At 37.8% G+C, this 288,358-nt stretch overlaps 20 protein-coding genes and 2 long non-coding RNA genes across 29 annotated transcripts; 9 read left to right on the top strand and 13 right to left on the bottom strand.

Moving 5' to 3' along the window:
* The first annotated feature begins 28,528 nt into the window (after window positions 1–28,528).
* Window positions 28,529–89,879, top strand: raly (RALY heterogeneous nuclear ribonucleoprotein). Of its 2 annotated transcripts, XM_057339079.1 has the most exons (10): window positions 28,529–28,634; window positions 33,231–33,307; window positions 77,031–77,310; window positions 79,959–80,031; window positions 81,037–81,084; window positions 83,144–83,301; window positions 83,839–83,952; window positions 86,480–86,610; window positions 86,916–86,960; window positions 89,015–89,879. In XM_057339079.1, exons 3-9 carry the CDS (start codon window positions 77,055–77,057, stop codon window positions 86,955–86,957), a joined length of 822 nt encoding a protein of 273 aa, XP_057195062.1. In that variant the 5' UTR covers window positions 28,529–28,634; window positions 33,231–33,307; window positions 77,031–77,054; the 3' UTR covers window positions 86,958–86,960; window positions 89,015–89,879. The 2 variants fall into 2 exon arrangements, with proteins under 2 accessions (XP_057195062.1, XP_057195063.1); XM_057339080.1 differs by lacking the exon at window positions 33,231–33,307 and having other exon boundaries at window positions 28,565–28,634.
* Window positions 89,880–90,168: 289 nt separating this feature from the next.
* Window positions 90,169–92,607, bottom strand: LOC130556774 (uncharacterized). The gene is made up of 3 exons (XM_057338059.1): window positions 92,447–92,607; window positions 92,266–92,368; window positions 90,169–91,673 (listed from the first exon to the last, which is right to left on the bottom strand). Exons 1-3 carry the CDS (start codon window positions 92,605–92,607, stop codon window positions 91,146–91,148), a joined length of 792 nt encoding a protein of 263 aa, XP_057194042.1. The 3' UTR covers window positions 90,169–91,145.
* A 3,925-nt stretch (window positions 92,608–96,532) lies between these two features.
* eif2s2 (eukaryotic translation initiation factor 2, subunit 2 beta) lies at window positions 96,533–102,205 on the bottom strand. Its single transcript, XM_057338073.1, has 9 exons — window positions 102,064–102,205; window positions 100,940–101,114; window positions 99,184–99,290; window positions 98,834–98,963; window positions 98,658–98,758; window positions 98,378–98,526; window positions 98,049–98,105; window positions 97,513–97,598; window positions 96,533–97,110 (listed from the first exon to the last, which is right to left on the bottom strand). The coding sequence occupies exons 1-9, from the start codon at window positions 102,076–102,078 to the stop codon at window positions 96,935–96,937; spliced, it is 996 nt and encodes a 331-aa protein (XP_057194056.1). The 5' UTR covers window positions 102,079–102,205; the 3' UTR covers window positions 96,533–96,934.
* Window positions 102,206–107,656: 5,451 nt separating this feature from the next.
* On the top strand, window positions 107,657–111,880 carry asip1 (agouti signaling protein 1). Its single transcript, XM_057337480.1, has 4 exons — window positions 107,657–107,723; window positions 108,345–108,518; window positions 108,730–108,782; window positions 109,207–111,880. Exons 2-4 carry the CDS (start codon window positions 108,359–108,361, stop codon window positions 109,372–109,374), a joined length of 381 nt encoding a protein of 126 aa, XP_057193463.1. The 5' UTR covers window positions 107,657–107,723; window positions 108,345–108,358; the 3' UTR covers window positions 109,375–111,880.
* A 122-nt stretch (window positions 111,881–112,002) lies between these two features.
* Window positions 112,003–125,115, bottom strand: ahcy (adenosylhomocysteinase). The gene is made up of 10 exons (XM_057337483.1): window positions 124,981–125,115; window positions 122,578–122,768; window positions 121,538–121,613; window positions 119,450–119,602; window positions 116,504–116,616; window positions 116,128–116,335; window positions 115,738–115,825; window positions 114,028–114,145; window positions 112,866–113,060; window positions 112,003–112,672 (listed from the first exon to the last, which is right to left on the bottom strand). Exons 1-10 carry the CDS (start codon window positions 125,006–125,008, stop codon window positions 112,541–112,543), a joined length of 1,302 nt encoding a protein of 433 aa, XP_057193466.1. The 5' UTR covers window positions 125,009–125,115; the 3' UTR covers window positions 112,003–112,540.
* Window positions 125,116–125,605: 490 nt separating this feature from the next.
* Window positions 125,606–130,067, bottom strand: chmp4ba (charged multivesicular body protein 4Ba). Its single transcript, XM_057337479.1, has 5 exons — window positions 129,697–130,067; window positions 127,770–127,947; window positions 127,510–127,624; window positions 127,293–127,419; window positions 125,606–127,180 (listed from the first exon to the last, which is right to left on the bottom strand). Exons 1-5 carry the CDS (start codon window positions 129,878–129,880, stop codon window positions 127,116–127,118), a joined length of 669 nt encoding a protein of 222 aa, XP_057193462.1. The 5' UTR covers window positions 129,881–130,067; the 3' UTR covers window positions 125,606–127,115.
* A 533-nt stretch (window positions 130,068–130,600) lies between these two features.
* On the top strand, window positions 130,601–131,318 carry atp5f1e (ATP synthase F1 subunit epsilon). Its single transcript, XM_057337482.1, has 3 exons — window positions 130,601–130,734; window positions 130,950–131,074; window positions 131,174–131,318. The coding sequence occupies exons 1-2, from the start codon at window positions 130,703–130,705 to the stop codon at window positions 131,071–131,073; spliced, it is 156 nt and encodes a 51-aa protein (XP_057193465.1). The 5' UTR covers window positions 130,601–130,702; the 3' UTR covers window position 131,074; window positions 131,174–131,318.
* A 120-nt stretch (window positions 131,319–131,438) lies between these two features.
* On the bottom strand, window positions 131,439–135,315 carry tubb1 (tubulin, beta 1 class VI). Its single transcript, XM_057337478.1, has 4 exons — window positions 135,183–135,315; window positions 134,363–134,471; window positions 134,133–134,243; window positions 131,439–133,622 (listed from the first exon to the last, which is right to left on the bottom strand). Exons 1-4 carry the CDS (start codon window positions 135,237–135,239, stop codon window positions 132,490–132,492), a joined length of 1,410 nt encoding a protein of 469 aa, XP_057193461.1. The 5' UTR covers window positions 135,240–135,315; the 3' UTR covers window positions 131,439–132,489.
* Window positions 135,316–137,760: 2,445 nt separating this feature from the next.
* gnas (GNAS complex locus) lies at window positions 137,761–165,602 on the top strand. Of its 2 annotated transcripts, none has more exons than XM_057338244.1 (12): window positions 137,761–138,415; window positions 147,156–147,228; window positions 147,944–147,998; window positions 148,093–148,212; window positions 153,529–153,626; window positions 162,216–162,270; window positions 162,391–162,464; window positions 162,674–162,732; window positions 163,482–163,602; window positions 163,940–164,070; window positions 164,166–164,233; window positions 164,411–165,602. In XM_057338244.1, the coding sequence occupies exons 1-12, from the start codon at window positions 138,181–138,183 to the stop codon at window positions 164,555–164,557; spliced, it is 1,236 nt and encodes a 411-aa protein (XP_057194227.1). In that variant the 5' UTR covers window positions 137,761–138,180; the 3' UTR covers window positions 164,558–165,602. The 2 variants fall into 2 exon arrangements, with proteins under 2 accessions (XP_057194227.1, XP_057194228.1); XM_057338245.1 differs by lacking the exon at window positions 137,761–138,415 and adding an exon at window positions 143,767–145,133 and having other exon boundaries at window positions 164,411–165,600.
* Window positions 165,603–165,697: 95 nt separating this feature from the next.
* LOC130556245 (uncharacterized) lies at window positions 165,698–166,804 on the bottom strand. The gene is made up of 3 exons (XR_008963202.1): window positions 166,709–166,804; window positions 166,415–166,453; window positions 165,698–166,125 (listed from the first exon to the last, which is right to left on the bottom strand). It is a non-coding gene; the product is annotated as an uncharacterized LOC130556245 (long non-coding RNA).
* A 5,966-nt stretch (window positions 166,805–172,770) lies between these two features.
* Window positions 172,771–176,682, top strand: nelfcd (negative elongation factor complex member C/D). Its single transcript, XM_057338876.1, has 15 exons — window positions 172,771–172,921; window positions 173,115–173,221; window positions 173,351–173,460; window positions 173,619–173,728; window positions 173,845–173,952; window positions 174,033–174,185; window positions 174,406–174,536; window positions 174,625–174,790; window positions 174,921–175,055; window positions 175,237–175,376; window positions 175,530–175,644; window positions 175,755–175,850; window positions 176,055–176,195; window positions 176,334–176,463; window positions 176,569–176,682. Exons 1-15 carry the CDS (start codon window positions 172,865–172,867, stop codon window positions 176,601–176,603), a joined length of 1,734 nt encoding a protein of 577 aa, XP_057194859.1. The 5' UTR covers window positions 172,771–172,864; the 3' UTR covers window positions 176,604–176,682.
* Window positions 176,568–180,196, bottom strand: ctsz (cathepsin Z). The gene is made up of 6 exons (XM_057338877.1): window positions 180,036–180,196; window positions 179,091–179,254; window positions 178,273–178,452; window positions 177,944–178,094; window positions 177,701–177,866; window positions 176,568–177,615 (listed from the first exon to the last, which is right to left on the bottom strand). The coding sequence occupies exons 1-6, from the start codon at window positions 180,161–180,163 to the stop codon at window positions 177,490–177,492; spliced, it is 915 nt and encodes a 304-aa protein (XP_057194860.1). The 5' UTR covers window positions 180,164–180,196; the 3' UTR covers window positions 176,568–177,489.
* A 3,483-nt stretch (window positions 180,197–183,679) lies between these two features.
* On the bottom strand, window positions 183,680–189,711 carry npepl1 (aminopeptidase like 1). The gene is made up of 12 exons (XM_057338057.1): window positions 189,530–189,711; window positions 188,490–188,675; window positions 187,488–187,658; window positions 187,259–187,348; window positions 187,009–187,090; window positions 186,612–186,754; window positions 186,446–186,523; window positions 186,144–186,244; window positions 185,390–185,513; window positions 184,666–184,842; window positions 184,239–184,349; window positions 183,680–184,155 (listed from the first exon to the last, which is right to left on the bottom strand). Exons 1-12 carry the CDS (start codon window positions 189,677–189,679, stop codon window positions 183,991–183,993), a joined length of 1,578 nt encoding a protein of 525 aa, XP_057194040.1. The 5' UTR covers window positions 189,680–189,711; the 3' UTR covers window positions 183,680–183,990.
* Window positions 189,712–190,380: 669 nt separating this feature from the next.
* Window positions 190,381–196,912, bottom strand: stx16 (syntaxin 16). Of its 3 annotated transcripts, none has more exons than XM_057338903.1 (8): window positions 196,465–196,912; window positions 194,592–194,699; window positions 193,971–194,111; window positions 193,710–193,872; window positions 193,030–193,118; window positions 192,632–192,775; window positions 192,346–192,426; window positions 190,381–192,228 (listed from the first exon to the last, which is right to left on the bottom strand). In XM_057338903.1, the coding sequence occupies exons 1-8, from the start codon at window positions 196,594–196,596 to the stop codon at window positions 192,124–192,126; spliced, it is 963 nt and encodes a 320-aa protein (XP_057194886.1). In that variant the 5' UTR covers window positions 196,597–196,912; the 3' UTR covers window positions 190,381–192,123. The 3 variants fall into 3 exon arrangements, with proteins under 3 accessions (XP_057194886.1, XP_057194887.1, XP_057194888.1); XM_057338904.1 differs by having other exon boundaries at window positions 196,516–196,911; XM_057338905.1 differs by having other exon boundaries at window positions 195,077–196,578.
* Window positions 196,913–210,868: 13,956 nt separating this feature from the next.
* Window positions 210,869–221,329, bottom strand: LOC130557366 (uncharacterized). The gene is made up of 6 exons (XR_008963294.1): window positions 221,296–221,329; window positions 220,760–220,849; window positions 215,569–215,624; window positions 215,370–215,425; window positions 215,065–215,264; window positions 210,869–213,674 (listed from the first exon to the last, which is right to left on the bottom strand). It is a non-coding gene; the product is annotated as an uncharacterized LOC130557366 (long non-coding RNA).
* apcdd1l (adenomatosis polyposis coli down-regulated 1-like) lies at window positions 216,067–227,481 on the top strand. The gene is made up of 4 exons (XM_057339063.1): window positions 216,067–216,584; window positions 224,499–224,682; window positions 225,120–225,648; window positions 225,903–227,481. The coding sequence occupies exons 1-4, from the start codon at window positions 216,524–216,526 to the stop codon at window positions 226,668–226,670; spliced, it is 1,542 nt and encodes a 513-aa protein (XP_057195046.1). The 5' UTR covers window positions 216,067–216,523; the 3' UTR covers window positions 226,671–227,481.
* Window positions 227,482–231,211: 3,730 nt separating this feature from the next.
* Window positions 231,212–249,509, bottom strand: vapb (VAMP (vesicle-associated membrane protein)-associated protein B and C). Of its 3 annotated transcripts, none has more exons than XM_057338592.1 (6): window positions 249,243–249,509; window positions 242,373–242,525; window positions 236,824–236,927; window positions 234,439–234,519; window positions 233,974–234,153; window positions 231,212–233,592 (listed from the first exon to the last, which is right to left on the bottom strand). In XM_057338592.1, exons 1-6 carry the CDS (start codon window positions 249,298–249,300, stop codon window positions 233,434–233,436), a joined length of 735 nt encoding a protein of 244 aa, XP_057194575.1. In that variant the 5' UTR covers window positions 249,301–249,509; the 3' UTR covers window positions 231,212–233,433. The 3 variants fall into 3 exon arrangements, with proteins under 3 accessions (XP_057194575.1, XP_057194577.1, XP_057194576.1); XM_057338594.1 differs by having other exon boundaries at window positions 233,980–234,153; window positions 249,243–249,507; XM_057338593.1 differs by having other exon boundaries at window positions 231,212–233,595; window positions 233,980–234,153; window positions 249,243–249,505.
* Window positions 249,510–250,279: 770 nt separating this feature from the next.
* Window positions 250,280–261,412, bottom strand: rab22a (RAB22A, member RAS oncogene family). The gene is made up of 7 exons (XM_057337530.1): window positions 261,377–261,412; window positions 260,335–260,414; window positions 260,069–260,150; window positions 257,454–257,525; window positions 256,806–256,912; window positions 255,111–255,220; window positions 250,280–254,552 (listed from the first exon to the last, which is right to left on the bottom strand). Exons 1-7 carry the CDS (start codon window positions 261,410–261,412, stop codon window positions 254,449–254,451), a joined length of 591 nt encoding a protein of 196 aa, XP_057193513.1. The 3' UTR covers window positions 250,280–254,448.
* A 2-nt stretch (window positions 261,413–261,414) lies between these two features.
* On the top strand, window positions 261,415–273,603 carry ppp4r1l (protein phosphatase 4, regulatory subunit 1-like). The gene is given in 20 exon segments (XM_057337529.1): window positions 261,415–261,917; window positions 263,339–263,383; window positions 263,788–263,917; window positions 264,360–264,466; window positions 264,557–264,699; window positions 265,206–265,352; window positions 265,559–265,666; window positions 266,042–266,107; window positions 266,612–266,770; window positions 268,774–268,895; window positions 269,016–269,476; window positions 269,559–269,770; window positions 269,906–269,989; window positions 270,147–270,332; window positions 270,904–271,065; window positions 271,342–271,442; window positions 271,557–271,677; window positions 271,934–272,068; window positions 272,206–272,347; window positions 272,510–273,603. Coding segments are annotated over 20 exon segments (2,784 nt in total). The 5' UTR covers window positions 261,415–261,910; the 3' UTR covers window positions 272,656–273,603.
* Window positions 273,604–276,355: 2,752 nt separating this feature from the next.
* Window positions 276,356–277,989, top strand: rps26l (ribosomal protein S26, like). The gene is given in 4 exon segments (XM_057338822.1): window positions 276,356–276,433; window positions 277,217–277,394; window positions 277,569–277,699; window positions 277,895–277,989. Coding segments are annotated over 4 exon segments (348 nt in total). The 5' UTR covers window positions 276,356–276,430; the 3' UTR covers window positions 277,931–277,989.
* Window positions 277,990–279,922: 1,933 nt separating this feature from the next.
* On the top strand, window positions 279,923–282,233 carry rplp2 (ribosomal protein, large P2). The gene is made up of 5 exons (XM_057338821.1): window positions 279,923–280,054; window positions 280,892–281,015; window positions 281,403–281,451; window positions 281,555–281,653; window positions 282,103–282,233. The coding sequence occupies exons 2-5, from the start codon at window positions 280,893–280,895 to the stop codon at window positions 282,177–282,179; spliced, it is 348 nt and encodes a 115-aa protein (XP_057194804.1). The 5' UTR covers window positions 279,923–280,054; window position 280,892; the 3' UTR covers window positions 282,180–282,233.
* Window positions 282,234–284,266: 2,033 nt separating this feature from the next.
* On the bottom strand, window positions 284,267–287,647 carry LOC130556959 (uncharacterized). Of its 2 annotated transcripts, none has more exons than XM_057338321.1 (5): window positions 287,561–287,647; window positions 286,316–287,132; window positions 286,066–286,200; window positions 285,708–285,778; window positions 284,267–285,114 (listed from the first exon to the last, which is right to left on the bottom strand). In XM_057338321.1, the coding sequence occupies exons 2-5, from the start codon at window positions 287,121–287,123 to the stop codon at window positions 284,794–284,796; spliced, it is 1,335 nt and encodes a 444-aa protein (XP_057194304.1). In that variant the 5' UTR covers window positions 287,124–287,132; window positions 287,561–287,647; the 3' UTR covers window positions 284,267–284,793. The 2 variants fall into 2 exon arrangements, with proteins under 2 accessions (XP_057194304.1, XP_057194306.1); XM_057338323.1 differs by having other exon boundaries at window positions 285,708–285,775.
* Window positions 287,648–288,358: the final 711 nt, after the last annotated feature.

The raw sequence follows: 288,358 nt of genomic DNA, 5'->3' as shown, positions 1-288,358 counted from the left end.
CGTGGCTTGTTGGTTTTGACTAAATCCTTGGTGTTTCAAGTCTTACGAAACCTTTACCCTAACCCACACCCTAAAATTTTGCATCCAAGTACGTTTAATTTCTTGAAATTTCATAAATTAACATTACGTACATCATTGTAATGTCTTTAGCTGTGCAGTTGGATCGTTGAATCAGCATATACTGTTCACAGCGAGTTCGCCAGTATGAACGCACATTGCGTTCAGAACGACTCGCACACGAATGACTCATTTGAACCGATTCATTTAAACTATTGAACTTTTCAGTCACTAGCGAATATAAGAGATCCTTGAATCATTTAAAGTGAACCACAGAGAATGCAAGATGTGAATGAGCTTTGCTCATTTAGACAGACTGGTTAATTCAGTTGGCTATTGTGGGCTGAAGTAAGTTGAAATGATAAACACGCTTTATTTGATTAAAAAAACATTTCTGTTTGGTTGAATAAAAGTAATGTTTTATATAACTTAATTGTCATTTTTATCTAATTTTATTAGAACTTTTAATATGTCAAACTCAAAGTCACTTTGGTTAAGCCACTTAAAGGTACGGCAGGCCTATGTGTGTGTACAAGATCAGGATGGCACCACCTCCGCCTCATTTTGAGCCAGGAAAAACCCTGAAATATATCAAAAACTTTATTTTTGTGAGTGGATGCTCCAAAATCGCGAACAAAATTGGCTGGAACACGCCTACAAACTTTGCACGGTTCAGCCCGCTCTTCACGTTTGGTCTCTATGTACTGTAAAGCTTAGAATTTCTGCTTTCGGGTTTATCTCTCCACAACGTCATTACAGTGGTAGGCCAATAGAGAGTGTTAAAACAAAACGGTTTCTTCTTAACAACTGCCTGCTACAGCGCCTCCGGACAACTTTAAAGGCTATTTTCTCATTTTTAAAATTTTTTTGCACCCTCAGAATCCAGATTTTCAAATAATTGTATCTTGGCCAAATATGGTTCACAACAGCGGTTTTGAGTTTTAAGACTCTTTGTCATCCTCCAGACGCATTTGGTGTGACCCCCTTAGGGCCTCTACATTAACACCCTCTTCACATGTGAAGTGAGTAATAGCTCTTACTCACAAGCTGTGACTTTAGTGTGGGGTAAAGCACAGTTTACATCCCCCCATCCTTTAGCACAAGCGGTTCGACAAGTCTGATTCACAAAACAATTGCTACTGTTGGATAACATCAGTATGATGTCATACAGTATGATATTGGAATTATATCATCATGTTATTCTGTGTAGAATAGTTTCTTTCTTTCTACGCTGTTTCACTTCAGTGTGATAGGCAGGTCAGGTGTTTCTGAACACTAAATAGGCATCATTGAAGTGGTAGTGTATTCTTATTTATATAATATATCATGTAATGAGTTAGAGAAGATCAGACATTTTACCCATTAGTTTTGTCTTATTTCGAAAGATCAAGGTAAATCCACTTTTTATGGTATCATCCCATTAATATATAAAGATTTCAGTCTCTATCATTCGGGGATCATGAACTAATCTCAGAATAATGGAGGTACTGTGCTCATCGAATTATAGTCACAACCGCCTCTCCTGCGGCGTGAGACTAATATGGATCGCTTACATTTGTACTCGCCATAAATTACGATAAAGCAGAGGTTTTTTTTATTAAGAATGTGTACATCATAGTCCTGTAGCTGTTGGCTGAACGAGTAAATTGTGCTGGTTTAATAAATTGTGAAACTCCCACTACGCACATGATTAATAAGCTTATGGTAATTGGATTGCAATGTCCTCTGAGTAAAACAGATATTTTTCTTCTAATTTACAAGACAAATTACCCATCGTCAATAATATTTTGCCTAGAGAAATCTTTGATCTTGGCATTGTGTGTTTGCACTTTTAATCAAAATGCATATGCAGCATTTTTTCTTTAATGAAGTACGATTAGCATTAATTCATAAATATTCTTTCTCTTGCCGATGTTTATAGTCTAATTAGTACGTTTTGGAAATCGAAATCAAGTCCTGTGATTAATTTAAATGGATTAAGTGATGTTTGCCAGGCAAGATAGATTAACGTTTAGCCTCAAACATCAATTACACAATGAACAAACTTCAAAAATGAAAAATAACATTTTCGCTTCACAATAAGGATAGTTTGTCTTTTGCGTTTTTTTACTGAACTGTACCTGATGATAACTACTAAAGGATATGATTATTAATGTAAGAATACTGTATTTAAATGTGGCCAAGTTGTTGAGGTTAGGAGAAACAAATTATTTTTATTGTTTCTGCACTTTGAGATGAAATTTGCATGGGAATGGCTGGTCAGAGAAAACAATTTTTTTAGTATAATAATATAATATAATTTACTATTTACAATAGTAATTCTATAATTGAACTTTTTACTAAGTTTGATTTTTAATTTATAATGTTGAATAATTTTATAATTTTTATATGATTAGATTACATATGATCTAATAATATAAATTGGGGAAGATCCTGCAGAGTATTTTGAATGAGCTTTTATTTTAAGATTTTAACACCGTGTCTACATCAGACGCGACACGATACGCGATTTGTTCTAATGGGATTGTCGCATCACATCCAGTGTGGACATTTATATAATTATAATTTTAAATTATAATGTTATTTAATGTAACATTATAATGGGTTCTAATGCGTTCTATTGTCTTTTGTCGCATCGCGTTGCGCCGTGTCCGGTCTAGACACAATGTTATTTTTATCTTCATTTTAGTTACATTTTTATCAATTTTGTCATTTGTCGTTTTATTATTACTATTTTTTATGTTGCTATATAAGAATCTTTTTTTGTTTGTTTTATTTGAGTTTTTCTTTAGTATTTAAATTTTAGTGCCTTAAACTATTTCTGAGGCAGCATTTCAATTTTTTTGTTTAGTTAACATTTTTCCAATAATAAGAGGTCCGCTTTTACTTTTTTGAGCAATCAGACTTTTGATCGTTTTTACCTGGTTGACCAAAAGTAGTCGTAGGCAACTGTATATCTAGACTTGATATTCTATTTTGTTGACTTGGGCTAGCAACCACCCACAACACCCTAACAACTAAAAACCACTCCAAATGCCTTATAAAATGCATAGCAACGCCCTAGTTACCTCTGTAGCAACAGAGTGGTGAGTTTTCCATCTGATATTTTCTCGTCCCACTGTCCTAAGCAGAAAGCAGCATTAGACTGAACACACACATCTTAATGCAGACTTTGTTTACAACACACACACACCATACACGCTCGCTGGCAAGTGCTCGCATAGTATTAGAACAATACAGAAACCATCTGCAGACCAGATTTAATCTGATCCAATTAGCATACCATTTCCATTGATTAATCCACAAAAATATGGCGCATAATATAACTTTAAAATGAGCCAGTTCATGGCAAATAAAATCACAAACAGACAAACTGATGCTAAATAGCTGTCTGGGGATCATATCCCATTACATCATATCCCAAATTAGGCGAGAGGGAATCAGGTTAGGGTGGTCATTATTTGTTCTGTCAAACATTTGCTTTGCTACCTGGTGCAGATGATAAATGAAAATGTTGCTTATACCATTCTACCTCTCACAAAACTGAAACTCTCAAGCCTGCTGTGAAAAGTAAAATGCAGGGCCCTTAACCCACTGTAAAGTATCAAAGAGATATTAGTGTGTAATGAGAATTGTGTTCAGTTCAAGGACATAAAGTATCTAAAAGCACATCAATTACAGTAATTCAATGCGTTATGACCTAATATGATCATAAGATCTATGGCTACATCATAACTAAAGCTACACTCTTTGAGAAAAAGTGCTACAAAAGGTTCTTTATTGTAATGCCATTAAAGAACCATTTACTTAACAGTAATACAGTAAAGTTGTGTACAGTAATACATTTTCAGTTAGACTTTACTTCATATTCACATTGTTTTTTTTCTTCAAGAGACATGCAGTGCTTGCTTATATTTTAGTAAAGTTTAGTTTTGTTGACTGGAAGCCTAATGTTGTGCCTATGTTATATAGTACAGCTTTTGCATTGGATGTTTATAATGCCTCAAAATGATAGACAGCTCACTGTGAGGTGATTTCCATGCCTGCAGATCTCTCCAAAAAATGTACCTTGTTATACTGATGTATAGACAGTAAGAAAAGCAGGGACGTTTTGTTATTCATTTTAGCACCAGCCTCAGCATTACAGTATTTTGTAGCATTTCATTGCCCTTCATTTTCTCACCCGGTGCAACAACTAACGCTATATTTTTCTACACCATCCCTGGAGCAACCTATAGTTACTTGTCTTGCTCACGGCACAATAGCTCATGAATAGACCTTATACCACAATACCCTGGATGTGTGCTGAAACTGGTAATCATTACATAGTGTAGGATGATAGGTAATGTGTGTTTCATTTTACACTTTGTGCACGACACCCTGATTTTAAGCCATTCTTAATCCAATCTTTACTTCTGTATTCAGTCAAACACGCTGAAAAACGCAAAACACAATAACTTGTTCCCACAGACAGGCGTTCTAGAGGTGTACCAAGAGCATCTTTATGATTTAGGAACGACATACAAGAATGAAAACAGCCTTCAACCAAGGCTGATACTTAAAGCATTACACGGAAAGTATGAAAGATGTCAGAGACTTTCCATCACAACACGATTATTAGAAAGGAGACTTGTATAAACCTATTAATATTAGATATTAATATTAATACATATAGTTTTGCTATGGCGTAATATAGGAGTATGCTTATGGAGAAAAGAGTTGCAAGAAAGAACTTAACAATCAGAATGTTTCTCTATAGTGTTTTATGAATAAGATCTTTATAATGCTTTATAAGTCGCAAGGAATTTTATAATTTACTAGTATGTTAGAAGCCTACACAGCTGAAGGTTGAAATTTCCAATTCTTTATTCGCTAGGACTTCAAAAGAAGACCATTATTGGATGGCTGTGTCAACCATTTGATTTTGCTTTTTTCTTGAGCTAGTCCAACTTAAGGTAAAAGGCAAAAGAAACATTGTACTGTACCATTATCATAGTCAAATGATTTCATTTACTTAGAAAACGGTTCTTTCAAACCGAAGAGCGTAGTCCTTTACACATGAAAGCAGAAAAGAGCCATTTGGAAATTACAATGGATGTTATATTGAACGATTGCATTCAATTCAAATTTATTTCTATAGAGCTTTTCACAATCTGGCATTGTTGCAAAGCAGCTTTACAGTAAATGCATATTAATACAGACGGTAGAAATATAAAAAAGTAAAGAAATATGGAAAGAATTAAATGCATATATACTGATAAATATACAGTATACTGTTTATCAGTAAGATGTAACGGATCATAAGAGTTGTCTGTAGGTTTGTAATCAGATTGTTATATTTATAATGCTATCATATGTATCTTTTTTTCATGAGATGTACATAGACGATACTAACTGTTAAAAAACTGTGGTAATCACTTTCTAAATAGAAGGGTGACTTAGTTGATGACATCTACATCAAATTTTAACAATGGACACACCTCAGAAATGCCCGTCACATCATCTGAATTCTCATGCCTACCTCATTGGTTTATGTGAAGAATTAAAGATCAGAAACGATATACAATATAGTAGACTACACGGGGCATCAATCTAAAAATCTAATTTTTTTATTTCTGTTTAAAACCAGGTACAATAACAAGAACTATATGGCATCCACACAAATGGAAAAAAGCGAACGGCTGTCGATATTTTATTTCTCATAAAAAATATTTCTCTGAAAGTGATCTCAACAATATCTTTTCTGTTTCATTAGCAGTATATTTTGTGGTTTGGACTCCACTTTTTCGTTACATTCGTATGTTTTTCAAACTTCTATCGCCCTTGGTGTGAATGGCTCTCAAATCTGAACCTCCTGTCACAAGCCTTACCTCGCTGTTTATCCTCGGAAATTTAAAGCTACAGTATTCAATTCATCCCAATACAAAGCAATCACGTGTGAAATCTTTCTTTTCATCTGACCAGAACGCACCTCCCTATGGACACTGCCAGATGTTAACAAGTATCTTAATGTGATTACTTTAAACGCACCCAAAATCATTACAGCTGTGATTACTAAACTAATTCATGCAGATACTTAAAAGTAATCATAGGCATAAACTACAGTTTATTCTCCAGCATCTGTTGCATACATATATACAATATCAACAGGATGGAGGGTTAAACGAAACCAAATTCATTCTCTAAGAGAACTAGCTTAAAGGTGAATTGTGTCATTTTATGTGTCATTAGATTAGACTTTCCATCAGAAAGACACATTTTATGTGTCATTAGATGCACCAAATAGAAGTGCTAAAGTGATTTCTTCGACTCCCTGTCTTCCATTGGTCATACAAACAAACACGGGTCAAACAATTCTGTGGTTGGGCCGGTCAGAACAGATATAGCAATTTTTTATTTTGTGTTAGAAGAATACCATTGTGTGTTTAGTTACAGCTGCTGAATCCTTCTTCTTCTAATGAAAACATTCACGTGAACTCTTACAGCATATCACAGCATCCGCCTGTGCCGGATCCTCACCACACTTTTACCCTCCCGTGTGCTGTTTACCTGTTCTGGGGCATCAATACAGACGCACTGATATCTTCCCTGTGAGTCTTGCGGCGAGTCGGAGCAATCAGACATACACGATCACCCTTTTGAAAAATCAAAGCTGAGCCAAGTTTGATATCCAAAGGCGGGCTGTCCGGCGAGGCTATCTCTGCTCGGCTTTGATGAGCTGAAGTCTCACACTGTTACGACGGATGAATATTTATTTTCGTGACACTTTCAAAATTTGCTTCCATCCGCTTGATGTCCCAGTTTTTTCTGACATTTTGAGAGGTCTATGATAACAGATATCAGCACCTAACCACTGGGTTGGCACGGGGTAACTTCGGCCAACTCTGGGGTTGGTGGAACACATGTTGCATTAACAAAACACAATTCTGATTTTTGTGTGTATAGTTCGAAATTTCAGCTAAATGGCTCTCTGTGGAACAATGCGACAGATCATTGAGCCATGATGAAGACTTGAGTGGATAGCTTGAGGTATTTGATAAGACCTGCACAGGCTTAGCTCTGAGGGGTTTCTGAGGTGGGCTGACAGCATTGTGCGAATCCTCTGGGACTGTCTACCCCCATGATTACAGTTCGCTGCTCTCTCTCTCTCTCTCTCTCTCTCTCAGCTGTTTGACTCTTAAAATAGGCCCTCAAGGTCTGGCTGGCTGCTATTCCCAGCTGTAACTGGAGAGATTGCTAAAACCGAGTGACCACTTGCTCTTTTGTTCCTATCCTGCGGGGTGTGAGATGTGGACGATGTCCAGGGTGGAGGACTTATGGGCAAAACGCTTCTACATGTCTTAGAAACCCCTTTCGTCCTTCACCGACGTCGCATGCTTTGCACAATGTGATTTAGCCCGGTAGGACGTGTTACTGGGTCGATATCCTTTGTTGCCCCGGATCAAAACAGTCGTATGAAACAACGGTAACACCATGCTTAATATTAGATGAAAATTATCGATTGGATGGTTGATAAGAAAGTGGTTAGGCCTCCTTACCTTCAGCCCCAAGTTTAACCTTAAAACTTGAAATACGGTATGCTCCGCTTTAGCCTTTAATAGTGTTTTATTAAATTACAACCTATTTGTGAGGAAAGCGAAAATTGTATTAATACCATAAATTTTCTTTTTTTCATGTAAAGCTGCTTTGAAAAAATGCAACATTGTAAAAAAGTGCCATATTAATAAATTTGAATCTAATTGTTTAGCGATAGCATGAATTAGCTTAACGGTAAGTTTTGGATGGATGGATGGATTTAAAAACCAAACAAAGGCAAATGAGTGGGGTATATTTTATGTTATGATATTTGCGGTTTGGCAAATGACGTCTCTGTGGTTGTTGCGTGGGCAGGTGCCATTTCGCCGTTCAACTCCATGCAAGAATGCTTCTGTTAATCCCCCGCTGCCCCGGGGAGGGTACAGCTACCAGCGGGAACACACATGCACACACACACCTACAGACTCGCACCGTTTCATAGATGGTAGACTGACTAATGAAGCCGTGGAATTAATCACTGTGTAAAATGCTGGTAAGTGCATCAATTCTTCTGGACTGATAGCCCCAGCAGGGAGTCATTCATGAACCAGCGGGTGGGGCCGTGATGTCAGTGCCATCGCCGTTGTTTCGTATGACATAGGAGGAACGTTGCATCTTTATTCTCCAGAAATCTATATTCACAGCCATGAGCTCTCGATATGATTAGCTGTCATTGTATTCTGCAGGAGTGACAGGTCGGCATCTGTAAAACAGGCCCAATTGTAAAACTACAATTCAAAAGTTGCTGTAAGCAATTTTTTTTTGAATACCAAACATAAAATGTCCCTATTACCTAACAGCTCTCACTGAAATAGGTGTCTTGAGATATTACTCTCGTCTCTAGTGTAAGTGTAGCTTTTGTAAACAGGGAAAAAAACAGCAGCCCACCTGTTTTTATCAAAAATGCTCTTTGCATTGTATTCATTTTGCATGTTAAGGTTTGCTGACCTACGGTTTATGTTAGTCTGTAATGTAAATTATTGAAATGGCTAAACATACCCTAAAACATACGTATGTATCTAGTAATTTTATATATTTTGTAATGTGTATTTGCTACTGCGTTACATTAATAAGATGTACAATCAAAAAAATAGGCAGTTAAAACAAAACTATAGCTTACATTGAGAAAAACTGAGAAATTACACAGCAGCATTGTTGCAAAAAATGCTCTTTGAATGTTGCAGAAAAACACATCTCTCAAAGAAAACAAGTTCAGAGATCGGTAACATACATTGACCCGTATATAAAACCTGTCTGTCTTTCTGTTTTCCAGCAAAAGGGTTCAGGTTCCAGACAAAAACATTTCGAGAACTTCAATCAAATCTTCAAAAGGGCTTGTGTCATGCATTTTTAAATCACATTATTATTTTTCTCCACTTACCTCAGGCAAGGTTTCTTCCGCTAAAAACAGGTGTAATTAGATTCACGTGACCCTTGTCCACCCTGTCTATGACCCTCAGAATTAATGGGCTGCTTTTTCTTCTGTACTTTTATATGCAAATGTCTTCTGTTATCATTAGCTGTTGTACATGTGAAAATGTGGGCGAGAAGAGGTCATGTTTTCATGCATTCATCCATTTTACTGTATGTCAAAAATATTTGAAGACAGACAGGTAGAGTTTCTGTAGTTCTACCAGTTCAGGAAACGCACAAAAAATAAAATGTAATATCTAAAATAAATATCTATTAAATATAAATAAAATTAAATAATAAAATATAAAAACAAAAATATATAAAAATAGTAAATATAAAAAATATACAGTACATATACACATATACATATAATACATGTAAAATAAATATAAATTAAATTAAGTAAATAAATGTAACTATTTTGAAAACAATGTAGTTTGGATAAAAGAGTAGGTCAAGTGCATATACTGTATGTACTTTTTTTTTTCAAAAGAATATGTACTGTAAATTAAACCATTTATTCTCAGATTTTCAGTCTAACTTCAAACTTTTTGAGTATTGTCACAATGTCCGAGGTTGTATTTTAATATAAAGACATTCAGGTATTTTAAAGATTGAGAAAATGATTTGATTAAAAGCAAAGTTTTCCCTCAGCTATTATTTTCTGAACAGCGCTGGCGTACTTCATCTTTCATTTCGCAAACATCATTCCAAACAACTGATCATGCATGCAGCCGTTCACTGAAGTGACGAGAATTGTCAACAGCTGAATGGGCCTCGAGAATGTAAATAACATCCTGCAGCATTATAAGAAGCCATGTTTTTGATATTGAATCTTTTGTTACACAGCTACACAAAGCAATGCAGAAAATCGCAGCCTTTTATGTCACATTCTGAGAAAATATCCTTATAACAGCCGAGAACGTAGGGAACGGTTAGCTCTTGAATCTTTGCCAAACTGATACTAGAATTGTAGTGACAAATGTGCTCGGAGCTTATGGGATAGGATGCTGTTTCGCGGAGCTCTCCGTTTTCCCACTTCCTAAATTTTAATCACAAATTCAGGGGATTCGCTCGCTGTGAAGTTTCAAGTTTGGTTTCGGGCCACGTCTTTCAAATAAGGTGTCCCCGTTAGCATGCTGTTAAGCGCTGGCGTGGAAGTGTTGGAAGCTGGAAAGTAACATGAATACTGATAAAGAATAAAGACGTTGATTGATAATGAAGTACTTTGCGATGTAAATATTCACCGCTCGTGGGTCGCTTCGGATTAGTGCGCCGGTGGTTTCCACAGAACAACTTCAAGGCCATAAGGGAATTACAAAATTAAAACTTTGTGGCAATAAATATCAAATGAGCCAGTGATCTGAACTGCAAACTTCATAACTGAACTTCAATTGAATCGTATGTATGAGGGACAAATGCGACTTGATGGCATGTCGACATCAAAATTCTTTATGGATCACAAAAAACATTTCTCTGTCTTGTAGATAAACTATTCTGTAAAAAGGAAACAATGTCATAAAGTGCAATTTAAGCTTAAGTGCACTATCTGAAGTGGAGTGCTGAGTATTGCACGCCCAAATAATCATTTAGCTCCACTTTTACAGTACGCATTACGAGGGCAGTCGCAATCGAGTTACCTGCGGTTAAGTGCTTTGCTCAAGAGTGCAACAGCGATGCATTCCTGACTTGGTTCCCGCAGGGCACCAACCAACAATCGTGCGATCACCAGCCATTAGCTGCGAACATTTGCTTTAAACTAAAAATGGTGTCATGATCTACCCATCCTCATGTCACTCCAAACTCACATGACTTTTTAAAGCAGTTATTATAAAAAGGCCAGAGCATGTAGAGTAAATGGAAGAACAGACTTTTTTGTGTCGAATAAAAGATGGCTAGGGCAGTTGACAGTCAAGGGTCATTAGTCAGCGAATCCCAACCTCTTTTATTTAATTGTCAGTATTTGACTCACAATTTCTACACATTATTTTAGAACTTGGCATAACTAGTAAGATGCAGTGCCGTGCAGAGACCTTTGGAGGGGCAGGTGCTCAAGACTTACTTATAACGCATTCCGCCCATGCGCGACCGCGTTTTGTCTGGTCGCACTCACATTCCGGCCAGTCGCAAATTCCTTTCCGGGGGGGCCCTCTACGTCCGATCGTGAAAAGGGCACTTTGGGATCTAAAAGGGCACTTTGGGCAAAGGGGTAGGGGCTCTAGCACCCTTCACACACCCACAACCCCCCCCCCCCCATAACCTGCCTGGTAAGCTGTATATTCATTTGTTATAAAAATGAATCTTGTTTTAACCTAATGCATGTTTTGTATAGACTCGGATCTTAATGGTATAGTTTACCGAAAAATGTTGTCATCATTTATTCACATTTGTGTTGTTCAAAGCCTGTATGTACTCTAAAAAAATCAGTAAAAATAGGGCACAATATATTGTATTAATATGAAGGAATGTTCTGTATTCATTTTTACAGTTGTTTTACCTGTATTTTACATTTTGCACTGCAGTAAATTGCATTTTAGCATTAAAGGTGCCATGAAGTAAAACCACAATTTTAACCGGAGCTTTTGTTATATAAGAGGGAATCGTATTCACGCGAACATGTAAGTGTCAGAACTGAAAACCCCCTTGTTACTGAGATTACAACTGTTATTGACACCAGGCCCAGCGAACGCCAGGTTCTGGAATGCACCTATCCATTGATAGGTTAAACACCGCCTCCACTAGAGAATATCAACGACTACTTCTCTAGCCCCGCCCACTGGTTCGCGCATGACAATTCTGAAGTAACACAAGTTGCGCGGAACCAGATAGAGCGAGCAAGCAATAAACATGCCTTTAAAGATCGCAAAATATTGTGGAGTCAGTGCCTGATTGTGGAAGCACACAGTCGCTGCATAACCTTCCTTCGGATTCCGACATTAGTAATGTGTGGCTGAAGTTTATTTTTAAAGATGTTACAGCTCACGTGGGTAAAACATTACCGCGGATTCCTTTGTGAACCAGGCAGAGGTCGACGATGGATTTGTGGAGAGACTAAAATTAAAAAGCAGTGCTGTGCCGTCAATATTGGATACGATAGGAATGGCGCAGCAATCTTATGTGAGTACAACATTTTTGTACTATGCGTCACTATTGCTTTGTTAGAGATCGCTTGATATGTCCTGAAATACAGATGCGGGGAGGTAATTTATAAATCACAAGAGGTCTCCAAAACTGCAAATGGTGCTAATGTATAACCTAACGTTACGTCTCTAAACAAATTCACAGTAGGCTCCAACTAAGTTTACTATGCAAACTGCTATCCAATCATAGCAGTGGGCATTTACTTCCAAGTCTTCATGGCGGAACGCCTATTAAAACCGATCGTTTGTCAAGCTGGCAAACCCGGGTAGAAAATAGCCTATTACTTTTTGATTTTGATGTTTTTGAATGTAAAAACCACGCGAACATCATAAGTAGACCTCATACAACAGTATAAAACAATAAACAAGCCCAGTTCATCACACCTTTAATGGAAATGTTCATTAAAATAAAGGAAAATGTACTGGTAATTTTCTGCCAGTACTTCATCCGTTTTCACGGGATTTATTTTACAGTGTGACTCTCACCTCTGTACAACACAAAAGAAGATATTTTGAGAAATGTCTTAGTGGTTTTGTGTCCATACAATGAAAGTCAATGTGGTCCAGTGTTATTTGGTTACCAATGTTCTTCAAAATATGCAGACGTATGCAACATTCCTTTGCAGATGAAGGAAAGTAATACAGGTTTGGAATGACATGAGGGTGAGTAAATGATGACAGAATTTTCATTTTGGGTGAACTATCCCTTTAATTTAATATACATTGTGATTTGTCTATAATTTATGAATAACTTCCAATCTAACTTTTCATTTCTAGCAGATCAAAGCAGTCAGCTAGTCCTAGACTGTAGGCAATTTCAAGAACTTGGTTACATACTTATTGTGTGCACTTGTAGACTCATACACATTATTAATGATGATTAATGCATTCACACCCAGTACGTGTTGCTCCATGGCTGCACATTTAAATACAGTTCTAGATGACTGCTGTGAAGACGAACAGCTTCACTCCCTCATCCTGCCCTTCACACATCATCTTTGCCTTGCTTTTATAACGCAAGCCGTTGACACATGCTGACACGCGGTAACGCTCAAATCACACCGTGTATCACTAACATCTTCACTATTTCGCCCTCTGATCTGTTCCTGCGCCCCATGTCTATGAATAACTCCATTTCTCCTGGGACAGTAACACAATCAGCTGCTAATGCCGTTTCATTAGCTGTCCTCTCATGCGGGCGCCACCACGCACAAACACACAAACAGAGACGCTTTTCTCTGAAATTCACAAACACAGAGACACCGCATGTGGTTCTCTCGATGTGGTTTTGCGCATAGAGAGATCCAACGTCATGGAGAGATCTACTTTTTCCCCCTTTTCTAGATGATTAAGTACTATTCTATATCAAAGAAAAAGCATGAAAGGACCTTTGTGAATACTAAGAATTTATTTTTTGTCATGTTTTTCTGGTTTTCAGTCATACAAACAGGCTGGAGATAAACTGAGAGCCAGGAGAGGTTGAATAAAAAGATGCGTCGCTCTTATCAAGTATTATCAAGTATTTATTTGTCATGTGCATAGATGTCGGTGACAAGTTGAAATGCTTGTTGTAAGGTTCAGGTAATCTACAGCAAAAAGTTGTATTAAAAATTTAATTTAATTTAATTACAAAACATAAAATAATTAAATTTAATTCAGTTTAATAAAAATTCAAATAAATTTTACTAAGTAAAACAAATTTAAGGATAGCACAAAAAATGCGTATATAAAATATAAACAATAAAAACGTACAATAATAATTATTAATATTTTTTTTGTAGCAATTTTGCATGATGTTTATACATTTAAATGTAGGTATATGTGCAAGTATAGTGCAAAACTTTAGTTTTTTAAACTTTTTGGGTTAAAAATGAGTACAAATCTGTTATTGAGCAAATGCATTAAAAAAATCCTTACCTTACCTCTATTCACAATGCTAAGCTTATAATAATGATTTATAATTTGAGCAGACGGGTTGGATTATTTTAAAGTCAAAAATAGACCCAATTCACCTTACATTTATTTTCATACTAAAGCGACTTTCAAGGTTTAAGCACATATTGTGCTTAAGTTATGACAATAAGCTAGTCATGTACCCACAGAAAATGTCAAGTGCAAAGACGAGATCTTACTACAATAAGAGCTAATCACCAAGACAATTGCAATAAAGTCAGTGTAAGGTACGTTCTTAAACCAGTGCCAATAAAACCGATTGTAGTTCTATTAAGATAAAGAAGTGCTGCTTTAAGCAATTATAAATGGTTAGGCTTGGGGGTTATTTTATTATTTTCATTGACTTTTTGACAGGCCGGGGACAAAAGACCATTATGCTGCCAAGCTCGACCTATAATACAGGCTAATTATAAGTGATTAAATTGTTCTTGAACTATATTTGTCTATATGAGTCAATAGGTCAGCTGGGAACTGTTCATCATAGAACGAACGTCTTTTCAGTTATTACATTAACTGTAAGGAGAAAACCATCAGGACATCATGGAGACTTTGGGTTCGGACTGTGCATCTTTACATTGGTGAATTAAGGACAGTTCACTCAAAAATGAAATTTCTGTCTTCTCATGTTGTTCCAAATCTGTATAAATGTCTTTGTTCTGATGAGCACAAAAGAAGATATTTTGAAGAATGTAGAAAAGCAAGCAGTGAGGCACTTTTGACTACCATTGTAATTTTTCCTACTATGGTGGCCAAGAGCTGTTTGGTTACAAGCATTGTTCCAAATATCTTTCTGTGTTCAACCAAACAAAGGAGGGTGAGTAAACGTTGACAGAAATTTTATTTTTGTGTAAACTGTTTAAGGCATTGCCTCGATTCTGTTCATTTAGCAAACTTTTGTCCAAAGTGATTTACAGTGCATTCAGAGTTATCATTTTTTTGTGTGCTCCCTGAAAATCAAACCCACGACCTTGACATTGCTAGTGCCATCATTCTTTACCAGTTGCGCTATTAGAACCCAGTTACAGCCATGATGCAATGTCCTATAAAAGCCATAATAAAATCAACTGAAAGCCTTACCAGAAGGGCCAGAACTATATGTGTTACGTGGTATTAATGGGTTAGGTGACATCAGACAAAAAAGGGTTATTTCAGAGGTAGAGCAAGGTGTTACGTTTGATGAAAGGTTTAAAAGGCATTTTGCATGAAGTCTTTGCATCATGTTGCCTCACCTAGACCAATATTGTTCTCACAATCATTTAAAAGATGTGAGAGAAAAAAAGTATAAATGCCTAAATATACATTAAATGGTTATGTTGAAAGTGTAAAATGGGACCTGGTCACTTGCAGGATTTTCTAATTATCGTAACGGATTGAAAAATACAAAATATACATTTTGCTCATGCCTTTTTAGATCTTAATTTTTTTATTTTTTTTATATTACGGGAAATAGCATTTAACTATAAAACTGTGTCAACTTAATCTCATGGCAGTTTGTAACTATTTTATAAATTTCTACTAATTTCATTTACATGTTTCAGTTTGCGGTGACGGTTTAGGGGCTTCATTATTTTTTGTGATAATCGTACATTTTTGTACATGTCACATCATACACAGCAAAAATCGCCAGTGTTAAAAAAGGTCAAATTAACACTCACAGTGTTTATATAATCCACACTTTGAGAGTGTGGATTATATATACACTGTGCGTGTTAATTTGACCTTTTTTAACACTGGCGATTTTACTGTGTACAAATTCTTACGAATTTGCCACCTTGTAAAATATTTACGAATGAGATCAGGCTGTTTTTCCCGAAATGGAAGGAGCACGAGGTGATTCTTCCGCCCCTAAATAACTTGATTTACTCTCTTTCGGACATCTTTATGGATTGTGGGTGGCACTTCCTCGCTGCATGCTATAACCTCGATGTAATTGCATCCACTGCATGTCCACCAAATTCAATTACTCATCTTCACATGACCTAAAGCCGCACACAACAATAACCTTGTCAAGAGGTGGTTGTTTAAACGACTGTATATATCTCTTTAACATCCCCTTTCCCCGACGTCAGCAGTGAAATGTGGTGAGCTCAGACCGTGAGTGTGGATAGGCATTTTAACAGCACATGCGGAATTTAATGCGTGAGGCTCTGGGTGTGTGTGTGAGATTGTCATATTTGATTGATCATATTTGCGTGAAGTGTCTGCAACAAGGGTTGTTTACTTCAATTTGCAGTCTGCCACGCGCCGAACACTGGATAATTAATAAGACATCTTAACAGTCGTTGACCAGAGCAACCCGTCAGACAGGCTTCTTGATTCATTGATGATATCATCAGCATTTTCATATCATTTTTCAAAACATTATATGCTGTTACATTCGCACTCAGTATGGGTAATTACATTTCCCCTGAACCGTTGTAGACAGTATCTAGAGCAGGGGTGTCAAACTCGATTTCATCCCGGGCCACATCAGTATTACGGTTGCTCTCAAAGGGCCGGTTGTAACTGTAAGACTATATAAATGTATCTCTTTTATCACACTTCATAATTACATCTGCATTTAATTACTCCTTTTGGTAATACCTCAATTAATACCTAGTTTTGACAGTAAAAGACCAGTAAAATAAAGTGTATTCAAGTGTACAACTATTGTACAGTTTATTTAAAAAAATAAAAAACATGTTTCTGTATGAACACATAGTCGGTCTGCATAGTGTTTCTTGACAAGCTAACATTTTTAAAGGCCTTTCTGGTCAGGGCACACTTGCTCACATATCTTCAGCATACACTGCTTTAAAAATGTACCTTCTGAAAAACACTTGGTAACTCGGGCGATTTCTTCAGCCACAATAAAGCTGGTTTTCACGGCTGCATAATTTTTTGCAGAAGCATTTGTTTTTTTCAAGTCTTGTACCATTTGTTGCTTTTCTTGGTGGCTAAGGTTAGCATACGAAGTGTGCTAGTTTTCGAAGTGCAGACGTAAATTGTACTGTATTCTTTAAGCACAGCCACCCCTGTTGAAAAAAACAGTATATGCTGGGTTAGGTATGTTTTGATGCTGGTTGGACCAGCTTAAACCAGCTATGGACCAGCACATGACCAGCTAAAGATCAGCTAAACCAGCACAAACCAGCATCAAAACATACCAAACCAGCATATGCTGTTTTTTTTTAACAGGGATGGCCTCCTGGCAAAGACGACACACCGGCTTGTTTCCATTAAGCACAAACATGTATTTGCCTTCCCATCCCTCTTGAAATAGCCTCCCCTCTGCATCAATTTTTCTTTGTTTGACATGATGTAATCTAATTAATATTTATATATCATATCACTCACTTATTACAAGGCTCGTTGGAATGCTTTATTCTGATTGGCCAGTCGCGACATTTGCAGGTTCATTATTCCCAGATAACAACCTCTCAAAACTAATAACACAGGGTAACCCGGACGCAACAAATCATTTTGACAGGTTTTTTTGACAAATTAAATATAAATATGTCTTTTAATAACATATATGACATTATATTTACAAATTATTAAACCAAATTGAATGTTCGTGACATTTGAACGTCGTTTCTTACCTTAAAACCGAAAGTAAACAGCTTTTCCTGTTAGGTCTGCATTCAGTAAAAATGAGCTAATAAAATATTTCAAATTCACATTTCATGTCCAGTTTTTTTCTCATGTGGCAAGTATCCTGTGTAATAAGCGGGATAATGTACAAGCAGCCGGCTGTTATCGCGAAATAAGCCCCTCCAGTGTGAAACAAGAAACAACCTGATCGCACTGGAGGGGCTTATTTCTGCGATATATACGGACACTGCCACCTACTGGCTAGATGTCGTCATCGCGCAGGTAATAAAGTTGAGTTGCATTTTCAGGTCGTGGACATAAAATGTATAATAACAATACAATAATTTGTAAGCTCTCGAGGGCCACATAAAATGAGGGGGCGGGCCGGATTTGGCCCGCGGGCCTTGTATTTGACACATGTGATCTAGAGGATCATTCTTTTGCATCTTTCATCTTGAATAGACATTTGAATGTAGTCAAGTTTGTCGATCTGTTACGATATACATAACACACATATAATATGCATAACTATGTCTTCAGAGGTGTATAAAGACCTTACGTAATGAAGCGTTATGTTTTTATTACCTTAGAACTAGCTAATTCTATCTACACCCTATATGCATGGAATTCGTCGTGTTGTTTCTACAGTAGCGCTTAATGGATAAACTGCTCTACAGAGCGCGTTTCGTAAATGTTATTTCTTTCAGCAAAGATACTAAAACGTGACGACATCTTAGTCCTGTGTCAGACACCGTAGTTCTTTGAAAGGGAAGAAGGGAAGAGGGATGGAGTGAGCCGTTGGTTTCAATTAACAACCTCACCACTAGATGCCGCTAAATTTCATACACTGGACCTTTAAAGTAAGTTTAAAGATGGGTAAAATAAATGATAGTATATGAGATTGTTCACGCGTAAAGTGTGCAAGCAATGAAGAATATAATGTAAAGAGTGCATTCTAAAAATGCTGTTTCAAGTTTCAATTCATGGTTGGGTAAAATATTGGTTTACATCAGCCTAGAAATGTCCATATTTTACCCAACCAAATTACAGTAACAAATATTAATTTTATAGAATTTACTGTTGTATTTTACAGAATGTTCACGAATTTTGTAAAAAATGTCAAATGACCGAAATAGACTGCAACAGTACTGCACCTTTATGACACATTTTGATCTTTTTAATCTTTCTCCAAAAGGTTTTTTTTGCTGATGTCACCAGACTCTCTTGTTAAATCCACCCGATGTCTTATAAGAACAACACAAATCAAATTACACAGAAAATTGCTTGCGTAGCTGTTCACTTTCTAGGTTATCCAATTGGGATGTACACGCAAAACAAGAAGGGGACATAAAAATTAAGATTCCTGTAAGCAAGGTGCAACACAGAGAATGCTCATTGACAACAATTGATTAAAATCAGGTCGGAGCATGTACACTAAACACATATGCATGACGTCTTATAAGTCTTATACAATCTTATATAAATGCACCGTGTTGTTCGGCACGTAACTGTACATGTATACAAAATAATGATTTGTAAACATGAATGCAATGTGGTTTATAGAGACGTACACAAACTCTTGATAGCCATCTCCGTTTTGCCTGTTTCCTCGATCCACTGAAGTTGATAAGAATCTCTCCCGGTCTCTCTCTCTTTCACTGTCAACTGCAGAAATCATGCATCAAAAGGCAAATCCATCCATGGGAGCTGTGCGAAATGGCTGCGAGCGGCATGTGTAAAATATTAAGACCCCCTGACTCAATCTAATCCATATCGCCCTCCTCCTCACTTATCATTGTGTGTGAACAGCCGATAGGCCGTTCTCCGTCCTTCAGTGTACTGTGTCTCCCGCAAGACCTCACCTCAGCATGGCCACCGGTACGTTGACAGTTTACTCCACATCTCAATCATTTCTTTCATAATCTCCAGCGACTTCCTCACTTTGCTATCAGCCAAAATGCAGGTGGTCTGAAAGGTGGTGTGTCATTTTTTACGTGGTAAAATACAGATTTCCATCTCAGTTTAACATGCAGAGATGACCTAAAATAAAATTTTAAGTTTAAGAAACCATTTGGATATAGTTAATGTGAGGCTTAATTGTTATACATTTTGCATGTGTAAATGAAACTCAATGCAGTTAATATGCGAATAAAACATTACTTCACTATCGATGGCTTAGACGCAGTGTGCATTGAGACCAGGATGATAGACACCCAATCTCGTTTGCCAATAAAACCTAGCGGCCCTTTGTAGGAGGAAATGGAACATCAGGGCCGTCATTGATTCCACCCTCCAAAAACCAGCATGGATGCACATCTCCAATTAAAGAGATTTGAGAAAGAAGATGAGCTTGCAACATTTCTCCAGCGCTGCCGCTCTCCCGCACCCTCTTTTTGCCAGCTCTCTGTCTTTCTCTGAGAATAACTAAGCTGTTGCATCTGATCTCCACCTGTTCCTCCTGTGCTAACATGCTAAGCTAATCTGCTCATTACAGATGATTCAAATGTGTGTTGGCAGCACAGTAGTGGGTCAGCCGGCCTTGGCGAAGCGCGGATGGATGTTAATTAAAACGCACTTGGCGCGGCCTGCTATCTGTCTGTTCCAATACACGGCACATGTGGAGCAAGAGAAACCTGTGGTGTGTACGCCATGGTGTTTGGAGTTGTGATTAAGGACTTGGATATGGAATTCTGCTCGGCTTCCTTCCTACTGTTAAGTTCACTAAGAAGACATTTTAAAGACAACATTGTTTTGTTTAAATGCATAGAGATAAAAAAACTTTTAGAAGGTTGACGATAGTTTCAGTCAATAGGCCTGTACCATTAGGAGCATTAGGAGGTCAGGATTAAATGTCACATTGGGAAACTATACTTAATTTTCATATTATACTATATATTTTTTTATCTGTAATTCAAAGAAAATAACCAACAGGATCATTTTTCATATTTTTCAGTTTAGCAAGGGTCAACTACATCGCTGAAATGGTTAAAATGTTTCCCTGAAACAAAGTATTTTTGGGTATAATGGGCAGTGTTGGGTGTAACTAGTTACTAAGTAATTAGTTACTGTAATTTAATTACTTTCCCCTTGAAAAAGTATAGTAAGGGATTACTCTGCAATAGTGGAATTGACATCAAAATTCAAAGTCTAACTTTAAAATCCTTGCTTTAATGTATAATTCTCACATTTGTAATACTTTGGTCAGTTAATAAGAGTACTTTATGTAGTTTAATATTATTGATTTGAATGAATTAAATAAGCCCTTTCATGCCTATCCTTGAATCACTTAACTAATCAAGGTTGATGTAGGATATAGAAAGTAATTAGTAATAAGTAACTAAATACTTTTTGGAGAGAGTAATTTGTACAGTAATCTAATTACACTATTGAATATGTAATTAGTAACTAGTAATTAGTTACTTTTTCAGAGTAACTTACCCAACACTGATAATGGGTTAGGTCAAGTTGTCAAGCGTGCTTTGTGCTCATGTTGTTTTTAATTTTTTGTCTTTTTATCACTACTTAATATGTCGATAAACAGCAAGTTTCTGTTGTGACAACTTATCCCATATAGTGTAAATGCTATTATTGCTATAGGGGCATGTTGTGTTTTTTTCAGGTGACGACAGGTGGCGACTCTTTTGTATTCAAGATTTTAAGGTGAGAAATTAAAAAAAAATGCTGTGTGTCATTTAAAACTGACCATAGTTTAAGAGTAAAAAATGTGTCTCTCCAAAAATAAAATGTAAATGATTAACATTGACTCGCTCTCATGCACTGTTTGCCTTGATCCTTTCTTGTAAACAGCAGAAGGAACGGATTAACAGATTCAATATCTCTGTGAGTCAGATATGAGAAAACGGAAAATTTAATTAGCTCATCCCTTACCAAACAGATGAGTGCTATGTTTAATTCTTATTAAAACATTTCTGTCCACCAGCTGTCACTGAATTAGTCTGAAATTAAACATTGGTGGAATATCTGCGATAACAAGCCTGTTTGACACTTACGTGGCATTTGACCAAACAGCCACATCTGTAGCATACATATAAATATATTTAGACAGATAAGATAATGTGTGCTTTGTTAGTTAGACTTCTTGTATTTTAATCTCGTTTATTTCTGCTAAATAATTTGTATGTTGTTATTTGTTAAACCAAAGACATAGTAAATGAATTAAAGTAAATGAATTAAAAAGGGTCTAATGTTGCTGGAATTACAAAAGTTAGATTAGCAAATGCATGCAAAGACAGGTGTGTAAAAAATGTCAGTTATTGCACTCACTCATATAGAACAAACGCTGGCATTGTGTAGCATCTTTTATCCCCTACAATTTTGTAACAATGACACTTGTTTGTTGACAATCGAACAGCTGCAAAGCTTGCGGCATTGCCATTTTGTTTCCCTACATTTTATATTTAAAGCAACGGAACACCTTTATGGAAATCTGGGACATCATTTTGGAAAATTATCTGCACGTCTTCAAATTTCCTCCACATGATTTCGAGCGGGTCTGAATAATAGTTTAAAACCAGTGCTGATTCCAGATTTGCAGGGAACCAATTTCCACATGTGTTCTCTTTGCATTAACGACACAACTAGAGATGTGCTGGTGAAGGTCTCTCCCAAGGACAGCTGTTAGTTGAGAGTGTCCACATGAAAGGATGCTGTGATTGAAAATTGTACCTTAGATTGCAGCTGACTCTCCTAAGTGAGTGAAAGGCCCTTTATTCGCCCTGTTGTGCACGTGATTTTGGCTTGTTGTATGTGTGTGGGCTGAATTAAGAGGTCAACCTGTAACTTCTTTACCTGCCTGTCGTTTCCTGAATAATCTGATGGTGGACTGATTTTGTTTAATGCGCCATTGAGGTACAGTAAATGACCACTAAGCCTGCAGTTGTTGCATTTTAAAGGTGGAATTTAGATTCTTGCTTTCGATTTCAATTGTTTTCGTGAAAAAGTAGCTTGAAACTCATGATAAAATCGACACGGTTACATACAGTAGAGACCACATTTCAAATCTGATTACAATGCATTACATATTAAATACCAACTTTGCTCAAAGCTATGAAAATGAATGTCAGACACAAAAAGCTTTATAACGAAAGCGGCCTTGATGCACGTTGACTCTCCTCAACGTTATACGTAGAAAAACGTTTCTTTTTCACCCAGGTGTTTTGTTGACTTTTCACGACACATAGCAAATATATTATGTTTCTCATTGTTTATCATAGCACTTTTGTAAGATAGACGCAATTTTCTCACTGCACTGGCGGTCCATCTCAGCACTTACGCTTTTGTTCGGTCACCCTCATTGTTCGAGGGAAACGTTCAAAGCTTTCACTCCAATTTAAGGAACACGTGAATGGATGTATGAAAGCTAGTTGAATGGAAGTTGGTGAGCATTTAAAAGCAGTAGACATTTGCTTCATCTTAAGCGAAGCAAATGACGCTTGATTTATCGCATCAGTTTCATTTACTCCTGTTTACTTCTGACTTATGTACAGTCAAAAATAGGTGCATAGAGTGATAGACATACAAAATAAAACACAAACTAACCCATAAAGATGGGCTTCCTAATGTAATTTTGTGCATTGACAAAGAAAAAACTGCATGCTGTACAATGAGGATGATGCTCTTAATGCCAAACCTCACTTTAAAATAATCTATTTTTACTTGACCTCTTATAAAACTTTTATACTAAAGGCATGACCTATCATAGGCAGGTTTGTTCAATAATGTAAAATCATTTTAAAGTGCTCGCTGTATAGTACAGTAGAGATTGAGTTTTTCACTGTGAATCTTCAGTTGACCCTGTCCTATGGCATTTTGCGTGTAAATACAGATCATAAAAAATCGTTGTCAATTGTGCCCGATTTTCCAGCCCGTTTTCATCAATCTGCATACAAATAACACGAGTTTACGCTTTCCGATTGCGTGTAATGCATACTCTAAAGTTCAAATTTTGCATTCGTACAATCGTTCCAATTAACTTCACTGGAGAGCAGACGCGTCCAATGACGCTACGAAATTATATGTCGTGGTGTAATTTAGCCATCATGACGTGTAGAGTGTGATTGTTCTTTTAATCGGACACCGTATTTTGTGCATGTTTATTATTTCGTTCACGCAATTTAGACTGCGTTTGAGCATGTAACCCTTTTCCAATCGGAAAGCTCATGTTATTTATACATAAATCGAGGTGATCAGGTTGGATTTTCACTTTGTTATTTAATGTTTCGCCACTTGTTCTAGCGACTTCTACGTGGGCCCGAGGACGGGGAATCCTTGACATTTAAACCCATTCGCACACCGGGGCTGCGTGACTTGCAAGCGCAGTGGGAATGGCCTCCAGCTGTGAATTGGGATGAAGCTGCGGAGTTTAAGACGTTACAGTGATGTTGTAAGTAGCCGACAAATTGGCTCGACACGACCTCTTTTGAACTACAAGACCTGTCTAAGACCTATATGCTGCTCAAACTAGTGACCCCTGACCTTTCTAAATGCCAGGAAGTGCCTGCTATTAGAGAAACGATGGAGCCATTCAGAGTACAGACAGAAGGTCTTCAGCCAAGAGAAAAGAAGTCCACTGGAGTGAGTTTGACCACGTTTTGCAATGAGTAGGATCATGGAAACTTTCATGGACTTTTAAAAATGAATTTGGATTAATTAAATGGAAAGGATAGTAATTAAACAGCTAATTATGATAAACAAACATACGGTCAAATACAAAACTTTGGACAACAGGAAAAAATTTGGATGTTCAAATCAACAATAAACAAACGTTACTGCGCATCCATGCTTTTGTGGCCCCCCACTTAACTTCCGGTACACATCCACAAAGAATAGAGTCGCTGCAGATTATTTCTGATAACGGGCCAAAGAAATATCAAGTAAATTACTAGCTAGCAAGTTGAAAGTATGTTTGGCCAGTATTATTTTGGGTTAGTAGAAGAACAGTTATGGCTTAACTTAAATGCTACAAAGTCACACGACCCGTTCAACAAGTTGTTTATTTAATACACTTATACAACAAAATATTAACAAAGTAATATTAACATAAATTAAATGAAATATAAATAGTTATATTATTAGCCACTAGCCAAACCGATAAACAAACACAGACCGGAAGTTAACTTCGGGCCAGGCGCGTGCGTCCGATAAAACTATACCTATACCGTCTATACCTTTGGACCATGATCAGGTATTGAAAATATTATCTTCAGTCAAACTGAAGACACAGTAAATCATGAAAATGGGTTTGAGAATGTTAGGTACATTATACTCTAAGGTCATATCCTTCACATTGATTCTTACCACTGACCCAAGAATTATATCAATACATTATTGAGTAGCTTATTAACCTGAAGTTCATCCTCGTCAATGTTCTATAAAAAAGCATGATACAATCGCAAAATACATTTTAGACTTTCACATTGTATGTGTGGCATGTTGTTTTTAGGGTTTTAGGTCCGAAAAGGGTCATCGTTTCAGGAGGCCAATATCTCACTGTCTCTCTCTCGCTCCACATTATTGTTCCAGTGATATGGAAATGACTCAAAGTGCAAAGCATTGATGCATGGATGCAAAGCACAGATGCTGGATCGTATGTTTTGTTACTACTACTACGTATACATTAAATTGATTATTTAAATGTATTATACCATTTGGGCCATTCTTGTAAAATGGCTGTGCTCTAATTTTATTTCTTTTCTTACTGCATTTCAGACTACGTAAGAGATTGTGGGGCATGTCTGGACCTCTGGCAGTTACTCAGTAGTCTTCACCTCCATCACACTACCAGCGTTGCGTCTGACGATGTGTTAACACTCGATCTCTGGGTGTTACTAGAATTCATCTTCTGGCCATGACATTTGTGCAGTACAAGTCTAGGATTGTACTTGTTTGAAAGATTCCACTGGTGAGCATGGTCCAGTTAGGCACTGTAGGTAGATGTCAAACCTATACCATTTTTCTTTGGGAAAAATGCGTCTTTCTCCATTTGGAGGCATTTTAAAGCTGCTGTGTATTTTAACAGTATATGATTTTTTCAAGAATTATAATGTATTCATTTAAATATAATATTTTATGTCATAATTATATTTTCATCTAAGCTTTTAGTGACTGATTATTTTGGGAGGGCTCTTTAAAGCTACAGTCCTTGACTTTTGCATCTATAGCACCATTTTGGTTTCATACATAAAATTGTAGGTTATCCGACCCGAGAGCTCAATTTATTACACTAAATCATTACGCTCTAAAAAAAAAGCTGGGTTATTTTCAACACTATTTTACAAGGTGGCTGTTTCTTTTTTTAGATACATTTTTGGGATTTTTTGTCTCAGTACAGTAGGAGAGGGGACAGGAAGTGAAGTGGGAGAGAGAAGGGGTATGGGATCAGAAACCATGAGCTGGGACTCGAACTCGGGTCGCCTGAAGTAAACCCATGGCACATATGTCAAAGCACTGCCCACGATGCCATCGGCTCCAACACAAGGTGGCTATTTCAGAAGAATTTTTCCAATTTCAATCCTGCAAAATTGTACGATTATTTACAAAAAAACAAGCTTTTGCTTTCAAACCTAACCGTCCCTCTATATCCTACGAAAAACGTACAAATGAAATTATACGAATTCATATGAATTAGCCAACTTTTGCCATGCTTGTGTTGGAAAAACTGATTTTTCATATAAAAAAGATGACCCATTTCATATTGCGAACTTCCAGTAAACTTCCATCAAGGTGAAGGGGCATTCTAACACAACTTTTCAAGGTATTATAGACCTCCCGCAGTCCCCTGGTGTTGACATATTCAGTGAACTGTCCAAGGACACAGCGCAGCGGCTATTATCCCGATGAGAAAGAATTATTGAGACTCGATTCGTCAATATGCTTACACTTAATGAGGTGCTCTGTTAATTAATGGGTGCCCATCGCTGTACATAATTACCTCTGAACTGATAAGTTCAAGAAATTGACCAATTTACCAGCAGATATTTCCATAAATCCTTCAACTGGTAAAACAAAGGGGAAGTATGGCTGAGAACATGTTGACAGTCTGGTTCTCGACTTGCCCATAATATGCTGTGGAGTGAATAATACCCCCATAGTGAACAATTTATTTCCCTGCAAAAACGTCAAACAGCCTCACCCAAACACTGTATATTTATGATTCTGGCCTTCTGGCGGAGTTACAGGCTATCTCGGGCTGCCACCAGCTCAGGTTTTTGTGTTACCTAAGGCAACACTGATTTGTTGCTTTGAAATACAGCCGCAGCATCAGAATTGCCTTTGTGACTAATGACGGACTAGAAGAAAGAGCTTGCGAACGTGTTAACCAAAATTTCATGGCTCATTTTTTCCTCCAGTTTTTTTCCTGTATAAACCCTATAATGATTTCTCTCGGCTCCGTTAGAGACAACACAGAAACTTGGCTCTTTTTGATATTGTTGCGAGCTTTTCTCAGAGGAACCGCGTGGCATTTCGCTTCTGTTTTCTCATGTCGAATTTTCAATAAGCAAATCGCTGCGTGAGGAGCTCAGACAGATATCCAATCCTTTGTCTTCACCAGTCAGTTTAATAGAATCTCTTCAGGGCTTTTTTTCCACATTAACAGGATTCAACAAATCTTGAGAGCGCTATGAAGAGCGTTCCACTCTCAAGGGATGCAGAGAAGCTGTGAATTTGGATGAGTTTCAATTGGAGCAGATGTGCAGGAACTAACATGAGTTATTGATGCTTGGATTTTCTTACATGCTCACGACGTCTCTCAACTGTTTTTCCTTATTTTGGCTACTTGTAGTAACTCCTGTTTTTTTTGTCTTCAAACTTTTTGCAATTGTCTTTCTTTTTCCACCCACACCCCCTCAATCTGTCACTTATTCCTCACACCTACCACGTTATCATCGATTGTGACACATCTATATTTGTTCGCCCTGATACATTTTACATCCCCTGTGAGGAATTGAATTAAAATCAGTTTAATGTAATCGTGTAGCTCTGGGCTCAAGGCTAAGCTGTTGCTTGCACAGAAGGATGTCTCATTCAAAAAATAAACAAAAAATAAGTGTGGAATGGGTGCATAAGCCCTACGGAGACACGATAAATACCAAAGAAAAGCGTCTTTGTAATCCTTGCCCCAAGTGTTGCTGTCTGGCATTGTCTTGTACCTTAGACAGAGGCACAGACACACTAAGTGTGTGCGTCTGTTCATGTGTCTTGTTTATGTAGCAAGTCTTTTGTTATATATTTCCAAGGAACAATATTCAGTGATAGATTTGAATACAAATTACAATCACAGCAACATCTGGTGCTTCTAGAAAGATGTTTATTACATTTACTGTAAAAATGTCATACAAAATAAGAAACATTTCATCTGAATCCTTCTCAGTGGGCATGTTTTAAAAAGCTTAACTGGTCAGTTGTTTAGTAGCCTACTGTAAGCAACAGAATACACTGTATTGATTACTGTATCCTTCTGCAATGTACCCTTCCAAAAATACAAAAGTAATGCTCAATTCAATTTTCAATTCAAATGTATTTTGTAGTGCTTTTCAGGGATTTGTATTTTTGCAAAGCAGCTTTACAGAAAAATTCCAACATGACCAATTGTGTGTCACGTGCTTTTTTCAATGCAACTTAATATATTACATTAAATGCCGCGCACGAATTGCGCGCTACGTACTTTTTTTATTATTATTTTGAAAAGCCAACGACACCAAACGCTCCACTGGCCCAATGCTTCCAACAGCTATCATTCGCCTCCCCCGCGCAGGCACAATGGTTTGGTCCACACCAGTGCTGCTTTTACTGAAGCCTCTGCTTCTCCAAGTCATTGCGCTTCTGACAGCCCTCGCGTCTCCGTCACCCTCTGCCGCTGTCTTGTTACTCTTTCAACCTTTTTGCTCTCTGACATTTTCAACGGTGAGTACTTGACTATCATGTTCTCTTTTCTTCATCTTTGTCTCTTTTCCACGCCCTATTTTTTATTTGGGATGTGCTTGCGTTTTGATTTTCCTTTGAATTCAAGTGGCAGTCGTCTGAAGCCGGCTTTTACCGTTTCGGCTTCTTGGAGAGGTGGAGCGCGTAAGGTTTTGGATAACTTTGGTTAACATAAATCAACTCTTGAGTGTGCCCGTCACGTCCAGCGCTCTTCGGACAGTGGAGGCGAATCGCCTTGTACGATTTGTCCTGTGTAGGAGCAGGTGATTTTGTTTTTATTCTGACTGTTTTGTCTTTCGTTCTTTTTTGTTTATCTGGACGTTTACTGGTGGTAACCACTGAGCGAATGCATCTTTTTATATTTTCTCCATTTTGAGACGACAGTTGGCTTTTAAAGTTTATGAGCGAATGCATTTTTAATTGATCGAAATCGTGCGTTTTTGCGTGGGAACTGACGGTGCGTTTTGAAGCGCTTCTGAACGCATAGCGCAGTGCGCGTCTCCTCGCCACTCCACTGCAGACCTCTGCGAGCGTTTTAAGACGTCCGGACTATAAACAACACCCTAGGTCTGCTGTTTCAACACACTTGATCGTGTTATACTGGTGGACAGCATATGTGGGACTACTGTACAAATTCTCTGGCTTAATTTAGTTCGGTTTAGCATGTTGTGAAATTGCTACAGGATTTTCTGGCTCTGCCTCAAAACTTCGCGAGTTGCTTGTATAGATTGCAGGGCACCATATGCCATGGTGTTGGGTCTTGCATATGATGCCCAACTATAGGCTGCCAGGTGGTGGTGGGTTGTGGCACACAAGTAGTTGAAAGTAAACCAAGTAAATGTAATTACAAGATTGACAGTTTGTATCCATAGTGGATCGAGTTAACTAATGGTTAATAGTTTACATTTTATCCTTGTATTAGGGGAGACCAGGGCTTGTGAATCCGACTAGTTTATTTTTAAATTTGGTTTATTTTTTAAGTCAGCTTCTGCACAAACCTTAACGTGTTGGAGACAAAAATCAACATTTCCATTGATACTGCCCAGGAGAAAAGATACAAAACAAGTGCTATTAAAAATTTTTTTTAGGCTATTTTATCTATTTGTAAGTAATATTTGGCTCAAAACCAGATATGTGACAACTAGCCCCGGTCTCCCCATCTTCTCGCACCTGTTTATACCCTGCAACGACAGAATAGTTTGACATGAAATGGCACTAAACTGAAAAATAAAATATATGTAACTATGATGAGAAGTTGTCTGATGTTATTGGTTATTGATGGTTTATATTTGGCCTAAAAGAGCAATATTAAGGCCACAATAGCAGTCTTACACATGCTTTGTGCATTATTGTTGACCACTTCTAATAAATAACTTGGTTACTAAATAGGCACTTGATGAAGAAGATTTCCACCTTGACAATACAGTTCTACAAATAGGTCAAAGCCAAACACACAAACATCAGATGTTTCTCCTCCCTCGACCCATTTTTTTTAGATCTGACCCTCATGCTTTTATTTAGAAAGTGTCCCAGACCTCCAACTGAGTGATGTTGATTGTGCAATGTACAGTACATTATTTCTAGTGTGTCAAAATGTACTTCTGTCATTTAAGTACGAGTACTTCTGAAAGCTCTCTTGGCCTTCCACACACAGCGGAGCACATTAAACTAGACTCTCTTTTGTACAGTAATGTTTTGTATTGATATTAATGTGTTTGTTCCTTTTAAAATGTAGAGTTTGAAGGGCAATATATTGAAAGAATAACTGTTCCTATGACTGTTATTATGGCATCACAAAAACATTTTGGATTATGTAGGCCATTGATTTAATAGTCACATACTAAATGTTGTACTTTGTGCGCCTAGACTACACACTACGGTGTGTACTTGGCCATCTAAAGTTTTCATTTTAGAAGAGGAGTGTTGTCCAATCGCTAAACGTAACGTTTTAACTACTCGCAAGCATTCTGTTTTCTGTTGAAGGAAATGTTTAGCCACACCCCTTTCACTGCTTGGGAAACCAGTGACTTATTGTAAATCTATTTTTTTCCAACGTAAACTTACTACTACACTATTTATACTACAAAATGCTTTAAAATGATGCAGTGATATGTTAATTGGGACGCACCTGATTCATGGTCATTAAATTCATTAAACATAGAAGGTGTCTTGTAAAGGAACAGGGCCTATATTTTATGCAAAAATGAAAATTCTGTCATTAGTTTTTCCCCTTATGTTGTAATTCAGACCTGTGATTTTCTTCTGTAGAACACACATTTCTATACAATGGAAGAATGATTGGTTACTAAGGCGGTCAATCTCCGGTCAAGGGTCGTAAGAGTAATCCACATGACACGTGTGCTATAACCCAAACGTGATTTGTCACACTAGGTCTGATATCAGTGACAGTCACTGATTTTTCGGCATCTTGATTGAATCTGTTCTATTGTATACAGTATAGGGATCATAATCATACAGACCTCCTTACGGCCTTTTCATGGTGCTGGTATTATCATTTCTAGTCTTTCTTAGCTCCTGGGAACATTCTCTTCCATTGTATAGAAAACATTAATTTAAATTTTCTGCCCAGTGGTCTTTTGTGAAAGAAAGAACTTGACATGAGGGTGAGTAAATAGTGACTGAATTTTGATTTTTGTGTGAACTGTCCCTTTAGGGCAGTAAGTGCTTTTGTGTGGGTTTTTGCTGTTTATGTTGATCAGCCCATTAAGGCTCGGCATGTACTGCCTTTCTATGATGTTAGTTGTCTACCTCAAGGACAGCCAATTCAGTTCCTTCTGCAGTTAAATAACTGTAATTCAAATGCTGAATCTATAAAATAAATGTGTCAACTGTTAAGGTTATTAACATAACCTACACATTAAACAAAACCTTGAGTGTCTGAGATGCATCTTTATGAATTAGGGGATATAAAATACTGTAAGTGTGTATGAGAAAAATTATTTGCATTCACAATTTTTTTGCATGCATTATTCAGCTTTTATCCAAACGAGAGTACTGGGAGTAATAAACAGTAGGCATGAGCTATAATTTCGTGGAAAAGTAGGTTTAATGCATCAGCACCACAGCATGTACAGTGTTAAATATTCATCACGAAGCTTTCTCACTTTTATGCATTAACACCTTTGGAAGGATGATTGATACTAATTGATTCTGAATCTGTAAAAACGTTATATTGTTAAGGTCACATGCAACGTTGTTGTTAAGAGTCCAAGACAAGTATACCCAGATTTAGCTCTACTGATATGACATGGACATGGTAAATGGGTATCTTTAGAGTAGTGGGCAGCTTTGTCGTGAAGCGTTCAAATATTATTTGTCATTATACTTTTTCATTAAAAGCTAGGGGCAAAGCCTACTTCATCTCATGGGTATTTCTGTTAAATTATTAACTATGACTGTATTTTTCAAATAAAACGCACAATTAGTTTAGTCTAATTATGTACATCAAGGGATGGAAATCGAGATTAAATTTGCATTAAAGTTTCATGAGTACATTAGTGTCTGCGCTATTGAAGGTACCATTACTACGCTGTAGGTCGCTTTGATGTCCAATAAATTCAGTCAGCCAGTCTGAAACAAAACATGACCATGTTATTTCTAAAGCACACCAAACACCGCTTTCTGCCACACATTTTATTATCAGTTACTGTAACGAAAAGATTGAAGCATCTTTCAACCAAAGCGTTTGATGTCGTCTAACATATCTTTGTTGTGCTCAGTAAATGTTTCCGAGCATTCGTGGCGTGACTCTCGTCGCTGCCGCGTGTGCAAGATATCGAATGAACAGAATGCTCTTCAAATATCAACGACCGCTGTAACCCAAACAACTAAACCCACATTAAAGTTCCTGCAACACATTCCGAATTAAACACCAGCGCTAGTCTACTTTAGTCTACATTTGTTCAACCTTCATGCATAACGGGCTTATCTTTGTCAACATCTTTATGATTGAAATAATGGGATATCTCAAGTTACTCAAGGGTTATGCCGGCCCTGAAAGTTTCCATTAGGCGGGAGGGAGGCAGAGCGCCGTGACCTCCAAGGTCACATGAGCTTGGCGCTGCAATGAAAAATGTGTCGCCTCTTTTTCAACAGTAAATTGAGCTTCCATATTAAAGGCAAAATTGCCCGTGGGCTAATTGTAAAACACATTTCCACGATTCCTGTTGCTCAGGAGGGTTAAAGATTTGAACAAACCCCTATGAATATAAATTACACCTTAATTTATGTGGTTTGGTGAGGAGTGTGCTGAGGATTTCTCCTACAGTTTATACTTACACTGAAGGTAGTGCTCAAGACATAGAGAGCAGAATTTCTCGGAGTCTTAAGAGTGGGTTCTTTTGACTTAAACAAGTACTAGCAAAGCCCTTAGCAACTGCATGACAACACCTTAGCAACCACCCTACTATCGCTAGCATCGCGGTGGCAAGTTTTGCTCAGGCAAGAACACTTCTTATTCGCATCAAAAAGTGTTTAAAATCTAATTTTGTGTCACTATTGTACTTTGTGCTGTTAAAATCATGTTGCTGTATGTATTTGCTTTGTTTTAAACTGCAGGATCCTGTACACACCCCAGGTTACAAGCGTTGGTCCCTTGCATCCGCGTTCATCCCCTGGTCACAAAAATATCTGAGGTACGTGAAACTTTGGTTGCTAAGCAAAAGCGGGTCTCTACAAAGCTTGATCCGAGTTGAGGTGTAAACATTCCGAGTTCTTGCTGAGAAATGTCAACGGGTTCTCTGCTTTTCATTAGTTTTTCCACAGTAATCATCCTTTTGTGTGCCTCCTTTTGTGTGTTCACAGAAATTATTTTATACATTATAAATGCCATATTAATACTGTATAAAAACTGTGCGACACATTCAACGTACAGACTAACTGCCTTATACCAAACAGGTTGTTTCACAAAATAAGTCTTCGAGTTTTCAAAGAGCTTTTTGGAAATTTTTTGAGCAAAGGTGAGCAAGGGTTTTTCGCTGAGTTCTATGAAAGGACTGTAGGATTGTGGGATTGCGCTGCACTTGTGTCAGATAATGTAAAGGGAATTCATTTATTTTATTAGTTTAGTTAAACAACTGTAGACCAGTTATTATAGTTTTGTTTTCAGTTTTATTGTAGTTTTATTCATATTTTAAATTAGCTTTTATTTTTATAACTTAGTTTTTGTAATATTAATATTTTGTAATATGTTATTAGTATTTATTTTGTGTAATACTTTGTTTATTCTATTTATTTTTTATGTTCATGTTGCTAAATAAGTTGAATTTATTTTTATTTAAGTTTTAGTTTTACCTTGGTTTTTGTTGATCATTCTTTAGCTGACATATTTCAAGTTAATGCTAAGGCAACATTTTTCATTTTCATTTACAGTAGTTAAAAAAATTATAGTATTTAGGCAGATATTTTATTTCATTTAAATTAACAGAAATATTTTAATAGTAGCTTGGACCGTTTCACATTTTACACTGACACTAGCATTGTGCTGTACGCGTTATATTTTTATTTTTTGGCCTGTCACAAAATCATTAACTTAAGTTTAAATGCTATTTTAGTTTTAACTAAGAAAAAAATGTTCCCCCTGTTGTCCTCTCGCTTGTCTCAGTTTAGGAGCCACTGTCTTAGACAGTAAACAGAGAGCAAATTGAGAAGGCACCTGTTTCAGAGTGCGAACTGAGAACATTATTTGCGGAACTTCTGTTGAATGTGGGTGGACTGATTAATTTTAGATGTCTTAAGCTGAATGTGCTTGGCATATAAACCATGAATGAGTCGTAATTACAGGATGCATCACAACAAGGTCGACTCAGTTTGGCGCTTTAGACAGAAATGTGTGGAATGAGGGTCTTGATGACAATGTGTTGAGAGGCTGAATGTGCACAAAGAGAGAGAGAGCAGAAACCAGCAGTGATTTTGAGCATCGCTCTCTAATCAGTACCAGCAAAGAGAGAGCATGTAAATTATAGATACATGCCAGTAAAAATTTCATGAAAATGTTATTCATGCATTCAAATATGTCAAACATCGCCTGCCACATTGGTTGTCGAGTCACGCTTGTTAAGAGAGTGAAAAGGCTAAAGGAAACACGCGTCGCTTCACTTAAATCAAATTACAGAGAGGAATTCAGTCATATCCACGGCGCGGAGAATATAACAACTTCAACTTTTTTTACCGTATGTCAACTGCCTCGCTATGAGTGCATTTATATCTGCGCTTCAGCAAAGAAAATGTTGTATGTTTATCTCGTGCATTTTTTTTCAAGAACTTAGCTCGAAGTGAATATATCGGTATTTATTGGCCTTGGAAAGCTGCTTACATGGACAGCATGTGTATCCCCTAGTATTAAGCACAGCTTATGCAGCGGTCAATATATATAGCTAGACTAATGAATAAGATCTGATGGATGAGAATCCGGTGAGCTTGCGGCCAAATCATCAGTTTATTATATATTGATGGGTGTTTTTTTCTATCAATAATAAATGTTTTATTATTTTTTCTGCAGTATTTGCAGAAAGAAATCTTGTATGAGAAGCTGATGATGCTGGACCTCCACTGTGAGTTATGGGTTCATTTAGGCTTCCTCTCTCTCTCTCTCTCTCTCTCTCTCTCTCTCTCTCTCTCTCTCTCTCTCTCTCTCTCTCTCTTTCCACCAGCTTGAAAAAATTGAAAACACAAGCATTTCTAATGAAATATTAAACATTTTGGCACCTAACGGGAATCCGCTGCAAGTGTTAGACTTTGTAATAAGGACATCATTTTCACAAATATTTGCCCGATTCTTCCGTAATATTCAGCTCATTTCAATTCCAAATCGCTTTTCCTTTTCCTTGCACCTACTTTTGGTACAATACGGAAAATCACTGGATGACTAAAGTGTGTTCACAAAACCCCAGAGGTGTGTTTCACTAACTGTTAACCTTTAAAAATAACAGCACTCGAAGGTAAATGCGCTCTTCGTGAACACGGCACTGCTTTTCTGCTTAAAATCTCATTCCGAGAAGCTATTATCGGGCTTTTTTACAAATCAGTTTTGAGTTAATATTGAAATATTGAATCATATATGCTTTTGATTGCAGACTTGGCAAATCTGAACTCGGTCTGTGACATTTTTGTGGTATCTCTATAGTGCATGTGAGCCTTTTTTCTCTACATGAGTATACATTAGTAGAAGTTTCCATTTGTTCTGAATCTCGGTTGAGAATTTAAAGAGATCTTATACAGTATGTGATATTTTCTTATAGCAGTGGCTTATATGCCATTAAACAAACACTAAACTGCTGTGACTACCTTCTAGGTGGAACAATTCAGATGCTCTTTGTGTTTTCCTTGCTTTACATCGCTGGGTAAATGCATTAATGCCACGTTTGTGTCAGGTGCTATAGTTCATGAGTCAGTGCTTTTAGCCCCCAGGGTTGAGCTTTTGAATTAATGAAGAAGCCCACTGCTGGAACAATGTGACGTATGATAAGACTTTTGCCACTGCAAGACCCTCAATCTATTTCTGCCTCTTACCGATCCTTCATCCTTAAAATCACGAGCTGGGTTTTGGCTTTAAGACTGTAGGCTTTTTGTTCATTATCTATACGACTAATATTGCTTTTTTTATCCATTTCACTGTATGAAAAGGTTTGAAATTGTACTTTTATACACTTTATATTATGACATTTGCTGCGTTGTGTGTGTTTGTTTCATATAGGTTAAAAGGCCAGCGATGTAGGAAGGTCAAAAGATGCTTCAGTGCTGAGTCTTGATTGTCTTTTTGCTGGCACAGCCTGAGTCATATCCCATCATGCCTTGCTTCTCTTCATTGTGTCAGCTTGTCTGAACCGATTTGGCCGAGAATCGAGCATTACATGCTTTTATTGTACATCAAATAAAAGCTCGCTTCGCCGTCCTCGGTGACGAACGTGTCGGAAAGCCCAGCGTTGTCGGCCAGCTTCAGCGGGGCTCAGATGTAGACGAGCCGTACACAAGTCCTCCATTTTCTCAAATATCTGCGGCTCAGACCTAATCGGCCGTGACTGATCCCTGAATCATTTACAAGAGGAACTGTTCCGTTGCATGCGAGTCTGTTCTTTTCAACCGCTTGATTCTGTCAATAAACAGCATACGCTGATACTAACCAAACGCTTTGAGAAGCAACCAGAGCGGCTTATTTGGTCTGGTGCGGGGAAAGAGGCATTGGTCTTTAAAAGGATCCTAGTCTTTAGACACACAGATTTCTTGTTGGCTGTTCATTGGATGAGATACTAACTGCTTTCCTTCTGGATGGTTGTTGATCAAGCCTGGGTCAGTCCGGTTTACACGCCACCTTTTGAACTCTTTGCTTCATACAAATGAACATGATTTTGTTGTAGTTTATAGAAGTTCATAGGGTATATTAGACAGATTTTTGCTTTGATCCAACCCAAGAACAAAAAGTTGGATCTCTATCGCCATGTCTGTTTAAAACATAAATGTGAAGATGTATTATAATTAGAGATGCACCGATATATCGGCCAATAATCGGTATCGGTCGATAAAAGCAATTTTTAGCTATCGGATAGTTTAAAAACAGAAGATGATCGGGCCGATCAAATCAAAGTCAATGAAAGGAGAACAGGAAAATGTTAAGAAACATCACCAGTTTGATGCTCAATATTAATAGTCATTAAATTAATTAATAAAATTCAGAATTATTAATTTAATCTTCAGAATTGGTATCGGCATCGGCAGATATCACTCTGAATAATCTGTATCGGGGAGAAATTTAGTATCAGTGCACCTCTAATTATAATCATTAATCTGTATAATATAATAATTCTTTATATATAATGTAACCATATAATGTTATGTTTGTAAACATTTTTTTATATACTGTATATCAAATTTATTATAATATTAATATTATATTATTTATTATCATCATAAACGTATTATAATAATTAATATTGAATTATTCATGCGAATTCGAATAATAATGCAAATTATATATATATAGATATAGATATTTCTGAAAAAGATCTTTATCGATTTATGATGGAATACAGGTTAGGTTGAATACAGGTTATGCCAAAATTCATACAATATTATCCATTCATTTCCATTTTATGGGCGTAATGTGAGAGATTACGAGTGGATAGTGTTAAATGTATAATTGTCTGAAAAGTGGCAATCCTCAGTTTCATAAATCAGTTTTAAATTGATTTGGCAATAGCAAGTTAAATCTGTGCATTGTAACGCTTACCTCTGTTCTCAGGTGGAGTGTGTATTTGTGTAGTTCGGTGTGTAATGTGCCCTGTTATCACCGCTGGATGTATCTGATAGTAAAATTGCTTCTTAATGGGAAGATAATGTGTCAATTAATTCTCCCTTAATGGTGGTGGAAAAAGGTGAAAGGAAAAGAAGATAATTGTGTTACTTTGGGCTCTGCTCTTTTATCTTTGTCCGTGCCCGACATCAAAATCTTGCGTTTTTCGAATGCTGTTTTCCATACACAACTGCTGATTTACCTTCCACTGGGTAGATTGTTTTTACGCAGCAAAACCAGGTTTTGTAATATCGTATAAATTAATTTGTTGGTCATGATAACCTGATGGACATTTAAGTGTAATTGATTCTCTTGAGTGCGATTGGCTTTTTGACCCTTTCTTAGAAGTCTCCATGTAAGTGCTTCCCTGAATAGTGACCGTGAGATTGTCGGCCATGTAGTACAATAGCCTCCTTGACAGAAAAATATTCACTCAATCACAGAAATGTAATGGAAATTATTTAATCTATATGCATTATTCCTTTGATTTAAAAAGGGTTTTAAAATTCAATATCCGCGTACATGGTGTTACTTAAGGTGGCGCTTCAGAATCTGTCAAAGGGAATCTCATTTTAGATCTTAATATGATTATTAAAGTTAAGGCTTTTGAGTCCTTCTGAGGTTTCGAGATGTAAAGATTCGACGTTAATCAAATCTTTCAACCCTCCAAGCACGAGTTAATTACAGCCAGCAACAAATGGTCAAACCTCACCTTAAGAAATCCTTTCAACGCCTCTCACAAAAATCGGATGTATTCCTTTGATATTCAGACATGTTATTTTAATACGGTTTTGAAAGGTTGTAAGACGGCGGCTTCTGCATAAAATCATGCCGTCTCAGCGGAAGACATCCTCGCTTGTTTATGAACGTGATAAATCGGAGCGTAATCCGGCTAGCACATCTTGTACCCTACAGCATTTACACTTAGTCTCTTTTAATGAGTGTCCCTATGGCTTTTTTCTAATCCCAGTTAATCTCATTTAATGGTGTGACGTATCCAATAACCAATTCAGCCTGCAGGACCGGCTAGCCGGAGGTACCGCGTGCAGGACTGCGGAAAGCCGGAAATCTGGGCCACGTATTTCAGAGTCAAAACTTATTTTTTGCATAAAGCATTCCTTCGCATCGAGAATTCCAGCACGGAGGCAGGTGGTAGTCCGGATAAAAACGGATACGCCATTCATTGGAAGCATTAGATGTCCGCTTTAGATCTGCCTGAAAGCAGCTCAGGTTTCTCAATGCAAGTTTGTGCGTTCTTACGATGTTTAATTCTTTCCAATGAGTATTTGAGAACTTTCTAAAACTTACATTTCTAGATACCTTCTCACAGCAGTTGTCGGCGAGCTTTGAAAGCTCTGAAACGTCTGTGAATTACAGATGTTTTTGCTTTTGGCTCTGACAGGCCCGTTCAAGTGTCCCTGATGATATGTCATTGCACATTTCCCCTGTCAAGACTTTCTTCTGTTGCTCAATTAAGTCCTAAAGTCAGGATGTCAGGCGTTCTGATGTCGAACCTTTTAAGACGCTCGGAGATGACCTGTCACGTCTCCTGATAACATAATTGATAGGTGCTGATTGCGTGAAGACACTTTTGAGAAATAATGAGCAAAATTGCTCACGTCTTACTCTTTATTTAGTCTTGCTTTACACCCCATCGGTGGCTGTGATTGAGATATCGTCGTTCGAGGTCTGTACTGATTTGAGGTGATGTTTCAGATGTTGCTAATATTGGCCCAAAACTGGTCACGGTTGCTTTCGCTTTGCTAATGAAGCGAGAAGCCTTGAAGGAGCCGCATATTCATGAATGTGATAGTCATAAATTCAAATAAGACTTTATGGAAATCAACATCATCTAAATGACGGAATCAGAAAAGGAGATGCTTTCTCCTTTAAATCTCTTGCAGGGTTCCAGAAATGGTTTTACAGATTGATGACTTAAGAGAAACTTCATTTCCCATGATGCTTTGGAAATGATGTCTATGAAACTATTCAGTGCTGCTTTAAAGTTCCCTGGAGAGCTTTAGTTCTTCTTTAACAGATGGTACCTAGAAAAAGGAATGTGAGTTTTTTTCATCAGAGAACCATATAACCAACTCAACAACCATGGATGTATCTCACGAGGCCTGTCTGAACCACATTTCCAAAAATCAAATAAAAGGAAATAAGAAAATGAACTTCTTAGGACTACTGGGATTTTTTAATGACAACCCATTCATAATATTTTCTGACACTATTCTTATTGCTACTGTACACAAATGATGGGTTGTTTCATCCCGTAGTTGGATCAAATAGGGACAAACCCATCTGTTTAAATTGAATGGATAGTTTACCCCAAAATGTAAATTCCTGCATTATTTACCCACTTTCATTTCATTCCAAACCTTCATGACTTTCTTTCTTCTGCAGAACACAAAAGAAGATATTTTGAAGAATATTGGTAACCGAACAACATTGCACCCCATTGACGTCCAGTGTACAGCATGAACACAAAACCACAGAGACAGTTCACAAAATATCTTCTTTTGTCTACATTGGACTCAATCAAAGTGGGTTATAAAACAGCATTTTTGTGTAAATAGTCAAATACACATATATTTCTTTACTTTTGGCGCTTTTTCCCAGTGTTAATAAGAGACCTCTTTGCCATTACAAAGGTCCACAGGAGTTAGAAATGTCACATGCTTTGGATATTTTTGTCCAGTTGAGAGGTTGTGTGACCTTGCCAGTGAGACTGCATAAAAAACGATTTTGGGTTTTTTGCCAGCGACCTTTCAGCAAATATCCCAGTTTTCAGATCAGCTATAATATTCAACAACAGTTAGCATCAGATCAAAGGGGCAGAATGATCCAGACGAGACCCGTGGCGAGTTTCGACACCGAAATGTCACAGGCCAAGGGGCTCGCAATTGTGAAGGCTGAGGCCTTCACGCAGACGGTGATGTACTTTTAGATCGGCGTGTCGGAAGTAGCGCATTACTTCATCAAAATGTGGAAGTGCACATTCTCCAGCTGACAGGAGACTGAACTTACTGAACTCGGATTTTATGTGTTTATGGCAAATTATGTTTGATGGAAAGGCAGGTATAGAGTCCCCTCGCCATATGGTTGTCAGAAATGGAATGGAAGAAAATTACGCGTGGATGTCACATTTATGGCTATAACTGGATTTGTTCAGCTTGCACGACCCCTCCCTCCATCTCTGTCGGCCTCCTACGCATCTTAAGGAGCCAGAATTTGTGAGACTGTTTTGTTGAATGGATTTCATAGTCCAGTGCCCATGTATGTATCAACAGTTCAGCTCTCTCTCTCTCTCTCTCTCTCTCTCGCTCGCTCTCTCTCTCAACCAGCTAATGTTGCCGTTGATTGTATGATATTAATAATATGTATTTTCTTTTTCTTCGTAAATGATGGATTGTGATGTCAGTATTACCACGCTGCAAAACACGCTGCTTTTTCTTAATCCGTATTTTCAGCAACATCTCCCTGTGAATAATCGCTGAATGTTTTCTTGAAGCATTTATGTCTAGTTTTAAATTATATTTTTATGTTTGAATGACTGGATATTTATGCTAGCTTAAAGAATTCTTTGCGGGACGTTTTCGCTTATCACATGGGCTTTTTTCCTTGATTTTAAAGGATGTTTGCTCTCTTTTTGTTTAATAAAAGGTCTTGTGTTCCTTTAGCTCAATGGGTAGAGCATTGGGTAGAGTTTCTGGGTTCGATCCAGAAAACACACTTACTGATAAAAAATGTATTCTTTGAATGCACCATGTGCCAAGATGCATACATGTACATAAATGTGAAATTAAATTACTTTTATTACAAAAATGTAATTATTTATAAAATAACGTTGAAGTTTCTTCTAGTCGTCTAATTTGTCAGATATTCAGAATGCATGCCTTGAAAACATTAATCCATTAATACATTACGTAATTTCTTCTCTGTTTAAGAATATTAAGACATCTTACTGCAAAACTAGAGAAATCCTAATAGAAGTTCATTCGTCATTTTTTTCCCATACTATCAAGTAATCTATGTTCCCTTTTCTCTCTGTTGTGGGTGGCATTTCTCACCAGCAGCACATCTTAATGACAAAAAGATGACAGAAGTTTTACATGTTAATGAAAAGCAGCGTTTCTCCATGAAAAATGGCACTTCTAAGCAATCAGAAGGTTTTAGGCAAACCAATGGAAGCCTGACACTTTCTTTGCATTGAAGAATGCTGTGTTTTTTCATACAGACATGCTGAGTGTTTTCTACGGTGTTTCTTTTGACAGCACACAAAACTCAGCTTCTATTTTAACGCTTTTATGTTGTAGCTCATCCGTGTCTAGTGGTGAAGCTTAAAACATCACAATGAACTCTTTTGGCCTTGTCATGCATCTCTGATTATTACTGTATACTTTAGCTCTATTTTGCGCATGTGCATGTGCATTCAATATTTGCATTCCTAAATGTTTCTCATTGAGAATCAGAGAGAATATTTACAATAAATTTGAAACTATTTGTTGATAATGTAAGTGTTTAAGTGTCCTGCAGGTCGCATTGAGGTGCTATGTGCTTTTTGTGTGTGGGTGTGCACTTTGTGGATAGGATGTTGCTTAAGGGTTTCTAGGGTGTTGTTAGGTCTCTATGATATCCTGTACCTTTTATCCCTTCTTTAGTGCAAGTATATTGCTTTTTGGAGCTGCGCTTGGTTGTGTTTTCTACGATATTCCATTTTACATTACATTATTACGTTTCAAAGATTTCTCTGAGGTGTGATGTTCTCTCTGATAACACGATTACATCGGAACACATTGCTCATATTCGCCACGGCACTTTAATTGAACATCATTTTTTTATTTAAAGGAGACCTTGTTAGAACAATCCAAGTGTGCTTTTATCTGAAGGCCGTTGGGTGAATCTCTAGGGAAAAAATGCGGCTGGGTCACATTTCATACCATAATTAAATCAAAATCAAATTCATGTAATTTTCTTACTTTATGACCTTGATTTGAGTTTTTATGAAAATTACTGTCAATATCAAGATTTTAGTGTAATATTTATCTGAACTCATAAGAGCAATTCCACCTCAGCTTTTCTTCGGTATTATATCAGGAACTGTGAACATTTTTACAATATTATTAAACTTTTTACCTTCACTGTTGCATTTTAAAATGTTCTGCAATATGATTTTTTAAATATTCTAAGTTTAATTTTCGAACTGTAATATTTTATGTATCTATGTATTAGCATAAATTAAAAGGCAGTAAAACAATTAGTCACATGTTGGATAAGTGCTTTACAACTTGATCAGAATTTATTCCGCATTAAGGTAATGAGAACAAGATTGTTTCGCATTACAGTAATGATTATTATCAGGATGCTTAATTGTCATAAAACATTCTCCTGCAAAATTTGATTTCTTTTATTCTTTTGATTTGGCGGTGAACTATATGATCCAGACGTGTTCTTGACAGGTTTTGCCGGATGCGCTCTAAGCCCGACCAGGAGTCGACATCAGCCGCGGACAGATTGACAGAGGGAGAGCATTAGTGTGCATGTGGGTAAAAGACAGAGCCCGATTGCGTCTGAGGAGCAGGTCAGAGTCCTGTAATCACACCCCGTGTGTATTTGTGAGTCTTTGGTGAGTGTGTGTGTGCAGAACACAGTTGAAGAGGGCTTAGCAGATTGCTTGCCCATTGAGTTCTGACCTTTACTGGCAGGAGAACAGTATAAAACCGAAGGCTGTAGCCCACGGTCAGGCAGAATGCTAACTAGGCCACATCCAGCTGTGCTCTCTGTGTCTCTTTGCCCGAGGAGGGGATGAGAAACTGAAGATTTCACAGCCGTGTCAATGTAATGTGGAGATTTCGATGGACCTTTGAACCGGCCTGAAGGATAACCTCCTGGCACAATGAGATCATGTTTTCATCACAGCTGTGCAGGAGGATCATGGTGCGGAGACGGCAAGCTAGAGCGGAACGGATAGCCAAAAAGCCAGAAACAAGGAAAAATAATTGACTGGTACAGGAAAACACACAGCGTACTAGATACTTTAAAGGCGAGAGAGATTGAAGGCGGGTCGAGATGATTGACTGGTCTGGGAGTGAGTTTATTCCGAGATGCAATTCGTAACTTTTTGTTTGAAAAATAAGTAAGGTACAATCCACGGCTAGCCGTGCATTAAAGCATTTTAAAGGAGGCCTTCGCGTCGGGTTGTTGTCTCCGCAAAGTGCATTAAAATCCTTTAAAGGTGTCCTGAACTGGCCGTTTTTATTGTTTTATACTGTCGTCTGAGGTCTACTTATGACGTTCGCGTGGTTTTTACATTCGAAAACATCAAAATCAATAAGTAATAGGCTATTTTCTACCCGGTTTTGAGGCCGTCTCGTCAAACGCTGTTTTAATGGGCGTGCCGCATTGAAGACTTGGAAGTAAACGCCCACTTCTATGATTGGATAGCAGTTTGCTAGTAAACTTAGTTGGAGCCTTCTGTGAATTTGGTTAGACACATAACGTTAGTTTACACATTATCAGGACACATCAAGCGATCTCTAACAAAGCAATAGTGACGCATAGTACAAATATGTTTTACTCACATAAGATTGCTGCGCCATTCCTGTCGGATCCATTATTGACAGCACAGCACTGCTTTTTAATTTTAGTCTCTCCACAAATCTCAAATCCACGGTGAAATGACGCGAACAAATGCTCAATGTTTCACCCACGTGAGCAGGAACGTACTTAAAAATAAACTTCAACCATGCATTCCTAATATCAGAATGCGAAGCGACTGTGTTCTTCCACAAGCAGGCGCTGCACAATGTTGCATGTTTGTTGTTTGGTCGCTCTAAATAAAAATAACAGTGAAAGAAGTCCTCACTTTTGCACATTCGAAAGCCCTTGGCTAAAGTGACAGGGTTGCCAGATCTTCACAATAAGCAAATAAAGACAAGACAAAAACAAACCTTAAAAGGCAAATTGTTTATTTTATAAGACTAAAAATTCTTAAAACCTGCAACAGAACATTTATTAAGACCCTTTTTGATCTAAGACCAAACAAAAAGCATAAACGCGCTTATTAATAACAAACATGGCAACACAGCAAATCAGCGCTGTGTGATGGAGCCTTCCGAGCATAAACACAACACAGCGCATATCAGCAGTTAAGTTTAAACTGACGGACAAAACGGATCTTTAGCCGAAAAATTAGAAGCGGGTTAAAATTGAGGTCTTAATTCATCGCCCCTTTGCTAGCCGTGGATTATCCCGCTTATACCATGGTCATTTGCCAAGTTAAAGCTGTTGTTAATGTTTACAGTGCAATTTTTGATCAGACAGGTGAAAATCAAAGATTGATCAAACTGACAGGAACTACATGTACATAAACGGTTTCAAAGCAAACCTTCCAGCCAATCAGAATTGAGTATTCAAACAGACCGTATAAATTGTTATAGAGCAGGTACCTAAAAATCAGTGTTTAACTTCGTAACTATAAGCTTACATTAGGTCCATTCTACAGAATTCGTGCAAACTGCTGGCCCACATCGAAAAAACACATTTAAAAAGCATTCAAGCATTCAAATCTAAATTGTTTACCAAGATCCTTCTATTCTCTATAGAAACCCACAATAATATTTAAAATATCGGTAAGCTTAATATACATCAAATCATAATTTATTGGGTACTTTCAATTGAGAGAGGGCTGTCCCGAACCCAAACCCCTAAATTTCAACTTATGTAAATGATATTAAAATAATTTTCCATCATTGTTTTTAAAAATATAGTTTTGATGTTTTAAAAAAGTTCAAAAAATGTTTTATTATTAAACGATTAAACTGTCCCGCATTTTCATGTCACTACCGAAACAGTGTATGTTTTAGACCATTGGCTGAGACTGATTTTAGCCACACCCCTACATTTTTTATCAAGAATCATTCCTGTGTCCCTCTCTCTAATGGCTACTGTACATGGTGAGTAGATCGGTCTTATTAATTTGAAGTAAATGTGTTCAGAAGTCTAAAAATCTGTGTGTAACTTAAAGGAAAGTCACTACCAAACATCCTTTTTCTGCAATTAAGCAAACTTAACATTAAACCTTCCTAATATATAAGACCACGTACACAAAAACAACATACAACACTAGCTACTCGAAACGATGCAGAGAGTGTAAAAAAATATTGACAACAACGAAGGAAAACGTCAGTGTGCTGATGTCTTACTGTAAGTCTGAATAACAGGACATTGCATCATACTGAAGGATGTTGGGATGTTTTGTATGTTATTTTAACGTCACGTTATTTCTTCCCTACGGTAAAAGCGAGCGGTGAGGTTTGAAGCAGCTGTCTCGTGTCAGTACTGAGAGGTTCAGATTGCGACTGTCACATTGCAGGCTGTTAAAAGGCTGAATCTTGTCCCTCTCTCAGAGCGGTATGGTGTTAAAACCGTGTTTACAGCCCTGGCTCTCCTTAACTTGCCCCTACGAAGAAGCCGTGTCCGTTCAGTTTAGTTCAAGTCTACCAGCTTGTTAAAATCTGCCAGGCCGCATGCCATGTGTTTTTATGTCTTACTGCTTTAACCCAATTGTGCCAAGAAGGTATGTGTGCGCTTGTGTGTTGGGACGGCTTCCATAACAATTCCTTAAACGAATTTGCTCAGCTGGTGGTCAGTGCCAGATTGGATCTGTGCGAGTCAATGAAATCTATTTAACTTTGAGCTTAGTTGTGTGATAAGACCTTTAGAAAAGCGTTTTCAAATAGCTTCGCTTTAAGACCTTTAAAATTTTACACTGGACATCTTGTAACCCAGCATAGTGTCAAACATTTTTGAACGCTTTATTGTTCATAACAAAAATGCTTTTTTTAACCAAACATTAATATGTATGAAATATAAATAAACAAAGCAGAAAACAAGTCACGCTTTTTTGTAATCTGCAGTAGGTTGTGTATTGGTTGTATTTATGTTGCATTTGCATTGCATTCTATTTTTGCCCTTGTCTCCGTCAGAACAGACCGGCGAGCCATCAGTTAAATAAAGCAAAACTCCAAGGTCACCTCTTCCTCATTTATTTCGTTTGGTTGCATCTGACTTTAGAACTGAGAGTTGAAAAGGGTACCGTTTCCACCCGGCTCCGTCATCGATTCCCACGTGCGGCCTGCTATCTCAGCAAATTCTCTCCGGTTTGCAATGCAAATGCTGTGTGTACTTTATCTAAACCTAGCCAAAGGAACGCTAGCAAGAGCAAATAAGCGATCGTAGTGTGTACTTGCCGGTATTACAAAGTCTGTTTGTATTGTGCGTGGTATCAATGCTCCGCTGGAGACGTTGCGGGGCTTCAAAGACTTTGAAAATTAGAAATGTAAATGGAACAACACAAATGTGACGTGAAAAATCACGCACGTTTACCCCCACCGCGAGACTCCCCGTGCAGGTCGTGCTTTGAAAACCTCTTGTTTATTGAATACAAATTAGGTGTGGGAGAACCATTAGATAACTGTTATTAACACGCTGACATCACCTTGTTGTTTAGCACCAAACAAACAACAGTTTGGGACTCTTGAAATAGTTTCTGATTTGGTGGATCTCTTATTTATGTCTTTAATAATCATCTCAGCTCCACGACCATGCCGGGGTCTACAACCTTTATTGTACCCAGCGTGTAACCTTCAGGTGACATTGCACGTATACGTCATACGTGTCATACGTGTCATACGTGTTGAGCGCTAAAGTTTGATTAGCCAAAGTTTCAAGGTCTTGAGTGGGTGTGTGTGGAGAGAATCGTGAATGCTTGAACAACTCTCTTACATATACCGCAAGAGAATAGACTGTACGCTGTGGGACAATAAGAAGGCAAGGACACATATCCAAGCTCGAAAAATACATACAGCTTTTTTTAAACTTGTGTATATTTCAAGAGATGTATCTTTGAATAGACACCTTTTTTCTCTAGATGTCGATCATTTTGTCAATTTATAGGTAAGTGGGGTCCTGAAGTCAAAATGTGAATTAAGCTTTTAAATACACTAAAAGTTTTAGGAGAGGAAAAACAAAAAATACAGACAAACATGAATCATCAAGTTGCACAATGCTGTGGAGCTCAAGTGCAGTTTTTATTCATTAAAGGGGCCACATTAGTTGTTATGAATTCATTAAATTGCTTTTTTTTTAACAAAACTTGAGCATTTTTCATTGGTGGTTTCAGAATTATGGTCACCACTTTATAACCCAGAAAGTTGCATTTAATGTACACCGACAGGGTGGTCCAAAAAGAAAAATTTGGTTCTTATCTATTTACCCTCACATAGTTCAGAACCTGTATATGCTTTTGTTTTGTGCAACACAAAAGAAGATATTTTGAGAAATGTCTTAGTGCTTTTGTGTCCATACAATGAAAGTCAATGATGTCCGGTGTTGTTTGGTTACCAACGTTCTTCAAAATATCTTCTTTTGTGTCACACACGTTTGAAATGGCATGACTGTGAGTAAATAATGAAAGAATTTTCATTTTTGGCCGCACTTTCCCTTTAATAAGGAACAGAGGCGGCATAAATATATGTATGTAGGATTCACAGTTACAAGGTGCTGTAGTTAATGTTTAATGAATACATATTTAATCTACAGTATCAAATGTTCACAGCACCTTAATACTGTATATCACTTTTCCCATTGTACTGTATCTCAATAGGAATGAGATTTTCACTACATTAACATTTATGGGGAATTTTGCATAATTTAACAAACAAAACCCGAATCGGGCATGTTTATGACAGGTTTCCGCTTCTGGTTGTTCCGCCTGTCCACAGTTTTGGTCGTAGGGGATGTTGAAGTCAAACCGTGTGGCAGTTTTGCTGCATGGTAATGTCAAGTGTCAGGTAAACCTCTCTGGATGATCTCCTTTAACCTGCTGTTTCTTGTGTTTCTCGGTGGAGGTGTGCATGTAAGCATATGGTCAGCCAACACGGTCTCACGGGAATTTGTGACATTGTCACGAACTGTAATCTTTTAATTCGTGTTTACTGACACGAATTTCCACCTTTTTTCGTGTCACCCAGCACGACTTTCAATCTAATGTATTTTAATACGCGGTATCGTTCATATGTATAAATACTGTATATATCAACGCAATCTGATGGGAATTCATACCTATTTTACAAGGTAGCTCATTCGTGTGAATTCCTATTTCCTACGATCTCATTGGTATGTTTTCTAATGATTTGACTTTTCCCCTGTGACGTTAGGTTTAGGGGCGGGGTTAGGGGAGCCATTTATCATTGTTTTGCCACCTTGTGAAACTCGCATTTTTAGCAAAATTAGCCTTTGCTGCTGTGCTTTTAAGGTTTGGGGTGAAGTAAGGTGTTGGTTAGCCACATCATAAAATATGTACGACTTCTTTTGATTAGGGATGCACGATAAATTGTCTGCCATATCGGTATCGATAATAAAATTTAGCCCGATATATTATAGCCGATAAATCATAAATAACTTCCTCTGGTTAAACTTCTTCGTCTGCACGCTGCTCGCAGTTAAAATACAATATTTCACTTCATTCACTTACTGCTATTAGCAAAACATTGTTGATGTAGTATGTAGATATTTATGAATGTGTAAATTATAGGAACAAAAGCATATTGTTTGAATCAAACTGCTGTCTGAATGCTTTCTGTCTTGAGACAGACTTGTGGCTATAAAGAACATTTTTCTGGGTTGCTCTGGAAGAACATCTATATAAAAAAAATACCAGAAAAGTTTAAAGGTTAAAGAATCGTTAACTAGTGTAAAGTAAGCTTGGTACATGATTTTCAGGGGGGAAAAGATAACTAATAGTTACTTTGCTTTCTGCAGTCAATGTTTTCAAATAAAAGCAGTTGTCCACTTTTTGCCTTTTGTTTCAGTCTAAGGGAATTTTATATTAATATTTAGATATTGTATATCAGCCATTTATCGATTATCGGCTTCCAATGTTGAAGAATTGTCGGTTAATCGTTATCGGCCTAAATTTACATATCGGTGCATCCCCACTTTTGATATCAGGTTATAAATGTAAATACACACGCAGTCTGTGTATTGAAAGTCGTGCTGAATGACACGAAAAGAAAGTCGTGCTGAGTGACATTAACAAAAGGTTGTGCTCACTGACACGAAAAAATTGGGATATTCTGTCTATGCCAAGAAGTGCTGTGAGACTTGGTTGGGTCAGCAGGGGCTCTAGCTTGACCCTTTGGTTAGGAGGGGTGAACTTCTCTATGACACTTGAGGTTATGGGGGTTAGGGTGAAAACCCTGGATGAACAGAGTAAAAACAAGGTGAATCGCAAAGGTTGAGTGTCGTGGTGGTCAGAATTCTCTTCTCACGATGACATTGAAAAACGAAACGGAGATTTAAGGAAACAATGAAAGTTTTTTTATTGCTTGGATATAAAGTTTTTATTGTCTGGATACACTCTTGATACACAAGGCTGTACTTGCTAAGAACAACCGTGTGGATTTTGGTCTTGTGTATACATGCAGCTGTACAGAAATTATGTATAACTTCTTAATGTTATCTAGGCAGATACAAGATACACTTTGCTTTTTTATTTCCTTTTTGAAAGTGATCAAATTCAGGGTTGATTTTCTTTTTAATGATGTGATCTATCTATCAGTGCATGTTGTTCCAAAGAAAAAAGTCTAAATGTAAAACTGAATTTCATTTTCATGATTTTCATGAAAATGTAATAACTTGCACTGACTTTAAAACAAATTTGCTTTTCCACTGATGATCAAACCCTTCAAACCCAAGTTAAACAATGAATTAAACAAAAATCTCATTTAACTTTTTTTCTTGTTGAATATCCGGTCACCCTTTAAAATGTATCACAGTTTGGAGTGTAAAATAGGCAGCAAATGCCCATTTTTCTTGTTGACTTTAATGCCCAAGTCTGCTCACATATCCCTAAAATGTCTTACATTTGCAAATGTTGTCAAAACAATATTTTCCTCATGCATGCTTTGATGCCATTTTACCCGTTTCTCTTTTCATAGATCAGTGATGCGTTCAGATTTGTCTTTTCATCCGGGTTTGAGGGATAGCCCCAAACATCACAGCGTGTGTTTTTATACGTATTAAAGTAAATGAGTCCACTCCATATGTTTTCTTTTTATCTCGGGCACAATGCGCCGCAGTCATCCTGAGGAAAATACTGTAAATCTCGACTTGCATTAGAGCTGCCTCAGTTATGATGTTTGATTCAGATTTAAAAGAATCACAGGACTCAGATTGCATGAATACAGTTTCACAGAGTTCGGTCTAACCGAGGCACACAAACACTAATGTGAGGAGAAAACAAGCTTGAGGAATAAAGATTAATGGATGTTTAATGAACTTTTCACATTTGCAGGATTAGAAGTTCAGAATTGAAACTGCTGCTACATGTATGGAGCAAGAAAATACATGACGTTTTGATATAACTAATATACCATAATTGCAAAAAATACTGTAGTAATGATAGGATGACCTTTTTCGCTGATGCACAAGCGTGTGAGGCTGAAGAGTGGCGTTGTGGGTGTGGTTTTAATCCAGCAATTCTGATCGGTCATTTATGAGGTATCCATCAGTGAAGCGTATATATGAGGGCGATAAATCTGGGACTGGAAGGACGTGTGTGTTCTCGCCCTCCGAGTGGTTTGTATTGCCTGTCTGTCGGGTTGATGGATGGTCCTCCAGTCCTGGCGGGTTCTCCAGGTCTCACGGCAACAGCGATGTCAGCATGTAGCCGGCCAACAGCGGCACCATAAACAAATTTGATTGACAGCACAGACACGCCCTTTGTTTCGGGACCTAGATTGGGGAGGCATCTCAGGGACACAGACACTTGTTGATAAGTGCCAGTGCGGAAGAGGCCAACGGTAATGTCACAAAACAACACGGGTGTATTTAATTCAGCCTTCAACTGACTATTATTTTGGGAAAACTCAGGCTGTTGATGAGATCCTGTTTCGGAGTTTGACAGAAAACAGCAGACCCTGTCACACCAACATACACCGCAAAATCTGTGTGGTATGCATATTAATAATTCAGAATTGAGGGATGGTTCTTCCAGATATCACAAATATGCAAAAATTGCCATTACTTTGCTTAGCTTTTTTATTTTTGATGGGGGTAATTTATGTATTTAGGCTGGTGAAATGAATGGAGAAGAATTGGTGGGTGTCTGAAACACCACGAGCGATACGCTCACTGTGTTATTAGTACACATGAAACTGAGGAAGAGCAACATAATGAACTATAATTCAGAAAAGCATGCGTATTGAAATGTAAATGAAAATCAGTAAGTGCTAGCTCGCCTCCATAAGCCATGGCAGGGTTGGCACGGCACGGCACGGCACGGTTTTAGCTCAATTTAGCAGATTTACAAGTGCCATAAACTGAATGTTATTTCATGAAGCTCACCCCGCTTTCTTACACCACTGAAAAACAAATTCTGACAGTGCACAAACTTTATCGCTTCCGGTTGTATGCAGTATATCAATTTACACAGATTTCTTGTAAACTCACTGCTAGCTTACTATGGCAAACCAAAGACTGCTCTTAAATGCTTTCATTCTTAATTGCAATGATATGTAATGAACGGATTAAGGCTGTCACAAAATCAGATTTTCACTACACGTTTATGGTTGCGGAAATCATTCTCAATGACGGTATTATCGCGAAATTGAAATGTGTGTGTTTTTATAACCAAGTGATGCTTTAAAGGGACAGTTCACCCAAAAATTTACTCATTTACTCACCCTCAGATGGTTCCAAACCTGTATACATTTCTTTGTTCTGCCAAACACAAAGAAAGATATTTAGAAGAATGTCAGTAACCAAACAGATCTCATGCCCTTTTACTGCCATAGTAGGGAATATAAATACTATGGGAGTCAATGGCAGATAAGATCTGTTTGGTCACTGACATTTTTTTTCAAATATCTTCCTTTGTGTTTAGCAGAACGAAGACATTTATACAGCTTTTGAACAATCTGAGGGTGAGTTAATGATGACAGAATTTTCATTTTTGGGTGAACTGTCCCTTTAATTTGTTTTTTTTGTGTGTGTGTGTGTGTGTGTGTGTGTGTGTGTGTGTGTGTGTGTGTGTTCGTTTTCTATTTGGTCAATGAATTGCACTTGAAATATAAAAGTTTAGATGGGTTTGTGATATTGCGGCATGTGTAAAATTATCACGATATTTTGCTGCCACGGTTTGCGGTGTTGCTTTCGTGTAGAAGTATTGCCGCCGCAATTATTGACAGGATGTTGTGAAATACCTATAGGATGTATAGGACGAAACTAGGTGGTTTCTTACTGTCCCAAATCAAACCCACCCCAAGCCTCAGTGGTCCTTAGATATGCCCACCTTCAATTTTCTAATTTTTTATTTTGTAATGCAGAACAAGAAATAAATAAATGTAAATAAACTACAAAATCATATGTCTGCTTATTTATTCAAATGATTTCCCACCCAATATCATTGCTTAGTTCAACTGACAACAGCAGAGTTGTGTTTGCTCCTGTATCTTTCCACCGGTTACAACACGCTGTTGCCGTGTAATTGTTTTTGTGAACACAAGGCTTTCTGACAGCATGTTTACCGTTTAATGTTACTGAGAACTCAAACAGAGGAAACACTACTTTCTGCCCTGCTAAACATTGGATGTGGATGTTTGAGTCTTTATAAAGCGATGCATTGGTGTTACCCCTGAGAGAAGGGCAGGAGAAGAATAGCTGCTTTACAGATTGCTTTGAGGATAGATCGCCGGTTTCAAACCTGCCTCTGACAAAATCTAACCCTCTTTGCAACAGAGGCGATTTCCTGCATGCTCCTCTTTTCACATCAATCAAAATGCATAATGATGCAACACATTAATCCCTACTGAACGGCATCTGGGAACAAATGTCATATTCTTTGCATTGTAATACCAGTGACATCGTGGTCTTTTTATTGAATTGACATACAGTAAACAGCATAATAATAGGTGTTATTGTTTCAAAGTTGGTTTTGTTATATTTTTTCTTTTTTTTCCCTAGACCAATATTTTAATAGCAAATCTGTTAAGTTAATAGCTGTTAAGATACATCCAACAGATTTGCTCTATATGCCTGTCTATCACACTTTCCTATGCAGAAATCCATAGAAAACATCCTGGCAACCACCTAGCAACCACTCAGTACCATAGCAACTGCCTAGCATCACCCATGATGCTAAAAGTCAAATTTGTAGCCACTCTTAAGGCACAAGTTTAGTCAGATGCTGAATATTGGACAATATTGCGATACGTGTAGAATTTACACGGTATTGATAATCGTGTTGTTTATAGCACGGCATTGAAAATACCGGTATATTTTGACATCCCTAGATGGGATGTTGACGGTGGTTGCTAGGCTGTTCTTGGATCCCTCCTTCAATGCATGTCTATACATGTTTTCCTTTTTTTATTTTCTTACCCAAAACAAGAACGAAAGAAATGTGAATGAACATGCAATTAAGTTGAATACAATTAACTGCTTATTTAATACATTTTTTAGCAACCACACAAGAGCTACTGCCTCCACTCAGGACACCCTAGCAACCACACAGAACACTTAGCAACCATTCAGCACTGTGTCTCTGTGTGTCATTAAGTGAAGTAAGCATGAAACTAAATAAGTTTTAAAGCTAAGGTCCTTTTAAGTACAGTAAGTAACTCTTTAAAAGTGAAGCAATGCTTTAAAAACCCAAAATTGTTTTGAAAAACGTTTCTAGTTTAGTCTCTGCTTGGTTGTCCTGTAGAGAAAAGCGTTTATCTGATTGATACAGTCTCTGTTTTCTTCAACCATCCTTTGTCTTTCTCCATATACTAACCATCCACTCCTTCCTATTCTTGCCTGTTAAAAGCATCTATTGTTGTGCCTGTTAGTTTGCAATGGTAAGACGCCTCCAGCTTCTCGTGTCCGAGCTCTCCGCAGGCCTAATTAACGTATGCCAAATACAGCCGGGAATAAATGATCACAAGGCGACACCGTGTTCTCGGGTCAACACGCGTACCTCTTCTGTACTGCATTTGCATCTCGTGTCAAGGTCATTGAGGTTTTGCCAGCCTCTGTTTCCTGAGATCTGAAAAGCCGGTTTGATCTCAGCTAACAAGTAGCTAGAGACCGAAGAACCATTGATTCCCGACATGATAAATTCAGGAGGCCGGTCTTTCTCCTGACTGCTCTCTTGATTTCCCAGTTCCACCGAGGAAGCATTGACAGGTGAAATCAGACTCTTCGCTTTACATTTTTACTGGATATGTCAACACTTTGATGTTATTGTATTGCTAAAGAGTGGTGCAACTATCAGTAGATGAACAGACAGGGATGGATGGACAGACGGACGGACAGACAGCATTAGCATTGGCTTTCCCTGAGCGATGCTCTCCAGTATAGCATAGTCAGCTATCGAGTAATGAACACCACAGGGTGTTTCTCACTGCTCAGCCCCACAGCCTCATGCATCTGGTTGTTGTGTGAATAGTAAGTTGTAGTCCAGCGCTCACATGACTGCCTTACTGCAGCGCCGAGGGATATTTTTACAAAAAGATACATGACAAAAGATACATTTGAAAAGATGTTTAACATCCAGAGCTTTTCATCCTTTTGGTCAGATCCAAGACCAGTGCAGTTAGGAAAGGAAACATTTGGTACAAAGCAAGTCATAACCCAACGAGAGTCCACGCTTGTTTGTGAAGGGATGATCTGTCAGGTGTTACGTTCTGACAACCACCTACATTTTTAAAAGACCAAAAAATCCAAGCATGAAAAATATGCCTCCAACAATCCCAGATGGTGTTGTTTTGATTGTAGATTCTCTTTGGAAGTTGACTTCGGACCTGAGTGGATCACAGTTTTGTCAGGGTAAGAATTGGCATGGACAGTTGTATGTGCTTGTGGGGTCATAAAACACAACATCCATCAGTCACGTGACGGTTCTTTAAAAAAAGCAGTTTTTTAAGGATTTACTTTCCCAATGTCAGACTTTCATGCTGTTTGTTTTGTGTAGTCAGGTGGACTCCCTATTATTTTGTTAGACAAACTCTTCCACCAGCTTTCTTTATTCAGAATCGTCGCCGATATCACAGCATCTCTCTGTAGAAGATTTATCCGAGAACGTTCTGCAGGTTGTTGGTGCTTGAAATCTGTAAAGCGTGAACAGTTACCTATTGTTTCTTAACAACTCCTAACAGCAATCTGGGTCTTCGCAGAAATCCGCCTGTCAGCCTTTGGTTTGGGAAAAACTGTAGAGGCACTGCCCAGAATTCTTGGTGCATCTCAGTCGATGATTTATTCATGAACTGTTGTTTCCGTGTGCTGCTTTAAAAGAAAAAATGCTGACTGTGTGGATGGTCAATACTTCTTTATTCTGTAGGGTTGCGTATTACCAATTAGAAAAATGATTGTTTTGCTTTATATAATTAACTTGCGGTATTATACGAGCATGGTGGAAACTAGCATTTGCACTATGTAGAACACTACGGTGATGTTTCATTAAAATAATCCCCGGTTTAGCATCACACGTCTTTTATCGCCAACGCGGCCTATAGCTTGTTTGGTAACATAATACAAAGCAAGGTGCGCCTGCTTTTTTATAATTAAAATATGAATTGAGTGTGGTGACAAACTGTTCTGTGTTAATTATTAAATGCGTTTTGATTCATTTACATATACTGAGACCAAGAAGGCACTAGGGAGGATAGTGGTACACATGAAATAGTTTAACACTTCAAACAGCTCATTAAGGTTCTAGAACGAGTCACAGGCCTCCATAGATTCAGCAGGCTTGAATACGGGACGGGTGTCTCTCAAACGACCAAACATGGTGTTGGTGTTTAAACATTTTATTAAATATGAAAAACTGTTATCAATGTAAGAAGCTGGAAGTAGTGGGTGGTTTGACCAAAAGCTTGGTTTGAGTATGCTTATATTGATTTATACTGTATTACTACAGTATATCATTATACATTTAAAGAAAGAAAAAATCAATTTGAAATCATAAAAAAGTTCTAAAATAAAAAAAAACGTTTATATATATTTGGTGGGGGTTACATACCCCTGCTGAAAACAACAATAGGACCCTGCCCAAAACACAGTAGAAAATGCAATGGATTTAATTACAATGGGATTTGAATGGAAACTATAATGGTGTCTTCTGGTATGTGGTGGATTCTATTGGTGGAACAGATTAATCCTATTCCAATACACAATACAACACACTACAAAAGGGAATTTTGTAATGGTTTTAAAGAAAAAGGCTAATGGTGCATGATGGTATTTTAATGGAAACTATTGGAATTTCTATGATGGTTTTTTCTGTAATGTCTCACAGAATCTTGTTTACAGTTTATAATCCACAACTAACAATAACAACAACAACTCTATTTATAAAAATCACAGAGGTTAAAAGTTTACATATGTTTGGTTTGTAATACTGTGTGATGTTACTTGGAATACTCAACAACTGTTTTTATATTTTCTGATCATTTACATGAGTCCAAGGTTTCTGTTCAGCAAACATTTGATTTGAAAGCCTCTTCCGCCTTTTTCTCGTCACAACCCCGCCACACATTTGCATAATCCAAACGCTGGTTCCACTTCACAAGATGAACCTAACTGATTTGTTTTGTCACCGTTGCCTGTCCGTGCATAATTATCCGAATGTCTCAGACGCCGTTGCCCTTTCAATGTCATCACACATCGATTCACATTCCAGGGCTGCGAGTTCATCCGAGTCTGATATGCTGTGATTAAGATAATTAATCTGAAATAAAGACCTTCATCTGGATTTGGCGAGAAGTAATTATAACAGTGATTCGCCAGCTATCTGAATGACCGCGGCGCTACGGCCGTATGGCACCGCGACCAAATCAACGCAATGTTGCAATCAGACACGCTTCACTTGAACCATTTCTGTCTCTCTCCCTCTCCAAACAACCGTCGTAGCTCTTTCCTTGTGCATTACGAACACCCTGTTATTTCATTTCGCGGGTGGATCAGAGTTTGACGGAGTTCAAACAGAGAAGGAGATAATTGAGTGGATAATCGTTCAGATGGTTGGCACTGAAAATTTAGCCACGCATAAGGATTTCGATACCGCGAGGATGCCCGCTTTGACATTTGTTGTGGACGAGAATGAGATGCTCGTTTCAAATCATGGCTAAACAATATAGATTTCCTTTAAAGATAAACCAAGGCCATCATATTGACATAGAGGTCATTTTATAGTTCACTGAGCTCATATTGACTATAATTTATTCCTGCTCATGGCATATGCGTCTATATGACCTCACATGTTGAGGCTTGGGGGTTGGTTTAATTATTTTCATGTCCTGTTTATTATACATCAGTGTCTGTATTCAACACCTAATATCCTTGTTTCCTCCATTCTGATGGTTCGTGAGGTAAAACGGGTTCTTTAAATTAGTGTTGAATTAATAGACTCTGTATCTAAAGTACCACGGTTTTTTACGGCCAAATAATGCACTGTGTTTATCAAAACCATGCGCAAGATTGAAGGATATTAGAAATCCACAATGCATGTCTTTATAGTGACATCCAAATGAGACAAAACAGGCAAATTAACATACATATAAAGCTAAATATTAGAATATACTATATTAAACATATAGTATATTCTAATATTCCAATTTTAGATGTACTAAAATGCCAAATTTAGGAGTAAAGCAGAGAATGAATTCTTAAACAGAAGTGTAACTGTGGAAAAGACAAAAGAGAGTACAAGAAAAGTTTTGATTGAACATCTGAGACTAAACCAAGAATCATTAAAACCTGGAAAGGTTAAAAAATGAAAAGAAAGTTATGGGACAGATATTTGAGATTCTGCACTTTTTCGTATATAATGAAAACAAATGTGTGACATTGGCTATGTTGTCTGGAACATTCTGAGATCTTGCTGGGAAAACATCATCAGGAACTCCAGCAAATGAAAGCAAAACACCAAATCCTGTAGGAATCTAAAACTTTAAATTAAACTTTGTGCCCAGTTTTTAATTCTTATACTGTTGTATAATTTGTGATTTATAAAATATTAACATTCATTCATATCATATTAAAAAAATATCAAATTTACAAAATTTGCTAGTGGCCCCACTGTATGATGTGCTAAACACAATATACAGTATTTATATACCAAATTAAATTTGACGTCTCTTCCTACAAGCTGTATTTGTACAAACGCACAATAATGTCTCTGTCTAATCTTCTCACTTCTGCATTAACAAAACTAAATCATAAAGAAATGATTTATATACTTATATAAAATACAACACTTATATAAAAAATTCTCCTGTACCTCTAAATGCAATTTTGCAATAAAAATGCGATAAAAGGTATCTTTTCCATGTTAATCAGAGGTTTTGTCCTAACCAGCTGCGACAGCGCTGTGCGACGAGCAACGGCCATTGCTATTTTAGAAACGGTTTCTATTTATGCGACGTCGCGGCTCACAGCTCTGCCCAAACAACGATCTCATTCGATGTAAGTTCTGCACCTCATGAATATTAATCGCCAAACATGGATGAGGACAGGCTACATATGTTTGATTACATAAATTTAGATTCTGAAATTATGTGAAGTCACAAGAACAGGATGCATCTCTCTTCTGTGGGAGGGCTGTGTTTTGTGATTGATTGTCACATCCCGCCCCTTTTTCGTGTTCGGTATAGACAGTCAAATTGCTTATAGCAGGAATCTCATCGCATCGCGTTTGTTTTGGTAAAGGTCCAGTGTATGAAATTTAGCAGCATCTAGTGGTGAGGTTGCGAATTGCAACCAACGGCTCACTCCAGCCCTCACCTGTCCCTTTCACAGCACTACGATGGCGGACACAGGACTAAGATGTCGTCACGTTTTCGCTTCTTTGCCAAAGGAGATAACGTATTTACGAAACAAGCTCCATAGAGCAGTTTGTCCGTTAAGGGCTACTGTAGAAACAACATGGCCAATTCCATGTAAGGAGACCCATGTATGTAGATAGAAGTAGCTCATTCGAAGATAATAAAAACATAACGCTTCATTACAGTATATAAGGTCTTTATTCACCTCTGAAGACATGGTTATGTGTATTATATTGCATATGTCAATAGATCCTCCAAAAAATGACACACTGGACCTATAAATCCAGCTCATACGTTTGGAAGCATAGATAATGCAGGTTAAAATGTTGTCTTTCAGAGGCCTCTATTCATTCCTCTAAAGCGTAGGAGCGCAGAGACGGAAGAAACATTTCTCTGTACCTCTCCTTTTCATCTTTCCTCACACCTTCCCCATCTCGCTTCCTCTCTCTTTATTTCCCTGTCTTTCTCTCCTCTGTCTTCTCCATCTTTCTCCATCTTTCTCCCACAGCAGTGACTTTTAAGTGTCTTGCCATCTTCTCTTCTCTCCTCTCTTCGGGTCACAGACATCAAAGGGAAGTGTGCAGAATGCCTCTTTATTCTGACAACAGCCTGAGAGAGAATCTGACTGCTGGAAACCGCAGCAGTGGCTCAGGAGAGGAGAGCCGGAGATGTTTATTGTGCGCAAAAAAAACGGCATGCAGTTTAATTTAACGGTCCATTAACAATCTATTAACTTAATAAATGTTTGTTAAAAAGCGTGTGATTAAGTGAAGAGGTCATTTTGGCAAGTGAGATGGTGAAAGACTTTTCGTGTGCATGTTTCTTTTCGTAAAATGATTCGCTACGGCTGCATGTTCTCGGCAAGGTGATATAATAGGTGTCAATCAAAATGACACTTGTTGTACAACTATTTTATTCCAAGAGCTTTAGAAATAATGAGGCCGTAATGCAACAGGTTAGAACATTAAACTAGGTTACAACTGGTTTGACTCTCGCTTTGCAAGCCTTGCTAAGGAAAACCGAATGAGGAAAAAATTTATATTTGCTCAAATGTAAACAGATATGCTGTCACTCACCTCCTACTGTAGTGTAGCTTTTCCAGTAACAATCTGTTTTTTGTCAAATGAATACCAGTGTAGCATAACTAACACTACATTGCTATTTTTATCACATTGTATTGTTACAGGTGAGCGAACTAAGGTAATGATCAAACACTCTCTCTCTCTCTCTCTCTCTCTCTCTCATCATTCACTCAGCCTCATGTCATTCCAAACCTGTATGGCTTTCTTTCTTCAGCACAACACAAAATAAGATGTTTTGAAGAACGTTGATAACCAAACAACACCCCTGTTGACTTCCATTGTATGGAAACAAAACCACAGAGACATTTCTCAAAATATCTTCCTTTGTGTCCCATAAAAGAAAGAGTCATTTATAGGTTTTGAACAACATTAGGGTGAATAAATGATGACAGAATTTTTATTTTTGCATAAACTATTCCTTTCAGCCAGTCAAACTGATCAACTAAAGTAAGTTGTGTTTTGTAAGATGGGTAACCAGTTCAGCCAGAGTCATTCAGTGATTGGGTCACAATTACTGTAAGCGATTGGTATTTCCCCTTTTCACTTAACTTGATTCCTGGGAATGGGTTTGTTGTTGTGGTTCAGAGCTTCTGGATCGTTCTGCCATGACAGCGTGCAGTGCAGAAAGCTTTGCTCTGATGGATGATACACTAACCCAAGCAGAAACCTTGAGTGTCAAGCCACTAACCTTGAGACGGGAAAACACATAATGAACGTCCCCTTCAAGGAAAGAAGGAAGGAAGGAAGGATGGAAGAAGAAAGAAAGAAAGAAAGAAAGAAAGAAAGAAAGAAAGAAAGAAAGAAAGAAAGAAAGAAAGAAAGAAAGAAAGAAAGAAAGAAAGAAAGAAAGAAAGAAAGAAAGAAAGAAAGAAAGAAAGAAAGAAAGAAAGAAAGAAAGAAAGAAAGAAAAAGAAAAAAAGAAAGACATTTTAAAAATCTATTCTTTGCATTACTGTGTTGACATTTATAAATGCATTATCTTTTAATCTCATTATTTCCAATAAATACGTCATCCAAAAATCTCTTTTGTTGAATTTATGTGGAAAATCAATCGCTGCACACTAGCTTAATTGTCACATGAATTCAGCAAGTGGCATACAGTTATTGTCTTGAAAATACAGTATATCATTTTTAGTCCAAGTTTAAAACATCTTTACTGGTCAAATCAAAAAACAAAAATGAATGAAAAATATAAAAATCGCAGCTTATGACTCTTTCATCATCATTGTAGTAGTAGACAATGGACGACAAAAAAGTTGCATTATGTGATATAGTACCCGGTGCTTTATTATTATTATTATTGTTTGTTGTATACTGCACACTTTGAAAAATAGGTCTTTTGGTAAGAGGTCTTTCCGGTTTTCAGTGCATATAGAAAATTTGCATATTATAGTTCTGTATATGGTGAAATTAGTATGCTAGAGTTCTATTCAAATCGTTGCTGCCAGGCTCTAATTCTCACCTCGTATACTATATAAGACAGCTGATATACAAATTGGGATGCAACGTACGTATATAATAGAGTAAGATGTTGGGTGCTTACAAAGCATGTAGCGTTCACCAGTAGCTGCCAACTGAACGTAACGCACTGCCTGCAAAAGCAAATTAGCCTCCGGGGAGTTCTTCAACTCAAATTGAAATTGACAGCAGGTGACACTCACAAACTCATTAAAATACCTCTGGCAGAGGCCGGCCTTCTGCTGGGCCAGCGCAGGCCAGACAGTCTATCAACGGGGGGAGATGAATTTAATATTTTGTCCCAGCCAGGAACGTGGAGGAGGTTTGTTTCTGGCCTTTCAAATGATTTAACTCAGGACCCTGTCCAAAGAGTTTAAAGAATTCTGCCAGCAAAGTTCAAACGCTGTCCGTTATTTATTGGCAATAATGTTTTTACAGCTGCTTGGTCAGTGCGACTAGAGGCAACAGTAGGTGCTATAAAAGATCTTATTTAGAGAATGCTAGCCTGATACCCTTTGTAAATTTGGCCCCGTGTATCCAGTCAAGCCGCTCTTTTTATAGGCGTTTGGCTGACAGAGCTTGCTGTGTGGTCAAATTTCTGTCCTTTCATTTGAAAGCATTTGGGTCTCACCCATATGGCTAGTCCTGGTCATTAGCACCAAATTTTTATTTCTCTTTCTAGCTCTCGCTCTGGCTCTCTCTCTCATGGCTAGCAACACAGCTTGTGTTTGCCAGGCATTTAACATTTGCAATATTGACTGTTGATCTTTTCTGATTTGGTTTAGTCCTGCCATCTTACTGGAAATAATGAATCTCTCTCTCTCTCTCTCTCTCTCTCTCTCTATAGCTAAACCATTTGGTCTTTTAAGGAGTTAGGAGTTTGTTCAAACCATAAATGTCTTTAGAAAGATGTTACATTAGACCTATCCGACACATCAACGAATCTGCCATCTTAGAATGGTCAACATTTCAGTCCCTGTCGTCAATCACAGTTAAAGTAAAAATTCAAGATTCATCAACATTGTGCAGCCTCTGGTTGTAAAATCATCTTTAAATTCCAGGTGAGAATGTGTTGGTTTGTGTTTTTATTTGTGTTAATTCCATAGAACAGGTTTTTAAAATTTGGTAACTTTTTTAATGTTACAGTAGATAATACTTTCGGCTTGTTGTATTGTGTTAGCTTAAAAAACTTACAATATGTCACTCTTAAAAATGCTCGGTTATTTTCAACCCATGCGTTGGGTCAAAAAGGGACAATATATATATTTGACGCAACAATTGGTAAAAACAACCCAGCCTAGGCTAATTTACAATTCAATGGTTGGGTTTGTCCCATTTTGACCCAACGCTGGTTGTGTGTTGGGTCTACATCAAGTAACATTTAATGTTCGTGCATGCGTGTAACTACAGTTTTAGACGCATTGTCAACTTGCTCCCAAGTGTTCACGGTTTAGCTTTGACTGTTCCAATATGGCGGACCACTTACCTATAGACACCCATGGAAACAGACTCTAACGCAGCATCTATGTATATATATCTACACTCTAAAATGTTGGGTCAAAAATGGACAAACACAATCATTGGGTTATAAATTAACCTATGCTGGGTCAAATATAAACATTGCCTTGGTTAATTTAACTCAACTACTGGGTTTGTCCATTTTTTTGACCCATGGGTTGAAATAACCCAACATTTTTAGAGTGTATGGTACTAAGAACATCTCCATCCATGATCTTCGAGCAATTTTATCACCAATTGCAGTGCATTCTGGGATTGTGTTTAGGATACTCAAATCTAGGCCAAAAGAAGGTATCGTATGCACTTATCATAGCTTACAGTGCTCTCTCTCCTACATCATTAGTCCTTCCGTTCTGCATTGACCCCCATAACCCCACCCCCTCTTTTCTTATCACCGTCCTCTATTCTCCCTAAACACTGGGTCATACTCCTCTTTACTTATCTCCTCCTGGTTGTTCTCCTTTTTTTAGCCAGCCATCATTCACCTCCCCACAACACACGGTCTTAACTCTTGTAATCCCCCCGAACCCCTTTCCCCTCTCTCTGTGTGTGGGTTAGATGTGTAAGAAGGAAAGGAGGTAGGCTTGTAGAAGGAGCGGTCTAATGAAGAATGTATCGATTTCCTATAAGAAGGATTTAATCAAAGTCCCGCGACACATCCACTGGGACAGGAGCTCCGCTACAGCACCAAATTACACTTCATACACCATCTATTTTTCAGCCGCGCCGATAAATGGAGGTGCCGGGCAGATAGATGAGACTCCCTTTAGCTCGTTTATCATACCCAAACTAGGGGCGGGAAGCAAAGTGATTGAGACGGGCAGCAACAACAGCCAATGATAAATGGCCAAGGAGGCGTTAATGGGCGGGACCAGCATTCGCCGAAGGAGGAGGGAGCTTTAATAAAATTTTGAAAGGTTAAAGAATGAGTTATTCACTTTGACTGTTAATAATATATGAGCGTGTGTCAGTGAGTGCAATATTTGTTGCGTGGAACAGTTTATTAAATAATAAAATGTAAGAAGAAGAATTTGATTTGCCGAATTGCTATTACGGCTCATTGTGCACTATGGTGGAGGAAAAGTTTATGAACATAACAAATGAAGTGGATTTACAGGCAATGCTGTTTGTTAGGATTAACAGTTGGATTTTGATGTGCAAATAAACACAGCGGAATGTTATATTTGCCCATTTAATACATGGAAAATAAACATCCCCTAAACTCGGTTGTCCCTGAAAAGATGGAAATGAGGATAAACAAATACTGTTTAGTAGGGATGTAACGATTCACTCAGCTCACGATGCGATGCGAGTCACGATTCTGATCTCACGATGCTTTTTATTCACGATTTACTCACGATTTATTTTTACAAAATGAGTTGAAACAAATTAGAAATGAACAACTTCCCTTGCATTATTTCTTAAATGCTTCACGTTTCTTTGTATAATAAAATAATGTTTTATTTCAAATAACAAAACTAAACTGCAATTTTATAACAAATTAATAATAGAAAAAGTCTCTTTAATATAAACAAACTAATACTGTCTGAGCTTTTCTTGGATTTTTTTTGCATTTAAGAAATATCAGCATCCACGTTTAGATTTGCAGTGAAAATAGCGGCCCCTGCTGTTCAAATAATGTATTGCGATTCAGTTCACACCTCAACCGATTTGAATCGTCACTCATTATAACCGATTTTCAACCGGCTCACGGTGAATCGTTACATCCCTACTGTTTAGCATATCTGAATTCTGTTTTTTTGAGACAGAGAAAAGCCCACAGGAAAAAAAAATCATTCGTTTAATTTCTAAAACCTCACACAATTAAAGGGATAGATCACCCAAAAATGAAAATTCTGTCATCATTTACTCACCCTCTTTCGTGTTCTGCAAAAGAATGTTGGTAACCAGATAACGACGGTACCCATTCACTTCTGTTGTACAGATACAAAACAAATGCACGTCAATGGTACCGCTGTCGGTTACCAACATTCTTCAAAATATCTTCTTTCATGTTCTGCAAAAAAAGAAAATCATACAGGTTTGAAATGACATGAGGGTGAGTAAATGATGACAGAACATTCATTTTTTGGCGACCTATCCCTTTAACTTAAGTATAATGAAATCGAAATTGAGCTTTTTATGTTTATTTGATCAGACATTGCTCTTGAAATATTTGTGAAATTGTTTCATGTCTTTTAAGGATACATTTTTAGTCTTCCTATGAATGACTCTTTAAATTGGTGGGTTACCATGGTGACCTCAATCATGCTTTGTATATGAAACACCCCCGCTGGCAGGTACTCTGTAAATAGCTATACAATAGCTCATCTGCATAGCCTCTTCCTGATTGAAGTGCTTGCGACGGCGAGAAAACATGAGAGGAAGAAGTGAAACTAAATTGTTCTGCTTCAGAAACATCAAGGAAATCAAACCGATATTGTTGTCTGTATACAGCAAATTCTCACAAACTCAATTGTCTACTGGTTGTATATTAGAATTGGGAAAAATAAAAAATAAAATGAATGGTCATCTATTGAGAACAAGCGATTTACATTCAGAGCTGATTGCAGATAAACTTCACATCACCGTGAAACATCTACAGTCACAACAAGGCGTTTGTACTCGTACCTTCAAAGTTTTGTTTGAAGTTTTGATTGCTTTTTTAATATCATTCTCTGTTTTGTCGGAACAAATCTTTGTAGTCTCCCTCTCACATCCAGCAATATAACGAAAACGCATTTCAATTCAGCAATATTAACACATCTACAAAATAGCTCTGGAAGCAGATGGTTTCATATACAGCTCCTTCTGCATTATTGATGATATTCTAATCCAACAGAATAACCAGAAAAAAGCAACTTAAGGAGAAAAATGTGTAGACAATGTGAATCACAAAATGTGATTTTGTTATGGCTCATGTGCATTCCATTTACATATTCCCTCTGTTTCTTGCATGTCCGCACACTGGTTTGTCACATCCTGATAAATGGAGTCCAGAAGTCAACGCGTGCTATTTATAGAAATCTGCTGGGTGGTCTTGAAGGTGCTACACGTTTAGTCCTGCTGGCAGTAAAGAGAATCGCATGAGCTTTGGTGAATGTTGTTGTTGCTTGTAAGCTGGATTTGCCTTGCTGTACTCTTCTGACAGAGTTTTAATAAGTGATAGCGCTGCTGTTGTTGTGCATTCTGCTCCGCTCATTCTTTATTCTGCAACACATTATTTACTCTAAAGAGTATAAAATGTCTGTTTACATTATTACTCTAAAAATGTTTGTTCACTTAATAGTTGTACCGTTATGTTTAGACACCTTTTGGACGTGATGAGTTTGGCTTTAAAGGGACAGTTCACCCACCAATAAAAATTAATTTATTCACTCTTGTGTTGAGCAAAGACTGTATATGATATTTTGTGTCCATACAATGGAAGTCAATGGGGGCCAATGTTGTTGGTTACCAATGTTCTTCAAAATATCTTCTTCTGTGTTCTGCAGATATAAGAAAGTCGTACAGGTTTGAAATGACATGAGAGTGAATACATTTTGGGGTAAACTATCTGTCAATTGAATAAAAAAATACGAATATACGTAAAATTACATTGAAATCTCTATGTTTGGAGGTGCTTTACTATTATTTAGTGGGTGGTTGCTAAGGTATTCCTCTGCGGTTGCTATGGTGTTTTGACTATTTTTCAGTGTCTTTCCATGTGATTACCAAGGCATTGTGGGTGGCTGCTAGATGTTTGCTTATTAGCCCAAATAAAAATATCAGGCAAATAAAAATGTGCAGACTTCTGACTTTGGTTCCTTCTTCAGTATATTTTCTATATTATAACATTTTGCTAGAATTGTAATAAAAGTGATCTAGGCTAGTAACCATATGAATGTATTGTACTGTAGGTTTGAACGCAAAATAAGCAATCCTTGAGCATTGTCCTTGAAAAGGAGGCTTAACCTCAGGTTGCTCCGGGGGGAATGTCCCTGTAACTAAACATGCCAGCGTCCCATGAAAGTCACAGGAATGAAGTCCACTGACCCTGGTTGAGTGGAGATAAATAAAGATTGTGTTCTATTAGTGTCAGCCATCTAATAGTTTATCGACACCGTGTTTGCCGCTCTATTGCAATTTAGATTGCGATTTTTGTACGAGCATTATTGATACTGTTGTCAACCAGGTTCGTTTGTTTCCAACTTGTAACTCTTTTTTTTCTGTGGAACACAAAAAGACGAAAATTTGAGAAATGTCTCGGTGGTTTTTGTGTTCAGCAGCAGAAAGAAAGTCATACAGGTTTGGAATGACATGAGGGTTAGTAAATGATGACAGAATTTTCATTTTTGGGTATTCCTTTAAGTAACCTTCAGTTACTGTTTTCGTTTTCTTTATGGTAAGAAAAGTTATTGCATACAACTCCTTAACAAGCCATGTCATTCAAGGCGTCATTCATGTCTCCGTAGCACAAATATAGAAAATCACAGCCACAACATTGTTTTGTCACAAATATTCTCATCATTTCTTTTATTAAGCAAAAGACCAAAAATTATTACTACCAAAAACATTTTCACGACTTTGCCATGTAGTTTGAAAATAACAGGCATTATGATGCAAGCAAACATTATTTAATGTTGCTTAGGGCAATTTTGCTGCAGGCTGATTCATTCTGAATGCAGAATTGGTTGTATTTGTCTTATTATGTACAGAAGTATATCGCTTGTTCTGTTCTTCATAAAGCACACACGCATACAGAATGAGAGAGGGAGAGAAAAAAGAAAGTCTCTGCAACATTAAATCTGTATTAACTCGGATAAACCCAAGACCACAGGGCAAGTGGAATACAAAGTGCCAGAGGGTCCGCATCTATCCTAGTGTCTCAGTCATGGCGTGCCCTCTGGTCTAGCCGAGGTACAAAGGCCACAGAAGTGCTGCTGCTTTGTTGATTTAGCAGTGCTCATATGTGGATGGGCAAAGTCAGACATCCCAGAGGAACAGCCCGTAGGGTCGTAAAGACCAATCATTTTAAGATATATCTGGTTGAAGGAACGGCAGCAAGACTTTTATCAGCAATACCAGATGTAGCCCGGAGCCATTTAGAGCCGTCTCAAGGAAAAGGTCTCCTCTCTCTCTGGGCATACTCAGATGAGTTTATGTAAAATAGGCGTCTTTTTATTAATATTTTTGTACGCACTTTGGTTTGATACTGTATATTTTCGCAGTTAACCGGTGGGGGTCTTGCCTTGGGAAGACAGGCAGAATAAAAATAAGTCTTCACTTTTCACTTGATTTTAATGTTACTTTATTTGGGAGTTGGTTTGTTTTGACACTTCGTTTATAAAGTCGTATGGCCAACGTGAGTCTAAGTGAATCATGCAAAATCGAATGGACTTACAAAATGGGTTAACCGGTTTCTCGCATTTTTTTATATTAAGGTCTCATCAAGTTCAAATAAAGTTTGTTAAAAGTTAAATAAATTTGCCCTCAGTGGGTTTGGATCGTTGAATTCTCGAATCTCGAAAGAACTGGATGTTTTAACGAAAGCACTAATGGTCAAAAGTTTAGGATCATTTGATAAAAATGTTTCTCGTGATCTTTAATATTTTTTACTGGAATCTGAGGGTGTGTTTGAATTTGCTTTTGTAGACCAAAATGTTGTACCAACATATTATTTCTTTCATTAGAAACTTTTTGTTTTTTAGACCAAAATAATGAATAAAAAGCAGCCAATGAGAGTCCAGCATAGATAAAAAATTCCTTCAGTGCTGTCAAAAGCTTTCCACGTTGAGACCTCAAGAAGCTGGTTGATAAATTCCAGGCACAGGGTGAAGACGCTAAAATATAACACAGAGTTTATTCATTTTGAATGCGTTTAGTCACAACATAATTTACATTACAGTTGTTTAATTCCGTGGTTTTGATGGGTTTAGTATTATACTAAAATCTGAAAAAATATAATTAAAGAACGAGTCAGTGATCCTGAACTTTTGACCGGTGTTGTAAATTACAGCAGCGGAAAAAACTTCTAGGAACATTTGAAGACCATTTTTTTCTTAATTTACTACTTATGGTTATGAGTTTAGGTAAATTATCATTAGTGTTTCTATTTGCATTTAATTTAAAAAAAAATGAAACTGGAGAAACAGGTCAAAATAACAGAAAAGATGCTCTGTATTTTTTCTGACCTCAAATTCTGCAAAGAAAACAAGTTCATATTCACTTTTATGCAATGTATTTAGGAAAAGTGTAAAAAAAATGTATGTGATAACTTTTATTTTTTTCATGTTTCTTGTCATGCAGTCTTTAACATTGCTGTTGTTGGATGCCTTTGTCACTCCTGAGGTTTGATTTTGTTGAAATTCAACAGACATTGAACTGGATTGGCCACAATACATCAAGAAATGCTGATTAATTTTTTTCCACGGTAGTGTTTGTATTTTCCAAATATTTAAGGAATAATTGAAATTGGATGTCAGCAAGAGAAAAGGAAAAATGTGCAAACCTTCATATTTGTACTCTACGCCACATTTCATTGTGGTTATTGTTTAGACACATTTTTCCTTCATACCTTGCCAACACAAACAAATAAAAAACACACACACAGAGGATTTTAGTAGTTACTCTTTATCATATCTATCTTTGTTTTTGTGATTTGTATGCCGGCAGCTGACACGACCACAACCAATTGTCTGTGTACTGATAGAAAGTACACTCTTGCAGAAATGAAAAAAGACAAGCCATTTACCTCAAAGCCAAGAGTTTTAAAGACTAATCTCATTGAACTTGACATATGGGCTTCTATAGCTCAGAGGACACATAAACATACACAACCGCATATACAAAGCAATTAAAATTATATTTCCCCGCTCTGCCAAACCCTCTCTGTTAGCGTCAGCACATGCAACGTCAGCACAGATCCAATAACTCAAACGAGGAAGAAATATAATCAATATTGTTATCCCCCAACCCTTCAAATCCCTCACCATCCGGCTCACGGTGAAGTACGACACCCGGTGACCTTCATGCATCCGCGTGCAGCCCGTGTTTATTCGGCTCGGCTAATTATCGCTCGGATTCAGAGGCCAGTGGTAATAAGCAAGACATCAGAGGCTGACGGGAAATTAGAGAAGTGAGATAGAGAAAGTGAACAGGAGGGACCTCATCATTACAAGCACCCTCGTTTACTCCACGTCCCCTTTTATCTCCGGCAACACCTGCCCTCGGAGTCGCCAAGGCTTGCCGTTTTGAGATGAAGGAAAATAAGAGAATTTAGAGCAAGTGGGTGTCTGTTTTTTGGAGAAGGGAGGGTGGAGATATACATTTGAAACAACAAGAGGAGCCGCCGAGCGTGCCGCGCCGTCTGACTTCACCGCTAAATGAAACGAAATCTCTTTAGATTCTTGCTCGCTGTCACAATCGTGCATGCTGCACCCAGTACAAAGGCGCTGTTTGGAGAGCTGATTGGCTGGTGAATTGAAGCCTTCCTCAATGTTCAGGCACTCATTTAGTTGCCCGAGGCAACAGTGGAGCATACCCAAGGTGCCATTCCCAAACCAAATTTGTTGCCGTTTCATCCCAACAGAGTGCTATATCAACGACTCAGGAGATGATACCAATCTGGTTTTACGCTTGTTCTGGTAACGTCCGTGAGTGGGCCAGATGGTCTTATTTCTAACGAGCTATTAATTGACCTCAAAACGCATTTGCACGTCTAAAATACCATTACTTACACAGGGATGGTTTTGGCAGTAGTTCAAATAGAATATAAATTATTCCCAGCACCCACGTGCAGTACTCAAAAGCGTGTGTGTAAGTGGAGGCGTGAGAGAGAGAGTTCAAGCACATGACTTTTTACAATCAAGCTGAAATCAGTTTGTTGTGCATTATAACTATGGTGTTGATCATGTGAAGAGTCTGTATAATTGCTTTGTGTTTTCACTTTCATAGTCTCTCTCATGGACTTGCAAAACCATTATCTGTTGATTGTTTAAGTTGACAAATCAAACTGTTCAAAAGTGCTTTCTTACCTTGCTCTTATTTTTTTGATAATGTTTTAATAATAATTTTGTTGCTGTCCTTTCAAAACCTCGAATGCCCAAATTGACAAGCACTTTTTAATAGATATTTGTATAAATCCAGTGACAAAGTGATTTATAATAATGATTTTTGGCAATTAATAAAAATCACGAAATGGAGTTACGAGGTTTCAGAAAGACACCAGCGATTTAGATGTTGAGCTGGCGGGTAAGATTTTTCTGGGTAATGTCAGTTTGACTTAATTTGACTTCAAACACATGTAAAGATACTGTACGTAAAGTAACCTGCAGGTTTATGTTGCAAACGGAAATGGCGATAAGTTAGACAGCAAATAAATCAGGCACGTTAATAAATGGTGAAAATGGGATAAATAGATGCTAAGCAGACTAACAGGAAACCAACAGATATTTTACAAATAGATAAACAGAATAATTACTATGTTTGTTTGTTTATTGCACAGAACTGCTGAGCACCGACTATACACAATGCCTTTGGATGTCAAAGTAAAAAAAATAGCATGCTCCAAAAAACACTGTGCGTTAGGTTAATTCCACAACCCTGCAAAAATAAACCTCAGGATTCAGCAAAATAACAGTAACGTTGAAATAACACAACTGTTTGGTCCACAGTTTAAAAATGTGTGTCATCTAGTGGTGAGGTTGTGAATTGCAACCAACGGCACTCCACCCATCCCTTTCGAAGCACTACGGGGGCTGACACAGAACTAAGATGTCGTTACGTTTTTGCTTCTTTTCAGAAGGAGATCATGTATTTATGATATGAGCTCCATAGAGCAGTTTGTCCGTGCAGGGCTACTGTAGAAACAACATGGCCAATTCCATATACAGTAAGGGGACCCGCGGTGTATGTAGAAATGGCTCATTCTAAGGTTGTAAAAACATAACACTTCATTATGTATGGTCTTTATATAGTTACATGTATATTATATTGCATTTCTGTCAATAGATCCTCCAAAAATTGACACATTAGACCTTTAAATGCACCATTGCAACAAGTATTAAATTCACTAATTGTTGGATGAGTATATCATCAGGGTGTCCGCGGATCCTTAAAATGTCTTAAATTCCATAATGTCAAAATAAGGCCTTAATTAGCATTAAAATGTCTTAAATCCGCGTTTCCAAGGTCTTAGAAATGCAGTCGAACCGACACTGTAAAGAAGATTTTATTTTCGTTTTAAAATCATGTACGTCTATTTGTCACGCAGAACAAAATAGGCGGAACCAACTAACAAATAACACGTTTGCGGGGGGTTCGTCAGGTGAGTGGACTGGACATTACCACATGGAGAAAAGTTGGAGCTTTAGCCATGGGGAAGTGCAAATTTGTTGCTATGAAATTGGTCTTAAATTTCATTCTGCACGGTATTAAAAAGGTCTTAAAAAGTCTTAAATCTAACTCTCAGAAACCTGCAGATACCCTGACATTCCTAATATACCATACTGTATCTGCATGTTTTCTTGAAATGTTTTGTTTATATGGTTGTATATAGAGTTTAGGTCCTAATAATAATAATAATATTGATGAAACAGTGCCATTTTGTTAGTAGTGTTTTTATAAGTGCACGTACAAGTATACAGTATTTATGACCTATAGACAGAATCATTTGTTTTTGATGAACAGAACTCCAGCCAACACAAACAGCTAAAAAAATTACAATGTGCTCAAATTCATCATTGTTCTTTAAGAAGTATTAAAGCATACAAATAAATGAGAAAGTTTGTGTGAAAATATTATTGGTACGCTTAAAGTGCTGAGACATTCATTTAAATGCAGACCTCCAACACATTTTAACTAGACTGCTACAACAACAAAATTCTAAACAGGTCTCAGGTCAGCAGAAAAGGCCAGTTTAAGTGAACATACAGCCCCCCCTGGACATTTTAATAACCTGGAGTCAGTGACCGTTTCTGGGAAACTCGTGCGTCGGTAATGCCAAACCTCTGGAGAGTCAAACACTTGCGTGCCAGTTACATGTTTAACCCAAGTTTGTGCATCTCTATTCCTGAAGGAGCCCTCAGCTGTTTATCCCCCATCCAATTCAATCTCTGCTCTGTTCATTTCATCAATTATGATGATGGAATTATCACTGGGAATTAAATAGCCCAGCTATGTTTTGTCTCATTTTGATTAAACTCGTGCAAGAAAAAGCACTTGAATTTGTTGATTGTGTCAATGGCATAATGAGGAATAATGGGAGCACTGGAAAATCACAGCTCATTAGGTTAGCCGGAGGTAGTTTCAGCCGCATGAGCGCCTCCTGTCAGGACGCCGGCCAGGATCTCCATCTCTGATGTAGGAATTTGGTCCAATATTTTTCCCAGTCCTATCAATCATTTAATTTCGTTCCAAGATCCCTAAACCTTACAACTATTAAGTCCGACACTTCAGTCATCAACTCTTTAGAAAGACTGTTGTCACACTTAGTTCCACTGTTCGAGTTTAAACTGCAGTCAACTCGACAGCTGAGTTTAGAAAATCACTTTCACACCAAACTCATACAGAATCGCACCAAAAACCTCTTTCTTCTGCAGAACACAAAAGAAGATATTTTGAAGAATGTCGGTAACCAAACAACACTGGCTCCCATTGACTTCCATTATATGGACACAAAACCATTTCTCAAAATATCTTCGTTTGTGCTCCACAGAAGAAAGAGTCATATATACAGGTTTATAACAACACGAGGGGGTGAGCTAACCCTTTAAGTCCTATATATTTCATCATCTGTCATCATTTGTTTCTTTTTAGCCTATAAAAGGTTTTAGGAGAAATGCAGGAGGCACGGTGAAATCTCCTGAGCCATAAAACAGCAACCTCTGAGCACTAGTTTTATTATGGGAAAGCACCCTAAAGGTAAACGAATCGCAACGAATCGGATGATTATTTCAGAGAACGCTAAGTAAAAAAAAAACGGTTCAAAAACCTGCGGTGCCCAAGTCATTATAACAAGAAGAAAGACAGAGAGAACACGGTTCAAAGAATCATACAATCCCAGCAATGCTGAGTTTTACGGAAGTTCTTGTAATTAGAGGAGAAACATCTCTATCACACTAACTGACCTTATGTTCGTGTGCACGGAAGAGGTTGTGTGCTAAGCCGACACTGTCGAGAACAGCCCTCACAGTTTACTTTATTTCTGTCATACCCAGGATACAATCGATTGACCCTGACAATCTTGCTGCTGGTCTTTGCGTTCTCTTTATTTCAAATTCAGAGGAACTGGAACAGCACTAATAAGGACCAGCGGTGGCCCGTCACTGCGGCGGTGGAAAGCAGCACGCTTTTTAACCTCAGACTCTTCACATGAGCTCCACATACTTTTATCTTTACTCCTCGGGTTGTTTTCATGTCAAAGTTCAGTGTATTTGATAGGACTTTTGTAAGAAGACTTAGCTGTATTGGACGTCTTGGTTTTATTTATTTATTTGTTTCGTCTTAGGAGTTTCTCATTAAATTATAGACTACTTTGGATGACGTAATCAACGCTAGTTTAACGCAGGTCTAGAAGAACTTCCTGTTTTTAGACACAAATGTTTGAACAAAATACGACCAAGAGAATATTTAAAACTATTTTAAAATGTTAAACAAATATCTTTAAGATTTCTATATGTAAGAGTAAAAAAGAATATTAATGGATAATAAAGTCTGAAACCCTAAGTGCTTCTGGGCCAGTGTTTACATCTTGCGAAGTGGTCTATAAAAATGTGTTTCAAAAGAATTTAAATTTGAAGGAAAACAAAAATAAAATAAAATATAAAATAAAATAAAAAAGTTGACAAACAGTAAACAAAAAGTATAGCGATATAAAACGTAATACTTAAAACTTAAAATAAGTATACTTGCAGTATAAAAACTGCTACACTAGTAGTTTTCTAAAGGTATACTTAACAGTGTTCTTTAGTACACTAGAAAATGAAAACTTTTATTATACCTATAAGTATATAGTTGCAGTATGAATAAAAATTGTAGTTATAGACTAATTGTGTGCTTAAAGTTTACTACTGTTACACTTTAACTTTTACAGTATAAACTAAAAAGTGGGCCTATTTAGTATTGAACAAGTAATGTTGAAACAGTACACTTACAAGTATACTACAACCAACATTTAAAGTAGTATAGTATATGCTTGAAAACATCCTTTAACTTTATCATGAAATTAACTTGAATTATACTGTACTTATTTTATTGTCCCTGGTTAAACTCATCTGCCCCCTGGTCAATATGATGTTCTGCTCCCTAAATATGGCTGACGTGTACTGTAAAATGACTGCTGTACAGCTTTTTGAAATCTCTTCTTATTTTTCATCTCATTGCTGTCTAAGAGAAACAATTGATGTATTAAAGAGATCACGTTCGTGACTTCTCATTCCTGCGGCTATCATTAACACTTTTATCATGTGCTCATTACGGCCCTTTCTGATTTCACCGCATGGGGTTATTGTAGCCGGTCCTGCCCATGAGGATTGGACCATATCAGAAATGCTGTGCAGTTGTCACGAGAACTTTGATCACGTATTCATTCGTTTGGAAATGTTACATAGGCTAATGTTTGCTCAAAGGCAGAATAACTTTAAAGGCTCCAGCTATAGATCTGCATGCCTTACATAACCTGTGATCACATTATCCGAACTGTTCAATTTTTCATATACTTTGTGTATAATAGGGATGTGCAAACTTCCATAAGTTTCAATTTAACCAGGTTTTGCCACCTTCTTTTGTGTCCAATGATGTAAAATCAGTGTAACACACAGATTCCTGTAGTTTTTTTACTATAATTTGTCAATTGTAAGGCGTTAATCCATACATCTGAATTTGTGAGTTAATCAGAAATACTTTATATGGTTTGTTTATTTCAGAGTGTCCAAAACAGATTACATTTTTGTCTACCCTCAAGGCACCTTATTCCAATAAAGAAAAGAGAAAAGAGATATCAACAAGATGACTTTTACATTAACGGATTTTGAACTTCAGCAAAACAATGTTACCCGTATCAGCGAAACAGCATTGTTTACTCTTATAAACGGAAAACAATTGCAAAGTTTCCCAACTCTTGGTCTCTAAACTTACATTATCCTCTCTGTTTCTTCCAAAGATTGCTGTCCACATTTGATCCAAGATGTCCCTGAAAGTTCAGACGAGCAACATCACCAACAAAAACGACCCCAAATCGATCAACTCGCGCGTGTTCATCGGAAACCTGAACACAGCCGTGGTGAAAAAGAGCGACGTCGAGACCATCTTCTCCAAATACGGCCGCGTGCTCGGCTGCTCGGTTCACAAGGGTTACGCCTTCATTCAGTACGCTAATGAGAGACACGCACGCGGAGCTGTCATTGGAGAAAATGGACGCGTGCTTGCTGGACAGACCCTCGGTGAGTTGAACCGTGAATGAAGTGGTTTGTAGGATTTCATGTGCTATAATTGCTGCCAGGGGCGAGACCTAAGATATATGCAGCTGTGATTTTTACAGTAACCACAGATCCTCTGGATTGTCAATGGGAGGTCAGTGCAGGTAGGTCAACCAGCCAATGAGAGCAAGAAACCTCAATGTGAGATCAGCACCGGTCTCTGCTTCTTTGTAGGCTTTACTCTTAGTGAATTCTTCAATTGCCTAAAACAATTTTATGTGCAAAGTTGTTATTTTTTTATTATTGTTAACTTTAAACCTAACGTGCCAGAGATTTTTATTAACATGCACTCTGCCAGGTTCAGCTTGGTTTTGTTTGAAACAAATGTGATAAAAAAGGTTTTTTGCAGTGAAAAAAGGTTATTCACACTATAGATGAGATGAGAAGAAAGAAATGGGCTTTGGTAAAGCAAAATGGTTCTCCTGTGGCATTGCTGCAAAGAAACCTTTATAGAACCGTTGTTTTTAAAAGTGATGAAGCATTTTTGGTTCCCCATTGAACGTTTCAGTGAATGGCTCTTAACAGAACTATTTCTTTCTTACGTTTTATCCAGAAGCACTTTGTGTGGCACCTTAATGTAAAGTGTTACCGATCAAACAATGCTATAGAAGAACCATTAACATCTGCAGAATCTTTCTGTTGCACACAAAGTACTATAAAGTGGAAAAAGGTTCTACAGAGTATAAAAAAAGTAGGAAAGAAATGTTACATAGAAGAACCTTTGACTAAAAAGGTATTTGAAGAACCAAAAATGGTTCATCTTTGGCATCTCTGCCTTTTAGAACTTTGAATTAGTACATACTGTGTATACTGCCAACTTTATTAAATATGCAAAACAGAAACTGCTTCAAAATTCCTATGCCATGTTGTTGTCGGCCTTAACACATTGAATGTTTAATTCAGAGAGTAGCTTTCAGTTATCGCCTAGGAAATTGTCTTCGTGTTTGGCAGTCCAACCAAATGAGAGAGGAAGGTGTTGAGCAAAAAAAAAACACTGGAGATCAATAATCAATTGTTTGTGCTGTAAGGTACCTCAGGCCACATTGTAGATTCTAGGAAATTCAATCCATGCGTGCGTCTCTTAAACACTTCTGACCTTCAAAACGAATTGTCACTTTAAAACAATATGGGGTCATATTATCTCCCAGCTAATTCCGTTAAGTGTGTTAGCGTTAAATATTTTTATGCCTCATCCTACCAGCCGGTTATGGTGTGGAATCTACAAGGTGACCTCTAGACACGGATTGGTTAGACAGCTGTGCCGGTATCTGGGCAACCGAGCGCTTATGCTCCGCCCCCCTCAGATAAGTGATGAAAAGGACAGGTGCGTCCGCAGCAGGTGTTCTTGTCTTGCTGAGGTGATCGCACAGTTGTTTGTTTCCACTTTTCCACCTTTTATGTAGCTGCGTCCAAATCACACTGATATGTTGGCCTTGACCTTTGACCCTTCGTGTTCGGACAAGAACCGCAAAAGTTATTGAGGTGAACAATTTACCCATGAAACTTTCCCGGTGGCTTTAAGACAGCTGTCTCGCAGTTCTCCGCCATTTATGTGCACTTTTTTCGATTATGACCTTTTTTATTTACTCGTCTTCTTGTCAATCCAAACCTGTATGACTTTCTTCTGCGGAACACAAAAGAAGATATTTTGAAGAACGTTGGTAACCAAACAACTTTGTCCACATTTACTTACATTGCTTGAGCACAAAACCACCGAGACATTTCTCAAAATATCTTCTTTTGTGTTTAGCAGAAGGAAGACTGGTGAAGGTGAATAAATGATGACAGAATTTTTATGTTTACGTTATTATATTACATTCGGTTATATATTTGGTTTAAAATTATTTACAATGAAGCAAAGTACACATAGTGTCCCTACGCAATACTGTATCGCAATCTGCGTCTCTTTTTCAGTCTTTGTTTTATGTCTTGTCTTGTCTTCTCCCTTTTGCCCTCCAGCCTTCTCAGGCTGCTTGATGACAAAAAAAAATTTCTCGGCGGTCAGATTAGCCGCTCCCACTTGACAGCCCCAGAGACCTGTCAGTCTCGCAACACCATTCGTTCCCTACTGCCCAATCAGTGCTGTAACTCAGGGAAATCATCGCAGCTGTGACAGATCTCCCTCAAACCCTGGCGCTGTCCACCCTCTCTCAAAGTTCAGCCCGTCACCTCACCTCGCTTGAGTGTACGAAATATGAGATTTGGTGACAGTGCCATGTCTGGCCTGGCTTCACAGCTGTCTGTTATTCTCTTTCTGCTTCTCCTCCTGTCATTGCTGTTATAACCTGGATGCTAGAGGGGCTCTGGAGGCTGATGTGTGTAGATTATTCCGGGCAAGAGTGTGTGGTTGAGTGGGGGTCGAGTGCCCTCTGGTGGCTGTACTGTGATAATTACATATACAGAACGGCCTTAAGTGCACCAATAGTTTATAATTATTGTATAGCAGCAGATGTCAGGTTGAGAAGTCATGGCCATCTGTCATTATTTAATAGCGGCTGATTTAATATTACTACTCTGCTAGTTACTCAGTGCACTTTCATAATCAAGGTTTCATAAAGACTGTAAGTAAGATGGAATGAGATGTAATGCATGTTTTTCAATTACATTCACAGATATTAACATGGCAGGTGAACCCAAACCCAACAGGCCGAAGGGACTGAAGAGAACCGCAGCAACATTATACAGGTGATTGCAGAAATATCTAGATTATCACAAACTCGATTATACTTGTACTATATATAATGAAGTCACTTTAGGTTGTTCACATTTTGTTCGTTGTTAACAAAGTCGATGGAGATCTTTTACCTGCAAAAACACACTGTATATGTACTTATAGGTCAGACAATAAATAATTATGTAATTTGTATACAGTGTATTGGAATATAGCAGTCAATTTGAACACGAAAACTGTGATAAAAATCATATCACATAAAAAAAATGTTTAGAGTTTTTCCTAAATACAAATAAAAAAATACAGAGCATCTTTTCTGTTATTTTCTGCAAATAAATGTAAATAGAAACAATATTTTTATTTGAAATTTGGGAGGAATATTGTTAGTAGTTAGTAGTTAAAAGTACATTCAGAAATGCTTTTGGTCTCTTAATTTTTCCGCGGATGTATATAGATAGTTAGATTGAGAGAGAGAGAGAGAGAGAGAGAGAGAGAGAGAGAGATGTATGTATAATGATATATGATGTATTAAAAAGACCACACAAAAATGATTTGCAGTTTATCTGAATTTATTATTTATAGGTACAGTTTTAAGTAAAATGATCATTTTCACTACTGACAACATTCCTCCCAAGTTTCAAATGAATGTAGTGTATTTTATTTGCATTTATTTACAGAAAATTGAAACGGCACAAACTGGTCAAAATAACAAATGATTTATCTTATTTATATTATTTTAAATCCTGCAAAGAAAAGACGTTCATATTAAGTTTTTAAACAACAAACTAATACATACACAATACTTCTACACACACGCTCATATAATGTTTTTTATAATATATATATACTGTATATATAATACAACGTGACTTACTGACTTAAGAATTTTTCTCTACAAAAATTCAATAGGGTAGAAAAGAGTGACAACTAGCCCCCATCTCCTCTTTATGTTGAAAATGTAGTTTCCGTGACTTGTGAATCCTGTTCGAAATGATATTTTTTGTATCTGTCCCCCTCAGCGGTTACGATTTCGACTATGATTACTACCGAGAAGAATTCTACGACAGGTGAGCGCCTCATCTTGCACAAATTCAAATACGCCCCCTTAAAATGTCACTCATGAAATGTAGGTGACCTCCAGCGAACGCGACCAGACGTACAAATATAAAAATCACAGCTGGAGCGCGAGAACCCACAGCTAGCGGAAATATATCCGCTGTACACTCACCTGAACTCATAATTCAACAGTCAGGGTCTGTGGAACGCGGTTTTTAGTAAGGTAACCCAGCGGTGTCTGATAATGAAGTCAGCCACAGTCTTATTTCTACAGCGCAGCTTTCCCTGTCATAATACATTTTCTCACAACTTGGCAGATTTTTAAGGAGTGCTCGTAAAAAAAACGCTCGCTCACAGCTGCGAGCCGCTGAAAGAAAGGAGAAAAATATATGCGTGTTTCACAAGAACTCCCTCCACGATCTGTTAAGCTAACTTTGGCTGGGCGAGCTCTAACGGTGACTATGGAAACCCTGCTGCGAGACTCGGTTGGAAGCGCTTGTTCGCAGATGTAAAGGATATTTCATCCATGTGATGAGCTGACACGTTTATTGATATCTCTCTTGTGATCTTTCCTCCCTGACTTACGGCCATCTCAGGGTGCCGTTGACTCCGCTCGGTATTTTACAGCGAAGAGATCCAATAACTTCAGCAACACCTGTTTCCAAGTGATCTTAAGGTTTGGGGATCAGTCAATAAAGCCGCGTAGAGAGCAGCTCGGGAGCCAGCTGGCTGTTTTAAGGTTCCTGTATGGGCAGCAGACGGCCGCTCTTTGAAGACAAAAGTATCTTCTCTCGGTTTATTCAGGGCACACCGGCCTCTTCATCCCCTGCAGATGCTGGGAGAGCAAAGCATGAGGATTTACTCTGGTCCAAAAATGTTCGGTTTTGGCCTCATTTTGGCAAACTTGGACACGATGCAAAGACAAGTCTTCAAATTAGCTTTAGTCGAACACAACCCTGTCCTGTGTGTGCTCAAAACTGTGTGTAATGATCCACAGCAAGGGTAAAAGCTATAATAAAGGGACAGTTCACCCCCCAAAAAATATTATTTCATCATTTACCCTCATGTCATTCCAAACTTGTATGACTTATTTATTTATTTATTTTATTTGACCCCCTTTGACTTCCATTGTATGGACACAAAACAACGGAACAGAAAAAAGAGTCATATACAGGTTTTGAACGACATGAGGGTGAATAAAGAGCTGTTATTTAATATGATGCTGGTCTGAGTTACAGACGGTTTTCCAGTGCATTAGTTCTGTTAAAGGTCCAGTGTATGAAATTTTGCAGCATCTAGTGGTAAGGTTGCGAACTGCAACCAACGGCTCACTCCACCCCTCCCTTTTGAAGCACTACGGTGGCTGACACAGAACCAGAGCTGGATTGGCCATCGGGCATACCGGGCATTTTCCCGGCGGGCCGATGTACTTTTTGGGCCGAAATGGACACATTGGCCAGAGAGACGGACGGATTAGAAGCGTGAATTGGGCGTGTATGCACGGAACGCGAATGCAATTGCGAATCGGACATGTATGCAGGAAAGGCAATGACAGCAGCACAACCTACCACTCGCACAACCACCAAACCCCCAAAAATGGTGGAGGGCCGAAGCTGGTCAAAAATGCCAGTTCCAATTAAATGTCCCAGTCCAGTCCTGCACAGAACTAAGATGTCGTCACGTTTACTCTTCTTTGCCAAAGGAGATAACGTATTTACGAAACGCGTAGCGAGCAGTTTGTCCGTTTAGGGCTACTGTAGAAACAACATGGCCAATTCCATGTAAGAGGACCCGAGGTGTATGTAGATGGAAATAACTCATTCTAAGGTTGTAAAAACATAACGCTTCATTATGAAGGTCTTTGAAGACAGTTATGTACAGTGTATTACATTGCATTTCTGTCAATAGATCCTCCTAAATATCACACATTGGACCTTTAAAGTGTAAAACTGCATCAGAGCGGCCAAAAATCTGTTGTTGTCATGCATATGTTTCACTGTTTGATTGCATATTTTTAAGGCTAATTTTGTATATTCACTCATTGAAGATTTCTTTATCGTTGACAAACAGACTGTTTGAGTACCGAGGAAGAGTATCACCAGTGCCCAGGGTTGTTCCAGTGAAGCGCCCCCGTGTGGCGGTGCCAGTTGTACGCAGAGTGAAATCATTACCTGTCAAACTCCTGACCAGATCAGCCATCCTTCCCAACAGCTCCGTCAAAAACAAATGTAAGCTCATCTTTGGTTTTCTTGATGTGCATTTATTATGTCTGATGTTTTAGGATTGCTAAACCTACACCCTTTATTAGAACCAAATGGCGAAATGCCAAATAATTTAAGTCAAAGGAATTATAATGTGATATGAATGAGTGAAACAGGGTGTTTAATTAAAATGTATAATGATGTTTTGCTCATTCTGATTTCTTTTTTTATTTCTAAGATGATGACGTGGGTGGGTTCTTTCGTTCAGAATTGCAAAAAAATATTATAATTCCTTAGCAAGAAGATGTACTCCATCAGAGTCAGTACGATTTATCGACTTGTTGAACTCTTGAACGGGCATTTGGTCCATTTCACAGATTAACGTGCCATCTTTAGGATTTACAACATTCGTGATATAGCAGAAGTTGACCAGCCTTCCATCACAGCGCCATTACCGAAAACCACTGCATTACTTTCATTTGTGCTCTTAGTTTTATGACAACATAAAACTGTTGATTTATTGAACTAAAGCTTTGTGTTCTTCTGTTGACCTTGTGGAAGCAGTGAAGTCTACAGAGCTGCAAGCCATCAAATCAGAACTGACTCAGATCAAATCCAACATTGATGCACTGCTGGGGCGTCTCAACCAGATCACAGAGGACAAATATTGTGCCACAGGTGTGATGTCATGCACAAACATACACATACACACGCTTGGGGAATCTCAGAGGATTTCAATATCGTTCTTTACCATAAACATTGCCTCAAATCTTGTGTCTTGTTGTGGACCTCTGGTCGATGGTACACATTCTAAACAAGTTCATCAAAACATGGAGCACCAGCCTTTTTATGTACCGTATCCATAACCCTCCTCTGGAGAACTGTTATTTCCCTGCCTGAGAAAAGCTTTTAAAGAGCTTCTGTAATCATATGCAAGGCCCGACCTGCAGTTTGATCACAGCGGTGACCAGGCAGAAACCACTGACACACCGCTGTTGTCGTCATTCAAACCATTCACGGCTCGACACGTCCACGGCTCGCCGGCCCATCCAGATTTTCCCTCTAATTCGCATCAGCAGTCAATTTGACAAGCATTACCATGCCTCCCGTGTTTATTTGCACAGGGAAGAAGCCTTATTTTCCTTCATCTTCTGTCTGTGAATTGTTATGATGTGGCTAATGGTTTGTGGCTAATCGATGATGATGTTTCACTGCGCACAGCGGAGCACGTTTTTGTTTGTGGAGGAAGAAGTAGCCCACCGTTCCTCAACAAGCCTCAACATGATTTGAAGTATCATTCATACCATAAAAAGTAAACAAATCTCATGCTAAAGTATAATGCTTAAAGTACTAGCATTAGGTTTTAAATGCAAAAACAATTATGCATCCAATTTTTTGACCTCTAAATATGTGGAACTGCATGTACATGTACATGTGAATACATACAGTATACTTTAAAAAAAAACTAATGTGACACTTCTAGAGTATTGAAGATACATTATTGAGAATTGCAAATAAAAAAACATTCTGCCCGTTCTTTTTTTATCCCAGAACTACTTATATATAAATCTCAGTAAATAAATCATTCTGTTCAGAACATTCAGAACTCCTGTCGCATGCAATGCAGTAGCATTGATCCTTTTGTTTCGTGCCGTTTTTTATTTTGCAAGACTGATCCGAACATTCATGAGCTGGAATCCAATGATGTGGTTTCATCAGCGAATGCCAAACGAACTAAACGGAATGGTGTTTTCCATCTGTTGTGAATGACGAAGCCAAGCCACCGATTCACAAAGTGCCAAAAAACAAACATGGTGTGAGATTTAAACTTTAAGCATTAAAGCTCAAGTTATGGTCGTAGCCGTAGCCCGTGCATAACCAGACGTGCACCTCTCCAAAAATGTAACAATGCGTCAACTCAACGCTGACCCCTCCCTCAGGTCAAAAAACTCAAACGCATTTTCGAAGGAATTATCTAAGTAAATTATTTGTTCTTCTGTATTTAACATCTCAAGCTGCAACAAAAGTGACTGTTTACTTGCCGCTATTACTGCTGAAGCACCAGGTATACTTGACTTCCCGTGTCCGTCTCGCGCTTAAACGCGTCCGCGCAGTTCTTGAGCATACTCATCACGGATTAAGCGCGTTTAAGAATTTATGCTCTAACAGACCATCAGAGGGCAGCGCTGAGTCGCGTCATTCACAGACCCACTGCAAATTAATGATAGAGGAAGTCATTTGCAATTGCAAACAATCCGAGCAAATAGCATTACAATAAGAACAACAGCCAAACCGTATTGAGAAGGATATGCTTCTTAGCTTACTGTTCTTGGTTTGGCGGGTTGGTTTTGTATCGTTCTTCTTCGAAAACGGCACACTGCACACTTTCTGTCTGTGTATTGACCCCTAGTGGACTAGTGCATTTTTCTCGCGCATATGCTGTTGTACTCGTCACAGCATATCGTCACTCGTCCACGCGGTCTCAAAAAATGGGCTGCATGCAGACGGGGTGTGCGGACGACCGCGGACCCTCCTGGTGACGAAAATTACGTCCTGCGGGCGGCGCGCGGACGGACGGACCATACCTGCTCCTTAATGATTCTCAAATGAGCTGCTGCTTCTTAGGCTCTTGTCTTGGTTACACAAGCAACACGCGCTTGGACACTGACGCCTAGTGGTCATTGCCTATCGAAGTGGACAACGACGCGATGCGTTGCCTACGGCGTAGGTCCTACGCACAACCATAAATTACGCTTAAAGGTCCTGTGTGTAATTTTGTGGAGGATCTATTGACAGAACTGCAATATAATATACATAAGTATGTGTTCAGAGGTGTATATGAAGACCTTACATAACGAAGCGTTATGTTTTTATGACCTTAGAAGGAGTTATTTCTATCTACATACACCACGGGTCCCCTTATATGGAATTCGTCATGTTGTTTCTACAGTAGCCCTAAATGGACAAACTGCTCTACAGAGTGTAAATACGTTAACTAATTCTGCAAAGAAGTGAAAACATGACAACACTTACGTCCTGTGTCAGCCACCATAGTGCTTCGAAAGGGAGGGGCGAGCCGTGAGCCAAGAGGGTAGAGTGTGCCGTTGGTTGCAATTCACAACCTCGGCTAGATGCCGTTCATAAGTTAAGATTTGTACATCAGATGTATTGAAAGTTGTATTTAAATGTATGGATGTGTGTGTAGAGTTGCAGAAGACAGATGAAATGAAGAGCGAAATGTCTCAGGACGAGTCGGGCTCAGAATCAGAGGAGCTTCAACACAGTGATGGTGAAGAAGTCGAGGACCACACACTCGAGGACGACGAAGACGACATGGTGAGAATTATGGAAAGATTTTAGAGAAAAGTATATTTTTGTTAATTAATACAAAGATCACACTTTTAAGAAACTGGGACATTCTAGTTCATGTCATTGACCTTGTTGGAAATTAAAGTAGTATTTGAAGTAAAAGAAGCTAGAAACAAGGAGGGAAGAATGTGGTCTTCCGAAAACAGCAGCTGTAAATATTGAGACAAATCATTACCTGTCACACGTCATACCAAACAATGGTATGTTAAAACTAACAAATGATCTCCTAAAATGTGCTCCTAAAACTGATTTCTCATCTCTTTTCTCTTTAGGAAAACAATCACATATCTGAAATGGACTCCCTTCTTCAATAAAAGGCAAGAACTGAAAACTAGCACAATGGATGACAGTGATAATTCAAACCATGAGATGTTTACTTGTACGGCAGGATTTCATCCAAGATGAATAAAGATGTTCTTCGTGTAGAAGGCAGGTTGTAAAAACGAGGTTAGAGAGTTCAAACCACTAAATCTGGTGTCATTGAGTTCAGTTTAGTCTATTTAAACAACTATTCGGGATGACAACTGTGGCGAGTATTAGCATTTTTTATTGTTTTCCATGTTTTGCAATCAGGCCGATTTCATAAAATGTGTGCCAGGTGCATCTGTTACCCCCAGGTTACACATGCAGCTTTACATTAAAGGGATAGTTCACCCAAAATTAAAAATTCTGTCATCATTTACTCGCCCTCAAGTTGTTCCAAACCTGTGTACATTTCTTCGGTAGAGCACAAAGAAAGATATTTGGAAGAATGTTAGCAACTGACAATTTTGGGGCATCATTGACTAACATAGTAGAAAAAATGGTAGTCAAAGGTGCCTCAGAACAGTTTGCTTTCCAAAATTTCTCAAAATATGTTTTTGTGTATTCAATAGAACTAAAAAAATATACAATCATTTTTTCAACAATGTCAGTCAATGATGCCCCAGAATTGTAAGTTGCTAACATTCTTCCAAATATCTCTCGTTGTGTTCAACAGAACAAAGAAATTGATACAGGTTTGGAACAACTAGCGGGCGAGTAAATGATGACAAAATTTTCGTTTCATCTTTAATAAGCCATAACAATTTTATATTTTTACAGTATTGCAGTAACAGTTTAAATGTGACCAATTATGCTTAATTAATATTTAAGATTTTAGATCATCTCAAAATGTGCATTTTAAGCTCTACTTGTATAACACAACCACAAGCAAATGATAAAAAATGATATCTTTTAAATCGCGGCCCACAAAACTTCAGACAGTTTAAGTGTTTTCCAAGTAAGTGTCATAACATTTTCATTACGTTCGTACTTGTGTTACAATTGCCCCTGTCTCTTCTCACCCTGCACTTCCATCAGATCCATCTTTGGTGGTCTGGAACAAGTTCCACATGCTCGCTTGAATGTAGGATATCACCATCTGTGACCTATGAACATTAAGTTTATCAAAATGAAAGGAAATCACTGTGGTTTTTCTTACTCATCTGGGCTCAAGGTGTAACGACTCCCAATTCTGCCGCTCCAACATAAACATTGCCATATGTTTAACTTCACAAACACACAGGACAATGGTGGATTCTACCTGATCCGTCTGTGATGTTTGTGGAGCACCTCTCTGATTGTTTGGATAATCGGCGGGACCGCGCTCTTATTGCCACTGATAACATAGCTTCCGCCCTTCGCTTTTGGTAACACGTACAGGTCGACCACAGAGGGCTCAAGCAAAATTAACATCACACTGGGCACAAATTAGCAATTGGTCACACTTCTCTCTTTCCTTAAGAATTATTTAAGACCGTTGACCTGAGTTTTGAACCCTCTTCAGTTGAGGTTTGGCTACATTACGTGCTGTTATTGTACTGACCGCCTCATGAATTTCATGAAATTAAAATGCCATTCCACCCCGATATCAGAAGGTGTATTTGATTTTGCATAAAAATACATTTAGATTGCAAGTACGAATGTACAAATGTATGAGAATTGATACACTTGTACACATTAGCCACCTTGTGCCATTAGATTGTGTTGCATACCATAATTTTGTCAAAAAGGAAAATCCATGTGTGGACTTGACACGTAAAATTATTATTGATAAATGATGCAAAAACAAAAGGATAAAAATCATGCATTCATTTTATCCCAGAAAAAAAATGTACATTTAAAAATAATTATATGTTTTGATGTTCTTGGCTTTTTCGTCATCGAGTTGCATTAGAAAATATTTTATCCTGGCTTTTTAGCTGTAAAGGCAATTGAGAAAGACTAAAACCACATGTGAATACTGAGAAAGATCCAGCAAGCTTCGTTTCACCCCAGCAACTTCAGTCGTAGCTGTTTTCTGCACCAACACATCTTAATGTATGGCTTCCTTTTCTTATATTTATTACAGCTGGGAGTTGGAAAACACTGTCAACTGGAAACTTTTTTACCATGGACTCAGCAGGAAGACACTGAAAACAACAGGCGCCGTCAAAACTCCAGCATCGACTGTCAGTGAGACAGACAGCTAAACTAGCTGTTCAGTGGTAGAGAGGTGGGGGGGGGCGTCGTCCCCTAAACCAGGAATCCATTTCAAAAAGGCCACAGTTCCTTACCGGAACGCCACATCACACATCCTGTAAAAGGAGGATCAATTTCCCAGACATTCTGCATTCACTCTCCCAAAAAAACATTTGTTTTTGCATTTTTTTGCATATGTAAATACGCCCATCTTGTCCCCTCCTGTATGTTTGTGCTTTTCCTAAATGTTTTTCATTTTATTTATATGCCAATTGGAATCAGAACGGTTGGCTATTTTTAATTACGTGTGCATAATTCTTCTACTTGCACTTTCGAGACTGCAAGAGATAGTAACAGATGTAAATAAACTGATGACTTGTGAAACACAGTGTTGCAGAGTGATCAGTGTTCAGCGCTGGATGTCGTTGACATGTTAATACATTGTCCGCAATTTCAACTTCCTTAAAAAGTTTAGTAACTTAAACAAAATAGGTTATTGGGCAAGTGCTGTAAAATAAGGTACTATTGTGAATTGTTGTAAGGAGACAGTTTTGAACACTGATTCTTTTAAGTCTGGCTGTCTGTTCCGAATTTGTGGGAAATGCAAGTTTGACTTAAACCCACAAGAAAAAGTAAAGTATCCTGAAATTTTAGGTTTCAAACAGAGATGGCGATAGAGAGGCAAAGTTACATATTACAGCATTAAAGAGACAGTTCACCCAAAAATAAAAAATCTGTCATCATTTACACACCTGTGTGTTCTATTTGTTTGAATTTTGTATTAACTTTGTTGTTCTGATGAACACAGTCACATATTTGGAAGAATGCTTATAACCAAACAGTTCTTGGCCACCATTGACTTTCATTGTAGGAAAGCAAAGAGCTTTGGGGCATTTTTGACTACCGTTGTAATATTTCCTACTTTCTTCAAAATATCTTTTTTATGTTCATCAGAACAAAGAAATTTAATAAACCAATTTTTCCTATTATGGTAGTCAATGGTGGCCAATGTGTTTGGTTACAAGCATTCTTCCAAATATCTTTCTCTGTGTTCACCAGAACAAAGAAATTTATACAGATTTGGAACAACTTGAGGGTGAGAAAATAAGGACAGAATTTTCAGTTTAGGGTAACCCATTCCTTTAAGTTGCCAGATGTTGAGGATTTCAGTATATAACGCACTCAAAGTAAATTGATTACATTTGGCATGTGACCTCAAATCTTCCTAGTGTTCAACAAGTATACTGCATTTTTAGTTAACATTCAAGTTCACAATAAACAGTTGAATTTGACACTACGGGACACTGTTAAAAATGTACTGGGTTATTCGGCCAAACTGTAGACATGTCTATGTTCCGATATGATGGCAAATTTGTCTATTTATTGTAAGAACATTTTAGAAGGCAAAGCATATGAAAGCTATAGATTCATGTAAAACCATTTCACAAAGCACAAGAGGTTTGGTTTCATTCTGGTTCTGGAGTTACCCGCGAAGACATATTTAGCACTACTTTGGGTCTCTGCGATTTACAGTCACATAAAATTAACAAGGTGTTGCCACAAAGGTGCTAAATTTGTCCCAATGTGTCTCAAAATGTTTGCAACAGTCAAGTTTATACATAGCCATACATTTTGACATCAGCAAAAAGATTTCAGTGCATTGAATAACACTGTTTTTTTATTAAACAAGTACATTTTCTCCCATGGAGAATTGCTGTGTAACACTCTTGAGGTCAGTCAGCGAAGAAAACATGCTCATTTTTCATCTCCATATGCAGTGGAGGCTGGTGCTAAAAATATTTGGGGGGGCGCAAACAACAACTGTCAGTAATGCAGGACTATAAATAGCCATTAATCAGGTGATGTATCATTATTACAGTCAATGTTAATACATGCAAATAAATGTACTATGAATCAGTGAATTTGAATTGAATGTGGGTTTATTATCAGTGATGAAGTAATCAAGGTAATCATTCAAAAAAAAAAACACACTATAGTTACCTAATCATTGGCCATTAACACTATTTGAAAATAAATTTTGCTCTCCTTTCTTTCTGACTTGCAAATTTCTCAATGACCTTCTGGTTAAAGTCAATGATCTCAGTCACCATTCTCTTCTCCATTGACAGCATGGCCAATGCATTTAGTCTCTCCTGGGTCATGCTATTTCTCAGAAAAGTCTTAACTCTTTTCAAAGTTGAGAAACACCTCTCAGCCTCTGCTGTGGTCATGGGTGTGGTGATGAGGATCTTTAGGAGAGTGACAGTCTCTGAAAAGACTTCTTCAAGATTGTTCTCCTTAAACAGCTGCAGTAGGTCCACAGCACCACAACAGGTTCTGAACTCTTCCTTGCAGTAGATGAGACTAAGCTCTGTCTTTAGCTTACTCCCATTGAGCACTGGATAGGCCTTCAAAGTCCTACTCAGTGCATCTTCAGGAAACGCCACTGTGTACTGTTCAAACCTGTCTGCTTGCAGCAGGGTGGCACTAACGAGGTGGCTTGTGAAGCAGAACCGTTCCATGGTGTGTTGGAGTATGGTGTCACAGACCTACAGAGTGAAGGACAAAAACAAAAATGATGTAGTGATGACAAAATGTCAATTTCAACTGCAACATGATCAGTTGTAAGTCATAGAGAGACGGAGACCAGTTTCAGTGTTTGAATCCCTGATTTATCCAAACTTCATACATATGGACTAGACAAACATGCCAAGTTTCATGAACTTCTGATGCTTAGGGCGCTAATAGCATTTTTTTATTATCAGCCATTTTCATATCAATCAGATAAAAAGGGCACACCACTAGAGGAAACCTAAGAATAACAAATCTATTTAGATCACTATTTAAAGACTATGAAAATGGTTAAATAGATTGACTTGTAGTAAAATATGCATTGCAAATAAATGTAGTATAGTTTCATAAAGTTTAATAAAGCCCAATATCAAAGGATCTACTCTTTGCTACAATATTTAAGCAAAAAAATTATAAACTCAAAGACATGAGAACACATTTAGTACCCAAAGAGGGTAAATGAAACCATGCCGTTTAACTTGTTGTTAATATTTACTTTCTTTTTGATAGCTTCCTTTGATAGCTTTTCTATGAAAAACTGCAGAGTAACAAGGACTACAATAAACTTACCTCTGTTGCAATCCGTTCATGGACGTCTGGACTAAGCAACCGCCGCCTCTTTGGTTGAGAAGCTCCTTCACTGCTTTGGTTAACCAGAGAATGGAGAGAATTTCTGCAAAGGATTAAGAAAATGTATGACTAATAACAATAATAATGATAACAAATTCAAAAGAAGGAATACAGCTGCTACCTGATCTTCTGTATGTCCTGCTGGAACTGCTGGATGCTCCCCTTAATGTGGACTGAATCTATGTCCTTCTTCTGGAGTTTGGCATAGAGGATGTCCACGTGTGGCATGATGTTGTGGAAAAGTTGCAGAAAAAAATTAAAATCCTGATCCTCCAGCAGCATGGCAAAGCCTCCTGCCTCTCTGGTGGTAACAGGGTCAAAGTCACCTGAGTCTCGAATAGTTTCAAAACAGCGAATGAGGCCCTCTCTGTGCTCAAACACTGTATTGATGGCACGGCTGTGGAAGTTCCATCTAACACTGCTTGATGTTGGTAGTCTATGGGCAACTACTTTATCAAGAACATCTGTGCGCTTGGGTGATCTTGAAAAAAAGCTGGCAAATCCTCCAAGGTTAGAAAAAAAATTCTAACTTTGGGTATGTGAGAAGTGGCCTTTTGCATTATTAGATTGAGCTGATGAGCATAGCAGTGGATGTAATGGGCATTTGGGTACACATCTTGAATCTTCCTTTGAACACCTGCAGTGGCACCTCTCATCACGCTGGCTCCATCATACGCTTGGGAGATGAGTTTACTCTTCTGATCCTCTGGAAGGATGACAGTAAGATGCTCTTTTAGTGCTGTAGCGATGGAATCAGCTGTAGTTGAATGCAGATGAATAAAAGCAAAAAACCTCTCCTGTACGTTGCTTTTGCCATCAATGTAGCGCAGCACAAGCACAAGTTGGCACTGTGTGGCAATATCAGTGGTCTCGTCGGCCTGGATTGATAGAAAATCGCTGTTTTGTGCTTCTTGGATTATGTGTTCCCTCATAACAGACAACATACAGTCCAACAGCTCGTTCTGCACGGTTTTCGAAGTTCCCTTAAACACAGAGGCATTCTCGAGGTGCTCTTTCAAAACTCCATCAAGAGAAGCAACAAAGTCGACCAAGCCACGGAATATCCCGGGGTTATCTGAGCTCTCGCTCTCATTGTGGCCACGCAAAGCCAGCTCAAATGCGCCACAAAATTTTACACAGTCTATTATTCTAGACAGGATGTGTCGATTTTTTGTGACCTCTTCATTGTGCCTTCTAATGCCAATCCTGTAGCCTTCATCTAGCTGTTCAGCAATGCTAAGCTTCCCAAAAAACTGGAGCCTCATAGCGTTGTCAAGATGGCTGCGGCTACTTTCATGTCGCTTGCACTTATCAGAGAGATGTTTTAAATCGCAAACCCCTGTTGTTGTCCACAACGTTTCGGTGCCAAGACTTTGAAACAGCAAACAGGGAAAACAATAAAAGGCATGACTTACATCGCATCCAGCTAGCCAACTCCGTTTTCCATAAGAAGTGCCGGAAAAGCACCGAGTGTAAGATCGACCGCGATCACTTGACTGCTGCTGAATTTGCAAGTTGGGTCGATCTGGTCCAAGCTCCTTGATCCGTTTTTTTTCTTCATCTGAACGCCTTTGGAACGGGTATTCTTGTAAAGATAAAACCGAATTTTCTTTCATCTCGAGATAATTTCGCTTGCTTCCACGTTAATCAGTACCTGTCAGTCAAATGACAATCTGCTGAGCGGTAATGAGAGGCGTTAAGAACGGTCCAATCACATGAGGCCAAAAATATAAAAACAATATTGATTCGCTTACAACAAAAGTGGGAGGGTTTGGGGCGCAGAGTGCTGCGCCCCAAGGACGATTTGAAACAAGCCAATTAGAGCTCAGCCTCAAATCACATGCTTTTCAAAAATGTTCGTGCCTACATACACACTCGTTTGTCCGGCGCCCCGCACACGTATGAACAAAATACAATTTTGATTTTTTGATTTTTTAATAAATGATAATATGACTAACGGTGGAATAGTACGACTAAATTATTTTATTACGTTATTAATTTGCGATATATATTAAACTTATTGTTGGCATATTAAAGTAGCTTTCTTCTCTGGATAACTTTAAGGGGGCGGCTCCCCAGCGCCCCCTATTGACCGGCCGCCACTGTCCATATGTCACCTTGCGAGTGTTGTAGGACGTTAACCAGACGCTCATTGCTATATCCCGCCTTCTCGTGCAAGAGCCTGTTGCTTTTAACTACAGCCAAAGCACATCATAAATGCGGTAGAAAGAACTGTTTTTAACAAAAATGAAAATAATCAGGTACGCAGTAACACTTGCTGTTCCGTAAGCTTTAAACAGTACAAATGTCGTGTGTATTTTCTTGTTTATGAAACATATGCAGGAGATTGTAGACAAATGTAAGCTGCACAAAAGAAGTGCAACGCCTTCACACTACATATCGTGACGTAAATTGGAATCGCTTCACATTTTACACGATATCAACCACATTATTGTCAAGTAATTGATTACATCAAGTAATCCATCAACTCCAGCACCCAGTTTTTTTATTCTTTGAATTGTCACATGACAAATAACATTTTTCAAATCAACTTGATAGACGCCAATAGTCTGTGGCTACTCACTGTAAGCGAGGTTTTGATTAAAATAGATACGCGTTTTCTAAAACGGCGAATGACGGTTTCATCGGACGCACGCGCCTGGCCCGAAGTTAACTTCCGGTCTGTGTTTGGTTACAGCAATTTATTTTATATAAAATGTATTGATAATAGTTTATATGAATATTTTATATAGACCGTTTCATCGGACGCGCGCGCGCCTGTCCCCCAGTTAACTTCTGGTTTGTGTTTGGTTAGTGTCTAATAATATAACTATTTATATTTTATTTAATTAATGTTCATATTAATTTTACTGTTTAATAATTGTATTAAATAAACAATTTGTTGAATGGGTCCTGTAGTTTTGACGCATTTAAACAAACCTTATGGTTCAATGTCATCTAGCGGTTGAGCTTGGTATCGCAGTCTAAAATCAAAATATTGGATTGACAAATTTAGCCAAGTAACGGTTCTTCTCGGTTTCTTTTGATTGTTATCAGAAACTACGGGCACTCTATTGTTTGTGAATATGTACCAGAAGTTCTGTTGGGGGTCACAAAAGTGCGCGTGCGCAGTAACGTTTATGTTAAGATGAAACCGTCTATATGTTGTGTTAAATAAAATGAAAACTACTTAACATACGTCTGTTCTTTACAGCGGTCTTGGCAGAAATTAAGTTTGGGTTCGTTTATTTGTTGCTGCTGCTGAAACCGTCTATACACGTCACATCTCAATGAAACACTTGAGAAATAACGTTAGAGAGTGCAATTTCCTTATCGTAAAAGTCCAAATTCTAAATTCAATTTTCTTCTGTAATGTCTTGTGGCATATTTCTAAATAAATGTGGGTATTTAATATGGAAAATAAAAATATGTTGCATGTGACTTGAACTGAATTTAGTGACTGTAACATACCAGAAAGAAGCCAAAACTTCAACTGCTGGCTTTGAAGTAGTCTCGCATAGCCAGACCGGTCTGGAACTTATCGCCGCTATCTTTGGCCAAGACCCGCCCAAGAGGCCATATGACTGACAGGTAGAGCTACCAATCACGTTTCGTTTTGTGCCGCGTCATGTTTAGAGGCGTGGCAATGTCCCTGCAGTAATAGACCGGTCACGAACGTGTCAAAAGTTAACAGCAACAAAATGATTATAAGTTTAAGCCGTGAACCTCGCATACTTTTAAGAATTAAGCGTTTAGTCGATCGTGATGAACTCTTATAGGAACCATTGTAAACACGACAGCTTACTACTTAGATCAGACGGCTTCGTGTTGTTTCCAGGCGGACTGTTACTACACGCACATCTCCCGGAAATCCAGTGAAATTCAACCAATCAGATGACGACTTTGAACGTGCTGAAGGGTTTCCAGAAAAGTGCCTTATGCATAAAACATTTAACCAACGGTCCGTGGGCGTGACATCTGAGGCCAGCTTTTGACCAGGACATGATTGCTAAAGATCATGTCAAATCATGTCATTAAGACAATTAATCTAAATAACATTCACATTAACCAAATTGCCCACGCTCCCATTTTGGAGGCAGAACACTTTATTACTTTTATTTATTTAAAAAAAATTGTATTAACAAAAATATGCTTTTTAGAGTTAAGATGATAAATTACCAGCAGTTCCCATAATCTTTCTAAAACATACATTAGATCATGTTTAAAGTGATAAAATGCCTCTTCTCGCTCCAACCCAAACTGTCTAGAAACAATAAAGCGATACTTCATTCCAGAAACGAACACAGCACGTGTTTGCCCAGCTGGTATGCATTTTATTCGTTTGATTTTTCTGAAGACAATACAGCGTTATTCCCCAACAGTTAATTCATGAAAAGCTTCACAGCGCGGGTGCTCCACAACCAGACCAAATTTTTTTTTTTGTAAATCTGAATGGCCGAACTCTACTGTAGTCTAGAAAATGTCAGACTCCCTGATAAGCAGACAGATCCCGGTGGAACCCGCGTGCGAGTAGATTTGTGGAGTTTGACTGTGGAACGCAGGTGTTCAGACGGGCCGTGTAAGGTGGTTGAGGATGAAGGGGGAGGCCTTAGTTGGCTTTGGCACGCAGCTGCGCTCTCTTGCCCGTTACGGCCTGGAAACCGGTCTTGATGCTGGCGACCGAGCAGCGAGAATGACACGTCTCGCACTGCAGGAAGTACAGACGTGTGTCCTTCTGCAAGATGGTGTCGGGAGACCGACACGTGTGGCATGTCACGTACTCCTCTGGAATAACCAAACACAGGTCTGCGAGTTAAATTTATTATCTAAAAGAATAATATAATCAGTATTTAAAAATATTGAAAGTCAGAATGAAATGGCATCCGCAAACATTTATATTTCTCTAACGAAACAAATTTAAAGATGTAGGGTGGAGCTTGTTTTACACATCGGTATCAAATGGATTATGAAAAGTGGGTGGAGTCTGTATGATTAATAAAGTACAAGTGCTTGATGATGTCAGCAAAGTCATTTCAGAGGCGGAGCCAGTTTTTACATTTTGAAAAGTTGAGAAGACGTTTCTTCTGAGGACTAACACACACCTGTAAACCGTATGTAAAATAATTGTGAATGTGTATTTCAAGTTGACTTTCGGATAAATCCTAAATTCATAAAACAAACACTCACTTATATATCTTCGTAAGACATTTTCTATCTGTTTCTGCTGGAATCTGCCTTTGATAACGAGCTGATTATTTCCATCTATGGACCCACTGAAAATATAAACAAGGGTTATTATTACAGATCTTTAAAAGTTTCTGTAATCATTCAAATCAGTTTTGGATGAAAATGTATTGAAGTACTTTAATTTAAGGAAAGACCGCCATATTTTGCGAATGTATAAAACTGAAATATTGAACTTTTCTGAACACACGAGGCAAAATCAATATTCTCAGTTTGTATTCTGTATACAAGAATTCTTTTGGTACATAACACAAAAGCTGTCAATAAGAAAGTTTACAGTAATGTGTGTCATGTTAAACAATTCATGTGAAAACCAAAATAAACTGAACATTCTGGTGAAAGGGCTCAGTCAGAGACTCTGGACAGATAAACCAGACACTAGGATAATACTGTTTTGACAAGGTTAACAGTGATAATTTCATTAAGAAAATCCTCCAGTTCACATATTTACAAGGATTAGAAAAATAATATAAACTCACCATGTACCTAACTCAGCCAGCAAAAACGCCAAAAGATGTTTTGGCTGTCGATGCAACCTGAAAAACAAAAATTGTTGAACGTAGAAAAGAATTCGGTTTCCAAATTATTGATCGAATTTTTTGTTGGCAGCTACTGAAATTCTTAACATTGGCAAAAATGTAATAGGAGCATCTATCTTTCTTATAGTGCATTTTAAAACGCAAAGACTTTTCAGATGTTTAAAGCAAATCAACTAATGTTAACAGAAGAAAATGAAATGCTAACATGTTTATTTTTAGGCTTCTGATGTGCCATTACGACTATATGACATCTACAGTTTTTAACTTACAGTTTGCAGATGTCTGTGAAGTTGACAAAAGATGTCTTTTTTGTGCCGACTCTGACGACCTGAGGCGGCTTCATCACGAACTTCCTCTTTTCTCCAGCGACCATGTCTGGATTTTTTTCTCGCATGATGTTAAAGACTCTGTTTAGAAGCTAAGACAATAGACAAAAAGCTTCGCATTACACACACACATTAACATAAATCTACAGTTTGGACAAACAGTCACGTCACTGGTTAATCCAGATGTTGACAAATTCCAAAGTACAGTCGTTCTCGTATTTACCTCATCATATGTGTAATCTCTTTCTGATCCAGCCCAGGCAGGGCCTGTCTGTGTGCTGAATGTGATGTCATCTGTATTTTTACTGTCATCGTCTTCAACACCTTTCATATAATAAGACATTTAATTTATTGACTCAGGTCGGATTGTGGAAAAGCACTGGAAGATCAAAAACCTACCATCTTCTTTCCCTAGAATGTCTGTATCGTCCTGGAAATCTTTAACTTTTCTCGATTTTTTTTTCTTAGCTGGCAGCATCAAGTCATCGTCCTCTACTGTTTCTGACGGCTCCACTTCAATATTCAGCTCCTTTGGAAATTTGGAATTGATTTAGTTTAGTACAATGCGTAGGAATGATTGTTGGTGGGTGCGTGACTTTGTTGAACACAATAAACAAAGACCATTTTTAAAGAAAACCGATGCCACTGACGGATCACGTGTTTTCATGATCAAAACATATTTTAAAGAATTATGGCATTAAAAACAATAGACAACGCTGCTGCGGTACACATGCAAACAATCTACTGACCTTCATCCCTTCTTCAAGCTCAGCATCAAAGATCTTTTCTTTCTTGGACTTCTTTTTCTTTTTCTTCTGGTTAAGGAAGTTCAGGTCGTCCAGGTCGTCTGATGGCTCTGGACCACAAAGGTATAAGGTCAAACAAGTCAGTTCGATGAAATAATAATTAAAGAATGTGAATCATTGGCCCCAGAGAATCTTTAAACATTCTGTGACTTGGCAATATGTCAAATATTTAACAATGTAAAACATACCCACACTGAGAATATGTCAATGCGTTTTACGTGCCCATTTAAGTTTCCTAAAGGTCACAGCAGTTAGGCACACCAGAATCGCTTGTGGAAACTTTTACAAGCTTTAACATGTCCTAATAACTATTAGGGATGCAACAATACAGCTCACCCACAGTTCAATACGTGCCTCGGTTTTTTTACCCACGGTTTTCGGTTCGGTTCTGATGGTTTGGCACATTAAAGTGTATTTTCATTATTCTATGCTTATGTGACAGGAAGAGCAAAAAGTTAAGACAACAATTTTTTTATTGCAATTCTCTTTATTTTGCTTGACTTCTTTTATTCTCCTTAAGCAAAAATCAACCTGTACAAATTCGTGGTGTATTGAATAAATGTAAAGATTTACACTGGCAGCTCACAGCAGTTCTTGGTTTACTGTTCATCAACATGCCAGTAAAATAAGCTTCTTGATGAGGTTTTGCACATCAGAATATTTAAAATAACGTAATGCAAACTTGCGATTGCTGTAATGGAAGTAAACAGACAAACGTGCGGTGCGCTTTTAACACTGCAAACACTAGCGCTCAATGGGAAAGGCCAAAGATCTCTAGGTTATTGAGCATCTGCCATTACAAAAAATTGGAAGAAATGCAACGCTAAATAGCTGCCCGGAGGCGCTCTTGCTATGACGTAAATAGCTTGTCCGAAAGGCAGCCGAGTGGCACGACTTTCCAGGGTTTTTCCTGGCTCAAAATGAGGCGGGGGTGGGGCCTCGCCGTACCTACCGTACCTTTAAGTGGCTTAACCAAAGTGACTTTGACATATTAAAAGTTCATTTTGCTGTGTAGCCTATAAAAATCCAACATTTTTCATTAATTAATATTTTTAGCTAATAATATTGAATGACACTTTTTTTATGAAGTGTTTTGTAAATTCTTTCAGCAGTCAGTTATAGGCCTAATATAGGCTATTCAAGAAGGGAGAGGGCTCAATTTTTTGTTCTAATTTAGCATACTCATTTAGCTCAATTTTATTTTAGGTTATATTGTATTATACTGAAAAGCAAGACAAAATATAAAAAGCACATTTTGACCATTCAGTTTATGCAATAGTGAAAAAATTGGCTAAATAAATAGAAGAAATACGAAAAGCCATGTTCGGTGTTCGTTATTCGGCCCTATGGCCAAGCGTTTCATTTTTATTCGGCTACGTTCAATAATTTTCAATTCACTGCATCCCTAGTCTGTCTGCTCCCACTCTGTGTTTGAGCTGCCTCTGCCTGTCATGCCCGAGTTACATCGACCAATGATATCAACATTAATTCACAGAACTATATTAAAATTGCCCATTGGTTACATGAGATGTATTCCGTATTTATCGATCATGTATAACATTTAAAATTGCATTTAAAACACAAAATGAATATATAAAGTACCAGTAGTGGTAAACGTACCACAGTTCGAGAACCACTGATCTAGACAAAAGTGATCAAAAAGCAACACAGATGCAGAAAAGAACAGAGTACTGTTTACCTTTTTTCCTCCCCTCTTCCTCATCAATTTCAAACTCTTTTTCCTCTACTCCATCAGCCTCTGTCTCTTTTGTCTCCAGTTGCTGTCCATCATCTGCCTCACCACCGTCTTCATCAACCATGAAAGGCTTCTTCTTTTTCTTCTTCTTCTTGGTCATAGTTGGGTCAAAAATCATCTGGAAGAACAAATAAATAATGAAAACCCCGTCTGTCAATGGATATCAAAAGTTGAAATACCAAACACTACTAGTTTGAAAATGTGTAACAGTGTGGCTCAGGCTCAACAGATCAATAATCTGATGCAGATGAATGAACAAACAATGCAGGTTAAATGTTATAATGTTAACATTTTATATACAATAATCACATCACATAAATCTGGGATCAGATGGAGTGCCACTGGGAGCAGTTTTAGGCCCCGTCCTTTTCTCAATGTACATGCTTCCTATAAGATTTTCTAAGACACAAAAAAATTTTCCTTGGACAGATCATCTAAAAATGTACTGTAGTGGTTCCATGGTACAGTGATGGTACCAGATTGTACTTTGTACCATGGAACTTGATATAGCCTAGACGGGAATAAAATGATTTTTCTATTCATGAACCATGATATTTACACAAATCCTTTAAGTCAAATCCTTTAGAGAAGGTGCTGACTAATATAACAATAAAATGGTACAATGCCATAATAAAACACATAATAAAAAGAAATATAGTACTAGCTCACATAAAAACATTTCAGCATCATAGTTCATGTCGAAACCATGGTGTTGTACTATTGTCCAACGCCATGGTATCGCTTAAAAATCAACTATGGTAGCACCTTGGTTTTACGTTCAAAAACAATGTATTACCATCGTGCGACTACCGTTATAGCATAGCTAAAATACCACGGTAACACCATGGTTAATTTTTCTGTTAGCAAAATCACAAGACAGTAAGTGAAACACAACACGTTTACTGTTTAGTCAGCTGACAAAGAAAATAATGATGCAGAAACGATGAGAAAGTGAACATGTGTTTGCCCACAGCCTGTCCTAGTAGGCCCAACCGTCCTTCCCTTTTGACTGTCTTAATCAACTCATAATACAATAAAACATTGCAAAACAACGATTGCTCACTGACCTCGTCTTCCGACATGTTTTCGATCGGTTTTGAGAACGCTAGGTGTAAAATTAAGCCCTACAACAGATTATTTTGTACGGTACACCTTTCCTCTATACTCGTTCCTCGCGACAGGCCGGTTACAGTTCCGCACGCATGCGCAATAGACCACGCTAAGCGCAGTGCATGATAGGAGTTGTAGTTTGTGGTCGGATTGCCGTATAGATGTAACGGTTGAACGGACGACTGGAGCTCACGAACTAAATTCCTTCGTGCTGACACAAGCGTGAGAGTGTACATTTGTTTGTTGAAAGAAATACCTCTATGTTATTGAATAAATCCGTGCTCAAATTGGTTTTCAAACTCGGTTTTCCCCTCGGTGTAGATAAGGTGGCTTTGATATCTCTTCTAGATACAACAATATCAACAACAACTCTTTCTGCAGAGGTGAACCATACATGTGCCCTTTTCTGTACGTTCATAATGATTTTGCAAACGCTTTAATTCCTCTAATCTGTCTAAAATTGCAGTGGGATTTTGCAGCTCAGTCACCTTCTTTTCTGCTTTGCTGCAGTATCTGAACTCAGACATTGCGGAACATCTTATGTAATATAATAGAAGGGTCGCAGAACTATTAAGATAATAATACAAACAAATAGTTCAAAATAGTTTTATTTAATATTTTAAATGTTTTATTACAAACCCTGCATGGTTAATTTATATTTCCATTAATTTGTTAAATTCACAACTGTGTATGGTGTTAAAACAAAGATTAGACATGGTCCTGTGTACTACATTAACTGTATAAATTTATGTAATTTTAACAAACTACACTTCTTCATAAAACCACATAGGCCAGGCAAAGAATCTTTCAGGAAACTTTATTTTTAAACGTGTATTAGTGTGGGTTGTAACATTGGTTGTTTAAAATAATTGTTTTACATTCCTCAGATCATTTTAACAAAAATATAAAATACTAAGGAATAGAAATTTGAGCTTTTAAATTAGTATATGTATTAAATGTTTATTCAAATACGTATTTTTTCACATGACTACTAACACAGATTTTCAAATCTTCAAAATTTTAATTGTTTTAATGAAATGATTAATTCTTTAATAATAAGGAAAGGGCAACAGAGTATCATGTAGTCATTTTAATGTATGCATTATGTAGTAAAGAATGCAGTGCTCATGTTTGCCTTCTCCGTACTGCATTTGTTCTAAGCATCTTAAAATTATTTTCACAATGACTGAAAATAATGTATATTGATGTTGTGCAATATACGACAAGCCATGAAGTGAGCTTGAAATTCAGAATTAACAGTCACACAGAACACGACAATGACATAACATTTAACATCATCGCAAGTACAAATTGTATGATTTCGTCGTCATGGCACAGAATATATGTTAATACATCTGCAGTAAATCTGCTTCAAATAGTTAATGTTTTTTGGCAAAAATAAGAATGTACTGCAAGTAAGAAAATCCAATAGGCAGTCTTTGTCTCTCTTTATTACTTACTTTTTTAAATACTTAACTATGGTTGCTTTAAAAAGTTCACACAATGACCTTTTCAAGACGTTTTATACAGTGAAAAAATTGTAAAATGTGATTTTTAAAAACATACATACACCCATTAATAATCAAATCAATGAAGCTGTGCCAAAACTTTGTATATTTATTATAGACTCTTTACGTTTATATATCAACACTGGTAAACCTGAAAACGCTAAGGCAAATATACACTGTGTCATTGTCTTCAGAGAAGTTCGAGAAGTCTACAGAAACTTAAATCAGGTTGACAGATTGTAAGCAGCTCTGCTCTTAAGAGTCTGGGCACTTACTCGTATGACTGACAGTTTTCCACTGATCTCAGATTTATAAATTGGTCTTTCATTTTGATTTTTTGAAACAGGACAGGGTTATGGCTTTGAACCCAAATCTGAGATGTTGAAATCAAAGGTTTCTTTACTCAAACTACATAATAGCTTCAGCTATGTGCTTAAAAATGGAAACACATGTATGCTGGTTTATTTTCTGCCCGCTTTCCTTATATAGATATTTTTCTGTTTTGTGGAAAGTATATTTTCATACCCATACATACAGTTATTAGGTGGGAAAAAACTAAAGCTGATTTATTCAAAAATGTTCTCATTGCATACATTTCAGATTTCCAAGGTACAGTATGTGACATTGACAAACGAGGAAAAGTGAAGACAGTGTTTTGTTTTTCCTTTAGATGTGTACCATTGATACAACAATTGCTCATGAATTAGTATTTCAAAACTTGATGCTCTATGTGAAACACTTTAGGCTAAAACTAACATAGACATATTTAATTAATTTGACATAAAATGGCATTTCACAATCATACATGTAGGCAGGTTTTCTGAATAGTGAAATATGAATCCGTTTATTGCAAAAGACAAGCCTAATGGTTTCAAAACGGGTCACCTAAACTAACCTCCAGTCCACTGGCAAATTATAAAGAATCTAATATTGATTTGTTGTAAACCATTTAAAAGTAATTTTTCTAAAGATTTTTTACCCTTTAGTGTGAAAAGATTGAAGATGAACCGAAAAAGTTACATTACAAAAATGTTACAAAAAGTTACCAGTTACTCAATAACAAATTTAAAGTGTTACATTTTCTAGAATAGATACTTAAATAACTGTATGAAGATTATTGTCTATAAAATCTATATGTGCATAATTACCATTAACAATTGTGAAATAAACACAAGAATTTGATGTTATAAATTAATAATAATTATAGAAAAATGTATTACATTAAAAATATGCAAATGATGTGACAGCTTGTAACAATATTGAAAATAATTTCATTGAAAGATCGCTTACTTTAACCAAATGATGCCAAAATACAGTGTTTAAACAAAATGCTTGTAGAGGAACTCAATGCATGATTTAACGTTCTTGGTGAAACAATTTCTCTTTTCAGTATAGCAACTCCATCAGTCGGTTAATCACATCCCCACTGAGCATCTAAAACATGCCGTGAAGGTGCACAGAGAAGCATTCATCTAAAAAACGTTTTCATGCCCTTTAGCTGCTCCAAAATGGTGCTGTTGTTAAGAACAGGAAAGCATGTGAGGAACACATGCTTCCTTAGCTTCTCCAGGCCCTGTCAAAGCCATAACAACTCATTTAGTCCACCTCTTCATCTTTCTCGATTCAAAGGTTCCTTAAATCCCCCGAGAACAATGTTCACCACTCAACTGGTCCATTTTCTAATTTGCTGTTCCTTGGCTTTCATTTTACAACGCTTCTCGGCTCTGCCAGAGAGGAGCAAACAATGGACGTAATTACCTAATGTGCTTGCATACTTGGGTTTTGGATTTCGGAACGCAACCTTTTCACATTGTGCCTTTCAGCAACACACAACGATTTAATATACAAGACCAGTGAAGTGTCCGATGGGGCGGCTGTGATGTGCTTAACTGTGCTGGCTCAAAGAAAGAAAAACTACAGATGAGATCTCTTTAATATCTCAGTTATTTTTCCTAGACATCGATGAGATGAAACGGAGAGCAAATGAAAACTTGCTTAAGTCTCTTGTGTCTCAGATATTTCTCCTGAGAAAGAGCCAGAAATCTCACACATTAGTGTTTCAGAAGAGATCTCAACAATGTCACAAACTGAGCTCAGATTTGCAGTCTGCAATCAAACGTCAATTATCGAAGATCTCAACATGACCTCAAACATTTCTCATGAAAATGACACAAATCCAGATTATTTTACCTCGACAATATACATTAGTAGAATACTCTCCATGGATTTGAACAATTGTCACATTTGTTTTGTTGCAAAAACAACCTTTAAGCAACACATTTTTGGGGGGAAAAATTACATTCGTTTGACATCATCAAGTAAAGCCAGTGATCTCTGGGACTTTTGCATGAAATTCACACAGATGCCAGACAAGGACTTTTAACATCAGGATAAATCAACCTGCAAGGATTACATCAGTAACATCCGTTCATCCACCTTGACTTTACAGCTCAAATAACACATTTTTCCTCACAAAAGCATGATAACAAGAACAGAAGATGCGCATTTCTGCATTTATGGCCGCCAGAACACTTTCCCCATAGATTTCCATTGTAATAGAGTAACTAATGTGCTTTTGTTTAGTTTTACAAATGGAGGGACGTGTCACAATTATTGTCTTCGGTAATCGACAACATATTCATGAGAATCATGCAAAGATAGATTTTGTTAAAGATAACAAAGCAGACTAAACGACAGAGCCCCAAGACAATCATGGTGCTAGAAAAGTGAAATGGAAGTTGTCGAGAACGTTTATTTTGATTCAGTGTTCTGTGTTTAAGTTACCATGCGTCCCTCTAAATTTTGACATTAAAAGCAGCACTGAATGTGTGGGTGGGCTTGTCCACAGCCCGAGGCGAGATGAAATCAGCTAATTTCTCTGTTTATCGTACACCATCAGTTCACATTGAATCTATTTGTAACATCTGGGCCTTGTTTCCAAAAAGCATGTTATTTGTAAAATGTTCAAAAAACACAACAGAGCGTTTCTAAGATCTACAAAGGTCAGACTAAATGTTCATTTGTATTTCAGTGTTAGCTGAAACTGTAGAGTACATCTATCACAGGCTGACAAATCAACGTGTCTATTGTCCAAATTTTAATACTTGTAAAAGCAGTTTCATTCCAAAGCTGGAAAAGTGATTTTAGCGTCATCTGCTGGTAAAGATATCATGTCTGAAAAGAGAGATTTCATTATTCTTCATTGAAAATGTTATGAGACAATCATTTTGTGAACGATTTTATGAAAAGGCAACAAAACAGTTCTTTAAATATTTTACCCAACCATAGGTTGAAAACAACCAATGATTTTTAGTTTTTTTTTTGCAAATTGTTCAGTAGATCCCAAATAATTCATCTTTACATTTAGAGGATAGAATAAAGTGAACATTTCTTAACCATTGTTAGGAAAATTGTTTTAAGAATTTTATAAAACGATTAAAAAAAATGTATTTATCTTGTATGTTTTTATTATGGATGTACAAAACCGATTTCACATTCACAGGTGTCTTGGAATCAACTATGCGCCTCTAACCGAAAGTGCCAGACAGTATATTTATTACTTATTTAAAACCAACAAATGTCTTGTTTTAAAATGCTTTGTTTGAAAAGTGTGCTTGTGTTAGATTTTTACATACAAACCACATTGAATGATTTTGTTGTCATTCAAAGATTGATGTGGCTAAAGTGGCCACATCATTTTGTTTCATTGTATACTGTCAAAGGTATTTATCCTGGTATGGCATATTGTGGTTCTGGTATATGCGTTGCACACACATACATCTTACACACAACTTTTCCTATATACCCACTGGCTCTTCTCCCTATGTAGGTCCGCCCCCGCTTAATTTTAGCATTTGGCCCCTGTATGAATTTCCTGACTACAAAAGTCTGTCTGACATTTGTGTCTCAGTCTCAGCAGGGGAGCGGGAAATATCTCAAGCCACCTATACACAAAGAGAAAGCAGGGGCCCGATCCTCAGCAGGACAGGTCAGTCTGTAAAACCCCAACACTGACTCCTGAAGATTACCACGGCTAGTTTGGCTTTTGAATGCACCATGACAAAGGATTTGCAGAAAACACAAGATTGTAAGAAAACAGGTTGAAAATGGTGAGAAATTGTTTAAGTTGTGATGCAATGGCACCACAAGGATTTTTCAGAAGGCAACTGGTCTCTTCACCTGAAAGAATTGGAAGAATTTGTGATGAAAATGACAGATTTTGTTCATATACAGTATGTTTGGCTGGATTCGCTGTGGAAAGCATTTTTGATGGTTTGCTTGAATTCTCTTTTTATTTGGCTTGCTTTAAAATTGTACGCTGCTGTCCACCAGAGAAGTCGTTTTGAGCTTATAAACTAGCATTAAACTGTTAAAGTGCATTAAAGTGTACAGGCGTTTTGAGTCTTGACAAAAGTGAAACATTTTATTTACATCCCACGGGTGTCTATGACCATTGTCCGTTCAAACTCTTCATCACTTACAATGGATTATGTCCTTTACATTTTTGTTTATTGCAGCAACTTTATAAAGGCAAGTTTTGTTGTTGTTGTTATTTCCTTTTTACATTGTTTTGGGTTTAGAATCAGTTTTTGGAAGAGGTTTTTTCCCTAAAAGGATTGTTTAGAGATCCAGCTCAGACAGTTTTGCACAGGGTTGTGGCAAAATCTGTGTGTGATACATGTGCGATAAACATACATTTGTTTATGATGTTTCTGCTTTGTTTTGTGCAGGGTAAAATCATATTATGAATCCGTCATTGTTGCTGTGCTGTTTGGTGCTCTGTTTAGCCTGCTGTGTATCAGTACACACACACATGCTTATGGAGGACAAACAAAACTCCAATCAAACAACCATCAGCGAACATCTAAAAAACCAAACAGATACACCACCAGTGCTTATTGTGGGTAAGAGCTTTTATAAGTACACAAAACAATTTCTAAATATTAGAACTCAACAATCAAAACAGGTTGAGAGAGTAAGCAAATCTTGCCAAGTAACACTGCATGAGTGTAGAAATCATTTGCATGTGTGTAAATGTTTTATTTTCTATATCAAATTTAAATATTTTAAGAAAAATTATTTGTTTGTATTTTTTGTTCTTGTCTTTTTAAAAAGGGCTGTCAAAAACACCTAAGAAGAATAAGAAATCAGAAAAGAAACCAAAAAAGGTCAGTAAACAATTAAAAATATATATTCACATTCATTTGTGAGAATAAACATGTCCCACACAAATGCATTGCTTAAGGGATAAATTAACCCTGACGTTATTTCAGTGAGAGGCTTGTATTCCCTTTAGGGCTATTTGAAATATAAAAACCAATATGCATTGAACAAAATCTATCTTAAAACGAATAAACGTGATGTAAATAGAGCAAAAATGCGCAACTCATTGTGCTTCCACTCTTTCAAACTTTAGCATTTTTTTCATGTTTATCCAAAACACACTTAATCGTTTTAGGTAAATAGTAAATTCGTAAAAGTGTATCTCACCGGTAAGTCGTAAGGGGGAAAACACCACAAAAAGTTGTGCATTTTGTGGATGAATTACTGTGTACCTGTTTCAAATATTTCTTATCAATAACTGCATTTCAGAACAAATACAGCAGCCGCGTAAAGAAGCCTCCGCCCCCGCCGAACTGCGTCCCGCTGTGGGGAAGCTGCAAAGGTCCGAGCGCGGTGTGCTGCGAGCCGTGCGCCTTCTGCCACTGCCGCCTCTTCAAGACCGTCTGCTACTGCCGCATGGGATACCCCAAATGCTGAGAACTGCCCTCATGGGATAACATACGATTCCCTTCCATAACGAATAGAAAAACTGTGGATTATGACAAAGGATTAACCGCGCACTAATATAATATAATCGCTAAAGTAATTTAGCGATATATTAATCCTTCCTGAAAAAAAGCAATCAGAGAAATTCTAATGGTTTTAAAGTGTGGTGGGGTGGACCTGTCGAATGGAAACCGGTAAAACATCATTAAATCCTACTGGAATAAGGCCCCCAAACACAGTCGCTGTATAAAGGGTGCTAATGCTTCATAATGTTTTTTGTAAACCTGTAGAATATGCGGCCTATTGTTTTCTTCATCAGGGTCTGGTTTTCTTCAAATCTCGTTGCAGGATATTCTAAAGCGCTGGGAAAGATAACTTATAAAAGTGCACAAAACCAGCTTTACGATATTTTAAATGTCTTTAAAACATATCAATGACAGTTTTGTATATAATGGAAGCATTTAAGAGTGAATGTTAATGTTTGCATGAGCACTTTTCCGTGTTGTGAGCACTACATAAAGTTATGTAAACGCGCCCATTCGACCTCTGTATTTAAGCTGCTATATGAGACAAGGGCACCATGGCAACCATAGTTTGCCAATAACAGAGATGTGGTTACGAAGAATTATTACTGCAACAAAACCACGCAATATAATATAAAAACAATAAAACGTAAAAAAAATAACGTGTATGAGATGCTAAATAATTTCAACAATATTCCACTTCCGTTTCGCGCTTCATATTGTTAAGTCATAGCTGCATAAGCATGCTGATAGCTATAGTATACATTTAAATAAAAAATACACGTTTAACCTAAATATTTCCAACGGTGGAGTTATTTGCTAAAGTTAATTTCTGCATACTGTTTGTAAAAGCTACAAAACAAGCTATTGAAAAAAAAAAAGACGCACGTTAACCTTGGGGCATGTTGTCACATAGGGAGTCATTGAGAGCAGCCAGCTTTAAATGGTAACAAACAACCATGTTTGGGGTAAGAAAATTGTAATAAATAATGTAAAACATTAATAAATAATAAACTAGTTAGTTAAAATATTGTTTCCATTGAAATTGTATTTACTTGTTTACCCATAGGCTACTACAAATTTTGTTTTGATTGAATATATGAGTTTTTCTTAATTTTATCCTATAGTTTTTAAAACCAAACAAATATTTGTTTTATTGAAATCGAGTAAAAACTATACTAATAAAAATGTTACTCAATGCAAATAGTATATTGAATTTTGCAGGTTTAGATGATGGAATGGTGTTTTTACTTAAAATCTTTTACGGTTTATCAGACCAAAACAGAAATACTGAAAAATGCTGAAGCTGTGAAAACTAAAATAAACATCCCTGTCTTTTGAAAGTTTTTTTTCCACTCAAGGGTCTTTTTCACAAGAACCAGCCAATTACTGATTCCCAGCCAATAAATAAGATTATTCTAACATTATTTAGTCAACGTCTTTAGATGGTAAGAGTAAGACAAGCAAAAAGATGACCAGATGACTTACAAGAATATTTTAGATAGCAATTTTTCTGTTTTTGCACCCACACAAAAAAATAGGTGTTGTCCATTAGGCAGAATCAGCCCAGATTCTTAACACATTTTGCCTTAAAAGCAATCGATTATGCAAAGCAAGATCAAAGCATAAGGACACCAGTTCCGCACACCTCCAACAATTAAATTAAGTGACATGTAAACATGGACCAGGTCGGTCCAGCACAGGTAATAAAACACGCATTCAAAAGCACACGCAAACAGACTTCACAAGCCGCAGCTGGTTCATATTGAAGAGAAAAGGGTGGAAGCAAAAGCAAAGAGAAAACTCCAAAAGATAGACCCTTGTTATGACTCACAAGGGACACATCCAGCCATTTTAGAGGTCCAGAGCATCTAATGGTGTACAGACTAATCCTTTCCTCCATGAGCACTAACTACGCGATTTTACAGTTTCTAACTAAGGACCAAATGAGATTGGAGCCATGTGTCGGCATGGCAGCTTGAATTATTCAGTAAAATGTTATTGATCTACAAATTAAACCATTCAAAAAACAGTTCTGCTACATTAGTTGCTCAATATAGTATCGGTTTCATATCAAACACACTGACTTTACAGTTTGGGCCTGGCCGTGATGGAGCTTTTGCTATTTTTCATAGCTTCTCTCGAACACTGCGTCTTAAGAACACGTGCCAAGACATGGTTTCTCTCTGGTTAGGATTCTGTCAAGTGAATTGTTTTTATCAAGGAATCCTAGTGGAACACGAGCAGAATGGTTGTAATTATAGTTTCGTTGGCTTGCGATACCATGACTATTCATGGGAAATGTCATAAAAAGGCAAGATTCTTGAAATCGTACCATACGGTGATTTAAGCTCTGATGGAGATGTTTTCAAACAGTACATCAGAACTGGAACATGATGCTAGGATCTGAACCTTAAAAAGTAAACGCGTCTCTAAACTGACACGATCTGCATTTTCACGAAGTAAAAAACATCTTTTAATAAGTTTTAAAGCAAATTAGTTTATGGAAAATTTGAAGCATAAACTGATCAAATGACTTCCTATCAACCTCAATGAAATGCACCATAAAAAGGACCACTTAATAAATAAAGCGTGATGAAATGAAGTACCACATTTATTTCACCAGGTCTTACGTGAGGAGATGTAACAAGAATAAAGACCCAGACCCGCTCAATCACACAGCTTGCTAATAGTGAAACAACTACACTGTTTTCCATCTTTTAGCGGGTTTACAAAAGTATGCATGACCAAAAGAGCGTCTCCGTTCATAGAGTTACTGGAATCGCTTCTGAAAAAAGGACCCAGCATGTGAATTTGTTGTTCAGGGTAACAAGCTCTGCGTATAATGATGTTACTTAATGACATGCCTAGCGGCAGGATTTAGCTTTTTTATTAACCGTTTAGTAAAACAGGGAATGCAAACAACACCGTATGTTCAGGGCTGCACTTTTGATATCGCTGAGGAAAGAAATGGCGTTTGCAAACTCACAGAGGCTCACAGTGAGAGCGAGAGACACAATTAAAGCACTATTGTAGCCGCACTGGTAACTGGCACAATTGTCGTGATTTGGTACAGGAGCGATTGTGTGGTCTCTTCCCCACCCGCAGATAAAGCCGTGATTGGTCAAAGCTACTCAGTAGCGATAGTGGTCAGGTTTGAAGGGACCCTCGTGCGGCAGACCCAGGTATTTGGCTTGCTTCTCTGTGAGTTTGGTCAGCTTGACGCCGAGTTTGTCCAAGTGGGCCGCGGCGACCTGTTCGTCCAGCTACACATGAAAAGAGGGGAAGATTCAGTGGTCTGATTTAGTTGATACATGATGCTTCAATTTTACTACGTTTAACCCCATCCTCCCAAAAAAAATCTGCATAAAAACCCCAAATACTGTCTAGGCTTGGTTATAAAACCCGGACAATGATAACAGGTTGTGCTAATACTTCAGACTATGTTTGCAACTGTACCTTCTTAGGCAGGAAGTAGACACCCAGTGGGTATTTGCTGGTGTTGGTCCACAGCTCAATCTGGGCAAGGACCTGATTGGTGAACGAGTTGCTCATTACGAAGCTCGGATGGCCCATGGCACAGCCCAGGTTCACCAGACGTCCCTCAGCCAGAACAATAATGTGACGGCCGTTTTTCATACGGTAACGATCGACCTGTATGAAAGAGGGCAGAGCTCAGATCAAAGCTGATCCTCATGGGTCTACATCCCATAATTAAGGGTATTTGACTGTGCTGATTCAAACTACTAAATAACTCCATACTATGTCATTTCTGTCCTTCCAAAATCTCGGATGTGCAAATTTGCAGTTTTTCAGGAAATGGAACAACCCTGTACTTTTAACATGACTAATTTGATGTCATTTTATTAGTTAAATTAGATACTTGCAAAAACCCAGTGACAAACATAAAGGGTGACTAATAATAAATGTATTTATGGCCGGATCCAGAATTATGAGATTTCAGAAGGACAGCAGCGAAATGTAGCATTAAAGTGGTAATGAAAATGAAAATTCTGTCATCATTTATTCAACCTCTTGTCATTTCAAACCTGTAATGAAATTGGTTCTGTATTACTCAACATCAGTCAATCTTAAATTTACAATACTCAAATAAAAAAACTTGTTTAAATAATAATAAAGAGTTATTCATTTCTAATAAAGCAAAAATTTAAAATATGTATTATTTAAACATTATTTTAACGTATATAAAACACTAAGTAAACAATATATCTCAAAAATATAAATATTTTGTCAAGACATCAACATCTGGTATAGATGAAGAAATTCTTGTTGTATCATTTATTATTTATGTTTAGTTGTTATTAATGTTATTTTTATGTAAATGTTTATTTACTTATCAATTATTGTTGTTCTTAACCATTATAATCTTTTTCTAATTTATTATAATATTATTAATATTTAAATTTTTTACGCAAAATATGAAAAAAAAACCTCCAAATAACAACAAAATGATAACTGGGTATCACTTGCACATATCCTTAAATATTTGTTGTCGAGTAATTCTTACAGCGTTATGTATTGCTTAAACCAGCTAGAAAGTATTTTATACTGAACAGCCTCCTCATATTTAAACGTCAGAAAAAAAACACTGATGTTATACCTGAGCTTTAATGTTGACCTTCTCGGCTGCGTTGTCATTGAGCCATTTCACATCGATCTCGCAGTCGAAGTGTCCAATGTTGCAGACGATGGAGTCATCCTTCATTTGCTCAAAGTGTCTGTGAGGAGAAAACACCCATAAACACCTGATGCCGTCCACCCAGATTTCATTCGCTTTCATTTCCAGTTAAGGAACACAATTACCTCTTGGAACAAATGTAATTAGGCCAGTGCAAAAAAGCGTACAGGATGAAACATTTAATAAATCATTCTGGGAAAAAATCTTTTTTTGGATTGCATGTGTGCCAGAGTGACTTGCAGACTGCCTGCTTGAAACGCATCCCATCAACTGCGAAACCTTTCAGAGGAATCTAAGACACAACTCCAACATCTGTAGATAATGCCAAACATCAGTTTGTGCTCTACCGGCCCCTGTGTCATCATCCGTACCATTCATCATAGAGGCCCACACCCCCCCACAACCCAGAGCGGTTCTGATAACACGCTCACCTAGGGCTGTGCCGATAAACGATATCATATCGAATCGCGATAAAATGTATTTCAAAAACGATGATAAGCTATTGCCATTTTTACTCGATATGGATTAATCTTACAGTCTAACAGAAAGCAGAAATAAACGCAACAACGCGTCAGCGTGCAGCTTTTATCATGCGCGTCAAACTACAAAGTCCATTTCATACTGCACTTGGCAAAGAAAACTCGACATGAGGAGGAAAACATTAATGGAAGCGGAAACGAAAGTGAAACTAACCACGAGTTGTCATCACGCGGTTTATCAAGTGTCTTATTTTTTTTCGCAATCGCCGGTTAAACAAAACAAACTTGAGGCGCAATTGCAAGCGAGTTACTTCGAAACTCAAGCACAAACATTTTTATATCCATCGTTAACATATCTGCTAACAGGAGCTGGTGCTTATGAAATAAACCAGCGCCGCCCTGTACAGATTAGAGATGTAATGAAGTGAGTTTGTGTGCACATTAAAATATTGAACCTTGTATGTAAGATGCTTGCATGATTAAAGAAATGTACTACAGTTTATGTGAGATGTCTTTAAGGTTCACTGAATGAATCCCACTACTGGAGCAAGACATTATTGCAGCGTTATGTATGTGCGCAGGTGCTGAGCCAATAGCGTTCGAATGTACACAGTAACGGAGCCCTTTAATTGGTTGAATGTACTGAATGAACACTCCCTTTACTTAACGAGTCAATTGAGTCAAAATGAGACTGAATGAACTGGTACATGTTGTTTATGGCCTAATATCCTCTGTGTTGCAACAGTGCATTAATTTAATTGAATTTTAACTGGTTAAAGGTTAACTTTTGTTAATAAACTGTATTTAAAATAGATTCTTTTAATACAGTTTTTTAATTAAATATATATCGAAATAAATATCGTTATCGATCAATATAGAAAAAAACTATCGAGTTTACTTTTTTGCCATATCGCCCAGCCCTACGCTCACCTCAATATACAAAAAACACATAAGTACTTCAGTTCTTAGATTTGACCTTTTCGATATGCTATGATATAAACTCTACATTTATTCCGTATAATTGAAGCGAGTTATAACAGGTGAAAGTCAGCGTGATACAGAGAGTGTTCTGTCTCAAGCCGTGGCGTCAGGCCTAACAGCGTCGCTGCTGTCTGCCGGAAGATGTGTAACGCTTGACTAATGTTTCGCAAACCTGCCAAGGAGAATGTCCTCACAGCCAGTGGTTGTCACAAAGATGTTGCCCTCCTTGCAGGCCTCATCCATGGTGGTCACCTCATAGCCTGTGAAATGACAGCATAAGCCAATAAAAACATGAAACGGATCAACTGTTCCGAAATAAGCCTGGCACTCGCTCACAGCTGCTTTCGAGAAATGACATTTTGGAAAATACGCAAGGTCACGACAAGTAATGGAACCAGCTCTTGATTCCCAATCCCGATCTTGAATTGGGTTTATATCATCCGATGAATCATTCTGTCGCCGTCGGACACTACTGACAGACAGACAATTGGCGCTGTCGACTACGATAAAAACTTCAGCTGAAATCAGCTGTATTGGAAAGCACAAAAAGACAAAATCGTACCCTCCATGGCCGCCTGAAGAGCGTTGATGGGATCGATCTCAGTGACGATGACACGGGCGCCAAATCCCCGAAGAGCCTGAACGCACCCTTTACCGACATCGCCGTAGCCCGCGACCACCGCCACCTTCCCCGCGATCATCACATCCGTGGCTCTCTTGATGCCGTCAATCAAAGACTCGCGGCAGCCGTACAAGTTGTCAAACTTACTCTAAAAACAAAGCATTTGCAGTCAAACAAACTTTTTACAAATACTGGTTTATTTATGGTTGCCATGTGATAGAACAACGCACAAAACGCGAACACATGTGTGCGAACAAAACATCAAGTGATGGGAACATAGACAGCATGTTCTAACTGTTATGAAATATTAGGTTACCTTGGTAACAGAGTCGTTGACATTGATGGCTGGAACTTTGAGTTCTCCTTTCTTCAACATCTTGTAGAGGTTGTGAACTCCTGTCGTGGTCTCCTCAGAGACGCCCTTGATTCCTGCAAGGTCGACAGAAAGAGACGTGTTCATTATCTTCTGGAACGCGATTGGTGGACGTTACAAACAACGACGCACAGAAACAAGCTCCACGCACCTGTTTGAAAGGAATGCTAAGTCTGAATACGAGATCTCGGAGGAAACGGCAGGGTCCAAAATTAACACATGAGCTTACCGCTAACGCTAAATGCTAGAACAATCGTTTGACCCCAAATTGATGTTCTTGACATGAACGAATGAGACATTAAACTGTCGACTTAGGCAATAATCATTGACTGTCACGCATTGTCTTCTGGATAAATCACAATTTAGAAAAGGATCCTACAAGCCAAAAGCATCATGGGGCAACACATTCCTGGATTTACACCACCAGAAATAAAAATACTAAGAGACACAATGAACTGTACTTGAAAACATACAAAAGAAAAACATGAAATGCTTCCCTATTATGAACAGATTTATTTCCCGAAAGCTGATTGGTCAGAAGCAGAGGCCAAATATTGACCGTACTTCACACGTCAGGGACTAAATCTTGAGGGATAGGTGGAACCTTGTACATAGTACTGTTAAGATGTACAAATAACAGAAAAAATATGTTTCGGTTTTATTTTTTTCCATACACCAAAACAAATGTTAATAAATTCTTTCATCATTTACTAACGCTCACGTCATTCCAAACCAGTATGACTTGCTTTCTTCTGCAGAACACAAAAGAAGAAATTTTGAAGAATGTTTGTAACCAAATAACACAGACCCCCATTGACGTCCATTGTATAGACACAAAACCACTGAGACTTCTTCTGTGGAACACAGAATACAGATTTTGAATGAATTCTTTTTAGTTTTGGGTGATCTATCACTCCCCAAATGATTTAAATCCAGTCTAGTACTTTTGAGGAACAATCTTCCAGGGGTGACCTGGTTAAAATGTCTCGTTAAAAGTATCATGTTGACATGTTCATGAGCTTCTTCTTAGAATCAGAAGTCCATATGTTGAACCCCAACACAGGGCAGAGGTCAAAGTAGCCTTGTAAATCTGAAGGCCTTAAATTTTGACAACATTTATAGGAACACTCGAGTCAGCCTGACTGCAAACCTCCAGAGTAAAGGTGAGGTCACATGATGTTCATTCTCGGTCAATAAAACAGCATCTATTTTCATATTACAGAATTCATGGGAAAAGTATAATATACAGTATGCTTTTCAATTTTCCACATGGCAATAGCTCATAACAGACAGACGGCTTCTCACATCTGACAAAATAACGCTCGAGTGGCTTCTATTAGATTTGAAGAAAGAAATGGTGAAACTTTTGTTGGCCATTAGGAATGCTGAAAAAGTGTTTATCTGAGATTGAACTGATTCAATAATGAATGCTCTGTTTTTCTAGAGCCTAGATCAGGACAGCTTGGATAAGGCTGCCACCTAGTGGATGCTAAAGAACAGTACAAGTATACAGTAGTTCAAATCGGTAAATCACCAGGGGTCTCATTTATAAAAGTGTACATGCGCACACCTGTAAGCAATATTCGCTTTATAAATCATAGATAGAAGTGTGCCTAGGTGAATCAGCCTGATATCCCGCCCTGTACACGCCCATTTTTACCCATAAATAGTCAATGCAAAGAACCTCATGAATACTGATTTGTATATTAATCAGACTAATTAAATCTGACGTCACGCACCATAATGGTATACCGTTTCCGGGTCCAGATGCCATAGAAAAAGAGCAAAAAATGATGCAACACTGCCGAAAACCCCCGATCCCATCCTTTATCTCCGCATACGAAATCACAAATGGCCACACATGAGATTCACTACGATTTACAAATTAATAACTGTTATAATTATTAATAATAATTATTATTTCAAATAGCCTAGATTAAAGCCAAAGAAGGTCTCTGTAGCATTTAAATGTTTACAGCATTTAGACTGATCACCTCATTCGAATCACATCAGTAATTAGCGGTGTCCTTCACCTGAGATAAAGTTTGAAGACATAATTGTAAAAGACGAATGTTTCTTCATTCCGGTTTTGTTATGAATTTAGTTAGGACTGATAACGAGGACATAAAGAGAAACGATTGTGCGAAAGATTAATGGCTGTATTTCCAGACTTTGACATTCGATGATTATGCACAGTATTTAAGGAAAATATATTTAGTATTTATTTACACTGTGTTCTGCAGTTATCGTATTTGATGCTGTCCCTATTCAGTCGGATCATCTCCTCCTCATGCGCTCATAGTGTGATGGTGAGACATTGAATTTTTTTTCAGATTTGAGTTGGATTTTACAAGAAGGTGCATAAAACAATTATCACTCAATACAAGCCCAAATAACTCTGCAGATTTAATATTCGTGATAATGTGGATCTTTAACGGATTGAGGTCAAATTAAATGTGTGTGAGGCTTTAATACTTATAATCGTTTTTATCACACTTACTTTCTGCAATCTAAGTTCACAAACTCACCATTTGTGTCGCCCGTTGTCTCCAGAATGTGCGTACGCAATGGGTCAGAGTTTGCTTACAGGTGCGCACGCTCTCCCGTCAAGTTTGTTTTTAATAGATCACAACCTTTGAGTGGAAAGTGGCGTACGCACGTTTCCAGCCCCATTTTGTGCGTACGCAACGTTTATAAATGAGTCCCCAAGGCCAGTGAAATTATACATAATTTTACAAGCATTGTAAAACCATAAAAAAGAAATGCTTTCAAGAAGGCCATTTGACTGGTAGGCTATATTCTAATACTGAAATTTGGTTCTAATATGAAGATGAGCAGACCAAAAAAATAATGGTGAACCACTCCTTTTAAAAGCAGACAACATCCTACCTGCAAGCAGTTTGGGATATTTCTGGTGCACCAGATTGGTCAGATCACCACCATCATCGAGGATCATGTTAAGGGGCTGACCGTCTTTGAAGTAGATGGTCTGTTCAATACACCACACATATTCCTCATCAGTTTCTCCCTTCCAGGCATACACTGCAATCAAAACAAACATAATAGACATTTATGACGTTATCTCCTTCGGCAAAGAAGCAAAAATGTGACGACATCTTAGTCCTGTGTCAGTCTACCGCATGTGCTGTTAAAATGAACATCAAGTAACAATACTTTTACAGGATTCATTATTCTTAGTGCATGTTAACAAATATTAGTGCAAGTTAACGTTTACAAAATGGAACCTTTTTGTAAAGCGTTACACTATGAATGCAGTGCAACATGAACTAACAATGAGCAATATAGTTTTTCAGCTTTCATTAATTTTCGTAAATGTTAGTTAATGCCAATACACTGTGTTGAACTACAATGGTAACGGTTGCAACTTTTGATTTTAAAAACTCATTAGTAAATGCTGAAATTAACACAAACTAAGGTTAATAAGGCTGTAAAAGTGCTTTGCATTGCTAGTTCAATAGCTAATACATTAATACCACCTTATTGTAAAGTATTACCAAAAATACTAACATCAACTTAAGCTAGTTGTAACAAAGGAACCATAGACTGTAAAATCCTTCTATGGAACCTAAAATAAACTTCACACATATAAACACAATGGGCCTCATTCATGAAACATTCGTAAATTCCGAGTAATTTGCGTGTAATACCGAAAACTCTCCTCTGGATTCACAAATACTTCGTAAACGTCAGATTTGATACTAAAACGCGTGTATGTTAATGAACTCCAATCATTCGTAAATAACGTGTGCATGCACGCTCATTCATAATTAGCATGATCCCAGCCTATGAATTACAGCTACGCAAATTACGTATCTAGGAATGCTGTGGAAGCCTCTGGATTCCATTCTCAGGTTTGGCACGTTATATTGCATACAGTAAATGCATAAGAGACTAATAGGCTATATGCCTAACACTAAATTAATGAATTAACATTTGTCCACCAAAACAATTGTAGCCAAGTGTAATAATGTCTGGTGCTCTTCTGAAAACGGCCAGCCGGTGGCGCTTGAGCGCTTTGTAGGCACTGACAGTCTACGACAGTAACATGTATGGTGTATCTTATTTTGAAAAATATTCCTGAATATAAAAATGCAGTAACCAGCAATATTAACTTCTCTATTGTTGTGTATGATGGTTGGTCAATGTAGTGTTTGTCCCGCCCCTCCTCCACTGTGATTGGACGGCTGTGTAAAAAGGGACTATGACATGCTATCTGTTTTACCCAAAATTAAAGAGCAAAACACTAAAGAAAGACAGGGCAAAAGAACTTGTGAAATATCATTAAGATACATAGCGCATCAAAATACAGTGTCATCAGTTTGTCTAAAGAATACAGGATGTTTTAATATGTTATGCACCATTTACACGTTGTAGGGAGCAGGTGTAAATTTCTTTCGTACCAACTAAAATTTTGAAAATACAAACATTTTCATGAATCCGAAAATGTGCGTCAGAACGACTTTACGAACGATTTACACAAAAATTCGTTCTGCTCATGTTTCATGAATGAGGCCCAATGTGTGCCGTAAAAACAACGGTTTTAAAGCCATATTACGCAATGTCAATAACAAACGGGTCAGTTTATCTTTTGCCTCTCAGCTCTTAGTCCTTCGAAAACGGCAAGTCAAATATAAAGATTAAACCAGTTTCTGCTGATTCTATATTGCATTTAGCTTTGGAGTACATGGTGATCTTACACTAAACCTTGTTCGCTGGGTCTACCCTTATCTACAATTGATTACAAAGCCTTAGAGCAAACAGCAGGTATTACACCAGACCTGTGGTTACGGAACAAAGCGACTACCACACCAACACCTGTTACCAATAGCAGTTGCCGCTCACATTGCGCACTAGGCAAGAAGATAACACATGAGATGCTGTCTATGACCCCTTTAGGTAACGGTGTGTATGAAAGTAATAAGCAAAGAAACTGGCTATGTTGTCACTTCCTGTTACCTGGAATGCCGGCTTTCGCAATGGCAGACGCTGCGTGATCCTGGGTGGAGAATATGTTACAGCTGGACCACTGGACCTGGAGCAAAAATGGAGAGAAAGATATTATAAAAGAGACAATGGGAGGCGGTTAAAGTGAGAAATGAAGGATGATGCAACTAAAGGATGCTTATCTTTATATCCATGATATACTCAGCTCATTATTTGATATGATACACAAAACTGGGGTCACAATAACGACTGTATTAAGATATTTTAAACAAAATGTTATAAAAAATTAATTCAATGAACAGAATTATTTCTGCAACACTAACAATTTTCAGCAACGTTTGTTATTTTTCTAAAAAACTGATGACATTCACGGTTTAACTGAAGCTTTTGTATGCGAATGAATAAAAACTGAGTAGATCCGACATTTAAAAATAAAACTAAATTTCAACATCCAAATTAAAATTAAGAAAGGAGTTAAGAAATTTAAACCCTACGAGAACTCCTTAAAAGCAGCAAAAGCACAAAATTAAACATTTTATACATTGACGCAGGTCCCATGTTGGCATCTCAACCAAAAACAATCATGATATGCAAAACATTGTGAGATTATTCAAGTAGAGGTTCTAGCAGTATATCAAATAATAATAAAAAAACGTTCTGCCCTAAATTTGTCAAAGAAGTACCTCCAGATTGACGTATAAAACATACTGATACGTCCACTTAATTCAACCCACAACCAGGTGTCATGGTTGCTTGGATGAAGCAAAATGACAGAATGCTATAGAAATCACATCTCCAAAGCGAAAATAAAGGGAAAAAGGCACAAATAATGGCTAGACAAACACCTCTGTACTGCACCTTACAAAAACAGAACATGGACAGTACCATCAGATAGTAAACTGTAAAATATTAACACAGAGGTGCTTGGTATTTTCTACACTAATAAATGATTATCATAAACACAACGGTACTATCGTAATAAATAATAATAAAAAACATGTTTATGGCCTTTTATTTGCTGCTTGATTTGTGTCCAGTAGGTGTGTCCTCACCTCAGCTCCCAGGGCAATAAGGGTTTCAATGAGCACGGCGGTCTGAAGGGTCATGTGAAGGCAGCCCGCGATCCGTGCGCCTTTCAGGGGTTTGGACTGGCTGTAAAGCTCCCTCATTTTCATCAGACCGGGCATCTCATTCTCGGCTATTTCGATGGATTTGCGTCCCCATTCGGCCAAGCTGATATCAGCTGGAGAGAAAGAAAATGTCAACAAATTATGAACATGACAATTATGAAAAGAACTTGAGGATTGGACACAGAAGTAATGAATAGGGATGAGACTAATGTTTTAAAACATTCGTGTTGGGCTATCCAGAAATGGAATTCCACAGATGTCACCCAAACCCACATACCTAACATGTCATGAAACCAGGCACCCACGATCTCTTTTACACATCATGTGCACGAACACCAAACAAGACCTCTACACCAGAACACTTTACTAGTGTGCACCGATTTAACATTACATTCTATACTACTCACGTGAACTTTAATAGTTACCAATGCTGGGTAAGTTACTTCATTAAGTAATTAATTAGTAATTATATTTTTAACATTGTATTTAAATGATTACACTGTCCAAATGTATATTGACTACATAAACATTAGAAAAACAATTTTCTTTAAGTATTTGTATTTTTACATTTACTTTAAATGCAAACATGGAATAGTTTAGCCAGTTATGCATAGCTTTTATTAACACAAGAAAAATAAACAAATGATAAACTCTCTTTACAATAAGAGCGATTAAAAACAATAGCAACTCTTGACTCAATAAACAATAATAAAACTGTAGTTACAGTTTTTCAACAATTGCTTGAATTGATGTTATAATTCAACAAAAGTATGCCTCTTTAGTTAAAGGGATAGTTCATCCAAAAATGAAAATTCTGTCATTATTTATTCACCCTCTTGTCATTCCAAACATGTTTGACTTTTTTTCTTCCGCAGAACACAAAAGAAGATATTTTGAAGAAAGTCGGTAACTGAACAGCCCCGGCACCCATTCACTTCTATTGTATTGACACAAAACCAATGCAAGCGAATGGGTGCCGGCGCCGCTTAAAAACATTCTTCGTGTTTTGCGAAAGAAAGTCATACAGGTTTGAAATGACAAGAGGGTGAGTAAATGATGACAGCATTTTCATTTTTGGGTGAACTGTTACTTTAATAAAGAGGAAATATTGAACAAAATATCTAAAATAAAAGATTCACTTAAACTAAACATTGCACTTTCAATGCATATATTTTCATAGCCCTTTAATCAAAGAAAATGCATACTTTTTTAGAACTTTTTCCTAATTCAGACTTGCCTAAATTTGGCTGTTTTTTTATCTGAAATATGGGCATATACTTGGCTAATCTGAACCAACAGTTTGGGCTTGTTCCCATTTAACCCAGCATTTTTAAAAGTGTATTTTTTCAGGAGAAATTTTATTTAATTACAGTTACTTTGTATTGTAATACATTACACCCCACACTGAATGAAGAATGTTTTTCATTGATATTTCTGCAGGGCATTTTGACAGACTGAACTCTGCACTCAAGGCTTCGGAGCAAAGTCCAGCTGGATTTACTATTGAACTACTATCGCCTTATCTGCAGTGAGAACATCAGAGAGATTTAGTGAACAACAAGAGACGTTTCAAATGACTGTGTGACAGCTGCCAAGTCCTGTCACTTAAAGTATGCTGACGTGTGGCTAACAACAAATTGACGACATTAACTCTGTATTTTACAGAATCTAGCGTAATAAAGTGATATTTTACTGCATAACATTAATTCCTAGTTACCACGTGCAGATTAATGTTGCACAACGTTGCAATACTCGCCGACTGCACTGAATGAAAGTGGCGGCGCTTGCGCGCGCAAGATTATGGGTATTGTAGTTCTGTCGCGTAGAAACTTTCATGCGTAAGAGCAGCTACAACGTACACAAAAACTACAACTTCCAAACTTTCCTTCTCACGTCTTGTCGTCTTCCGAATGCAACCACGCTAGCTTGTTGGGCAGGTGTTACATATAAATGCATGCACAATACTACGGAAGTAAGCAATATAGTTGTTACAGTCGTGAAAGAAACTGGTAAACAGTGCGAACGGTGATTTTAAAGGTGCGGGTTTGCAAGAGAGCGTCTCGTGCAAGGCTGTGCTGACAATGACTGCCATGTGATTTTTTTATGTACAAGCTACTAATATTTCCTGAAACATTAATGCACATTTAAACATAAACCAAGACCTTTAATAAATAGCCAAATGATTTAGCTAGACGCAAACACGTTTTACACCTCAGTAAAGGGAAAGCGGCTAATGTTAATTAGCATTGGCGGGCAAAGTATCATTGCAGTTACACATTAAACAGCATTGATTTAAAGTAACGAATGAAATAAATTCATACTAACCAACTTTGAACGGAAGCTTCTCGGACATTTTTAATGTGCTGTCGTTGACTGGGACTGATACGGGTCTGTCAGGAGTCGGGCTGGGGACCTGGGTGCAGAAGGGAAATAACTGTAACGTGAACTTGAATATAAGTGTGTACAACCGGCGATTGTAATATTCATGAGATCGTGCTGCCTTATCGTTTCCTATTGGCCGAAATATGTCCCGCCTTGACGGGCGTGTCCAGTCTACACTACCTAAACCAATGAGGATTCCCAGTAGTTCGGGCGTCTTGTTAAAGTTTGAGAAATTTTGGATTGACGCAGAAGTACAAGTTCCAACTTGCTTTAGTTGCAGCGTTATAGTTTTACAAATATTTGACTGCATGAAGACGGATCTGTGTATGGTGGGGTATGGGACTTATCTAAAGAAGCTGCTTACTTTTCATAAATGTTGGTATTCCAATATTTTATGTCAATAAATCAGACTCTTACTAAAGACACACATCTCTGGCCTCACTAGAAATGTCATCCTTACAAATACCTTTTCAAAAACCTTAAAAACAAACGAATGCAACTTTTTAGTATCATCTGTAGATTGGTGCTTTAAATATAAAGAAATTGGTTAAATGCAAAAATCAAAAACGGGGTTGATGGCAAAATTTTAATGTAGGTGTAAGGTTGAAGGGATACATTGAAAAGGCAGAGAAGAAGAACATAGGACAGTGCCAAAAGGTGACAGCCCTTTTTACAAACAAACAATAAACAATGTAAATGAGACATTCCGATAAATAAAGAGTTACATGTTAAGAAATGATTTCCCCTCTGATTATTCAATACAACACGCTTTGATAAACAGCAGTGAGGAAATTAATAAAAACCGTTGTACCAGAACATTACAATAGTGCTCTCTGTAAAATAAAGCATGGGTAACACCTCACAATAAACATTAGTTACTGCAATAGCTAACATGAACTAACAATGAACAATATCGTTTTTACAGCACTTATTAATCTTTGTTAATACAAATACAGTTGTTCATTGTTCGCTCATGTTAACTAGTTAACTAACGTTAACAAATGAATCGTCGTAAAGTGTTACCAAAGCATGCTATACATCTCTGTGCTGCCTATTCTTTTACAAACCTGAATGCATTCACACATCACTAGCACACAAAAAATTACACACAAACATCTCAAATCTACAACCTTGTCATCATTTATCCTTTATACAACACCCATTTCAAAAACCATTTTGTTAAGAAACCTTGGATATAAACGCTTATTCCTGTAGTCACAAAATATCTCAAATACAGTACACATTTCTGGAGTGAAGGAGTGTCATAGGCATCCCATGGTTTCAGGATACTGTGTAAACCACCATGCCATTAAAGAGAGATCTCTATGTACAGTAGAAGTTGTACAGTCTCACCACTCAAACTGACATATGTTTAGGAGGTGGATTGCGATATCACAAATGATCACAACACCTTCATGCTCACCTCAGGCCCAAAACAGAGACCAAGACTTGTACTCATTTAGCTTACGTGCTGATATAGGACATCCTTTCTGGACTAAGATTATTGTACATGGGAAGTATGCTATATTCTGAAATGCTTGATATACACAGGGGTTACAAGATCAACAGAGGAGAAAGTGAAATAAGTGCACACAAACACAGGTTCCACTCTAAAACAAATGAACAAAAGCACATGTTCCAAAAACAACAAATATTGTACATCCCTTGCGTGCAAAGGGTTTCCGTGTGTATAGGTTTTCTCGGACCAAGATGCAAGCTGAGGGCTCTTTGTGATGCAAATGTAAAAAAATATATGACAACTTTCACAGGTAATGGAGGGCCGCACACAAAAACACATTACAACAAGCCGTCTTGTGGGAACAGTCCAGATGAGACCAAGAAAGAACGAGCAAAACATCAGTCTTGCTCGGAGGAGTGTGTTGACTAAGCCTGGCAGAGATGTTTTGATTTGAAGCGGTAGCATTTCTGTTTTTGTTTTCCTCTTGTGCGTTTATATATTAAGCTATTTTAGACATTAAAACGTCATACTTTAACATACTGTGGAGTCCTTCCAGGTCCTTTTGTAACAGGAATTTGAGTGTGTAGTGTGTATGGGTTTTACTAGAGCCGAACGGGCATTAATTTGCAGCCCATGCTTCCAGATCTTTCATGTCATCCTCATCCTCTTCTTCCTTCTTCTTTGCTACAATCACAAATGCATCGGAAAATCATGTTAGTGATTATTGTGGTTTAAAACCATTGTTTTGCAACGACATAACTTAAATATAGAGAAGTTGTGTGTACGTGTTTCTTACCCGGTCTGGAAGGTAAGGATGTGGATGGCACATTGGGCAATGGTACATTCTCCGTGCCTCCGATCTCCAGAAGGTTCTTGTCCAGCTCTTCCTGCTCCAGCTCCTCCAGTTCGGCCAGCAGCTCATCCTAAAATAACAATCAATCATAACACAAATAAGCACGCACACAAAACAAGATGCACACATCAATAGCTGTGCAATAGACGTTTCGTCGTACCTCATCGAATTCCTCCCCAAACTCGACAGGCTTTGAGATCGCGTCTGAAATTTCTTGAGCCAGCTCCTGCTGTTCTGTGATGTCCTGCATGAGTTCATCCACTTTGTCAATGTCCCTGAAGACACAGCAGAAAGAGACATTTTATTTGTTTCTCATGCAATGACAATCTGTGTTCTGTGTTCTTGCAAGGCAACAACTATAAATATGTGCACGAATTTGTAATGTAGGTACTACTTTAAAACATGTCACGAACTCCTTACATGTTATCGTGAGCCATCTTCATGGCCTTAGCGGCGAAGCCCATATTCTTGATGACCTCTGTATTAGTGTGAGCATTCTCTAGCGCCTCCCGCTGGAACTCAATGGTAGAAAGGGTGCCATCGATCTGAGCTAACTGCTTCTCATATCGTTTCTTACGCTTCAAGGCCTGTAAAGCAGCTGTTTCAATAAGAAAGAAAAGATAACATGTATGATTAAAAAATAAGCAAACTGTAGAAAACCCTTGCATCAAAATGTATGTGGTGTGTATAATCAAATGTGGTTTTGTAAAACATTTAGTATTTTGAATGTTGACAAAAGTTCTTCCTCAACAAAGAAAGACGTTTCAACTTAAACGCAGAAAGCCAAAAAAATAAAACAGTAGCTTTGTTTATGCAATGAATGGGAGCTAGTCTGAATAATACATCCACTTTACAATACAATAAAACCCTTAAACGTCTCTGACGTCATGTTTAAAGGGGCATTCCAAACCCATCACCTGACCCAAAGGTATTTGCACAATGAGCAGTCACGTTAAACACTTTATTCCATGAAGTCACTGGAACTTTGAACTATGACAAAACTTCAGTCCCACAATAATAATCCCACAATCTGCTTGCTCATACCAGTTGAGCTCTTTATGTGCCATGTTTAAACCCGCCTCACAGGATAATCAAATCAATTATTGAATGCCTCTATTCTGGGGACTTTAAATAGGGAGTTGTGTTACAGGTTTCACAAACTAGATGTCTTTGATGTGTCCTTTACTCTCAAATAAAAATGTATGAAGCTATTTGTGGATGTGTACTACTCAGCAACAAAGTGCTTTGGAATGAAAAAACAAACTTTTAATTTTAAGTTGTATGAACAAGTGGCATGGTTTGGGTTATAATGAAACCATAAGTTTAGTAACTTTACGTATATATCAACTTTTAGGCATGTGATGGTATTTAATTTTACATGAACACATGCTGGATATTTTATTTCTGGATATAGTATTATCACATTACAAAACATGTTGAAACATGCGTGTCCTCTTAAGTTTTGCATATCATTTTTAAAATATTATATTATATATTTAAAAAGTCATATAGATATAAATACATAAAAAATGTATAAGGTAAACAAACAGATACTAATACAAAACAACACAATCAAAGAATCATAAGATTTTTAACAAATATTTATAGTACAATGTAAAATGAATGCAAAATGTTTGACCTTTGATATATAACTTTTACCTATAAATAGTGACACACGTTCTTTTATATAATTTCTTGCCATGTTTTGCTACATGTTGTACATAGAATAATATTTAAGGTCCACTGTAACTGTAGACAACATATTAACTGTATAGTCTAGACAAGGTAGAAAGATAAGAATGCTTTTCTTTCTCTACGTTCGAAGAACAGTTGTGAAACTTAATACATTTTTATATACATCACGTCACTTAGGCAGAACATATCAACTATTTTCAAATGCAGAGAGATATCTAGAAACAAACTAAAGTTGATCAAAGATGTTGTTCACGTTTATTCTCTATGAGAAGTTTATCATCACCATGGAAACCTGTGTAGGTAAGAGGTGAACAGAAGGACAGCTCATACTCTTAACTCTGTCTGACTCAAGCATCTAGTCAAATGAAAAGCCAAACTAGTGACCTAAATGTACATAGGGAATTCCCTACACTCTTTTTGAATGACAGCTCTCAATGGCACTACAGATATGCATTAATGACTGAATGACTGATGAAAAACTTCAGATATTCCTCAAGAAATTCCCTTGATTAGTGTTTGGCAGAATAAACTAATGCAAAGCAGTGACAACCACAGTACAAACCTAACCTGAGATGACCAGCTAACAAGCAAGCAGCTAGTAACTTCCTTCTTCCTTTCAGGTAACGTTAAGCAGGACCCTACAGTCTCTCACCTCTTTTGTTCTTTGTCCCGTTTTTCTTTGCCGTCATGAGCTCTTGCTCGATCTTTTTCTCCAGAAATTCCTGTTTCTTCGTCAACATTTCCTCAGTCTCTCGGAGTCGCTGAATAGCATCTTGGGGGCTCGCAGATTTCCCCCCTTTTCCACCGCTCCCAAACAACTTCGCAAACACAGACATCTTGCCCCCCGGACGACAGCAGGGATTGATGTGGCAGGATTTTGACAACTAGTCCGTGCCGGTTTTTAATAGAAATCCGCTTTAACCTCAGCGTGGTTTCTGCCTGTCACTGACCCAGCAAGCTTGTGGATGTTTTCTCCGCTTCCTCTTTCTGGCCCAGGCCGCATGATGTCACCACGTCACAAGAACATGAGTCACGTCATGACGTTTTGAACGTTCGGGTTCTATCACATCGGTAACCTTCAAAAATAGATAGTTGATTTATTTGAAATGTACATTTTAATCAGTGGACGTTTAAATAATTAATATAATTAACTGGATTTTTGTTATTTTTGTATATTCTAATTTTACCCTTGTATTGAAATACATTTACCTTATATTACGCTAGCTCTACATCAAAATAAAAGCATTTAAGTAATTTTAGAAACATTTACGTAATTTAAACAAATATGGGTTTGTGGATTAAGTACACAATAATTAATAAAATACACAAGTAATGATATTGCATACATAATAATACTTACTGCACGTAAACTCATCATAACAGTACATATATTTTTATAAATACATTTAATACATATACATTTTTAAATTAATTAATTAAATGTTTATTTAAATAAACTACGTAGCTTTTAATTTGTAGTTTAACGTTAATTGTTGTGCAGGGATTGGTTGTATTGTGGTGATTGACGTGTGTGCCAGCCAATCACACCGCGGAATCTCTCTAAGACGCGATATCCGGTACGCACAGGCCTTGTCCTCGTCCTTGATCAACTCGCACTGTGGCAGTTTGCGAACCGTCGACTCACATTTGTGTCAAAAATGGTTGCGTACTGGAGACAAGCAGGGCTGAGGTAGCTGGATAATCATTAATGTTATATCTTACAAAGTCGTCTGTTTACCTGGCGGCGAAGTCTATGTTATGTATGAATTGGTTTGGCCTGGATCTGCACAGATACTCGCATGCGCGCTGTATAGTGACTCTTACGTATTAGTCTTATGTCTAAATTTACGCATGGATGCGAATTATTAATTTGTTTAGCGAATAATGTCTGTCTTGTCATTGTAGTTACATCAGGTACTCGGCCATCTGCGCCAGGGTCGTTCGAGCAGCTCTGAAGCCACAGTTCAAAGTGGAAGCCGTTAAAAACGCAGAAACCAACGTGAAGGTCACTAAACTGAAGATTGCGTGATGTAAGTATTCAATGCTTTTCTTATGTAGAGTAACTGCATCTTGTACTTGCTTATGTAATGGTAAAATGGACAAATTACAGACAATGCTTTTTTTTGCAGGAGATGATATTGAACCACATGACCCTCCATTCCCTAACCAACAGATTCTGTCAAATTCATCACTTGTGTCTGCAATTCTGATGACCTGATTGAATTAAAAGTTATGTTCTTTTGATAATAAATTATGAAGAGCCTCGAACTAAAACAGTCTTTTTGTTGTTTACTTGGATTTGGTGGGTGCATTACACTTAAGTTTTCTGCTTTTTTTGCTTATTGAGTTTGATCAAGATCAAGACACTTATTGTTTTGTATAATTGTAGTGTAGGTTGTGGTAAAATGCTTTTATGTTCTTAGGAAAGTGTGCCTGGTGTTCTGCATTTTGGCCAGGTCTTTGCCAATCAACACTTTCTAATAACTGTTATTTGTCATTTATATGGGAAGCATTGATTTGATGATTTTGCATTGGTTATTATCAATTGGACAACAGTCTAGTTATTGGACAACAGTCTAGTCATTCAAGTTTATTGTCTTATATACAGTGTTACACCAATATTGACATTTCAAACTGAAAATGAAAATGAAGCGCATGTATTTCATCTAGCTTGAACAATTTTAGAAAAGGCACCAATAATATTAGTATAATATAGAGCATAGAGTAGCCAACACAGTACTTTAACATTTCAATATTGCAAGACAGATGTAATTTTTCAAGTCACAGGATCCAGATTACTGTTGCCATTAATATTTCATTCAAACAAGCAAGATTTTCTCAACATAAGTACAGAGAATGGATTTAAAGGTAAAATTACATTTAAGAATCTAAGCATAATTTTTTTAATGTTTTCTGCACTATACATAAAGAACAACAGAATAATGGAAATAAGAAATATTTAGTGCTGCAATAGTATTTTCCTAGTCACATATTTAAATGGTCAAATCTAAAGTTTCACAATAATGGCATATAGGAATATCTTATAATGTAAGTTTATTAACAGGATCTGCAAAAAAACGATTAAACTGGACATTTTGACAAGTAATGGCAGTCTATAAATAGTCTTTTTAAGCCCTGTGCAAGGGAAATGTCATCCATCTTGTTTTGTATCATCACAGAACAATATAAACAGTTATAAATGAAGTATAGAATATAAATCATATGTTGTGTTAACAATGTATATATTTACTATAATAGATGAGCTGTAAGCAATTTTGAGATATATGCTAAATATGCTTTACAATATATGAAAATAAAACTTTTACAATATAATATGTTCGAATATTAAATCTCTTGCATATAATTTTTGTATATGCGAGTATAACATTTGTTCCCCTGGGAAACAACAAGTTTCAAATTTTTCCAGATGAGAAACGCCTTTGTCTCATTCCCCGACAGACGTTTCAGTAACCACCTCAGTCTTTATCTCCACTCTGGTGCTCTGCACTGCTGACGACAGGCCTTCCTCTTCTGTAACTTCATCTTCTGCTTCCCACTCCTGATCAGCCGTGGCATCCTGGTATTGCTGGTACTCTGAAACCAGATCATTCATGTTGCACTCAGCCTCTGTGAACTCCAGCTCATCCATGCCCTCTCCCGTGTACCAGTGCAGGAAGGCCTTACGTCGAAACATCAAAGTAAACTGCTCCCCTATGCGTTTAAAAATCTCCTGGATGGCAGTGTTGTTTCCTATAAAGGTAGACGCCATTTTGAGGCCACGTGGCGGAATGTTGCAAACGGCCACTTTGACGTTGTGAGGGATCCAATCTACAAAGTAGTTGCTGTTCTTCTGCTGAATGGCAAGCATCTGCTCATCAACCTCTTTGGTGGACATGAGGCCGCGGAACATGCCCGCCACGGTCAGGTATCGTCCTCGACGTGGGTCGCAGGCGGTCATCATGTTCCGGGTGTCAAACATCTGCTGGGTGAGCTCGGGCACCGTGAGGGCGCGGTACTGTTGACTACCACGTGCCGTGAGAGGCGCAAAGCCCGTCATGAAGAAATGGAGACGCGGGAAGGGCACCATGTTGACGGCCAGCTTCCGAAGGTCAGCGTTCAGTTGTCCCGGAAAGCGGAGGGAGGTGGTGACCCCGCTCATTGTTAGGGATACAAGGTGGTTGAGATCTCCATAGGTCGGTGTGGTGAGTTTGAGAGTACGGAAGCAGATGTCGTACAGCGCTTCATTATCAATGCAATACGTCTCATCTGTATTCTCAATTAGTTGGTGAATAGACAGTGTTGCGTTGTAGGGTTCCACCACTGTATCAGACACTTTTGGTGAGGGCATAATGCTAAAACTATTCATGATGCGGTCGGGATATTCTTCTCGGATCTTATTGATGATGAGGGTACCCATTCCGGAACCGGTGCCGCCGCCCAGGGAGTGCACAAACTGAAAACCCTGCATGCAGTCGCAGCTCTCGGCTTCATTGCGGACGCGATCGACAACCTGCTCCACGAGTTCCGCACCCTCCGTATAGTGCCCTTTGGCCCAGTTATTGCCAGCTCCAGAATTCCCTTTACATTAACAGAGGGGATGACAGGATGAAAAATGATCTTATGATCCGTAAGCTTCGAGCACAACATGTTCTTGGACCAACATCAACGAATATATCAAACATGTTGGTCCAGGAACCCATTCAACAGACTGCATAGATGGAAGCTTACAACCTCCGTCTTATTGTGTTAGTTAAAAAAATCATCTTTTGAGACTTCATTGCTCTAGATATATGTCTTTATGGCATATTTTATGATATCATCGCTGTCCTTCTAAAACCTTGTATGTCCAAATTCGCTATTTTTCAGGAAATGAAAAAACGCTTTTCTTTATAAATGATTGCATACGTTGTTGTCAAAGTTGACAAGCACTATTTAATACTTTTTATTGGTCATATATTTGCAAACAAACATAAAGGGTGACTAAAAAACGATGATTTAAAAAAACCACCATGGAGATACAAGGATTCAGAGGGACAACAGCGATATTGTCCACTTTCTATCCAATTTGAGTGCTTCCTATTGTCTCACCGTGTATAAAATTGTCTGGTCTGAAGAGCTGTCCTATGTGACTGCCCCTCACACTGTCCATTGTGCCTGGCTCCAGGTCCACGAGCAAAGCTCTTGGAACATATTTCCCACCTGAGAGGCAAAGAAACATCTCAGACATTGAACTACAAAAAATTTCCAAATATAAAGTCCGATAACATAGCAATATGTAAAGCTTGGATGTAATGATGTTGTAAATCACATTTGCATACCATGTGCTTCATTGAAGTAAACATTGACCCTCTCCAGCTGAAGGTCCATGTCACCTTCATATGCTCCCACTCTGTTAATGCCATGTTCATCACTGATCACCTCCCAGAACTGCAAAGACACAGAAAATTGTTTTATTTAATCAAACATAAGATTTCGAAAATAGGCATGCAACCTCTATAAAAAAAATATAGTTATTTTTCAATACACATCTGGAAACTCTACAGAGCTGACTTATCTGTTTAAGTCAGTTTAAGTGACTCGTGCTTATTCTTCCGGACGCCATTTCATTTTTACCACAATTTTATTGTATCTAGTATACAGTATACAGACTGCTGAGCTCATTTCCATGATAAAAAAGGCACACCCTGCCACCCTCGCCTGTGCCTCTTATCTTACGGTAGACCACAGTGGGGGGAACACCCCGCCCCCTATGGCCACACGTATTATAACTTCAAACTTCTATTCATTTTAAATTTTGAATACTTTAACCATGGTAAAAAAAACCTTTTATGAAAATATAAAAATGTAAGAAGAATATACAAACAATGATATTAATAATATATACTGTAGTTTAGTCATTTAGCTGAATGCTGCAAAACACAGTAAACTGTATAAATATTTAACTTAACATTACAGTAAAGAACAAAATATAACTTAACTAGAGAACTAAAACAAAGTAAATCTACAATTTAAAATCACAAATACATATCAGACTCAGTTGCCTGCCGAAAGTTGAGTTTAAGCTGGTTATCCAGCTTTTAAATAGTTAAATCAATGAATATATCTTATAAAAATAAATGTAGGATACTTATACCACACCTTTGAGCCGATCTGATTCCCACACTGGCCGATCTGCAGATGAACAATCTCACGCATGATCACAAAGGTGGCACAGAGAAAGATGGAATAACTTTGACCGTAACTCTAAAGTGCCTGCTGTGGGTGTAAAACCAGTGATGACATCATTAAGAGGGAGTTACCCTTCTGCCTCATAACTACCACTTAGTATTACATTGGATTACAGAGTTTGACATTTCAGTGTAGTGCAACTCTGTTTTGAAGTTTAGGAAAATGATCACATTTTTGATCAATCTAAATACATTTGTGCTATAGTTCATGTTTAATTCTTTAACTTTTTGCATTGCAGCATCCAAACATCGTGGGCAACAATCCTCAATGTCTCTCTGGTGGGTATGATAAGGCCCCAGTGGGCCGTATCTGTCAAACTGCAGTGACACGGTCTGTCAGAAAGACGGACCACACGTTCATTGTTTGTGTGTTTTCCCAGCATCATATCATTTAAGAGAGTTAGTTTTTTATGTTGAATTTGAAATATTTGGAATTTGGAGGTCACATATGATTCTTATGATTTCTTAAAAGCAACCTGTTTGTGTATTTCCTAAAGCTGATGCAATTCTGACTTTAGAATACAGACATACATTTTGTGTTGTATAGCCTAATTTCTTATTTCCTTATCCTTATTATTCATTATTATTATTCTTTATTTGGCTATATATTTACTTTATTAGTTTAAAATATAAGTAGATTATATTCACTTCTTTGTATACATTCTGTTAGATGCTGCATTTGTATTGTCTTCACACGCAGATATGAGCTTGTCACGAGACAATGTTGTGAAGCAGTAATTTTCCACTGTCTATGCTGGTATAATAACACCTGCTCAATGTGTTTCTAGTGAGACGAAGTCGGACAAAGTTATAGAGTGAACTCTAGACAGTATTCTAGACAGAGTTAGAATGGGCATCTGAACGCAACTATGTTTTCTCGCTACAATAAACTTTTTTCATTTTATTATAAAAAGCTGCAGGATAGTTAGATCTATCAGCTTTGGGCGTATGAACAAGATGGAACAACACTACGGTATCATTTTGGATCAATAACAAGATAGTAGAATTTATCAGATCTATCACATAAGACTCTCTCACAAGACTACAGTACCACAATAGATGCCATGTGTGATTTACACACATAAATAGGTGTGACATTAAAGCATACATTAACTCATCCATATGCAATATTCCATATTAAAGTGATTGTTAACAGTAAACCACATTAGTTAAGATTAGTAAGTGTTAAATGACCCAAATTTAGGAGACCATGTGCCACAATCTTACATAACGTAAGTGCACAAGGCATGTTATCGAACAGATTGAGAACAGAAGGCAAGCTATTGTGCGACTTATTCAACCTTCCAAGAAACAGGCGAACAGTAATATATTTAGCAAAGTGCTGGGGTGTTTGAACTATCTGTGTCAGATCTTGTAGTTACAATGAGCTCTTTGATAATTTCAGGTCATTTTATTAAGAAGAATTAAAAGGCAGAAAATGACGCAAGTGAGAAAGCAATGATAAATAAAGGGGTAGAGTGTGTTCCTTGTGTTGGAGTAACACGAAATTGTCACAATTTTTGTCAAATGAATCATGCTCATTCAACAATTTACAAAATCTGCAAATAAAGTGTTACTCTTAAAGTGATAGTTCGCCCAAATGTTTGTCATCTTGTCATTACAAACCTGTATGACTTTCTTTCTTCTGCACAACACAAAAGACGATTTTTTGAAGAAAGCCTACCAGCACCGGCACCCATTCACTTCTATTGCATGAACACAAAACCATTGCAAGCGAATGGGTGCTGGCTAACAACATTCTTCTAAATATCTTCTTTTGTGTTCTGCGGAAGAAAGAAAGTCATACAGGTTTGAAATGACAAGAGGGTGTAAATGATGCAGAATTTTCATTTTTGGGTGAACTATCACTTTAAGTTTGTATTGGAATTGCATGTTATTATACATTAACGCCACCTACAGGATATTGTTATTACAACCGTTATAGTTCTACCATGTGTTTCTCTGTAAGTCATCCATGTGACTAAAAAAAAAAATTTGTCCGATACATAGCATGTCATTCATCACAATGCATTTATTTATTTCTTTTTCCTCACTGATTCTCTATTACGATGTCACAATCGTTTATAGTACAATAAAACAAATAAATCAAAATACGTTATTGGCATGTTTTGTGTGTTTTTACTTTGTTTTATACAAAGCAAACAAACAAAACAAAACAAATAATAATAATATAATGATCATATTAATAATGCAATTAAATAAAATACAAAATAATATATGGTAATATTAAATATAATAGAATAAAATTAATACAATTTAATCATAATCTAATTTAATATAATTCAATTTAATTTAATAAAATATGGAATATAATATGAAAATTATAACAGTAAATAATATCAATAAAATAAACACAAACTTACAATAGCATCATGCGCATAAGAAGGGTGTTTAAACTGCATGAGCAGTTACGTAAACAGATGACAAAACTGTAAATTGTGATGGCAGTTTTCCACGTGACGTCACTGGATGACCTCCCCGTGTGGCTTGTGAAATTTAACGCGTTGTGTAAGAGTTAAGACAGCAAGCTGGTCTCAGACCAGCACCGAGCAGCGCCCCGGCGGACAATGAGAGACTTTCAATCGGTCCACGCACATATGAGCAGAAACAACGGAGCAAGAATAACAAACATTGGATAAAGTGCGCCGTGTGTGTCAGGTCAAAGATCACGCTCGTCCACGCGTGTCGTGCAGGGAAGATCAGAGCCTGCGGGGAAAATTCGATGAGGCAAACTGACACCTCTTGAAAGGCTGAGCGATAAGACGGTAAGAGATAGCGAGTCTTACTCCACCTGACCCGGATAGCTCATCGTTATGGAGTTGTTATCCTATGAGACTTTTCCGTTCGGATGTTAAATTACTGAAGGCTCTTATATCCCAACATCGGCCATGGGGATGTGTCACAGCTTTAGACTGAGGTTATCACAGTCTGCCATCACGTACACCGGAGGACGGACCGGTGCGAATCCCGGGATCGATCCCGAGTCGGGTCATTCGGATCGGCAGCGACGGGTGGAGGAGAGCGCGCGGATCAAAGCGGAGAAAAAGCGAAGCCGCAACATTGACGACAGCCTGAAAGCGGAGAAGAGGGAATATAAACAAACGCACAGGCTTCTCTTGTTAGGTAAGTGTCTTGTCACTGTACAGTAGTTTAGTAGAGGCAGATGCATCCCATTTGAAGTTTGTTCTGGCCAGTCCAATGCCAAGAAGTTACCATAGTAACCATAGCTTAACCGCAGGCAAAATCACACTATATCATCCATTGTTTTATATTCATCAATATGGAATCTCCTTTTAACAGTGTAAGACCTCCCACATGAAAAATGACTGTACTGTAGTATACTTGTAAGAATTAGTACACTACTTCAGTTTGAAGAACTAGTACAGTGAATACTGTAGTATACTTTAGTATTTACTAGCAAATTTAGCAACTAGTACACTTAGTTCGTGTGTACTACAGTATTGTGTTATATACTAAATTGATGAACTAGTAAATACTGTAGTACTTTACTGTGGACATTTTTCACGTTTCGGGGTTTCTCAGCAGCTGATGACGTCATAGTTGGGTAAATTTCTATAACGGGGAAGGGGAGACTACCACAAATATATTTTGTGTATTCTCATTTGCTCAAATAGCAAAAGAAAAACTCAAGGATAGTGTTTTCACTACATTCAACAAAATAAAAAATAGAGAGTCTGATGACGGCAGTCAAAAGAGAGAGTGATGTCAAATTTACCGCGACTTCCATAGACACCCTGCATTAGCGTTAACTATTTTTTTGTAATTTGATGCAAAGGTATATAATACAAAGTATAGTGTTATACGTACATACGTTTAAAAAAAGTGAAAATCTAATAAACTTTGGAGGATTTACGATGCTGATGACCTTTGAACACGTCATCAGAGGCTTGTGAAAAAGGTCCATTGAATTTAACTGCAGTATAATCAATTCTAAAATATACAGTCTTCTTCAAAAAGGGTTTTTAGGCTTTTTTCGAATAGTTTGTTTTCTTTATTTTCTCCCTCTTATTATTATTTTTGTTGTAACTTTAATTGTGGTACAATCCTACTTCATGATCTATCCTGAAGTTACAATATTAAGGTGACAGCAGGTGTCAAATGTAACTCGGTGTTATAAAAATGAACATTTCTGTAAATAAGCTTTGATGAACTTAGTTGTGTTCTCAATATGATAGCAATATCTTTGCATAAACTACAGTTATAAATGTACATTTTGTAGGGTAGATAATTACGAGTTTATCCTTTTTAAGATTGTCCATCGCTAGGAACTAAAATCAGATTAAAACCTGGTGTCCAATTGTGTGTCATGAGTAAGAATGAAAGCATCTGGTCATGATCTTATCTGTCAAGAAAACGGGCATTACTTGTTTTATGGAAAATGGAAGTGAAAAAATGTCCTGTTCATTTCTTTAGACGTCACGTCATACTATTTACGTACATATTTATAATATATAATAGCTGCCTTTATTTAGACTAAAATGTAAATTAATCAACAGTAATGTGTGCTAGAATATTCTGTGTTGCACAAAACTATGTAAATACATTCCTGAAAAGCAAAGTCATGCACAGTTTATCTCCACCTCTAATGAACAAGCTCCTAAAGATCTTCATTGCTACTTAAAAATGACAAGAAATTGTGCAACAGCAGGGTTGGAACGTACAGGAATAGTTCATCCTCATGCCATCCCAGATGTACTGTATATGGCTTCCTTTTTTCAGCTTAACAGAAACAGATAGTTTCAAAATGTCAAGCACCTTTTATAACCCACTTATGTCCATGTATAGGTCCCAACTTTCTGAAGCCTCATAAAGAATCCATCATTAAAATATATCAAAACAACTTAAAAGTTAATAAAAATCTCATGAAGAATGATATATTTTGAAAAACAATTAATATTTTGAGCTTATTTATCAGAACTGAAACTATAAACAAACCATGAGAGCAATACATTAATACATGAAGTTTAATTAACATTAAAATATGTTAATAACTAAATCACATTGGGAGATGAAATGTACTATGAAAACTAGTCCTGAGACACGCCAGAAACAATGAGATTTAAACAAACATTTTCTCGTAAACACTGATCGCTTCCCTTCAGAAGACGCAAGTGACATTAGTATATGGACATAAAGTGACAAATATTTTTATTAAAATGATGAGATTTTAACTCCCTTTAACTCTGCAGGACTGTAGCCCTCCAGGAATGCAAGCAAGTTGTTAAATGTTATAATTATTTCAAGGTAGAATGTAATCGAGGCCTTTAGATCAGAATACATACTCTCTTGTTAAAAGTGTACATTTCAAACAATTATAATGTCGAGTCTGAACTTACTGAATTCCTGGATCGCCCCTTTGGCCTTTCTGACAGTTTTGAAAGTGGTTTTACATAAGGCCTCATATGCTTCTACCTTTTTAAGAAGAGTTTCTTTTTTATAAGGGCAGCCCTTCGAAACAATTGAAGAAACTGTTTAAGCTCTGTGACCAAAATACTTCAGTCATGTGGGTGCTTAGTTCAAAAACAGATGACACACACACATGCAAAGCTGGTTATTGCAACCTTTGTAGTTTAAGAAACTTTCTCCGTCTCCGTATAGTGTCTGCGTGCAGTATAGTGTGTGTTTGTTTGAGAAAGAAGTGTGGTTATGAGTTTTATTCATAGAATATCATTTTTCTGTTTGCTTTTTGGGCATGATTATCATTTGTCAATTTAATGCAGAATCCTCCACAATGAGAATATGTGTAGCTCGGTTTGGCTCACTGTGTCTTCTTTATGTGGCCGTTAGGCTGTTTTCTTTGTTCTTTAAGCTGGATCTCATTGCTCACAGCTGCGAGCCCACAAGCGTCCCATTTTACGGATTAGTTTAAGTAATTGCATGTTGTGATTGCTCACTTAAACGCAATCACTTCCTCTCATAAGAAATAAAATATTGCATGAAATCAGATGGAGTGAGACCATAAGGAGTCTACTGTTGATCGTGCAGCTTTTTGCCTCCATCTAAATGCTCGCCATGACAAGGAATTCAACACATACCACATCCAGTTTTTAATAGATTTGCCTGTTGGCTACACAAAACTTATGACATGGACCAAAATTTGATAAAAAGGTTTCATTTGCAAACTTCTCGATGTCACATTGACTGTCACTACCGACAACAGCCTATTTGTTGGGGTGTGGCTATCTTACCATATCAGTTCATGTAGATTATATGACAATAGAGAACGCCTCTAATTTCTGGAATTCCCGTCTTATGTTATATGAGATTGCACCTTAAAAAAAACATATACCGTATATATCCAGGTTTGAAATCTTCGGTTTTGTTTCCCTCCCGTTTTGTAATTATTCACAACATGTACACAGGAAACATAAATTAAAACTAAATACTAAATTATTTATAGGCAACAGATCTTGATGATGCAAATATGACGTGAACAAAATTGCTCATGCAATAAGTACCCAAAACTACCACAAACTACCATTACTAACTACCAGCGAACACAGGAAATCCCATGAACAATAATTTCATTAACTTTTCACTGGTAATGTGACCTTTAGAATATTTCCTCGCAAACTCTCAGGACATCACAGAGTGCAAGACAGTGGTTCAAATGATCCTCATTTAAACGCGGTGGAATCCCCCTTTGTAATGTCATTGAAGGATTACAAAACCTTGCTAAATTGGCTTGTGTACAAAGTTCTGGATGCACATGGCTTAGTGTTCAAAGTTCTGGATGCACATGGTTTAGTGTTCAGTTTGGGACCAAAAATCTTATCTAATATTGTAGAATGCTGCCACCTTCTGGTAGTACATCATAGTGCAGCATACAAACCCCCAGGGCATCCCAACCTGTGATTTATGCACACTTTTCACACTTAAAGGTGACAATTTGTCACCAAAAAGATGTCAATTTTAATTGCATTCATTGTTTCAGTGTTAGACCAAATTAAAAAGTAGTGTGTTTGGGCTATCCATTAAACAAGACCAGGAAGATGATTTGTGTAGTGAACTTTGCGGTCATTTTCAGGTTTGAGCTTCTGCAATTCACTTTTAAAACAAACTGAATCGAGAACCAGACTTCACTTTAGTTCCAAATAGAACTGTTTAGTCTGTGTCCCGTAACATCAAACAAAGATTAAAGGATCGTAAAATAGACCACAGCGAGTCAAAAAATAGCTCCACGCAACATCACTTTCCATTTCGGTCACTGTCTTTCACAAGTTTATCTTTTATTTGTTGACATCACAGTAACTCGGTCCAAGTGCCATGATCTCTCATCCTAGAAGTTCTGTATTTAGATTATTTGGTTTACTCTCGGTATCATCATGTCACTATTTTAAACCTTTTGTTTAAAACTATACAAATAAATATGATTTATATTTATGATTAAAATGAACGAGTCAAAGTTAATGTTACAATATTTGTCAATTTGTGTATGTTTGGTTGTAGGATGTAATTGTAACTGAAACTAAATAATAATTATTTAGAAAAGGACAATAGAACCAATGTCAGAAATTCTTTTTAAAAAATTAACATTCGCAGAATACAAAAAATAGTATCTTAAAAGCAAACTGCCTTCATATGACTGGAAATAACAATTAGATAATCACAAAATACTTTCAATAGGACCCACTGGTTTACAAAATAGAAATTCTAAATATTGATGGAGGTTGGAAAGCTAATGTTAGGCTGCAATTATTAACAGCACTTTAAGCATTCCGCTGAACATAAGTGTGGGACTTTTTTATACTTTTAGCTGGTGAATCATCTCGATATGTTTGCTATGTTTTACCTGCGGTTGCCAAAGGGGCACATATCATTAAGGTGTCTCTCGATCGTACATACATTTTAAAGTGCTTGGACTTGTAAAATATTTATTAGGAAGAATCCAATACTACTTTGTTTTTACATTTCCACAGCAATTATTAATATTGAAATGTTCCCTTCTGCTAAATTGGCAGTTTATTTCCACAGTAATAGTGGTAGTTTTAATTAAAGCCCACTTTAGTATACTGAAATGTCTGAGGTGTTCATCCTCGGACTCAAAAGATGACCTTGCCTTCAGTATTGAACCAACTGCTGCTACAATGATACATTTGAGACGAATCCACATCAAGAACGTTTGAACGATTCCCTTGTTTCTAGCCTCTGATCGATTCAGATTAGGCTCATCGTCGTTTTACGTGTGAAACGTGTTACTTTACCCATGAAGAAGAACTAACCAGGCAAGCTTTTCTAGTACACTAGACAAAGTCTAGACTGCGTGTTGCCTACTGGTTGAAGCCCGCAGATGCGTTTAACGCGAAGTGCACAGCGATGATGCAGATAACGTTAGTCACAGATTAATCGGGTCGAATCGCGAACTTTACCGCGTATGAATCATGTCTTCAAAGAGGGCGCCTTTTCTCCGCAGAATCTCCGCTTGCTGACGTTTTCTGGCTGTCATGTGATTACTCAGGGTTCAATGAGAGCTGTTTGCCCCACCCATCTCTTCAACGCTATCTATCTCAATGTAGAATTCACAGAGAAAAGGAAATAATCTCTAAAAATACTCCCTCGAAAGGGATTCATCCACGACTATCGGGGAGGCAACGCGTTCCGTCCGTAGGGAAATCGTTGTCATCGTGGTATCGGATTTATCTCGATTTATCCCAATGCACATGTATAGCCGATCTACCACCCGAATTCAAGAAGGATACAAAGCGTAGCTTGACAGCGGACTCGGACTGCGATAGCCGGTAAAACGTCGACGGATTTTCCCGAAACGGTCGCATTTGCATCTGCGGTCGAACCGCAAGGACCTCAGCTCGCGACAACGCGAAGCCACGGATGTGAGGAGAAATTCAAATTACGGAGAAGACGGCAAAGGGCCTCTTTTGATTTGGACGAGCCGAAAAAAAAGCGACCATCAGTCACCGTAACCAGAACAGGAGGGAAAATAACGTCTGTCTTCGGGGGATTTTTCTCTTTTTGAAGCATCGGCGCTGTATTTTTCTAAGACAACGTCGTTTCATAACGGAGTTAAAAGGTTCACGTCGGCCACGGCGCAGGGCGGAATGATCCACATGCCGTCATTTTGGTGGAAATATTTATTTTTTTAATTTGCTGCCACCCTTTCTATCTCGTTCTGCCCGTCTCGAATTCGGCATCGACAAACCGAAATTAATCGCGTCTCGTGGAGCTGTTGATGATTTTAAAAGGAGCGGTGGACAGAATCGTTATTTCAGGAAAGCGACCATGGATTCGCGACGGGAAATTTGCTAAAGCGCGTTTGGATTCCTGCTTCTCGGAAAAGCCCGTAACGAAATCGTTCATGTAACGTCGAAGGCTTCGCTGGATGCACGTTCACGCGCGGATAGCGTTTGGCGAAATCTCTTTTTTTTATAGCAGCAAACGCTCGACGGGACTCGGCCGTCTGTAGGCCGGCCTAGGGTTTTCACCACCACCTCAAGCCCTCCCGTTCTAATAGCTTTCATATTTCCCATCGCTCCCACCGGCAAGAACGACCCTAACCATCTCTTAATCCAGGAGAGTGATGTGCATACGAATATAAATGTCCCGATTTTCCATCAAAGTGTTTTGATCGGAGGCCAAATCGAGGAATTTGGACAATTTATTCACACGGTATACTCACCTCCCCCCACCACCCCACCCCAAAACTTTTCTTGGGTTTTTGGGAAAATGGGTTGTTTGGGCAACAGTAAGACTGAGGACCAGAGAAATGAGGAGAAGGCCCAGAGGGAAGCAAACAAAAAGATAGAGAAACAGCTTCAGAAAGACAAACAGATCTACAGGGCGACCCATCGACTACTACTGTTAGGTAGGTTGGGCTGTAAACCGCTGCAAATACTTCCCTGCTGGACGTTGTGTTGTGATGGTGTCTAAAGCACAATTCGTAGACGATTTTGTTGCGAATGTTCTGCGATTTTACACGCACTTCATTGGGATTCATGTGCTGTGGGGTTTGACAGCAAGGGCTCAGGTTATGACCGTCTAGTTTGCATAATACTCCGCTAAAATCTCACCGTTGGTTTATGATAAACAGGTTTGGCGTTATGGAAATATTTGGGTTTACCTGATTTGATACGTCACGGCCCAACAAGTGACCACGTCCATTCATTTGAATCACGCTATCTCGCAACACTCACAATCACAAACAGTCCTACCAGACACGTTTCTTTACATAGCTTTGTGTTATTGGATTGGTCTTTGGTCTAGATTTACTTGCTAGTGTGCTCATCTTTATAGCTGCTCTTGGGAAATGTCATTCACAAGCATCTTTTAGGGAATTTTAGCATGTTTTGGCCTATATATTTTTTTAGACTTTTGCTCATAAACAGTGTGCTGTGTGTATGAGGCCACTTTTATCCAATCTTTATCTCTTTTCTACTTATTTATACATGTGCCTGTGACCTATCAGGGACTCTTTACCATAACACTTTTATTGGTTTGGCATCCCAAAAAATGGTACCATAAACTTGAATGGAACATTTCGGTTCAATCCTGAATTTCTAGTCTTTAAATTGGAAACTGATGAGAAGTTTTGTTCGTATTTTTCTTATATTTTCCACTGCCCTGAGCCCAAAAGTAGGCATTTCACAGCATGCCATGAATTTGTTTTAACTCTAGTTTGATGTCATTTAGTGTCTTAGAAACTGGTTTCACTATCTAATACAAACCAGTTCTCTCTGACAGCCTGTTTGCTTAGTATAGTTAAAAATGCGTTGCAAATCAAAGTGTTGTTTTTAAGCGTAGCGTAACGTTTGAAATCATACTCTTTGGTATTAAAGGAAGCAAATGGTACATATCTAAATGGTTCCAGAGTCATAATATATGATTTAGGCACGTGTACAAGTATAATAATTGGAGCACAAAAGTGGAATTCCTGTATGCAAACCCAATTGAATTATTACAATTGGGTTTGAAATGTCCCTTTCAATTGAAGTCAGAGGTGCATACGTTTGGTTGTATGCCCAAACAAAACTGAAATGGTTAAAAATTCTACACTATGACACAAAGAGAAATACTAAGCAGTTAATACACTGTAACACAATAAGCCTTATTTAACACAATTGAACCCTGGTAACAAAGTGTGTGTCGAGATAAAGAGGTTTTCCTCATACTTCTGGAATTGGGGTCTAAATGTGAGGTGTTTCTCAGTTTTTATGTTCCTGTAGATGGTACCTTACAGCCAGCGGGACTGAGTTAACCCTTCATATTTTTAAAACTAGGAAACTCGGATGCTAACTTTGATCATAAATTGAATCATTCAGTTTTGTGAATGTTTGGGGAATCTGGCTCTGTGAGACTTCAGATGGTGTTGTGTATGTGTACGGTGAATGAAATGATCTTGATGCTATTTTGATTTAGTTTGCAATCTCAAGTTGGTGTTTACTTATAAGTGCATTAATGGTGACATTGGAGCGTATCAACATCCGACGCATATCAGAATGAGCATGCAAAGTGTCTTTGTGAAGATCGTGTGAAAATTAAATTCATATTAAATATGGAAGCAACAGTTGCTTTTTTTATTTTGATTGTAGAATAGGATGGTTACTGTTAAATCTCAAATTGATGACAAGCTTTCCAGTTATGAGTTTTCAGGAAAATTATGGAGGTTATAGATAAAAACTTCATTTACAAGTTTTGTTTCAATGTCACCGAGCGGTCAGACCATTTTTCCTTTTATCGTGCACAGATTTCTGCTGGGGCTGCATGTTCAGTTTGCCATTTAAAAGAAATGCTACTGTGAAATCTAATTAATTATTCCTGTTGAATCAGGTGATATCCGACTCCCCCCACATCCCTTGTGATTTATATCTTTCTTCTGCTCGTCTCTCAGGGGCTGGAGAATCGGGGAAAAGCACCATCGTCAAACAGATGCGCATTTTACATGTCAATGGCTTCAATGCTGAGTAAGTATAAGTTTCGCATCTATGTGTTTTGTTAATGTTGCCAAATGCGAACCAAACTACATTTTCTTCCTTAGACATTATCTGTTAGCATAGCATACAGTAAATTATGATTTGGAGTAAAATGCTGTTTTTTTTTGCAATCATCACAACTTTTGGCGTGAACACTTTTTAGCTGAAATGTATTTTAGCCTCAAATTCTACGTTTCAGTATTTATCCCGGTCATTTTGTTGTTCTTTTTATATAGTAGTGGTACCTTTCCTACAGTTCTTTGGGCATGTTATTTATTTTACTGTTGTGATTTGTTATATGTATTTATTTAAGTAACTCAACTGAGTATTAAATAGAAATCGAGTGCTTTGTATAGCTTCCTAAAGGAAGTTCGATAATAGTGCGTAGTTTATGGTACTATTCTTTCTGTTATATATTCCTAAGTTAAATTATGTTTCAATATGTTGTATTTAGCATTTTGTAAGTGGCTTTTTTTAGAAATATTACAAAAATATTGACTAGCAGGTTTAGCTTTAGGTCACAAGGAATGCAAAGCTAACACGTTTATTTGTACGATTGCAAAACTGTTATTCATTCATGTGGACTTCTTTTCTAAAGTTAATGTGATGAATGGGTTGATGTTACTTCTAAAGTTACAACTAAATTATTACCCTCTTTATTATAAAAATGAAGTGAATGCTAAACGGTGAAGCGCTTTTTTTACAGAGAGAAAAAACAGAAAATTCAGGACATCAAGAATAATATAAAAGAAGCTATAGAGGTAAGTTTTTGTAGCAATGTAAACATCCACTATGTATATTATGAACATTTTTATTATTAATACTAACATTGTGACTGTCTTTGCTTTTCTTTAGACTATTGTGTCAGCAATGTCCGCGTTGGTACCTCCGGTTCAGTTAGCCTGTCAAGCAAATCGGTTTCGAATCGATTACATCCTCAATTTAGTCAATCAGAAGGACTTTGAGTTTACATCGGTGAGTAAAATGGTATTCAGTCACTCCATCACCCCTGTTTTTGTTTCCATTAGCGTTTCATCTACCATTTCAGTTGGACATGAATAATAAACTTACAAATAATGTTTGATAAGTGTACATACTCTTAAAAATAAATATTTAAGAGATCCCAGATGATCATTTTCTTAACCCAGCTGCTCTTACCTACACAATGAAAGTGATGGGTGACTGTGGGTGCTTCCAGTCCCCTTCGTTTTAACTGTATATAAAAGAGCATATTGGAGATTTTGCTGGTTTTGTGTTCCACAAAGGATGGGAAGAGTCATGTGTTTGGAAAGATACGAGAGTGGGTAAATGATATCAGAAATGTCATAACATACGACATACACCAGACGTTTGATCTGAAGATGCTACAGGTGTTGTGGGATTCTGAATAAATGCAAAGAATGTTCACGCGAGGCTAAACCACAAGTTTTCCCATGTGTTTGCTTTTTCTCATGTGCTTCGCGCAATTAAAATTAGCAGCTATTCTTTGCTTGGGGACAACACAGGTGAATTGAAAGTGCGCCCCACCTGAGGGAGATGTGGGTGTGCGGTTGTGTGACACTATGGTATAATGGTGTGGCATTCATTACCACTGATTACCTGTAATAACCTCTAAACTCTCCCTGAGGAGAGGCCTCACCTGAGCCACACACCTTGACACCCAGGACCTCCCTGCTCCCTCATCACCCAGACAGGTGCTCTGACCCACACCCGTGGGCCGTGGCTAAGATTTAATTACAGGTGACTTGAACCTGGTGACCCTGTGAGCTTAAAAACAGAGAAGTCGTAGTTTTTTCACGTGGAGTATTCAGTAGTGGATCGGTGGATAGATATTACTTAACAGTATTAAATCATGAATACAGTGATTTGGAATTGTTTTGTGTTTACTACAAATCTGATGAACTTGATAATTGTTTAGGAGGATTTTGTGATTTTATATATGTTTTGGACGGGTCTCAAAAAGACTGGAAGTTGGAGGGATTGGATTTGTTGTCGCCTTTACAGTGAAACATCAGAATTGAGTGGATGAGGTTTACAACAAAGAAGATACTGCCCAACCCGCTCTCGCTCCGTACGTCCCTCAGTGGCCCCAGGGCCCGATGGGAACCAGTCTAACTGGTTGATTGTGTGACTGAAAAGAGACGAGAATAAAACAGGCAAAAGTAATTATTGACATTTATAACGTAGCCATGTCACTTTAGGATATAAAGTAGCCTACTTTGTGAATGAGCCTTAGGTTTTTACAGAGTATATTATTAAACCATGTGCTGCTTGTTAGCTGTGAAGCTTGGAGGAAACTGGTGAAAGGACAGATGTCAACGAGATAAAAGAAAGTGCACACACGACAAGCCTGAGCGTTACCCTACACCTGAAACACCGCACACCAAATATTGGCAGGTTTAGTTGTTTTAAATAGCCTCATACTGTCATGGTCAAGTTATTTACAAAACACTATTGTACTCACGGTGTTTACGTCATGGTGCCAAAATACTGCTGGCACATGTTCTGTATAGTACAGTTTCAGTAGTAATGAAGCATTCCGTGAGTGTTATTTGATGTTGTGTGTAATGAAGTACAATAAAAGTTAAACGCCATTTCTACATAGAGACATGTGTTTTAATAAAGTAGAAAATCTGCGGTGAGCGTAACAAAAAAGCTTCTGCAGAAGCCACATTGTGTTTTTAACTTTCAACAAAACAACACTTCCCATAACTCTGTGTGCAGTGTTGAAATTCCTCTCAGAGCTGGTCGGTTTGGTTCTTTCATGAAGCATTTTGAAATCCCAATGAATATATAAAAAGGTGTGCAGTCACTGGCTTCTTTTTCTTGATTTTGCATGTCATTTATGACCGATTTTAAAGAGTAAATATTACAATATCCTTAAAATTACATTTCATGCCGTGTGTAATGTTGTTGTGTGTGAATGAAAGCTGTCTGCCAAGTTCTAAAGCCGAAAGTGAACGAATAACAAAGTTATTGGGAGAAAAGGAGTCAACTCTGAATCACACGAACGAGTCGTCTGTGGTTCTAATTTCAGTTCCGGGACGGATTTGGGTCACTCCATGTAAAGCCCACCTACCTTCCATTTGCACTCCATAAACCAATTTAGGACCTTAAAAATCACAAAATATTTACTCTTTAAAGTTAAAAAAGAATTTGAGATTTCAAAAAATGTAATAAATTAAGGCCAACCCTTATCTCATCTTCCTATTTGGCAAAACATGTATGAAGTCAAGCACTCCCACTTTTGTGCATATATATTTTGACAATATAATCAGTTTTTGAAACTGAATTTCGAAGTCATATTATTTTTGCTTGTATAGTGGCATATGTAAGACATCATACCACACAATAAACAGTTGATTATTACTACATAAAAACTACTTTATACATTTTTTGGATAAAATTGGCTTGTGTAGTGGTGCTTCTTTCAGATGAGCCGAGCCAGTGTGAGCACTGCCATATCCAAACACACGAACAACGATCAAGCGAGCATAAGTTCTGCTCCAACATTCTCTTACGCACCCTGTGAACCAGCCAGTTGTCCTCATGCCACCCTAACGCTACATGTTAACAGCTTTACAAGGGAAGATGCTTTTATCTGTCATATTAGCTTGTAAGTTTGTCATTCATGCTTCATTGTCTGTCGTGCAGTACATCACTTTGTTTTAACTTTATAAATGTCTACTGCTAAAGTGTAGAGCATTTATTCAGCCATGTGTTATACTTAAAGCGGAGGTAACACACACAGTTTCTGCCAATCTCATATTAATCTTGAGTACCTATAGAGTAGTATGGCATACTTCATATCTTCGAAGAGTATTTAGTTTGATCACATCAAACTAAAGAACGATTACAGCACTGCACCTCATCGTACTGGACATCACAGCAGTACGATTATTTCCGAAAACAGTCGACCTCCTGAAGGCGTGCAGTGCAATGGGCGGAACTAAAGCATGAGCACACAATACATCATCACATTATCCCAGCATAAGTGTTGATTTAAAATAAGTTTGTGTTTACATAATGCACGTACCCGCCGATTGCCAACAAAACAACATATGACTCAGTTTCACTTACCGCGTGCGGTTCATGTCCGGCATTTTTTAGCGCTGGGACTGCTTCATCTATCTGTTTCAAACGATCTGCAAATCCAGCGTTATATCCAACGTTTATATAACGTTCATCACCAAAATGCCGTGAACAAACAAACACAGCTGAACTTTCGTAACGAACGAAGCACATTGATGGCCGTGCTTTTTCTCTCGCTGGTTAACGCGTGGACATGCTTGTCCGGGAGAATTGTCCAATAAGGGACTAAGAACCCTTGTTACGAAATGGGAATTCATGTTCGGAAAAAAAATTACGAAATCTGTACGAAGTGTACCGAGCGCAGAAATACTACGTCATGGGTCCAACTCGTTTTTTGACAAGTTGACCATGTTTAGCATAAGAAGCCATCGTGTTTAACAGTGTAAAGATGTCAGAATGCATGAAATAGCTTGTTACCCCACCTTTAAGATAAAGGGACTGGTTTGCCTTTTAGGTGAAAATCTTTATTCAGACTTTTTTGTCTTTGAAGACTTGTGATTCATTTACCCACTGGAGCTCTGGAGTATTGTTGAAACAATATTTTTCGCCTGTTAGAAAATATTCAATGTATTAATATTGGTGTTTGCTCTTAAATTACTTTTCTTCTCTGTTTTGAGAAATACCATTTCAACCAAACAACCAGGGCAGCAGCCACTTTTAGAAATGGGTGATTCTGTCCCCCACACTATTTTTGACCCACCGCCTATATTTCAGCCTGTGTTCTCTGGTTTGTTACTTAGATTTGAGTTAAGTAACGTTCAGCCAATCACAAGTCGAATCATCTCTTGGGCGTGTCTGCCAAGGGCTTCAAATCTACTGATGGGAGTTGCGCTCGTGATTTCTTTCATTCACTTCTTTGCTCTTTTGGCGGTTTTGGGGTAGGCTATGCGCCCCAGAAAAAGCAGAGGATGATTACGTCCTTTTCTCAAACACACACTGTATGTTTGTGTTAAGTCACGATAACACAAATTTACACGTTATGATTTGAAGTGATGCGAACGATGCGACGTGACAAGAACGAGGCATGTGACGTGTCACATCACGCCGAGTGTGTTATATTCTCTCCTACTTGTAAGTCGCTTACTCGCTTTGGATGAAAGCGTCTGTTAAATGAGTAAATGCATAACTGATTATTGGATTCTGTTGACTTTTGTCGCGCCGCTCACGTCCAGAATGGAATTATCCTTAATTCCCACTAAAGAAAAGTTGTTTTGCGCCGAATACTCATCATGTATTATCATACTTTATCATATTTAGTACTTTAATTCATTACGTTATGTTCTTAACTTTAACCGGTCTGTAGAAAAGGCAAGCTGTCACGTCACTGACAGAGAGAGGGGAGGACAGTAACTCAACCTCTCCAGAATGTAAACAGGTGAGATTTGACTATTGACGAGGCACTGTTTTCTTAATTGTGACTACTTGCCAATGTTTAAGGAATTATTTCATTTTATGTTCAAATTGTTAAATAAAATTGGTTATATGGTAAAGGCAGTGTGTTCCAATAGTGTTTACTGGACTATTTGCCATCATGGCATTTTCGCAAAATTGCTATTAGGGTGCTCTAAAATGCCAACTGGTATTCTATATAGAATTTATTATAGGAACATGTACATTATGTGCATAATTTGTTTGGCCTTTGAGGGTCACATCACCTGACAGCTGTCCCCCCACTTAAATGGCTGCTACGCCCCTGCAAACAACACAAAGTTTGTGTTCATAATATATGTCTGTGTACTGTGCATATTCATTTTGTATTTATAAACACACACACATACATGTATACATATTTAGGAAATATTTACATGTATTTATATATATTTACCAATAATTTAAATTACATACAAATGTTTGTTAATGTTTATATTTGATATTGTTCTTAAATATTTGCATGTATGTTTGTTTTTATAAATACAAAATGAATATGCACAGTACGCAGATATATATCATGTAAACGCAAACCTTTAATCTGGATGTGATTAATCGCGATTAATTGTTTGACAGCCCAAGTTCGAATGCTAAAAATCCCTCAAATACGCAGTGATTGTTAAGATCATGATGATTATAGTTTATACAGGCTAATATGCTCTTAGATAGCATGTAAAGACATCTATACCCGGCCAAACTACAGAGGCGATTGGTTTACATTTTGATGACGAGTTAATGGTTTGCCGTCTTTTATACTTTTCTTCCCAACAGGAGTTTTATGAACACACGAAGACCCTGTGGCAGGATGATGGAGTGAGAGCTTGTTTTGAAAGATCCAATGAGTACCAGCTGATCGACTGTGCACAGTAGTGAGTATTCTGTTAAACACACACATACTGTTAACTTAAATATCTCTTTCTCAGTCATTTGTGCATGTACATTACAGTACAAAATTATAACGCAACTGTTCTTTATTAGTATGAAGTGGAAAATAATCAAATGCAGTGAAATAACACAAATGATTAGAAAAATCAAGCAAAATCAAACAGCCTAGTGACTTTCACTGTAATAGTTAATATACGCTATCTGTTCTAATGTTTCTAAAAAAATATTTATTTTTAAAACTGCAATCTGTACTTTTTGCCTCTACTGTTCGTATATCGCCATCTCTGTTTAAAACGTAAAATTTGCTTTGTGTACTTATCTTTATGTAGGTTGAAGAACAACGGACGTTTCCCGGCAGCTTAAGCGATAAAACATTAAGTGAATAATATTAACCTATTAATATTAGGGCTGTCAAACGATTAATCGTGATTAATCGCATCTAGAATAAAAGTCTGTGTTTACATAATGTATGTCTGTGTACTGTGCATATTCATTTTGTATTCATTTCGTGATTAATCGTTTGACAGCCCTAATTAATATTTAATATTATTAAAGAAATGAATAATAATTAAGGACATGGACTGTTTAAGTATTTGCCTAATAACTGATTTTAGTTTTTTACAGATAGTTTACAGATTAAGAAACTCAAACATATTTGTTTACTAAACAAATCATCAAGTACTTAAAATCGAAACCCCCCCCACAAATTTAGTGTTTAAACATTTGACTAATAGTGTACATGCACAACTTTCATGACTTCTACATACTCGTGGCTTCAAACATTGAAAACTGTTTAGATTGAACTTTATAAAAATGTTGTATCATGGTGCAATACTTGGTATTCGAAAGCGAGTCATTTTGTCCAGACTGATGATGCGTGGCAGGAAAATCGTTGGTCAGATCGGTCGTGTGCATAGACTGGGACTAAAGTTTGTCTCACTTTATAGTATGTATAGCATATATCTGTCTGATTTATACATTTGCGAGATGACAGGAAACAATGCAGGAATGTGAAAAAGAGATTGGACGGATCGATGGTTGAAAACGAAATGAAGATGACGTTTGAGGGTTAGCTTCAAATTCAAAGAGTTCCTGCATTGCGGTGTGTGTGTGCATGTTCGTACGACTGTGTCCCGTCCTCTCTTACAGCCACTGGTGGTTGTTGTGGATCAGACGCTGGGCTGAGCCGTTTCGACCGGAAGTGGCCCCCCCGCCCCTCCCCGCTGCACGCTTATGTAAACGTAGAGCAGAGAGAGAGAGAGAGGGCTATTTTTAACTTGCGCGCACGAGAATGAGACCGTTTGAGAGAGAGGGAATCCGCAAATAATGCATCTCTCCTCTGAATGGGAAAAATTAGCTTAAAGTGATAAAGGGCGGCCACTCGCAAGTGTTCAGAAGGCCACTTGCAACCTTCCGAATGCAATGAGAGACTGAGAGGAACGACAGCAAGGTTTTTAGCCTGCACACGCACGTTTAACTAGAGACGAGCGGCTGATGCTCGCTAGTACCGTTATGAGCTCATTATTCATCCTCGGTGTTTTCAAGGCTCTTCCTGTCACATGGCCAGGTGTCCATATTGAGTGTGTTTGTGTTTGCATTCATCTTTGTTTCTGAGCCGCAGCAGTTCTGTGGGCTCAATAACGTTATCATTGACGTCGGGGTGAACAAAAGCATCTACGCAAAGCGAGAAAAGAACGCTGTTTGTTTTTGTTCATCCCGTAACTTTTTCTTCTCTCCTGACCAGCTCTTCCTGTTTCTGCCCGTCGAGTAACTGCAGTGACAGAAAATGGCTGAGATGGTCGTAATGTGAAGAATGATTACATGGCTTTCAGAGGAGAACTTTTCTGTTTTTGTAAACTAAAAAGCATTGCATTTTGTGCCGTTTGTTTCATAAATCCAGTGGACAGATAAAGTGTTAAAAAAAACTACAAATGTGTGACCAGCCACGGAAAAAATAAAGAGACCATTTCAGAGGCCGTTTTTCTGATTTGTCTATTTGTAGATACGTGTTTAGGTCAAATTAACAATGTTGTTTCATTCTGTGAACTACTAACAATATTACTCCCAAATTTCAAATAAAAATACTGTTTCTATTTGCGCTTATTTGCATAAAACAAAAACAAAAACCGGAGAAACGGATAAAAAAAACAGAAAAGATGCTCTTTATTTTTTCAGACCTCAAATACTGCAACGAAGAAAGTTCATGTTTGCTTTTAAAGTCCCCGTGAACCAGAAGTTGCGATCGTCTTTACTTCCTTATTCTGACACATCTCCGAGTGAAAAGGAATTTCGAATGAGAAAATTTGTGGGTGTGGCTTGATTTTTCACTGAGTATTAATTGGATGTATAAAAACAGCGTTGCATTCTGAAATGATACTGGCAGCAGACTGACAGTTGAAGGGGAGGATTGTTTTTTTAACAGATGCTATTAAAGGGGTCATATGACATTGCTAAAATGAATATTATCGATTGTTTTAGATGTAATGCAATGTGTAAACACGATTTAAGGTTCAAAAACGCTGCATTTTCCACATACCGTGCATGTTTGTATCTCCTCTTTGCCCCGCCTCTCTGAAACGCGTGGATGTTTTACAAAGCTCATGGCTCTGAAAAGCGAGGTGTGCTATGATTGACCAGTTAACCAGTGCGTAGTGATTGGTGGAATACTGCAAGCATGTGAGGGAAATGTAACGCCTCTTACCAGATTTGGAACAGATTCCAAAGCAATTGCACTGACAGGTACGCCCACCTTACTTGCGAATACATTTGGGCGGTCTTAGTCAAGTCATACCACCAACTGACGTGGATTTGTGGGGGTGTGGTTACACGAGGCGTTTCAAACAGGTCTGGGTGAGCATTCGCTTTTAGATGGAATGCATCTTTTGTTCCGACGCTTTTGCAATTTTACGTGTCTCATACATGCATGGGCAACTTATAACACACCAAAGACGCAGAAAAACACGTGTTCGCGCCATATGACCCCTTTAATTATAAACGCTGCAATATTTCATGAAAAAATAGGTATTGTCATTTTTTATTTCACTGGGACTTACAACAGTAAAATTTGTAGCCTATTTAGGAAAAGTCAACAATTATTTTTTTATGTGATAACTTGGGATTGGTGTCTTGTCATGCTGTCTTTTTGGCATTACAACAAAATCTACTTGAGGACTTGTTGCACGATATTTTTAATATGACGCTGTTCTGGGCAATAGGTCGGTAGCAACATTCTTTGTTCAAGGAAGAAGCATTTACATTTATGCATTTAGCAGATGTCTTTATCCAAGATCGTATACCATAGTAATCAGTTGGATTTCTGTGTATCTGTGAACTAGAGAAATGCTGTGTTCCTGCTTCTTTCAGAAATGTGTCAAGAAGTTGTGCTTTTTTCAGGCAATTCTGTGTAATAAATACTACATGACAAAAATACATGCTGCGAGTTTTATCAATTTTCGAAAACCAAAGAAACATTGCGTGTGTAATGCATGTGTAAAACTGGACAATATTTTCAATAAGCTTTCCACATTTATAGAAAAATGTGTAGGTAATGCATACAATTTGGTGATATTATATAAGACATTTCTGTATTTTGGTTGACCAGAGAAATGCCTTCGTGCTTGTTCACGTTTCATCTTGCGCGTTGAGAGAAAAGAAAATTCCTAAATCGTCCGCCATGTTTCTTTCCCGAGCCTGCTCTCTCTCTCTTTCTCCCCCTCCCTGTTTTGCGAAACCAGACCTGTTTTTTCTCAATCTTTTTTTCCCTCTCTCTTTTTGACTGGCCCTTCTTTACCTCTCTCTCTCTCTCGCTCGCGCGCACACTCTTTTCTTTTTCTCTTTCTGTCTGTCTCTCCCTCTCTCTGGCCTCTCTCCAGTCACACAAGATTTGGAGCTGATAGTCTATTTATAGCGCCTGTGGTTCTGTCGCTATGACAACCGAGCTGGAGGCCAGGGCGCCAGGGAGCTATTTTTGGAGCGCCGCTGTAATGTCAGACACAGCCTTCTCTATTTTCTTTCTCTTCCACCGTTCCCTCTTTCCTTTTTTCTGCCGTTCCCTTACCGCCATTGCCAACTTGCAGAAGTGCGTGCATTCGCGCACAAGACAGAGAACATACATCAGAGGCTATCGATACAATTGTCGTTAAAGTAGCATATTTGCAGAGGTGAAAGGAGTTAGCTTTGTTTTTTACAATGCAGCAGTAAGAGAAACCTTGTTTACGAAGATTGTATGATGTTGGACGTTTGTAATTCACCGCATTCTTTTCTTTGAGATGGGAACAATAAAACTATTGCAATCGATGCAGCTATGTTTTTTCAACAATAAACTTTTGTTGTTGAACGCGACAGTGTTTCTGAAAAGACTTGCTGATAGATCCCTGTACCGTGCCACGCACACACGCCGTCCGCTTTGAGACTAAACAGTGTTTGTCGTATTGGCCGCAGAAACTGATTAATCCACACTCTTAATACTCGACTGTTAACTAGATGAGCCGTAACATTAACCAGATTAGTAAGCGATGAGGATATTATCAGCTTTACTCTGCAAATACACCATCGGCAAACGGCTCATTCTGCTATTTGTTGGCAGAGCTTTATTTTGCATGATTGCATTGCTAAAATTATGATTTATCGAAATCAATTGTTGTTTTTAGAGAAAAACAAGTTACTAAATATTTTGTTTGGTTTAATATCTATTTACTATTTTTATTAGATATTTAAAAAAAAAAACGAATTACTGTGGTCTATTATGGAAAAACAAATGTTTTTCAAGTTTTAACAGTCAGTTGTTTAGCTGCAAGGACATTACGTTTTCACTTCGACCTTTAATAGAAAAACATCGGTGATCGATAATGCGTATCTTTTTATATTTAATAATAGAGCTCAATTTAAGCTCATGTCTTCGTAAATTAAAAAAAATCTTTTTTTGTCTAAAGTGCAGACTTCTGGAAATATTTTTTGCCTTGTTCTAAATGGTGAATTTACTGTGTGCTTTCTCAGGTGGAGGAACATATTTGGTTTTTAAGAGGTCTGAATATTTCTGTGACCTTTAAAATAATCTAGCAATACATTAAATATTGTTAGTAATACAGTATGTTGGAGTGTTTGTTTGGAAACCATAGAACAGCTGTTTGGCTCGAACACACAGTCTGTGTGATAAATTCCACAGTTTTTGTTCGGCCCGAAACCCTTTTTGAAAGCGCAAGTTATTAAAATCAAACAGATATCCCCAGATCTGTCAGATCACTGTCAGTACTTTATACAATAAAAGTTTGAAACTTTTGCAGATATGCATTGACAAAAATATAGCTCTAAATAAGGATTATTATTAATAATAATTCCATTGTGTTATCAAACCAAGATCTTATACCTAAAAGTAGATTTATCTAGATATTAATATGTATTTTAATATTGTTGTTTTAGATGATCCTTAAAAGACAACCTTTACATTTTATTTGTAGGATTAATTTAGTTGTTGGGACAAGACATTTTTGAGTTAGTTATCTTTGCTTTGTGTAGATGAGTTGGCTTTTTTTGACATGTTAAAGGGAGTCAAACAGAAATGCAGTTTGGTCCAAGTCATATGATTCATGTGATGGTTTGTGTGTGTGACCAGACGTAGTGTTTAAATTTTTTTTTTCGTTTATTGAAGTTGCTGTAGTGTCTAATCACATTGAGCTGCGTGCAAAGAACAGCTCAGATGTAGCGTTGAATTAAGTCACCATGAATTTGAATGTCCTTCCTTTTTGTGCTTTTCTAATCAAAACTCCAATCCACGTTGCAGCGTTTGAAGCGTTGCTACTGTTGACAGAGGTCGACGCAACTAGAATTTCACGTTCTCGAACTTCCTGCCGTGCGGGTGTTTGAATTCTAGAATTCCACTCGAGTTGGTTTTGGATTTGCAATGCAGGCCTAAATATACCGCGTCGCAGCTATAGCCGTCTCTTCTGCTTGGCATTACGACAGCGGAGGCTATATGCGTTCTGTACCCAGAGGGGCATGCGTTGTATCATGTCTGACCAGCGGACCGGGCTATTGTTGGAATCCTTCTATTATTAGAAAGAAAGGCAATAATTGAGATATGGTGTCTGTGGTCACAACACAACTGCTGTTTGTCTGTCTATCTGTCCATCTGCATTGCTCCTTTAGTTATTTTGTCTCCAGTCTGTCTAATCCATTGTTTGCCTGCTCTTTTATTTCTCAGTTTCTGCCGCCTCTTCCATGTCATGCGCCGTAGTTCAGCACTTTCATTTGTATGGCCTGCTGTATGTGTCGCATGCACACGTTCGTGCGTGCACATACACCCACACTGGTGCAGTTTCAGGCCCATACGGCTGCGTGTGGGACCTACAGCCTTGCCGTCACATTTCAACCCTCTGTGTCACATTCCTGTCTAACTTGGAAGGGGGTGCACGGGTGCGTCTGATTCCTCTCGCTTTCTCCGATTTCAGCGCAGAAAAATGGATGGGATTCGTAGGGAATTTAACAATAATTGTTTTGATTCCAATTTCACCTAACAATTCTGGATATGTCATTTCCTTAAGGTTTTAGTTTTTTTAAAAGAAGGTGACTTTTAGTTTGTAATTAGAAATTATTTTTTAAATTTTATTAGAAAAACCTGACTCCAATCGTTGTAGTATTTGCGTAATACTACATAGTATTGTAGTATTTCAATACAGTGTTCTTTTTTGCAGACGTTTGAGTACTACGAAGTTTGTCATCAGCAGGCGGAGTCTAAGGACTTTTCTGCATTTTTTTGCGTGTTGGTTTTGAGATTAAAATGTTAGTGTTTTCAATCATGTTGAACAGAGCAAGAAATTCTGCAACCTTTTAACAGGAATAATAATAAAAGAATAAGTGATAACTCTTTAGGACTTTAAACAATTCTTAATAAAACATTTTTTGGCAGTATGTTAATAATAAAAAAAAATGTGTAAAAACTCCTGAGAAATAAACCAGTGTAATGACAATCACATGACAAAAACACATTTTTAAATCGTTTTTAGGACACATGGCTGGGTATCGTTCATTTTAAGTTGTGGCTCCATGAATAATAACTATGATTAAATTAGTCAGCAATTGAGTCATTATTTCAGCCTTATTCAAGGCAATCATTTCCTGTCGTTTTGAACAATTTTTTATAAACATCTGGCTCATGATTCAACAGTTACGCTTTGTTGTTGTGTGTAACACAAGATATTTTTTCGCAATGCCATCTTGTCCTTTAATCATTTTCAATTTACATGGTAAACAAGAAGTTTTGCCATTGACAGTCTTCTGCTACTGAATCTAGAGTGAAGAGTATTTTAGTACGATGTTCAGATTCATGGGCAGCAGAATGCAGAAGCACTGTTAATACGTTTTTTGGAGACTGTTGAGAATCGAATAAGGTTTATCTGTTCCCAACCCTACAAATTAACACGCAGAGGTTGTAAATAAAAATAATGTAAACGACATGCGCTCAAATTCCGGCGAAATCAGCTGATTTTTCTGCTCAAGCGTGTGCAAATTCCATAAAGACGTGCTTATAAGCTGCAATTTCTGCATGTGCTTTTTTCAAACGAGATGTCTGCATGGACAAGGATCCAGGAGCCGAGTTTCAGCCATCCCACCATCTTGTTCCTCCTGCGCGTTCGCGGCCGTTTCTCTGGATAGCAGCCTGACTAAGACAACAATTCTCGCCCTCCCTCCCTCTGTTTTGCCCTCTCTTTCCCTCTATGTTGCCTCTCACTAGAGCCGATCCATTGACTAGAGCAGCAGCGTCTGACTGGGCGCTCTGATCACTATGACTCAGAACCCTGCCTGCTTTGATCTCCAGCACAAACATGCGCCACCTGCTGGCTCGCTTTGCGGCTCCAGTGTCAGCTGTCTTTTTTTCTGCCATTGTAGGCTGTGCGGTGATTTAAAATGTATGTGGAAGTTACGTCGAGAGGCGTGTGAATGAAGAACTGCTGCATTGGAAATTAAACCGACACATTTGTATTGTACTATTGTTTTATATATTACAATGAAATATAATGTGTTAACACAAGTTACATGATTACTTCTGTTTACACAGGAATGTTATGATTTAGACAGTGGTACTATTTGAGTGCTGTTATATGACTATTACAAAACATACAGTGGTTATGTGTGCTGACTAATAGGAGAACGTTTCGTATGCTATAATCGTAATAAAGCATTAACCTAGCATTGTACTGGGGCTAGACCAAAATATTAGTCATTTTGTATTGCATTGTTTGTTTTTAGTCGTTATTTGTATAACAACATTCTATGACAAACTTATTTATATGTTCACTATATTCCTGTAATTTAAATATTTTACAAATGAAAAGTCCTTTTTTTAGAACTTGGTGGTAAAAGCTAAGATTATTTCTATTAACTTGCATCTGAAAAAAAAACGTACATAATTAAAGTTAAAAACAACACATTTATAAACAAATAGTTATGACTCCTTTCTGCTTAGATGAGCCATATTTAGTCACCGTAATGTCATTTAAATATCTTCCTGTGCACTGTGTATGCCACCCAAATCTATTGATTATTAATAAAATGTTTATTTCTGTATTTCCTTGTAGTTTCCTGGACAGGATTGACACTGTAAAACAGAGCGACTACACTCCTACTGATCAGGTATGTGGGTTGTAAATATGCACACACAAGAAACAAACGCGGCAATCTTCACTCCGTTCTTGTTTTTTTGTATGTGTTTAACATTTTTTAATTTTGCCGCCATTCTGTTTTCCCTTTCAGGACTTGCTCCGATGCAGAGTTTTGACTTCAGGAATCTTTGAGACAAGATTCCAAGTGGACAAAGTCAATTTTCAGTGAGTTGGCGGTCATAATATTTTCTAACAGCCTTTATGTAACTCTTTAGATTCTTGTACTAAGACAAACTATTATATACTAATAAATAAAGCTCAATTAGGATATATCATGTCTTTGGGCTTTTGAGTGATTTACATTTACATTTAGTCATTTAGCAGACGCTTTTATCCAAGTATTATCCGAGTGATGGGTTTCTGTTCTCTTGCAGTATGTTTGATGTTGGAGGACAGAGGGACGAACGCAGAAAATGGATCCAGTGTTTCAACGGTAATTGTCTTCATTAAAATGAATAAGTGGTCGTCCGATATGCAGTCCGAAGGACTGATGCTGTATCTAGAGCAGTGTTGGGTGTAACTAGTTACGAAGTAATTAGTTACTGTAATTTAATTACTTTTCCCTTGTAAAAAGTAAAGTAAGGGATTACTCTTATTTTTTCTGTAATTTAATTAGTTACTTCTGATGTAATTAAACTAAATACTTTGTGTAATATGTGTGTGTGCAGAAGAGGAATTGACATCAAAATTCAAAGTCTAACTTTAAAATCTGTGCTTTAATGTATAATTCTCACATTTGTAATTAATAATAATACTTTATGTAGTTTAATATTATTTATTTGAATGAATTAAAAGAGCCGTTTCATGTCTATCCTTGAATCACTTAACTCATCAAGGTTGATGTAGGATATAGAAAGTAATTAGTAATAAGTAACTAAATACTTTTTGAAGAGAGTAACTTGTACAGTAATCTAATTACATTATCCAATGTGTAATTAGTAACTAGTAATTAATTACTTTTTCAGAGTAACTTACCCAACACTGATCTAGAGTGTGGGGTGGCCGATTTTATCCTGATATATAATACTTGATACAATACTGATGGTAAATGACCAAGTTAAACTGAGTTTCTGAATTGAAAATATATAAGATGACATGCAGGAAAAGTAATCGTTCACAAAAAGCATTTTGATTTCATGCCAGCAAATTGCTGCCGTCAAAACTCTTTCTCTGTGGCTACAGATGTGACCGCCATCATTTTCGTGGTAGCCAGCAGCAGTTATAACATGGTGCTCAGAGAGGACAATCAGACCAACAGACTCCAGGAGGCACTAAACCTCTTTAAGAACATCTGGAATAATAGGTAACCTCATACACCCTCACACTATTTATTTACAGCTCTGTGGAAAAAGGCGCATGTGCACAGGCATATCTTTACAATGTGACATCGCCAACTACTGGCCTGGCATGCATAATGCAGCACTTTTAGCCATTTTCGTGGATCTATGTGAACAGGGATCGTTTTGACAACGTGTGTACATTAAGCTTTTCAAAAGTGCAATGATATGTAAACATACCCTTAAACTCAACTACAATGTGAGAATACCTTTGCTACACCTTTCCCTTTCGCATTTGGGTCTCAACGTTTATGTGGGCAAGCATAATTGTTTCTTTTGTTTTTGTCTTACCTTATTTTCCAGGTGGCTTCGAACCATATCTGTCATTCTGTTCCTAAACAAGCAAGACCTGCTGGCTGAGAAGGTCCTGGCGGGAAAATCAAAAATCGAGGATTACTTCCCAGAGTTCGCACGCTACACCACACCAGATGATGGTCAGTAAACGTGATTACAGAATACAGATCCGAACCGACTACCTAATAAACTGTTCTTGTGTGCTAATCCAAAATTGCACCTGTCTGTCTAACAGCAACCCCGGAGCCTGGAGAAGATCCGCGAGTTACGAGAGCAAAATATTTTATCCGAGACGAGTTCCTGGTGAGTCCGATCTTTCTGTGGTACCAAAAGCATTAAGGAAAATGCATTACGCAAGGCCCAAACCTGGCAATAACTACATAACCATATTTCCTATCAACCATGAAACTATTGTGCATTTTTACAAAATGCTTAGTGTCGCGTGAGTTTGAAGATTGATGGGGTTTTTTGTCCTTGCAGAGGATCAGTACAGCGAGTGGAGACGGTCGGCACTACTGCTACCCCCACTTCACCTGCGCCGTGGATACGGAAAACATCCGCCGAGTGTTTAACGACTGCAGAGACATCATCCAGCGCATGCACCTACGGCAGTACGAACTCTTGTGATCGCAGCAGTGACAACGGGACGCAAACTTGCCACCTGAACTTTCTTTAGGCCCCCTGCCCTACATCATGCCCCAATATCAAACCACGAACCTTCAGACTGATGAGTCCCCACCTCTTACACCACATACACACACATGCACAGTATATATATAAGTATATGTATATATACATATATATATATATATATAAATAAACACAAACACATGGCCTTTCTCCATCCTGAGTGACTGTGGGCGGGGCAAGGGCACGCACTGTGTTACTGATGAAAGCAAATGGCTGTGATATCTGGCAAAAAAAAACTTGTTAACGCAGCCAAGGACTACCGATGTTACGAATAACGAATAAAGAGAGAGTGGAAAATAAAACACGTGAGAGGGAGGGGAGGGAGAAAAGTATATAAAAAAAACTGTCCAGCACTGCTGGAACTCAACTCACACTTTAAAGGGTCTGCTCAGGACGAGTAAGCCATTTCGTACACATGCAGACACATAATGCGTCCTGCTAAACTCCTGACCCGCAATCCTATGTATGTTACACGTCGAGCTGTCTTCTTTCTGATCATATGCCTAACACACATTACTTATATTGATGCGCACGCACAAAGCATACACACACACGCTGTTATCCTCCATCGTTTTTGGTCCTGTTGAACGTTTAGTGCCTATGTGAGACTGGCGTGTCCCCCCTCTCCTATTCCAAAACCCCCAACCCACCCCCATAGGTGGACAGACACACCCTTGGAGGAGAGCAGAAGAATTTCGATGGACTGATAAAAAAAGAATGTAGAGTAAAAAAAAATCTTTTTCCACCAAAAAAACAACAACGTGAAAAGGAGGGTTTGGATGGGTTACTGCCCCGGGTTGCTTTGCGTGTGAAGCGGAGAATGACTTTGAACACAAGACCCATCACATGACTCGCTTCTCGAGATGCATCGCAGGGGATGCGAGCGCATGCAATGCTAGATTCATGCAGAACAGTGAACTAAATGCAGTGCATAAAAATCCAAACTATATATATATATATATATAGATATTTATATATATGTGTGTGTGTATAGTGTATAAATGTCTTAGTTCTGATGAACACCGAGAAAGATATTTGGAAGAATGCTTATAACCAGACATACAGTATGTTGCCCCCCATTGACTCCCATAGTAGGAAAAAATACACTGGTAGTCAAAAGTGCCCCAGAACTGTTTGCTGTCCTACATTCTTCAAAATGTCTTAAAAACAAGTAAAAATAAATTGTTCCTACTATGGGGGTCAATGGGGGGCAAGATCTGTTTGGTTATAAGCATTCTTCCAAATATCTTTCTCTGTGTTCATCAGAACAAAGAAACGTATACACATTTGGACAGAATTTGATGACAGAATTTTCATTTTTTGGGTAAAGTAGCCTATCCCTTGTATTCATTGTCATTGTAAAATACATCAAGCTAGTTTTGTTGTTCTTGTGAAGAAATACCCACTTCCATTCTTTTAATTCCTCCAACTCCTCGACCTCCATAATATGATGCATCTACTGTTGGCCATTTCTTCTTTGGCATTCCATCTTCATCATCTGACTCCTGACGATTATACATGGCAATACTTATTGTTTGACATGTTTGAATGTCTGCTGGCCAAGCTTGTTAAGAAGCCACCAGCATCAAAAGCACAGCATATTCAAGGGACTTCAACCTTTCTAAAAACACTGAGGTATTATGACACAGAGTACCATCTTCTGTGCTAGTTATAAAATAAATCACTAACATCATCTATGGTGCAGTCAACACATTAGACATTGGGATGAGGGAACCTTTACATAAAAAACTGTTTCGAAAAAATCCTCTTCTAGTGGGTGAAACTGTTACTCACCGGCTCTGGTGGTGGAGGAGGAGGAGGTTCTTTGATCACCTGCGGAAAGAAATATTTAGTCAGGCAGGCATATAGACATTGCCAAACACAAGTAATATTACATGCCATATTAAAAATCGCAAGCCACATTTCATTAAAATCTGTTCAGCTGTCCGATCACTCCACTTAAGTCTTTACCACAAATCTATAGGCCCTGGTTTATTGTCACAATACTGGAAGATCTGCGATAGGATACATTACGTTTTTTTCAGATGATAGCAGGTAATTCAAATGCTAAATGAGGCAAAGACTTACTACAGTGCAGCAAAGCGGCCAGAACCACCACATGAACAACACAGCCAACAACAGAAACAAAACCAGTAGGGTGATCAGGAGGATAGTGCCATCAAACTGAGAGAGAGAAACAGAAAAGAGAGGCAGAGATTATCAACAGAACACTGTATGTTTCGAGGTAGGACAACCTTTAAATTCAGTCCACTGACACACTAGACTGAAATCTGAAATGAATAAAATATAACTTTTTAAGATATTTGGGTCAGACTTCCATTTGTGCACCCCCAAAAATGACTTTCTTACTTAGTATGTTTGTCTTGTTTTCCAGTACAAATGTCTAAAAATTCTTGATGAACAAAATGACCTCAGAAAATAAGTCTTGTTTTAAGACAAAAAATAAGACATTTCTGCGAATATTTGCTTAGAACAAGCAAAACAATCTGCCAATGGGGTGAGAAAAATAATCTTGAATTAAGGTTTACCTTTTTCTTGGTCACTAAATTCAAGATTATTTTTCTTACCCCATTGGCAGATTTTTTTGTAAAATTCACTGAAATGTCTTATTTTTGTTCTAAAAACAAGTTTTATTTTCTTGGGTCGTTTTGCTCATCAAGAAAACGCATCTTGATTCAAGAATTTTTAGACATTTGTACTGGAAAACAAGACAAACATACTAAGTAAGAAAGTCATTTTTTGCAATGTGTTTTTTGATTATTTTGATGCCTTAGTAATTATAATGAGTGAGTGGGTGTGGCCAGACTTTTGACAGGTAGCTGATGAAGGACTTNATATATATATATATATATAAATGATATACCTGTAATAACACAAACTTTTTTCTGTTGGTTAGTTTCCCCCGTTGTGTGTTGGTGTGCACAGTTTGCAAAATATGCACCGTTTTAAACCTCCTGTTTTCCAAGACACCGTTTCCCTGTTGCTCTCTGCTCCTGTTTTCCGTGTCTGATACTTCTCTGTTTCTCTCTCGCCTCCTTCCTGCTGCAAAAATCTCGTACACTGTCACATGGGGATTTCATTAGACTGAGGGCAAGACAGTTATTACGCGAGACACGTGTGGATGTCTAACGGATGGTCTAGACGCTCTCTTCCCCCCTCCCCAACCTCTCCTGCCCTTTAGCCTGGCTTTTGATTTTTCTGCTGGATCATTATTCTTGTACAGACTGTAAAATGTATTATTTTGTACAACTTTATTGAAGAAAAAACGTAACTTGTAGAAGCTCCTTGTGCCTTGATCACGACTGTACGTGTAAAATGAGCTAAGATGTAAGTAAGATATGTTTCATTGCGCTGTTTGGCTCTGCCCTGCCTCCGTCAATTCCCTCGAACTCTGACCTCTCCCGATTGCCTGATCGCTCATCAGACTCTGGGTAGAAGTTGCCTGTTTGTGCTGATCCAGATCCAACTTCAAGAGAAAAACCGTGACACTGGTGTCGGATCAGCCACTAAGCGCAACCTTTACCGGCACTGCTCATCTGCGGAGTTTGAAGGGGGGGCTGCTGTCTGTCACGTTTTTGTTTCGTCCCCTTTCATTTTTTATTTTCAGTCATTTAACCTGCCTCTGGTTTATGTTTTAGAATACAAGGCAAAATGTCTGACGCTGTGTAGTAAACGAGAAAGCAAGAAACATTATATACAGTATATATAAATATATATTTATATGTGTAAATATATTATTTATATATATTTGTTTGCTTTTACAGGTTTTCTTTGCCTTTTGGGTCAGGAACAATTAGTCAGCATTTTTAGAGGCAGGGCCTGGGGCGTTTTTGTTGTTGTTGTTTGTTTTAGCTTTAACTCTGTCGAAGGAGAAAATAATCCAAATGCAAAAACATTGCTTGTCTCTTCGTACAAACCAAATTCCTTTGCTAAAAAGCGTGAAAAGGACGTGGAAATCTGTCAATGTATTAAGTGTACAAATTGTTTTGATAGCTGCACAGTCAGATTTGGGTTAATATCCCCCCTCCCATGGTATTCATGTTTATTTCTTTATTAAAAAAATGGAAGAAAAAAAACAAGACAAAAAAAGCTGCTCTACAAACTGACATGCTAACAAAAGAGGCCACCCATCACCGGACATTGACCAATTGTAACCCTTCTCTGTACCACGACTTCCTGTCCTGCTACCAATCACATGAAAGCAGGGGCCAGCCTTTGGTGCTTCAATGGTCCACTTTGTTACACAAACAAAGTATTTCTTTTCTTTTCATTTATTTGTCATTTTATACTTTTGTTTCCAAAACGCCATAATTTGAATCAAAAACTCTTTAACGTTTGACCAGTTTTGAACCTGTTGTGTTTCGTGCAAAATGTGGTACAGGTATATATAGAAATATAAATATGATATTTTTTTGGTTGGGGTCGTGGGATGGGGCGGGGGAGAGATGTTCAGCTATGACATTTTAGTATGTTTACTTTTCCTCTTTGTTAACTTTTTGTTTATTTTCTAGTTCAAGACTCGCTGCGGCAATAAGTGAGTGAGATTTGAGTACCAAACGCCCCTTTGCCTGATTCTGTCTCTATACGAAGTGTTTTCAGTGTATATGTTGCTTTTTTCCATGTCTCTCACACTTACTGTACATTTTGTACAAAGATTCAAATTACAGCAGTAAACGAAGAGTGTAACACTGTCTGACTGACACGCATACATGCGCACACACTCTTTTCACAAGGCGACCTCTTGTGTTTGGCCCAAATCAAACTATAAAGGAAAATGTAGTTGCTCTTATGCTGATGGTGATTCTTAAGTCTCGTACCATTTACAACATGTTTCTAAAAACAGATTAACTTTTATCCTTTGCGTAGTTTAAACAGCTTTGTACTATTTGTACTATTAATCTTAATAACTGCAGACAGAGATGTGGCTGATCATGACATAAGAACATGTTTGATGTTTGCTTACAACGTGGATGAACGCACGTGAGCCTATTTAACAACACTACACGCGTGATGCAATAAGTAATCAGTTAGCTTATACCATATTTTGCTGTTTTTAATACTTTTGAAGTAAACATTATTTTAAGCTCCAGATGCCCTTAAAAGGGTGCACTTTAAAAAGGTTTATAGCGTGCTAAAGGACAATTTTATACAGAAAATATTTTTTAAAAGGTGGCACTTGGTTTGCTATAGCCTTGTGATTCCAGAGGTCACTAATATTACTGGGATAACTTGTGTGATTCACAATGCCCATTATTAGATGATGTTTGGAAAAGACTAAGATAAAAAATATCCTTGATACAACTTGAGCAAATCACATCTATATAGTGTGAAAAGAGGGAATAATCAACAGATAGTTGTATTCTTTTTAATTAGTTTAAAAGCAATTTAGCAATAATTAGGAAATAGTTGTGTGGTGGATTGCCCTCAGCAATTATAATGAAACCAAGTCATATTTTTGTTTCACACTCTGATAAAGAGTCTTAAACATGCAACCATTTAAACCACAATATCAGGTTTACAAGTGACTAATGGTCTGTGTTATGTTCTGCTTATCTCGTGTTAAGATGCAAAATGAGTTATCTGTCATTAATACCTTAACGTTAGTTCCGCAGTGCACTGGGCAATTTGTAATTTAGTTATTTTGAAGAAATTAGTGGTCTCATTTGTGGATATATGCGACACATCACCATCACCCCAGTGATTATTCATTTTTATAATTATTATACACGTATCAACATATCGATTCATACCACCAGGGGCATCCTTTGTTTCATAATGACTTAAAATGATACATCATTTTTTTTAGATGTTCAAGGCAGATCTAACTTAAGAGACATGTTTTTACGTTACGTTAATAATTTCGCAGAAGGCGAAGGCGTTTGTTTTGAAGCGAATGCATTTTTTTCTGTGAGAAAGCTTTCGTCTGCTGTTTAACTCTCAGCCGCACGTGTAGCTGTAGCGACACCTGCTGGGCTGGATGTATCCATCAATGTACTCTCATGCAGCGCCATCTGCTGGACAAATATACATATGCTACGAGAGTGAAAAGCCTGCTGCAGACATACAGATGAAGAAACTGTTATCAACTGTTAATAACAGTCCAAATAGTAAGTATCAATATCCGTTGTTTTTATATAAATAATGTCCTAGAGAAATTGATTTTCTAATATTCGAAGTCTATATTATTCTAAATATTCCTGTAAACAGGGTTTTTCACAAAAGACAGATTTTCTATGACCCTACACTTTACTAAAATGTATTTTAAATCAAACAATGCGTTAACATTAGTTCATGCACATCGAAATGAACAATTGCGTTTGGATTAGTTTACATTAACAAAGACTAAAATGTTAAAAAGGTAGGCTATGTGCCAGTAGTCGATGAGAGGTATTTCCTAAAAGGTTGTCACACAGTTAAAAGTCATTTTATGGGTTTTGGTGCAATTTACCAATAATTGTTTCGCTGCTGTCCTTCTGAAACCTTGCATCTCCATATTTTGTGATTTTTATTTGATGGCATGAGATTTATCAATTATTAGTGCCCCTTTATGTTTGTTACTGGTTTTTGCGAATAACTAACCAAAACGAAGTATTAAAAAGTGCTTTGACACCCCAGTATTTAATCATTTTAAAATACAGTGTTTTTCCATTCCCTGACAAAACAACAATATTCAAACCTGTGCAATTGTGCTGTGCAACAGCAATAGCGTAGTTTATATGCACAATGTTTTTATGAACTAAATAGGCACCAAGTGGCGTTGTAAACTTAACACTGCTCAAAATGGCTCTTTGGAGAGTCTCTTCCACTGGGCACCAGTGCATTACTGCCTTCCTGTGACAAACAACGTGTTTTCCTCCAGGAGGCTCTTGACGGTCCAATAAAGCTGAACCTTTCTTTGCTTTTCTTATGTTTGAAAATCCATATCCTACATCACCACTGTGGACATTTTGTATTTCTACAAGGGAGATCTCTGTTGCCAGCCTAAAATAGCATCCCTTATCTACACGTTCATTTTAAGATGCTTGGAGAGATGCTTGACTTGACTTTTAAACCATGCCAGTACCATAAATAATCTGTGAAACTGATTCACGAATCATGTTAAATCTCCACACTAGATATCCTGGGCACAGTAGAACGTACCTGCGCCTCGTTTCTCATCTCCATCTCTTTCTTCTTCTTCTTCTCTCTTTTTTCTCTCTCTTCTACTTTCTCTCAGTATCTTGTCCTGTAAGGTAAGCTTTAATGGATAAAGTCTTGATGAAGTCATTTTCATCTCTGAAGAAAGGAAACAAAAGTTCAGTTCATATTTACATACAACTTTTAGCATAACCTCAAAGAAATAAAGGGCTAAATTTGAATGACCTTTGGAATAAAGTCTCTTTAATTGAATTATCTTTGGTTCTAGATGTTGTAAAAGAAATAGTTTCTATTTACATTCATATATCCTTCATATAGTGCAAGGATATAGAACTTCATTTGGATATAGAATTCAATTTCACAAAATGGCATTTGGGTTTTTATTTATTTGCATATTACATATTACAAGACTCTTGATTTTTATAAATCATTTACTTTGCCAAGTGAATTTAATTGTTTTCACAGTGACAGTTACGAACTACAGTACATGAACACCGAATATGAAATATTTCCACTGAAAATGGCGAGTTATGACAAAAATTGAGTGGTTGGGTATTACAGTCGGTCGTTTTCCACCAAAATGTATCAACAATAAATATTAAAATTTAAGATACCTCAATTTCTTCTCACCTAGCGCTCTTTCAGCGATCAAACAGATTGACGCCTCCCGCCACTGAGAACAGTAAAGCCCGCCTTCTTTCATTTGATTGGTCAGCTTGAACACTTTGACATTGACGAGCGGGAGTTCGGCCACATGAAAGAGTCTGTCACTCCATCGTGCAATAATATAGCGACATTTATATGTAAACACCTATGAAAAATGATATGTACGACTATGTCCCTAATCACAACAGATCTGTTTATTTCGGTTTACTTCCACAGTTGTGTCTATAAAGTGTCTTCATCCCAGTGTGCTGTTGACGCCAGTCCAGCAGGTGGCGCGCTATCTAATGACGTAATACATCGCACCCGACCTAATGACGTAATACACATGCGACGTAACGTCAGTTTTTTCACGTACGTATTTTGTAAACACTTGTTTGTCCGAATCAAGTAATTTCATAATACTTTCTCGCATTTCTTGCAATGGACGAAGAATATTACAGCAATTCTGCCGAATGGGATGGACACGATAGAAACATGGTAGTTTCTTAAAAACACATCACAGATAAAAATATGTTTAAATCAGGTGTTGCATAGGCTGAACATACTCTAAATTATACCTTTTTTTTAATTCAGCAACTGTTAGCTATACATAAAATGTTGCATGACTATGGAATTACCTTTTCAAAACAATACTTGTATTAGATTAATAGAATGTCTTCTGTTGCTGCAGGAGGATGGAGATGCTGAAGCTGATGAAAAAATGCAGGCGGAATGTCTACAGAAATTCTCAAGTAGAGACTATATCATGGAGCCCACCGTGTTTAACACCTTGAAAACGTTAGTATGATGTCAATTCTGACAATGTGGGTGATTTAGAAAAATGAAGACGTAATATGATTAACATGAGTGTTAAACTGTAAAGTGTCTCATCAGTGATCCCCGGTGTATTGATCTCTGTCTCAACAGATATTTCCAGGCTGGCGGTTCACCTGAGCATGTCATCCAGCTTCTGTCGGAAAACTACTCTGCTGTGGCACAGACAGTGAATCTGCTTGCAGAATGGCTCATTCAAATGGGTAAGACAAAGTATGGCAAATTTTAGGTGCTTTATTATGCATCAGTATGAAGAACAAAAAATGTTTATGATGCACAAAACTACATTTTGGAAATATATTTGCACACTTCTTAGATCACTGAATATATTTGCTAACACATACATTTGTGTCTGATGCAGGTGTGGAGCCCGCACAGGTACAGGAGCGCGTGGAGAACCATTTAAAGAGTCTGTTAATCAAACACTTTGACCCTCAGAAAGCAGATTCAATCTTCACCGTTGAAGGAGAGGTGAGTAGCAGTATTTTGATCTTCTATCACTCTAACCGCAACTAAGATTACAAAATAGTAATACATTTATCTGAAGGCAGTATAATAAACAGTGTTCAAATATGATTATCTGCTAGACACCAGCATGGCTGGAACAGATGATAGCACACACAACATGGAGAGATCTGTTCTACAAACTGGCTGAAGCACATCCAGACTGCCTGATGCTTAACTTCACAGTCAAGGTAAAGTAGCACGCTAGTTGAGGACTGAAACGGTTCACAAAACTGAAGTAACTGGCAGTACATATGTTTGTTGTATGTAGTTGATTTCAGATGCAGGATATCAAGGGGAGATCACAAGCGTGTCTACGGCCTGTCAGCAGTTGGAGGTTTTCTCCAGAGTCCTTCGTACGTCTCTCGCGACACTGCTGGATGGTGGAGAGCAGAACCTGGAGAAGAATCTGCCTGAATTTGCTGTAAGTGTCACAAATCATGATAGAATTCGGTTTTTCTTTCTTTGCTAAAACATCTGTTTTTCACTTTTGTGAAGGATGCAATGAATTTATAATTCTAGTTCTGTAGCACTAGTTGCAGGAAATAACGAAAGTCTAGATATTTCTTGATTCTGTTTGGTTCCACTAAAGTTAACAAGAAATTGCACAATTCACCTTCGAGCATTATCGTGTTTTCGAGCAGAAGATGGTGTGTCATGGTGAGCACACATACTTATTCGCCCAGGCCATGATGTCTATCCTCGCTCAGGAAGAGCATGGCGGCTCTGCCATGCGCCGCATCGGACAGGAAGTGCAGAGATTCGCCCACGAGAGGTATGGTAACAGATACAGTTATTTTGTATTTGTGTATATTGTTTGCCGTGTATAATGTAGAACCATTATTTTGCATCCCTTTGTTTAGGGGACATGATGCCAGTCAGATCACATTAGCGCTGGGCACAGCTGCCGCTTACCCACGTGCCTGCCAGGCTCTTGGTGCCATGCTGTCTAAGGGGGCACTGAACCCAGCAGATATCACAGTTTTGTTTAAGATGTTCAGTAGCATGGATCCACCCCCTGTAGAGCTGGTCAGTGCTTCAGTTTAAACTTGTTTTAACACCTCGAACCCATTTAAAGGACTAGCCCGTCCACCAGGCTATCAACTGCTTATCATACAAAGTATACAAACCCATTAAGACTTGTCTCTTCTGTTTTTAGATCAGAGTGCCTGCCTTCTTGGATTTGTTTATGCTGTCACTATTTAAACCTGGTGCTAAAATCAACCAGGACCATAAACACAAATACATCCATATTTTAGCTTATGCAGCTAGCGTTGTGGAAACATGGAAAAAGGTATGTATCAAATTGTTTTAAGGATTATATTTTTTCTGAATATTAAAGACGATAATACAGCTTTCCACTTAAAGAAGTAACCAGGTATTGTATCTCTTAAGTTGAGTGTATCGTTACAACCATAGAAATGTATGTTAACATTTAGACAGGATGAATTACATACAGCATCTCTTATTTCTAGAATAAACGTGTTAATATAAATAAGGACGAGCTGAAGTCAACCTCCAAGGCCATAGAGACGGTTCATAATCTCTGCTGCAATGAAAACAAAGGAGCTACTGAGCTAGTGGCAGAACTCAGCACATTATACCAATGTATAAGGTATGGACAAGCAATTACTGTAAAGGAAATACATGTCATATATCACCTGTCAATATATCTTTTATGTGTAATACAATTTAAACCATATTTGTTTTTGTTCATGTTTTTTTGCATTTGTGGTGCATTTGATATAGCCGTGTCTTTATTTGTCAGGTTTCCAGTTGTAGCAATGGGAGTGTTAAAGTGGGTGGACTGGACAGTGTCCGAGCCGCGGTACTTTCAGCTGCAAACGGATCACACTCCTGTACATTTAGCCCTGCTGGATGAGGTTATCATACTGTTATATTTGACTTCAAACACACAAAGACTGTCGTGAAGTTGGTTCATAGCCTCAGTATCCAAATGTCAGGAATAAACATGTCTGCTTTTGTTTCTCAGATCAGCACGTGCCACCAGCTTCTTCATCCTCAGGTGTTACAGCTGCTGATTAAACTGTTTGAGACGGAACACTCACAGCTTGATGTCATGGAACAGGTGTGTAACATCAACAATAGTCTGCAAAAATTCTTTATATGTTCATGTTATTTGGCTAGAAATAGATTTTTTTGAGAATGAAATCTCTTTACAATTCTTTGAATTAATCAAAGCTTAAAATATGAAATCACCAAATGTTGTGTTTTTTATTCCCACCCCGGTGCTCAGACTCATGGCTTGACTTATTTCTCTGTTTTGTTTTAGCTGGAGCTGAAAAAGACTTTACTGGACCGCATGGTTCACCTGCTGAGTCGCGGTTATGTTCTTCCAGTGGTCAGCTACATCCGCAAATGTCTCGAGAAACTCAACACGGATATTTCACTCATCAGATACTTTGTTACGGAGGTGAGATTCACATCTTTGACGTGCTAGTACAGTTTCTTTTTATTTGACATACAATCAATTGCTTTATTGTCTGATGCTTATTTGTTTATCTACAGTGTGAGGTTGATTCTCTAAGAGTCCATTTTTGTTTTTGGACAGGTTCTGGATGTAATCACACCTCCGTACACTTCCGACTTTGTCCAGCTGTTCTTGCCCATTCTAGAGAACGACAGCATAGCAGGAACAATCCGCACTGAGGGAGAACACGACCCTGTGGCTGAGTTTATTGGTAAGCTGTCAGCATCATTTTAGGTCTCCAGTAAAAGAAAAACTGCATGATATTTGAATTCAATGCATTATATATGGATTGTTTTTGCTTTTTTTTTTCTTGCAGCTCACTGCAAGTCCAACTTCATCATGATGAACTGAGACCGTGATCATCTGCATTGGTGGTCATTTTGAAAACTGGGATTTGCAACCAAAATGCGATTGGCCAGCAATGAGTGCTGCATATTTCTGTACATAGTTTTTGTGCTTGTTTTCAATGTTGAGCTACATGAAATTTTCTTTTTTTGTATATTGGTTTCTTTTTATTAAACATGATTGAACTAAGCCTGTAGTGTTATCATTTTAGAACCACAGAAGCTTATGATTTGCGTTTGCTTCACATGGCACAATAGTTTGAATTATGAGGTGGTCTATCATTCGTATCTTGATAGGCTATGGACTTTGAGGGCAGACGCCATATTTCTTAAGGGTGTTAAAGTAAAAATGCATATTGCTGCTGACCAAGTTACCGTTAGATAAGTGTGTAGTGGTAAACATAAACAATTAAAATGAAAAGTCCGGGCAATTAAAATGGTAATGAAATAAGTGCGAAGAGTAAACCATAAGGCTTTTATTATAAGTGTTTTAATACTAAGGCAGACTGATCTGGCTTCAGATTGGCATACATTGTGTTCTGATACCTTGGCAAACCCCAAAATCTTTATGAAAGCATCAATCCATTAAAACTTTGTTCTAGTATATAAAGGGTGGTGGGTGCATTTCCCTTTTCGTTCATTGAGTGGTGTTGACAATCATTTTAAAAAATTGGCTCCAGTCACACAAAAGAAAAATTTAAAGTATAAACCTGTGCAACATCTGATAAAATATTCTTGAGATTTCCATTAAAACCTATCAATACCCAGTGCGGCGACAGATATTAGGCAGTCTCCAATCATTCTTGCCCTTGACATGTCATTTCTGAAATATGGCAAATGTAGATTTTCATTCGAAAATTGTGTGTGCTCCATGTGGAGCTTTTCCAAGTAACCTACAGGTAGTTCTTTGGTAAGGTTGGGTCTCCATACATGCAGTCCTCTTCGACGGCGAGGTTGTACTGGCTCCCACTGCCTCCCTTGTATGCGCTGGTGACGATTCTGAGCCATCCTTTCTCTCCCTGCGCACAAAAAAAACAGAGATTGTCTTCAACGTACCAATCTGGGGATGCAGGGCAACAGCACCACTTTTTAGGTCTTGCTCACCCAGGGTTCTCCCCAAGAATTACGAACGACCCAGTACTCCACTCCATTCTCATCGACACCCCAACCTGCCACCGATATGATGTGGTTTATAGAAGGGTCTTGCACGTACTCTGAATACACACCACCAGTGTACGCATCCAGCTTGTGCGTTGCCATGATCCCACAACTGCAAAAATATAACAAAACATCTAGATTTGCACACAAATCAAATTAAATTGTGGTTGCGGGGGTAAGTGTGTATACCTGACGGGTCCTCCAGAATAGATCTCAGCCTTCATCTTATCCAGCCCACTGACTGGGCCATAGTCTCCAACTTTCCAGAGTGTGAAATTTTTCACGATATGACACACGTCAAATGTTGTGCAGGTTCCACATTGATTGAACGGGTCACAGTCTAAAGATAGAACCACAAACAAATCTCACAAACCCTTTACACACAATGCATTTTTGTGTTCCACTGCACTGCTTTTTAATTGTTTTCTTGGGTAAACATGCTTTGTGAAATTGCAGAGAGCTTTTCGTAAACGAATACAAGTTGCATTGTGCGCAGCCAAGCGCTCACGTTTGCTCACCCTGATCTTTGGCCTGATAGTTATTGCAGGTCTCATCCGGGACGCCTTTAGTGTGAGCATATTCCCACACACCGGTATGATCTCCGCCATGGCAGGAACCCGCGTCTCCGCAGTCAATGACGTTCTGGACAGAGAGATAGGCTGATGGCCACGCTGCCTTTCGCTTGATGTTAATACGATCTAAAATAAAGAAGAGAATCGAATCAAATCTACCAAAGAGATGAACATTTCAAACCCGTTTTTTCTTTTGAAGAATCAAAAAGGTAAAAACTGCAGGCTGTCAATGTGTTTTTATTCGTGTAATAACAATAACAGATGTTGATATTTGCTATTTACGAAAGAAGTATATCAAAATCATTCTTAAGTCATATGTCTTTGGGGGATTTCCATTTTTGGGGGAACTGTTTTCAGTTCAGCTAAAGTAAACACACATTTCAAACAGGCTTACAAATTAAACAGAACCTTTAGCATTTATTACCACACGAACACACTCTACTTATAGATATGTGGCTGACAATATTTAAAGTCGATTAGAAGGAAGTCTTCTGCAGAATTTTTTTTTTACGGAAACCAGTCGATCAGGAAAATACAGTCATACTGTAACGTGTGATTCAGAAAGTCACATGACAGTCAGGTGACAGACGACACAAAACCAATAAAGTGGAAAAAAATACTGTGATAGACAGAACATTGCATTTTAATGATTAAACCATCTTATGATCTCCTGCACTATCATCCCTGAAATTCTAACTTGAATGGGACTGAATTTATTACAGTTCACGACTAAAATTGTATATTTTATAAGGCCCTTTTCTCACCTGCAAGGGCACTTGTGCTACCATGTGCCCAGCAAGACCCGCAGTATTGTGGTATATGTTGGTTGCGTGTTGCGCTGACGTAGTTGACGCCTTTGATGTTCCTCCAGTCCCAAGCTTTAGGAAGATCTTGTAAATTCATATTTTCATAAGGACGTGGTCCGGTTCTGAAGAACATGAAGCATAAAAATAGTTTGATTGTTCACAAAACTGTTGCTTTGATCAAGTTGTGTGATCTATGAACACCATGACAGTAAATTGACGGGCTCTACATCCTCGTGACCCCAAAACATTGAGAAGGCATTCACAGCAAGCAGATAGCGGCCCTTTACAAAATCCACCAAAAGCACATGCACAGGCCATCTGTTCATCAGTTAATAATAAAAAAAGAGGAACTGCATCTCGACAGCATGACATGTATATTTTTACATAACCAGGTGTCAGCAAACTGTCTCATGATGTTGTGGCTACCTTTTCACCACTTTGGTGTGTTTTTCTCTTAATAATTTCACGCGCCGAATTGCCATGACGTGAGACGCCTGCGGTACACTGGGCGACAATGGAGCCAAAACATTAAAATAAGTCTTTACAAATGATTATTCACTTCAGTGACGTCAAGAGGATACGGAAGAAGAACGAATTTGTGATGGAACACTGAAATAAACCCAACACAATCCCATTGCTGACCAAACAAGAGCTCTGTCAAAACAGTGCGTACTGCACAGTAACGCCACATACTGTATATAATACGAGCACATTGTGAACAAGCATGTACACGTTTTCTTTATTTATTCTAGGTCTTTCGTTTTTTTTTTAAGAACGATAAACAAAACTGCTGTCTAGGCAGGCAGCGCACTAGATACATCCCTAGTGTCGGATTACATGTGTTACTCAAGTACTCTCAATTAAGTAATAACGTTACATTAAAAAAACGTTTGACAGACATACTTAATTCCTTGCAGATTTCTCCTCGGCTGTTTTCTGTAGCAGGGCTCATTCTCGTTAAAATACCGCCCGGCGAAAACTCCCGTCAACGTAAACAGATATACGAGCAGCAGACGAGCCATGTTGAACATCGGTCGGTCATATGATCATCACACGCGACTACACGGCGCTTTAATACGCATGTTCGACTTCACACGGCGCTGCGCCGACCGATCGAGCGTTGACATCAAAGTAGCGCGAGAGAGACCGGATAGCTGCGCTTTCCGAGTATTCTCGCGATACTCTAAGGTCATATGTAGATTGGTCTGCGCAGCGCCGTGTGATGTCAAGGCGGAGGCGTGGAGACAAAATCGAAACTAGCTCTCTCATCACATAAAAATGAGAAATTACAGTTCAGATATTGTAATGCATTTAATGGCTTTAATGTATTGTTTTTAATTATTCCCACACGAAAAAACGCTGTAGTATACCACAGTATTTACTGAACTGTAGTAAAATCCCTAGATTGAGTTGTAGAAACTATAGTAGGCCTACATATTAAGGTGGTAAATACCATTAAATCTTACTGGAATAAGCTCAAAATACGCTACATGCTTTTTTACCTGAGCAATGATGCTGAAATTTATCAGCAAATTAAACAGAAATGTTTTCATGAAATGAAATTTTATGGGTAAAAAAGCATACTCCAGCTTCAAATAATATTTACATATCATCGATATGGTGATAATGGATGATAATGGGGCAAAGTCCAGTCTTAACTTCCATGAGGTAAAGGGAACTAATACTGTGCCGTCAGTCTGGTCAGCTCAAGCTTTTGTTGGTTTTCTGTATCAAATACAAGTCTGTCAGATTTTTTATTTTTGTAAACAGACATGGATCAAAGCCCAGCCAAAAGACTAAAGACGTTCCATGGCCATCTTTGTAATGTGAGCCCATTAAAGGACTCAAAGAAGCCATATTTTGAAGCAAGCCTTCGGCGTGAAGGTGAATGTTCCAGCGTTGTGGTCTTTAGACCAGAGGAGCACATGCATTTCAAAAATGCTGAGAAGACTCGGTAAGTCTACAAAGTTTCTACAAAGTCGTCCTTTTTTGTTTCTAAAACTGTCAGACCATCCTTGAGGTGTTTTTTAAACTTAACAAAATTTTAACACGGTTAATTGTTTATTAAAAATCAAAACCTCACATATCTTATCTAGCCTACTTGTCTCTGTATATTTAGATGTATTGAAAATGGAAATATTTTGTACAGGAGTCAAGTGATGCTATAACGTGATATCACCTTTTAAGACCAATGGACCCTCAAATGTGTTTTACACACATAACTCCAGTATGTCCTGTGTTGGAGACCTAGGACATGCATTTAAAAACACCCTGCCAGCTGGAGCATATGACATAAAATTATCTGAACTGCTAAAACTGGATCTAAAACCTAAGAGGGTAAGTAAATCTGAAATATTACTAGTTTAAGGTATTTTCTCCTTTGAAGCTCAGATTTTCAATACACGATTACAGTGGCCAGCACTCGTCATAACTAAGTTATCGCGATATCTATATTCACATATTTCATATGTGAAACGTAAAAAAAAACTTTTTCACAACACTAATTGATGTTAAAAAAAATGTTTTTTTGTTACTAAATTCAAACAATAAATATGGATTTCCAATCCTGCCAAAAAAATAAAAAATACATGAAGAGTTGAAAAAAGCGAAAATAAATACAGAAATAAATTTTCTAAAAATATAAAAATGAATAAAAAATAGATATTTAAACATATATTATTCATTTATATATTTTTGTATTTATTTTATGCATTACTGTTAATATATATGTATTTCCACATTTTTACATTTATTTATTTATACATTTCTGTGTCCATATGGTAATAAGGGGGCGTATCTTGCTTCAGACATAGCAGTCCAGCACAGTAGGCCACAGGCAAACCTCTAATAGACCACAGTAAACATCTTGTGCTTTGTCAAAATGACATGCAAGAGATGATTATGACCACATAAAACAATAATATAGTATATTACAGCATTTACCATAGTAAACAGCAGCATATAATATAATATATACTGTAGTGCACTATAGTATTTACTTTAAAAGCCCTTAAGGAAATAAACCATTATTTTACCATAGCGCAAGTGTAGAAACCATGTTTTTTGGCAGATTTGTAAGACCACAGTTCCACTACAAATACGATGGTTAACTCTGGTTACAATGGCTTAACTATAGCAGCCATTTTATTTGTTTTAATTGAAAGTAAAACCATGGTTTATTTTCATAAAGGAACATAGTATCTGGGAATTTTACTACGCTTTTAAATTAATCCTGAATGATTAGCTTTTATTCACATAAATAAATGTGAAACTGTAAAAATGTGGAAATAAACATATATTAACATTAATGCATAAACTAAATACAAAAATGTATAAATAAATAAATATAAAAATGAATGAAAAATAGATGTTTAAACTTATATCCTTTAGCTTTAGAAAATTCATTTCTGTATTTATTTAAGCTTTTTTACATCTCTTCATGGATTTATTTTTGTATTTATTTATTTTTAATTTCGGCAGGATTGGAATTCCATAAATAAATACCGGTCTGGTGCTTTGTTGCGACGTGAGGTCTGAAAGTGGGAATTTCCAACTCCCGCCTCAGATTTCATCTCAAACTTGGCAGAAGTCCATTTACTGACTAAAAGTGTTTGTTATCTCTCTGTCACAAAAAATACAAGTATGCAGTGTATATTGTACATTTTATGTTTTCTGCATATTGCACAGGTCAACATTAATGTAAAAATCATCCTGGAGGAATCCAAGGGGAACAATGTTGTGAGGGATAGAAGACATTACCTTCCAAACACTGTGTATACTGTAGCAGATTCTACAGGCTACATCAGTCTAACCGTGTGGTGTAAAAAAGACATCACTGTTGGAGAATGGTACAACTTCACAAATGTCTCCGTCATGCAGTTCAACGGCAAAACAACCTTATCCACCACCAAACACACAAACATTCTCAACATCCCGTCTCAAGGTACAGCGGTTGATGTTGAAGTGCCTATAGAATCTATGAAGTGTTACATCATTGGTGTAAACCTAAAGATTCTGTTTATTTGTCCTGGTAAACATGAACTTAAGGACTTAATACTGTCAAGCCCAAGTGTGTATTGTGTCTCATGTAAAACACATTATAAAACCACAGCCAGCATAATGAAGATCAGTGGCCGCTTGGTTCTCGAACCAGAGACGGGTGACAATATAAACGCCAGAGTTGAGGATGAGGTCATAAGATCTGTGGTAGCTGTTAAGCCAGACGCATCTCAAAATGACATCATTCAGGCTTTCATGGCTCTACCCACCATGCAAATTACCATTTGCAATAACGTCATTGTGAAGATGGAAGAGTCAACGTCTCTAAATACATCAAGTCCTGGAATGGAGTCTCAGACGTTACCTGCTGTGATGGAACCAGTGGAAGATTCGATTGACTTCTCACCCCCAGATGTTGGGATTTTCAGTTCTCAACCCCAAAAACAAAAATCTACCGATTGATTCTGATCACAGAATATTGCTGAAGACCATGAACACTTCATAAGAGAAAATTAAAGAGAAGTTATAGGAAATAAAACATGCACAAACATTTTTAACTATTTATTTTGAAAAGATCAGATCTTATCATTCACATTTCTTTTACCACACTTAAAAAATTGGCATCAAAAGAAGGTCGTATCACATGAACATTCTAAAGCATTCAGATAATTTTGCAATAAATTGCATAAGGTTTTTCAGATTATTTAAATTCTGAAGATCGTTTATGTGTATGTCTGTGCGTATAATAGATGCAATTTTGGTGGTGGGGACAGAACGTGCGTACATATGTAAAGCCATGACTGATATTAAACTAGTTTCACTCAAGTATCAGTTTAGTTAAGAACAGTGTGGATCCATTTTAGACGAGTCTCCTCCTCTTGCAGACTCTCTCCGGCTGCTCCTCTATGGCAGGTTTGGCCATAGCGACACCCAATGGGGACACAGAGTTAAGTAAGGAATCCTCAGACGCCTGGCCAAACAGAGACATGAGAAGAGCCACTCCGAACCCAGTGGCTCTCTCCCCCTTTTAAAAATGAATATTAATGATTATTACCATATATTGGGAAATGTGCATACTTGCAATAATTTATTGCTCGGTGTACTCACAGCATGGACAGGGGAAGCTATATCCACATGTACCCAAATGCCCGGCCAATCAAAACCAAGATGAGAGCCAATGAAAAGGCCAGCGCAGGAGCTCTGAGCGTTTTCACGGTCCTGTGGAAACAGAAAACATGCTTCTGGTATTCTGGCGTGTACGGTGTATTTAAAAAAAAATGCCCACGCTATTGGGATTTTGTTCTGCAAGCCTCTTTAGAATTAGCAGTAAATATTTTCAAAATGATTTATGAGGATTTTCCAGTTCTTCCCTTTTTCAAATGATTATTTTAAATATGTGAATGAGCAACTTTTGGAAAAAGCTTGGAAACTAAGTGTAGACGTTGCTTATGTCCGTTCACAAGGGGGATTTTACGGCCACCAAACTCTAGTGCTTTAAAAATAATCCACCACAACTATCTCTCTTGCTCCTCACCGCCACAGAGTTCTTCATGTCGGCCACAGCGGAGGTGAATTCACTGAAGTGAAGTTCAGGGCAGTAGACCAGAGGATGTGCCAGGTCTCCACTGCTGCGTCCAGCCCTCACACACGCTGCCTCCCACTGCTCATTGTTGGTCATCACGGCTGCGTGGTACTTCCCTGTGGAGATACCCTACAGGAGAACCGAAGAAATAAAACACTCCTAATTCTTTTTCTGCTCGAGTCTCAAGAGCACAAACCGCTCATGTAATGTTCAAAGATCGTTTTTGGGTCAAGCTGGGAATGACAAACACTCATGTGACAGAGGTTCAATCACATGAAAGTGAAAACCAAATGTAACCCGTTTCTGCCAAGATTTAAAGTGCAAAAGCCATAAAGAAGATAAACATCCATCCGTCCAATCATTATGGGACTTTTTGTGAATCTGACCAAGCACTATTTCAATAAAGATCTGGCCTAACATTTGATTTCAACATGCGAGTTCTTATTCTCAGGTAAAGGCATACTCAGCTGTTTCTTAAGAGATGTAATGTAATATGGAGTTTATATATTTCTGGCTTCAAATACTACCAAGTGCATTCAAGCTTTTAACAGCACGTCTACAGTTAACAAGCCACACACACAGTATCTGGAATTTAAGACCTTTTATGACTTCTCAAATTTAAGACATTAATACATTTGGATTTTACAGAGACCCGCAAATGTTTGCAAATACACACCTGAGCTCCGGTCAGCGTGGCCATGTCCAGTATGATATCTGCAGAGAGATCTTTGCTTGCAAACACGACGCCATCAGAGAGCACCAGCCTCCCTTCTGCATCTGTGTTGTTTATCTCCACCGTCCTGAGAAGAAAAGTCACTCTAGTAAAACTGAAGCTTTTACCATGTGTTACCAAGTTTTCCTTATTTCTAGATGATATTAAAGGAATGAAGGTGAACTACCTTCGAAATAAAAATTCTGTCATCATTTCCTCAAGCTCTTGTCATTATAAACCTGTTTCTTCTGCAAAACACAAAAGAAGATATTTTGGAAAAATGTTGGTAACCAAAAACCGTTGGTCCCCATTGACTTCTATTGTATGGACACAAAACCAATGTAAATCAATGGGGACCAACGGTTTTTGGCTACCAACATTTTTCAAAATATCTTCCTTTGTGTTCTGCAAAAGAAATAAAAAGTCATACAAGTTGGAAATGACAAGAGGGCATCTAAATAATGAAGGTGAACTATTCCTTTAAGAAGTGAAAGTCATTTCTCAGAACATCTATCAGACAATCAGATTGCAGCATTAGGTTCAACGCTAGGTTTAGGACTGGATTAAAGGGCTGTCTACCATTTTTATCAAACTATTATCCCGATCAATCCTTCGATTTTAGGGGTTAGAGTTCTGGTCTGGGTTATAGTAGGGTATATGTTCGGACTGTATTGATGAAACATGAAACGAAAATCACAGCGACCGTTTTAAAACGTACTTTCCAGAGTACAGAGTGTGTATATCATCTGGCCGTGTGGCCAAGGGCCCCACTGCATTCTCTGCCAGGCAGAAGACGGCATGAAGGTTGTCCTTAAAGCCCTGGGATACAAAAGAAATATCACACGCAGTGAAAACCTCGACCTCAATACAATCACACATGTGAAAGTCACGTTAACACCAGATGTACGCAGAAACCCGTGTTGTCTGTTCAGGGCTCTACTGTAACCTCTACGGACATGCACATGTTTAACAGTGATATATCTCTCGAACAGAGAAATACTTTATATCTCTTTATAGTACCTGTTTAACAGTAGCTTTAAACCCTCCTAGAATGGCAGCGGCTCCTCCACAGTCTCTCTTCATTCCTGGCATAGTGGTCTGTAAGTAGACATTAAAAACGTTTGTTTCTAACCAAGAAGCATTCTGCCCATCTTTTTGTCCTCTATAGTCACAGTGAGATACTCACTTTTCCCTTGATGCTGAGACCACCGGTGTCATAGACGATGCCCTTCCCCACCCAGGCAATAGTTTGTGTGGCACCTGTAGGGGTGTGGCTAAGCACAGCCAAGGCAGGTGGGTGAATGGCAGCTTTCCCAACTCCATAGATACCTAAACATGAAGTGATTTACAACAGGGTCTGTTCTAATACACCTGCCAGAAAATGCAATCTAGATGAAGAAGACGAAATCAGCCGTTGTTTGATCTGGATCATTTAAGCATGAAAAATATGCAAAAAACAAAAAATCAGGAAGGGGGCAAATACTTTTTCACAGCACTGTATTCACTCAACGCAAGCTCATCTCTTTTGGCAAAGGTCAGAAAAACTGCACAATCGGCAGAACAAACACGATGTGACAAACTACCTCCGAACCCTTTTTGTTTCAGTTCCTCTCCTCGGATTATAGTTGGAGTGATGCCTAATTCATTCCCCACCATTTTGATTTCCTAAAGATGATCCAAGAACACGTGAGAAAAAATGCAGAAATGGTTATTTTCAAGATAAATCATCAAGTGGGTGAATTTCATGAGTCGCATTTAGACCAAAATCAAAAGGATGCTTTTTCAAGCTTTTGTGAGATTCGTCCTGAGATCAAGAAGAAGAGAAACACTTGCCTCTAGGAAGTCATCCGTATTCATCTCGCTGCACGGTGTGTCCACAATTCGAGCGGCCAGACGGACCCCGTCCGCTGCATTAGTAAGACACTGAAAACAGAATGCAAAACCGAGCATTAAGGTGTTTGTGAAAACAAAAGCCATTCTGAGATAAAGCAAACAGATCCGCATTAAATGTGTCACAGTGATTTTTCATTTTTCATCCTTCGCGTAACAATTTAAGCCTTACCTCGAGCGTGGAGACCTCCAGAGGGCCGTTGTCTTGGCCCACGGTGATAAACTCAATAGAGACGTGTTTTTTCTCCTTACGGTGAGATGAGGCCGAGCGACGGGTGAATAGCGGAAAGGCTCGAGCGATGGCACACGCTGACGCAAACACATCGGAGCGCTCGCACACCATCTGCACAAGAGGAAACCAAATACTTTATTAGCATTTGTGCAACATTGTCTATTACTGAATTTTTAACAAATGATTCAAAATTTTCAGTGGAACTGGATTTTGTAGTGAACCCAGAACATATAATTTAAAGGTCCAGTGTTTCGAATTTAGCAGCATCTAGTGGTGAGGTCGCGGATTGCAACCAACAGCTCACTCCACCCCTACCCCTCCACCTGCAGATCTTCAAATAAAATGATTGTGTATTCACTTACATTACATAATGGATATTGTAAATCAATGACAACATCAAAAAGCTGACCTGAGCTTTTATTTGGATATTTTATTAACTCTTTTTACAATGGAAATACAGGATTTCACAAGTACTTTTCCATCAATTTATAATTGAGGAGAAACACAGATTATATGTGTCACGTGGAAATGACAGAAACACAGAAAAGGGAAATGAAGATTAACCTAACAGCCACAAGGTTACGTGACCAATCGCTCTCACGGCTAAATGTGCTGCCGTCATCAAATACGGCACTGGAGACAAGAGTATCACATGTGTTGAAATAGATAAGAGGTGATTCAACCTTTGTCAAACAAATTATTTTTCCGTGTTGGGACCTACCAATTAGATTTTATAACCTGCTAAAGCTACCTTCTCAAGATAATATCTGTACATCATGTAATGACTTCAGAAACACATGCACACCAGGGAACACACACATATTGTTTTGGATAAAAGCATCTGTCAAATGCATAAATGTATTGTAATTTGTAAGGCACTTTATTAGAATATAACTCTATTATTTATGAAACAAAATGACACTGATATGAAATGAGACTAACCACAATGCAACGTTTGTTTCCAGCGGGAAGGCATGTTCGGACTAGGCGGGTGAGGAAGTGGGCAGCCGCCTGGCTGTTGTGACGGCTGACACGTGAAGGTAGAGCTGCAACAGCTGCGGAACTCAAATACAACGGGCAGCTATCTGTAGGATTCGGGCTGAGAGAACCTAAAGCTGCTTGCCATGTCTGAAAACACAAAGCACATAAATACAGCTGTTAACAATTTAGTGCACAGGTATACACAAAATGTGAAAAACACAAACAAAGATGGCATCAGACTGTAAAACAATGTTGCTGAAATGTATGTCCCCTATATGGTATAAAATACCACGATGGTACTTTCAGGTACTTTTGGTAAGGGTAGTGGCATTTCCTAAAATCCAAACCAACAATCTGAAGAGGAATAAATGTTTGCATTAGTTTACAGTAAATGTACAAAATCCAAACCATCAGGTTCTACTTCCTCATCACATTTAAAGATATTTTAAGATAAAAACGAATATACTCCAGTACTGCTGAGTACTAAATGTGTTTGTACCACTACTTAAAAACTGCAAATAAATTACTTAAAAGTAGTCCCTTACTTTACTTTCATGGTTAAAAGTAATTTAATTACAGTCATGTATTACTTAGTAATCCAACACTGTATGACTCTCACTTCCACTAATGTACAGTATATAAAATCCACATGTCATGGTATTCTGGACTCAAAAAATAGTACCATGGCAAACATTAAGATACTAGTATTATTATCTGATGCCATAATTTTACCACAGTACTTTTTTGCAAGGTGTATTTCTGTGGTGCTTTTTGTCTTGTCCGTGAGCGCAATAATAAAAATGTAGAATTGTTTCATTAAAACACACAAAACACTGTGTAAAATAACATTAACTTTCTCAAGTCATTCTGTAAATCGTGTATTTTATATGTATACGTACGAATTACAGGTACGTTACACAACACAAATCTGTGGTGAAACTTCAGTCTGCATTAGCCGGTGAGCTAACGTCAATGTTTTCGCTCTCCGTGACTAAATTTACCTCTTTGCTGACCACCGGCTGCAGCTTTCCTTTCACCTGGGCCCACTTGAGCTGTTGCAGGTTGCCGAGCTGGCCCACGATAAGAACCGGGCGATTCTGCGGCTCTGAGTCCCCGGCAGATGCCCTGTACTCGAGCTGCACGTTCGCCATCTTCCGCCCGAATGTGCGCGACGCTGCGTGACATCAACGTGCCGCGAGAACCGCCTCGGCGTCTGCTTGCGTCCATTAAATGAAGAAGTTTAAAAATGATATTGCTACAGTTGCACTTTGTTGTGTTGAATTTGGTAAAAAGAAACAGTTTAGCGTTGTCAACGTTTTTAAAAGTGTGGGCAATATATTTGAGCATTTACTAGAATTTAAGTTTATAGTCAGTGTATCGGAAAGGTGTTGTAATGGGCTTTGTTGACAACAACAAGGGTCAAACTCATTTTATTTTTAATTTCATAATTTCCTACACGGATTACATTTTTAAGAACAAAACAGCTTTGAAAACATTGTTTAAAAATTAAAAATAAGTATTTAAAACAGTGTATTAAAAAAAGAAAAATTGGTAGGTGCAACATGACCTCCTTTCTTTAAGGTATCATGTAACATGAAGTCTTGAATTTCACTTTTGTTTCTATTAAGAAAAGAACTATTAACAACATGAATTAAGTTAATTTAACGGTTTAAATTGAATGGTTGCAAAGTCCATAATATGTGCTCTTGTGGTACAAGGCAATATCACACTTAACGTTGATAACATAGTTACATTGGTGTTATACTCCATGATAAGTATCTACTTACTACGATGTTCATAAATGTATGTTTTGGTAGTGAAGAAAGTTTATATATATAAAAATATCACACAAGACATTTATATATGTTTTATTTAAATAAAAACCTGTTCAGCTGTTACAGAAGGTCAAGGTTCAGATAGCATACAGTAGTACCATGGAGGCAGAAAATTATTTAATTTTCACACTGGGCATATTGCCAAGCCCGACAAGAAAAGAGGAAACCACATGGAATGGGTTCAAGCCTTAGATGTTGCTATTTTTCCATCAACAACTTTGAAATATGCCTCCCCTTCTAAAACACCATCTTCATAAATTGGCTCTGAATTCATAAAATAACACAGTAGTGTTGCAATTGCCCCTCACAAAAACACCAGAAAAGGATTTTGAAAAGGACAAAAAAATCATCATTACAATGTACAAAAAGAAAAAAGACATTTCTACCAAAGGACAACCACATAACTCTGTACAGATATTTGCATCAAAAATAAATAATTTTATCTTGTAAATGAGACAGTTGTACTGTTAGGGACTGTCTAAGCATTGATCAGAGAGTGAAGGTCCAAGTTCAGTATAAGATCAAAGGTGAAACTGAAAGATTTGCTACGGAGAACAGCAGTCAATGAAACATAAGCACAAAAAAACACTAATTTTACACTTTAAGGCGAGGGACAGAGTGAAGCAAATCACTGATAATCACTCCTTTCTATGACTGAAAACATACAGATTTATGACAACACTGTTATTCACATGTTGACACACACAACAGTGCGTTCGGCCTCTGCTGACATCAGCGAGGAGATAACGGTCAGTTATATTTCAGAAAAAAAGGACAATGTAACATTCCATTCAATATCTCTAATAAACCCAATGCTTTATATGTCATCACATAAAAATACTATAATTTTCGAGACCATGATAACCATGAGTGGAAGTTTCTCCATGATTGATTGGAGTGTCGAGGCTCTCAAGAAACAAGAGTGAAGACAAACTCAAATACACAAAATGGAAGGTGTCTGTGACTTCATCCGACTTGCACCAAACACACATAAAATCAAACCTAACAACCAGTACGGTTCAAAGGCAGCCTGCAACCTTATATCTGGGTCTCACTATAGTCGACTGCAACTTTTATTGTAAATAATATTTTAAATGGTGATTCCTGTCACTACTAATACAGGATAAAGTAAAAACTGCTAGCATTGTAAAAATACTGTAATACACTTGATTTTATTTAAATCAGCATACATTAAAAGCAGTAAAACATGAACTACCACAGGGTAAAAATTTCATTACAGTAACGAGAATGAATTTTTGGAGGGGCATTACCGAATCACCAACTGAAATTATTTCTTTCGAATTTGAAGTGAAATGTGAGCTAAATTTGTACCTGACAAGCCTTAGGAGATTCAAGTTAATATGACTATCCCATTTGATTTAAAAAGAAGATAACAAGGGTGGCCATCTTGCATTCACACTCCTATTGAAGTGCTGTGCTTGTGTTGAGAAAAATGACCCTTTGAAGACAACTACAAGGAACCTGAGAATGGACAATGCCACTCACTATCAGCAAACTTCCCGCACTAACCGTTTAGGAGACACACAACCTTATTACAGGCAACCCACAACTCATCCTCCAGAGGGCGCTACCTATCAAATTGTAGTATTGGATGACAAAAGCAGCTCTGTTGGACAAATATTCCACTCTCAAACAATGGTCCAGTTAACGCACGCACGCACGCACACACACACACATAGAAATACATCTGTTTACTTTCATAAATACAGGTAGATCCCTCCTAGAGGCCATGGAATGATTCAGCTAAACTTTGTCCCGAACAGAACAAGTATTAGAACAACAATTATGACGAAGAGAATTAAAATGACCAGCATCTTGCGGTTTTTCTTCTGGTACTGTTCAGCCTGACAAAAGAAAAAGAGAAGCTGAATGCATTTTCTATTTCAACTATAACTCCGCAGAACATTTATATTACAAATGACTGTAAAAATCAGCGATTGAAATGACGGAGAGGGTCTCACCTTTTGTAACTGCTGAAGCCCCTCATCTGTTTTAACACAAGCCTGCTCCACATTAAAGTCAATTCTGTCAAGGACCGTGCCCTGAAATGACACAGACAAACATAACCAGGCATTTTTAAACATTTTAGATATTTATGAAACAAATTGTCTATCAATAATTCTGACAAATGTCAACATCGGTTCGCGCAACGATTTTTTAAAACCCATTCTGATTTAAATGTTTAGGATGGGACCTGCCAAGATTCTCTGACTACATGTGGTACTGTTTTCCATGATGTCCACTAACCTGTTCAACAACCATTCCAGCAAGATCTCTAAATATCTCATTAAGATCTGAGATGGACTGAACAATCTGTTGAATCTCTCTCTCTCGCTCTTCTACCATCACAGTGTTCTGCTGAGCCAGCACCAGCTGATCGTCTGTAAAACCCTGAGAGAGAAAACACATTCGTCAGATGTCAAGAATGTCCTTTATATTAACACAATATAAACAAACAATATAAAAAACATTGTTAATAATAATATTTGAATACATAATTGACTTTTATACATTTATTTTAAAAAATGTAGTAAAAATTGACTAAAAACATTTGTTAACAAATATAGAGACGGAGATGGCATTTCCAATACTAGACATTGTTTAATATTGTAATATTAATTATTTAAAATATTTAATATTCTCACTCTGTCATATAGTGCAATATCTTCATCTTCCTCCACAAGAGGACCAGAGTCAAAAAAGTGCTTGGATCTTTCCTCACGGTTTTTCATACCTGTAACAACAAGGTATTTAGTAGTATATGGCTTTAGTATTTTATGGATTTTAAGGGGACACTTCACCCAAAAATGAGAGTTCTGTCATCATTTACTCACCTTCGAGTTGTTCCAAATCTGTATCAATTTCTTTGTTCTGATGAATATACAGAAATTTGCTTATAACCAGACAGATTTTGCCCCCTATTGACTACCATAGTAGGAAAAAATACAATGGTAGTCAAAAGCGCCGCAAGAACTGTTTGCTGTCCTACATTCTTCAAAATGTCTTCTTTTGTGTTCAACAGAACAAAAAATATGATCAAGTACTTTTTCCTACTATGGGAGTCAATGGGGCGCAAGATCTGTTTGGTTATAAGCATTCTTCCAAATATCTTTCTCTGTGTTCATCAGAACAAACATTTATACAGATTTGGAACAACTCGAAGGTGAGTAAATGATGACAGAATTTTCATTTTTGGGTGAAGTATCCCTTTAAAAGTATTTTATTACTTTTTAACTGCATGTGCCTTATAAAGGAACAGCGACCTTGATCTCCAAATGTACATATTATTTTCATATAGCATGTTAAAAAGGCTACATCCCCTTACGTTTCAAGTAGCTTGACTGTGTGTGTCTGAAGTTAGTTGAAAGATCTTGAAGGCTTTGAGCCAATGAGGAGACCACATTGGTCAACAATCTCCTTTCTTGCTCTGTACAGTGATGGCTCTTAGTCTGCAGTCCTGTAACAGCTCGCTGGCACCTGTGAAACATCTACACACACACACAAACGTCTTTACAACACGTTCAGCAATTTATTGTCCGGGTTCATAACCTGTTTGGTTAGAGCAGATGTTTTTGGGCATGTGTACCTGTGTAATTTCCTGTGTGGTGATCTCTATAGCATGTTCTTCCTCGCTGCTGTCGTCCAGCGTGGGGCGGTTCATGTGTTTGTCGTGCAGACTGGCAAGGTCCTTCATCTTGTGACGGATACGTGTGATTTCATACTGAATCTGGAGGAACAAGAGATTCACTGTTTGCTCTGTTTCACAAGCAGATGGAAACGGTTTAGACTCGACTCAACCCAAAGTTCCAAAATATCTGCCATTGGAATGATTAGAACATGTGAAAGAATGAACTTCAAATGTTGGTTCTCAGCTCACTGTGGAAAAGTCTGGAATTCGTAACCCTTCTATAAATGTCTTACCACATAGACTTTAAAGGAGTAGTTCACCTTAAGAATAAAAATTCTGTCATCATTTACACGCCCTCTTGTCATTTCAAACCTGTATGACTTTCTTTCTTCTGCAGAACACAAAAGAAGATATTTAGAAATTTCCACAGTGAGCTGAGAACCAACATTAAATTTTCAGACAGAATTTTCATTTCGAGGGTGAACCTCTCCTTTAAATCGCACGTGCATTAACTGAAACACATTTTGAAGGACGATTTTACTCAAAATAAAGCGGTTTGTTTAAAACGAGACATTTTACCTCATCCACTCCCTCCACCCACTTCGGAGAAAGTCTTTTTGTGACACCAATAGCAGCTTCTGGGTCCAAACTAATGCCAGACACCAGGGCCATACGGTCATCAGCCAGCTATAAAATATACAACAACATACATTTTATCCACTGGGTTTTGTACCGTACACTTTTCACATCTGGTCACAGTAATCTCATGATATTTGTCCTCTCGTTTGCCTATAGCACATAAGCCAAACACGCTCAATCACAAACCAAAAACAGGCCCACACTGAATCTGCACACATGATTTAATTCTGTGTTAGTTGTGTGAAATAACTACAAACATACATAGAGCAAAATAAGGGATGATATTACGACGCTATTGCTGGTTGTTTACAAGTTACAACCCTAACAAATTATAGCTAAAATATTTAATAAGCAAACAAACAATGTGTGCAACTTGTGATTGACAGGCGTTCACAGTCTTTCTGTGCACGACATTTAAACAGTACCTCATCAAACTCCTAATGTGATTGGAAGAGCCCAGCGAAGTCCCATCCCATGAGGAGTGAGAGCAGATAAGCCCAAGACAAAAAGCAGTGATCAGCATCAAAATGACAGACAGCAGGTTTTGGGCTGGACTGGACATCTGATATTCAGTGGCATAACATTCAATAAACGTTAGTGATATGCCAATCCAAACTTTTTATTATATCACACATTTTTTTATGTTGCTGTGTACCAAAATCGTGCAACATCACTTTGTAATACGTTGTATTAGGCGTGTTAAATTTGTCTATTCCAGCCCAAAAACAAATTCTCAATCGTACTTAATAATTGTGTTACTTGTTACATGAGTCTACTTATTGAAAAAATCACCAAGCAAGTTAACAGTTTTGGAAAAATGCAGCTCTTTCTGTTGTTTCTAAATCTATAAGGTCTAATGAGAGATTAATCTGGAAGATAAATTCCTTTCTAAACCAAATTCAAAGACACCTGTATACAGGAACAGAGGAAACCTTTCATGGGTTTGCAAGGCAATGTTTAGCCAGAACCAAGAAGTGCAAGCAAACCAAAAAATCAACATGCAAAAACGTAAAAAAGAAAGAAAGATTATAGCCACTAACAAACAAACAAGCAGGCATGACATTATTGACATATGATTTAAATGACGTCTGTGGTGGTAACGTTCTTACACAACATACATTATTTACACTTCATTAAATATTGCATTGAAAAGCATAATCGGGGTAGAAAACCTGCCCCTACAAAGCTAAGGTTTATGACATGGACTATTCTAAGCCATGCTCGATACCAGACCGCCCACCAACATCAAAGAGGCAGAAATATGTGAAGAATACATTATCTGTGGAAAACATCTAAGGAAGACAAAACTGAATGCTTTCCACTGAGGATTTATTGTACAGTTAAACTTGTTGTATACAGCATCTAAACCTCACACATTCCTTTAAAGAATGTAACACAATATAGATGTAAAGTCTCAATACAAATAAAATATATGCATTTCAATATGACTATGCCTGGTCACTCAACCCATGATCCTCCTATCAAATCATCTCATCCTCATGGTAGACAGCTTCAGTAAATTATCTCCACAACCACCACAAGACATGCTTGCAATGAATTTGAGTCATTTCATTCAACTATGTAATGTTGAAGTAAACCAAAACCCAGGAGAATGTAAACAAACGTATGAACAGCTAGCCGGATCTCGTGCACTTGCTAGCTGTTCATTGAGCGAACAGGAAACAGCCGAGGCTTGTTGAATCAACTGACAGCGCCAGTTTACACCAACAAACATCCCTAGCTATGGTGCACTAGCTAGCTGAAAACCACACACGCGAAAACAATCAATTCAGACAATTAACGTTAGACTCACCGCAGCATTGCTACGTGTATTCAGAGCACGACGGGGGTCGTATGTACTCACTTGCTCAGCCAAAATCTGCCGGTTTTGGATCGCATTGTTCCGCAATAATAAGAAGGCATCGGTCAGTCGCCGAGTTGCCATGGCTACGCGATACAAGAGGATAGTGAAATGAAATAACGACGAGCTGCCTCGATGGCTGTCTCGAGATTAGTTACTTCACGTTAGCTCGTCGCCTAGGCAGCAGGATACCTATCTGGCGGGCTAGCCTGCTAAACAGCAGGCGGGCTCGCCCACCAACGATTCCGAGCGTAAGGACTTTGTTTGTAGTGTCAGCGTTAGTATCCTGTATTATTTTACAACGTTACAAGACCGATAACCCGAGATTTCCGCTCGATTCGGAGCGTAAACGGATCATGGCGGTTACTTCCGGCGCGAGGGATACGTAGGCGTGACGTCACATCAAACCTTCCGCTTGCGTGTTTTTGGGCAAAAAAATAAGAATAAATACACTATTCATTTAAATTTAAAGTTGAATATTAAAAATATCATTTGCTATCTTCTGATACAACGTATTAACAGTTTTGTCAATTGCGTTAATTGTTTTGTAAATTCTAAATGGGATTTTCATTCACAAATAAAGAGCGACTAAAATTACCTTATTTTTCTATTCCCTTCTTGTTTAATGTTCATGTTGTTTACTGTGGTCTTCAATAAAAAGAAATATGCAAAAAGTATGTAAGCTCCATCTTTATTTATTTATTTTTGCCAAATTCTATAGCCACAAATTTGAAATCGCAAAGTGACGCAAACCACAGGTCTTCACATAATATGAGCTGAAATCTAATTTTAATTTACTTTTTTTTGCGTCATTTCCAGTTTTTACCACACGGAGGCAGTGTTTCATACTGAAATAAAATGTTGATACGTAGTAAAAAATCACATGGATGGTGAGGATACCAGGAAATATGTAAGCAATAAGCATAGGTTTTGATCCACTGTTATTTTTCCCATGTAGAATTCAAAGAAGTACGAAGTAGTCATAAAAAAAGTGAATTCATGCGAAAACTGTAATCATCCTTTTCATTTTTTAAAGCATTAGATGCATACCTTTGTATTTTTTATTGACGCACTTACAATTAAACCTTGCACTTACAATCAAATGTTTGCATTATGCTGACAAATAAATATATATATATATATATATTAATATTCTTTTTTTTTACATAACATGGCATAGGTTGGAACTCCTTAAATACTGATCAAAAGCAGCATCCTGAGAATCTAAAATAAACCAGTTTTGATTTATTATACATTTTAGGTCTCACTACATAATTCGCATACTTCCGCTTGTGTTTGATGCCTTGACTATTACTTTAAAATAAACTGAACTACCCTCTGTAACTTAGATGTGTGCATGTTTGGGTCACCGTACAAAGATATTTATTGCAACTGAATTTACTGCAGCATATCGGCCATTTATAACACAACGTTTAAACTGCCTCCTGCCCACGCTACATAAAGAACCATGAATTACTGCCAAATAACAACAGCCAACCCCACAGGAACATCATTTGAAGCCTCGTGTGATGTGTAGGTGAACAGTTGGGAGTTCAACCATAGAATAATAGATCCAAGATTACAGAACATTTTGTAATAAAAAGCAGATCCTTGAATATAAAATAACATATAAAGTCATAAAACATTCAGAATTGCAGAATGAGAAAAGACAGAAATAAATTGAGGGTTTACATAATAAATACATGATCAGATAACTACAGAACGTGCGTCGTATGGTTCGATAGAGGAAAACGCAGCAGTTTAGGCAAGGTTGGAGCCATAAAGCAAAGAAAATTCTGTCTTCTTGACCGCATCTGGACAGTAACAAAAAAGAGAGGTTGTGATCAAGAGTAACTAGCAGGGATTTCACAAAATGAGCAGCTGTGTAACCCAAATCCCCTTTTGTAAACTAAGACACTGTATTTCCTTAATCTGGAGTGTAAATCAGACATTCTGCATATATGATCGCTTCCAGTGGGTCGAGAGGCAAGCAGAGCTTTGCGAGAGTAAGTCACCTTGAAATGGACCTCTAAGTTCAAAAGATGAACAAATATTTCGCTTTCAAGAATTCATGGAATCAAAAGAAAGTGACTTTTAGTCCATGTCTATTAGCTTTGAAGCCATTTAAATGCCGTTGTACTCCCTAAAATTAACATTTAGCATAAAACTATCCTTTTCCATTTAAACTGTACAGTCTCTATCCTGGAAAATGTTTACTTTGCCAGCACACCTGTGTGAACTTGGAGGGAGTGACTTTATGTATCCACTTGAAATGACCTTGGGACCAGTAAGATAAAACGTATGTGCAGGGTTGCCAGATCCACAGTCCCCCTGCAGAACTTGGCTACTTATGAATTGTAAAATAGGTATTTTAGGTTTACGACTGAGATTTTAGTATTTTAAGTTTTACTATTTGGAAAGGGGTCATTGGGCTAATTTTGTCGAGCAGATCTGGCAACCCTGCACATGTGTCCAGGATTTAAAGTGATTAGTTTTGTATTGTTACAATTAAGATGCTGGTCCAAATTCAATCGTTTTTTAATTAAGCAATTTTCTACCATACATTTTTACATTGCATTCTTCATTTTCTCACTTGTGTCTCTCTTCTTTTTTTCCTCCTATTCAATCACACTACTAAGTATGCACACATGTGCGGTGTGATATTCTCCGCTCTGCTTTATCTTCACCTCCTCTTTTGAACCAATCACAGTGGCTGTCCTCTCTCTCCCTCTCACACACACAGACCCCGACAGCCACATTCATCATGTTGCTCTGGCCCATTTATCACGGCCCCCTGAGCCCCCACGGTTCTCCTAGACACAGGCATGGGGTTAGCAAACATCTCCTGGAATTTAGGGCTGTGGTTGGCTTTTTAATGTTTTACAGCGAGCCTCTCGCAGTTCACAATTCCCCACAGCGTGGAGGGAGAGGACGGATGTGTGCGTATCGAGAATGATGTGTGCTCAGGCTTCAAGTGCAGAAAGTCTAACAGACTGTTTACAGTTTCATACCACGTTGCATGGAGTGATGACATTTATTTACCCTTGAGTGAAGAGGAATCCCTTTGATTGGGGTTGACCTGAGGGCCCGAAAAGAGTGGCAGCGCCTAGTGCGGCCCCATATGCACTCAGTTGACCTGTCGCTTAGCATGTCACTAAAGGAGAGTTGAGCTATTAGCAAAAGCCGCAGACACAGAAAGAGATACGATCCATATGTGTCGCAATAAATAATGCAGGTTTGTCTTTAAAATGTCCTCCCTTTAATGAATGTACTAGATTTACACAAGAAACAACCATTTCAGCAGAACAATATATAGGAAATTAGAAAATTATTGGGATGATACGATTTAGTAATCTTTATACAAAAATGTTTAATCCTTGAGTCAGCTAACAAAAATATGTTCTAGAAACGTTTCGCAAACATTTCCATTAGGGATTGTTTTTCTAAATGTTTTCGAACGTTCCTCAAGCAATGTAAACATATTTTTTTACGGCAACATTTTGAAACCTTTATAGAACATCAGCACTGACATATAACGTTGATACAATGCTCTTTCAATGTTACCGCAAGAATAATAACTTTGAGAAAACTTTAAGACAATGTTAGCCAAAGTTCTGGGAACATTCCCTTAAAATATGACCTATAACATGCTTTTTTTCTCTCAGTACATAAATAACCTTAACATTTGCTCCTGTTTATTGACACATCAGCGCATCTGAGATTTGTTTATGCGGCCAAAAAATGGTTCTAAGTCATTCTGCCGCTAACGTGAGGCTACGCTCAGCCACCCGCCGTGGCCACCTGTCATCCAGCGCCTGCGAGCGAAGCGCGGAGGACCATGGACATGTGTTCCTCAAACATTCCTTCCACATCGCTCATAAATCACCATTACCCCGCCACTCAGCTCCACCAGCTGGATCTCCCCGTCGGACGCGGGGGTTGGATGGGCTTATACGCTTAGATTGCAAGCGAGAAACAGTCTACGGTGAAGTTATTTACAGTGGATTTCAATGGATCTTTGGCGCGCTTGTGTCTTTTTTATAAAATTTGAGACATGTGTTTATGTCTTTGCAGATGTTTTGGCCTTGTCTATTTAGACAGATTGACATGCAAAAGGTTAAAGGTGATTGATGATATGGGCTCAGAGATGAATCATGTTTCCTTAAGCAGCGAAACTCGACACACCTGCCACAATTCATGAATCATCTTTAAATGACCAGTCTGACAGAAACGAAGATATTTTGAACAATGTTGGTAACTGACAACAGTGGTACCCATTGACTTGCATTGGTTTTGTGTCCATACAATAGAAGTGAATGGGTACAGGCATTGTTTGGTTACGAACATTCTTCAAAATATCTTCTTTTGTGTTCTGCAGAAGAAAGAACGTCATACAGGTTTGAAATGACAAGAGGGCGTGTAAATTATGACAGAAATTTTGAGGTGAACTATCCCTTTAAAGTTCATTCAAATATGAAAATTCTCTCATAATGTATTCATCCTCATGCCATTCCAGATAAATGTTCATTCCTTCAGTTAAAATGCCATCATGTTATCTTTCTTATATATATTATATTGTGTCATGTGACTAGCCAAAAATCTCTAAAAAAATTATTTATTAACCCATTATTAACCCACTGAAGTGTTTTTATTACTATAATGATGGTTGTACATGCATTCTGCAGCTTCAACAATTTGGATCTCATATTAAAAAAAATTATATACAATTATTTGTCTGTGTCCAACTGAAGAAAAAAATCGATCAATTTGTCTGCGTATTTGTATAAGTAGATACTGTAACTCTTGATAAATGTGTAACTTCTAAACATATGACAATCAGCTTTGACTAATTCATGGTTTAGATAGAGTAAATCTTAAACACTCTCCACTCATTTTAAAATACACATGTGTGGATGTTTGTTAGACCCTGTTAATTTATTTGGCTTAGTCCAATGGTCTTGAGCACTGGTTGGGCAACACTTTAGGGGTCTTCTGTTCTTCCACCGGCACTCTCTCTGTTCTTCAAACACCCCAGCAATAACATTTTCACAACCGTTGGTTTTCTTTGCTTGTCATAGGCGATTAGGTTTGATAAAACATCAATTACTCTTTAATGAGCTACCCTAGATTTTTCAGCGTGAGCCTCTGTCTCTGACATGCGCTGCGTCCCATAAGCTCTGTACGAGGGTCAGCGAGATCAAATATCAATGTGAAATTCCTCATCGCTGAGCTACCTGGCCTGTCTATTATTGGTTCACAGAGAAAGGCAAGAGTGGCATGATCATCTGGGTGTTACAGACTTTTTGGAATCTGAAGGCCAGAGGTTCAGTGCACAAAGAATGAGGTTGTGCTCGTGTGAACCAGGCCACGAGAAAGAACCATCACAGGTGAGATATCTCAATTATTTCTGGCCTTTAGTGTTTCAGGAGATACCTCAACAATGTCACAAACTGAGCGCAGATTTTCCAAGTCTACAATTAAAATTCAATATTATTGAAGATCTCAATATGAACTCAAAAACATACTTTTTACTAGTTGATACTTAATCTAAGTTGTAAAATTGTTCTGTAGTTCTAGTTGACTACTCTTCAAATGAAACAATGAAACAACTGAGAACTCCATCAAATCTCTTGAGCTACGAAAGAGCAACAAGCAAAAACATTTTCTTCTAATAGTTCATAACGAATAGTATCATATGAAAGGTATCAAAATGTTATTAAAATCACACTGTGAAAAAATTCTGTAGAATTGACAGTATTACTGGCAGCAGTTTGCCAGTAACTTACTGTAGATTTACATTTAGGTAATTTACTGGCAACAGTTCGTTCAAAGATAAATTAACATTAAACAAGTCTTTATCTTCACAGACAAAACTTATAAAATAACAGCCTCATGCAAAGCATTCTGGTAACCAAAATTGGAAAAAAACAGAAAAAGGTCGATAAGGATTTCTGGTTCCCAGAATGCTTTGCATGAGGCTGTTATTTTATAGTTTTTTTCTGTAAAGATAAAGAATTGTTAATGTTTAATGTTCATTTATCCTTGAACAAACTGTTGCCAATAAATTAGATAAATATAAATACAGTAAGTTACTGGCAACTAGCTGCATAACTACAGCAAAACAGTTTTTACAGTAAATGTATAGTATTTCAATAAATTGCTGCAAAATAACAATTAAAATTGACAGGCTATATAGAAAAACTCAGCCAAAACATTGTACACTGTTGTCAGCACAAATCTCATCACTGAATGTGTATTAAATGTTGTCTGGATCGTGTCTTGTCTTACACAGTTTTGTTCACGGTTTCTGCAGATAAGGGCATGCATGTCTCTCCACGTTGGTATCTGTGTGTGTGAGAGAGAGAGAGAGTATATGGTGAATGATAGAGCAGGTCATTTTCAGGGTAAGATCCTTGATGTTGATGGGTTTCATAGAGAAATAAAATCAACTTTTATCATATCATCAATCAACACTGAAGATCAAAGAATCAAAACAACACACAGGCACATACTTCATTAAGCACACACATGGCGCTCTTAAGAAAGACAAGTCAAGCAGCAAGTGCAACTGAGTGATCATCTAACTGATAAACCTTCATCTTCTCTTACTGCCATACATGAATGTTGCATTGAAGGTGTACATAACGTGCGCTCTTGTGCGCATGCATGCATGTCTGAATTCCTCTCTAACAAGAGGGGGCTCAGAATAAGACATTCGGGTTTCTTGCCAAACTCAACAGATGTTGCACGAGGTGCAGCGGTATGTGTGAAACGTTTGGGATTATCACAATTTACAGTGCTGCTTGTTTTTATGCTCCACCTGAAATTGTCTCATCACTAGATTGATATAGTTATAAAACTTCACCAAAGCGATCCCAGCACAGGAGTTTAGCAGACGTTTGGTTACATCAGAAAGCACTTTTGAAAATGGTATTCTAGTATCCTTTTTACTATAAAAGGTCATTCTATAATAATTATAATAATCTACTGTATATTATCTCCCAATTAAGCAGTAAATACGTGGAAAGAAGTGAACTATTTTTACACTAGTACATTTTTCATCTGTACTTTCTGTAGCTTAGAGTGTTTTGGAAGAATTTTTCTTCATTACATTATAAATCATAATACTAAACTTACTCCGTTACATTTTATAATTACATGTCAATTTTTTACCTTTAATACTTAAGTAGGTCTACTTAAAAAACTCTAAGGTAACACTTTACATTAAGGTTCCCTTTATAAAGCATTTGTAAATGTGTTCATTAATGATTAATACGTCATTTACAAATGCATTATAACGCAGTTATAACTGCGTAAATAAAAAGGGATTCTAACGAAATACCTGCCAAATACAATAAATAATAAATAAATGTTTTCTGGTTTTGATGAACTATTGGAAGTAATTGAATCATTAATAAAACATCGTAAACAAACAAGTTTACAACAAACTTTGTGCATTTATTGTTAAAAGGGAATGAACAGCCATCATTTTTTTTAGACAGACAGACGGTCAGACAGTTATTGGTTAGTCATATAGATGCGGAACAGGTATGTTTTGAGCTGTTTTTTGAAAGTTGTGAAGGATGCTGCAGTTCGTGTGGAGGCTGGCAGTTCATTCCACCAAAGGGGAACATTTATAACATGTGAGTTAAAAATGGTTCACTATTTGGCAGGTATTTTGTTAGAATCCCTTTTTAATTATGCAGTTATAACTGCTTTATAATGCATTTATAAATATCTTATTAATCATTAATGAACACATTTATAAATGCTTTATGAAGTGTTACCAACTTAAAAAACACTAGATTTTAAATGTACTTGAAGGGATAGTTCACTAAAAAAACAGAAATTAATGTCGTTCAAAACCTGTTTGACTTTCTTCCTTCTGTGGAACACAAACGAAGATATTTTGAGAAAGGTCAGGTTTTGTGTCCATTCAATGGAAGTTAATGGGATCCAATGATTTTAGGTTATCGACATTCTTCAAAATATCTTCTTTTGTGTTCTGCAGAAGAAAGAAAGTCATACAGGTCTGAATGAAATGAGGGTGAGCAAATGATGAAATAATTTTCATTTTCTGTAAACTATCCCTTTAAGTATTAATATAAAACAGCAAAAAAATGTGTTTATGGAGCAAAAATTTGGATCCTTTAGAATATACTGAAGTAAAATTTTCCAAAGTAAAAACAATGTGTAAAGTACAGATAAATGTAGAGTATGTACTTGAGTAGAGTAAAAATACTCCACTACGGTCCACCTCGGCTGATAGCTGATTAAACGTGTGTGTGTGTGTGTGTGTGTAGAGTGTGTGACACACTTCTTCAAGGACGCTGAGCTTACGCAGTTGCATAAAGAGACGATAGAGAGCTGATGAGGGCAAAATATGTGCATTAAAAAATAATACTTGAATTAAAAGAGGAAAAAACACTCTACTTTTTCTTATTAGTCTTCTTTTTTCCCCAAATCTTTAAAAACTCATTTTTTTCTTATTTCTTTTTCTATGACACTTTGATTGAGCTGTTTGATGTTTTTCATCAGCAGCACTTCTCTTTGATTAAGGTCTCTCGTGCGTGTGTGCGTGCAAACATCTGCTGGAGAGATGGATTTCTGTGGTAGAGTAATTAAAATAGATTTCGGGAAGGGAAATGTCAGGCACACGTGCTCTCACGCACATATTCAGATATAAATAAACTGAAGTAATTACATAAATATCACTCCTCTTACTGAACATCTTGCACTTTGGCATTAGTAGTTTTAATTTATTTGTGTGCATAAAAATATTATTTTTATCATAATCGCTGATTTAACAACCAGCCTGCAGACTTTTGTGGTTCTACTCTATTTAACGCTAAGAGGAAGACACCATTAGCTGGGAACTCTCTCTCCGCTCCACTGACCCCGGAAACTTCTGAATTTTATGGCTGATTTCAACCGTAGAATTCAGTGCTCTTGATCTGAGCTTGGCTCTGGGGTCACGAGTTCTAGAGTTTGCTCTCTTCGTGTTACTCACAGACTCAAGACCCCTTTCTAAACAGTCAGGCATGTAGGCAAACCTCAGAGAATGCTGGGAAATGGAGAATAGAGGGTTATGAGCATGTGGATCAGACACCTGTGGGTCGTTTCCAGAAGGCTCTTTATTCTAGTACCTTCTACACGGCCTCCCTTCCCCCAAAATCTCATATTTCTCTTGACCTGCACAGAGCCTGTCTGATCCGTGTCCAGCTCCCAGAGTTATTAGAAGAGCTGTACCGCTCTTACGAGGATGAATGGAGACTGACAGCATGATTATTAACAAAATTTAAAAGTATGACCAGGGCCGTCGCTAAATGAAAAGCCTTGGATGGGACACTAGATAGTCAGATAGATGGGTAGACAGACAGACAGACAGGTGGATATAAAAAGAGATGGATGAAGAGAGAGATAAAGATACAGACAAAGATACAGAGAGAGAGGGTGAGAGAGAGAGAGAGAGAGAGAGAGAGAGAGAGAGAGACAGACAGACAGATAAGCAGAGATACAGAGACAGACACACAGACAGATCCAGAGAGACAGACAGATAGGTAAAGACAGAGAGAGAGACAGACAGACAGATAGAGATAGACACATGCAGACAGAGAGAGAGAGAGAGAGAGAGAGAGAGAGAGATCATCAAATCAATGTACACAAATAACACATTTGCAGTTAAAATCGGCAACAAGCACACAGACTTTCTCTCCCAGAGTCGTGGAGTGAGACAGGGCTGTAGTCTAAGTCCTACACTATTTAACTTATACAGTATCTCACAGAAGTGAATACACCTCTTACATTTTTGTAAATATTTTATTATATCTTTTAATGTGACAACACTGAAGAGATGACACTTTGCTACAGTATAAAGTAGTGAGCGTACAGCTTGTATAACAGTGTAAATTTGCCGTCCCCTCAAAATAACTCAACACACAGCCATTAATGTCTAAACCACTGGCAACAAAAGTGAGTACACCCCTAAGTGAAAATGTCCAAATTGGGCCCAAAGTGTCAATATTTTGTGAGGCCACCATTATTTTCCAGCACTGCCTTAACCCTCTTGGGCATGGAGTTCACCAGAGCTTCACAGGTGACTCACTTCCATGACGACATCACAGACCTGGTGGATGTTAGAGCAGCACTCATGCAGCCCCAGACCATGACACTCCCACCACCATGCTTGACTGTAGGCAAGACACACTTGTCTTTGTACTCCTCACCTGGTTGCCGCCACACGCTTGACACCATCTGAACCAAATAAGTTTATTTTGGTCTCATCAGACCACAGGACATGGTTCCAGTAATCCATGTCCTTAGTCTGCTTGTCTTCAGCAAACATGCAGCGTGCGGCGTATGGTGTGAGCACTGACAGGCTGACCCCCCACCCCTTCAACCGCTGCAGCAATACTAGCAGCGCACATACGTCTATTTCCCAAAGACAACCTCTGGATATGACACTGAGCACGTGCACTCAACTTCTTTGGTTGACCATGGCCTGTTCTGAGTGGAACCTGGGAACCTTGGGCCCAATTTGGACATTTTCACTTAGGGGTGTACTCACTTTTGTTGTGTGAGAGAGAGAGAGAGAGAGAGAGAGAGAGAGGGAGAGACAGACAGACAGATATATGAAGTTACAGAGAAAGAGAGACAAACAGACAGATAAACAGGCAGACAGACAGACAGTCAAATATATAGAGAGATAGACAGACAGACAGACAGACAAAGAGAGATATAAAGAGAGAGATACACGTAGGCAAACAGATGAGGTTCCTCGTGTCAAACACACAGTTCAGGTCCCACACTGACTATTGACTCTATCGCTCCTCCTTCCTCCATCCTAAAGTATTTTGTGGCTACATGCATGACCCAACATGAGCAACTCTCATTTCACGTCTTCATGCAGTGCTGTTTTTATGATTCTTCCTTCAACCATTTCCAGGAGGGGAAGTCCACACAGAAGAGGTAAACCAATCCAACAAGGGAAGCCTTTCTTTGAAAGGATCCCTAAATCTTAAACGTAATTCAATTCCCACAAACTCTCTGTCCCGTATCATTGCAGAACATCCCCGTGGTAAAGACACGATTGTAAATAAAAATGAGTCACATGCTGCTACACCCAGTTGTTATTTCAATACAGCGCTGAGAATCGTAAACCGACCGTCGTCGTAAATTTACAGAGGAGCAAGATAAAAACGGTACAGATGGAAGTTTGTGACTTTTAAATTAATAAAAACAGAAAGAAATTAAATTAGTATTTTTCTGACTGATTGAGTGAGTAAAACATTTTTTTTAACTATAAAACAACTTTTTTTGCTTAAAAAATGAGACATTTGAATTATTACATTTGGGTCTACTCTCAAAAAAATTAGTCTTACCTCAGTTGCACAAAGTAAATGGTACACAATATTTTGTTTTTAAAATAAAAATAGTGTCACAATGATAATGATGATGATTAAAAATGAACAAAAAAGCCAGCTGATAAATAATTTGTACGATTCCCAAAGATGTTCATGCATACCTTAAAAAATACAATAATTGTACAGGGTGTCGACATTTCTTTTATAAAAGCTTCACGCTTAATGGCACATAATAACACGCTTCTTTGAAAATGGGATGTTTTAAAAGTATGAGCGGAGGGGAGTGACCTCAGTCACCCCTTCATATTTTGCCAAGCACCTGTTGGCAGGTATGAGATGAGAGTGGCTTTATACCTGTTGCTGCAGGACTCCAAAACGTACCGTGACCACCCAACCTCTTCATCTACCTCCCACCTGCAATCTTTTCTAACAGCAATTTATAGTGCTCAAATTATCCCTGGAAGTTTCCAAACAGCATGCGAACTGGGGTAAGGTGTGGACTCTTAAAGGAACAGTTCACCCCAAAATAAAATTCTGTCATCATTTATTCACCCTCATGTTATTCAAAACATGAACATGCATCTGATTCTTTCTTCTGTGGAACACAAAAGAAGGTCTTTTAAGAAATTGTTTTGTGTCCATAGAATGAAAGTCAATGGGGTCGCAAATTGTTTGGTCACCATTATTAAAATATCTTCTTTTGTGTTCTGAAGAAGATAGAAAGTCATACAGGGTTGCACAGACATCCTTATAAAATCTGTACAACATACAGTGTGCTGACCTCTTCTTCTGAAATGTCTCACAGCTTTGCCGCAGCTGTCAGTATCAGAAATTGTGTGCATGCATGCAGTCTATTTACAGTCTGATTATCTTGTCGCAGACCTCACACTGGTGGTGTAAAACTGTTGTTGTACCCCCGCCGCTGATACACATGTACAGTAATATCTATGGCATCAGAATCTTCAGAGCTCATGTTACAGGTCATAAAGAACTGCTGCTTCATTCTGTCTCTCTGAACAAGTGCTCGACAGGGAATCCAGCTATGTCAACAACACACTTCCCTTAACTGACAGCACACTTCACAATCACACATCCTCGTTTGCTTCCTATACATTCTAAATAGTGTGTGAGAAAAGAATGAGTGTGGTTCAAATAGCACATAGCATGCACAACGCACATTTAAACTAGCATACTATGAAACTACGTATTAAATCAAATAAAGCGCAAACTTGAACGTTAAATCAGTATGTTTTATATAAAGTATGCATACATCAAAACATACATTATCTGCCTGTGTTTTCATGTGACACGTACGTTTGTTTAGCTATGAGCTACTAATAACAATTTACTTTACTAATAACTCCGGTGTTGTTTAATGGACGGACAAACTGCTCTACAGAGAGCGCTTCATTATCTCCGTTGGAAAAAAAGCTAAAACGTGACGACATCTTTGTCCGGTGTCAGCCACCGTAGTGCTTCGAAAGGGGAGTGAACCGTTGGTTGCAATTCACAACCTCACCACTAGATGCGGCTAAATTTCATACACTGGGCCTTTAACAAGTACAATTTAACCATAAGGAATAAACTTTATATTTTAAAACAAATTCATATTTACTTTTAAGCAACACAACAGTAATATTTGTACATTCATTTAGGAAGAGTTCACAATAATTTTTTATGTGATAACCTGGATTTTTTATCATTTTTCATCTGTCTTGTCATGCTGTCAGTCTTTCACATTGCTGTTGGATGACTGTATGTCACTCCTGAGGTTTGATTTTGTTGAAATTTAACAGACATGGACTGGAATGGCCACAATGCATCTAGAAATGCGGATTAAATGAAAATCTATAATTTTTTTCCGCAGCTGTATATTTCCTATTTAAAATATAAAACTCATGTATATAAACATCCAAAGATGTCCAATTGAAAACGATGGTATTCCCAAAAAGATTTTTTTAAATAGTTTTTGGCCAATTCCAGCTTTATTGATCTGACATTTTTTGTTAAAACTTAAAGAGAAACTATTACAATGTCCTTAAAATAACATTTCATGCCGTGTGTAATGTTGCTGTGTGTGAATGTAACAGTCTACCAAGTTCTAAAGCCCAAAGTGAACCAATAACAAAGTTATTGGGTTGGGAAAAAAGGAGTCGACTCTGATTCACGCAAACGAGTCGTCTGTCGTTCTAATTTCAGTTCCGGTTCAAATTTGCATCACTCTGTGTAATGCCTACCTTCCATTTGCGACACTGCACGCGGTAGACCAATCACAGCAGACTAGACCATCTGACCAATCAGATCAGAGTAGGCTGACAGAAAGGAGGGGATTTGACGGATGAATCGCCAAACGAATCATTTGAGAGTCAGTCAAGAATTACCACAATAAAAACAGCCTATATTAGAAAATGAAAGTGTTTTTACACCATCTATGTACGTAAACTTGTTGTTGGACACTCCATAAACCAAAGTAGGACCTTAAAAATCCCAAAATATTTCCTCTTTAAAATAAACTTACAGAGAATATATTTAAAAAACAATTAATGTTGCCAAAGAACACGCTTTGGTTTTCTGAAAACTGATTGTCTGAGATTTTGTCTCTTAGAAGTCTAATCCAGAATAAGCCTTTCTGATTCCAACTATAACAATAACATATCAAATAGAAACAAGTATTCAAACAAGCTGATTTGCAGCTCCTGCCAACACATGAGAGGGATCGGATGCTATTTGTCCTCTAAAAGTTATTTATAATCCAGATTAGTGAGACAGCAGATAAAGAGATATTTTTTGCATGCGGATCATCAAAGTTCTGGTTAGCACGTACTCTTGTATCTTATTTTACATTAGGATAACATTATCTGCACTAGTATTAATCATTTAAAAATCTGCCAACTCTCAAATGTTTGTCATGGAATGTTTTCATAATGTAAATGTGAACATGACAAAACTAAGCTTGCTCGGCACTAGTTTAGATAACACGTGTCTGGGGGAAAGTTAAACTTTTTATCTCAAACCTATAGAATACAGTGTTAAATTGATGTCTTATGGAGATACGAGGTCTGTTTTGGGGTATTTATTAACACACTGAGCTAAGTTAAGCTTGGGTGAGTCGGTCACAGATCATTGCACGGTAAAGTGTTGAAAGTGAGATGCTTTGGATATCGAGCCACACTCATGTCCCGATCTGCTACCAGACGAGAGAAATGCAAACTTCAGAGGCGTCTAATCTTCTCAACCTCCCGGCAACAAGCCTTATCTCCAAAGCGGCCAGCAAACGTTGAAGGACGAGAGTAAAAGGCAAAGAAAGGAGGAGAGCGCTAGCAAACGCGCCAAAGGGGTTCTTTTCTAGGCGTTTGCTCACATATCTACAGAGATTAATGATAAAGTCAAGGATCTGGTCTTTGTGTTCTCACACGGGGAATGTCTCTGAGCCGAAGTGAAGGAACTCCAAGCAAACGAAAATGTGCTGTGATGAGATTTTTCAAGAAGATTTCCATTGTCCAAACTGCTAAACCCACATTATTACAGAAACCCTTTCTTCCCGCCAAACACATGTCCATCATTTCTAATTCTTTAAGATAATCGCATTTGTGATCCATGTAAGAATTTTGAAGAAATAAACTGTGAAAGTCACACCTGTATTGTGACTATTACAAGACACATTGTTGTCAAATCATTCATTATAACACAAAGTTTTCATTCATTTGTAAAGTGGATTTTTTCACAAAAGGGACTACATTTGGGTTATTTTGACTTTAGACCATCACAGAAACAAAGCAATGCTTTAGCAACATGTTTAAAACATCTAGAACACCTTAGCAACCAATTTACCATGTCTTAGCAACCATCCACATCACCCTAGCATCGTGGCAACTTTAAAAAATATTTAAAAAATACAAGAGATGAATAGTAGTGTCCAAATTTGATGTCCATCTTTTTTTATTAAATCATATTTTTTTTTCAAATTTACCAAGTTGTATTTTTTTCCATTCTTTATTATACACATATTTTGATGGCTAACTTTAACCTCAGGGGTCATTAAAAGCAAATGTTGAAAACAAATACACCCTCCGGATATCATTTTTGGCCACTTCTGTACATCACATCTGATTCAAAAGCCAAAAGAGTTTGAGAAACAGGACAGTGGTACATTCCCTACACCAGCGTTTGTTTTATTTGTGTTGTTGGATCTGCAGATGTTGTCAGTCGAACCTCTGGAACAACAACCGGAATTCTGCTTTAATGACCCGAATGCATGCGCTTGCGTCTAAATGCCTGTAACTCTGCATGCTTGTGCATACAAATGTTTATTTTTGTGCCTCGCTCGAGCACACACACCGAGAAACCCACAGCGGGTTAGAGGTCAATTGGCTAATGTGTCTTCCATGTGGCATCGGAATGGGAATTGAAATATTCCAGGCTATGTCTATGTGAAATTCCGGATGAAAGAGGGGTAACCTCGACGCCTCCCAAGTTGTTCTGCTCTGACTTGTTTGGGCATCTGTTGCACTCTGATTATGCAAAAAAAGACACGCAGATAAACATCAGCACAGATGGAGTATCAGAAGAGCAAAGGCGAAATCTCCTGCATCCAGGACCTCCATCGAAGGAATCCGTACAGGAGGTCTGTAGACAGGGCAACTTTTCTCTTCTAGAAATAGTTGCTATTAAACGTAAATAGACAGAGAAGCAAACTGTTGATGTGCGAGTTTGAGTTAACAACCAAAGAGCAAACATTCTGAAGTTAAACACAATGGCGGCAGTGTTGGGGAGTACCAAACATATTATTATACACATTTATGCAGTTTGGAACTTTAAAATAGAGGTGATAACTTGAAAACCCTCTTTGTTTTGTACAAAATAAATTACATTTTGCTCTGAATAAAATAGAATAAAATAATAAATGTAACACAATTAAATATAATAAAAACTAGAAGGTACTGGCCCTTTAATTATCACTGTAGACGTTTTAGTTTGTAACTACATTCTCAAAAGAATGACTTTACTGTGATTAAAGTCTACATTTTTTTTTAATTGAGTAAGTACATAAAAAATCTGTGATTAAAACCATCTCCCTCTCTCCTTTACTTAAAATGATGATTTACATATTCAGCTCAGGTGCGACAAAACAGACGTGAAGTAACCTGCAATTTTATGTTTCAACAGAGATGGCGATAGAGCGTCAAAAGTAACAGTTTCCACGACAAGTTGCCGTTTTTACTTAAAGTAACAGTTCACCCAAAAATGAAAAAAGAATGTTGGTAACTGGCACCCATTGACTTGCATAGTATAATGGTAAATGGGAACCAGCAATGTTTGGCTATCAACTTTCTTCAAAATATCTTCTTCTGTGTTCTGCGGAAGAAGGAAAGTCATACGGTTTGAAATGACAAGAGGGAGTGAATGATGAATTTTAATTTTTTGTGTGAACTATCACTTTAACTGCAGTTTAGTTGTTAAAAAATCCAATGCAACACATGTCATTTAAATCATCACTTAGTCTAAATGTCTTGTATGTGTTTTAGCACGAGTAGATGTGTGTTTCTATTTCAAGTATGTGTGTGTGTGTATGCATTTACAACAGTGCAGCTGCGAGACAGCACGCAAGGATGCGAATGTGTGATGATTAGAGAGTGGATCTTATCTTAGGCGCAGGGGCATGACTGCTTTTGTTTTGTGCCAGACACCCTCCCGTCTTCCTGAGCTGGCCTGGCACCCGCTTGTGCTGGGTCGGACCTCCTGGAGCTTGGGCGACTGCCACGTGTTAGTCTTCACTGGTTTGGAACCGCTGGGGCATCTCTGAGGAAGCGTGGGATGGAAAAGACACTCTTTCATATCTCACAAAGTAACACAACTTACTAAAGCCAAATCTCCACGATTACACAGATGACTGAGCAAACAGGCCATGAGAGAGAGAGAGAGAGAGAGAGAGAGAGAGAGAGAGAGAGAGAGAGAGAGAGAGAGAGAGAGAGAGAGAGAGAGAGAGAGAGAGAGAGAGAGTGAGAGAGAGAGAGAGAGAGAGAGAGAGAGAGAGAGAGAGAGAGAGAGAAGGATAAAGAAGTTTTCTAAAGGGGCTTTGCACCTTGATGTCATCAAATCTGTGTGTGCGTGAGTGTTTGACAGAGAAGACAAGTGAGAGAGAAAGGTTTTGATTAGAGAGCTGTTTGTGGTTTTGGGTGTGTGAGCGTGTTAGATCAGAGACTGCCGGCTTTATACAGATAGAAGACTTAAAACAACAATAGAGAGAGAGAGAGAGAGAGAGAGAGAGAGAGAGAGAGAGAGAGAGAGAGAGAGAGAGAGAGAGAGAGAGATTAAAGGAGTAGTTCACCCAAAAGTGATGTATTCACCCTCATGACATCCTAGATGTACACAACTTTATTTCTACAGCTAAACACAAAGTTTTTTTTAAATTAAAATATCAGTTGTTTTTTTACACATACAGGTTTCAACATGTTGAAGCTCCAAATAACGCTAACATCCATCATTAAAACAATCCAAATAACTCCAGCGGGTTCAAAAATGATTTCTGAAGTGAAACAAAAGATGTGTGAGAAAACAATTAATATTTTTAATTTACGTAGCGAACGTGAAAACTAAAATTGCTCAATTCAAATTTGGCAAAACATCGATAGCTTCAAATCTCATTGGTTGCGGTGTCTTGTGACATATGATATTTCTGATTGGTTTCTGGAATTTCAACATTTCGGGACCTTTTGGGAAATTATAAGAGAATTTTAATGTGTAGGTGAACTATTCCTTCAGTAGCAAGAGGGAGAATGTCCTTAAACGTGTGTAACTGAACAGGCCCTATGAGGGGCGCTGTAACCACATTTTGGGATTCAGATATAACTTCACTCTCTCTCTTTTATACAAACATGCATCTGAATTAACATTACAGTTTCTTCTCGCTTAGATGTGATGAACAGCATTTATAGTTTCACAAACCATTTTTTTAAACGGGATATTCAATCTGAACAAAATTTGTGCAGAAGGATTTGATTTACTTTTTTAAAGAAACGCAGTCATTATTCAACAAAACTCTATCATGCCTGATTGCTCATACATGAAAAACATGACAAACTTTTGAATTCCCGAATGAAAAATATGCAGCTGTGCCGCAGTCTACAGATGGTGCCCTGGCCCAAAACCCATTCCCTCCCTGTAAAACATGACCTGTGCTGACCGTTACCTTTAGCTGTGCGCTTCAGCGATGGTTTTCCTCTTAAGAGCTCTGGAAATGTGTGCGGCCGAGCCTGTGCAGCTGCATCGGTTACTGGATACTGGATTTTCTCATCAGACCAAACCACAAGCGGTGAAACTCAGAACACGGTCTGGCGCTCTTCAGGGTTACATCCTCCATCCAGTTCTGTTTTCAATCATCACGTCTGACTGCAACAAACACATTGGCCACATTGGCAGCATCACTGTGTCATGGAGTGACGGGAGCGTCCAGAAATGAGATCAGCTAGTGACCGTTTGGTGAATCGAATTTACCTCACCGGTCTCATAAAAACTCTCCAACACATCCCAGCTTCTGTTTCCGAAGACTTCTATAGAATTGAGTAAACAAAGATTTGAATGAAAACACAGAATCCAAACGACACACATCATAAATTGTTCGACATTGTTCAACGTTTTAAGTTGCGTTGGAAAACATTCATGTTTCTAAATAAACTTTATTTGTCTCACATACCGTTTGTAATACCACATCTAGCAACCAGACCACCCTCATCCCATGTTCTTCCAAACCTGATTCATTGGAGGAGAAAATGAAAGAATTATTTGTGAAAACACAACAATAGACCACTTCATACTGAGATATGTCCCTTTGAAGCATCGTTTTGAATGGTATTATGCCACATAATCACTGATATATATTTTTTGGACTGCACTCGCGTTCTGTTATCTACCTTATTGTTTTTCCAAACCCACAGCGGTCGTGAGGCTCAAGTTAGGATTCCAACATGCTTACCTCAAATGGCAAATAAATAAATCTTTATACTCAAATGGCGCAATGCCATGGCTCTTTCAATGCCCAAAATATATGTGTGGGGTAGAGGAATAAAAAGTATACGCAGGGAACTTTCTGCTTGCTTTGCATCTGTAAAACAGTCTACGTGTGTGCGTGTAAAATGAACACACTGAGATTTAATTTAACGTTGTGGTCAGGCTTTGGCTTTGATGATGCCCTCCTGCACCTTGCTCTGAGTGTTCCCCAGAGGGTTAATGTTGGGAGGTCACAAGTTCCCTCCTCCTCTCTCTCTCTCTCTCTCTCTCTCTCTCTCTCTCTCTCTCTCTCTGCTGTTTTACTCCTCCCTCGCTCCAACATACTCTCATTCCTCTTAGTTCAGATTCACATACAGACAGACTGCATACAAGTCCTGCACAGGTTTAACATTGCCAGAGACAGCACACAATCCACAAGTGACAGACGTTCAATTCTACTGTCGATTCTGCAAGCTGAAGTCACGGAGTCCTATCATGAATGGAAAACTTCACGCTAAAAGACTACACTTGAGATGAAACTCTTTGAAAGTGGATTACGTTTTTCTGCATAACTGGTCATTTCAAGGTGACCGGCCGGCACGGGACGTTTTTCTCTTTTAAATTCTGTATTTCTATTTAAGTGCTTTGGGGAGTGTCTGATCATGGCTGGAGAGAGACTTTTTCACCTGCTGAGGAGATTTTGGATGGTGTGCCTGGTGCAAGGTTAGTTAACGCGTTCTCTAACCTCCTTTATTCCTTTCTTTGTGTCTGTTGTTGATCTATTCTTTAGAGGTTTTACCAATTTCAGGCCCAGTAATTATTTTTAAAGACTAAAACGATGACATTTTCAATTGAACCTCTTCAATCACTGTAGTCTTTTTGCATTGTACTTTTAAAAATGGTTTTACAGCTTGATGCCACAAAAACATCTATATATTTTCTCGAAATGTACTGCTGCCTCGAAAAAAAACCGATGCTTATCGGAAGAACTTTTTCAATGTTTAGAGATCATTCAAACAGGAGCAACACTTACTGTTGATTTGCCAAATGTTTTTATTTACAAATGTGCCTTGTGAGAATCTTTAAAACAGAAATGACTGTTACTATGTGAACAAAAGGCTGTGATTTTCAAAAGCAGCCAAGCAAAACACATTCATTACAGCGACCAACAAGTCTGAGCATTTTCTTACTGCGTTTGATCCAAAGATGCTTTACTGCATCTTTATTCTTGGCACTGATGTATTTTCAATTATAAGGATGATGAACGGCTGCCAAAATAATGTGGGTTTATTTAATAATTATAATAAACGTTAATTTAACACTCACATCCTGAGACCATTTTTAAACACCCTTAAATTGCCAATAATTGAAACAGCAAAAAAAAAAGTTTGTGATACTGACCCTTTGCATTATCAAAGCTTCTGGAAAAGCAACACATTCAACAGCAATTTAATTGAGCAGGAATGAAATACATTAAAATGCATTAAAGATCATGTTTAAACATTTAACTCAAGATGAGTTGTTTAGCTTCATTTGGATAAACTTTTAAATTCTTTCTTTTAAATGTTCTCTTCAGGTGGGTCTCCCTGGAGTTTTCAAGACATCCTCATATAAATGCTTTACCATAGAGACAGACAGTTCGGCTTGACTCCGTGATTTTCTTCTCACCTTTCCCTGTGTACTGATCTTTTCACCTACTAGTCAGTCTACTCCACGGGCCCCAGACCCTAGTTTTTGTTTCGGCCCCTTTTAAAGTTAGCAGGGGCGTAGAGTCGCCCATTGTTTCCCCTGAAAGCAAATCGCAGCCCTGGAACTAATGCCACCATTAAAATAATGATCAGAGTAACAGCCCAATAGCATTAATGACCGCCTCTGTTCCTATGCCATTTACTGGCTGTTTTTCTTCTACTGCCCTGTTTTTTTATCCTTCCTTTCAGTCAGGGATGGTTAGGGTGATGAAGAAAGCAATAGGCTTCTGTTCTCACTATCAGGCCGCCCACAGAGAACGGGAAAAAGTCTGGCGCAATTACCCGTGACCCTGCGGGTTAGTGTGTGCGCATTTACGCAAACGTGCCTTCTTTTTCTTTCATTATATGGCATTATATTACTTTTCTGCGAATGTGTAACATGTGTCCGCTTTAATAATATGACTAAACAGACGCTAATGTGATGCTGTATTGTGGTTGGCCACAACATTGTCTATTTTGATTTAAAAGGAAAAATATTGGAAAATTGCTCATTTTACAAGAAATTATGCTTCCACACAGACTATTAGCATGAAGACATTCCAGTATTAACATGCAATCTCTACCATAACTTTTCCTCTGCTATTGTTGACAGCGCCAAGCAACCGCTCGACTACGTCTGGTCCTTTTCTTCTTTTCATCATTTTCTTTTGAAGTGTCTGCTTTGAGATCCATCTGGTGTTCAATAAAAACATGAATAATAAGCAGAAGTGATGAGACAATGACTGCCTGGCGTTCATGGATAGTAGGCGTAAACTTAAAAACGGATGCATAGCCATCAATCAACGTTAGAAGTGAAAGATCAGACCGTCCACTAAACATCTAAGCATATACAGAATTACGTGTAAAGTTGCGCTGGGCAGTACAATCTTGAGCTTTGCTTTAAAACTTTGGACATAGACAAACGCAATCGTTGGTTTGAATTAACCTCAAAAAGACTATATTTCACCTAACCATGGGTTAAAACAACAGACGCCTACTTTTATTTATTCTAAATTAAATATCAACTAAAGAATGATTTTCTAAACCTAATTTGTATTTTACACCAACTATTAAATGTAGTTGTTAAAGGTTAGCTCAGCAAGATGTTATCTACTATAAACAATTTTGAGTTCAGATTAAGTTAACTATACCATGTTGTTATTATTCAGCCATTATCACAGAGGTGTTGAGTTAACCAAACCCAGAGACACCCTTGGGGGTACCTGTTAGTTTGGAATAAAAACTTTCTCCTAATCCAGCTTTATCTACTGTCAATAAACACGACTGCTGGATTAAGCCGATTTAACGTTCATGAAAAGACAACAATCCTGCAAAATGATAAAGAAACAGACAACTTGGGGGCAGAAAACCCTTTTCTTCATATGACCCCTGAACTCCTCAATAACCAAATCTTATTATACTAGTCCATAATTCCATAAATCCACAAGCACATATTTTTCCAAACTTTAAATAAACGTATGCACATAAACAATAGATTTTAGCGTCCGAAACGTATACCTTGACTGTACTTCATCAGACAAAGATAAAGTGACAGAGAGAGAGGAAGAGAGAGTGCATGGAATCTGAGCTCTCTGTGAAGTAAATGAGGTGTAAATGGTGGTGATTTTTTTCATCAGGGAACGCTATCAACGCTGGGGTTGGTGGGAGTGAGGAGTGGGCTGCACAAAAGCAGTTTCATACAGGAATCTGATGCGAGAAGCAGGCACAATACTTGGTACAATAATAATCTCTAGTGAAACGTTAAAATGAAGAATGATCATGAATTTTAGAATGTGTTAGTGCTCGGTATGTTCCTTTTTATGCTTTCATGACAGCCGAGCTTGTGCAAAACCTGATGATCTATGTGATCACGGCATGATTTAAAGAATGTTCCAAAGGGCTTCTTTTATTCTTCATCTTTCTACTTCATTTTAAATCATGTAAAAAGATGATTAAATGATTTTCAGCGCACCATAGTATTTACATGGAATTCCAATGTAAGGTAAAGAAAGAAACATTTTGTCATGATTTTTACACTAAATTTTTGTCATATTTCAAAAACACACTACCAAATGTATTCATGCCCAAAAATGAGTGCCGGGAAAATGTTGTTAATAAAAAAACATGCAGGTGTTTTGTGCTGGCTGCAACTAACTGCGGGAAAATAAAATAAAAGCAGGATTTTTTATTTTTGGTAACTCAGGACTGACGCATTAATGGGGGGAGAGAGAGAAGCAGCTAAATGTGAAATGACAAATAAAAACAAACAAATTAACCGGTCAGAGGCCCATTTCCCAGTCTCTCTTCTTCAATAAATCAATGTCTCCAGTGTGTGTTATATGCAGGGGATATTAAGACAGGTTGCTTTACTTTGGCTCTCCTCTCGAGACCACACACACTTTCGACCGCAGCCCCCTCTGCTGGTTAATATCATGTACAGCAAACTTACCTGGGACAGACGTCGGAAATGCACGAGATACGTCACTGCGTGTCTCTTGCTAAAGGAATGAATAACTTACGTCAAAAGACGAACACCTTGCTTGGGTTCCTTGTACATATTTTTTTTTCTTCAAATTAATAAGTAGAGAGACGATACAAAAATAAGTACGACTTAAAACAAGTTGTGAATTGACTCTTTGAATGGGTTTAGACGAGCCGCTCTCACCTCGTTATGGCGGAAACGAGTTGTTTACTTAAATGTAAACCATTTTTATTACATCCTTATGCACGTTGTACAGTTGTGTTTCATTAAAACAATTTCTACAAATGTTAAACAACCATAGAAACCGCAACCCTAAACTCCCGTACTTCATAACAGAGACCAAAGCATGACAAGCAACTATTAAAGTCTACCTAAAACAGTTTTTGCAACCCACGGTTACTCACGTAATGTGTGATATATTTTGGCGGGCAAGAATTTTATCTGTGGATTTTGACTGGATTGTAGAAAGCATTGGAGCTGGTGGGAGGGGCGATGCTTTTGCTGACGTCAGCCACCAAATCAACGTTTTGATTTACTTAAAAGGAACCCAGGGTATAGAGAGATGTATGGCTTAATACGTTAATTCTAATAGCCTTACACTACTAGCATTTGTCGTTAGAAACACATCAAATATAAATGAGTATTGCGTTTAGGTTTTTCTTTTTAAAGAAACTAAAATATTAGGATACCTGAGGAGGCCGCCATGTTCTTCTTCGATGACGTAAAATGGTTGCACGCACAGTCAGTCAAACTGAACACCGACACACTAATCAGTTCTTCTGTAAATAAAAGGTGCTGTATGATAAAAATACATATAAAAACAATGCTAAGAATATAAAGACGCGATTTGTTGTATTTTCATACATTTTAATATTGTTGTTCAGAAACAATACAAACATACATATTAATAACCAAAACCATTGCGAATTTAATATATACACGATGTTTTTAGCCATTATAAAATTAATTTTATCCAGATTTTGACTTTTTGATGTTGATTCACATCAGTAGCCTATTGTCTTCTCTCTCTCGGTCATTCGCTGACGGGGCTAAATTCACGTGTGCTCTAATACAGAATAAATAACCAAATCGCAACCATCTTAATATCGTGTTTATATTTTCTCATTATGCGTAAAGTATACGATAATGGTGGATGACGATGTCTTTAATAGTCTTAACTGTCTTAAAGACGGTAGTTTGAAGCTATGATTTAATGCATGTTTACCTTGAACAGACGCTTACTGAACGCATTCTTCTTTTATGGCAGGCAGGCTGGCTTGTGTCAAGAGGACATACCGCCACCTACTGTCCCTGTGTATTTATATATCTGATCTTATGTTCGACGTCTCATATTTTACTGTTATATGTGGAAAACGTGTGTGCTTTGCTGTAGCGTTAAGAGAACGGGTTTAGGTTGTAACCATATGACGTCACAGATTTTGACTTGAAAATGGCGGCCTCCCATTAAATTTGTAAGGTATTGTAAAGTATATGAATACTGTGACAGTTACACTGTTTTTTTTATTTCACATTTATAAAGTCAATGCCATTGTTAATATAATAAGCCATATGCTATGCATATCTCTCTATATCCAAGGTTCCTTTTAACATTTTCAATTTTGCATTGTTTTAGAGTTTTGCAAATTTTCCATAGGATGTATACATTATAGCACTGCTAACTGTAAAACGAATTGTCTATAGGATTGTTATAGGGCAATTATGTGCATATCATCTGTATGAATCATCCACAAAACAAGGAGCATGTATTAAACCAGTAAATAGGGTCAATTGTGTAACTGCAAGCAAAACGTTATCCAAACGCATGTAATATAAAACAGGCCTGCCTAAAATAAAAAAAGACAAAAGAAAATCAGCTTGATTAAGGCCCTGTGTAACTATCAAAATAACACAATAATAAAACACACAAACTGCATTTAACATTATCATGTTGCTAAAGTGTAGGCAACAGATCTGTTGTTTTTAAATCTTAGCTTAACATCGGAAAATATCCCTTAGTGCAGAAGAGCGTGGATTCTTTCCAAACAGCATGAGGAAATAATTCCCTCATTTAGACAGCAAACAACCTCTGACATGCTCAATAAATGCAATCAGATGGGTTTAGAGAGCACAGTTAACAAATGGAAATAAAACCCTTATTTATTTAACTGATTTAGACTAATAAAACTATTATGAATCGAGCTGTTTCTACTGTTACAAGATGGTGACATGACTCAGTATATACAGTCCTTCTTTGTAAAGTGTTTTCGTTCAGCATCAAAGCCTTGCCTTTGAAGGCAAAAAATGTGCGAATCCTAAAATATTAACAGATGGTTTTATAAAACATGCAGTGTGCATTGAAAAACACTTCTTTTGATGGTGTGCACAAACTGCTTATTGAATATGACTACAAGTAGTATTTGATTAAATTATGTATACAAATTACACTATTATAGCTAGTAAAGTGAATCACTATATTCAGGATAAAGAGGATTACAAAAAAAACATAAGTAAAATGTCAGTTCATGAAACATGAATATTTGTATTTCTTTCTTTTTTATTTGTATTTGGTGAAATGTGATCTAGACATGTTTTTGTGAGGTTACGTCCCCTACATTGCAATAATTTCTTGTTTGACATCTTCCAGAAAAAAACAAGGTCCTAAATAATAAATAAATTTGATATAAGAGCACATTTATTTGTATCATTGTAAAACACTCCTCTGCATGCACTCAACAAATTTTCCCAACACAACCTCTTTCAAAATCCTCCGCTCTCTCTCTCTTTCTCTGCTCATTAGGTTCACTACGCCATAAAAGATCTTACTCAAGGACAGGTCTGTGGTCAGGTCTACGGGAAGGAGATTTAAAACTCAAACAAAGCTGCCCAGTACCGTGTTTGCTAACCTCAGTCCTCACACGCTCGGAGTGTGTTTGCATTTCAATCCGTTTAAAAGAAAGTGTCAAAAATTGTTGTTATCATTGGCCGGCTGCAAACATCCCTTCCCACCCCCTTGAAGACGTCGCTTGATTGAAGTGACGTGCCAAACCTGTAACCCCCTCACCCCTTTTACCACAAAACGTGGTCGGAGCAGGATTAGGATCTATATTCTATATGTGGCTCTAATCGACCTCATCGCGTTTCATTACATGGAAAATTACAGAAATGCAAAATCCGTCAACCACATCCACTTCAACAGAATCACGTTTATGGACCATAAAGAAAGTGAAATGTTCTTCTTTTAGTTTTTTTATTGCTGTTGCACAGAGAAACTGAAGCTTTTTGAAGTGTTTTCAAATATTTTTAAAGATTTAATTTATATGGAAATGTGGCTGCAGAGTCATGAGAAGAGACCAGGAGCAGTGTTGCAAACTTGGACGTTGTGAAATGGTTTCAGACTGGCAAAAGCAACTAAAATCCACATAATTGCTTGATTAGGACTGGCTTAACATCTATGCCTACAAAAGCCCTTTAAACAAAGGTTTTTAAAAACATTCAAACATTGAATTTTGGCAAACTTTGTCAAATTTTATATATATATATATATATATTTTCCATCACTCTCTTAGTACTAAAGGATTCCTGTTTGTTGTTTAGCTTATGTGTGTTGTTAAAGGGATAGTTCACACAAAAATTAAAATTCCTTCATTATCCATTCACCTTCATGTCATTCTAAACCTGTTTGGCTTTCTTTGTTCTGTGGAACACAAAGAATATATTTTGTTGGTAACCCAACAATTTGGGACCCCATTGACTTTCATTGTATCAACACATACCACTGACACATTTCTCAAAATATCTTCTTTTGTGTTCCACAGAAAAACATTCATATACAGGTTTACAACCAGATGAGGGTGAATGAATAATGATATATTTTTTATTTTTAACTGAACAATTCCTTTAATGCTATTAAACCTTTAACAACCACTGAACCTTTCTGTTCTTTGTAAAAAAGGTTCTACAAACTATAAAAAGGGAAGAACTAGTTCTTTGCTGCAAAGATCTCTTGTTAGCACCTTTAGTTTTAAAAATGTACACTATTTTTGCTACCGACATGAAACTGCAAAAAGCAAATAATTTTAACAATTTTCAAAGTGTTCAGACTTAAATAAATCCAACAATTTCCACCTGGTCAATAATTAAACAAATAAAAAATCCCTTTGACTCAAGACACATCACATGCAAAAGTCTACCATGTGGTTCACAACTGCAATAATGCCAAATAAAAACAAATAGTTAAGCCCCTAAAAAGATGGGTTCCCTGTCAAAGCCTAAACCACAGTTTGATATAAAATAGTTTCCATATGCTTCAGGACAACTTGATGAAATGCTATTAAAGCATACACGAGTAGCTATAATTCAGACTTGAATTAAATCTCACACACTGTCAGGTTAACAGACATCTGATCATTTCCTTCTGTTTCTTTTCAGTTTTGTGTGTGAAGGGCACCAAGCTGTGGGAGGTGCCCACCGCCCCCCTCACACCCAACGGTAACCTTAGCACAAAGCTGTTTTGGGAACCCCAGTGCCAGGCTCATCTACGCCACCTGCAGAACGAGGCAAGAATCACAGCCACCATACCGCCAAAGCTAGACGGCCACTGGGTGTCAAGCAGGTAGAAGAACCAAAACACTTTCTGTCAAATTGTACATTAAGATCACATATCATTGCTTTTCTGCACATTCATTTTGATAATTGTAAATACTATAATTGATACATGATATTAAACTAGGCCTATATAAACTCTTAAAAATAAAGGTACTTAAAAGGTTTTTCACAGCGATGCCAGAAGAACCATTTTTAGTTCCACAAAGAACCATTCTGTCAAAGGTTCTTTAAAGAACCATCTATTTCTTACTTTTTTATAATCTGTTTTCGCCACAAAGAACCTTTTGTGAAACAGAAACAGGTTCTTCAGATCATGTTAAAGGTTCTTCGATGCTATAGAAGCACCTTTTTTATGTGTGTACATAATTCTATGTGTAAGAGTTTTGATATATTATCACTATAACATAAAAATAAAAAATAACAACAAAAACTCCTGTCTCTCAGGTGTGAGGTGCGACCCGGTCCAGAATTCCTCACTCGATCCTACACCTTCAACCAAAGCCCAGCGCGTCTCCTCCGAGCTCTCCAGCACTACTACTCTGATAGCGACTGCCACACGCCTTCCTACTCCCTCGTGATCCGTGGAAAACTGAGACTCCGCCAGGCCTCCTGGATCACCCACGGTGCGACTGAGGCGGAGCACCAGCTCCATAAAGTAGGAATGGTCGTTCATAGCCAAAAGGCCATCCATCATCTCTCTACCCGTCTGCCGTCTTCATGTCTGGGTCTCAAAGCTGGTGAACACCTGGTGCGTCATCGGTTGTATGAACTCTTTAATTCCAAAGAAGAGAAGGACTGCTTGGGCGCCTTTGGGTTCTCCATGATGGAGCTGGAGTTGCTAAGGGTCGAGACCCATCATCCTTCTCACAGTAGGCCAGCGAAGGAGCTGTTCTTAGGGGATGTACACACGGACTGGAATGAAAGGGTTCATCATAGACCGACTGGATATCAGGAGCCTCTACAGAACGCTATGGTGAGAGTTAAGACCAGCTTGAAGTTAATCTTGCTTAAACTCTTGTTTAAACCAATGGTTGGGTCAAAAATGGGCAAACTCAAACGTTGGGTTTACATGAACCTACGTTGGGTTGTTTCAACTCATTGTTGGGCCAAATGTTGCCATGTTCTCAACCAACGGCTGAGTTTATTCAGGTTGAAACAGCCCACCACTTCACAGTGTACACAAACATATTATTATTAAACTTATAAAATGCTTTATTTTATTTTCAGCATCACATCCACCCATGTCCAGTGTGTGCACTTGTATACCGAGGCTCTGAACACCATCCGCCTGTTCTACCCTCACCTACATCCATCCCTCTGGATCTGAACGGGCGCTGGGTGAGCCAACGCTGCGAGTCCCGTCCATCCATCCTCTTTCTCACCCGTCTTTTTGCTTTCAATGAGGAGCAACGCACTTGGGAGGGTACCTACCAACATTACTCCGACCCAATGTGCCGGCATCCTAGCTTTACACTGTCTGCATCAGGGCATTATGTCAAAACAGGGAACTCTGTGAAAGTACGTGGCGCCACCGAGCTTGTTTTCAAAGTGACACGGGCAAAATTGGTTGTGTTTGAGCGGGCGTTGTTGCGGGAATTAAATTCATCGCAAAATGGAAGTTGCGGGGAGGTGGGCGATTGGGAAATAGGTGTTGAGCAAGACGTAACCTGGACGGATGGTTGCGAGGCGCTGGCAATTGGACTTCCCCACAAAGAGTACGAGTTGTTTAAAATGGAGGTGGATCATAAGGGGCAGCCCTTGTTGTTTGTTGGGGAACGGCCTACGGATGGATCCAGCCCGGACCGACCTGCGAAAAGGCCAACGTCCTTTCAGACGCCAATGGTGCGTTGTAGTACAGCGACAGGGTTGGAGCTACGCTACAGTTCCCAAAGTGAACGTTCAACGGGACCAAAGACAAGTTCTGCAAATGCACTGTATTCTTCAACGAGTCTTCTGGTTGTTGTAAACATACTGAGCTTGGGAATCTTCATCTAACTGATCAATAGCTAAAACATGATGGATAAAGGTGCCACCAAACGCTGACACAATCCTGTCAATCGGAGGGGAAAATCGTTCAGTTCAGTGCTTGCTGAGAGTGCTCTGACAGTTTTATCTATAGAACGATTTTCATAAAACAAAACTGTACATAGAAGCTTTTTTCTCATCACACAGTATATATACGGTACATTCAAATGTAATGTGTGCCGTTTGGAGTGTTGTTTGGTATTTTGATAAGAATTACAGAACGCTACACTGATGTCTATTCAAAGCCTGGACGTTTGGTCAAAAACATTTAGCAACATTCCAACGTGAAACCATGAAAGACAAAAATTGGCCAATGGACATTTGCGTGACTGGAAACTACAGATGCTTTCCAAGAACAGTCCAAGAAATGTGTTGGTGGTCGAAAGCCTCTCTTTCAGACCTTGTCCTGGTTGTGTAGAAGTGCTTATATGGACTACACTTAGCATGATGGTGACGCTCATAAATTACTCTGTATTATTTCAACATCTGACTGTTGTCTTTAAAGGAAGGCAATGTCGCTCGTAATATTGTTATGTAGATGTAATCTTATAAAATGGTGAGGGTGCCTTGAACATATTTATTGCTACCATTAAAGTAATTTTGATAAGAAATTCCATAGACATTTTTTAATTGAGCAGATATCAAGTTTTGCATCAAAAGACTGAAAAGCATTGTTCGGACAAGTATATATTTTACATGCTATTATGTGCATTTACAGTATGGCGTATCCAAACATCACCTTCGGGTTCAATTCACATTCAATGTCGAATACATGTGGCAAGAACAAACCACATGGCATCTATATTAAAACGCATCTTTGCGCCAATATCTGAAGCAGTTTCTCAGAACTCTGCATGTTCCCTGCTCATGTTTATTTGGAAGAACAGGAAGTTTTTAACGTATTCAGTTTTAGCTCAGTAGAGCGTGTGATTTTCTGTTTTCACAGACTGAAATAATTCTTTGAGAAATTCTGGAGACGTATTGTGGAGGCAAAATACTTTTCCAGGATGACTTTTCCTGTCAAACACAAAAGCGCATGCATGATATTAATTGTTATAGTCCTGACACAACACCTACAAAAAATGACCATTATAACCCCAGTATCTGCCAAAATGTCACAGTTACTGCTTCTACATCATGACTGTGGTAGCTTGGTATTAGCCAAAACGGTCATGAAACTATCAAACAGAAAAATCTGCCAGCAATACACACAACATGGAGATCCAAATTGAATTTATTATGGTTTATAGTAGTGACTGTATCATTTTGGCAAAAACTATAGTTACGGGGTTATCCATTGGTTTTGGTGCAATATACTGTATATCAAACAACAGCAAAGGACAATTCTTAAAAACTTCCAGAAATTAGTCATAGCATAGAAAACATAAATATACAGCTAAAATATATAAAAAAATATATACGGTATAAAGTATTCTATATACATTATTAAATATACAGTGAAATATGTTACAGCAGTTGTGCTAAAAGCTTTTGGCAATTTTTAATATCAGGGAAAAGATGCACTGTAAAAAAAATATTTTACCGAATTTTACTGTTCCTCCCTAGTTTTACACATATTTTAAAAACATTTTATAAAACCTGCTGTTCAATTCTTTCAACTTAGCACAGATTGCAACTATGTCTTTACAATCATCTGTGGGCTTAACTCCTGTTAAACAACTCCTTTGGAATATTAAAATGATGGAGTTTGTGGTTTGTCTGTTAAAAATGAAAAGATCGTTGGCTGAGGGCAGCAACAGAAAAGGGGAAAAAGTCAATGAGTTACATCCAAGAGGCAACACGCTGTTCATATTAAATGATGTTGGTGACGGTGGCTGCAAGTGCCATGAGGTAATGTTTTCTGCTCATAAGACTTCCAAAAGTTTGGAATTTGGAAATAATAAAGAAGGGGTGAACAAGTCACATTTTTTGTCAAACCAACACTAAATAGCAGTCACAATTTGAGATTAGCATCTACTTGAGTCTGTTACAAGCTCGCCAATAACAACAGATGAATCTAAGATAACTCTAGAAGCCTCAGCAAAGCGGGTTAAAAATCAACATCAATTTTTTGGAAGTCTGTTTGTGGTTACAGTTAAACTAATCAAAGCCAACTGTCCGGAGATTAGACTGCAAATCCTTTGGAATCACGCTTCGTGCTTGTCAAAAGAAGCTATAAAAAGATTTAACACAAGGCCTGTTTTACACTGTTCAGTGAAAAGTTGTGAAGCCTAGCATGTCCTGGTTACGATGTCTTTAAGCTACGCTCCTCTGCTCCAGTTATTTGGCTGAGCCGGCTTTGATCGTTGGCTCGACACGGTGGTTCTCCGCTGGTGAGTTGCCACCCAAAAATGGGTCCCGCAGGTTTGTGAACAGGAGAAATAATAGAATGCAACTGACCATATAATTGTACAGTTAGGAGTGCAAAGCAAATTTAAATGAGGAGAAAACGCTTAAAATTAGTTGCGGACAGAAGTATCTGTGTACATCCTATGCAAACTACAATTTTATTTTTCAAACGGAGATGGCGATAGAGATTCCAAATGTATTGACTGCAGCTTTAAATATAAAAAAATAAGACCCAGCCCTACCAAATATTAGTTCAGTTTTAGTGGGAATAAATGTGACCACATATTGCATATTGTTTAGTCGTAAGATTTGGTCTATTGGTGGCATTATATTTAGAAGAGAACTTGGCAAAAGTGCTCGTTTTTAGAACATGTTCATGGCTGGCATCAACAATAAAAACCTAAACAACACAATGCCAAAATAGAAAGTTTTCCTTCAGCAGATCGAAGCGTCCAAACCTCAGATTTCTTTGTGGGTTTGTCATAATAATTCCCTATGAAGGAAACAATGTGAACCTTCTTTCTAAACAGGCTGATGAAATCCAGCCCTCGAATATAAAAATTATAAAAGAACAAAGATAACATTCCATACTCATAACGGCGAAAATCCCCCACAGTGGCCCAGACAACTGCGGCATTATCTCTGGAGACAATTTTATTATATATCCTTTGAAAGGGTTTCATAACACATGGTAAGCATTTGTATTATAACCGTCATTTTTTGATAGCAAAATTCAAGTCTTCCAAGTGATCATAAAAATCATGTTACAAAACGACATTACACCTTGACACCAAGTCAGTACAAGTACAATACAAGGTGTCACTGTAAGTACAGTAACAGCTTCAATATGCAGAATTCATCAATACTCTCTGTCATCTGGCAAAGAAAGTATCATTGTTAAAAGAATTACCTCATATTTGCTCTCTTACCCTGGACTTCTCTAGACCTCCACTGGAAACATCTTTTACAAAGCTGTGCGGTTCATAATATGGACTGCAGCTGTCTAATAAAACTCAACATCGGCTATCCACGAGAGATTCTGGCTCAACCACCGAAAAGAGGAAATATTACCAAAAATGACATTTTACATCATGTCAATATAGTCTCAATAGATCACATAACGGATAACGCAATGTGCCTTGTTTCCTGGAAAACTAGAGAAAGAATCTGTAAGATTGACGTTATTTCTCCGGCTGTAGTTTTTTTGCATCACATTTTAATGCTCTTCACAGAACATCGGTCATATCTTTGTTTTGTGAGATGTACTGTATAAAGCAAACTTTCACAGATACTGAGACACATTTGGAAGAAAAAGCTATTTTAGCAGCTAAAAGTAATCCAGTGGCTTAGTAAATATCACAATAATAAAAAACGAAAATCTCTTAAAATCATTTATATGATTTTTTTGAGTGGGACATAAAAAATGGATTAAAAATCCAACAGTTAATTTCTCTAAAATTGACACATATTTAAGTTTATTTAATAAAAGGAAATAAATATTAAACTAACAAATTATATTTTAATATACCCTCAATATTTTTGTCGAATTTTAATATAAATATTTGAGTTACTCAGATTTACTTGTTTCTTTTACTTACATTTACTCAGTTTAAACAGCATATTTCATTGATTTCACAGCTTTCATTTTTAAAATAAAACTTTTTATAATTATTTTTTCTTCCAAAATGTTATCACCATTTACTTACGACTACTTGATCCTTCTAAACTTAACCAATTCCTCTTAAAACAACAGTCTATATCTACCATATACTTAATTAACTGCTTTGCAATTTAATATCTGTTTAATATCATTTAATATCTTTTTTCCCTTGTTTTTGGTCTTCTTTTGTTAAGTGACCTTGAGTTTGTAGAAAGGCGCTATAGAAAAATAAATGCATAAATGCATTATTATTATTAATAATAATGCCAAAAGCACAGCAAACTAGGAGACATGATCCAGTACCTTTAGAATTTCATTAGTTTAACCAAACTCTTTATGTTTAAGATAAAAATGACCTCAATATGCCTAATATAACATATAAATAGTCACTTAAAAACTGTAATAAGATAACATCTGTTAAATCAAGATGAATTGTGCATTACCATATTCTTGTCACCATCTAAAACACACCGACATGAGAGAAGAACAGACATGACAAAACTTTTGGTCTGGGGCTTTATTGATTTAATTTATTAAGATGCTACATAGTCCAACAAAGTTGGGGTTTCTTTATATACCATTATAGACTACTTGACTAGGAATATCAACCTTAATGTTTATCTTAGACTCATTTATTTATTTATATACATACAAAACGGTCACCTTCATGTTTACATCACATGTCAAGGTCTGGGGTACTAGAAGTATTTTTACGAGCCAGCTGATTGGCTGATAGGCCCCCAAAGCCCTCCCTCTCAAAAACAATCACATTCCTCTGTGAAATATATACGAACAGCAGTCCGAAACCCTGAACATCTCCTAAAGTTACTTACAAAGCAAAGTTTTTGTCAACATCGTAAGCTCCTCCCGTTCTTAAAAATCTGCAATAAGATGATCAACAGAAAAAAGCTTTTCAAGAGGGGGAAGAGAAACATGAACAAAAAAAGACACGCCCCCACAACACCAAACTATGACACAAATACATATCAGGTCACAAAATGGCACCCTTGTAGGAAGAGTCTCTTTTCTGATGTCATCGCAGCTATTTCACACACAAAAAAAGAAAAATCAGACCGTTGCGTGGGAAGATGACAATCTTTATAATGTAGTGCATTTTTAATATAAACAGTTTTGTGCAATACAAGCTTTATTCATAACTTAAATCTAAACGACAAAATAAAACATCCGAGAACACAGAGGGCCGAGGAAAACAGTGCAGAATATTCAAGGAGTGTTCTTAAAGCCGTATGCTGCGCGATAAACCAGTGTGTGCGTTTCAGACCACCGACAAGGCATATCGAAGCCATGCATTTTTCTGGAAATGAGTGTAGCACGGCATGGCTAGAATACAGGAGACGCAATACTCAAACAAGACCTCAAGGCCGCCAGCGTTTGTGTTCGCTAACTACGCTCGCTTTTGTTCGATTTATAAAGGAAGGGTTGGTGTTTACGGGCCGGATGAAACTCAACTCTCTTCACGGGATCGTCAGCTAGAAAGTTCACAGAGAGAGAGACCTTCAACCAGTTGGCATGTATAGATGACCATTAGCAGCTGCACGATTATAAAATGATTTCACAAGAAGTTCATTCGGACTACAGGCGAGATGGAAACACAGGTGGACTTAGGAGACCTTTGGAGGAACTTAATAAAATTTTCACTTCGCTCTCGATAGAGCCATGCATTCAAGCAGATATCCCCCCACCCAAAAGAAAAAAGACAAAGGTGAATTATCGATTTGATTCTGAACACGAGTCGTCAACATTGTGCAAAATCAACTTAAACAGCAGTTACTACAAAGTAATATTGGCTGAAATTGTTTTCACACGGATGAGGTAAACGCCAACCAAGCACTTCTCTAGTCAAGCGTTCTGAAATAAAGGTTTCTAACAGTCCATTTCCACAAAGTCGGTTCAAGATGTTTAAAAAGCCACTTGAAAGCCAGTTTGTGGTCGAACACGGTGGTAGCTTCGACTTAAAAGCAGCACACTTAATTGTTTATAAGGATTCGTGGCTCTGCGAATATTTTACATTGCCTGACGAAACTGATGATCTTCCAAATAAAAACAATGCCATAAAGCACATCTGACTGGAAATATATGTTGGATCATAATACCTTTTGGTATTCAGACATATATGTGTTGGACTGCGTGAAACATCTATAAAAACGCAAGCAATAGTGCGGATGATGCTAGAGGGCTATTCCATCATTTAGTAGCTAAGATGGAGAAAAATCATCAAACATATAAGCTATATACTCGGTGAACTGCTGTTTTAATGCAGGATGCATAAATTAAACACACACGTGACACTTTTAAAGACTTAGCATTTGTATACAGGTTAAATTTGCAGTTTTTGACCTCCATAGGAAAAGTGATAAAACAACATTCACTCAATCGCACATCTGGTGTTAGAAAACCCCATACGACACATTTAGTGGTTAAAATCGGTGACGTTTGTTATCCGTTTGAACTTGCATCAGAAATGGCTAAGGAAGAAGGGCAGAATGATTTCACAATTTCGAGCCAGGAGCTTATTTTAAACATTTTTTTTCATTGCACATTACGTGATGTAATTCCTCAATCGCTTTAATTTTACACACCTCTCTAATCCAAAACTACCCAAATGATATGTCATTCGGATTAAACGAATTCTGCGTTGGTGGCTTGTCTGTGTTGATTTTGTTTCGTCCACGGTGCATGCTTGTAGCGCTCGCCTCTCGGGTTTTACAAGGCCAACTTGCCTACGATGACGCCCACGACAAAAAACAGCACGATGAGAGCGATCATCCTGCTGCTCAGCCCCTCCTCTTTAACTCGCAGCGCCGGGGAGGAGTGCGGAGCGGACATGACCGTGCTCTTCCTCATCCGCAGGCCGTCGTCTTCCTGCTGGGGTTGGGAGGTGGCGAGAGGGAGAGAAGGATCGAGAGAAAGTGAGATCACAGAAATGAACTGGAGACTTGCACTTTTGACCCTGTGCCCTTTTTAATAAACGCACATCCATCTATGATAACAAACACTGTTTGATTTTCTACTGGAGCCGTAATGCAGCCCAGCTGTGGTCTCCCTATGGTTTGTGCCCTGCGGCCATTATTAATTAAAACAAGCTTCTGGTTTGTTTAATATAGTTAGGTGCACAAACGTAACATGCGGAGGTCGACCCACACGGGTTGACTACGTTTATGCAAGAACTAAATAAAAACCTAGAAGTGACCAAAACCGCGCGTGAAAATGCACATACCCACTAGTAAAATTCATAAAACACACCCTCACCCTGATCTGTTTGTTCTCCTCTCGTAGCCGCTGAACCTCCGTCTGCAGCCTTTTGCACTCCTCCATGATCTTTTTCACCTCTCCATCATCCAAACCGGCAGCCATGGACTTCATTGACAATGTGGATGATTCAGACTTTGAAAGACTGGAGATCTTATTGCTGTCCATGTCATGCTGCCGCCACAAACAAATGTGAATTTGAATTAATGAAGAACAAGACAAGATGAACTTGAATCTATAAAACCCTTGAAGAGAGACAAAAGATAAAACCATTTATAAGTCTTCAATAAGTTTCTGTCTGTTTTAAACAGTGGTACGTCTGGCATTTTAAAGAGCTTTTGAACATCACATCATCTCGAACATTAAACATTGCTTGGAGCGGGCGTTATGATGATAATAGGCGGACTGATAGCTGCAAAGCTCGATGTGAAGAACAACAGAAGAAATGCATCCACTCACCGTTTTTTCGTTTTCAGTGGGCATATCAAAGACACATCTCAGCTTGGAGTCCATCAGATCCTCAGGCTTGGCTTCCTTCCACTGCACGAGAACAACACAAAGATGTTCACACAAACAAGAGGATACAAGCACTGTCCAAAAAATCATTACAAAGCTTTAGAAAATATCACTGTGCAAATGCTGAGACTGGATACAGAAAGTACAATCCCAGAATGCACAGCGACAAACTTGCACAATGGATGCCGCTAATGACACAAATGGTGATCGTAACATAAGCAAATGTAGTACAGAACTCAGTATAGGCCTACTGACAGAAAATAGCCCCATCCAAGTTCAAATGAACTCCCAACATTTGTGTGCCTTTTGATTATTTTATCGACAAACATTCGGCTAACCTTGTGAAAACCTAAAACTGTGTATCATGTTAATCACTTACAACGTTCAGATAGGAAGTCGTTTTAGAAGATGGAAGTGAAAATGGCTCGGGATACGGCCAAATCTCTGCTCTGTATTTTCTTTCCACATCCCGACATTTTCATAACCTATTTATTGTTACATTTCAAACACGCAGAGGCGATCTGTAGCACGGCGTCACGAGCCTGAGATTTGAATCTTGTTCGAACGCCGTTGGGGTTATCTGACATTTGTTTATATTACTTCAAACCCACACCATTTGATTCAAACCCTCTTGCTCGACACTGGGGGTTGTCATAATATTATCACTTACTCCATCTCTCACAATGTCAAACAGCCCTTGCAACACTTTCAAACAAATAAAAAGTGACAGTTTCAGTTGAACAGTTTACACATTTTTCCATCCTAAGCTCTGTACAGACTACATAGAAAAATGACCTACATATGAAATAAAAAATGTTCAGATCATCATAGGAAATTGTGGTGAGAGAGATATTAACAGGAGTCGGGTCGCCTCCTGTATCATATTATATGTCAGCGTTTCCCATACAACGCATTTACTTGGGCGGTCCGCCCAGGTATATTAACTTTCGCCCAAGTATATTTGGCATCACATTTTGTATTTTTTTATCCATCCGTGATAATGACTGTATCTGTGATTGATTAACTAGTGGATACACAGCACTTCCGTGTCTTCTCTCGTTCCTGACTTGTTTGGTGTGAGTGGCGCATGGCCACGTGCGTGTCCCCTTTCGATGAGCTCCATGTGTGTGTGAGCCCTCGGCCTCTCCTCCGTGTAGTGTATTTAACTGTCACTTGCATTTAAAATCAAAGAAGAGTTGATAATACAGCAACACACTGTCAAGAAAGGGCAAACAGCATATCGCCGCTCTATGATGTAGATGTACTGTATTGTGATTTTGTCCGATGATGTTGCGTTTATAAATCAGGATTTTAGCAGCAGTTAAAGTGACTGCTGGTGGCATTCAGTTGTAAAATACAGTATAATGTGACAGATCAGAGAGTAGAAGAAAAACAGAAATCAAGCGCTAACACCAACACGATGTGATGACATCACAAATATGCCAGGGTTTTTCCTGCATAGAAAAATTGGAGGCGGCCGCCTCTGTCAAATGTCGTGCCGCCTCAGGCTCTCGCCAAAATTATGTTGCGATTCTTCACAAGAAATGCTGCGTGCATTTATCAGACTGTCATTTGTAACTGCAGTTGTGACATTACGCCACAGTGGAGGCGCCGTTTCGTTATCAGCACACTGAGGCGCTAAAAAGAGTTGCAGAACAAGAGCCAGCCTGTGTTTCACGGCTGTTTGTTTTGCATCCAAGTACGTTTAATTTCTTGAAATGTATTAAATTAACATGACGTACATCATTGTAATGTCTTTAGCTGTGCAGCTGGATCGTTGAATCAGTGTATAATGTACACAGCGAGTTCGCCAGTATGAACGCACATTGCGTTCAGAACGACTCGCACACGAATGACTCATTTGAACCGATTCATTTAAACTATTGAACTTTTCAGTCACTAGCGAATATAAGAGATCCTTGAATCATTTAAAGTGAACCACAGAGAATGCAAGATGTGAATGAGCTTTGCTCATTTAGAAAGACTGGTTAATTCAGTTGGCTATTGTGGGCTGAAAAGTTAGTTGAAAATGATAAAAAAGCTTTATTTGATTAAAAAAAAACATTTCTGTTTGGTTGAATAAAAGTAATGTTTTATATAACTCAATAATTGTCATTTTTATCTAATTTTATTAGAACTTTTAATATGTCAAACGTGTGTACAAGATCAGGATGGCACCACCTCCGCCTCATTTTGAGCCAGGAAAAACCCTGTATGCTAATTAGTTTGTGACGTCTGTCAAAATCACTGTAACACTTGTATGTGTAAACATCTGACAAGATGGTATGGTGCTAAATTACAGTACTAAACAAAATGTATGGTACTCACCACTGCCTCAGTGTCGGTCATATCGGGCGGAGCCAGCACAGATTGTACCATGAATTTGTGTTTGCTTTTCTCATTCGGATCGTAATCGAATGGCTGCAACATCACTGTAAATGCAAACAAACAAGAGCAATCTAGTTGACATTTTACAGTTTTGATATGCAGGGTAATGATAACATAACATGAAACGTTGGAAACTTGGGAAAAAGACTGGGAAAATTTACATTTTTTATATTTGAACAAATGCACAAACCACAAGGATACAGCTACAACATGTTCAAAAAAGAGAACAAAACACACACACACACACACACGCACGCACGCACGCGCACACGCACACGCACGCGCACGCGCACACACTAGAGAGTATGTAAACAGCCAGAATGTAGGTGCTCTCTAAAGTTCCAATGTGATGAAATACTTTCATCACAGACGACATTACACTACATTAAACAAAGAGATTTATCCATTTATTTCGTGTAATCCCACTACAAACGTTGTAGCTGATAAAATGTCAACGACCCCAGAAGGGTAATTTTTCTCACAGTTTCCAAACAGCATTTTCAAGATAACACCGCATTCAGCCTTTAACTCAAACCAGGTGTCGGATGTGTGTGGAAGTACGGGTCTACAACCCCATCATCTCTATCCAAAGAAGGCCACGTTATTTGATGTCATTCCAACGAGGAAAACCTCATTTAAAGCCGTTACCATGATTTACAATGATGACTTTCTTATGCCGGGCGCACGAGAGCCGGCACGTTGAAAATCAGTACTGATGGGCAAATTCAACCCCGCGCTGCCCTTTTAAAAGACGCAAAACTCCCATTCAATAGGCCTTTTTCACATCGGGATAAACGTGCGAGTGATCCTGGAAAACTGCTGCTAAGTTTCATTAAAAATAAATGATCTCTTAATTTCAAAGACCGAGGAGGTTTTCTCAGATGTGGCCGCTAGAGCCGAGCTCAAAGATGGTGAACAGTGATTCCCCAAAACTTTGCTTGGTTTTGATCGCCATTACGACAATCAAGCGGCTCCAGTACTTCAAACTAAAAACAGACGACGGGAGAAGACTGAGAATGTTCTTTTTTGTCAGTGCTGTTTTTTACAAATACATTTCAGTTTGAAAGAAGGTATTTCACTATCAGCAACATTGGTTTCATTTGATCATGTAGGGTTTATCTGCGAAGTTCCTATCAGCAATATTTTGAAGTAATGTGCAAATTCAACCTTGACCTGAGCTAACCTGTGTGAAGAGAAAGTAAAAGTATGTTTCAGTTCATGTAATGGCATTCTTATAATTTGTCAATCGATTAAAATGTTTAATCGAATTAATTGTGCGATACGTTGATGAATTTAATTAGTCGCAAATGGAGATAATTCATATTATGTCAGTGATATGCTTAACATCAGCATTATATTGGCCACAGAGAAACTTCTATTGATCGCCTGCTAATGCATACTACAGAAAAAACACCAATGCAAATATACAGTACAAAAGGGATAAAGGGATAGTTCACCCAAAAATGAAAATTCTGTCATTTACTCACCCTTAGGTTGTTGCAAAACTGTATAAATTTCTGCAGATATTTGGAAGAATGTCAGTAACCAAACAGATCTCATCCCTTATTTACTGCCATAGTAGGGAAAATAAATACTATGGGAGTCAATGGGGGATGAGATCTGTTTGGTTACTGACATTCTTCCAAATATCTTCCTTTGTGTTTAGCAGAACAAAGACATTTTTACAGTTTTAGAACAATCTGACGGTGCGAATTTTCCTTTTTTTGGTGAACTATCCCTTTAAACAATGTTTAGTTTCAAATATTTGCAATGTAAAAAGCCAGAAGGTTCTCCACGTATTAGGATTACTATGGTTTTATTGGATCTCCACAAACCGAGACTGCAACCGTGTTTGGCACAACCGCTTCCTTTTACACAGACTTTACGAGCCATTTGTACAGACTGTTCTTGTTTTCTTTATGTATTGTACACATATTAAAACAGCACAGTTTTAATCACAACAAGCTTGTGTGGTCACGACAGCAGTCGAACCACAATGAAGCACCTGACTGCAGAAAAAAACAGAAATCATTCCTCTGCACAACTAACCGGATCGCTAGAGATAACTGCAAACAACTCCATTAATTATGAAATGTGACCTTAGAATTCCCTTGGCAAAAAACTACAAACCTGAACAGAGAAAGAAAAATGTGAAGAAATCCAGACATCACTCGGGGTTTGGTTGACCTGCTAAGTTCTAAAGCAAATGTTCTGTGTCCATAATAAACCATATTAAAGGAGTCATTTTCTTCTAAATTCGCCCCCATTGACTTTCCATAGTAGGAATAAAAATTACTATGGAAAGTGAATGGGGGCAAATTTTGAAGTTAACTACTCCTTTAATGTTGGAGTTTTATTGTGGCCTCCCCCAACATCTGATGTCATTGGCAGTTAAGGAAATACTCTGGAATTCTGTTGATAACGGCAGACAATAATTTCGACTCATCCTCAGTTGTAGAAACAAACACAATCATGTTTATAGTAAGTCGATAACCATGGACGCAGTGTGGATATGACGCAACTATATCCGTAAAGCACTGTTTACATGGAGTAAACTCAACACACCCACACAATGACCCTAAATTTTGTCCTTCTAGAAAAGTAGTCCCACCTAAAAAAAAACAGTCTAGAAAACTGAGTGTCTGCCAGATCATTCCTATGTGGTTGCTGAGGTATTCGGTGTTGTAGTAAGTGCATGGCTATGCTCTTGCTAGATAGTTCTAAAAGAAAAGTTCACCCCAAAAAATGAACATTTTGCTCACCCTTCAGTTGTTCCAAAATCTGTGTAAATATTTGGAAAGATATTTGGAAGAATGTTTGTAACCAAACACTTCTTGGCCACCACTGACAACTATTGTAGGAAAAATTGCTTTATTCTGTTGGAGATATTTTGAAGAATGTAGGAAAGCAAACAGTTCTGGGCCACTTTTGACTACCACTGTAATTTCTCCCACTATGGTAGTCAATGGTGGCCAAGAACTGTTTGGTTCCAAGCATTCTTCTAAATATCTTTCTCTGTGTTGGTCATGATATTAATCCAAATTTGGAACAACAGCAGGGCGGGTAAAGGATGACAGAATTTTTTGGGGGGTAAACGGTCCCTTTAAAGAGCTTACGCCAAGTCTTAAAAGACATTCCGGTGGGTATATATGGTCCAGGTACCTTTAATCTAAATGAGTTTTCATTTACCATAAAATTTGAAGTACAATCACTTTTTAGGTTAGAATCATAGCACACGTCTCCTTAAGCTGTGCAATTTCAGGTATTCATTTTCATAGCACAAACACCGCGATGAGTTATGCATCAAATCTGAATCCTCAGGGTCAGCGACTTAACTTCCTAAACCAAAGTATGAGCATTAGCAAGCGCTACTAATAATAAACATTTCCTACTGAATAATTCATGTTAGTGCTGTAGCACAGATACAAGCTTCACATTTCTGCTTTTATACTCTCTGGCATAACTGTGCCATTGACTTCCATGACAAGTGCATTACTGAAATGACTGCTTTTGAGATGATGTCGACAGAGCTATATAACCTAGAAAGGAGTTGGCTGTGTTTGAAGTTGTTGCTTTTGACCGGTAAGAAGCCAACTTTACCACGCCTGACCCGCAGTGACGTGTGAGAATGAATAGAGACACAGGAATTGCCTCATAGGTCTGGATGAACATCAAAACCCCATGAACTAAAACCTGTATCCTGTATCCACAGCCTTTAACTCGCTAGGGATCAGTATTCTAAAAACCAGCCTGTCATTCATTTTAAATACTGATGGAGTATGTAACTGGAGTGAGTGAAAGCTGTTGTACATATCGACAAGCACCAGACTATTCACCATGGAGAAAAATCCCAAAATACCGGAATAACCACTAAATAATGACTGCAATTTACAAACGTCAGTGGGATTCCAAGAAGCGTTGAGATTTCAAAACAGCCGAGATGTTAGGGAACCTCTCAAGAGGTCTGAGAGACCAACAACTGTTGTTACAAAAATATACTGAGGTTGCGTCAAAGATTCCATCATACACAAAGAGCAGTTGGGTATTTAAAAGTGCCCTGCGTAAAAAAAAAAAAACGTTCTGCTATTCCACACTACTACTCGAGAGTAAGCGCAAGGTAAAAGATCATACAGAAAGAGCCCAAATTGGAGATTTAAAGGGATTGTTCACCCAAAAATACAAATTCTGGCATCTGTACTATTATTCATAACCTGTATATGACTCTTCAGCTGACCAAAATAAGCTATTTCAGGGCTCCAGACGGAGACTTAATGCGACCAGTTTTCGAGACAGCGCAAGCATTTTGCGCATGTGTGAACTGCAAATTTGGAATTTCTTCTATTCTTTATTTCATGTGGAAAGACAAGTAGAACGCGACCTGCCACCAGTGCAGGCTGTGTGTGATAGTCAACTGCGCACCAGTGCGCGGGTCACTCACGCGTCAATGATGTTTCCTGCGGACGCGCACCATCCAGGTCGTCATAACAAGTTTACACACACACAACGTTAGCGCATTACTACGAGTCGCTGTTTGCTGTTACGGATTTCTTGAGCCCGAGGATAAACGATTTGATATATGAGACGTTTAAAACGAAACTAACCGCGGAGGAGTTCAGGAAACGTCATTTATCTGTGGATTACTTGAGACAGCACTGGATCATTTAAAATCCGTTCACAGCAAGAACGAACTACAGGCGAATGCTCTTGTTAAGTTTTATTTGACGTTATATTTACATGTGTTGAGAACTTGAGGAAAAGTGTCCTTAATACACAATAAAATCATAGTAAGAACATAACACGAGGCCTTTCATTTTGCTTTAATGTGTAACACCGTAAACAATTAAATATATACTTTTTGACAAGCACAAGTTCAAATGAATTCAGATTACAGTCTCTCAATAACAAAGCTTCTCTGTAGACTCTGCCAGAGCCAAATCTGCTATCATCAAGTTACTTATTTGTCAATATCAGTAATACAGTTATTTTGGGGGGAAATGTGAATAATTGCATTGCAGGTTGATTTAAGGTGTGCCCCCATATTTTTTGCTTGCGCTCCTAAAATTTTCAGTCAGGGGCTACAGTGCTCCTAGTAAAAAAAAGTTAGTCTGGAGGCCCGTATTTTGAATAATGGTTTTGTGTCTATACAATGTCATAAGGGCCATTATAAAAGCATTGAAATATCTGTGTACCATACAGGCTTGGAATGACACGAGTGTGAATAAATGATAAAGAAATCTTCATTTTTGGGTAAACATTCCCTTTAAGGTCCTCATCTGTACGTTTTGATTGTACATTAGACATTAAAGGGTCTTAAAATACATTTAGAGACTCACTCAAATGTTAAGAGTCTATATATGAACAATTGCAGTGAATACTTCGCTGCATTGAAGAATTCATATAATATCAGTACTTATGTTGATAAATCTGGTCCAAAACCTTAAAAGCTGTTTACTGTCCAAAACATCATAAAGGCAAGTAAGGTATGTTACCCGAGACATTGATGGAGGTTCCAGCATCAATCACACCGCTGTTTGGCCGCACGCAGTAACGGCGCGGTGCAGTCGTCTTTACTTTAAAACACACATTTCTGTCTGTGGGATTAGCAAGCTTGAGGGTGGAGGTCACCACATCTGTAAACGGACCTATGAGAGACAGAAAGAAAGAGACATTGACTTTAGATTAAGGTCAACGATTATCACATCTAAATTTATAATCAGATTTCAAGAACATGGGAAGGAATGGAGAAAGGGAGAAAACGTTTTTTTTGCAATCTATAAAACGATAGCAAAAATGATCCTAATATGGAAAAACATGCCATGCTGATCAAGAGCAATAACAGAAACCACACCAGTGTACAATCTTTAAACCAATTTCACACCACCTAGACTAAACGATTTAACACGAACGCATAAAAAATGTGTGATACATCAAACACACTAAAACACACAGTGTTGATCTCAAGCATGATATTCGTTTAACGCCTCGGCAGAAATAATAGCGCTTTTCAGGAAGACGGAACAATCCGAGTTTGTTCTGCCACAGGCTGATGCTAATCGGTTTGTGTCACAGCGTCAGACGATTAAAATGTTTGTGGTGATGAACAGGGTGTGGATGTGAAAACAATACTGAGACATCAGGACGGTCGAGCCGAACTGGAATCCAGACAATATGGATGAAGATTGTTTTACTGGCATGAGACAACATAAAGGTTGTTTTGTTAATACATGGATAAATCAACCTAAATTTCAACATTCTTGTGTGGCAAAAGCATCATTAAAATATTTTTTCTGCAAATAAAATCGAAACGTTAATGTTGTAACATTAAGAAAAATACTACACATGTTTAGCAACACCATAAATCCTGAAGTCCAAGCATAACACTAGAGTAAGCTTTGGGTAAACTGACTGTATCAATGAAAATGGGTAACACATGGTGTGAAAACTAAGTTTTGAATAGCAAATTATTTGGATTCGTGGTTGATTAGTTCTCAACAGAAAGAACTGATTCATCTCTGAAGAACATTACAAGTGCATTGTGCCTTTTTATGTGCTGTACCAACTACACAATAACGCTTTCTTTAAATAAACATTCACACTAACCAACATGAAATGACTTTCTCTACAAAGGTAAACTATTATTTCTATGAAATAATTTTCAATGATGAATCACGCACGAACAACCAAAGAACATGTACTGAGAAACTAAAGGGTCGATTTCTATTCCATATTAATGTGAAACATCAACCATACACATTTTTATTCTGTCCCAACATCTTTCACCCTTTGTTATAAGCAGCAACACACATCAAGTATGCAACACCTCATCAGGGTTAATTCTATTAAACCGGTTCAATTATTGAGAAGCTGTGACACATGAAACTCATTGTGAGCCTTATGTTGTTTCAGCTTTTATCATGTCGCAGAAGTAAAGACGCAGATGAAATGAACGAAGCCCTTTAATACCCTTGACAGAGAGATAAAGGAGTCCAATAAATGACCATACCAGTTAAAAAGCTTCATTTCTATAAGTGTGTGTGTGGAGCAGCTGATCCAATTAGAGGCAGAATTTATTGCAAAGCACGTGTAATGCACAAAGACATCCTTCTTGTACCTGTATTACTTACGCTTTATTAGGTAAGCTATAACATCGCCGATCAATACAAACTGCTTTACAGAACCAAGAGGGATAAAAACATCCCTATTCGGTCATGCTTAATGTATACATATGTTTAAGATCTAAAAATGTGATGCCCAGAGACAGAATGATGTTCAGGAAGTTTCTAGAATATTCTGCAGACGTAGACACGTGTTCCCTCGAGAACCTTTAAAAAATGACCGTACGTATTATTAAATAGATAGTTCTGTCAAATAAAGCCCTATGCTGGAAAAGTGCCGATGCGTGCCTTTCGTACAGTTCGGAAATACACATCTGTCTGCAGAAATGTGGCGCTCATGTGTACGGAGAGATACTTGGCATCCCACGCGCGTGCAGATGTGACTTCTCTTTCCAGCTCTGCATTTCTACATCTGTCTCTCATTTACACCCTGTTTTATAGCCCTAAAACATATTTATCACAGGACCGTTTCATGATCATTATTATAATGCAGCTGTCCAAGGTCTGAACCGATGTGCACTTATGTAATTTTGCCACGTAGATCAAGGTATTGGAACGGGCAGAAGAACGGGCAGCCGCGCTAAATCAATGAGACGTCGGCATATTTTAACAGCTTTACCTCATTACAAGTGTTCAGATCACCTCAGAATCACAGAGGGATCAAAATGCCTTTTATACTTTCCAAGATCACATATAATTGTTGAAAAATAGCCACCTATTATTGGCTAGCCTGACTTCCTGAACGTCTCGGACGAGTCTCAGCTTTAGAAGTTTTAAATGTGAAATGGCACGCAGTGGCAGATGGGTTAATAGTAACTAAAGTTAACGTTAACATTTGTGAGACGGGAGGGATGGCATGACTGGCAGAATCAGCAACACAGGGCAACTGCTTTACGTTTACGTGCATAAAGGAAATGATGTAACTTCACTAAGCGCCAGAACATCTTGAGTGCCATTAATCTCTCTTTATGAACTGAAAGTAAAATTTTAAAATCCTAACCAGAGCCATGTCCTGTCTTGAGAATGAATTCACGATACTTCATTCATAAAACATAAGCTCACGCCAGGCTTTGGACAACATCCAACAATTATGCAGTGGACTCCAAATTTCTTCAACTTTGTTAAAACATTTGAATGTAAAGCAGGCTACATATTATCCACCTGGATGTTGTCCTTTCATTCACAAAACAGTTCTGGTTGGTCAAAACACACCGATGAGGCCTAAACCAATTCACAATTCAATCTAGCAACTGAGCTGGTGAATATTGGCTAACCGAACTCTTTGTAGCAGAAAATCGCTCCATGCGTATTGAAGTGAAAGTGACCTATTTGTCAGGTATGGTGACCCATACCCGAAATGTGACCTCTGCATTTAACCCATCCAGAGAGTAGTGAACACACGCACAGCAAGTGGTGAACACACGTACACCCGGAGCAGTGGGCAGCTATCACTGCAGCGCCCAGGGAGCAAGTGTAGGTAAGGGGCCTTGCTCAAGGGCACCCCAGTCGTTACCCGCCGGCCCTGAATCGAACTGGCAACCTTCTGGTCACGAGTCCGACTCTCTAACCATTAGGCCACGACTGCCTATAAATGGACTGCCTTCGTCTGAATAAAATATAGAAATGCAATAGTTAAGGGTTTGCTCTGTAAGTGTAGCTACGTATATTGGCAATACTAAGTGTTTGAATAATTAGACTCACATTGTTGATTGTAATCCTATGTGCATCCTGAAGCGAAACACCATTGTTCCCTATGGGGCCGGATGTAACAGAGCTGGCAGTGATTTTAGCGGAAGGACGTCATCACTCATACCCCATTACCGTCTTGTATTGAACTGTCCCTCTCCCGCACACATCAATCAAAAGCAACTGAAAAGATGTCAAAAAGTCAAAAGACCGAATCCATGTTACACGTGGCGCACCCGGTGAATATTTTACCTGAATTAACCCTGGATGAACTGCGCTTAAAAACAGGTTTCCTTTTCTCTGACAAGGGTTCCGCTCGTAGCTTCGTACAAACAAACAAAACCTATCCTGTCCTCAAAGCAGTGATTAACACACAGTGCATCTGCTAACGACCGATTCGAGTCCTAATGACTCAATTGAACCGATTCATTTTAATGAACGGTTGAAACAACTGATATGTCAAACACAAAACTCACGAGACTCTGTCTGAATTAGGGTTGGGCGATGTCTACCAAATTGGCATTGGACGATGCCTACAGTGAACCATCGTGATGGACGATGACATCGGGGGGCGGGGCATATCAGTTTGCTAGATGGCCATCTGCCAAAACATTAAAAACAATTATATGAGTGCTCAAGACTGCGACCAAAACACATTTTGTGACCAGTTTTCAAGACAGCATGATTTTTTTTCACAAGTACTCGCACATGTACGACCTGCAAATTTGGAAATTTCTTCCGGTTGTTATTTCATGTGGAAAGACGAGTAGATCGTGAGCCTACCAGTGTATAGTAGGCTGTGTGTGTGTGTGATTAGTCAACTGCGCGGGTCACGCGGCACTGATGTTTCCCGCTGCCATTGCGGATGCGCACAGTTCAGGTCGTCATTGACAAGTTTACACACACGCAACGTGAGCGCATTAATACGATTCACTGTTTGCGTTCACTTTCTACGTCTGTCTCCGTCTCGTGCACACACGCATCGCGCAGCTTCCAAATCATACTCAACTGCGGATAAGCATGAATAGACGAGCTCGACACATGCGCAGAATGTCATACTGTGGACTCGGCTGTCAACATTTGTCTTGGGAATGTGCTGTACGCGTACGGGATGTGCGGACGACCGCAGACCCTCCTGATGACGAAAATTGCATCATGCAGGGCAATCACGATGCCGGCCCAACATCGTGATTGAAAAAAATAAGGGTGTTAATTGAATTGAATATGGTGAAAAATAAGAACTGTTATTTAAAATATGGATGGATGGGTAATAATAGCTACTTTTTAATGTCCCATGATACTGATATAATTATATATCAATATAATTATCAAGTCTGGCAAATAAAAATCAACGTAGGCCCGTGGAAAAAAATACAGTTTTTTGCAAAGAGGCCAAGAAAGGAGGATAGTGAGAGTGACAGGTAAAATGTCTCACTTTTTTAAAATGTAAAACTAAATATTAACAACTGGGGGACGCCATTGTGTGACAGGTCCACTGTCTTTAAAGTCCCGATGAAATTAAAAATGACAATTTTTATTTTTTCATGAAATATTGCAGCGTTTATAGTAAATACCTTATCAATGTGGGTCATTTTCTTTTTAAAATTCATGTACCCTCATAATTTTCAGTTAAAATCTGAAAATGCACTTCCTTCCTGTAATGACTATCCATCTGAAATGACGTAAATTAGACAGCTTGGCCAGAGCAGAGCCATTGATAGAGAGAGTCGCGTCAACTTCGTTCGTCACAGCAATGGAGGCTCTCAATAGTTCCCGGAAGTTACTAGTAACGCATATGGAGCTGCGACTAAACAGACCAACCGAGGTAAACTTCTAACCCATTTAAAGACGAAAGCCATTTAATGAATAAAAAAATGAAAGAAATAAAGCATTTAAAGAGAATTCATAACATCCTGGAACTATCTGAAGGCTCCATGAATCACGTGACGCTCCAGCGTTTTGGACTTCTGTTGGCAGAACTCTCTCTCAATGGCTCTGGGCCGGAGCATCCGTTAACTCCTCCCCTTCAACTGTCAGTCTGCTACCAGTTTCATTTCAAATCAATGCAACAGCTGTTTATATATCCAATCAATTCGCAGTGAAAAACGCAAGCCACACCCACTCATTTTCTCCTTTGAAATTCCTTTTAACTCAGAAATGTGTCAGAATACGGAAGAAAAAATGATCGCAACTTCCGGTTCACGGGGACTTTAAAAACTTCTGTTCTTAAGAATAAGCCACAACATTTTCAATTCAACACTTGTGCAATAATAACACACGTCCCTTGTTATAATAGAACAACACATCATTGCTCAACAGGCAAGATCACCCAACAATGAAAAATAAACACCAAAAAATGATATACTGCACACGTATTGTCTTGGAATATCAAACAATTAAAGGTTTCATTATTGATAAGTTGGGATCAGCAAGACAAGTAAAAATAAGGTGCTACACAGCTTGTTTGACTTTGTTCCAAACAGCTCATAGTACAAAGTTGAGAAAGTAAAGACTGTTCATTGTAGTCCTGCAGAGAATACAATCTACAAAACAGGTTAAGGTACATATCTCATGACAAGGCTTTATACAAGGACCACTTATTTAGTTATAGTAAAGTATTTGGATTATAAAAAAGCCTTAATACAGCAGGGAGATCAAAAGACATGCAGACAGCCCTGTTACCATGATTTAGTACAGTAAACAACTGACAAGTGAATGTTTGTAGAAATGTCGGTTTTGAATTATTCAAGAACAAGATATTTCAAGACTGCAGTCATGTCAAAATAAGCTGTAAAACTGTCATCCGTGTCATTATGACTTTTTATACTAAACAACTGATAAATTGAGGTTTCATGACTGTGGGTGTGGAGCTAATCATTTCAAATAAAACTGTAAAAATGTCAACCATGTTACTATTATATTTTTATAGTGACAACTGATAATTGTCAAGTGGATGTTTCTGGAAATATCAGTATTGACTTCTCTTTCTGTCAACCATGTTACCACCCAAACCTGACAGCCTCAGCACCCATTTACTTTCACTGTATAGAAACGGGTTTGAAACGACATGACAGTGTCTGTACGATTTTTGATGTGTAAACTAACCCTTCAACTAACCCTGTCAGGGCCCACCGTACTGGAATGGTATTACAATCGTTACATAAAGCTTCCTCAATAGTGTCCACGACTTCCTGCCGGTGGAAATGTAACACACTAACCGAATTAGCACAGTGAACGGTGACCAGCCCACCACGTCAAGGCCTAAACCAGGCTAGCTCGAGCTAACGTGCTAGTCAGTCATTTCTGGGCTAAACCTCACGCAGGTCTCTATGGCGACCGGCTGATCTATCTGCAACGTTCTTCCTCGCGAAGGGCATTTGATGTCATTCAAACGAGATATCAACAGCTATCGCGCCCCTTCACGCTTTAGTTATTTTTATGAGGACCGAGGCCTCATCACAAACGCCATGTCACCGCTTCCCTCACGGCGACAAAAACCGGCTTCCTTCGTCTCCTCGACGTTATAGCTGCAAGTCTAGGGCCGTGTCAGTCACTCACCTCGAAATCTCAGCTCGTGCTGCGGCTCTAAAAGCAGGACCTGCTCCGGCCTCGCCATTTCCCACCGCGCTTCACACGTTAAATGACGTCCGCTCGGGCTGACGGCGACGCGCTCGACGGCTGAAGCTGTCGCGGAGGAATTCTGTTACATTTATTGAAATAAAAACTCCGCGAGACGGTGGAAATAGCCGCGGCGTTACCCGATCCTCTAGCGACTGTTGTGATGCAGCAGGAAGAGACCGTGTCAGAGAAGGAGCGAGAGAGGTGTGTTTGACTTACTGCGGCGCTGCGCAAAACGGTCTGCATGTGACATCAAAGTATCGCGAGAGTGATTCAAAAGGCCACCTTTGGAATCGCTTTCGCGCTACTTGATGTCATACAGCGATCTATCTGCGCAGCGCCGCATGAAGTAGAACACACCTAGAAAGAGAGGAAGGGAGTGACGTCACTGTCCCTGCAGTAGGCACTTTGTAGTTCCAACTAAAACCAACATTTTGCCCACGAATATGTTGCCAATGTAATTATATTGTGTGCATTTTTTCATTCATAAAAAATGCAAATGCAAATTCATCTTCCATATTTATGTAGGCTTTACAATAATGATAAAAACATGCTTTATTTATAAAAGTGTATTTAAAGATGGGATTTAAAATCAATATTGTGCTTTTTGTCATATATAAATATGTTTAATTCACTTTAATTATATCATTGTATATATTTGAGATATGAATGTTTTCCCCTTCATATTTGTACTCATTTAAATTGCATTTGGCAGACACTTTTATCCAAAGTGTATTGTTTTAATTAGCATGTGTTGCCTGGGATTCAAACCCAAGGCTATAGCACTGCTATAACCCAATTCTTTACTATTTCAGCTACAGGAATTTTTATATATTTTGCAATTCTAAAAAAACTGTAGCGCACTGTGAAAGGACAGGTGATACTTATTGGTGATGGGTGCTGCAATGCTTGCAAGGTTGCAGTTCATGTGTAAGTAACATTAGCATGAGACTTGACAGGTGCTGGTATTCTTCTGCTCCTTATATTTTATTAATTAGCGGCTAATGAAAGATAAAACAGCACATATTACTCAGCCATTACTACAAATTATGATTACGCTGAAATGCTCATTGAAGCTGATCCATTGTAAACAATCTTTATAAGCTCTGTCACAAAACATGCCCTAGTAATATAATCATCCCAAAAAGGTAAATTATCTTTTGACTAAAGTAGTTATTAAAGTAAAATAAAGCACATTTTTAAGACCATGCATGCTGTACTGTACACTTTTAAAGTATTCTCATCATGGTAATGTGTTGTTCCGTTTTAAATAAAAAATAGCCATATAATATAATATAATATAATAAGAATATACTAAATAATAATATATTCGATTAAAATGAGTAAAAACACCATTCAACATAACGTGTCTAAACTGTAAAATGCCTGCTAAGAACATGAGGGGGAAATGTGCTTAATTTTCATGAAATAATGTCCGTAAGTAAAACAATCTAAATGGTGCAATATAAATTAGGTCTTGTTTACTCCCAATATAAATTTAAATTATGTTTTCTTTTTGGGTGAACTGTGACTTGTCACAACAGATACTAAACAAAATAACTGAGCCCTGTGATACACAACAATGTATGCATTAGCACACTTCAGTTTAGAAGAGGCAATTTACAGTCGGCATGGCTGTTGAACAAGCACTTGTATGACAGTTTTACTTTCCTCAGCACAGTTAAAAGAGCAACAGGGCAAACCTGCCAAAGATACTCACATACCACAAGTGTCATATTTATATATAGGCTATAGCCCAGTGACCAGTACAGCAGAAACCGTTACAGCTGCAAACAGATTCTCAGGACCTCTGAATTGAACCCTTATTTACACTTGTATAAAATTAAAACTAGATAAATCTTACCTGTTTCATATCAGATAACACATTAAAGATCGAACAATCCCAACTTGCCTGTCCAAATTTAATAATGACAAATGCATATGGATTTTGTATTTTAATATTAATAAAGAGCTCAACATTTCCCTTTTGCACATTAACAAATAAAATGTCATTTTGAAGCCTGAGAAAATAAAAGTGAAAGGCGAAATGGTATAGAAACTTAAATGAGGTTAAATTACTTCTATTGAAATACAATAGAAAGTTATGGTTAAGTATAACAGAAAGACTACATATTATTTACAAAATGAATCTAATTTGTGGTATCTACAAGTTAAACATTTCACAACTTTCTTAGGGCCAGCCCAAGACCGTTAGCATTGTACTTCGATCTAAAAACCACACAACCAGACGGCATGTTATTTTTGTCCTCCTTAAGTGTAGTTCCATTCAAAGGCGTTAGCACAAAGTTTGTGCTCCCGTGCGAGAGGACAAAAAGACTTTGATTCCTTTTCTAAGAATTCAAGACCTTAAGCCATTTAGTGGATCACAAACGTTGTATTCGACAACATCTATGGCTAGTCTAATGCATTTCCACACATTGTAACGGCCCCTCAAAATGTATAATAAAAACCCAGCATTAGTTGAGCCAAGTTTCCTACTCCAAAAAGTTTTACATGACAAAGAAAACAAAAAAGGTGAAGTTTAAGTGTAACAGAGCATTTACTTATCAAGTGGTACATTACAGTCAGCGGACGATTCATTTTATATGGTAATTATACTGTTTTCTGTATAAACATCAATAGAGACTGCTTAGCAATATCATTTTTCAAAACATTGCGAGTTATTTTGACAAGGGCAAAAGGACACAGATTGACACGCAGCAATTTTCAAAAGTGCAAACTTTCCGGAGTTCTGCCAGTTCCTCTCTTTCATTAAAAAAACAATTGAAGGAAAATATTGAAAAGATCAAATTCATGGATTATCTAACTGACTGTAATAAGCCTATAAATATGTCTGTGGGGCTAACATCTAAATTCATGCAACTGAATCGACAGCATAGTTTTTGTGGGAAAACAAGTATTATTATTGCACAACATCATGAACATTGGCAACCTTGCATATATAGTGTCATAGGATAGATGAAACTCAAGACAATGCCCATAATATCCATTCTGCTACACTATCAACATTCTGTCACTGTCACATTTCATTTCTTTAAGTACCATTATAAAACACAACAGAAGCCACATAACTTTAAAAACAACTAAGAGGTGGTGTGATTTGTGCTTGTGTACATTTAAACACATATTAACTTTAGCATTGTGGGTATGCACGTATAATAAAACGTAACAGATTATAACAGTAAATGATTTCACAAGACAATGTATGTCTAAGATTAAAACTATAAGATGCTTGATGAATATGCAATTAAATATATGCGATAAATTCTTCAAATAACTTTTCCTCTCAAATTAAGACAATATGGACATTAACAGTACTTAAGGAAAATTTTGGGGTGCATGAAAATCATAATATTTGGTATTGCATAACAATTCTGTTTTGGATTTTTACGGCAAGATTTAGGAGCTCAAAAAGTTTTGTTCTTTCTGAAACGTGTCTGGTTTCCAAAAACACATTTGTAATCCCTGTACAGATAGTAAAAGGATGTTGGATGTGAAGGCCAAAACATATTTAGCAAAAAAAAGTGAAGCATAGAAGAAAATGTTTATGAAACAATTAAGGCATTTGGCAAGACCTCAAAAACCACTTGAACCAGTAAAAACGCCATAAAAAGGGATCTGAAGAGACCTGCAGCACAAATGGTTAAATAGCAATTTCAGAAAGATTCAGACCTAAAGCATGCATTAACAAAGTCCAGGACCAAAGCCCACAATGCAACGCTCTAGCAAAATTAATCTACAAAACACCGGTATTTGACTCCTTCCCGCTATTAAAATTCTGATATGGAAAACTTGTGAACAGTTGGAAATGTTATCATATCTAACACTTCAAAACTGGGCAACTTTATCTCAAAGTGTGAGGCCTGTACTTCCCTAATGACATCAATATGCAATACAAGCAGTAACAACGGACAGACATTGTAAAACACGTAATCGTTCATTTAAACTTTTTTTTACAACATATAGACAAAGAATTTGTTATTATTGTTATCTTGACTTGCAAACTTATAAATATGCAAACTTTTTTTGGTGACCTCACACTCCTGTCATCAACATTATGGTCTTGTCAATCTGTTACTATGTGACAATCTGTTACTATTACTCGTTAAATTGTTACCTTTCTGTTACAAAAGTTCTTCAAGAACTACATTTCAAAAAGATTTGGCACACATTCTTACATTTAACTGACCTATTCATAAACTCTAAGATAATAAAGTCTTAAAACCTTGCCGCTAATGCATATTTAGGTTTTGCCCAAAAATATTTCAGATTAACCAATCCGTATTATAGTACTAATCTTGGTTTATTCTTGATTTCTTTTCTCTTTTAAAGATGATACAAAATGCAAGTAAAATAAAGTTATATTGTAACTAAAGCACACACTGTGTGTATTTCTACAGAACAGAAATACACACATTTTGAGACTTGTGTGGTAGAAAACTTACGTTTGCATGTCTTGGTCACGTTACCCATTATTTTGCAAAATGTAAGCATTGCTTTATAATATTATTTTAGCAATTTTGCAGGATGACGTACTTTCTATAGGCAAAACCTTTTTTTCTTTCCTTTGATTTTGGGGAAAATATGATCCAGAAAAGTTCTTACCAGATTTGACAAGATCCACCCATTTATACACGTATATAAATGCAAAAATAAGGAGACGAGAAAGCTTGCATTGAGACAGAATGCTAAAAATGTAAATATGCATATACAGTGCAGAAGACACAGAGTTTAACAGAGTATTCGCAGGAGAACGAGAAAGAGAGAGAGAATGTGAGAGACCAAGACAGCACACTGATCTGTTCGGCAGGTGTTTTGTTGCCGTCTGATTCTGGGCAGTGATCTAGAACCGGAACTGATCCCTAAGGACCTCTGAACAGGGCAGAGGAATAAGATGAGGTTCAACGACTGCAGGAGGGCATTTTCTCTTCTCAAGGTAGCGAACACTGCGTCAGGATCTGGAGTCTAAATCCATATCTGACTTCTTTTTGCAGCTTAAAAGGGACGTTACATAACTTCCTCTGACATCACATTCTTCATTTGCTATTCTTCGTGGATACTAATGGAAAGAAAGTGAGCGGTCGTGAAGGTTCCAGAGGGTTTGGCCGGATTGTTTACGACCACGTCAGCAGCAAGAACGCTCTCTGGTCGACTCAGCTGGTTGGCGACGTAGTTTGAAGCCCCTGACCGCAGAAGAACCTTCGCCATCTAAAACCGGGATTCTTTGACCTGGAAAGAAATCGAAATTGCACTAATTTATTGTAATTTATTGAAAAACAAGTTTCCATTTAGTCTTCATCAAGGCACTGAGCAAATATTAATGTACGTGAGATTATTTGCAATTTATCAAAAACCAGCATATCATTTTTTACAGTCACGCAAAAAACATATGGCGGCAATTATAAACACGTCTGCAAAGAGTAAAATCTGATTGCTTGTACAAAAGTCACAAGTATGGTTTTGTGCACCCGCAGGAATGCCTGTTTTGTTTCGATGGGGTAACTGCCAAACCCCATGGTAAAAGATCCACATCCTGTAACCCATCCATTGCCCTGGGTCCAAGAGGTGAGAACAAATATCCACCTAAGCACCATTCTCACCAGCATCAGAATCAATTATAGATTGTGCATTTCATTACAGCTTTAATAATAGATGGTGTTGCAATAAACAACATTTAATAAAACTGCAACTATGTGATTCAAAGCTCAATCAAGTACGGACGAAACAAAATCAAGCACAAAATGCAATGCACACAAAGCGCTGATAACTAGTAAAGAAAAGACTCACTTATCTGAATAAAGACCTCATTGATGTTAATGGCATTTTTGGCACTGGTTTCAACAAATATGGCGTGAATAGAGTCGGCGTAGTCCTTGGCGTCTTTCTCCGACACCTCTCTGGAAAAAATACAAAGACAGGAATAAGGCGGGGAAATGAGTAAAAGAAAAAATAGGAGACATATATTACAATTGCTTACTAGCCTATAAAACAAACAGCATCAGTTTTGACATGCTTTAAAATTCTTGACAAATAATTATGTCACGTTTGCGTTATTCTGAATATGGTGGGTATGTGGGATATAAAAAAAAAAACTGTTAAACTTGCTTATCTTTTATAATTGTGGTGTATAACTAAGCACACGGCAGCATGTTGGTGGTAAACTATTGTGTTCAAGCTGTAGCACCTGTCACCTGATCATAGGCGCCGATCAGATTGCACCTGCGCTACACGTAACGGGCCGGTCACATAGACAACATATCAATTTTCTATTGACACATCGCTCATGCGTTTGAAGAAATTGTAAGGGGTGTTTGCACAATGGTCATTGCCGCAACGCAAGAGTGTTTTGAGAGGTTATACGGGCATTGAAATACAGTTGCTAAGGTGCGGAGTAAATTTTTGTGACTTCGTATGTGGTTGCTAGGGGTTTCTACTAATTCTTTTTATTTTTATATGATTGAACAGCGGGCTGTTAAAGGAACGGTTCACCCCAAAATGAAAATTCGCCTCATTGTACTCACCCTCAAGTTGTTCCAAATCTGTACAAATTTCTTTGTTCTAAAGAAACAGAGAAAGATATTTGGAAGAATGCTTGTAACCAAACAGTTCTGGGGCACCATTGACTACCATAGTAGAAAAACATGCCTTATACATTTCTTTGTTCAGTTGAACACAAAAGAAGATACTTTGAAGAATGTAGGAAAGCAAACAGTTCTGGGGCACTTTTGACTATCATTGTAATTTTTCCTACTATGGTAGTCAATGGGGTCCAAAAACTGTTTGGTTACAAGCATTTTTCCAAATTTCTTTCTCTGTGTACATCAGAACAAAGAAATGTATACAGATCTGGAACAACTCGAGGGTGAGTAAATGATGACAGACATTTTTGGGTGAACTGTACCTTTAATAAAGAGCGACAATTATGTCTAACTACGGCCCTGATTGAACATACAATTTTTGCCTGGTGGGTGACAAACGGGACAAAAATATCCCAAAATAAATGATGGCGATGGATCACCGAACGGCATCAATTTTGCCAAAAAGGTGCCATTCTGTGCCAGACTGAACAATCGCAAGAATTTTCCCTGATATTTATTGCCCGAATGCTTGCGGTGCGATCACTATGCCTCAGATTCAACATCTCGGTCTTTATGGTTTCGAGATGTAAAATACAACCGCACTGACAGCTCATCAGCGCTGCCAAAGAAAGCAATGGTGAACCAAGACATATCATTGGGCCTGTGGGAAGAAAGAAGCAATTTAACTGGAAAGATAAATTGCAGACCGAGTGGATTTTTTTTCATGAGTCGCGCACACGATAACGCCGTGTACGCCGGCTTGGTTTCAGGACATGCTGACAGCAAATATGCGGGTCTTTCACCGACGTCGAATTGAGTTGACAGTCACGGCGGGTGCATCCCTTCAATCAGAGCGGAGATGACGGGATGTGGAGTGTTTTGTGGCGGCGACGGTGGAATTCACCTGGCATCGGAGAGATCGCATTTGTTGCCAGCAATAGCCACCACTATGTTGGGTGGTCCGTGCTGGCGAAGTTCTTTCACCCAGTTCTTTAGAGTCTGGAATGATTCCTGAGGAATGAGAAAAGGAGATTTCTCAATTTTACTCAAAAAGGTTTTGATCTTTGACACACACACAGCCTTTATATAAAACTGTCAAATTGCTTTGTGTGGAAGACAAACATGTAAATCTTGTAAATCTCATTTATGGTTCCACATACTTAAATTTGGCACGTCATCATTACTTTCATAACCCTGTGGCATTTGGTGTCCATGTATCTCACTCTGCGGTTTTAAGCATGAACTGCTCATTTTCTGTACTTTTGATGTTCAGTAAATGGCGACCAGAACATAATATACTGTAAATCACCATAAGTCTTCTCAAGCCATATAATAGCTTTGTATGAACCAAAATGTAAGTCATGACTCATTGCAAATCTTGCCTTCAGCCCATAATTCCTTTTGTGTTCCACACATGTAAAAAACTTCAAATGTGTTTCTTGACATGAGAGCGAGTACATGATGACAGAATTTATTTCGGGGTGAACTATCCCTTTAATAACTTGAACAGCAGAAAGATTTGTGTAGTAATAATGAAGAAGCGTTTCAGTACCTCTTTAGTGATGTCATACACTATGATAGCCGCAGCAGAGCCTCTGTAGTACATGGGAGCCAGGGCACGAAACTGAAAGCAGGAGAGAGAATGCACATGAAAGGAAAGAAAAACAACACCCCGTATTTTCAAAAAGAGCAAGACCACATCGTCACCGATAACATCCTGATCTCAACCTACATATGCTTATTATCACAACTTTGAAAGAATTTGTACGTTTTGGCAGAGGTCCCCTTTGAGTTTCACACCGAATTAAACAGACAACTCAAATACAAATAAACGGGTGTTATTCCAACATGTTCCTTACAGATTTCAAACAGAACTGAAGAAAACCACAATGAACCCCCCCGGACGTGAGCCACCGTTAAAGCCTGAAAGAGAACTTGTGTTTCAGACGGTCGTGCCAAAGGGGCTTGAGTTAGGAGCTGCAGGAAAGGCACATCAACACATGTGGGAGCCATCAGGGGAAAGATGAGCACGATGTGTCAGACCAAGTTAGTGTTTTAATCATTATGGAATAGCATATTTGGGTTTTTCAACAGCCGGTCATCAAAAATAGAAAAAAATAAGACAAGATTAATAAAAACAAGCTGGATCGGGTATGCCATTCCACTGGGAAAAAATGAGGGTAAAAGTGCAGTAAAGAGTGATTGAGAGAGAAAGAGAAAAAGAAAGAAGAAACCTTGCCATGTTTTTCTACATACTTTCTCAAAATAATTGTGCAAATAGCCAACATGTGTCACTCTGACCCTTAAATTTCAATAGACGTTATTTTAAGATCGGATTTGCGTGAAACGGTTTTGGCGAATGGCTGGAATCTTACAGGTTCATTTCAATCTTAAAAATGAATGGATACAGACTAGCAAGTTAACATTTAATGCGCATTTAGGTCTATTGATGAAGTGAGTTAAGTATGAACACTTAAGCACTAAAGCCACTAATTTTTATAAATCACATTTTTAAACCATTCTACGCCCAAGTATGAAACTGTGATCAATGCACCAGTAATACGTGGGCTCAACTAAGATAACATCTGCGAATAACAATTCATCTCTACAAATAATTCAACGACCATGCAAAGCGTAAAATTTTATTTAAAAAATCTGAATTTGTATTGGATCAGTATTGGACACAGACCAGAGCCAAAAAACAGAGCCAGAAAAGCTCTCCTTTTTGTCAAAAAAATAAACAAATCACTTTGACGGACACTCTTTCTTACATTTATAGCTGTTTTTGGCCCTTCGGCTTACACTACACAATTTGGAGGAAATGTTTTAGCTTGGTTATCTTTTGTCTAAAGGTGCGGGATGTCTGGCATTCCAAAATGTGATTTTATGGGTATGTCCAAGACAATACATTTCCAAAATTGACTATATATTATAAAAAAATAAGATCTATTGATTCATTTTTCAGATCTATAGATCAAAAAAATTAAGATCTATTGATTATTAAAAATGGCTGACAGGGGTTTTTGATAATAAAATGAATGCTAAAGAACAAATCTAGATATACTGTTGATTTGTGTCCTATCCCTGGTTTTATAAACACACACACAAAACTCAAAAGGGCACAGAAAACAGACATTCACAATCTTTCCAGTGTTGTTCTAAAAGCAATGTACTGGATAATTATTCAATCAGGACCCTGACAGCAAAAGAAAAGCCAGTTTACATTTCCTGCCAGGGTACAAGAATCTGTGGACAAAACTGTCTGTCTTTACAATAGAAGACAGAAAGAGAGCGAGCGAGAGAGAGAGATTCTGGCTTCAATTGCTCTTCTCCAACTTTTATCTCTGACAAGGCCTAACGTTTCATCCCATCAGCCTCTAGGGCAAAGAAGACGTGACCCCTTCTACCAATGCCATGATGATGAACTCGCACCCTCCTCACCGCTGGGAAAACATCAAAGCACTAAACACTAACAGATGAGGAAAGGCAGGCCAGATAAGTCAGAGGCTGCAGTCCCTGTATATGCTTGAATCAGGCTTTATATGGTTACTTAGCCTTTCCTGAAAATGCTGCCGAAAATTCCAGCATCTTTGAGTGACAAGTTGAATTTAAAAAGTGTTAAGAGTTTAATACGTGTAACACTATCCCATTTCTTTGTTTCACATTTTTTAAAATCTGAACACGTTTTAAATGATTTTCATGAGTTTTGGATCATGCTATAAATACAAAAAAAGAAAAGAAATTCCTCGACACTATGAGTTTCCTAGCAGCTTGTGTGGGCCGCTTGGCATTCTACATTTAGCATCATATAACATCATAGACAAACATTAGAAGGGATCAGATTCCGAACAGCCCCGAGACCGCTGTCAAATTGCAAGAGGCGATAAACATCTCACACTGACACGCTCACATGCTAAGTAGTAAGAAGATTAAAGTATAACCACAATATTCATTCACTATACACACATATATTTTATATAATAAAAAATAAAAATAATTAAATTACAATATAAATTCCTTTATTTCTGCCTTACACACACATGTACGCAAGCAATACTGCCCCCTGTTGGCATATAAAAACATAACAAAAACAGAAAGTGAAAGATTATAATGGCTATCAGCTTAAATACGTCAACCAAGTGTGTTTGTAATTTTTCCCGTGTTTACCCTTTCTTGTCCGGCTGTATCCCAGATGAGGAATTTGTGAAGCTCATTTTGGTACTGCACAGTCTTGGTCATAAATGATGCTCTGAAAACAAGGCCACGTGACTAGTTAATATCATTTTAAGCAGATGCAATGCTAAAGCAATGTCACAAGAACAATAGTGGGTTAGTGTTGCCAAACCTAAAGCTTTACACTTTAATAATGGAAAAACCTGCATTACAGTAAACACAACCTAGCTGTAAGTGTGTGTTTTGCAATACGGTCTTACCCAATCGTGGGATTAATGTTGGGGTCAAAATTATCCTCCACAAACCTCCACACGATACTTGACTTTCCAACCCCTGTGTCCTATAACACAAGGACGAAAATGTGTAGACAAAACACATGGCTCTTAAATCAATTCGTATTTACAAAAGGGAAAAACACATTTGTCTGGTTAAATATTGGAAGTTTAATGTAAGAAAATTATTTGATATAAACTGATCTCACAACTCAAATGTGTAAATTAAATCCAATGAACTATATTAAAAGGAAACAGAGAATTACAATGACATTTAAACATGGACATTTTTACTGTCATCTGTGCCGGGTATATTACTTCTAAATAAAAAATGTAAATATTAATAACTTGGTATTTCAATTACTCCCTAAAATACACTATCTAAACGTAATTGTATTATTCATTACTATTACTTCCTAAATGCTGGATCACCTTAACCACGTGGACAATAAATTTAATTTACGTGTTTAAATCCACCAAGATTAACTTGACCAGTAACAAGCTGTAATAATTACACTTTTTAAAACATATTTCATATGAGTACCAACAAAGTGACCTCAATACTGTATGTAATGCAAGTGCATACTTATTATGCACACAGCATAATTCTTTACTGTAAAAAATAATTAGAGTCATTAGTTACTCAGTAAGACTGTCTGTCATTATAGTATCATTTGGTCAACTCTCAAGAAAATGTGGTTAAATAATGTGAACAGGTTTAAAATGAGTTTGATTTTTTAAAACCTAAAGCAGGTGGTGTGAAATACAAGCTAGTGTAATAGTGACACATCCTGAATAGATATAACATCCACTCTTGAATCAATGACGTCAACAGCCCTGCAAAAATGATGACCAAAGCTTGCACAACAGGTAAAACCACCCACCCACGCGCTTTACTCGCAAGTCATGACTTGCAAACACACACCAATGATTAAGTATCAACTCAGCAATCAAAACACGAACAAAATATGCACAAACACGCAATGCACCGCAGCAAAGTCAAGTCTTAAAAAGCGAGCACTTATCTTACCCCAAGCAGGCATACTTTCAACTCTCTTAACGACATGTTGACCTCCAAACTAGTAGAAACTTCTCAAACATTCCAGGCAGTTTCATAAACACGATCAAGAACTATTTCTATTTGAAGTAAGCTAAAAAAACAACAACACAAACAGTCCACACGACAGTGTCTGATATCCGCTGTTTATCGTGGTGCGCGATTTAATACGCTAGTGAGATATATTCACATTACCCTAAAGCTTTATATTGTTATTTAAAGGATTTAAATGTTAAATTAGTGATCGATTAGTTCCGAGCTGCTCGCCGGCCGCCATCTTGAACTCCGGCTGATGAGTCACGTGATCGACATTGTCTTATTTTTCGGTCGCCGACCGTTCGCCTGAGCGATTCGTTTTTTCGCGATAAATTTGGGCGGTAAAGCGCTTCTTTTAGTCGAGATTATTCGCTTTGTTAATATTCAGTCTTCGTATGGATGACACCGGGATTTAAACGAGAGCAGGAAATCTTTTGAGGAAGTGGAGTGACAGACTCAGTGTAAATCAAGATGGCAGGTAACGTGCTGATAATACTGTTATTTAAAGCTTTATGGGGCATTTTAAAGTCGCTCGGCCCTGTTATTGCACAGACTTTAACGATTGGGGATGCTTTTTAAACATTAAAGTGGTATTGTAGAAGAAAGGTCACAAGTGTGGTGACATTTAAAAAGATTAACACTAGTTTCAAGGTAGGGAAGCTAACAGAATAGGACACAGTGTGGTAAATGATAAAAAGTGCTTTTCTAAAGAGCTGTTTCCTGACTAAATGTGTCAGAATCCATACTCTATAATATACATTTTATAGACATAGACATACATTTTTAAACCTAGCCAGAATAGTAAAGATGGCATGGTTGAGTTGACAGGACGATGACAGTCAGTTTGTTAGCCTGCCAGACTGAAGGGTCGATTCCGGATAACGGCTTGGTTGGCCGAACACAGTTTAAAATACATTATAATGTCAGTTAAAGCCTTTTACACAACAAGGTTTTAGTATTAAAAACAGTTTCACAGTCATGTTTTGCGTTTTATTTGATGATTTAACGTTATTTTCCTTAGTTGACAACATGCTAGTGAGATACAAAGCTACAGTACCTCACACACGTGAAACGATGTGTCAAAAAGCAGTCACCTGCTTACCATGAAAGAAGTCGAATATTAGTATATAGTTTTCATATCTTTTAGTATTGTAGACTCGTTTTCAGTTTAGATTGCTGTGTCGGCAGACAGTACATTTGATTTTGAGATTTTGTCCAACTTCATGACAGCAGCATTTGACACACAGATATCCTTGAAAATTAACCATGGTTTTATTATAGTAAAAAGTATAGTAACCATGTTTTCTGGTGGTTTGATTACCCTTTGAGTTACCATAGCTTTATTCTACAAATATCAAGTATTGTTACTGAAGTAAGACCATGGTACATTTGCGTCTACTGTGATTTCATAACAAATACTACAGTTGAATCAAATCTTACATAAGATGTACTAAGAACATTTAGCTGACATTAACCATGAGGTTTTGAAAACATTGTTTCTGATTGTTTTTAAAAGTTCCACTAACATTGTAAGATTAACGTTTTTCTGACGTTTTTAGGACGTATTGCAATGTTGATTAAATGCTCTTTTAGCGTTACTGCATGAAGAGTTTTGGATAACTTTGAGGGAACTTGAACTACACCGGACGCGACACGACAAAAGAAATTAGAAACCCATTACCCATTATAATTTTACATTTTGTCCACACCGGATGCGGCACGGTGTAATGTTTTGACAATGTTTGCTGCGACTACTAAACTATGGTTACTGTAGTGAGTGAGACTTTGGTACTACTGTATGATCTTACTCTTACTACAAACGCAATATGATTACTGTAGTAAAAACCACAGTAAGTTTCCCAATGGGCCAGTCTTCTCATTTTTGGTTTGTTTCCCCAGGTCTGTCTTTATATTTTGAAGATGGCCATGATGATTTGGACGACTGTAAGTATCCAGAACAGATCACACAGTACTCGGCTTATGTTTCAATAAGTTGGCTGTGGTGCGTACGTGATATCCTATACTTGAAGTATAGACTTTGATGACAGAACCAAACCACCCGTAATAAAATCCTTGTTCTTTTTGTAACGTAGACGCAGTGCAACAACATCACACCTGGATCTATATTCTACTTTCAAAGTGTTTGGATTGGATAATGTTAAAGCAGAAATTTAAACGGATTAGTCTGTAAACTGAAGATCAAATAGCGTTACTCTATATCACTCTGTTAGAGGGATTCCTGGTTTGAATTCGAAAGGACTCGCATTTAATACCTCCACGGGGCCGTGCTAAAAGACTGGACATTAAATTATACTTTGTCATTAAATGTCTATAAATTTATTTTGCAGTTGGATTCGATGACTACGGTTCAGAGTGCGATGGGATTCGGATAACAGCGTTCCTGGATGCAGGCCAGGATAACCTCACCCCTTTGGGTCGACTGGAAAAATATGCTTTTAGTGAAAACGTCTTCAATAGGTGAGATATGATAGTGATGAAATGTACACAAGTCAATAAACATGTAAACCTTTTTCCCTCATCATGCAGTTCTGAATGTTTTCTTTGGAGTACTGTAAGATTTTATACAGAAGTGAGATTTGATACAGACACTTTGTAAATAACTTTTTATGGCACGATGATGGAACATAATTTAAAAATTTAAGGGCTTAATGCAAACCTGATATGACTTGGTTTCTCACTCCTGGACCAGAAAGACTTGAATGGAGCCAAACTTGTCATTGTAGAAGTACACTTGGTTGGTTATTGGCTTCTGATTCGGGTTGTTTCAACAAACTTGTCAGTGTAGAATTACACTTGGTTTTTGGACTCCGAAAGAGACCTGTCATTTTTTGCAAACAGTTTTGTGGTTATATTTTGAAACAGCAAGTGATCTGATCTAATACGTCTTGATTTTTTCCAGGCAAATTGTGGCACGGGGATTGCTAGATGTGCTCCGGGAGTTCAGTGAGAATGAAAATGACTTCATCAGCGTCATGGAAACGGTTGCCAGAATGTCTGAGGATGGAGGTGACTGAGACTTTTACCTGTGTTCAGTATGTGTCTGTATGGTGGTAATGTATGCATTACAAAGCATGTGTGTGTGTGGTGATGTTACAGAACCAACAGTGAGAGCTGAATTGATGGAACAGGTGCCAAACATTGCCATGTTCCTCCACGAAAACCGCCCCAATTTCCCAGAAGCCTTTTCGCGGTATCTAGTACCTATTGTGGTCCGTTATCTCACAGATCCTAATAACCAGGTAAGTGATACCTGTGAATTGCGGCTATTGCTTAACAGGTGCATTCACTATACACAAGAGCTTTTTTGTTTACATAAAGCGTCAAAGTACAAGAAGATGAAAAGGAAAGAAAAACTCCTTCGGTTCTCGTGTGTCATGATTGTGTCAGTCTTGAATATGCATAAGCGTGAAGTAGATTTGAGAGATTATGCAGATCAGATGATAGAGAATTGCATTAGCTGTGCTAAGGTCATAAGTTAAATTCCCAGGGAACACACATTCATTGAAATGTATAGCTTGAATATTGGTTTGGATAAAAGTCTAATCCATAAATGTACACATAACACATAGTATATCTTAAAAAAACATGGGCTCTTTGTGCCTCATGGGGATAGTGGAAATAAGCAAGATTTTGAGTGATGTGAGTAAATAGATGATGTCATAACTTTCATTTTTGCCTGAACTCCATGTGTAACCATACCAATATATGACTAGCTTTTAACGTAGCTAATCTGTTTTTCCATAAGGTGAGAAAGACGAGCCAAGCTGCCCTGCTGGTTCTTCTTGAACAGGGTCTGATGAGTAAGGCCGATATGGAGGGAAGGGTCTGCCCTGTGCTACTGGAGCTCACAGAACCCAGCAGCGATGACGACTACAAGATCGAGGCTGTAGCGGTAAGCGTTTTCGTGTGAAAATGAAAACGCTTCTGAAAGTAGCCCTGCAGTGCTAAAAATAACCATGTAGAGCCTGTGTTGCTGTAATTTAAAGAAACGCTTATCTTCACACCGCCTGCATTTGTTGTTATGCTGATAATTGTTTTGCAGGTTTGAAAAAGCGATATTTTGGTTTTGATCTCTGGGTTGATAACATTTTGTTGCAGATCATGTGTAAGTTGGTGACTATGTTGACTAAAGACACAGTGGAACACCTTCTTTTGGTGCGTTTCTGTGAGCTGTGAAGCGACACCAGACTGTTTCAAGTCCGCAAGGTAACTTGTTTCGTGTCGCTTGTCAGGATGTGCTATTTATTATGTATATGTTATAAATATAACATGACGATCATGTTCTCTATAAATGCTATACAAGAGAACTTGTATATGTCCAAGAAGTTGATTTCATAGCCAGAAAAAGCTGTATTATTAGGACAGTAACAACTACGTAATCCGCAGTGGCCCCAAAAGGTATTTTGAGTCTTAAGCCACACTTAAAAATATACATTTTGTGCATTGGAATACTTATCAACCCAAGTGGCTTGTAGTGACTGGTCTGTGAGTCAATAAATTAACTGCAGTTGTAAAAGGCTTATAACTGCGTTGTTATTAGGAGAACTCATTGAAAATGTTTTTTCTTTTTCTGTGCACCAGGTTTGTGCAGCAAACTTCGGCGAGTTCTGTTCTATTGTTGGCCAGGAAGCCACAGAGAAACTATTGGTGAGAAACTTTGCCCTGCTTCTGGTTTTTAAAATAAGAGCTATTTATATTTGTGCATTCGAACAGTGACAGATTAAGGGGCGGTTTCCCGGACAGGGATTATTTTAAACCAGCACTAGGCCAGGACAGGACTTCACCTGCTGTTGCACTTGTGTATATGGTTGAGTGACAATAAAGGGATTTGGTTTGGCCTTGGTTAAATTAGGATATTTAAATTGTTTTTAAAAACATACTTTACAAAAACCATTACTGGTGGGCATCTTGAGACAAAACGACCGCACTGATATATTTTAAGATATGTTTTGATTAAGACACTTCTAACATTTAAGTTAGTCTGGGACTAGGTTTAAGCCCTGTCTGGGAAACCGCCCCATAGAGTTAAATCCCAGACTGACTGTATTTGTCCATTTATTTCATCTCAGAAATTCCAAAACCAAGTTCTTTGTGAAACCATATCCATGTATAAGAGATTTGTTTAAATGGGTTGTTTTTTTCTCAATTCAGATGCCTAAATTTTTCGACCTGTGCTCGGACAGTCTGTGGGGTATTAGGAAAGCCTGTGCTGAGTGCTTCATGGTGGTTTCAAACTGCACTTCTTCAGAGGTGCGGCGTACTAAATTGTCCCCGTTGTTCATCAATCTCATCAGCGATCAGTCACGATGGGTAAGAGAGCAATCCACACACACACACAAAAAAAACAGCAGACGAGGTTATGCGGAAGCATTTTGAAGATTGTTGGTAACCAAACAACACTAGCACCATTGCATGAATATAAAACCACTTTCTCAAAATATTTCCTTTTGTGTTTTAAATGAAATCATGGTAAATAAATGATGACAGAATTTTACATCTCTTTAAGCCAATAATAGCCTTTTCACACAGAGATCCTGGAAATACACAGAAAATGTGTCCAGGAATTTGTCCCAGGATCGTTAGATTTTGTTCATTCACACTGCCAGTGATTTTCTGCAATCTGTGCGTGCGTTCACACACATCCCGTTAAGATCCCGTAAAGACACGTGACATAATATACTGCAATGTAATGTTAAGTGCATTTCTTTTTTTTGATGTGAAAATAGGGTTGATCGCGGTGAAAGATATTTCCTTGTGGTGTTTTTAGGTGGCTAAATAGCTCAATTTGTTATTATTACTGCCTTATTTTGCGCTAAATAGGCCTTAATAATCTCTCTTTTTTTTTTTTTTGGGTGTTATTCTGTAGCATATATTGTTGCCTTTTGCAAATGACAAAGACGTCAGTTTTAAAACAAACTTTTTTATTTATACATTTTATTGGTAAATGCAGAACAACGAAGAGGAATAAGGCACAAGAATGCAAGGTAGGCTATAGCCCAACGAGATTAAGTTAAATATAAGCTAAATATAAAATGTCATATGAAAACAAATAAAAGCAAATTGTTCAGGTTTGTTCGGTGCAAATTTACACAGCCTTAATGAAAAAATATAACGGAATGCTGCGAAGGAAAAATTAGCCAGTATTTTTGCAACACAGCCTAACATTAATACAAAAGGCACGGTATAATAATTTTTCAGTAATATGACGTACAAAAATGTGAATTTTAAAATAAGTTTAGCGTTTTTTAGCATTTAGATTTCGTAACCATTTCGAAATAGCTCACGCAGATCGAATGACAAACCCATTAATAGGGCCTAAAGCATATTGCACATAATGCTATAAAAACCATAAATAAACACTTAGGTCCGTATATGATCATCAAGTTTCTATTGTTTCAATGTTTTTGTTGAGAAAAACAAGCGCATAAAAGTTTGGAGTTAGTCTGTTAACAGTGTCTGCAAAGAAACACACGGGCTTCTCCACAGCGCAGCAGATGCACACAGTCGTGTTTTAAAGGTTGGTAAGTGATCAAGTTTATTGAAGCGCTGTGTATTTTCGTGTTAATAGTTTTGATAAAATAAATTTCAAGTTTAAACTGCGTTTAGAAGCAGACACCGCTATTCTCGCATCTGAGCTTAAGTTTGGTGATTTAGCTAAAGACGAATGGTAGGCCTATTTTTTAAGTTTTCGATTTACTAACGAACAAAAATTACTCGCTTAACTATATTTGTTTTCAGAGCCAAATTATTTACGATTTATAATAGATGTGTGTCATCACTACACGGCTTTTACGGCATTGTATCTGCCTTCTGTTCACACAGGGCGCTTTACGGGACTGATCCCGTTAATGTTACTAAGTCCCCTTTCCGGAAGCACTTTTCGGATCAATCCGGGATGCGTTTGCGTTCACACAGAAGGCACTCTGGCAATTTTTTGGCAATTTTCTGGGATCAGCGGTCTGTGTGAATGGGTTATAAGTATCATGATATTGTACAAAATAAACCCTCACAAGACGATCAGGTATCAGGATGTTCTTTATTTTGTGACTGACTATGTGTTACTTATAACGTGGTTACTTATCAAATAAATAAATGAAACATTGAATCTGGTTATTTGTTGTTATGGGAGAAGAGGTGGTAGTAAAGGAGATATGCAACTAGCTATGTAGGTAAATGGTCGCAGAGGACGACAGATTATTAACTGACCAATCGGAATGATTATACCTGCTTTGTTTCTTTATCCCATCATAAAAAATAAAACTATTTTCAAGTGGGTCAAGCTGTTTATTTGCTACTCTGATTTTACTCCACAGGTGCGGCAGGCTGCATTCCAATCTCTAGGTCGTTTTATCTCCACGTTCGCCAATCCTTCAATCACAGGACTGCACTTCTGTGACGATGGAACCCTTCGTGAGATATTCAAGATGTCTGAGAGGTAAACACTTGTGGTTGTACGTCGTAACTCAACTAAATTCGGCTCACTTCTTCATATTGCAGATGTTTGTCAAGTCTAAATAAGTTCTGATTGGTACATCTCTCACCATGTGACCCACAGCAGCTCACATAACTCCTGCAACGCCTCCAATTTAAGTTCCTCAGAACATCTCATTCAGCCCGATTTACACCAGCAGCAACCCACCTCCGAAAAATCAGCTCCACCATCACAACCTCCACATCCAACGAGTTACTCATCCAATCCTCATGAAGACAGTTCTGTCCAGGGCCTGTTTAGACACACCAACCAGCAGATGGATGACTGTACGATGTACAGCTCCTTTAACTACTGGAGATCCCCGCTGCCCGACATCACCCAAGACCTCCAGCTACTGCAGGGAGATGAGCGAGACGAGGAGGACAGAGACGTGTTGATGGAGGAAGTCGGAGACAAAGAAGAAGCACAAGGTGATGAGATAGAAAAGCCTCCAAGTTTAGATGCTCAAGGCCCGACCACCAGCTCGCAGATCCAGAAGGTTTTGGACTGCCTTCAACCTCACCTAGATGATCCTGACGTACAAGGTAACAGCATTAGGCGAAAAGTTAACAGTATATTGTGTGCTTCAGCTTTTAAATGTATTTAATGTTTATTTCTTTAATATAGCACAAGTGAAGGTGTTATCCGCTGCGCTGAAAGCAGCTCAGCTAGAGAGCCAGACAGAAGATGCGGAAGATTCTTTGTCAGACAGTAACGGTTCTGTGGGTTCTCCGACGTCAGAGGAGCTCAGCGCCATGAGCGAGCTCTCATTGACAGACGCACAGATCTCAGACTCGCCGTCTACTTCACCTGTAGATGATTCTGAACCCAGCAGTGAGGTATGAGAATTCCTTTCGGAAAATATCACTTGTTGTATGATTTCTTTACCTTGGTCACTGTGATTTCACGCAGCATTATAATAATATTAACACAGTACAGTACAGAGATCATTGTACACGTGTGTTTGCACACAGGAGTCAGAACTGATAGAAAATGTAGAGGAAGCGAAAGACTCTGACATCACCAAAACATCTGAAGAAGAGAAGTCTAAAGTTCAGGTAATGTACCAACTGATACAGTATATTGTAACTAGTTTAAAAATATACATTTCTTGTGTTTATGTATTGTAGTTGATAGAATTATCACTGGGTTTTATTTAAACAGCCAGATGATGTCTTATTGCCTTCTAACCTTCGTTCTTTCCGTCCATCTCAGAATGTCATTCCACAGCAGTTGTTGGATCAGTACCTGTCCATGACAGACCCGGCTCGAGCTCAGACTGTGGACACCGAGATCGCCAAACACTGTGCTTTCAGTCTGCCAGGTGTTGCCCTGACGCTGGGCAGACAGAACTGGCACTGCCTGAAAGACACATACGAGACCCTCGCGACAGACGTGCAGGTGAAGCTTCCTCTAGACGACCTTTATAAAGTTCTTTCGATTGTGACGTTAATCATACTAAAATTAGTTAACATTCATCATGTTGCCTTCAGCATTTCTCACAGCCGTTGCTACTCAAAATGATTGGTCTCATTCATTCATATTTTGAGCTTGTTTATCAAATTTAGCGCTTGTTTTGTGTCTGTAACTTTACATCTCATTTGTTATGACTGATTTTTTTTACGTAACGACCAATGAGATTTTAAATAATCGACTTTTTTTTAATCGATTTAGCATGTCTTTTTGTTTCACTAAATGTGTTCAAAATATTTTACACTTTCTCACACCGTTGTTTCAGACCTGACACAGATTATGAGAGAATTTTCATTTGAACTATTACTTTAATAACAACATTGTTATCATGTTAATTGGTCAAATTGATTAAATAAATGATTGAAGTTAATTGCAAATATTACATTTAAGCGTTATGCATGTGTACTTTGTACCATATGATATTTTTGTGTATGTGTAGTTCAGGTCATTCATGTGAACTTGCATGTGCAAGATGAGGTAAGATTGAATGTGTTGACAGTGGAAGGTGCGTCGGACGCTGGCGTTCTCCATCCACGAGTTGGCTGTGATTCTGGGAGATCAGCTGACCGCAGCCGACCTGGTGCCCATATTTAACGGCTTTCTTAAAGATCTGGATGAGGTGCGGATAGGAGTCCTCAAACACCTTTATGACTTCCTGAAGGTAAGAAAACCGAGTACATGTTGGTCTAACACCGTGTCTAGACCGGACGCGACACGACAAAAGACATTAGAAACGCATTAGAACCCATTATAATTTTACATTTTATCCACACTGGATGCGGCGCAACGCGACCGGGTTGTGCAGGTTGTCATGTCGCGTCGCGCCTGTCGCATCCGATGTAGACACTGAGTTTCCATGTAGTTTTTCAATGTTTGTAGTTTGCATCAAAAGAAGTTGCTTATACTAATACTTCAATCATTCTGTGTCTGTTCACAGCTGCTTCATGCCGAGAAGCGTCGAGAATATCTGTATCAGCTGCAGGAGTTCATGGTGACGGACAACAGCCGAAACTGGAGATTCCGCTATGAGCTAGCAGAGTACGTGCTAAACATTCAGCTACTTTATTAAACCAATCTTCTGCTCTATTCACAAACTCTCAAGTGTGATCTAACTTCTCTGGTATTCACATGTGTCTCTGTCTGTGCATCCAGACAGCTCATCCTGATCATCGAGTTGTACAGCCACAAAGATGTCTATGACTACCTCAGACAGATAGCGCTTAACCTCTGCTCAGACAAAGTATCTGAAGTGCGGTGGATCTCGTATAAGCTGGTGAGTCATTTCTCCTCGAGCGTACACTGGCTGTATTGTTTTTAGCTTGTTTTCTAAAATAGTCGGTACTGCATCGTCATCATCTATTTTCAGTCTTTCTGAAACGTCTGTGTGAAATGAAGCAAACAAATGATGCCTTTTTGGCAGCTTTGTTTCTGTAAAAGCTGTTTTTGGACTAACAAGGAAGTTTTGAGTTTTTCAGTTCAATGACCTCTTGTGTTTATATATACATATATATTTATATATGTGTGTGTAGGTGGTGGAGATCTTGCAGAAGCTGTATTCCTGTGGAGCTCATGACCTTGGTCATAATTTCATTAATGAGCTCGTTATGAGATTCTGTCACTGTCCCAAATGGGTTGGACGGCAGGCGTTCGCGTTCATTTGTCAGGTAAAGTTTTAGCGACAAAACTTGCAATACACAGTTGTCAAAATAATTGATCTGCTTTCAACTTCCTCAAACAAAACTCGTAATTGCTGTGAAACTAATGGCAAACATTTGTGAAACCGTCCTGTGTTTCTGTGCAGGCGGTAGTGGAGGAGGACTGTATGCCCATGGACCAGTTTGCACAGCATCTTCTGCCCAGTCTGCTCAGCCTCTCGTCAGATCCTGTGCCCAACGTACGCGTGCTGGTCGCCAAGGCTTTAAGACAAAGTGTGTTGGAAAAACGTAAGAGACGAATTACGGCAAACACAATTTACACATGCATCTTTAGGGAGATTGTGACTTTTTTTCCAAATAGCTATTTATTTTAAAAGCACATTATTATTAGAAAGCATTTTGCTTCAGCATTACTTCTAATCACAGTCTATTTCTCTACTCTGATCTCAGCGTACTTCAAAGATCCAGGCAGTGCATACTCTGATGAGCTCGAGGAGGCTCTGTCTGAACTGAGGATGGACAAGGACCGGGACGTACGGTTCTTCGCCACACTGGATCCCAACAGGAACGTTCTGGACACGGCAGCGCTCATTTAGCACCTTTTGCTGTCTGCACACCTGAACAAGCACCAGCAAGAACAACACTAAACACAATTTACATTGACAAGTGTTTGAAAATAGGAACTGTCCACACGCTCGCAGTCGTGTCCCAAACACACTTTCCATACAAGAGAACATGCGCACATTATGCATTCTTATTTATACACAAAATGGGCCTCTTTTATGAAACTAAGTGGCTAAATTCACACAATGAACCCTTACAATGCAAGTTAATATGCAAATACAAGATGTTTCCTAATCAATATGTTGATATGTAGAAGATCTTTATTATGAAATATTGTACAGCAAATACATTCTACGGAACAAAATTTGTCTCAAGGTCGACATCATCGTCTGTGCCTCTGATTGTCAGATTGAAATATCAACAATGCTGCTAATCGGATGTGAACAGAAATGCAACGACAAATGTATTTATGCAGTGGTAACATGCATGCATTTGTGTTTTATAAAAGAGGCCCATGCATCTCATATAGAGGTCTAGCACCTAAACACACACACATCTACAAACACAATAACCTCACCTCTGGCTTCTCTCTGAACCGTGCAAGATTTCAGTTTGCACCATCACGGCAGCAAAAAGTATTTGGAGAGACGAGACGAACTTTAGCAAGCATCTTAACCGTGGATCCTTTGTTTTCTATCAGACTGTTCAGATGCTACCAGCTTCCCCTCCAAAGCTAGTTGTACATTCATGAGATTTTCATGACTTTTTTGTGGATTTCTTATAAAAAAAAGACTAAAAAACATGAGCAGACTTACACGATGAAGTGCTACTAACTCAGGGAGACCTGACAGATTTTTTAAGCCGCAATGCCGGTATCGAGCTGAGCCCAAGTGATGCTGCAGGAACATTTGCTGCATTTACCAGCCTCCTGTTCACCTGACCCTCAGGATTCACTCGAATTGTTGCGGGAATCGTCGTTTTAAGAAAAACAAGAACAGCAAACAGACATGACTTCTTGAATTTTTGTGGCTCAGAAAAGAACTCCCCCTTATTTTATTTTTTTGCAAAGACTTTGTAGCTTTCATGACATCAGAGGAATTGAATATCCTTACATCTTAACCTACATGTTTTATCTGCGTGTCTCGTGTGCGTGTGAACCGGTCGTACGTAACCACCTCGTCTTCCCTGATTGGTGGAGAGCCATTTTATACCTCGACATTTATATTTAAAAGAGGCCAGTATTTTAGAGGGGTATTGAGGATAAATGCTTTACTAGATAAAATTTAGATTCTGGACAACCAAAATTGTCAAACTTGTCTAGAACTGTGGCGAGGCATTAATGGCGGTTTTGGTGGAATCCATTAAATAAGAGGGCCTGCAGACTGAAAAACACTGAAATAAGCACACTGTTTTGTCAGATTTGCACTAGTTAGTTAAAGCACACCATGAATCTACTCACTCTGACAATTCCCATGGATTTTTGTTCCGTATTTGTTTTAAACCGAATAAGCTAGATGTGAAGTACGATGGATGGACCATTTTTATAAGCGTGGTTGTGCTGCTCTTGACATTGTTAAACTCGCCTCTAGCTGCTGGTTGGTAGACAGTATGCCTTTTTTTATGACTTAGATATGAATAGACGGAACTGATCCCACATCAGCACACAAGGGCAAACTTTGCTAAGCGCACTTTAATAAAAGGATGCAGCTGAGATCATTTTGCAAGTTTGTCAAGTAACCTTCTTGCCCAAACTCGAGCGGTGCTTTGATTTTGTGCATATGGATTGTTAAAAAACGTTTTAGTCTGGGATTAAAGCTTGTGATCGCTGGCACTAAATTGATAAGAGTCATGGCCAGTCTTCATTCTGTCCTGTTGATATTTTGTTTTGGAAGTTTTCTATTGTTTTCCTTGTGTTCTCATGCGTGTCTGACTGTGTGTGTGCGTGCGCGTGTTTTCCTTTAATGGACCATGCTGGTAGATTATATTTTGTTTGTTTGATTTTAGATGCAAGCCAGATTTCCCCCCCAGATTTTCCCTTTCCTATGTGAGCCACTGACATTGCTGTTATGTCAACAAAACCACTTCATCTGTCTGCGTATGTGCTGATCCACTAGTTTTCTTGTAATTTTACAAAATTAAGATGAGTTTGTATTTCCCCTTGACTTTTTCTCAGTGTATCATGCTCAAAGATTTTATATCCTAACCTTTCAGGTTACAAACTTTGTAATTTTCTGTGTATCTCTTTTAAATACATTTTATGTATTTGTTATTTTTTAGAATGTTAATTAAAATAATATAAATTGAAAATCTTTTGTCAAATGTGATTTTATTTGGAAATAAATAAGAACCTTTTCTTGAGCCTTGCTAACACAAATATGATATTAGCAAGAACATGCTGCTCATTTTAAGCAACAATAAGCGAGTTAGAGATGGCATATTATATTTGGACCTAATGGATTTCCTGACATTTAACAACTTTTTTGGTATGATGCAAAAGGATACATAATATGAGGTCGAGATGTAAACGAAAAACAATTGTGTTATATTGTAGTATTCACATGATCAATATTTCAATTATTATGCTACTTTAGGTTGTTAAACAAAAAGAGTTAAACAATTTACATTTAATTTGTTATATGAATTAAGATATTAAAGAAATTACATTTTTTTTAAGTTTTCAGTGCCTTTTGTTTAAAAGAAAATCGAATTGAATCAACGTAAAGTTCCATTTCTATTTTTAAAGGAAATAAAACCAGAAAATGTACATTCTGTGTATATGAAATTTTGCTAACAAAAGGATCAAATTTAATTATATAAATGCAATTGCTGGCATGGTAAACTATGATTCTCCAAAACACCAAAAAGTTTCCAAAATAAAACAACATCTCTATCAATATTCTTAATAATAAAATAACAAACATTTTTCACAATGGGCAGTAAGGTTAGAAATGAACCACAGTTTCTAAGCAATAATTACAAAAAGTGCAATTCGTATCTATATAGTTTCATGGTTTCATAAGGAAATGTTTTGTGGGATAGATTATCTGAATAAATTTAAATGATACTTCCTTAATTTTGTTTGTGATTAAATTGTGATTGGGAAGTAGCCAAACCAACCCCCTTTATTTCGCTTGGAATACATATTTGGAATGTTGTGACTTACAGCTGACAAAAACCTCTGATTGGCTACTTGTAAACTCCAAAGTGTTCTACTCGTGGTTCTAGTAGTACACTTGAAGAGTTTGGTTCCAATATGAGATAACTCCGTTTTTAAAAAAATTCAAAAATCATGTTCTTTATTATGTTATCATGTTTTTAATGTGTTAATTAGCTGTATTTGTTTTTGTTATTATGGCTTAAATCAAAACAAACCAACTGCAGTTTGATTGATGGTAATCGGAATGCACAATAAAAAACATCATTTTTGGAAAAAACTCTTCAAGTATTCATGTGTGTTGTTTCACTGATATGTTATCCCAGGTCATAATAATTAGCGATTATTACCACATACTAATTTGTTATATTTATGAAGAAACATTACATGACAGTTAAACTGCATTTACGTGCACTACTGCGTGTCCTTCCGCAATAAACTATTTATTTTATTAGGGATGCACGTGCCACTGTGTGATATAGTAATGTATGTTACATAACACCAGAAAAAAAAACATATTTAAACGAAACACAAACTGACAATATAATTCATTTTTTAATTACTTAATGAACTTTTATTACGTATCTAGCCGTGGACGTTTTTTTTACTTCCGCCTCGCCTGTTCCGGTCCTCTTTCCTGCCTCTTGTTCAAGATGGTGAGTCTCGAGCTTTTGAGAACGATCGGGGAACGCGTTTTATTTGATGAAATTTGCTTTATGTAGTCACCTAAAACGTATGTCCACAACATATATTTAGTAAAGTGTCTGACTTAATCAAATATGACCTGTTATTTCGGGAGTATTGCACATTTAAAGGACGACGTTTGTGTATGCGGCTAACAACCGAGCATGTGGCTGTTGCTGTAGCAGCACGCGGCATGGCCAGTCCAACTCTTTTTTTTTTTATGTGAAGCAAAATGGACTTTAAAACGTGTTTTTATTATTGTCAGTTCGACTAGTGTATGTCATGTGATTATGTGCGTATATATCAAGACGTTTCTTATTTTAGTCCTTCAGTATAAGCAGTCTTGATGATGTAGCTATGAACACAATACTCCACTGTTAAATATGTTACATGTAATATGAAGGCATGTTTTATACAATTGTTAATTTTAATGGGAGAGTTTCACTTTCATGAAATGAATTTTTTTAAAACAATTTTCTCACTTTAAAAATGTCACACTTCATTGTACTGTTCTACAATTCCAAAAGTAAAAAGTAAAAAAGGTTAAAACATTTGTGTTATTGTTTAGTAGTCTGCCACTGCATTTATATTATAGTTTTCTTGTTTTACTTTGAACGAATGTGTGTTAACGTTTTATGGCATTTATTAAAAGGATATTTATATTGTGCATCTGATGTTTACAAATAAGGTCTCTGTGTTAAATTGGCATGTGTGTTCTAACGCTTTTATGTTTGCTCTGAATTTTTAAATGGCAGACTAAGAAGAGAAGGAACAACGGACGTGCAAAGAAGGGCCGTGGACATGTCCAGCCCATCCGCTGCACTAACTGTGCCCGCTGCGTTCCTAAGGACAAGGCCATCAAGAAGTTTGTCATCAGGAACATTGTGGAGGCCGCTGCTGTGAGAGACATCTCAGAGGCCAGCGTGTTTGACTGTGAGTTCATGTCATGACAATCAACACATTGTTTTTTTAATGCTCATCACTACACAGTACCAGTTTGAAAAGAGTGTAGTCGACATTTCTCAAAAAAGGGGCCTTTATAGAAATCTGTACTGGAATTCTGTTGTTTCCCTGGCTGGTACTTATTTTTTTTACTCTTGTGTGTAGCATACGTATTGCCCAAGCTCTACGTGAAGCTGCATTACTGTGTTAGCTGAGCCATCCACAGTAAAGTGGTAAGAAACAGATCCCGTGATGCTCGTAAGGACCGAACACCACCACCTCGCTTCAGGCCTAGTGTAAGTCTAATGACCACCTCATGTTTAAATCCAGTGAAAATCTAGTTGTTTTAAAATAGCACTGCAAAAACTAATCTTGGCTTTTATAATATGGATAACTGTAACATTATCAACATTTGTAATATTTTACACTGTCCCTTTTGTTGTTGCTTTGAGTGTTTTATATCTAAACCTTTCTTTTCCTATTTTTTGCAGGGTGCACCCCCCAGGGCACCTCCAAAGCCCATGTGAGGCAAATCACCAATTACATCCTGTGCATTTTATGCATAAATAAAAAAATCTGATTCAGATCACTGTGCTTTCTTTTTACTACTTGTTGCTTTGGAAACAACATGCAAGACTAACATTTATTTAATAGCTTTATAGGCTCATTGCATCTAACATTTCTAGTTGTGTAATGCAGAAAGTAAGATCAAAGTTAATTATTTATATAACATTACCTGATAGGAAGGAAGTGACCTGTCTTCTGTGAAGCTGTGTATGGTGTGGTACAGTACTGGTAGTTTTTATGGGGTAGCTTCGTGAGTATTACTCTTCATGAAGGTTAATCCAACTAAACTTTTTCACAATGGGGAACAGGGTTAAGGTGACCTTGTTAATTCCAACTGGATCAGTGAACCTTTTTTCTGAAACAAAGTACTCTACAGGACAACAAGTGGTCTCAAAAATCATTGCGTCCTAAAATACAGCTGGGGAACTATTTCTGGTGTCATGAACGTAAACCGAAATGATCTGGTGAAAAGACTTAACACATTCATGGATATATGAATATGCATTTAAAAAAGTTGAAATCGTGTTTTATGTCTTAAGAGCAATAACACAAGGGAAACTAATCTTCACTGATTTTATAATTCATGCATGAGAGGGTTAAACAACTACAGTATATGGTGGTAGTAGATGTTTTGTTTTCCATCCTGTAACACTTTTCTGTGTACCTGCCATCTGTTGCTTAAATACAGGATTTTGAAAACTGCTGAGTGTCACTAAGTCTCAGTGATCTACTTAGTGAGGTGTGAGTTCTAAATAAGCCTAGTATATTCTCAGACACACTCCGGCAATGCCACATACTAACTAAATTCACTTTATTCAAATACGAATGCTTTGTGTGTATTACACTCCAAATACCGAAGACACAAGAACTAGATTAATAAAAAAAAACTGTCATCAACTGCGTTTCTTCAAGCTTTATTTCTGGGACAAATAACCGAAGAGCATTTTTCGAGAAGAGGTCTGTTTCCACAAGTTGATATTTTCAGCAACAGCAGTTTATAAGGACTTGACTTAAAGAAAATCAACCACAATGGTAGAAGGTGACGGGCCTTTGGAGGAGACTGAGATGGAGACGGAGGAGATAAACAGCGACGAGGAAGCCCTCTACCATTTTAGTCGTTACTCTGAGGCTCGGGCTGCCCTGCCATGGGACCAACGCACATTAAAAGAGAAGGTGCTCCACCACATTGATCGAATCTTCATGTGTTTGCTTGCAGTCTTCCTATTGATTCTATTCGGGGAATTCCTTTATAAGATGTGGTATGTGACCAGCTGGAGGAAAATCTGGGATTTGATCCTGGAATCTGTTTCATACCTCTTTACACAAGAGAAAGATGAACGCTTAATAGAACTGTAGGAATGTTTTTGAAATTGATATCCCACCAAAACACCACATGGTTCAGCATTCTACAGACTTTACTGATTCTGGATCGGGATTAGTGGAACATGACATGACGTCTTATCAATACTAGTAAAATGTTGTGTTAGTTATATTCACAGCTGTGAAATTATTTATCTGAGTATGAGTCTGTGATTCACATTTATGTCATTGTGAGTTTTTATTTCTGTTAATAAAAACATTGTGTCATTTTATTGTATGGTTTCTCTGGGGCTGTTTTTGTTCTTTTTCAAAAGGATGTTAATGTTAACAACAAACACTCACACCCTGTAATTTATAGCAACTGTAACAAAACATGAAGTGTAAGAATTTTTCAAATTGTGCATGCTAAGTAGGAGATAACAGTTTTTTACGTCACACGTAGATGAATGACGTAAAAGCATACAAACAAAGCAAAGTTTTTGTCTGTAAAGACCGCATTTACAAATTAAATATTACTTCCACACTATTTCTGCTCCCACCAAGTTCAAGCACAGTGACAGACAGTACACACGTCATGGCTGCCCGGACTCAGAGGCGCCTGTCGACACAGCATCCAATCAGCATCTGTCATTTTGACATGACGCTCCGTGCAGCCAATCAGATTGCCGCGTAGTGTTACGTCCTTTAGTTATTTCCCTCTGTTCGTTCTCTCGTTTCCGGAAGTTGCAGCGTGACCGACGTTTCGTGTCTTTCGCAGACTTAAAGTACGTTTTTCTATTGAAATGTCATTCCATAATCTTTATCGACTTATTTTTATAAACGCGAATTATTGTTTTATATAGCACAGTTTTCTTAAATATAATTGATTTTTTCCCGCTCAGTAACAACCAACACGCTGTCGCTAGTTAATGCTAAAGCTACACTCCATTTTGTCTTCTTAAAGTCCTTGGAACGTGGGAGACTTTGCACATTTTTGAATTGTGTAATGTGGGATCGAAAATTTGTTTTTACTAGTTGACAATGGTTCTGAAGACAACAATTTCCACCCTAAGTTATATGACGCACGCAGGACACGTTTGGTTTACATGGGGAGCTATTTTAAGCTAATGTTACTACGTTTCCTAACAAATTGATTCGCAAATAAATGAATTTTGACCATGTGTAATACATTTAGTATTTTAACAGTTTTAAACTGATCAATATGTTAAAAATGCTGTCAGTGTGACCAAAAAATGTGTAATGTAACACCACGATCTAAAAATAAATAACGTGCATAAATAAGTCAACATGGTGCACCCTTGATCTTAGTCATTTAGCAAATGCTTTCATTAAAAACGACTTACAAATGAGACAAACAATGAAACAATTTTACACCTGACCTACCAGGAACTTCTTTAAATGTTAAGATTTTTCTTTAGAAATTAAATAACAAAGACAAATAACGTTTACCAGGTGTAGTCTGTGTGTAACATATTCTGCTGTTCACCTGTAAATATAACAGAAATAGAATAAAGACCGTAGATAAGTTAATAAAATGTTTAACAAAACATAAATAATACGACATTTAACCAGGTGTGATCTGTGTGTAATCTCTCCTGTAGAATGCGTTACGTGGCCGCTTACCTGTTGGCTGTGCTGGGTGGCAACAACAACCCATCCGCTAAAGACATCAAAAACATCCTTGGGAGTGTCGGAATTGAGGGCGATGATGAGCGTCTTAACAAGGTTGGCTCAGTTTTTCTTGTAATCCTGACAAGTTTACCCAATAATAGATATTCATAATTTCATCAGCCTCATCCAATTTTAGCTGAATTATTTGAATCGGTACCAATAAAAATGCTTTTTATGTGCTGGGGATTGGGGAAGAAGCAGCCCAAAACCTCATAACTGCATTAGATTGCATGTATGTGACACTTAAAGAACCTTGAATTCTAAAATCTCTCGGGTATATTACTAAAGGGACGCATTGAGGGAGCAATGCTTTTACCCGAGTTGCTCTCTTGTGCCCTTGTTTCTATGTTGTTAGTCAGTAGGACAGATTCTTACCTGTAGCATTTAATTCTCAAATGAGTCAATATCTCTCATGCTTTTTTGTTGTTACTCACTCAACAGGTCATCAGTGAGCTTAATGGCAAGGACATCAATGAAGTCATGAATGCCGGTAAGATTGAACTGTTTTTTTGTTGTTGTGGGTTTTGTTGTACATGGTGTCAAAAAGCTGTAACTTCTTTAGAACTGTCAGTCATTTTATTTTCCTCCTACAGGCCTCTCTAAGTTAGCCTCCGTACCAGCAGGTGGTGCAGTGGCGGTCTCTGCCGCAGCTGCTGCTGGTGGGGCCGCTCCTGCTGTCGAAGCACCTGCAGGTGGGTAGTTTGGTCTTGCACAAAGTTTGAAAGGAATAGTTCTCCCAAAAATTCATCACTTACTGACCAACATGCTGTTACTTACTTACATAGCACACATAGCAAGTAGTCATAAAAGCACAATTACAGTATGGTGTCGTTGATGACTCAAAATGCCTGTCTCAAGGAATTTCCTGCGAAAATGTGTGTTGTTGTCACATTTATTCAATTTCATCTGTTTATAGTCTCTACATTACACTGCTTTTTGTTTTTTTTAAAAAAAAGCATGGTATAACCTCAGTGTCACATATTTAACAAGTAATTGTTTGTAATGAGTTTTATCGGATAGCCGCAGTTCCCTCATCCTTCCATTTTATTGGATTGTAGTTTGTACATAAAGTGTGGGGCTAAAACTCAGCTTTGTGATTGCCTGTGTGATTTGACATTTGCATGTGTGCTTTGCCATTCAGCGGAAGAGAAAAAGGAAGAGAAGAAAGAAGAATCCGAAGAGTCTGATGAAGACATGGGCTTTGGCCTCTTTGATTAATCTGTCTTTTTTATTTCTGAAAAACACAATAAAAAAGGAAACATTTGTGTTAAATGTTTGTGCCTCCTTTTTGGTCTGTAAAACTTTTAAATTAATCTTGCATGGCAAATTTGACGGGTTCAAAAAGGCTTTACTTGGGCACAAAATTGAGAAAAATGGCTGTTTCAGCTCTTGTTGATTATTTGCCATCTCAGTAAAAAAAACCTGTTTGAGGAAAGAGACCTTTTCAAAATAAGACATATTGCTTAGAGGTTTGAAAATCACAACGTGTGCCTAGCAAACCTCCTGGAGCTTGCACTGGTGAAAAGTCAATAGTGTTATTGCGGCCATCAATCACACGTCTGAAGTTGTGATGTGTAAACTTAGATCCAGGTGACACAATAGCACACAGTGGCAATGCCTTGTTAGGCTCTCTGTCTCTAAATAAACTGAGGCTTGACTATTATTGCTCTGTATCTTATGGCTCTCTTCTGGAACTGAATGATGACATTTAAAAAGTTGTGTAATGTAAGTATCGTAAAGTCTGATGTTTGCCTGCTCCTTAGCTCACTAAAGCAAACTTAACGGGCAGTTTATTTACAAAACAACAGTCTAATTACTGAGGATTTAAAGTCGTTTTGATTTTGGTTCCATTAACATTGAAGTATAACCAGTGTTTAAATTAGAGGTGCGGCAATATGCTGGTATTGTTGGTAATTGTCATGTTAATAATTAAACATCTGATATTGGTACAGCCGTAGTTTAAATAATAAATTCAATGTTACAATAAAAGGGGAAACATTTAAAATCTTTTAAAACATTTTTTAAATCTTAGGATTTGGTGATATTCATAAATCTAATTCAACATCTGTAATGACACGGTCGAGATGAGGAGAGCACTGGACATCAGTGAAAATAAGAGAAAAAAGGAGAAGTAAAGGTGGATTAATGACGATTTCGAGTCAAAAAATGATTCTCGAGCACCTTCTGTGGAATCTAAAGTCATTAGAGCGGTCTTTGTTTATCAGCTTACCAACATGGATACTCAACTCAACTTTATTTATATAGCGCTTTTTACAATTTTCATTGTTACAAAGCAGCTGTACATGAGACATATTGACTATAAGCAAAACAATTAAAGTTATACCTGTAAAAACAAGAAAAAGGTGAAAGCACAGAAGACAGACATACCCACATACAAAACACTCCACACACACAATATGCACACGTACTAACACACATACACATAGACACACACACGGACGCGCACACACACACAACTTTGGGTTTGTGTACAGTATATACTGTAAAGTTTCTAGGTTAGGTTTATGCATGGTTGATATGTGAAATCTCAGAACCATTGTTGTCATTGAACAAATGCTGTTGTTTACCAAACAGATTTTTTTAAGATGGGTGAAGCACACTTTCTCTCGTTCTCTGATTTTGGGCAGAAAGTTAAAACAGAATATGACTGTACAGCTGCAATTCTTCTTTACTTGCCGAAGACGACTTTTGCCAAACAGATAAAACAAGTCAACGTTTTTCATGAAATTCAAATTGACCCAATTTAAGATCTTAAAGAAATAGTTTACCCAAAAATATAAATTCTGTCATCATTTAGCCTATTCATCCTCATGTCTTTCAAAATCTGTATATGACTCTTTCCTACACAAAAGAACACAAAAGAAGATATTTTGAGAAATGTCGCAGTGGTATTGTGTCCATACAGTGGAAGTCAAAATATCTTCTTTTGCATTCTGCATAAGACAGAAAGTCATACAGGTTTGGAGTGACATGAGGGTGAGTAAATGATGAAAGAATTTTAATTTTGGGTAAACAATCCCTTTAAGACTATTTTAACCCTTTGATCTCATTCTTGGATTTTTCAGATCCTTCTACAATTCCCATCTTTGGTGCTCCATTTCTGTTTGAAATGCTGTTTCATTAAAACAATACCATATATATGTTTATAGTTCAATCTTATTTTAGTTTTTATGTTTTTGTGCATTATTAGTGAACTTTTACACTGTATAATTTCTATTAAAAAGCTTTAATGCAAAACAATGATCGTTAAAGTGAATGGTAGACCACACTTTATTAAAAAATATTTTTTTATTCAGAATGTTAACATATTCTGTATACGCCCGCATACACAGTTACAACATATTTCTCAGTTCTATACACAACATTGCATTACACACTAAGATTTGCTGTTTTAAGATGCAACATGGCTAGTTGTTGCTAGCGGCTTCTTCAGAGATATTCTCAATTTTCATGATGAGGTACTTTTCATTTAAATTCTCTCCCTCTCAAAAAAGCCATCAGACTACACCATTAATTACGTATTTGGCAGACAATTAAAGCATCTACGGTACTTTCAAGGTACGCTTGATCATTATTTGTTCCCTGAGAATTGCTGCTAACACAATGCTCTATCAATTGAGCTACAGGAGTACTGATTTACACCAATTTGTTATAAATAAAATGTTTAAATTAATCAAATGTTAACTTAACATTTTTTCACAGTTTTCAATCTGTCTATAGTATTTAAAAATCCATCATCATCACGTCTCCAGTTTGGTGGTATAAGGTTTAAAAGTCGTACCAAACAGTAAGTCCTCGCAAACAACCTTTTTTAGATGCTCGAGTAGTCTTGGTCAAAGTTCTCTGTTTTAGTGTCATTGAGATGTGGATGACTCTCACTCATATGAGTAAAGCGATCTTGGAGATACTGGTTCCCGAAGCCCATGACTTGGCCTGTAGCTTGGCGATGGAGATTAGCCACCCTGGCTGTAAAATCCAGAGTAAATGCGAACTTCACCAGTTCTGGCGCAGCGACGGGCCGCTGGGTTTTCTTATCAGGAACTTCTGACTGTACATACTGGTCGGCCATTTGCTGGAACGATCTATAGGAGATACCCTCCAGAAATGAGTTCACGACCACGTTGTCTTTCAGCTGAAGAAAATAGGCGATAAGAGAACATTACATGTTTATTCCGAGGTGTAAAATGTACTTGTAAAATAGTTCTGTTCTACATTTACATTTATACATTTGGCAGACGCTTTTATCCAAAGCGACTTACATTGCATTGTATTATACATGTGTTTTATACATCCCCTGCGATCAAACCCATGACCTTGGCATTGCTAGTGCCATGCTCTAACCACTGAGCCACAGGAAAGCTGTGAAAAATTCTAGATTCTGATTGGTCAATACGTGCCAGAAATACAAAATATAGTAACTATGCAACTAAAGGATGCCATGACATGAAACATCCTGTCTAATATGTACAGTATATATCAGTAGGCTTACTGTACCCACCCATACAAATGTTGAGGATGACAACTGATGTACAATTAACAATTTGTAAAAAGAAAATGTAACAATATAATGTATAATGAATTAATTTAAACTTTGTGTCTACTTAAGTAAAAGTTCAAACGAAAGGGGAGGAGTGCTCGCTCCACTTGCATGCTTTCAATTCACCTGCATGAAATTGCAAAACAAAACATATTTCTTTGACAGGTAACGAAATGAAAGTAACCCACCTTGTCGTCTATAGAGTCGCCTTCTTGTTTTATCAGTTCTGTGATCCTCTTTATAACCTCTTCATAGTCTTCTGAAACAAAAGTTAAAACAGAAATATAACAGAAGCATGAGGAAATATTCTGGCAAATACGCTTTTTGCTCTTTGTTTTTCTACGATATTGATCACAAAATATTGCATTCACTGGACAATTACTTTGTTTGTCTTGAGAAAACCTAATCTGAAAAAGCTACAGTAAGCCAGTACAACACCTAAGATTTTCAACATTATTAAGGTTTTGGATGATACTCGTAGAAATTGGCTCTTGTTATTGAGTTTCTTGCATTTTTCAAAGTGTAGTGTTTTAAAAAAACACTCACTTTTTACACCGTTCTGGCCAGTTGGTTGAAAAGCCGCATTCCCATCGGCTGGACCGTCCTTTACTTCATGCACAATTTTCTCCAGCTCCTCCGACACTTTCTCATAGTAACAGTCGTTTGGCTCCACCTCAACAGCTGTGTAAGGGAAAAGTTCATTAGATCTTTTTCAGATATTTAAACCTTAAACTAACACAAATGGGAAAAAAATAAAGTTGTGCACACGTGTAGAAAATCTAAGTAGGATACGTACGCTTTCCTGTGGACATATCTCCACTTCTCCTCCATTTTGCTGATCTCCTGTTGGTTTGTTTCTTTTTCATATTTTTGGAGCGGCGCAGGCCGCTGTCACTTTTCGAAAGGGTCTCAGGTATAGGCAAACAGGAGATCTGCGGTCTCAAGGGTTGTGAAACAGGAAGTGATTCTTCGGCTGTCGGAGGATCTTGTTCCTTTTCCTGGTTTCCTTTGGAAAACCAGTTCAAGAAACTCTTCCATACTGTGGGCTTCTTCGACTTCTTGCCATCTTTGGTTTTCCTTTCCTCTAAAGAAGACTCTAATTCATCTGACCTCTTCGTTTGAGCATCTCCAGCAGTATTTGTCGAGAGAGGTAAAACATCGTTTTCATCTTCCTTGGCCTTATCTAACTGAAACCGTTTCTTCGGTTTGCTGTTACACTTCTGTGACGCATTAGAGCCATCGTTGCGACGCAGACTGCCTTTAATTTTCCACTTTTTGAATTTCTTCTCAGACGACGTTTCAACCTTCTTGTCTGGTTCAGATGCAGCGAAGGCCTCTTGTACAACATCCTCATCTGCGATAGAGTTTTGTAAACTCAAGTTAAGGGATGTGTCACTGGAATGTTTGCGATCTCTTTTCTTCCTCTCCGCTATGGTGACCCATTTATGTGATCTTTGCTCCTGTCTCCTGGGACACTGGGATCCATCGTTCAGGCTCAGACTTCGTTTGACGTACACTTCTAAAAGTCGTTTACGGTCCTTTTCTCCTACGGACAGCAGCTGGGGGCTGGGCTGTGTATTCTGTTCGCTTGAGATGGACGTCATTCTGTCTTACTGTAAAAAATAACAAAAACGTATTTAGATTGACATTCATAGTTGACCCATATGCATTTGTATTCATAACAACCTTCAGAAAAAATTAACTATGGTTTTATAAAGTGTAGTAACCATGTTTTTAGCAAACTGATTAACTACATTATCATCATTTTACTATCATGGTTATATTATGTAATGCAAAAAAACATAGTTTTACTATGATTACTGTACTAAATACAGGGTTATTTTTTATAAGGGTCGCTCGCTATATAGGGGCCAAATAAACAATTTAATAAAGCATATACCAAACTGATACATTTAATGTAAATGAAAATTTTAAAACATTTCAACGACGTCACGTTAGGCGTATATTGATCAAGCAGCCCAAACACAAACAAATTCCAACATGCGATAATTTAAGTGAATAACAATGGACGCTGTCTTACTGTTTCTCGCACCCTCGTCTCCGACGGCGAACGACAGCCAATGTTTGCGCGTTCAAGGTTTCTTAGTTATGTGTGCAATGTTTGTCACTCCTATATCAACGAGAGGTGTTACGTCATCCAGGTGAACTTGTGCTCGTGAGAGGCGTGCTCGACTTCATGCAGTCCTGCGCAGACGGATGGCTGCAACACCAGAGTATCGCGAGATCGAAATAAAAGATGAGCTCTTGACTCGCTCTCGCGGTACTTTGATGTCATACCGATCGGCTTGCGCAGCGCCGCGTGAATTCGAGCACACCTTTAGGGAAGTGCGTCAGGTGATGTTTACAGTTTCGACAACCCCGGTTTTATGACACGAATAAGGAAATAAAAACTAAATAAAAAGAAACGCCTAACCTATATATATCCTTGCATGAACTGATTTACACGTTATTGTGCAATATGAAATATCTATATTTCAGTTTATCCTTTCACTTAACTAAACATTTAGATTTGAATTCATGGGCCTGCACTTTAGAATGAGACAGAGATTGCGTCATTCAGAGATCAGTAACATGCAGCCATTTACTGTAGATTCCCTTTGATGACTCATACAGCAAATCATAGAAATGCTTTATGAAGGTTAAAAAATTCCTGAACTTCTGTAAGCGTCTTGCTATTGCCTAAGCCATGGAAAATCTGGCACATCATGAAAATGAAACTAAGAAAAGACAAATATAAAATCAAATGGGTTATGAAAAATTGCGGGTGCAAATAGAACATAGAATTAAATTGTTTAAATGACATTTCATTCAAGAATGT

The sequence above is a fragment of the Triplophysa rosa genome, linkage group LG7 (genome assembly GCF_024868665.1).
Source record: "Triplophysa rosa linkage group LG7, Trosa_1v2, whole genome shotgun sequence".
Classification (NCBI taxonomy): Eukaryota; Metazoa; Chordata; class Actinopteri; order Cypriniformes; family Nemacheilidae; genus Triplophysa; species Triplophysa rosa.
Note: the sequence above shows the minus strand (reverse complement) of the source record. Positions and strands in the feature narration are given on the sequence as shown.

What these genes read in the sequence shown, in the direction of transcription:
- nelfcd (XM_057338876.1), top strand. Translation starts at nt 172,865, where the DNA reads ATGGACGAAGAATATTACAGCAATTCTGCCGAATGGGATGGACACGAT. An exon ending in GTGTTTAACACCTTGAAAAC is followed by an intron (nt 173,222 to 173,350) that starts GTTAGTATGATG and finishes CTGTCTCAACAG; the next exon opens with ATATTTCCAGGCTGGCGGTT. An exon ending in AGAATCTGCCTGAATTTGCT is followed by an intron (nt 174,186 to 174,405) that starts GTAAGTGTCACA and finishes GTTTTCGAGCAG; the next exon opens with AAGATGGTGTGTCATGGTGA.
- apcdd1l (XM_057339063.1), top strand. Translation starts at nt 216,524, where the DNA reads ATGGCTGGAGAGAGACTTTTTCACCTGCTGAGGAGATTTTGGATGGTG. An exon ending in GATGGTGTGCCTGGTGCAAG is followed by an intron (nt 216,585 to 224,498) that starts GTTAGTTAACGC and finishes GTTTCTTTTCAG; the next exon opens with TTTTGTGTGTGAAGGGCACC. An exon ending in AGCCTCTACAGAACGCTATG is followed by an intron (nt 225,649 to 225,902) that starts GTGAGAGTTAAG and finishes TTTTATTTTCAG; the next exon opens with CATCACATCCACCCATGTCC.
- ahcy (XM_057337483.1), bottom strand. Translation starts at nt 125,008, where the DNA reads ATGTCCGAGAAGCTTCCGTTCAAAGTTG. An exon ending in TCTTCAGGCGGCCATGGAGG is followed by an intron (nt 115,826 to 116,127) that starts GTACGATTTTGT and finishes GTCATTTCACAG; the next exon opens with GCTATGAGGTGACCACCATG. An exon ending in AGGTCAACATTAAAGCTCAG is followed by an intron (nt 113,061 to 114,027) that starts GTATAACATCAG and finishes TCTTTCATACAG; the next exon opens with GTCGATCGTTACCGTATGAA.
- rplp2 (XM_057338821.1), top strand. Translation starts at nt 280,893, where the DNA reads ATGCGTTACGTGGCCGCTTACCTGTTGGCTGTGCTGGGTGGCAACAAC. An exon ending in CAATGAAGTCATGAATGCCG is followed by an intron (nt 281,452 to 281,554) that starts GTAAGATTGAAC and finishes TTCCTCCTACAG; the next exon opens with GCCTCTCTAAGTTAGCCTCC. An exon ending in TGCTGTCGAAGCACCTGCAG is followed by an intron (nt 281,654 to 282,102) that starts GTGGGTAGTTTG and finishes TTTGCCATTCAG; the next exon opens with CGGAAGAGAAAAAGGAAGAG.
- eif2s2 (XM_057338073.1), bottom strand. An exon ending in CATTCTAGGGAAAGAAGATG is followed by an intron (nt 98,759 to 98,833) that starts GTAGGTTTTTGA and finishes ATTATATGAAAG; the next exon opens with GTGTTGAAGACGATGACAGT. An exon ending in TTCACAGACATCTGCAAACT is followed by an intron (nt 98,106 to 98,377) that starts GTAAGTTAAAAA and finishes TTTGTTTTTCAG; the next exon opens with GTTGCATCGACAGCCAAAAC.
- atp5f1e (XM_057337482.1), top strand. Translation starts at nt 130,703, where the DNA reads ATGGTTGCGTACTGGAGACAAGCAGGGCTGAG. An exon ending in TGGAGACAAGCAGGGCTGAG is followed by an intron (nt 130,735 to 130,949) that starts GTAGCTGGATAA and finishes TTGTCATTGTAG; the next exon opens with TTACATCAGGTACTCGGCCA.
- tubb1 (XM_057337478.1), bottom strand. Translation starts at nt 135,239, where the DNA reads ATGCGTGAGATTGTTCATCTGCAGATCGGCCAGTGTGGGAATCAGATC. An exon ending in GGAATCAGATCGGCTCAAAG is followed by an intron (nt 134,472 to 135,182) that starts GTGTGGTATAAG and finishes GTGTCTTTGCAG; the next exon opens with TTCTGGGAGGTGATCAGTGA. An exon ending in ACCAGACAATTTTATACACG is followed by an intron (nt 133,623 to 134,132) that starts GTGAGACAATAG and finishes GTTAATGTAAAG; the next exon opens with GGAATTCTGGAGCTGGCAAT.
- LOC130556774 (XM_057338059.1), bottom strand. Translation starts at nt 92,607, where the DNA reads ATGCTGCTGGAGGATCAGGATTTTAATTTTTTTCTGCAACTTTTCCAC. An exon ending in CAGGACATACAGAAGATCAG is followed by an intron (nt 92,369 to 92,446) that starts GTAGCAGCTGTA and finishes AATCCTTTGCAG; the next exon opens with AAATTCTCTCCATTCTCTGG. An exon ending in ATGAACGGATTGCAACAGAG is followed by an intron (nt 91,674 to 92,265) that starts GTAAGTTTATTG and finishes TTCACTCTGTAG; the next exon opens with GTCTGTGACACCATACTCCA.
- vapb (XM_057338592.1), bottom strand. Translation starts at nt 249,300, where the DNA reads ATGGCGAGGCCGGAGCAGGTCCTGCTTTTAGAGCCGCAGCACGAGCTG. An exon ending in GCACGAGCTGAGATTTCGAG is followed by an intron (nt 242,526 to 249,242) that starts GTGAGTGACTGA and finishes TGTCTCTCATAG; the next exon opens with GTCCGTTTACAGATGTGGTG. An exon ending in ACAAACAGATCAGGGTGAGG is followed by an intron (nt 233,593 to 233,973) that starts GTGTGTTTTATG and finishes CAACCCCAGCAG; the next exon opens with GAAGACGACGGCCTGCGGAT.
- stx16 (XM_057338903.1), bottom strand. Translation starts at nt 196,596, where the DNA reads ATGGCAACTCGGCGACTGACCGATGCCTTCTTATTATTGCGGAACAAT. An exon ending in ATATTGCACTATATGACAGA is followed by an intron (nt 192,776 to 193,029) that starts GTGAGAATATTA and finishes TTTCTCTCTCAG; the next exon opens with GGTTTTACAGACGATCAGCT. An exon ending in GGCTTCAGCAGTTACAAAAG is followed by an intron (nt 192,229 to 192,345) that starts GTGAGACCCTCT and finishes TTCTTTTGTCAG; the next exon opens with GCTGAACAGTACCAGAAGAA.
- rab22a (XM_057337530.1), bottom strand. Translation starts at nt 261,412, where the DNA reads ATGTCGTTAAGAGAGTTGAAAGTATGCCTGCTTGGG. An exon ending in AACATTAATCCCACGATTGG is followed by an intron (nt 260,151 to 260,334) that starts GTAAGACCGTAT and finishes CCTTGTTTTCAG; the next exon opens with AGCATCATTTATGACCAAGA. An exon ending in TGTATGACATCACTAAAGAG is followed by an intron (nt 256,913 to 257,453) that starts GTACTGAAACGC and finishes CTCATTCCTCAG; the next exon opens with GAATCATTCCAGACTCTAAA.
- LOC130556959 (XM_057338321.1), bottom strand. Translation starts at nt 287,123, where the DNA reads ATGACGTCCATCTCAAGCGAACAGAATACACAGCCCAGCCCCCAGCTG. An exon ending in TGGCCAGAACGGTGTAAAAA is followed by an intron (nt 285,779 to 286,065) that starts GTGAGTGTTTTT and finishes CTTTTGTTTCAG; the next exon opens with AAGACTATGAAGAGGTTATA. An exon ending in GCGACTCTATAGACGACAAG is followed by an intron (nt 285,115 to 285,707) that starts GTGGGTTACTTT and finishes TATTTTCTTCAG; the next exon opens with CTGAAAGACAACGTGGTCGT.
- npepl1 (XM_057338057.1), bottom strand. Translation starts at nt 189,679, where the DNA reads ATGGCGAACGTGCAGCTCGAGTACAGGGCATCTGCCGGGGACTCAGAG. An exon ending in GAAACAAACGTTGCATTGTG is followed by an intron (nt 187,659 to 188,489) that starts GTTAGTCTCATT and finishes CCTCTTGTGCAG; the next exon opens with ATGGTGTGCGAGCGCTCCGA. An exon ending in TAGCTTCCCCTGTCCATGCT is followed by an intron (nt 184,156 to 184,238) that starts GTGAGTACACCG and finishes CATTTTTAAAAG; the next exon opens with GGGGAGAGAGCCACTGGGTT.
- gnas (XM_057338244.1), top strand. Translation starts at nt 138,181, where the DNA reads ATGGGGATGTGTCACAGCTTTAGACTGAGGTTATCACAGTCTGCCATC. An exon ending in AAGAACATCTGGAATAATAG is followed by an intron (nt 163,603 to 163,939) that starts GTAACCTCATAC and finishes CTTATTTTCCAG; the next exon opens with GTGGCTTCGAACCATATCTG. An exon ending in TTATCCGAGACGAGTTCCTG is followed by an intron (nt 164,234 to 164,410) that starts GTGAGTCCGATC and finishes TTGTCCTTGCAG; the next exon opens with AGGATCAGTACAGCGAGTGG.
- ctsz (XM_057338877.1), bottom strand. Translation starts at nt 180,163, where the DNA reads ATGTTCAACATGGCTCGTCTGCTGCTCGTATATCTGTTTACGTTGACG. An exon ending in AGAAATCTGCAAGGAATTAA is followed by an intron (nt 179,255 to 180,035) that starts GTATGTCTGTCA and finishes CATGTTCTTCAG; the next exon opens with AACCGGACCACGTCCTTATG. An exon ending in CTATCAGGCCAAAGATCAGG is followed by an intron (nt 178,095 to 178,272) that starts GTGAGCAAACGT and finishes TTCTATCTTTAG; the next exon opens with ACTGTGACCCGTTCAATCAA.
- raly (XM_057339079.1), top strand. Translation starts at nt 77,055, where the DNA reads ATGTCCCTGAAAGTTCAGACGAGCAACATCACCAACAAAAACGACCCC. An exon ending in GCTTGCTGGACAGACCCTCG is followed by an intron (nt 77,311 to 79,958) that starts GTGAGTTGAACC and finishes TTACATTCACAG; the next exon opens with ATATTAACATGGCAGGTGAA. An exon ending in CGAGAAGAATTCTACGACAG is followed by an intron (nt 81,085 to 83,143) that starts GTGAGCGCCTCA and finishes GTTGACAAACAG; the next exon opens with ACTGTTTGAGTACCGAGGAA.
- chmp4ba (XM_057337479.1), bottom strand. Translation starts at nt 129,880, where the DNA reads ATGTCTGTGTTTGCGAAGTTGTTTGGGAGCGGTGGAAAAGGGGGGAAA. An exon ending in CGGGACAAAGAACAAAAGAG is followed by an intron (nt 127,948 to 129,696) that starts GTGAGAGACTGT and finishes TTATTGAAACAG; the next exon opens with CTGCTTTACAGGCCTTGAAG. An exon ending in AAGATGGCTCACGATAACAT is followed by an intron (nt 127,625 to 127,769) that starts GTAAGGAGTTCG and finishes CTGTGTCTTCAG; the next exon opens with GGACATTGACAAAGTGGATG.
- asip1 (XM_057337480.1), top strand. Translation starts at nt 108,359, where the DNA reads ATGAATCCGTCATTGTTGCTGTGCTGTTTGGTGCTCTGTTTAGCCTGC. An exon ending in ACCACCAGTGCTTATTGTGG is followed by an intron (nt 108,519 to 108,729) that starts GTAAGAGCTTTT and finishes CTTTTTAAAAAG; the next exon opens with GGCTGTCAAAAACACCTAAG. An exon ending in CAGAAAAGAAACCAAAAAAG is followed by an intron (nt 108,783 to 109,206) that starts GTCAGTAAACAA and finishes ACTGCATTTCAG; the next exon opens with AACAAATACAGCAGCCGCGT.